Genomic DNA, 276821 nt, shown 5'->3' with positions numbered 1-276821 from the left:
GAACAAAAGATAAGTTCCTTGCTGTCAGGAGATCCAGAGCTAGAGAAACACAACAGGTAAATAAAACAAAATAATTTCAGACAGTGAGACCCTGTAGTAACCTAAAGGAGCCCAGCCTGGAGGGAAGGGGCGGGTTGATCTCGTGGCAGCCAAACCAGGGCACCAGGGAGATCCCGCCCCAGGCTCCGCCTCCATCTTTGCATACGCCTTCTGATTGGCCGGCGGTGGCAGGCCCCACCCCGTGGAGCGGGCGGTTGGGGAAGCTCTAGGCGGTTGGGGAAACGCCGGGCAAACCCGGCCAAGATGCGGCCGCTGCGCCGGGTGTCGCTGGGCGGGCCGGGGGCATCGCGGGCCGGAGGTGGGCCAGGGGCGTCCGCCGTGGCACCCGCGCACTCTTAGCTCCCCAGACCTGCCTGCGGGTCCGGGCCCTCCTTGTCGCCTAATCGCCCGCCGTCCCCTCCCCTCTACCCTTTGTGCCGCCGCCGCCGCTCGGAGTTCCCGGCTCCGCAGGACCCCGGCCGGGCCAGATCGCCGCGGCGCATCAGCCCGCTGTGGGCGCCAGTCAGCGGCCGATGGCGAAGGGGCGCAGCGCGGGCGGGGGCGCTGCAGCCGGAGTCCGCGACGCGGGAGCCCGGGCCCGCCTCCGCCGCATTGTCCCGGGCCCCGCACCGCGGCCCTGAGCCGCGCCGCCGCAGCGCCCGCCAGCCCCCGCAGGGCCATGCGGAGGGCCGCCGGGATGGAGGACTTCTCCGCAGAAGAGGAGGAGCCCTGGTACGACCAGCAGGATCTGGAGCAGGGTGAGCACGGAGGAGGGGGCAGGAGAGCGAGGTGCGCCCCGCGACCTCTGTCCGCTTCTCCATTGTTGGGCGGTGTCACCCCCGGGAGGGCTGAGCTGCACCCCGCGGCCCGGACTCCGATGGGTGATGCGTGTGGAGAATGGGGACGTGGAGAGAAGGGGCGCGCTGCCCTGGAAGACCGGCCCGGGCCCTTGAAGACCTGCAAAAGTCGGGGGAACAGTCTTCCTCTTCCCCGAAGGACAGGGGCATACTTCACCCAGCTCGACCACCCCAACTGAGAGGCAGGCACTGCCCAGGGCCCCCTGATATTGCCGGGGGCCTGAGTACTGGCTGGAATTCTTTGGAGGCCGGGAGGTGGCTCCTTGGTTGTTTTGCTGGGAGGGGTGGAGTGTGTAGGGGGAGGGGGAGAATGATCTTATCCCAAATCCAGCGACACCCTTCTTCCTGCCAGAATTCCTGAGCTCTAAGACTCCCGGAAAGTTTCCCCAACTCCCTTCCCCTCTACCCAGGGAGGGGATAGGGGTGCGGGCACCCAGTCAGGGGAGAGGTGAAGATTTGGAGTCCCCTGGCCCTCCCCCCCCAAAAAAAAAAACCCGTCCCCTCCCAAACTGCTCATGGTTTGGGGGTCAGGTTTGGCAATTCTGAGCAAGAGCCCAGATTAGAGGCAGCCAGCTCCCCCCTCCATCTGAGAGCAGCGAGGGCGACTGGAAATGGGTGAGAAGCTGGTGATGAGGTGGCCGAAGTGACATCACTAAGAGTAGGGGCCGGGCTGCTAGGACCGGAAGAAGGAGTAGACCTAAGGGTCAGAGCCAAGGCCTGCGAGACCGGAGTCAAATCCACCCTCTCCCCCCACAAGAGCACCGCATTCCTGGAGGTCAGGGCTGGAGGCGTGTCCAGGAGAAGTGACCACAGCCCCCGGTGGGCAGGTGTGGACACAAGTCTGATTGAGTGTGTGCTCAAACACACACACACCCACACACACCCCGGCTCTGGGGCTCCACCCACGGCCCCCAAGGCCTGGCTTTTACAACTCGGGGAGACATCTACCCAGATCCTAGAGCCTTTGTTACTGGCCCTGACCCACATCCGCACGTGGCCAGATTTGCTGGTAGGTGAGGCTCAGTCCTGTGCTCAGGAATGTGGGGTAATCAGAGCCTCTGAGGACTAGTGTGGGACTGGGCGTGCTGGGCTGCACCCTGCCGTACTCTGTGCCCCAGAGTCTACCCTCAGCTTCCCGGCCTGGAGTGAGAGGCCCAATACTGGCTGTGACAACCCCTTCCCAACCCTGGGCACTACTTTTGTGTCCCACAAACACCTCTCAGGCTCCCCTTACGGGTCAGACACTATCCTGGGCACTGGACTAGCCCCAGCCCTGGCCCACAAGTGGACCAGGTGGAGGTGGACTTGTAATTGAGTGTAGGTGACAGGATGCAATGAGAGGGCTTCATGGAAGAGGCAGCCTAGAAGGAAAGGTCGGAAAATGGCCTCCCCTCCCGGGAGGCAGATGCTGATATTACTGCTGTCTCATTTCTTTCCTGCTCCCTTACGAAGTCTCTGGCACCAGGCCCGGCCCAGATGTGGGGGGAAGGAGCCCGGGAGTAAGGGGGGAGATGTGTTGCTCCCAGAGAGGGAGAGGTGTCCGGTTCCCACTGGGCTGGGTGCCTGCTCTGGGTTAGGGTGGGGGATGGTCCCAGCTGGCCCCCTGCTCTGGCCCTGCTGGTCTGCACCAGTCAGCCTCCCCGCCTAGCCTCAGTAGCGTGCCCAGAGCCCTGGGACAAGGAGGGACACCAGAACTGAGACAGTGTCAGAAGACGTCAGGAGCTTTTGACCAAACACCAATGAGTGCTGAGCCTGGGGAGTGACCTCTGCCCTCGGGGGACTCCACATTCCAGCAGAGGAGGCAGAAAGGAGATCAAACTAGTAGCCGCAGGGGTGCTGTGGCAGGCAGACTCCCGAAGGTTCCCACACAGGCCCTCGAGCCGAGCGCGGAAGGTGCTCCCTGAGCCGAGGGAGGAGGGCGGGCATGCTAGGTGTAGGGGACGCTATACAAGGCATGGAGCAACGTGGAAAGGTCATGCCTGATGGGAAGTAGGGCTTAGAGAGCTGGGGTGGGGTTGGAGGAAGTCCCAGGCACAAGTACTGGGGCACTACCCCCGGGGGGCCAGCATGGAGAACTGGAGGGTGGCATGAGTGTTTGCCAAAAGTCGGCCCCATTGGGGATCAGATGCCTGTTGCGCCCCCTTCTCTACACTCAATTCCCCAGTTCTCTGCCCAGCCGCTCCCTAGGTGCCCCTTAGTGTCCCGGGAAGTAGCTTGCCCAGCCAGCCTGGTTCTGGAGCAGCACCACCACCTCAGGGCAGGCCGCTGGAGCTTGGCCACCAACATCCTGTCTGACTTTGATGCTGTTGTGCCCCAATAGCAAGGTCCCTGGCTCCCCCTACCCCCTGCCCCCTGCCAGGACTTGTAAAAATAGAAAACGCCATGAATTAGTAAGCACGGGCCCTCCTCCCCATCGCAGACCTGTGGGTGCCTCTTTCCACTGAGACAGCGTTGCTGAGTCACAGATTTGAAGTCCTGGGCGCCTGACCTTGAGACTCAGCCTCCGGCGAGAGCTCCGGCGTGGCACTGAGGTTGGGTGCCCGGACCCCAATTCTGTGGACACAGAGTTCCTGACATTCAGGCCCTGAGGGCTGTAAGCGGGACACCCGCAGCCCTGCCAGGTGGTGGATGGCCTCCTCCCCCATCCCCCCATTATCTTTGTCTCTCCTTCCCTGTGCCTGTCCCCTGTCCCTTTCCTGCCTCCCTGCTCTGGAGTCTGTGGGGCCCCACCAGACCCCAATCAGTGAGCGCAGTGGGATTTCAGCATTTCTTTTCAAAGACATCCCCGTCTCCTGGCCGTGACCTCGCAGGCTTCTGGGGCATTGCTCCTGGGCAGCACCTCAGCTGGTCCAGGGGGAAGCCGCTGAAGCCGCTGCAGGAGACCCAGAAGCCCCGGGTCCGGGCCGGGGAAGTGCAGGAGGCTCTGTACCTTCCCTGGCTTGGTCCAGTGGTCTGGTTGTGGCCGGCTGTTCATTCCTCTGGCTTCTGGCTTAGCCACCTCCCCCATTCTCCCACTCCCAGGCCTCCCTCCCTGGAGCCCTCCGTTGGCTGTTGCCCTTCCCTGGCACTGGCTCCACTCAGTCCCTGGCCGTGCACCTTCTAGACCTTTCTCGAGATCCCTCCTGGCAGCTTGGACCAGCTGAGCTTGCATTATGATCCAGTTTCCCTGTGATAGTCCCTGAGATTCTCCCCACCCCCAAGAGCTTCTATTGTTCCCTTCTTCCCCATTCCTGAATCACTAGGCGGCCCAGGTCACAGTCACTGCCTTCCAGAGCCGTGTCCCTGGTCTATAGTGTGACTTCCGCTGCTGCAGGAATGCACACAGCTCCGATGCTCACCTGGGAGGACGAGCAGAGAGGGCGGTGCTCATGACCATCCCGCGCTCCCTCTGGGACTCTGCAGGGGGTCCACGCGGGCCACCCACAGAGCCTGTCCCCTCACACCTGCGCAGGCGACACCAGTGGCAATGGCCTCTTTACAGGCTACCTGACCGTTCCCAAGGGAGGAAAGGTTGCTGAGTGGGGCCCTAGGGGTGGTCTTGCTGGGCTCCCAACTTCCCACTGAGCACTCAGCACGCAGGGCTGCAGTTTCACAACCCTAACACCTAGCCTCTCACTTTGTGGACTTGTCCAACTTACAGCTGATAAATTCCTACCACAAGCGCCCTCACTCCCCCACTAGTTCCTGTCAGGGAGCTAGTGTTTCCTGGCATCATTGTCAGAAGGTTAATGAATTGCTCCAGGCTAATGGTTCTGAGCTGAGATTTTGTCGAAAGGCGGGGAAGGTGTTTAGGAGAGCGGAAGGTGTGAGAGCGGCTTGTTTGTCCAGGCTGAGCCATTGTCATTGCAGCCTTGCTCCAGGATCGCGGCTTTGCACTCCTCAACCAGGGACTCCTCTGGGTGACATGTGGGCACAGCCCCCCCCCCCCCACCTGGCCTAGGTCCAGCCTGGAGGCTGCATGCCGCCTGTTTTAAACGTTTTAAAATCTCACCTCTGTGTGTCTGTGTGGGAACAAATTCCAGGTTTGCTCCTAATGGACGGCTAGGACTTTGGTCCAGGCCTGGTGGCTGGTCAGAGTCCCCTCTGGCTTTCTGAGGTGAGGTCAGTCCTCCCCCAGCTGACTGAAAGAAAGCCCAGGCTCTGCTCTCGAATGCCCACCTGGAGTCACTGCTCTCTGAGGCTCTCCAAGAGGAATCCCCCCCACCCGACCCCCACTTGTCGGGTGCAAGGGAGGGGCCCCGCTGAAACCACTGTATTTCTGAAACTTGCCAGGAGGGAGTATAGAGGCCTTCCATCCTCTAGGGGTCCTAGAACCATCATTGACTTTCTGGAAAGGGAACATGGTACCGAGCTCAATCCCTGGCCCGCAGCCCTTCGGCCCTGTCAGAGCTGCCTTCACGCCTCTGGGTTGGGATTTATACCATCGGCCTAGACCAGTGATCCGCAAACTGCGGCTCGCGAGCCACATGTGGCTCTTTGGCCCCTTGAGTTTTTAGCAAAGGCCAGCTTAGGAGTACCCTAATTAAGTTAATAACAATGTACCTACCTATATAGTTTAAGTTTAAAAAATTGGGCTCTCAAAAGAAATTTCAATCGTTGTACTGTTGATATTTGGCTCTGTTGATTAATGAGTTTGCCGACCACTGGCCTAGACTGAGGGCCTCATCGTGGGACAAGGATCCAGCTTTCCTGGATGGCATTTTGGCAGAAGAGATCAAATAGGCCCCTCCCCCGCCCCACCGCCCCCAAAACCAGGCCAGGTCCCCTCCCAGCCTCTGACAGGTGTTCATGTACCTCGGGCTGGGAGGGGAGAGTAGGTTCCAGTCCTGCAGATACAAGAATCAGGGCTGAGGGGGAAGAGGATGACTTGTTTCCCAGGGAAAGGAGGGTTCAGAGAGGGTACGTGTCACTAGGACCACATGCTACCGACTGGGACCAGGAGACCTGAATTCTGCTTTCAACGTGGCTACAACCCAGCTGGGGACCCTGGGCAAGTCATTCTCCCCTCTCTGACCGGCCATCCATAGAATGAGGATGTTGCGCCAAAGCGCTCTGAAGCCTCATCCGAGCTCTAATACGCAGCGAGCCCCTCCGCCCCGCCACCGCTCAGCGCGCTCCCAGTCCCCTCCAAGCCCAACTCCAAGGCCGCCCATTGCCAGCCGCCCCCCGGCCCCAGGAAGAGGCGCTCTCCCTTATTGTCGTCCAAGTCACTTGCCCCTGGGTCTCATCACACTCTCCTCACTCACTCTTTCGAGCAAGATCCATACACCTGCTTGGTGCCAGGTACTGACCTAGGTCCTGGGGATATCAGTGAAGTCACAGGCCAGACCCCTGCCCTGTGAGCTGATAGTCAGGAGAGGCCACAAGGTGAGGGAGCAAGCTGTTTGGTGCGCTAGGTGGTGATCTGTGCTAAGGAGAAGCAGCTAAGTGGGGTCCTAGCTGGTTTGGCTCAGTGGATAGAGCGTCGGCCTGTGGACTGAAGGGTCCCAGGTTCGATTCCGGTCAAGGGCATGTACCTTGGTTGCGGGCACATCCCCAGTAGGGAGTGTGCAGGAGGCAGCTGATCGATGTTTCTCTCTCATCGATGTTTCTGACTCTCTATCCCTCTCCCTTCCTCTCTGTAAAAAAATCAATAAATTATATTTTTTTTAAAAAAGAAGCTAAGTGGGGAGGAGTGCGGGACAGGGGAGGGTGCCATTAAAATCAATAGTTGGGAGAAGTCCTGGAGAAAGGGACATTGAAGGCAGACAGGGATGAGCCCTGGGGGGGGCGGGGCGAGGACATTCAGGCAGAAGCAACAGCCAGTGCAAAGGCTTTGCTCCTGGTCTGCATCCCCTACCAAGTGGGGGCTCCCCTAGTCAGCCCCCATGTCCTGGTTGCCTTGGGGTCCCCGAGGCCCAGCTCAGAACATGAGTGGGGGTTCTCTGGCTTCTTTCTCACACTGCTCGTCGCTTCTCCCACCCCCCACTCCTCCCTCCAGACTTGCACTTGGCCGCTGAGCTGGGGAAGACACTGCTGGAGAGGAACAAGGAGCTGGAGGCGTCTCTGCAGCACATGTACGCCACCAACGAGGAGCAGGTGCAGGAGATCGAGGTGAGGCCCGCCCTGCGCAGCCATCCCGGGCAGCCCTCTTGCACCGCTGTCTTTACCCCCAAAGCAAACCCGTTCCTAGAAGTGGGAGGAGAGCCCGGGCAGAGACATTCTCCCGAACCCTGTTCTGAAAGGTCACTCACCCACCACCCCCTACCGACCCCCAGTACCTGACCAAACAGCTGGACACACTGCGGCACGTGAATGAGCAGCACGCCAAAGTGTACGAGCAGCTGGACCTGACAGCGCGAGACCTGGAGCTGACCAACCAGAAGCTGGTGCTGGAGAGCAAGGCTGCGCAGCAGAAGATCCACGGGTGAGGGCCGGTGGAGGATTATGGGGAGGAGGGGAGGCCCAGGACTGGGAGTGCTGCGGGCATAGGGACGCCGGGATGTGACACCTGCTCCTTCTCCCAGGAGCCCAGGCTGGGGACCTGGGATGGTAGGGAGTTTGCCTGAGGAGGGCTGGCCCCTCCCCTTAAAGTCCCTCCCTGCGTGTCCCCCACCCCACCCCCAGGCTGACGGAGACCATTGAGCGCCTGCAGGCCCAGGTGGAGGAGCTGCAGGCCCAGGTGGAGCAGCTTCGGGGCCTGGAGCAGCTGAGAGTGCGCCGGGAGAAGCGGGAGCGCAGGCGCACCATCCACACCTTCCCCTGCCTCAAGGAGCTGTGCACCAGCAGCCCCCGGTAGGTGAGGGCGAGGGCGCCACTCGTCGGAGTGCCCGGGATGCCACTCAGGAGAACAGGGAGAGGGTGGGCAAGGAGAGCTGGTGCACCGTCCGGGCTATTGGCGAGACTGGTCCCGTTGCTGACAACAGTCCGCAGCTGGCGTTCGCTGAGCCCTGGCCATGAGTCCATGACTCTGCTAAGCAGCTTAATGTCATGGCAGTACCATGAGGTGTTTCTCATCTTCGCTGCTCAGATGAGGACGTTGAACCCGGAGGGTAGGTGTCTTTCCAAGGTCACCTGTTAGTAAGCCAGGAGGGGTTACCACTACACCGCAGTCCCATTAAACCTCAAGGAGCTGACTTGTGAATGTAACATGTGGTGTATTTGGTGGGCGTTTCAATAAGGGTCCTGGCCAAAGACAGTGCCCCTCACAGTAACTGAGGGGCGCCTACTAAAGAGGTGTGGACGAGGCATAGGAGCACGGGGAGGGGCGGACACTGCAGCGCCTGGGTGGCCACAGTGAGGAGCTGTTTCCCTAGGCCCAAAGGGGCCGGGGCAGGGAGGTTCCTGGAACCTGGAAGGCATGGAGGGTGCTGCCGGCACTGACCAGGAAGGCGCCTGGGGAAGACATTCCCACCACCTCGTCCACTCCCACTTCTGCCCTCCGCCCGCCCATCCCTCCCGTGGGCTGAGCTCAGGAGAGAGCCAGGTAACCTGACTGAAGCAGTCCCTTGAGGTCAGAGGGAGAAGGGAGAGCGGATCTAGAGGGACAAGCAGGATATGCAGCTCTGTGGACCAGAAAGAGGGAAGTGTCCGGGCTGGGCTCCCGGGCCTCGCCCATGACCAAAGCCCCTGCCCCCCCCCTCCCAGGAGCAGTGATGCCTTCCGCCTGCACAGCTCCTCCCTGGAGCTGGGCCCCCGGCCCCTGGAGCAAGAGAACGAGAACCTGCAGACGCTGGTGGGAGTGCTGCGCTCCCAGGTGAGCCAGGAGCGGCAGCGCAAGGAGCGGGCGGAGCGCGAGTTCGCCTCGGTGCTGCAGGAGTACTCGGAGCTGGAGCAGCAGCTGAGCGAGATGGAGGGCTGTCGCCTCCGCGTGCAGGAGCTGGAGGCCGAGCTGCTGGAGCTGCAGCAGATGAAGCAGGCCAAGACCTACCTGCTGGGCCGGGAGGATCACCTGGCCGAGGCCCTGCTGGCCCCCCTCACCCAGGCCCCTGAGGCCGATGACCCCCAGCCAGGCAGCGGGGACGAGTTCGGGGCCCAGGACAGCGTCTCCTCCCCGGCCACCTCCCCCAGCCACGCTGTGCGCAAGAGCTGCAGCGACACGGCGCTCAACGCCATCGTGGCCAAAGACCCCGCCAGCCGGCACGCGGGCAACCTCACGCTGCACGCCAACAGCGTGCGCAAGCGGGGCATGTCCATCCTGCGCGAGGTGGACGAGCAGTACCACGCGCTGCTCGAGAAGTACGAGGAGCTGCTGAACAAGTGCCGGCAGCACCGCGCGGGCGTGCGGCACACGGGCGTGCAGACCTCGCGGCCCATCTCCCGGGACAGCTCGTGGAGGGACCTGGGGGGCAGCGAGGAGGGCCAGGGCGAGGCCAAGGCGGGCGAGAAGAGCCTGAGCCAGCACGTGGAGGCCGTGGACAAGCGGCTGGAGCAGAGCCAGCCCGAGTACAAGGCGCTCTTCAAGGAGATCTTCTTCAGGATCCAGAAGACCAAGGCCGACATCAATGCCACCAAGGTCAAGACCCACAGCAGCAAGTAACCCTATGCCGGCCTGCAGCCTCCCCCAAGCTGGGCTCTGGGTCCCTCGAGCCTGGGCCCGCTGCCTCTGGTGAGTGAGGGAGCCTTTTGGCAGCAATATATCCCAGTGGAGGCCGCTCCAGAGAGCTCGCGGGGGCCAGCTGCTCCCTGCAGGTGTGGGGGGCGATCCACATGTCAACATCCTGGCCTCCCAGGACCCTCCACCGTCCTGTGTCAGCCCAAGGCACAGCTAAGAGTTTCAAAGCCAAACGTCCCCCCTTCCTTGGGGATTCCCAGCCCCCCAGCTTTCTGACCCTAGATTTGTGGCCAGGCTTCTAAAAGCCATCTGGACCAGTTGTTTTTTTTTGTTTTGCCCCAAAGTTTGGGTTTTCTTGAGAGATTTGCAATGTAAGATCCCCCTGACCCCTTGCCACAACTGGAAACACTTGAAGGGGGACCCCAGAGCCAGCTGTGGCCGGTTCCAGGGGTCTCCTTGACCACCCACTGCTTCTCCCCAGCTGTGACACTGTCCTTCCCTTAGCACCAGCTGTCCCCCCGCCAGGGTCCTACCCAGGTCAGAGATGGCCCTGCCATGCAGAGCAGAGAGCCTCAGCCTGGCCTCAAGTACCCCCCTCCCCCCACCCCGCCCCAGTGAGGTGGCCTTCTCCCTGGAGACCCTCAGCCCACTGCAGATCTGTAGCCAATCAGAGGAGGGGAACAGAACCCCTCACAGCCATACACGAGTGGTGCACCGTTTCCCTCAGAGCCAGCCTCCTTGGGTTCCAGCCCTGGAAATGCCTTCTGGGCATTAAGCCTTCCAGGGGTCTGGGCGGGGGGGAGCCCCCCATCTCTGCACCCCACCTGCAACTCAAGTTTGGCCTCTGCCTACCCCCACCTCAGGGACCATAACGTGTCTCATTCACTCCCATGCTCCCCCCAGCTGACCCCACAGCAGGTCACACCTGCTGCCCCCAGAACATCCTGGGCATGCGCAACAAGGCCGTGGTCCCCCCTTCACTGGGCGGCCCAAGACTCGCCCCACCCTGAACGGTTCTGAAACGCGACCTGGATGCAGAACATGTCTCCTTCCCCTAAAAAGCCTGCTCTTAACCGCCTGCCCGTGTGGGGGGCCTTAAGGACCCGGGGGTCAGGGGCTTAATCTTTGGTTAAGGCTTTAGAACGTCCAGCTGCAACTAAGGGATGCCAAGGTCCCCAGCCCGCCCTGAGCCGCTCTTCAGGGCTTCCCGTCTCTGCCGCCCATCCTGAGGCCCAAGAACTCGGAGGAGCCAGACGGCCCAGGGAAGGCGGTGGCCCGGCCTCCGCCCAGCGGGAACCTTCATGCCTTACTTGTTTCTAAGGGGTACAGGGGTCCTCTTAAGCACGCCGGCCTCCCCCGAGGCGCCACCTGCTCTCTGGGCGGCACTGTCCTCCGTCCACACACCTTGGAGCCCTTTGTCCTTTGGGGGTGGGGTGCGTCGGGGTGGGGGAAGGGCTCCTGCCTGTTTGTCCCCCAGTTCTGTAGCAGCCCACCAGCATCTCCTTTGAAGTATACAAGAGAGAAATATATTTGCAAATGCTTTATTCTCTTCTTTAATAAAAAATGCACCGGTATTCTAAAAGCAGCAATGGCCCGACCCAGGTGCTTCTGTGCGTCTCACACACCCGCCTCCTGAGCCCCATCCCCCCACACGTGGCAGCTGGGGAGCTCTGAATGGGAGGTCTCAGAAGCTGCCGTGTTTCTGAGTGCCAGCTATGAGGGGCACCCCATGCTGGGTGCACCTTCCTTGTTGGGCAGATTTTGCAGCTCCCAACCCACACCTGCCAACAGCTTCGACATCAGAAACCAAAGAAAAGGCTCCTGGATCTTTGGGGGCTCAGTTCCTCGCTGCCTTCTCCACATTTCAGTTCCACACGGAAAATTCTGCGGGCTCTGTGGATCCCAGTCCCCTGAGGAAACACTTCCATGACCTTCCCCCGGAGGTCAGCTCAGGGAGCTCCCCGCTGCACCCCTTCCCTTCCTGAAGGAGCCAGGGGCAACCTCCCTGGGGCCCCGGAGGTGAGGACGGTGTGGAGTGGGGAGTCCACAGCTAGACCCCAAAGTGGTGGCGACTGCTCTTTAACCCAACTGCCCAGCATGCGGTCTAAGTGCACAGCATGCAAGGCTGTCCATCCTGTCTGTGTGGCCTGCCCCCCGAGGGGTGGAGCGCGCCTTGTGGGTGAGGCACCGGAGCAGTTGCACCCAGGAGCAAAGGAAGCTGTGACTCCTACCCAGCTGCTGTCCCTTGCCTTCAAATTCCCCTCTTGGTGTATCTTTTCCTGCCTCTCCTTCCTTCCCGTCACCATTTGATCCTTACTCGGCCGCCTCCCCAGGGGTCTCCCTCCTCCTCTCCCAGACTGGCACCCTTCCCCGAGACCAAGCACTGTGGTAAGAGGAACTGGTCCCCCTTCCCACGACCCCAGGAAACGGGCCTGCCTGTGCCCGCCCTGCAAACCCTGAGCTGAAAGCCTCGCGGTGTTTGCAGGCAACGAGGCAGAAAGGAAGCAGCTTCCAGGACCGGGGCAGCTTTGGCCACCCGTGCCCGGGCGCATGCTCTGTGCTGCCTGCCCAGCCCCTCGGGAGAAGGAAAGGTGTGGAATACAGCGAGTCAGACTGGACTTCCCTCCCCAGTGCTGCAGAGAGAAAAACATAAAAGCCATCAGCTCTGAAAGTAAAAGGAAATTCCTTCAAAAAACCTGTACACACTTAGCATGCCTTAGTAGCAGCTAATTCTTGTTGCCTGCTGACAGGCAGCTATAAAATCTCTATTTTACTGATGGGGATCCTGAGGCTTAGAGGTTAAGTTAGTAGTTCAAAGTCACATAGAAATATTTGAACCCAGACCTGATCCAATCCCACTACGTGATACTGAACATTCCCTATTTCCATGTAATGTTGAGGGTTTTCAATATATATATATATATATTTCGGAGAGGGAGAGAGAGAAACATTGATCAGCTGCCTCCTGCACGCCCCCAAACTGGGGATCCAGCCCGCAACCCGGGCATGTGCCCTGACCGGAATCAAACCATGATCTCCTGGTTCATAGGTCGATGATCAACCACTGAGCCACGCCAATTGGGCTAATGTTGAGTTTTAAGAGCCACTTTGGGTGGTACCCCAACTCACAGGCCATAGAGAAGGGCCGGTGCCTGAAGCACTGACTCAGCCTCTGGAGGACCAAGGAGGGAAGGAAGACTGGCTCCGCCTTCCGTGCCCACCGTTTAGAGGAAGGCGGCACCTCACCTCTTCTTCCCAGACAGGCCTCTATTCTGGATGGCTCACCGCAGCACCGCGGGAAAAGGCCTGGCAGCGGCTCTCTCCATCCCAGGGTAACTTGTCTCATTCTCTCCTCTCCCCCCTCCTCTCCCAGAATCCAGGGCACCAGATGGCCGGAGCAGGCTGTGTTTATTTGGGGCCATGGAAATCTGCAGCTTCCTTTTCCTATCCTTCTGGGTCAGCCACAGGGCTGGAGTCCAGCCGCAAAGCAAGGATGCCACAGAATGGTGCTGACTTTGTTAGTCATAATCCCAGAGCCGGGGACCTGGCTTTGCTCCCCTGAGCAGCTTATTGCAGTCACCATGGAGACGCCTCTGCTCCCTCTGAGGTCTTGGGACCAAGTCAGACAGGGAGGGATCCAGGAGACTCTCCTTCCAACCTAGAGCCCAAAAGGCATATGCCAACTGCCATCCTCTTCCTGGTTTGGGTTTACAAAGCGAGTGCTTGGGGGAGGGGCCAGTTTATTCCCTCCTAGAGATTTGCCTGTATCAATAAAGCTAAGGTGGTAAAACCTGGATTTGATGACGATCTCCTCTTTGAAACAGCTAACATCCCCAGGGACGTATTTTTCTAGATAATTATGCTTTTCCTAAAGATAGCACTCATTAAGAAACAACCACTAATGTTACTAATAATCACTAACATTCATTCGGCTCTGTTTTCATTTCCCACACTGCCTCTCAACAAAGTAACTCAGCCAACATGTAGCTGTTTCCAAACACTGCTTGCTCTACTTTGAACCTTTCTTGGAATTAGAACGTCTCCGTTTTGGAGTTCATGCCTTAACAGCCCTGTAAAAGGGTCCTGCTTAGCCTGCCTGGCTTTCTGAATCTCTACCTACCGCCTCAGCCGCCCCTTAGCCCCTGGCTGGAAGAGACTGCCATCATGCTCCACAAAACTGCTGGTTCCCCCACAAAGGCAGTGGGGTGGGCGTGGTCCACTTTTTACAGCACTTCCTCCTCCACCTGCCTGCCTCTCCTCCCATCTGGTATTTGTCCTTAGAGCTTTCACACGTGCTCAGCGGGTTCCTGCTTATAGCTGCCTGTGAACGAGCCCGGCGTTCCTAAAACTCAGCTCCAGCGGAAATCAACTTTCACAAACACATTCCCGAGGCATCCGCCCTATCAATGCCTATTGAGGACCTATCATGTGCCAGGTTCTGGGTGCTGGAGCTCCAGCAGTGAGCCAGTGCCTCCGCTGGAGCTTATTACATTCCGGCTGGGAGACAAGCAATAAACTAGGAAAATAAGTAAAGCAGGGTAAAGGGGGGTGGAGGTGAACTAGGCCAGACAGCGCAGGCCTCAGAGATGGGGGGAGAGCGGTCCAGGAGGTGACAGACTCGGAAAGAGAGAGGTGGTGCTTCTGGGGGACACGGACCTAGGGGTTCTTTCGCCACGAGGGTCCCCTTAAAAGCTCACTGTCTGGCCAACGTCTTCCCTCCCGCCAAGCCCTCGGAGGCAGCTCTAACAGGCGCCGGGGGAGAGCCACGCCGGGAGCCCAGCTCGCCGCCTCCCCGCGAGGGCGCTAAAAGTTGAGCGGAACCAAAGTCCAGCGGGAAACACGATCTAGCGGCCCGCGGAAGGGAGCGCCCACCGGAAGCAACCCGGAGATTCGAACATGGCGGTCGCCCGGTGCCTGCGCTGGGGCCTGAGCCGAGCCAGAGCCTGGCTGCCCCCACCGCCCCCGCACTGCCCCCGCCGGGATCTGCACAAGCAGGTAGACGGCACCGGATTCCAGAGCATCTACAGCTTGGACAAGCTCTACCCGGAGTCGCGGGGCTCGGACACCGCGTGGAGGGTCCCGGTGAGCCGGGTGGGCCAGACGGAAGGGGCGTGTCCGCGCCTGCTAGGTGACGTCAGAAAGTCGGGGCCCTATTGGCCGTGCGCGCCGTTAATCGAAGGGGCCGCAGCGGAAGGAAGCTGGTTGCCCGGGCAACCGAGAGAGAGACCACTGGGCGGGGCTAGGCGCCCGGGGAGGTCGTACTGTGGGGGTGCTGGGAGAGCACGCCGGATGTGCTTCTTACAAGACCAGCCGCTTTTCCTTGTTAGTTCCCTCACCTTCAGGCCCAGATTCTTGTCCCAGGGAAAATGTGGGCGTCTGGCCCTGCAGCGAGGACAATAAAGGCAGGAGGCTGACCAGGTGGCTGCTCCCTTCTGGAGTCTTTTGGAAAGTTACACTGTCCTTAGCCTCTAGTAATTCAGCACCCCTGAGGAAACGGGGCTCTCGTTCGTTTCCTCGGGATGCATGTCACAGCAGCCCGTTGTGTGCTGGCTCTGGATCGGCCCGGGGCGGGAGAGAGAGGACCCAGCCAATTCTGTGTCCAATTCTGTTGGGTGTCCACCTACAGGACTGGAAGAGAACGTTCGTTGATTCGTTCACTCATTCAGCAGACTTCTGTTGAGAGCAAGCTTGGTGCACTGCGCTAGGCACGGGGAATAGAGTAGTAAACAAAGAGAGGGATAGAGAGAGAAACATCGATGAGAGAGAAACATCAATCAGCTGCCTCCTGCACACCTCCTACTGGGGATGTGCCGCAACCAAGGTACATGCCCTTGACCGGAATCGAACCTGGGACCCTTCAGTCCGCAAGCAGTCGCTCTAATCCACTGAGCCAAACCGGTCAGGGCGAGAAGGTGACATTTGAGTAAGGACCTGGAAGAGGAAGGCAGTGAGCCCAGAGAATAGCATCCCTGTGGAGCGAACAGCAGGTGTAGCCACCTTAAAGCAGTTAGCATGCCCTACTTGTTCAAGGAACAGCAAGCAGGCCAGCATGGGGACCTAGTGGAGGATTTGAGGCAGAGGAGTGGAATGATCCCTCGGAGGAGCTAGGCCTCCGATGGTGCCAGACACTAGCTGAGGTGGGGGGCAGGGAGGCTGGAGACGAGTCAGTTCCATTTTCCTGGAGGAGTGTTTCTGAGACGGTACCTCTTGAGTCTGAGGAAGCTGTTCTGTCCTCTGCTATGATTTGGCTGGGAACCTGAAAGTAGTTGTATTACATCTGTGTTGTGGCTTTCCACCATTTCTTTGGTTGCCCTGGACCAGCTAGGAGTCACCCAGCAGGTGATATGTACTTGACACTGTGTGCACTACATTACAGGATGAAGCAAAGCAAGCCAACAATGACATTCCTCTAGGTGAGTAATTTGGTTTTATAAATAAAATCAGCCCGGCTGGGGTGGCTCAGTGGTTGAGTGTTGACCTGTGAACCAGGAGGCAGCCGATCAATGATTCTTTCTCATCCTTGATGTTTCTGGCTCTCCCTCTCCTTTCCTCTCTGAAATCAGTTGTATATATACATATATATATATTAAATTAATTAAACCAGCCATTTGCCACCTCTTAGACATTCCTTCCAGATCTCTCCAGCCTCTGAAAGTAAAGAAACTGTTTTTGGGTGTGCAGAGGTGGAGTCCTTTCAGCATCGTTTAGCAAAAATAAAAGATGGCACAGCCACCTGGAGTGCTGTGCGGTGCGCAGCACGAACGGAGAGCTTTTGATGCCCTTGTGACATGGAATAATCTTTACAATCGATGAGTTGGTCTTCATTTGAAGAAAGTAAGATGCAGAAAAATATGTATAATAATATACATTCGTGTCTTACATATAGGGTGCCCCAAAAAACTATACACATACATTTTTTTAAGTATATTTTATTGATATTTTACAGAGAGGAAGGGAGAGGGATAGAGAGTTAGAAACATCGATGAGAGAGAAACATAGATCAGCTGCCTCCTGCACACCTCCCACTGGGGATGTGCCCGCAACCAAGGTACATTGCCCTTGACCGGAATCGAACCCGGGACCCTTCATTCTGCAGGCCGACGCTCTATCCACTGAGCCAAACCCGGTTTCGGCCACATACATTTTTTTGATAGCTCAATTGATGTTTCTTTTCAGATTTAACCCATTGGAATTAATAAGTATTCAAAATGTGTATACATTTTGGGGGGATACCCTATATATCTGAAATACATATATTTCTATTATGAACTTAGATCTGAAAGGATGTACAAGAAATTGGGCAGGAGGGCTGCCTTGGGGAGTGGAGAGGAAAGGACAAACTCGTGGACACTTCTCCCTGTAAACCGTTTGCCCATCAAACATCAGAACTGTGCACCCGGGAGAAACCAAGATGGCGGCATAGGTAAACACCTAAACTGCTGCCTCGCACAACAATTTCAAAACTACAACTAAAAGACAGAACGGACACCATCCAGAACCACAGGAAAGCTGGCTGAGTGAAAATTCTACAACTAGAAGGAAAAAGAAAAGCTCACAGAGAATTGGAGGTACGGCAAAGGGGCTTTGTGCACGCAGAGAGGAAGGGCGGCTGAGAGCCTGGCTGACTTTCTCTGGCAGAAGGGGGAAGGAAGCCTCCGACCGCACTGAACCCCAGTTCTGACTGCACTGAACCCCAGTTCCGGGCGAACCCCTGGGGACCAACGCTCTTACGGGGGGAATCTAGACTCTCGGGCGGAGACTCGAGCTGGGAAAGGCAGAAGTCTGAAGGCGCGTGGGCCAGTGCGCACAAAGGCTGCCGAGGTTGCCACAGGCTTTCCCTAGTGGAAGGGAGTCAGAGGATTCTGACTGCACTGAGCCCCAGTTCTGACTGCAGTGAACCCCAGTTCCAGGCGAGCCCCTGGGGACCCACGCTCTTGTGGGGGGAGTCTGGACTCTCGGGCGGAGACTCGGGAGCCTGGGAAGGCGGAAGACTGAAAGTGCGCACGCGCGCGCTTGCCAGTGCGCACAAAGGCTGCGGAGGTTGCCACAGGCTTTCCCTAGTGGAAGGGAGTCAGAGGCTCCTGACGGCACTGAGCCCCAGTTCTGACTGCAGTGAACCCCAGTTCCAGGCGAGCCCCTGGGGACCCACGCTCTTGTGGGGGGAGTCTGGACTCTCAGGCGGAGACTCGAGCTGGGGAAGGCGGAGGACTGAAAGCGCACATGCGCGCAAGGGCAAGGCTGACAGGAAGCCAAGACTGAGACTCCACCCCATCCAAGCTGAGCACAGAGCCTATTGCAATTTGGCAAGTCTAATCCTATAAGGCTGTCTCCAGCGCCGAACTTCTCCCAGCATAGACACAGCTGATCCTTACAGCCAACTGGCCCGGAGGTCAATTCTTCCCAGTGATACCAACAACAATAAAGACTTAATTACAACAAGGCTGTACACACAGTCCACAAAGGGGTGCACCAAGAGTGTCCACCTCAGGTTAACTGGGGAAGCAGACCCACTGGGCCATATTGGAAACCTAGCACAAATATATACCTTACCAACTCAGGGAATCAGTGAAAATGCGGGGTCAAAGAATCAGATCACAAACGAAAGAAATGGAGGAAAACAAACGACTGGATATAGAATTCAAAACCACGGTTATAAGACTTTTTAAGAATATCCTAGAAAAGGCCGATAAATATAACGAGACCCTCGAAGATATGAAAAAGGACCAACTAGAAATTAAACATACACTGACTGAAATAAAAAATATACAGAGACCCAGAAACAGAATAGAGGAACACAAGAATCAAGTCAAAGAATTGAAATACAAAGAAGCAAAAAACACTCAACCGAAAAAGCAAAAAGCAAAAAAAAAAATCCAAAAAGTTGAAGATAATGTAAGAAGACTCTGGGACAACTTCAAGCGTACCAACATCAGAATTATGGGGGTGCCAGAAGAAGAGAGAGAGCAAGATACTGAAAACCTATTTGAAGAAATAATGACCGAAAACTTCCCCCACCTGGTGAAAGAAATAGACTTACAAGTCCAGGAAGCGCACAGAACCCCAAACAAAAGGAATCCAAAGAGGACCACACCAAGACACATCATAATTAAAATGCCAAGAGCAAAAGACAAAGAGAGAATATTAAAAGCAGCAAGAGAAAAACAGTTAATTACCTACAAGGGAGCACCCATACGACTGTCAGCTGACTTCTCAACAGAAACTATGCAGGCCAGACGGGAGTGGCAAGAAATTTTCAATGTGATGAATAGCAAGAACCTACAACCAAGATTACTCTACCCAGCAAAGCTATCATTCAGAATTGAAGGGCAGATAAAGAGCTTCACAGATAAGAAAAAGCTGAAGGAGTTCATCACCACCAAACCAGTATTATATGAAATGCTGAAAGGTATTCTTAAAGAAGAGGAAGAAGAAAAAAGTAAAGACAAAAATTATGAACAACAAATACATATCTATCAACAAGCGAACCTAAAAATCAAGTGAATTAAAAACCTGAGGAACAGAATAATCTGGTGAATATAATAGAATCAGGGGCATAGAAAGGGAGTGGACTGATAATTCTCAGGGGGAAAGGGGTATGGGGGGTTCATGAAGAGAATGGACAAAAATCATACACCTATGGATGAGGACAGTGGTGGGGAGGTAAGGGCAGAAGGTGGGGTGGGAAATGGGTGGAGGGGAGCTATGGGGGGAAAAAGGAGAAATAATTGTAATAATCTGAATAAAGATTTATTTAAAAAAAAAAAAAAAAAAAAGAACTGTGCACCCATCGAGCCTGAGGCCTGACAGCATGGCCCGGAAAGAAAGAACCAGCCCTCTTCCGATTCGGTTCCGATTCGGAGAGTTGGTGCCGTCCACAGGCAGGGAAAGAAGAGTATCAAAGGTGCCGGCTCCCCGTGGCCCTTGCTCAGGGTGACACCGGAACAAAGGGGCCAGGTGACAGGCGACACCAGGGAGAGGACACCCTGTGGCCGGTTTGATGGCCTGCATCTGAGCCCTGAGGCGTGCACATGCCTGGAGGAAGCAGAAAGCCTGTCATCAGCCCGGGGGGGCTCAGAAGCTGCCATGACGGTCATAACCTGGGTCATCATTTTCCGTCCTCTGCTGTCTGTGTGACCTTGAGAAGGTCCCTCGATTTTAGTTTTGACATCTACAAGTAATCTCTTCCTCTGCTGACCTGCAGGTTAGGTTCACATATATGAGCGTCTGAGAGAGACGTGTGCGAGTTTGCCAGGAGGTAATCATTTCTTTGGTGTGTGTTGTTTTGCAGATCGCTTGACAATATCTTATTGTCGGAGCAGCGGGCCTGGAGGCCAGAACGTGAACAAAGGTACGGGGCGCCTTGTCAGTGTTCTTTCACTTTAAAACTTAGAAGCCGGACTTGAGGATTCTGTGTTTGCATTCATGGGGCATAAAGGGCATTTTTCTGCTGAATAATAATCCTCTGTTGATAATAATCCTCTTTATTCTTTTGAATGTGGTCCGATGCCTCTCAGCTGTGGGCTGTAGGACCGGGATTGGCTTGTGAGATAAACAAAGGGAAACCACAGGGTGAGTTGGCAACCAGCCCCCAGCACAGGTTCCCTTCCTTCTTGTGGAGCCCACCCCCCACTCGCAGAGCCCGATACGCTGTAAGGGAAGCACTGGGCGTTTTGTTCCTGGAGGTTATTTTTGTCCCGAAGTGCCTCGCTATCTTGGCAGGCCCATTCCATGGCAGCTTGGTATCCCCAAGTTGGCGCCGGATAGGACACCTGGTTGGGTTTCTCGCCTCCCTTTATTGCAGGACGGTCACCAGTCGTCACCCAGGAGCTGAGCCTACCTGGAGCCTCAGTGACCTGTGCTTCCTGTCCCTTTCTTTTTTTCTTTTCTTTTTTTTAATATATTTTTATTGATATTTTACAGAGAGGAAGGGAGAGGGATAGAGAGCTAGAAACATCGATGAGAGAGAAACATCGATCAGCTGCCTCCAGCACACCTCCCACTGGGGATGTGCCCACAACCAAGGTACATGCCCTTGACCGGAATCGAACCCAGGACCCCTCAGTCTGCAGGCGGACGCTCTATCCACTGAGCCAAACCAGTTTTGGCCCTGTCCCTTTCTTTCCAGTGAATTCCAAGGCTGAAGTCAGGTTCCATTTGGCAACCGCCGACTGGATCGCAGAGCCGGTGCGCCAGAAGATGGCCATCATGGTAACACCGGCCCTTCCTTTTTCCTTTATGCCTCAGCCGCTTCTAAACCTGTACTCACTCGGTAGAACGCTGGTTTTGCCTTTGTTTCTTGCAGTATAAAAATAAGATCAACAAGTTGGGAGAGCTGATACTCACCTCTGAATGCAGCCGCTATCAGCTCCGAAATCTGGCAGATTGCCTGCAGAAAATTCGAGACATGATCGCTGAAGCCAGCCAGACGCCCAAGGAGCCACCCAAAGAAGATGCTGTCCTCCAGAGAATCAGGTACCGGGAAACGCCCCAAACTTCTTCCAACTGAGTCCTGAGGGGCGGCACCGGGAAAGAAGGGGGCAGGACCAAGCCCCGGGCCTCCCAGCAAATAGGTGGGAAAGTGGGGGAAGGGGAGCTTTCCTGGCCCCCAGTGGGGGCTTGGAGCTGGTGCCTGCTGATTTAGCTGCTCTGCTTCCCCCTGAGCTGCCAGCCCCTCTCACTGCTTTGATAAGCACTGATTAGGCATCTGGGCCTAACTGGGGTCTTTTTGTTCATTTTGTTGGCAGGATAGAAAACATGAATCGGGAAAGGCTGAGAAAAAAGAGAATAAATTCTGCCATAAAGGCAAGCCGGAGGGTCGATGTGGACTGAAATCACCCTCCAGAGCTGGCAGAGACCCTCCGCGGGGCGCCAGGCAGCCGGCGGGAGCTCGAGTGCTGGCAGGAGACGGCCTTGCAGTTTGCGGTTTTGATGCCTGTCTCTATCATTGGAGCCACTGGGATTGTTCCTTCAGAATGAGGGTGGCAGGCGCTGGTGTCAAAGGTCTTTATAGGCGATGACATGTTGGCACACCTCACTTACCCACTTCATGTATTAGCTGCAATAAAATTCTAAATGCCGGGCCTTCCCGGCCTCGGTGCCTCAGGACGGAGTCCCTACCCCTCTCGGGTTGAAATCTGCGTAAGGGTTCCTGATGCGCCGACTGCAGTCACAGCCCAGGGGACAGGAAGGAGCCTGGTGCCTGCCCTCCAGGATCACACGGTCAGGCAGAGACTGAGACAGTGTGTGGGCCTCTGAGCTGGGCCGTGGAAAAGGGACAGCGTTTCATCAGCAGAAAAGCGTGCAGCACATGCCCACTGGAGGGAACAGTGTGGATAAAACCAAAGAACAGGCTGGGATGGAGGAGCCTGAGGAGGCCATGGCAGTGGAGCATTTGGGCAGGGGGCCAGGGAGGTACGTCTAGAGAGGGAGGGAGACAAGCTCACTGTGAAGGCTCAAATTCAGGTTAAGCGGTTTAGAGTTCAAGAAACGCGGGGAAGGGAACCACTTGAGTGGGAGGGAACGTCATGGGTTCGCTGCTGTCAGGCTGCCGGGTTGGGGGGCAGGAAGAGTGAACCGGAACTAGACAAAGGGTTTTGCGGTCCCATGGGTGTGGGCAGCACCCAGGCCAGCAGGACAGGAGCAGATCACTGTGGCGTGTATGAGTTCCATGGACTGTTCTCTGTTATTTTTTAAAAATACATATATTTTATTGCTTTTTTACAGAGAGGAAGGGAGAGGGAATAGAGAGTTAGAAACATCGATGAGAGAGAAACATCAATCAGCTGCCTCCTGCACACCCCCTACTGGGGATGTGCCCGCAACATGCCCTTGACCGGAATCGAACCTGGGACCTTTCAGTCCGCAGGCCGACGCTCTATCCACTGAGCCAAACTGTTAGGGCTCTGTTATTTTAATCTAATCCACCCATTTGACAAATGCTGCATTGCGATGCTCCGGATGCAAGATGATGAACAGCACTGCGTACACTTAATGTGAGCAGGGACCTCACTCACGTGAGTGTAAACAAAGTGGGGGACTCTTCAATACGTGACTTAGAAAATACAGAAGGTGTGGAAGACTTGGCCCCAGCCCTCAAGGGATGGAGAGCCGCGTGGGGAGCAAGGACAGGCCACATTCAGAGTTCACGAGGCCCTGTGAGGCCCCCGGAATCAGCAGTGAACAAAGTCCTTTCTCCCAGGGAATGGACATTCCATCAGTGAGAAGAAAAGGGGAACCCTGTGTGGTAACATGGCCGAAAACGTGATAGGTAACATGAGAAAGGTCTCAACATTGTGGGCGGCAGAGGAACGGTTCGTTGTGGCTGGAAGGTCAGAGAAGTATTTGCCTGAAGGATGGGAGGAGCCGGCCATGCCAGCAAGCGAAGAGCTTGCTGTGTGGCCAGGGCCCTGCCTGTGGCCGGGACAGTAAACTGCATCACGGGACAGTAAACTGCATCACGGAGGATGGGCTCTGAAGCCAGCCTCCCCTGGCCAGTCGTCCCCCCCCTTCCCCCCCCCCCCCGCCGCCGGGGGTTCTCTGAGTCTGTTTCTCCATCTCTCCATCTGGAAACTAGGGATGATGATATCACTGCCGACCTCCTGGGGTTGTTGTGGGACTTAAGTGAATAAATAAGTGGTTAATGGCTGAGTATGTACTGGGGGGACCGGTGATTAATAGCCCAGCTTGGCCGGGGCCCAGGGGATGAGGAGCTGCGGGAGACAGACACATCTGCCACGTTGAGTGGGAGCCAGGTCTAGAAAGTCCTAAATGTGACAGTTCAGACATTGACTCTGCCCCACGGAGGCTGTCGGGGGAAGACTAATCTGACCGTGAATGGAGGAGAAAAGACCGCAGGGAAGTGAGCCCAGGTTGGTGGGCTGGCCCACATGAGCAGTCAGGGACCCATCCTGGAACTAGGGCAGTGACAAAGGAGGGAGAGAGAATAGACGCAAAAGGATTATGGGGACAGAAAAGTGGTCCACGTGGAATGGGAGCAGGTGTGTGACACGGGTGCTGCTGTGCATTGAAACAGGAAGGTCACAAAGGGAGCAGGCGTGGGAGGATGGGTGGTGAGGTAACGGTGGGGCCTGAGGAGGAATGCCGAGGCAGTGATGCCCAGGAGAGGGGATGGCACCCCAGAGCTGGGGAGCGAGGCTGCAGCTGGGAGAGGCAGGGTGGAGGGGACAAGAAGGGTGGAAATGGCTGGGAGCAGCTGAGGATGAAGCAAGGCAAAACCCCGGGAGGCTGGGTCAGATGGTGTCAGTGGGAAACCAGAGGAGACATCCCTGGGGGTTGCCCCTGAGCAAAGTGCTGGACCCCCAAGGACCTCAGGCATTGGTGGTGTGAACGGCCCTGGAAAAGCCAGGATGAGAGGGGAAGGAGGGGAACAGAGAAACAGAACAGGCTGGGAGTAGAGAGTAAAGCAAGGGTTAGGACCCACCCTTAAAAAGCTGAGGGCAAAAGAATGAAGGGTGAATTTCATAGACACAGTGTTGAGCAAAAGAGGCCAGGCTGCCAGAGGATGATTCCATGCACATGTAGTTCAAAACAAGGCGAAACTGCTTTGTGGTGGTGAAAATCGAGGAAGTACTTGGGGGTGGTGGTGACTGACTGCGGGGGGGGAGGGGGGGCGCAGAGGGAGCTTTCTGGGATGCTGGGAATGTTCTGTATCTCATCAGGCTGTGGCCTGTGAGCTGTACACTTTGCCACATGCATGTTACACCTCAACAAACAGACAAATTGATTGACTTAAAAGAGGGCAGGAGCCTGGAGCCGATGCCTTTAAACCCTTCTTGCTGATGTGGAAGGAAGGAGATCTGTTTCCGCAGACTCCGCACTTTGGAGAGAGAAACAGAAGAACGTGTCCAAGTTCTCTGTGCCCTCATCTGCGGAGGATGGGGAGGCCGGTGTCAACCAGGCTTGACAGGAATGCACGGCCCTTGGCTGAAGCTTCTGCCGTCGCCCCTTTTAGACGCGCATGGATTCTAACATTTGTAAGGTTTAAAAATGTGCCTATTCTTTGTTTGTACTACTTTCTAGCTAACAGTTTTAAAGGAATAAAATATTAGGGCCAAGTATCTATTTGGCTGATATATTTGTTTTCTGTATAGTATGCATTTGTATATAGCATGTACATTATGAATATACACTGAATGGCCAGATTATGATGATCTCTGAACGCATAATAATCTGGCCACTCAGTGTATACCCTATATAATAAAAGGCTAATATGCAAATTGTCCCCTTGACCAGGAGTTCGACCAGCAGGCAGACGGGCCAACCGCCCATGTCCCCTCGCCCTGACCAGGCTGGCCGGACCCCACCCATGCACGAATTCATGCACTGCGCCTCTAATATATATATATATACACACACACACACACATATACTGAGTGGCCACAGATTATTATGCGTTCAGAGATCATAATAATCTGGTCACTCAGTGTATACCTATATTTCTATTATGTAGAAGGATTTGTTCCTCCTGGTCGTCCCCGCCTCGCGATGGTGAAGTTGTCCAGTGTTTGTTTCGCCACTCATGATCGAGGCTCTTCTGTTCTCGTGAACTTCCTACACCACTTTTCCCTAAAATCCCTGGGTTTTCTGTCAGTTCAGTAGAGGGGTGGACATAATAGCTCGAACCTCAGTCTTTACCGGCCACGGTCTGGGTGTTCGGGCAGCCCCAGCCCCACAGTGCTTCCCCGTGGGGTGGTTGGCGGTGCCAGGGTAGCGTCTTCCTGCATCTTCCGGGTCCATCGTGAGCTCCGGAAGCCTATCTAAGCGCATCTCCGACTCGGTGTCCCTCAGTAAACGTGTGCCCCATTAATTTTTGTCCTGAAAGACCCTGAGTCCGATTGACTACTAAGGGGAGAAATACGGAAATTGTAACCTACAGGCCCCAGTGGCCTAATGGATAAGGCACTGGCCTCCTAAGCCAGGGATTGTGGGTTCGAGTCCCACCTGGGGTATAACTACATTTTTGACACTGAAAAGTTCTCTTCCCACTACAGCTGGATCTTAGTGGAAAAAAAACAAAAAAAACCCCAGTGCACCGAGCCGGAACACGCAAAGGTTCCCCCACAGCAACGCACGCCCCCTACTTTTCTCCAGTTCACAGCCGACGCTGGAGAGCAGGACTTGTCCTGCAGGCGTAGGTAGGGTGCAGCGTGTTCCCAGGACCGCGAGGGGATGAAGGGGGCGAAGGCGACAATGAGCTGGGGGCGGGGATCCACGTAGATACACCCTGATCGAAAAAGCGAGGGGGCTGTAAGAGAGCGGGCAGGAACCACGTGGAATGGAGCCCTGGTTGCCCGAGCGCAGCACGGGAGGGTCCGCACATTCGCGGATCAAAAATTAGCTGTAGAAGGGGGCCACGTGCACCACCCCAGGTGGGACTCGAACCCACAATCCCTGGCTTAGGAGGCCAGTGCCTTATCCATTAGGCCACTGGGGCGAGACAAAACATCTTATCCACGTGGTCCATGGTAATGCTCAACAGCACGTGCACAAACCTCGTACGTTTTTGTCGGGCCGGCGGCCGGACCGCGTATCCCTAGACCCGAACTTAGTACAAAGTAGCCGAAAGCCAACTGGACAACCAGAGAGTACATCCGCCGGGCTCCGCGAAAAGCTGGAGTAAGACGAAAAGATTGGGAGGTACCAGCTGAGACCTAAGGGTGCCCGGCGGCGCGCACCTCCAAGAAGATGAGCGAGGTCCTCGGAAGGCGAGTGTCTGCGAGCGAAGGGGGAGAGGGGAGAGGAGGAGGGAGGCCAGTAAAATGCCGAGCGGGATTGCTATGCCCCCAGCCATGAGCCACCGCCCCCCTCTCCAAAAAAACGCAAACCCGACCACGAAGGGACTCGAACCCTCAATCTTCTGATCCGAAGTCAGACGCCTTATCCGTTAGGCCACGCGGTCCTTGTGCCAGGAATGGAGCAATATAATATTCAGGTGTAACTTCCTCGCAGGTGGCAGCGGCGGCTCAGGTGACTGGTGCTGGTGCTGGGCTACAGGGAGCATGAAAGGCGGAACCAGGATGCGGTCTATGCAGCCAACGTCTGTGCGGTGCGTCCTTATATCCCTAAAGAAGCATCGCCGTAGAACTCCACCTTTACAGGGCGTGTGTGGTACAGCGGGTAAATTGTCTGACCCTGGCTCAGGAGGTGGAAGGTTCTAGTCTTCTCTTAAGGAGAGGTCAGCACACTGTGTTAAACCTCAAACTTGAACCTTTTCCCTCGGACCTCTGCAGTCTTCCAACCCACTCTCGGTTCTGGACTGCAATCCCACTGCGCGATAACCTTGATTTTTTGCAGCCCGGAGCTTCCGGGATGACGTCATTACGCAGCCTAACCCCGTCACAGTCAAAAGGCAAATAATCGCGCGCCGCCTGCGTGATGCCCCAGTGGCCTAATGGATAAGGCACTGGCCTCCTAAGCCAGGGATTGTGGGTTCGAGTCCCATCTGGGGTGAGGTAGTTAACCACTGGCTTTTTTTCTAGACCCCAGATAAGGTAAAAACAAACCAAAAAACTTGCCGTCTATTTTCTCTTTTTTATAGCCTTTTCTGTATGTGTTGCACAGGGGAGCCTCAGTAGGAATTATCTTACCCTTTTTAAAAAATGTACATATATATTCTTTTATTGATTTCATTAAGAGAGAAACATCAATGATGAGAATCATTGATGGGCTGCCTCCTACACGCCCCACAGGGGATCCAGGCAACTTGCAACCATGGCATGTGCCCTGACGGGGAGTCAAACCGTGACCTCCTGGTTCATAGGTCCACACCACCCCGGCTGGGCTTATCCTTTTTTTGACCAAGCTGTACTGCGCTTTGAAAGGTATGAGAGCCAATGGGGCCCTACTTCCTGTTGCCTCTGAGTTGGTATCCACTCATCTGGTGAAAGGAGTGTGTTCTGTGAGAGACCATCACTGTTACCCTAGTCTCTCCCTGCCTCCCATTGGGGTGAAAATGCTGCCCGATTCTATGCCGAAGATTGTGCTGGGCGCTGTTCCCATTGAGATGGCACCCACAGTTCTGTGTAGGAAAAAAGATGGCACTCAAATCGTCTGATCCCAGGAGTGTTTAAAAAGAGGCTATTAGCCCTAGCCTGTTTGGCTCAGTGGATTAAGCATTGGCCTGTGGACTGAAGGGTCCCAGGTTAGATCCTGGTTGAGGACACATTCCCAGGTTGCAGGCTTGATCCCCAGCTGATGAATGATTCTCATCATTCATGTTTCTAGCTCTCTCCCCCTACCTTCCTTTCTGAAATCAATAAAAATATATTTAGCCCTAACCGGTTTGGCTCAGTGGATAGAGCGTCGGCCTGTAGACTGAAAGGTCCCAGGTTCGATTCTGGTCAAGGGCATGTACCTTGGTTGCAGGCACATCCCCAGTAGGAGGTGTGCAGGAGGCAGCTGATCGATGTTTCTCTCTCATCGATGTTTCTAACTCTCTATCCCTCTCCCTTCCTCTGTAAAAAATCAATAAAATATATTTTAAAAATATATATACATACATATATATATATATATAAAAATAAATATATGAAAAAAAGGTACTATTGAAGAGATGTACATTTATGATTTTCACGCTTTCCTGTATGTGTGTGTACCCTTTAGAAAAAAAAATTTTTAAGCTACAAATCTGGCCAGATGAATTTTTTTTTTTTTTAACCTTGAGGCCCATAGCTCCTGGAGTATGGCTGGGCTTCCAAGGTTGAATCTCTCACATTATGTGCTGTGTTGTTGATGAGATTTTCAGAAGTCCATGACTCCAAAAAGTTTAAAAACCAGTTTCTTGTATTTTTGTAAAAGAAACAACGAACTAAACAAAGAATTAGAAATACAGAATTCGCCTCTCTCTTCTCCAGGGTCATCCAGAATTCTTGTCTCTACTCCAAACCAGTCACCAAGTGTCATGGATGCCACGTTAAAGCTCCCTCTGGCTCCCAAGCCTTGCCCCGTAACTGCAGCCCCGTGGGCTCCTCTGCACTGAGACAGATTCTTTCCTGTTTCAGGCTTCAGTTCTCCCTGAAACCATCCTCCAGGCTCTGCCTCCAAGGAGCTTACATTCTAGTGAGAAGGCAGTGAGTAATTAACAGAAGATGATTCAAAATAGAGGGCAATGGGAAACTACTGAGTAGTCAGAGGTCTCTGGGTAGAGAATAGCAAACTTGTCATTGGCAATGTTGTCACCTTCAAAGGACTTTATGTATATATTTATATTTTTATTGATTTTAGAGAGCGAAGAAGGGAGAAGCATCAACGTGAGAGAGAAGCATTGATCGGCTGCCTCTTGCAAGCCCCCTCCTGGGGATGGAGCCTACAACCCCAGCATGTGCCAATCCAGCCACGCCTTCAAAGGCCTTATTTAATGTCTTGGCTGATACACTACCTACCTCATAGGGTTGTTTTGAGGAGAAATGAGGTATTTATCTAAAGTGATTAGGACAATTCTTAGAACATAGAATATGCTTTGTAAGTCATGATCATCATTATTTACTAATACACTAGTTGGCCCTATTATTCAAGGTTTCTGTGATAATCTCCTAGCTAGCTGTGAACTCCTGAAGGCTCACATTTCTTCTCTTTTATTTACAATGAATTCATATTAAGGCTCTTCTAAATCCCAAACACAGTGCTAAGCCCTGGGGAATAGAAATATGACTAAGGTATAGTGCTGGCACTCAAAAAGAATCTTCTAGAATCCTCTAGATCTTTATCTTCTGGGATTAAGAGCATATCCTGACCATTAGACAACTGAACCCACATGCACCTGTAGGCTCACCTTTCCATTTTAACCAAAGCCCACTTCCAGTGAGGTCACCTCAGAGCTGTAACTATCTCAACTGCAAAGGAGCAGACACACGCAGCGCCATCTGATTATTTTTAATGTCCAGAGTTCATCATACAAGGACCAGAGCTTCCTCTCAGACTCAGGTTTACAAACTCTCTATTGGCCTGTGAGGCCAGTAGGGATACTTCTTCTTGTCTAATTTGGTTTCTGGGAAGGCTTCATTCAAATCCTCAATGGTCATCTGGTCAAATGGAATTATGTTCTTTATCTTCTCCAGCTGAAAGGAGGGGAAATATGTTAAGGTAAGTAGGGCTGCAGAGATGCAAAAAAGGGACCCGAGGCAGGTTACTGCCACTTGGTAGGAGAGGAAACATATCCCAAAGGCCAGTCATCCTTACCTCTTTCTCGTACTGCTCAATCCTGGACTTTGACTGAGACACAAACTCAGCACAAATTTTCACCTTTAAAAGAAAGGAGAAATTCTGTTTTGGATCCAAGTTAAAGTGTCCTGACCCTGAGGCTCCCAAGGTCTGAGAAGCCCTGGAGCCAGACCACTGCTGCCCTCGCAGTCTCTACGGCCAATCCGTAGCTGCCGTGACTGCCGGGGGAGCTGGCTTTGGGAGGCGTACCACAGCGTTGCCTAAATGCACCAAGAAGCCCACACCGGAGAAGCAGCTTAGGATGGCAGTGCCAGGGTTCTCCAGCAAGTGACTCGTCTAGGCAACCTGCAAAATGCCCGTTTCATAGGCGCTGGTTACCGAAGGGTCAGGACAAGCTGCCTGACCACCGAGCCAGACTTCTCTTTTGTGGAGCCACCTGCGCCCCAACATCCGGCCTTCAGTACTTTCAAGCACACTGGGTAATTTTCCTACCCAATTCCAACTCCTTAACTGTTTGTAACAGCTTTTGTTTTTTTATTGTAACAGCTTTGGTGAAGTATAACTGACATACAATGAAAATGCACATATTTAAAGAATTCACTTGATCAGTTATACGTAACCACCTGTGAAACCATCGCCACAATCAAGAGAGAGAACTGATCAGCCCCTCTCTCCAATTACCAGGCACCTACAGAGGTTGTATTTTCTAGTTTTATTCCTCCTTTTAGTTCACTCTCCTTCAACCTAATGACTAAGAAGAGTCATCAGGAATTAAGAGCATCCTATATAATAAAGATGTAATATGCAAATGGTCGTTACGCTGTGAAGCGTACTACCGACCGCACAATGACCGGATCACAGATCAGCAGGAGAGTGGGGCAGCGGAGAGCTACAGGAGGGGGCAGGGCAGCAAGCTATGTTGGGGGTGTGGGGGGGGAGCTACAGGAAGGCAGGGTAGCGGTGAGCTACTGGAGCATGGATTCATGCGCAGGGCTACTAGTTTTGGAATAAAAGAGTCTCAACTACTTACATCTTCTTTTTCTTCAGCATCCACCAGGGCACTGTACTTATCCTCTGGCACAGGCACCTTCAGGGCATTAAACTACAAACACAGGCACAGTGAGCTGTCGTTAATATACGCTGCTAATCCTTAGAGATCACATAAGAACACATTCTCCATTCCAAGAAAAAAAACAGTATGGATCTAGGGCAGCCGTGGGCAAACTACGGCCCGCGGGCCGGATCCGGCTGTTCTATCCGGTTCTCTTGCTCTCCCCTTCGCTCCGCTCCTTTACTTTGAATTTATATTAGTTCACACAAACACTCCATCCATGCTTTTGTTCCGGCCCTCCGGTCCAGTTTAAGAACCCATTGTGGCCCTCGAGTCAAAAAGTTTGCCCACCCGATCTAGGGTGTTGTAGTGGAAAGAACATTGGACAGGGAAAGGGATCTCAGGTTCTTCTGAATCCTGTCACTAACTGGAGACCTTGGACAATTCTTTATTACGATGACCTTCAGTTTCTTCATCTGAAAAGGACAGTTGAACTGGATGACCTCAAAAATGGCCTCTTATCCCTGGCCCAGTAGCTCAGTTGGTTAAAGCGTCATCCCAATATGCCAAGGTTGTCGGTTCGATCCCCGGTCAGGGCACATACAAGAATCAGCTAATGGCCCTAACGTGTTTGGCTCAGTGGATAGAGCGTCAGCCTGTGGACTGAAAGGTCCCAGGTTCGATTCTAGTCAAGGGTATGTACCTTGGTTGCGGGCACATCCCCAGTAGGAGGTGTGCAGGAGGCAGCTGCTCGATGTTTCTCTCTCATCGATGTTTCTAACTCTCTATCCCTCTCCCTTCCTCTCTGTAAAAAATCAATAAAATATGTTTAAAAAAAAATCAGCTAATGAATGCAGAAATAAGTGAAACAACAAATCAATGGTGCTACAAAAAAAAAAAGGAGGGGTGGGGGGATCTCTTAGAAACTTGTAACTCTAAAGAAATTCTTATTTCTCTTTTAAGTGAAACCCTAGTGGACTTGGTGGAGCTAATGTTTGCATAATGGAGATGGAGACAGTCTCCCTAGAAGATGGCTTAGTGTTATAGCCCCAGCACCCAGTGCTGCACCTGGCACAGAGTAGGCCCTTGATAGGTAAACAAGAAATTACAGCTTGTAAATCACAGTTAAAAAAAAAAAAAATAGCCCTAACCGGTTTGGCTCAGTGGACAGAGCGTCGGCCTGCGGACTCAAGGGTCCCAGGTTCGATTCTGGTCAAGGGCGTGTACCTTGGTTGCGGGCACATCCCCAGTAGGAGGTGTGCTGGAGGCAGCTGATCGATGTTTCTCTCTCATCGATGTTTGTAACTCTCTATCCCTCTCCCCTCCTCTCTGTAAAAAATCAATAAAAATATATTTTTTTAAAAAATAAATTAAAAAAAAATAAAAGCAGAGTAGAGAAAGGAGGAACACAGGGAAAGGGTAGAAAAGATACCAGTTTATTCCACAGGAGACAGGTGGGGGACCGAGAAATAATTCAGGAGGACGAGTGGAAACCTATAACGTGACAGCCCTCTGGCTCCCTGAGTAAGGCTGTACTGTACTGTTTCTTTGGATAGAAACCTGTTGAATAAATAGACCCGGAATTCTCTGCACGTATGTACCCCTGAACTCTAATAACATGAGACCTTTGGCCACACGCACCTCACCTGAGCTTCCTTTGGGATCCGAGTGCTACCACCACCCTTCTTTCCTTGCCGTCATCCCATGTATGTAGTTATCTACTGCCCCCCCCTCACCACGACCCACAAGCCACGTTACAAGACCAGCGTGTTAGTTGCCTGAAGTCTCACCTTCTTCTCGAAGTCATCTACTAAGCCGGCCTTGGCTACATTGGCCTTGTAGTAAGCCCAGTCAATAGCAGGTGGTTTCTCAGGTAGAACAGCCAACCTGCTCACACAGGAAACAAAAGTTAAGATTGCTCCGTGAACAACAGAAAACTCACAGTAATTTCCCTGCTCCTTATTCCTACCGCCTGGATGTATCATCACTTTTCTCTAGGTGGGAAAGCATTGGAAGGCAAAAAACAGTTACTTTCGTTTGGAAAATACATGGATTTCTTTATACTTTCAGAAGAGCACCAGGAAGTCTCATGTAGCTCCAAATCCCTGTTTCGTTTCCACATTCAACGGCAAGTCAACTCCCTCTCAAAAAGGGACTGACCTGGAGAGAACCCAGATGAAGGCGAAGGTAACTGCCTGTGCTCGCCGCCTCCCATCATCGTATCAAAATTACAACAGAATACAGAACAACCATCATCCAGACCTGCCTGAGAGCTGGCTGAATGGAAGTCCTACAACTAGAGAAGTGAAGAAGGCACCCTGAGACCGCCTCGCTGAGCGGCCTTGCTGTGTGCTGTGTACCCCCAGGGAAGCAACAAAACCAGCCTCAGGCCCAGCTGCATTGAATAAGGACCCTCCGCCCTGGTGCCCCAATCAGTGGAGACCACAACCCTGAAAGGACCCACCTGGAAAGCTGCTGAATATTCTATTATGATCCTCCCCTGGGACCTGCCCTAAATCTCCGCCCTTAAAACCCTTAGGATGGAGGACCCAGTGCCTCTCCCTCCAGGGAGCAAGCCTGTGCCTTTCCCTTGCCCCCTCCCCCTCCAGCGCCGCCCCAGGCACCTCACCATTAGCTTCCTCACTTCCAAGCTCCAAGGGCCCTTCCTTTACCTCTGTAACTCGTCTCCTAAGCCCATTTCTTCTAGGAATTACTTCTTCTACCTCTGTGATTTATCAAATAAATGTTCTCTTACAAAAAAAAAAAAAAGGGGACTGACCTGGAGCTGAGGGTCTCATTCCAGGACTTCAGGGTGTTAGCAATGGCCTTCTGGTTTCGGGGTATGATCTCCCCAAAAGCTACCCAGTCAATGGTTTTTAGAGCAAGTTTTCGCCCAGCCATCTTGAGATCCTGGAAAATAAAACAGGTCAGATCAAAACTGGGCTCTTGGGAGAGAATTCTAGAGAGGCCATCTTGGAAACATGCAAGGCTTTCAGAAACAGATCCGCATCCTCTGAGTGCTTGGTGGACGTACTTATCAATTAAAGAAATCAGGACGACTAAACCAGAAAAGGCCAGCGCAGCTCTTCAAATTCAAGGTGTGCAACCTGACATGTGAATGTATTCTCTTCCCCCTAAATGCTCCTCCCTCTATTCTCCAACTCCTAACGCACCCTTAAAACCCCTGTTCTCTAGTGTTTCTTTTCCACGCACCTTTGGAAATATTGCTGAAGTAATACTCATGCCTTGCGTTAAAGTTAAAAATTTAATTTAAATACGTTTCCACTCAGACTGTGTTTTATTCGCTGACACATACCCACGTTCCCACAAAGGCTTACATCGAGCAGACTCTAGACCAGAATCTCGGCTCCTGGAAAGTGAGGGTATCATCAGCCCTGCTTACCTCAGAAAGCTGCTGAAAGTATCAAATGAAATCGCGCACATCAATTTGCTCTACCGTTTTTGTATAAAACTTAAGAGGCTCTCTATGCCCTCCCTATCAGATCGGCAACATGTCTGCACTTCTTATTCCTGATGTATCCCCAGCGGCACCAGCACACTCTGAGCATACTACTACTGGCAACACCCTAAGCACATATATGCATGTGAGACAAGAAGGAAAGTGATTTCAGCCTTTTTGTTTTTAATTACTCTTTATTGTTGAAAATATTACCTATGTCTCCCCATTCCCCCCCAGTGGCCCCCCTCCAGCACACCCCGGCCCCCCACCCCAGGCCCTCACTGCCCCATTGTCTGTGGCCAGGGGCTTTGCATATATGCATACAAGGTTCTTGGATGATTACTTCGCACCCACCACAGCCATTTTTTATTTATTTTTTTAATATATATTTTATTTTATTTTATTTTAAATATATTTTATTGATATTTTACAGAGAGGAAGGGAGAGGGATAGAGAGCTAGAAACATCAATCAGCTGCCTCCTGCACACCTCCTACTGGGGATGTGCCTGCAACCAAGGTACATGCCCTTGACCGGAATCGAACCCGGGACCCTTCAGTCCGCAGGCCGACGCTCTATCCACTGAGCCAAACCGGTTGCGGCCCCACAGCCATTTTTAAAATAAAGACCGAATAGAGTAAAATAGTCCACTTAAACTCAGTAAGATCCGTGTCAGACATCAGGAGAAAGACTGAAATGTCAAAGGTCTAGAGACCATGGGGTGGATCACTGGGAGATGGCAGGAAATCTTCCCCAGATCTTAAAAAGAAACTTGTCCAACACCTGCCGCTTCCTTTCTTTCCCACTCAGGACAGCCTGCTTCCTGGAATGGAGGTGAGGGGCAGCTGAGTTTTGAAGATGCCAGAGGAATAGCTTCCTTAAAGAGACCTTTCCAAGCACCAGGAGCAGGTAGGCTCCGTAAGTGAAGGGATTTTTATTTACTGGGGAATCCCCAGCGCCTAGAACAGATGATGCATACAGGAGAGGATCTGTTGAAGGGGTACATGCACCCTTGCACCTGAGGAGCTCTGACCAGTCCACAGCTCGAAAGCTGAACCCTCAGGAGGGAAGGGCGGACGCATCAAGTTGCATTACTATCTTCAGGTGACGTGGCTCCAGCCCCCAAACCGGACTTCTACAGTCAGCCGCTCCAGGGGCGCACTGGACCAGAGCGGGTCAGCGGAAGCGCCTAAGTTAAAGGTGACCAGGTCACAGCCGGGCCCCGGCGACCTCTCGCGCGGGGGAGGGAAAAGGAAGGGAGCGCGGAGCAGAGCGGCACCAACTGCGCCCGGGGCACTCTTCCAGCGAGGCACCCGCAGGACCTGGCGTCCTTGACAGCATTGCGACAAGGGTCGGAGCGAGGTTTGGAGGCGAAAGAGCAAAGGAACCCCCTGGGGTTGGACCCAACCTCCCAACCCTACTCACCTTCACCGACCCCGGCGGCCCACGGTCCACAGTGGAAGTAACGGAAGTGGGTCACCGGAAAGGCTTCCCTCAGCCAACCACTAATCCAAAGGGGCGGGCCTTGCCGCACATGTTAGCCAATTAAGATTAAGGTTCCTTCCAGAAGTCCCGCCTGCAAGGGCGGGCACAGTGCCTCCACTGTGTGGATCCCCGGGTGCTGGTTGGGGGCGCTCTCGTCCCTCTCCCCGGCCCCACCCCCGCCGATGGGCCGGCCCGGCTCTCCCTGCCGCGAGATGGGCCGGCCCGGCGGCGCGCGGGCAGTGGCGGCGGCGGCGGCCCAAGATGGCGGAGCTGCAACTGGACCCGGCGATGGCCGGGCTGGGAGGGGGTGGTGGGAGTGGGCTGGGCGACGGGGGTGGCCCGGGCCGCGGACCTCCCAGCCCTCGCCCCTCTGGCCCCACGTCCCGCAGCCACAGCCGCCCGCCCGCCGCCGCCGCGCAGCCGCTCGAGCCGGGTCCCGGACCGCCCGATCGGGCAGGGGGCGCCGGCGCGGCCCGCTGGGTCCGGCTGAACGTGGGCGGCACCTACTTCGTGACCACCAGACAAACCCTAGGCCGGGAGCCCAAGTCTTTCCTCTGCCGCCTCTGCTGCCAGGAAGACCCGGAGCTGGACTCGGACAAGGTGCGCCCCGCCCTCGGGCGCGCCCCCGGCCTTCAGACCCCCTCGTTCTTCCTAGGCTGGTCCCCAGATTCCTGTGACACGCTCCTCACAGGCGGGCTCCTCGGGCCTGGACCCCCTTCCCCTCTCCTTCCCCCTACAAGCTATAACCCCGGCAGCTCTTCTCGCCCACCCTCCGGCGCACCCAGGGTTTCTCTCTGACCCCACCCTTCGTTTCGGTCTCAGCGACTCGTTCGCCACACCGCCCACCCGCACGCACGAGAACCCCTTCTCCGTATTCCTCTCTACACCTCCTCCCAGCCCCTCAGGTCCGCATGAGTTGTTCCCTGGCTCCTCGTCAGCCCCTCACTGCCTGTGCCAGATCCATCCAGAACTGGGTCAGGGTGAGCCAAGGCATCTTTGTAGCTTTCTCAGACTTCCTCTCGGACCCTCTGCCAAGTTGGGTGAAAGCCTGGGTTAGAGGTGTCTTGACAGCTGCCATCACACTTCTTTTCTGGGGTCATGGTCCCTGAGCTGGGAGCTGCTAACAGTCACTGGTTTAGGTCCATCTTTGAGATGAGATGCATTCCTTGGAAGGAGGTTACCGTTTCCGGTGCCAACCGAAGACCACGGGTTAAGATCCAAGGAAAACGAAAACAGGAATGCTGTTGGGCAAGATGCATCGCTGCTAACCAACGGCTTGAGAGGACCCAAGAGACTTAACCCATTTCCAGTTTGAACTGTTGTTTGAATTTTTTCTTTAACTTTACACATTCAGCTTTTAGTTCCCAACGTACAGGAATTGATCATGGCTTACATCACCTTGTAGCCCATATAACATGCAGCCTGTTACCTGGAAACAGACTTGGGGTTGGGTAAACATTGGTTGATTTCACTTATTTATCTCTGACCTCTCCTCTAATAAATCTCAGATTGATAGAAACCTGTCCTGCCCTAACTTTAAAGAGATTCCCAAACCCTTGCTCTTAAAGGAATTGTTTTTATCTACCCTAAGTCTCCCTTGTTGCAGTAGATTCCAGTTTATTCTTGTTTCTTGTACTGTAAAGATGAGTAGGATTAAAACTGCTCAGAGCCAAGCCCTGGCAGCGCCAAGCTTCCTCTGGGCACAGAGCTGGGGTGTGTGAGGTGCAGCTGGCACTGCAGACTGCCACTGACGGCCTTGAACGCGGGAGCATTGCCAACTGAACAGGTTTTCTTAGAATTAGGAATATGATTCAGGGACAATAGGGAATTCAGAATGTCCATCTCAAACAGAGATTTAACCACAACTATGGCGTTTTCTTCCTCCCTTTCTTGAAAAAAAAAAAATAGCCAGAAAAATTGGTCATTGTGTCCAAGTAAATATTTCAGAAGTTCAAGTAAACACCTAGATGATATGACTGTACTCCCAGAACGCCTCACCTTAAATTATCTTAAAGAACCAGATACATAAGACTAGCCTTCCTGCAAGTCGTTTGTGATATGCAAACGTCTAGCAAAACGTGCCCTCTCACTAATGATTTGTGACAAGGTGGAAACTCTGTCCTCACTTGGTCTAACAGCTCCACGGTGATGCCCTTGTGTTTGGTCGGCAGGATGAGACGGGGGCCTACCTGATCGACAGGGACCCCACCTACTTTGGTCCTATCCTAAACTACCTCCGCCATGGGAAACTCATTATTACGAAGGAGTTGGCAGAAGAAGGTAAGAACAACCTTTGAACCAGGCGTTTGCAAAATTCGGGTCGAGTCTGTTTCACAGCTTTGACGTTTGTTGGAGACTTTTATCGCGCTCATGTGCAGGTATAGTACAGGTTTATGAAAGCGAGCAGGGAGCCTCAGTTACTTAGTGGCGTCTGAGGGAGTCTTATTTAAGGGAGCCCCGTCGTGTTCTGTTCATCCACCTTAATGAGAAGGGAAAGCGGTCGCTCAGCTTTGCTGATAGCTTTGGGAGCGTTTTCTAAACCTGCAGAATGTTCAGGATCCCTTTTTACATTTACTTACATGCTAGCAGTGAATGTCCATAGCCTGAAGCAACACATCTCTGATATTTAGTTATTTATATATATATATATATATTTTTAAAATATATTTTATTGATATTTTGCAGAGAGGAAAGGAGAGGGATAGAGAGCTAGAAACATCGATGAGAGAGAAACATCGATCAGCTGCCTCCTGCACACCTCCCACTGGAGATGTGCCCGCAACCAAGGTACATGCCCTTGACCGGAATCGAACTCGGGACCCTTCAGTCCTCAGGCCGACGCTCTATCCAATGAGCCAAACCGGTTTTGGCTATTTATATTTTTAATTTTAGTTTGAACTTGCAGCTGTAAAGAAATAATAAAGGCTTGGCCTCATTTCTTTTAAGACTGGTCTCATGCCTCCTTGTCAATTTTTGCAGCCGACCTAATTCATTCTCCAATCCATTGTCATGTTCATCATCAGTGGCCTCATCTTTTTGTTTTTTAGGACATTTAGACTAAGTGGGTCTAGATGTCTTTCTAAAAGGCTTGGTTGGCTTGGTCTCGTCGAAGGCCTTCAGTTGCAGATTGGGGCCTGTCCCTGAGTCCAGGGTGCCCTGATCGGGAATGTTCGCTGAGTAAGGAAACGTAATGGCTGTGCTGGTTAATTAAGCAGCTGCAAAACACCTCTGTTTCTACCAGTGAAAAGAGAACTTGCTCTCTTTTTGTAAATGCCCTCTTTATAAAACAAAAAAAATACTTCAAATGCATACAGAAGTAACGGGCATGGCACAGTAAATTCCATGCACCCACCATCCAGCTTCCACAATTGCCAACTCATGGGTAATCTTGTTTCTTGAAAAGAGAACTCTTAATGCAGTTCTTTTCTAATGCCTTTTCAAAAACTTTTATTTTGCAATAATTTCAAACTAGGAGAAAAGGGCAAGAATAGTACAAAGAACTCCCTTTACCCAGACTCACCAATTTTTAACGTTTTTTTGTCATATTTGCATTATCATTCATTCATTCTCTCTCCTCCTGCTGCCTCTCCATTCTCCACCCCTCCCACAGGTTTATTTCTGAACTATTTGAGAATAGATTCTAGACTTCTCCCCTTAATACTTCAATGGATATTTCCCAAGAACAAATCTATTCTCTTCCATAACCACAGTATAGTGATCAGATTGAGGGAATTTAATACTGATGAATACTTTCACCTATAGCTTATTTCCCAGTTATGTCTACTATTCCAATAATGGCCTTTATAGGAAATTGTTTTCCTGGTTCGGGATCACATATCCCATGTAGTTGTCCCGTCTGAAGTCTTTGGTTTTATGTGGCAAGGGATTCTTCCCATTACTGCCTTTTATATTGTTCAAATAATAAGCATTCTGTTCAATTTGGTACCCATTTATTTATTTATTTGTTTGTTTATTTATTTATTTATTATATTTTATTGATTTTTTTACAGAGAGGAAGGGAGAGGGATAGAGAGCTAGAAACATGGATGAGAGAGAAACATCGATCAGCTGCCTCCTGCACACCCCCCACTGGGGATGTGCCCGCAACCAAGGTACATGCCCTTGACCGGAATCGAACCCAGGACCCTTCAGTCCGCAGGCCGATGCTCTATCCACTGAGCCAAACCGGTTTCGGCAGGTCCACATATATTTACACACACAACCCACCCCCAGTCATTTTTAGGACAAACTGCAAGCTCAGGTACAAATTGCACGCTCAGGAGTTGTCTAATGTGACTAGTTCCAGAAACTAAGTGATAGATGGTCAAGGTGTCCTGCAGCTAATGGCAGGTACCGGGAGAGTCGGGGAAGGGGCCGGTAGGAAACTAAAGGTGAGAGGGAGTGGACAGGCCAGACCCTTCTGCTTGACTCCCTTCCGTTGGGCAAAGGTGATGGGTACACCCTACACAGCAAAGAAGCATTTCCCAGGCTGAGGGAGAGAGGCTAGACTTGCATTTGAAAATTGCAGCTCTTGGCAAACATGTACACTCCAGATACAAACGCCAGCCTTCCTTGCTCTCTGGGGAGTTCACACATCTCTAACTACAGTTTGGTCCTTGTTCTAGGTGTGCTGGAAGAGGCAGAGTTTTACAACATCGCTTCTCTTGTGCGGCTGGTTAAAGAAAGGATACGGGACAATGAGAACAGAACTTCCCAAGTAATGGATTTTGACTTTTTAAGGGGAAACTACCTCACGTGGCTGTCTGTCCATGTGCCTGGGTGTAGTTAGGAAAGCCCTCGGCGCCTGAGGTCTGTGTGGAAAACTGTTCATCTGCCAGGCAGGCAGCATATCCTCCACCAGACTTGTTCAGAACAAAAAAAAAAAAAAAAAAACAGAGAAGAAATAACAAAACAGAGCGGCCTCGTGTCCCTTTAGAAGAATGGGGAGGTTGCAGCTACTCACCATATGGCAGTGGGAGGTCCCAGACCTGTTCTCGCGGGCAGAGCATCTGTCTCCCTCCCCGTAAGGACCAGGCAAGGTCCTGCTTGCACCTGCTGGCTGCTCTTTATCAGGACCAGCCTTCAATGTGTGGCCACATCACACCCGGCTCCTGCCAGCCGCCTGAAACCAGTCTCATGGTGTAGACTTCAGAAGCTGCTTGTCCTACTGTGCTCCTGAGAAAATAATATCCAGCTTCTCATTTTATCATGAAGTCTAGATTTTGGTATTAACTCAGTAGATAATAGTAACAAAAATGAAACACCATCTCCCACCTAGTTTGGGAAGGCAAGACAGCATACTTGGCTTATTTGATGTCACCTCACCCATCCATCATGTGTCTTAAGAGGCCACAGTAGCTTCTGTTAGGCCCTTGGGACGCTATGACCACTAGGAGAGGTTCCATGCCCTCAAGAGGCTTGAAGTCTAGCGGGAAAAACAGACCCCCCCTTTCACGTATGTAGGCTCTACTTTAAGTACAACCACGGTAACAGGCAGGGTCAGACTTCACTGTGACCGTCTGTCCTGGAGCATGACGTGCCCCCTACCCCATCAGATTCCGGTGGTGGAGGCTTTCTTGAGAGCCAGTCTGTTGCACCGTAGAATTTTCCTGTGCTTAAGAAGAAGGCAGTACATTTCTTCCCACAGTAAAAAAATAGTATAGCTCCTTGTTCCTTCTGTGTTTGACTTGACAGATCCGTTTTCTGGCTCTGAATGGATTATCTGAATGGGATAACTGACACCTGTGATAAAAAATGAACTTTACCTCCAGCAGTTTGCAGAGGTGGAAAGGGCTTATTCATTTGGTTTCCATCCAGCCGAGGGCTGAAAGGCTGCTTTAATATCAAATGAATTTCCAGTTGGTTTGCAGATTACCAGTGAAATAGGATCTAGTGTCTGTCCCCAAGCTTTTTGCCACCTCACATTGAATTTACAGGGCACCTTTCCCTCGTGTAGAGATTTAAGAGCTTAGATATTCTGAAAGTTCTAACCCTCTCATCATGCTTGGTGTGTCTGGTGACCGGTCATTAGCATATGAAAGACACTTATCACTCAGGAGATTCCCAGGGCTTATTTTTTTTTTCCTTTTTATTGATTTCAGAGAGGAAGGGAGAAGGAGAGAGAGATAGAAACATCAATGATGAGAGAGAATCATTGATTGGCTGCCTCCTGCACGCCCCCCACTGGGGATCGAGGCCGCAACCCAGGCATGTGCCCTTGGCCGGAATCGAACCTGGGACCCTTCGGTCCTCAGACTGACGCTCTATCCACTGAGCCAAGCCGGCTAGGGCCCAGGGCTTATTTTTTATTATTCCACCGTCTGCAGCAGAATGTTACATCACCACTGCGACACTTTCACTGTCCGGTAGCATGGCAGAGGGTAAAGGTAGCTGGAACATGTGTATGTGATGGGTTCCTATTTCATGTTATTCCCATAATAAGGTGTCACTGCCAATAAGCCAAAATGTAACCTACATTTTCCACATGTATGTGAGACACGAGCAACCTAGAAGAACATGTGGCTTTCTTGTCCAAAGTAAGTGTACCCTATTTTCTGTTTAGGAAGACAGAGGGGATCTAAGAATATAACTCATCCCTCTACACTTATTTTCCCCCTGACTCATCTCCCTGGCCCGGCCGTGTTTTGGATAAGCTTTCATTGTTAAAGGGCCAGACGCTGGCTGCCAGGAAAACATTCCAAGCAAACTCCTTCTCAGCGTTTGTTCTTCTAGCCTCACTGTTGGTGGTTGTCGCAGGGCCCCGTGAAGCACGTGTACCGAGTCCTGCAGTGCCAGGAAGAGGAGCTGACGCAGATGGTCTCCACTATGTCTGACGGCTGGAAATTCGAACAGGTACGTTCCTTACGTAATACAGCCCCAGTGTCTCCCCGGGCGTCCACACGCCAAACATGGACCTCCACAGCCAGGTAACAACCGGGGAGTTCGGTGGGACCCCATGTGATCCTGCTTGAAAGCATGGGAAGAGAGAGCCACTCGGTGTGGATTGTCTGCTCAGCAGCACCTCGTGAGTCGGGAGAACTGAGAACAGTATCTTGTCTCCCAGCTTTAAACATCAGTGTGAGAGGACAACATCGATGGCTGCCTCACGCATGCCCCCACCGGGCATGTGCCCCCAACTGGGAATCGAACCAGCAACCCTTCGGTGCACAAGACAGTGCCCAACCAACTGAGCCACACTGGCCGGGACGCTCTCTTTTTTCTCCCCCAGAGGGATTCTCTTCAGAAATGCGTGTTGACGCATCTAGAATAATTACCCAAAGAAGACTAGGATTCACCAATAACCCTTCCTTTGCTTGCCCCAAGGTCAGAACTTTATCATCCTGGATATTTGTGTCATCGGCAGAGAGCATGGTGAGCTGCAGGGATAGGAAAGGAATCAAACGAATGGTTACCACCCTCGGCTGTGGATTCTGTCCTTGGAGCTTTGTGCCATTAGATGGCAGGATTGTTCTGTTCATCTTCTTTCTTCAAAACATGGGGGCTGCACATGAACAGAATGAATATGCTGTAATTTTACTTGGATCATGCCAATGTTTATGTAGGCCAGTTGAACTGTTACCATAACTTACCTTCTCAGGAGTTCCTTTTTGTGTCTCTGTCTTCAGAACCGATACTGGATTTTTTCTCCCCCGGACCTCCCACCGCAGAATCCGTTCTGCCTGGGTGTGCTAGTCTTGTCAGGTGTGGGTTGCAAAATGTTGCCATACTTCCACTCCAGAAGTGTTTCCCCAATTAAAGTCTTAAGCAGAGGATGTTACAAATACATTTTTAAAGTATTCTTTTTTTATTGTATTTTTGTTGATTTCAGAGCAGAAGGGAGAGGGAGAGAGAGATAGAAACATCCATGATGAGAGAGGATCATTGATTAACTGCCTCCTGCATGCCCCCTACTGGGGATCGAGCCTGCATCCTGGGCATGTGCCCTTGACCAGAATTGAACCTGGGACCCTTCAGTCCACAGGCCGACGCTCTATCCACTGAGCCACACCGGCCAGGGCTAGAGTATTCTTATTCATGTCCTGTAGGAAGACCAAGTGTGCTCCCAGGGACTCCATTATATGGATGAGGAAGTGAAGGCACAAAGGGGCCATACAGCGTCAGTCATGGTCCCCTGGCTTGCGGCCCCAGGGGCTCGCCAACAAGACCTCCCCCTTGGGCTCAGCGTCTTCTGCAGGTGTATTTCCTGCTCAGAGTTAAAGCCCGAACTCAGTTCTCCCAAGTGGTGAAAGCTCCCAGCACATGTGGCCTGGTGCCTTCCCAGGCCTTCCAGGCACCAGGCTTGTCTCACCCTTCCGTCCCGATGAGCCAGCTGGGTGGGTGTTTGGCTGAAGCAGTGCCATTTTTATTCACAGACATTCCATTTCACTTTGTGTTTGCTGCAAGGAATGCGGTCATGTTACTCCCAGCCGCTGCCTTTGGGTTTCGCTGCTCTGGTGAGGGGGACGGTGGCAGAACTCAGACTTCTTTCCTCTGGGGCCGCCTCGCTGACGATGCCCTGATGAGTGACTGAGATCCGGTGACTGGGGCCTTGACGGTCCCAGCGAATTCTTCTTCCGCCGGAGAGGAGGGCCGCAGCGGTCACTCCAGAGGTTTGGGTTCTGTGGCACTTAGTGGTGGAAGGTCCCCGTGTGCTCACCATGTCCTTGTTTTACCAGCTCATCAACATCGGGTCTTCCTATAACTATGGGAACGAGGACCAGGCAGAATTCCTCTGTGTCGTCTCCAGAGAACTAAATAATTCCACCAACGGCATCGTCATAGAGCCGAGTGAAAAGGCGAAGGTGAGAGGCCGCTTCCCCAGGGTCTGCGTGGGACTCGTTTGCTCCCCCAGGGGCCCTGTCTCCTTCCTTCCCGTCCCTTCTCAAGGCAGCTTTCCAGTTCTCCTTCCTTTGGGTCTTTCGATGGTTGTAATTTCAATCAAGATTTATGAGCAGTGATTGGGGCTAGAAAACACACAGAAAAGAGCAGAGGGTCCCAGCCTCTGTGGAATCGGTGAAAAAGAAAGGCTTATCCCTCTCACCCCCCAAGGTGGGCATTCTGAACCTCCGCGTTGGGAAGTACCGTATGTCACCGTTATTCTTTGAAACTGTTCTTTTTTATCCTGCCTCAAGAAGAAAGGTATTAGATTACCTTCGTGGCTGAAGTTACTGGAAAAGTGTTGTGTACACAGTTCCCTTTTCCCTCCAGTGGGGCCCCCTGAAACACAGACACACACTTGTAAGTCGCCCACCTGTGTGCCTGACCCGTTCCCTGGAGCAGGGAGAAGTGGCCCCACAGCACCGCTGGCCCCGCCGCGGTCAGCCAGTCTTCTCCATCCAGAGTGCTTTGGGGGGGTGGGCTCCAGTCCTGCCTCGCTTCCTGGGTAACGGATTATGGTGCTGCTCGCCGGGGCCAGTGGGAAGGGTGGGTCTCCTCGCTTTCTTCAGCAGTCTGCTTAGCAACTGGGCCTAAAAGCACGCTGCGTCCAGAGGCCAAGCCTCAGCCCTCTCCCACCTCCCACTTCCAGATTCTTCAGGAGAGAGGATCTCGGATGTGAACTCCAGAACCCTAAACATGGAGAGCGCGCCCGGCAGAGCACCTCTGGAAGCTACATCTCGCTCCTGTACAGTAACAGCTCCTGCAAAGCACAGCTGAGCCTGGCCCCCCGTGGGGAGTGTTCTGGTCAAACCAAAGGAGCCCGCACCCCACCCACAGGAACCCGAAGACAGATGTGACTTCCGGCTGCGGAATACCTTTTCAGAAGCCTGCTCTGTGTCCTTAGCCAGCGTTACAACAGACCTTCACAGCCGCATCTGGGCTGGGTTCCCAGGGGAGCTGGGGCCCGGGGAGGGGAGAGGAAGGCCTGCTCCCGGCCGTGCCTGTGCTTCAGGGAAGCGGAGCAGTGAGGGGGCTGTCCCTGAGCTGGGCCCGGCTCTCACCTGAGTGTGCCGAGGTGGCGCTGGCACCAGCCGCTCTGTGACCATCTTCCCTCCCTTCTAGGCACCGCATACTAACGTAGCAGATGCAGAGGAGCCTAGCTCCCATTTGTCGAACTGAACTGAGGGTTTTGATAAAAGATAGAGCACCCCACATTCCTATGAACTAAGCCTCTCTGAGGAAAGGGAGGATGGGGCGTCCTTGCTTGTAGTTGGAGGCTGGGGAGTGCTGCTCGGTGTTCGGGCCGTTCAGCTGCTGCCACGTTCAGCTTTGCCCCGTTTGTCTCCGGAAACCTGGGCCGGCCAGGCGGCCTGCTTTCTTGCCAGCAAGAGGTTGGAGGCAGGCGACATTCTGCACCGAATGAGACCGACAGATGGGAGCTGCAGCTAGTCGGTGTAACTGCTTCTGCAGCCTTCTCTCACCCTCCCTTGTCCCTCTTCCTTCCTTGACTTTTAAACTGGGATAAAGGGACTTTGGACCCCCTGGTGGCTTGGGGTGGGGATGGCTGTCGCTTTAAGAGTTGCCAAATGTGTCCTGTTATGGTGTCCAAAGTGTTATTTCTGTGATTGTCTCCTGGAAATGCCTTGACTGAACATGTAATATTTGTTTGTGTCTCTCTTGGTCGCTCACTTTGGCAGCCCTGCCCCGCAGCCTTGTCGGTGACCCCACACCTTCCCGCTAGAGTGTATGCGTTTGCTGGGCAGCCTGAGGCCTCCCCGTCCCTGACCCGCACCGCACCGCACCGTCACTTCTTTCTGTGGAGTGCCATGCCCTTGAGGACCGAACGCTGGTTTGCCCTGGGGGAGCTGCGCTGTGGCCAGAGCTTGTACCGGACCTCCTCTCAGCGTTGAGTCCTAGAGAGCAGCTGTGAATGCATGGCGGCCGGGAAGCCTTGTTTCCCTTGATGGCCCTCAGGGTGTGGCTGGCGGGCCAGAGAAGGGGAATGGGCCTCGCGAACACCCATCTGTAAGCCACGGGCAGCCAGTCGCTTCTGATTTCTTCAAAGCTGAGGTCCCCTCTGCTCCGCAGCTCAACTGCTTGCTAGGGGACCTGGGGTCGTAATTTTTGGATGTGAATATAGACTGTGCCAAATGTCTTTTGAGCTTGTGACCTGCGCATGCCCAGAATTCTCGCTTTGACCTTATTTCTCTGTGTAAAGTAGGATAGACGTGTGGCTGCTGCCAGACGAGGCTGCACGCCAGCCTGAGGTGCGTATTGGCACCTCAGAAGTCCAGCAGGTGCCCAGTATTTTTACAGCTGTGACATGTCGAGCACCTTCTGCCTACAGTAAAAGCCGTCACCTTTCAGAAAGGTTGTGGGCATCCATCCTGTCATCTGTCGGGGGAAAAAAAGGTTTAAATGTGTCAGGGAGAAGCGGCTCTGACAGGACAGGACTGGAGGAGGTCTGTCTGGACAACTGGAATAAGGAACCTCAAATGAAAGGAGGGCAGGACGCGCCCAGTGAGACGTGCTTTCCTGGGCACTGGGCGTGCTGGTAACCAGCCTGGTCCCAGGCCACAAGGATGAGGAGGCGGGAGGCAGGCACGGCAAGCCCCTCGGGGATGCATTTCTCCTGGCGGAAACCCGCAGCGGCCTGTGAAGGACTGCGGACTGCTCAGTGCTCTGAGACGCAGCCTAAGTGATCGCTCTTGTCTCCTCAAGGGCTGTCTTTCCCCAGGCTCCCCCCCTCCTGGCAGCCCGGTGACCCTTTAAGTGGCTCCAACGCTCCAGAAATCTCAGATGATTTGTTTCTTAAGGTTTCTGGAAAAGGATTTTACCCAAACCCTTTATGAGCCAAGTGGGTATTTTTCTTAAAAGCCTTCTCCCCCTGGTAGAGTCTGGCTAATTCAGAGAGAGGTCTGGCCATTGGCTTGGGGGTGTCACATGACCAGTGACGCAGCCTCTCCAGCTTCCCGGTGCTGCCAGTGGGGAGTGTCTTCCCGCTCCATTCTCTGCCCGGGTCTGTGGCCACAGGCCATGCAGGCCAGGCGCAGGGAGCAGCCCGGCACCCGAGCGACAGACAGTAGTAGGCTTGTCATGTCCTCAGAACTGCCCTTTGCCCTTGGCAGTGGCGGGGGTGGGCCCAGCCCCTCTAGAATGACTTCGTCCCTGCAGTTGTACCTGATCTCAGGGGTGTCGGGAGGAAGGGACAGCTGCTGAGGGGGTAGGGCTGAGAGGACACCCACGCCCTGCAGCGTGGCCTTCGATCCAGCACTAGGGACCATGCCCATCACCTGTGGGCGCCCTTTATGACTGAGTGCTTGAGGAGTCTGAAGTGGTGTGACCTTTTCCTTCTTTCTTCTGATCAATAAACTCATGAAACGAACTGCTGAATCTCGAGACCTTTGGTGTGTGTTTCCCAATATCGCCAGCTCCCTGTGTCCACTGTCACCATCCTGCTTCTCCAAGCCCCCTCTGGAGGTGAACTTCTCCTTTTCCAGCAGGGCCTCCCCCAGAGGCCTGATTTCTCCTGCTGCCAAGACTGCCCGGGGGGGTGTTGGGCCTCCTCCCTCCCCACTTTCATTTTCCTGAATCTGAAAGGACCCCAGAAGGTGGGACAGATGGGCTACCCACAGAGCTGGAAAGAGACAGGGGGGGGAGTATGAGGTGTTTTTGTGGTTTTTCTTTTTATTTGTTTTTATTTATTTCAGAAGAAGGGAGAGGGCGAGATAGAAACATCAATGAGAGAGAAACTGACCAGCTGCCTCCTGCACTCTCCCTACTGGGGTCGGAGCCCACAACCTAGGCATGTGCCCTGAGATTGAACTGTGACGTCTTGGTTCATGGGGATGACGCTCAACCAAATGAGCCACACGGGCCGGGTGAGGTGCTTATTAAGGGAAAAACAGTCCTCCTGGAAGAGGATAAGTGACTGAGGTAACCCATTTTCTCTGCAAGGTAGAGGGTAAGAAGTGTGAGGACCCATCACTTTAGGCACCAGGCAGGGTGTGGGATCCTCAAAAGGCCTTTGTCTTCCCCCTCCCCCGCACAGGGAGACAACTGTACACAAAGGTCAAGAACAAGGTACAGCCGAAACCGGTTTGGCTCAGTGGATAGAGCGTCGGCCTGAGGACTGAGGGGTCCCAGGTTCGATTCCGGTCAAGGGCATGTACCTTGGTTGCGGGCACATCCCCAGTGGGGGGTGTGCAGGAGGCAGCTGATGGATGTTTCTCTCTCATCGATGTTTCTAGCTCTCTATCCCTCTCCCTTCCTCTCTGTAAAATATCAATAAAATATATTTTTTTAAAAAATACATAAACAACAAAGATCCTTTCCTCTCCCCAGCAGGAGGCAGCACAGTGCCAGCAGTCATTGTCCTGGTGTCTGAAAGAGGCGCACCTGTTTCTGAGCAATGTTAATTACTCCTCACACTGGCTGGGCGGGTGAGAGAACACCCTGTTTGTGACGGGCAGTTCAGGCCCTATGGTAACTTGCTGTCCCATGGTTAGGTTGCAGGAGCTGTATCTCAGAAGGAAAAGAGTTAATCTCCGAAAGAAGGCGAGGATCTACTCCAAAACCCTGGCACTGGGCCTGCTGATGCTCCAGGGAGGGCTTGCTGGCGCCCCAGGCAGCACCAGCACCTGGAACAGATCACTAAGTGTGGCCGAATCTGCTCAGCCACAAAGTCCAGGTGGCAGCCTCCAGCCAAACTTTCAGTAAGAATCACACCACACATTTTCATCAGGAAAGCTTTCCACTGGAGGGAACTGTTCCTCCATTAAGCCAGTTTAATTCCTTGATCGGTTTTCTCTGCAGTGCAATTCAGTTGTTTCCAAGTTTTCTATTTTCATTTTACGTAAAAATATTTTCATGAAGGCCCAGCCAGTTTGGCTCAGTGATTGAGCATCGACCTATGAACCAGAAGGTCACAGTTCGATTCCCGGTCAGGGCACATGCCCAGGTTTTGGGCTTGATCCCCAGTATGGAGTGTGCAGGAGGCAGCTGATCGATGTTTCTCTCTCATTGATATTTCTCGCTATCCCTCTCCCTTTCTCTCTCTCTCTCAAATCAGTAAAACAGCCCAGTCGGCGTAGCTCAGTGGTTGAGCATCAACCTATGAACCAGGAGGTCATGGTTTACTTCCGGTCAGGGCACATGCCCAGGTTGTGAGCTCAATCCCCAGTGTGGCGTGTGCAGGAGGCAATCAGTGATTCTCATCATTAATGTTTCTATCTCTCCCTTCCTCTCTGAAATCATAAAAATACATTAAAAAAAATAAAAGCAATAAAACATTTCAAAAAATTCAAATGACAATTTTTAAAAAATATTTTCATGTTGATTTTATGGTGGAATTTGTAGTTTTTGCCCTTGTGAGCTTTCTTTTGAGGCTATTATTTTCTCCAAGTCAAATTTGGCAGCTCAAAATCTAAGTTTCATAACTTTTTGAAGCAAAAAAAATGATATATTACAAACTTCTCAGGACATTTGTCCTGTTGGACAGGGAAGAATGAGAAAGAGAAAGACTAACAAGAAGCCCTTAGAGCCCTAGCTGGTGTGGCTCAGTGGACAGAGCGTCGGCCTGCAGACAGAAGGGTCTCAGGTTTGATTCCAGTCAAGGGCACATGCCTGGGTTTTGGGCTCAATCCCCAGTAGGGGGCGTGCAGGAGGCAGCCGATCAATGATTCTCTCTCATCATTGATGTTTCTATCTCTCTCCCTTCCTCTCTGAAATCAATAAAAAATTTTTTTTTTTAAAAAAAGAAGCCCTTAGAGTAATGAGGGGAGTAATGAGGGTCTCTCTTCAGTTTTGCTCATCCCTTTTTTCCTCCTGAGGGTCAGGACCAGAGTGGGAAGCAACCATCTGTAGGATCACCAATCAGATAATGATCGGATCAATCCACTCTAGACCAAGAGGGGGACCTTGAAATATCATCTCCTACCGCAACCCTGTTGATTCATCAGAGAAGAACCACGGTCCAGAGAGACTTAACGGATTGCCCACGATCCTACTGCCACTGAGTGGCCATTCTCCGCCTTGGGTTCGCAGTGAGTCCCTCAAGTCCACTCAAGTGGCCCCAGGTGCAGCAGTGGCTCTGCCGCCTGGGGCGCAGGCTCCGGAATGAAGAAGAGCCCGGGGACAGGCAGAGTGCCTCAGCACCGCAGCAGGCCCAGCGGTACACCCTCCCCGCTGACGTCACAAGCAGGATGCTGGGGCTGGTCCCACTTGGATTGTGACGTCAGGAAGCAAAATTGCAGACAGTCAGAGGGCGTCGGGGGGCAGCTAGATAGGGAGACTGCAAACACAGCCGAAGGGAAAGGTGAGATGGTGGCCATCGGCCCCAGAGAGATGCAAGGGTGGGGTGGGAACCCACTAGACCAGCCGTGGGCAAACTATGGCCCGCGGGCCGGATCCGGCCCGTTTGGCTGTTCTATCCGGCCCGCGGAGCCGAAAGAGCGGAGGGTTCTCTTGCTCTCCCCTCCGCTCCTTTACTTTGAATTTATATTAGTTCACACAAACACTCCATCCATGCTTTTGTTCCGGCCCTCCGGTCCAGTTTAAGAACCCATTGTGGCCCTCGAGTCAAAAAGTTTGCCCACCCCTGCACTAGACTGATGGGGACCTTCCCAGCAGCTGGTGAAATGGGACCAGGGGCCAGGGCCCTGCACCTGAGTGTCCACGGGTTCTCTTCCCTCCCGCCAGGGCAGCCAAGCCTCTGGCTCTCCCTGACATGCAGAGAGTTTCACGTAAGTACCTGTGCTCCCACCTTTCTTCCCATGGGCCAGGGAAGTGGTTCCTTTCCCTTGTCACGTGACTGCTTTCTGCCATCCACCCCCTTGTCCGGGACTCGTTCCAGGAATTAGGGACAAGGAGAACACAATCCCCAACTTCTGTCCCCGCTACGGGCTGACTGATGGCACAGTCCCTGTCCCCCATGGGCAGACAGCTGCTTCTCAGAGGAGTGTCATGCCCCTCCCTGTAAGGCCCCCTCAGCTCCTGCCTGGGCTTCCGCATGGCTCTGCTCCGTCTCCCCAGAGCCAGTCCAGGACCACGTCCCAGCCCCGCAGCCCCCCGCCCAGCCCTCCAGACCTCCGCAAGGCCAGCTCCCGCTGAGGAACAACGGCAACCTCTGCAAGTTTGAGGACCAAGTCCTCTGTCCCATTTGCCTGGAGGTGTTCCGCAGCCCCGTCACCACCGCCTGCGGCCACAACTTCTGCATGACCTGCCTCCAGGGGTTCTGGGACCACCAGGCGGCCTTGGGCGAGACCCTCTACTGCCCCCAGTGCCGAGAGAGCTTCGCCTCCAGGCCGCGCCTCTGCAAGAACGTCACCCTGGAGGAGATGGTGACCTGCTTCACCCAGGCCAAGAGCCCGCCCTCGGCGTCCTCGTGGAAGCTGGCCGGGCCCCGGGACGTGCCCTGCGACTTCTGCGGCCCCCAGAAGCGCAGGGCCGTCAAGTCGTGCCTGCAGTGCATGGCCTCCCTGTGCGAGAAGCACCTGCGCAGCCACTCGGAGGACCAGGTGTTCCGGGACCACCAGCTCCTGGAGCCCCTGTGGGACTTCAAGAGCTGCCTGTGCCGCAAGCACCGCAAGGTGCGGGGGCTGTACTGCCGCACGGAAGGCTGCTGCGTGTGCGGGACCTGCCTGCAGGAGGAGCACCGGAACCACGACACCATCCCCCTGCAGGAGGAGCGCGCCCGCAGGGAGGTGCGGCGGGAGCGAGGGCGGGGGCGGGTCTGAGTCTTTCGCAAGCCCCTCCCCCCACCCCACCCCCGCCACCTCCACACACCTTTCCGGGGAGGAAAATTCTGCAGCCGTTGCAGGGGTCCTCAAACTACGGCCCGCGGGCCACATGCGGCCCGCCGAGGACATGTATCCGGCCCGCCGGGTGCCGCTGCCTGTCCTGCTTAGCAGCCGACTCGTCCCGGGCCCGCAGTGCGCATAGGAATTTGTTCATAGTTTTTTTTTTAAACTATAGTCCGGCCCTCCAACGGTCTGAGGGACAGTGAACTGGCCCCCTGTTTAAAAAGTTTGAGGAGCCCTAGCCGGTTTGGCTCAGTAGATAGAGCGTAGGCCTGCGGACTGAAGGGTCCCAGGTTCGATTCCAGCCAAGAGCACATGCCCGGGTTGTGGGCTCGATCCCCAATAGGGGGCGTGCAGGAGGCAGCCGATCAATGATTCTCATCATTGATGTTTCTATCTCTCTATCCCTCTCCCTTCCTCTCTGAAATCAATAAAGAAATATATTTTTAAAAGTAGATAAAAAAAATAAAAATAAAAAGTTTGAGGACCCCTGCGAGTGTGGCCAAGAGGGTCATGCGTGACATGAATCAGTGCTGGCCAGTCAAGTGCCTAAGGATCCAACATGGTCTGTGTGAACCCCATGATCAGTGGTTTTGGGGTGGTGTTTTTTGTTTTTGTTTTTTGTGTGTGTTTTTTGCACCGAACGAAAGGAAAGGCTGAAAGAAAAGATACAAAACTGCAAACGTGACGTCCTTCTACGTGAGGACAGTCTATCACGTACACCCTACAACAGCGCTATTCCAACACAGCCACTGTTCACGGTCCACGGCAAGGAGCTCGCGCCGGAAGGCGAGCCAATTCATCACGATCGTGTGATGAGCTGACACCCTCTCCCTGGCAAGACTTTCCTAATGAGAAAGCAGCGAGTCGGTTTACCGTCTGGCACGAGCTTCTCGTTTTGCTGCGGGTCAGCAGCAGTTCCTGGACAGCCACTTGGAGTAGCGCAGTTCCGTCTGTAATACATCCTGAGACGGGAAAACGCCCGTCGCCGGGCGGGGGAGACGAAAGGCTTATGTAGAAGGACTCTGAGCCTGGCAGTGCTGCCCTCTGGAGGGGAGCCCAGGGCTCCCCACCTGATGTGCCCTTTTTGACCCACTGCCTCCCAGGCCTCTGAAACCACTGACCCCTCCACAACCCCTTCTTGTGACCTGAAACCCGAAGGTCATTACTGTCAGGAGCAGAGAACCTGACTCCTAAAAACGGGGAGAGACCTAGAGCAGGCGGGTGGGCCCTCAGCCGGCGCCCCTTCAGCTCTGCTCTTTCTCATCCTCATCCTCATCCTCATCCCCTTGAAACCTCTTTGGAATGTAAGAGGAATAGCTCTTCTGGGCTTGAACATGGGGCTGCTTGCAGAAGGCTTCTCCTAGGCACCCCCTCAATCAGGCGCCCTCACCCCCACTCACCCTGTCACCCAGGTCGAGTTGCGGCAGGTCCAGGCCAACGTGGAGAACCAAATGCTAATGATCACCTCCGACAGCCAGAAGCACCGCGAGCAGGTGGCCTTTCTCCTGGTAAGGTTGCCCACCCGCCCCAGGCCCAGGCTTCCCCAGCGCCCTGCATCAGGCGGAGGGGACTCTGAGGGCTTGGTGTGGATGGGGTGGGGGCAGGAGGACAGACAGGATCCTAGGTGGGCTGGGGATCATGATAAGGCAGGTATAAGGGTGGAGCTCAGAGATGCCTCTCTCTGCACCCTCCCACCGCCACCCCCAGAAACTGATCCAGACAATGCGAGACGAGGTGCACTCCTGCTTCTTGGGGATCATCCAGGAAGTCAAACAGCTGCAGATGAAGGTCTTGGATTTTGTGGACAAAGAGGAGGCCGCCGCCCTGGAGAAGCTGGGCAGCTCCATCCAGCAGAGCCACAACTGGCTCCTGAAGCTGGAGGCGGACAGCATCTGGCTGCGCACCCTGCTCACCAACCCGAGTGACCAGCAGTTTCTGCAGGCAAGCCCGCACCCCACCTCCGCGCCAGGCCCTGCCACAACCTCCATTCCTGCACCCACAGACACGCCATCAGCGTTTGGGGCGGCGTCACTGGTCCACTCCCCTGCCTCCCCGGTCATCTGTCCTGAGATTACACCCACACCCTTGGCTTCCTCCACCTCAGCACCCAGCCTGACCCTAACATTCCTGCCTTCATTTCCCTGGAACAGATGGGGTGTACCCTAGGGTTCTGGGCATCTGACAGTCTAAGTTGGCAAACTGCGGCTCGTGAGCCACATGTGGCTCTTTGGCCCCTTGAGTGTGGCTCTTCCACAAAATACCACGGCCTGGGCGAGTCTGTTTTGAAGAAGTGGCGTTAGAAGAAGTTTAAGTTTAAAAAATTTGGCTCTCAAAAGAAATGTCCATCTTTGTACTGTTGATATTTGGCTCTGTTGACGAATGAGTTTGCCGACCTCTGGTCTGTTTCTCCACACGCCCCCAGGCAGGGCTGGAAGTGAGACAGAACAATCTACAGAGCCCGGATTGAGATCCCATTTCTTTCCTCAGCCCTGGCCTGGCGCCACAGCCTGGTTGGGTGCTGCTGCAGGGGGGCACCAGGCAGGGTAGCTGGTGGGGTCAGGTGAAGGTTGGGGGGCAGCCTTCTCTATGGGCGGGGCCGGGGGCTGCCCCAACCCGGTGCAGCTCTCCTTTCAGCGGCCATCGCACCCCGAGCAGACTTCTAGGGCTGTTCCTCCCCTTGTCCCCCCCACACACCAGGAAGCATTTGGCAAGGTTTCTCACTAAGCAATTGAAGGCTGGAGGAAGTCCTGCCAGCACTGTTTTCTAAAAATCACTCTGTAATGCACTAGGCCAGGCCTTTGGCAAAGCCCTAAGCTACGATGTCCAAACGCCAGGAGCTGGGGAGGGAGATGCCCAGGTTGGAGAGCAGCAGCTTCTCCGCCTGCCCCACGCTCTGGGCACCACCAAGCCCCTGCAGAGGCGGGGACATGGGGCATCTGCCTGGGCCCGGGTGAAAGGTGGCACCACTGTCGCCGCCCCTCCCCGCAATACAGGAGTTCCCCAGGCTAAAGAACTTCCAAGACTGCATGGAACCCCTGATGGGCACCAGCTGGGAGGAGAAGCAGAGCTTCCTGCAGCTGCCCCAGACCCTGGCGGAGCTCCGGAGCCGGCTGGTGGGCATGGGGCTCGGCTTCATCAACCAGCTCCTCCTGCAAGGTCAGTACCTGTGGCCTGGGCCACTGGACACCCAGCTGCATTCTGGGGCAGGGACAGCCCCGCAGGGCAGCGGCTGGGGTGGTTTCCGGGCGTCGCAGAGGGCCCTGCTGGCCCGTGTGCACCTTCCCCCGGTGACGCTGCCTCCTGGGAGCCCACGCCTCCCTGCAGAAGGATGCTGGGCTGCGAGTGTCCTTAGCAGAGCCCTCCCTCTCCGCAGGCATTAAAATGAACTCCTACGAGGTGCTGCCCCCCACCATGGACAGGAAGACCCTTCTCAAGTGTGAGTCCTCAGTCCCGGGGTCCAATGCAGGGAGGGGAAGGAAGGGAGCAGGGCCCCTAGGTGCCTCGACTTCCCCAGCTCCGCCTCTGCTCGGGCCAGGGCTCCAGAGAGATGCCAGCTCTCTCTTGTCTGGGACTGGAGACCTCAGAAGGACTGGCCTGTGACTCCAAGGCCCTGATAGGAAAGAAAAGACTCTGTCCTGTCCTACCCTGCAGGGGGAGGGGGGTGGCAAGGCCTCACCTACTGTCCAGAGGCCCTCCAGCCGTCCCTGCCCTGGTGTCGCTCCACCTCTGTCCTCCGCTGGGTGCCCCTGGGCTTTAGCCAAGCCAGTTGGCAGACCCTGTCCATTTCTTCCTCAGTCTCCCTTTCCACTCCATGTTCCCACAGCCCTCCCTCTCCCCGGCTGGGCTGGGGGCCCAACCCCAAGGACTTCTCTGCGATCTCCAGGGTCAGGGTTGCACTGCCCTTGGTGACCCTCCCTCTGAGTGACCCCCTCCAGGAGCCCTTGCCCCCCCGCCCCCAGTTCCACTCTACCTTGCATCCTGAACAAATAAAAAGGGAGATTATGTTAGGGTCTGGTGAGGGCACGGAGGGAGCCTCAGCGCTCAACGCTTCTAGACAGGTGGACCTTGGGCCCTGGCCAGTGTGGGCTCAGTTGGTTGGGCGTCATCCAGTGCCAGGAGGTTGCCGGTCAAGGGCACATGGGCAGGTTGCGGGTTGATCCCCAGCTGGTGGGGAGCATGCAGAGCATGCAGGAGGCAGCGGATTGATGCACTCTCACATTGATGTTTCTCTCTCTCTCCCTCTCCCTCTCCCTCTCCCTTTCTCTTTCTCTAAATATCAATAAACTGCCCTGACCGGTTTGGCTCAGTGGCTAGAGCGTTGGCCTGGGAACTGAGGGGTCTCGGGTTCGATTCCGGTCAAGGGCATGTACCTTGGTTGCGGGCACATCCCCAGTGGGGGGTGTGCAGGAGGCAGCTTATCGATGTCTCTCTCTCATCGATGTTTCTAACTCTCTATCCCTCTCCCTTCCTCTCTGTGAAAAATCAATAAAATATATTTTAAAAAAACAATAAAATAAATATCAATAAACTATTCTTTTTTTTAAATATATATATATATTTTTTATTGATATTTTACAGAGAGGAAGGCAGAGGGATAGAGTTAGAAACATCAATGAGAGAGAAACATCGATCAGCTGCCTCCTGCACACTCCCTACTGGGGATGTGCCCGCAACCAAGGTACATGCCCTTGACTGGAATCGAACCTGGGACCCTTGAGTCCGAAGGCTGACGCTCTAGCCACTGAGCCACACCGGTTAGGGCTAAACTATTCTTTTTTTTTTTTTTTTTAAATATATTTTATTGATTTTTTACAGAGAGGAAGGGAGAGGGATAGAGAGTTAGAAACATCGATGAGAGAGAAACATCGATCAGCTGCCTCCTGCACACCTCCCACTGGGGATGTGCCTGCAACCAAGGTACATGCCCTTGACCGGAATCGAACCTGGGACCTTTCAGTCCACAGGCCGACGCTCTATCCACTGAGCCAAACCGGTTAGGGCTAAACTATTCTTTTAAAATTAAAAATTACATATATATATATATATATATATATATATATATATATATATATATATATATATATATATATGGGGGGGGAGAGAGAGAGAGAGAAAGAGAGAGAGAAACACGGGACCTTGGGACAACACCCATCTCTTCCTCTAAACTATTTCCGCACATCCCCACCACCACCACCACCAGTCCGTGACTTAAAAGGGGGTGGAGGGCCACTCCTCGGAGCTGGGGGAAGCACTGGAGTCCTCTGCCAGTGCCCTGGGACCCTGACCCGGCTGCTGTCCCCCCCCTCCCTCCCCTCCCCCAGGTTACTGCAACCTGAAATTCGACCCCGCCTCGGCCAGCGAGGAGCTCTTCCTGTTCAAGGAGACGCACTCGGTGCTGAACCTGGGGGTCCTCCTGGAGCCCTTCCCCGCCGGCGGCCCCCTGCCCGGCTTCAAGCAGTGGCCGCAGGTGCTGTGCTCGCGCGGCCTGGCCGAGGGCCGCCACTACTGGGAGGCCGAGGTGTCCAACTCGTGGGTGTGCCTGGGCGTCACCTACCGCCGCAGCCCCCCGCCCAGCGGCCGCCCGCGCGGCAGCATCGTCTACCTGCTGGGCCGCAACCCCGACTCGTGGTGCCTGGAGTGGGACTCGCTGCGGTTCTCCGTGTGGCACAACAACACGCAGACGGTGCTGCAGGGCGGCTACCACCGCACGCTCGGCGTGGCGCTCGACTGCGGCGCCGGCTGCCTGTCCTTCTACGGCGTGGCGGGCGGGGTCAGCCTCCTCTACCGCTTCCTCGCCTCCTTCCTGGAGCCGCTCTACCCCGCGGTCATGGTCAGCAGCGGCGCCTTGGTCACGCTCAAGCAGGTGTAGGGAAGGGGGGTGGCGAATAAAGCTGGACTCTAGCGCTGGCCGGCCCCGCGGGGTCCCCTGGCTGCGGGTTGAGGGTGGGCAGCGAACTTGTCACCCAGCAGAGCTGAGTAGTGATGACAGAGACCAGCTGGCTTGCAAAACCTAAAATCTACCATTTGGCCCTTTCTAGACAAAGTGTGCCAACTCCTGCTTGAAATCCATATAAACACACAATACTGGGAAAGGCCCAAGAGGAGAGGTAGATGTGCCAGGAGGAGAAAGAACTGGAGAACCAGCCTTGTGGGGAAATCAGGGCAGGCTTCCTGGAGGAAGTGGTATTGGAGCTGCTATCTGAGATGACAGGTTATCCAGGGAAACGGGGCCTGGGAATCCCAGAAAACAGTCAGACCCGTCTGTCCCCACAGCCACAGGAGCAGGGCTCTGAACCAGGCTGGACTGTCCCTGGATCTCAGGTCTTGGTTCTCCTGGCTGATCCTGGCCACTCGCCACCAGGTACCTGTCCCTAAAGGTCTTGCGGCCTGAGAGTGGGTGGGGCTTAGGCCGGGTGGCCAGACGGAGAGGTGGCATCTTACATTGGGGGGAGGGGGTGTTCTGTCTGCGTTACTGACTTCATTGCAGGCTAGAGGTCAAGGCGAGGAAGCCAGGCCCATCTCAGACCCCAAAGGCAGAGACAGGCTGCTGACCCTCCTGCCCAGAACTGAGCGTCTCCCATGGCTGGTGTTGCATCGTCCAGGGGGGCTGTGGAACTGAAGCCACCCTGGGCGGGCAAACCCTAAACCATCTGCACCCTCCTCGGTGTTCCTGAGGCTGCCAGCCTGCCCCAGCCACGGGCCCGCCCCACAGAGCTCCTCAGCTGGGCCTCTGCCATCCCACCTGCCCAGCAGGGTGTGTGCAGCCAGCGAGGCTGGACCCTGGCTGGGCCACTGCCCTGCGACCCTGGCAGGAGCGGGACTGGGGACTCAGCCCCCCTGCAAAAGCCGCCTCTGCATTTCCAGCCTCAACCAGCCGCTTGTTCCCGGGGGGCCTCTCAAGTGGGGGCTCTCGGGGGGTTAATGATTGGCTCTGAAGAGGACATGAGGCAAGTCACAGGAGAAACTCCTTCGGGCCCACGGGGGTGTGCCTGAACTCCACCCCCGGGCCTGTTCTCTGTTCTCGGGAAAGTAAGTGACCCCCACTTCTCGGTAGGAGCCGGCTGGAGCAGGCTGCGGGCGTGCTCTGTGGTCTGGCAGGGGTGGGGCTCCCTTCAGCTCCTCTGAGCAACCTTGGCTGGGGTCTGGCGCTGCCCCTCCTCCCTGCACCAATTCCAATCACTTTCCTCAGAGGCCGTTACCTGGGGATGGGTAGGAACGAAATCTAAACCTTTCCCCGATATTCAGGAAAAACCTTTCCCATCAAAATGCCCAAATCTCGCCTCTCCACCCCCAAATCTTCACTGTCCCTGCTTCAAGAGGCTGCAGGCCTCTGCATCACGTTGTGGAGGTAAGGAATGCGGAGGAAGTGAATGTGTGGCCCTAGGGACAGGCCCTGCTCTTGCTGGCTGCATGGTCTCAGAGTCCTTCCCCATCTGGGAGCCGACAAGGACAGGGGCGTACCCTCACCTTCTGGCTCTGAGGGACGTGTAGTCCCAGATTGGGGCGTGGGGTGATGCTGGCACCATGACACCCTGGGACACACGGGAGGAAACCACATCTGATGTAAGAGGGAAGTCATTGCCTTTCTCATTTGGAGTTCCTAGGCCCATAGGCGTCCACAGAGATAGAAATCATTTTGAAATAATTTCTAGTATTTCAAAAAGCCAAACGGTAAGCAGGGGAGGCTGGCCAGCAAAGCAAAATGTCAGGGTCCTTTGCTCATGACTCAGCACGTGTCTCATGGAGGACCATAGAGAGGGGGACCTCTGGGGTGCAAGATCAGCCAGTACTTCTGGATAATCCACAGCAGGGAACCCTATCCCTCCCCTTCCTCCTGCTGTGGAGAGACCAGGGAGGGGCCAGACCCTGGAATGCCCCACACACGTCTCCTGCCTTCCTGCTCTCGCCTTGGCTTACAAAGACTATTTTGTTTAATGTGAATCCAAACAGGCTGTAAACTAATCTGTCTCCAAGGATTATTTCACTAAAAAATGTTCCATGTTATTTCTTACAAAAGGATTGGGTAACTTTTAAATGTCTTTTTGCATTTCCTTTTTTTTTTTTTTTTTTAGTTTATTTTTATGAGAAACATCAATTGGTTGCCTCTGGCATGAGCCCCAACCGGTGATTGAACCCAAAATCTGGGTCTGTGCCCTGAATGGAAATTGAATCCGCCATCTTTGGTGTACGGGACAACACTCCAACCAACTGAGCCGCACTGGCCAGGGCTGTATTTCTGCATTTTTCTATCAAAGTCATTTTAATGCGCATTTTGCAAAATCAAATGAATGCAAAAGTCACGATTGTTAGAAATAAGGCGAGCCCCCCAAGTCAGGGGTCCTGGTAGAACACAAAACATCCTCGGGACCCAGGCAGCAAGGCAGACATCTTTACTTCTACGTAGAGGGGTGCGCACACCTGGTCTGGAAGTGCGTGCACACCCAGCCGGTGGGCTGCTCGGGTTTATAATCCCTGACGATGCACGTGACCTGTCCTTTGCTCTTGATTGGAGCTCAGGCGCACAGTCTTTCGCGATTGGCTAATTCAAAGGGAGGGGTGGGGTTGGCCTTGGCTGTTTCAAGATGGCGGCCCCCAGGGGAGCTGCAAGCCATGCGGCCAACATGGCGGCTGCCAAGTCACGCAGTCCAAAATGGCAGCTGTCTAAACTGTTCTTGGACAGAAAAGGTGACTTGTTTCTTCTCACACGATGGACAGAATATCAAAATGATAAATAAAGGTCAGACCGGACCGGGCACTTGCACCACCTGCCCCAGACCCCTAGCTCTAACCCTGATCCAACAGAATATTATTGGAAAACAAGTGACTGTTTCATTGGCCAGTTTGTTGATCTCATTTCTTTTTTTCTTTTCTTTTTTAATATATTTTATTGATTTTTTACAGAGAGGAAGGGAGAGGGATAGAGAGTTAGAAACATCAATGAGAGAGAAACATGGACCAGCTGCCTCCTGCACACCCCCCACTGGGGATGTGCCTGCAACCAAGGTACATGCCCTTGACCGGAATCGAACCCGGGACCCTTCAGTCCGCAGGCCGACGCTCTATCCACTGAGCCAAACCGGTTTCGGCAAGATCTCATTTCTTTAAAGATTGCCTTGTGTCTCTTGATTACTGCGTGTTGTTGGCATCTCTGTAAATTTGAGCCCCGGCCCGGGTCGGCCTGGGTCAGTGGTTAACCATCAACCTATGAACCGGTTCAATTCCCAGTCAGGGCATTGTGCCCGGATTGTGGGCTCCGTCCCCAGTAGGGGGCATGCAGGAGGCAGCCGATCCATGATTCTCTCTCATATTGATGTTTCCATCTCTCTCTCCCTCTCCCTTCCTCTCCGAAATCAATTTAAAAAAAAAAACTTGTACAAATCATGTTGAGCCCCAGGCAGTGGCCTCACTCGCTAAGGGTGTCACAAGTCTGGGGGGCACTAGTGGGATTTAGTAGCTGGATCAGGGGGAGGGGCCAAATGTCCTGCAAAGCTCAGAGCAGCCGTGCCTCAAACGCCCCTGCTGTTAGCGTGGGTATGCACACCCACACGTGACGCGAAACATGAGTAACATGCCTCGGGCCGCTCCCCCCTGCCAAAATAAACCACAGCAAAGCGACAGAAGCCCAAGGGCACGCATTTAAAGGCTTTGGCTCCTTGCCACGTGCTTCTGGAAGCTGACTCTCCCTCCCTGACTGGATTCTTCCTGCCTGGAGGAGGTGTGTCTTGCTTCTGTTGTATTTCACACACATTGGAGATGACGGGGAGTTTGCTGCAATGTGCCGCAAAGGCCCCCCGAGGAGCTCTGTGGGCCGGGCACAGGGCTCCCCAGGAGGATGCCGTGAGAAGCAAGATAGTAGCTTGGTGGGTGGAGGGAACACTTCTAGCCACGCACTGAGAAAAAGCCTGTTCAGGGAAGAGATGACACAGGAGCCATCCCACACCAGGTGCCCCCTGAAGAAGAGAAGCTGAGCCTTAGCCGGTGTGGCTCACTGGATAGAGCTGGGGCCTGTGGACTGAAGGGTCCCAGGTTCGATTCCGGTCAAGGGCACATGCCTCAGTTGCAGGCTTCCTGGTCAGGGTGAGTGCAGAAGGCAACCAATCGATGTATCTCTCTCACACCAATGTTCCTCTCCGTCTCTCCCTCTCCCTTCCACTCTCTCTAAAAATCAAGGGGAAAATATCCTCGGGCAGGTTTGTTTTTTTAAAAAAAGAAGAGATACATGGAGAGTCCTCCGGCTGGGGAGGAGACCAACAGTGTCCATGGCGAGTTGTTGGCTGCTGTCGGGTTCTGGATGAAAAGGTGAAGGCCAGGGCCTGTGGAACTCTGCCATGCAAAGGTCAAGAGTGGGGGACAGCCCTCACCGGTTTGGCTCAGTGGATAGAGCGTCAGCCTGTGGACTGAAGGGTCCCAGGTTTGACTCCGGTCAGCGGCATGTACCTTGGTTGCGGGCACATCCCCAGTGGGAGGTGTGCAGGAGGCAGCTGATTGATGTTTCTCTCTCATTGATGTTTCTAACTCTCTCTCCCTCTCCCTTTCTCTCTGTAAAAAATCAATAAAATATATTTTTTTAAAAAGAGTGGGGGACACTTTGTAAAGTACGTGACTGTCTACCCACTGTGCTGTACACCTGAAACCAAGGCAAAATAATGCGAGCCTGGCCAGAGACGTGGGAGGACACCCCAGAGAGAATGGTGTCCCCCGAGGCCACGGAAAGAGCGAATTTCAAGGAGGGAGGGAGGGTCAGCGCTATAGGCGGATGAGGACTAAGCGTGTCCATTGGATGTGGTAACACGGGGATGACCAGAAGGGACAGAAGTCCAGCTTCAGAGGGTGGAGGGAGGTGTGGGAATGGACCAGTGAGAGGAGGCGCCTCTCACACCAGGTCAGCCTGGGAGGGGCTGGGCAGAAGCCGCGGGGGGAGAGGGGGAGAAAGAGGGCGGCTGGAGTGGGGAGGACCATGTGTGGCCTGAGAGCCAGGGTCAGCCTGAGTGAGAGGGAGGCGCTGGAGGTGCGGCAAAACGTATCCTGCTCCCCAGCATGAGGTAATCTGCTCCCCTGACTGGGACAGATCAGGACATCTCTGTCCACCCCCCCCAGGAGGTGGGGACTGGAGTGGAGTGGGGGTGGGGGTAGTGGGTCCCCCAACATCACAACCAGCACCTATGATCAGCCTTGGGACAGACTGCCCACCAGATCTGCGTTCAGAGGGCCTGGGGGGGGAATAGCCAGCTGGTGGCACAGCCTAGGCCTCTGGGCCAACTGGCAAGCTTCCACCTGCCTGGGCAAATGGGCAGAGGGATGACATGGAGGAAGAACAGAGAAGCTGCCCTCGTACTAGCGAAGGAGAAAGGGGGCTGTGAAGGGGAAGGCGCAGAGGGCTCCCGCCGCCCCAGCATCCCGGAGAGCAGGAGCAGACCTTGTCGCCATTGTGCCAGCAGAGGGCACTCTGGCTACGCCAGGGACACAGCGGGTCACCGCACCGGCCAAGAGCTGGAGAGAGAGGCAGAGGGACCAGGAGCCCATCCTGGAGCTTTCGAGGAATTCAATATTTTTAAGGACCCCAGGCTCTGGGGTTGGGGTGTTAGGACCCAGGAATGGGGGAGCGACTTGGGTGGGCGATAGCCATTCCTTCATTCAGCCAATGAGTCAGTACCCCGACCGCTCCCTACATGTCGACCCTCATCATTTTGTTGTTACTGGCCTGTGCCTGGCACTGTGCTAAGTGCTGGGGAAACAGATCCATGGGGCCAGGAAGCTCCTAAGCCTTCGGGAGCTTAGTGGGGAGACACCCAGCACTCAGCAGGATCAGTGCCTCCACCGGGGAGGCCTGGGGAAGCTGCCACCTGCAGGCCAACCGGGAGCCAAGCAGGTAGACAAGCATCCGGGGGACAGGGTGCTCCAGGAAGAGGGCACATAGACCAAAGCCGGCAGGGGGCCCCGCACACCAGCAAGAGAACGAGGTGCCGCTTGTTATCACTGATGGACGGCGGTGGCAGGAGGCAGTTAACCACGAATTACTGATTATTGATTTCTGAAGATTTCTGATTTTGAGCAAGCGCCTCCCCCTCTCTTTGAGGAGGTGGGCCAGTTCCCCTTTCTATAGGATGACGACCCCTTCCACTCTGGTCACTCTAACAAAACTGTGTGCTGAGACCCCCTCTGAGGGGACAGAGTCACAGAGGAAGGCTGGGGGGACTGCCTGTGGGAGCGGGAGGCCCTGGTTCTGAGGGCTGCAGCCACGGGGACCGGGCCCCCGCCTGACGGGAAGCTTTTTCTGTAAAGGCACCCGGGGTCCAGGATGGTGGAGGGGGTGCCCCACAACTCTATCAACTTCATCTTGAGGGAGCACAGGTTGAAGTGCAGGTTGAATCAACAGTGGGGTTGATCTTTTCAGAGAGGATAGGACCCTCCAGGAAGTCCCTGGGTATGGAGTCTCTGCGCCCTGCCAGGGTACCCAGGGAGGGGCTGGAGGGCTGCCCCCGGCCTGTACTGACCCTGGCCAGGCTGAGATAAGGAGCCCAGGATGGTGCAGACCCCCAAGTATATCCTCCCTGTCCCCCACCCAGACCTCCCTAGGTCTGGGTTCATACTATAGGACCATAAGATAAATCTTACTAGATCCCATCCCCTCCTCCTGTTACCGGCGAGACAACGAGACCTCGGTCCTTGTCTTCTGGAAGGAAAGATTTCAATCAAGAGACGAAGTGCGGCAGAGCAGGCAAGAATTCATTGGCCGCAGCAAGAGCACACTCAGGAAGGGAGACAAGAGGGGCTTAGCATAGCAGCAGCAACAGGAGAGCCCAGGAGGGCTGCTCTGCTCACTGGGAAGCAGCGGAAAGGGGGCCTTGGAGACAGGTTCAGGGGGTGAGCTCAGCATGAGCTGCCACTGCCCACTGCTCCCCTGGCTGCAGTGGGGTCTCTTACAGGGAAGAAGGGGGAAGGGAATGGCTAGGGGGTGCTCCCTGGGGGAGAGTTGGAGCTGGGTCCTTTGCACTGAGGGTATTTCTCTCTCTTGCGGGTGGAAATCTTAGGGGAGGGCTCGGGAGAGGGTCTTCATGGAATACCCATCAGCTTTCCAGGTGTGCTCCTTCAGGGTCACGGTCTCCCCGTGGTCGGAGCCAGGGCAGGGGGTCCTGAGTCAATGCAGCTGGTCCTGAGGCAGCCACAGGGTCACTGGTCTGGTTTTGCTGCTCTTCTGGGTCTGGAACTGAAATACCACTGAGGCCTAGAGGTTGTCTTTAGGGAGGAAAGGTCAGGGGAGGAAAGGTCAGGGGGGAAAGGTCAGTGGAGGAAAGGTCAGGGGATCTAAACCACATGACCAGCGAGATGCTAGGGCAGGAAAGGTCACCTGGGGGTGGGGTCTTTGCTTTCCCAGATTTGCCCTTTGCTAGGCCCCGGGCTTCCCGCCCTGGTGACCTTCTGTACCTGGCCCATCGTCCGTGCTCTGTTCAGGTCTGTCTAACTGCCCACCACACTCCCAATGTTTATATCCAGACACCTTCAAGTTAAACTGAATATCCTCCCGGGTCAGAGCCAGCCCCGGCACTGAGACAGTTGGCACACACAAAATGAACCACAGGCACAGCGATGACATGTCTAAGACGCGCCTTCCAACTCGACACAAGTATCGCGTCTGTGATACACCCAGAGGGTCATGCGTGGTATCTCCTTGTGGGTTTGATTTGCATTTCCCTAATGAATAAGGATGTTGAGCATCTTTTCATGTGCTTGTTGGCCGATTGTACATCTGCTTTGGAGAAATAGCTACTCAGATCCTTTGCCCGCTTTTTACTGGGTTGTCTTTTTTTGAAATATATTTTATTGATTTTTTACAGAGAGGAAGTGAGAGGAATAGAGTTAGAAACATCGATGGGAGAGAAATATCGATCAGCTGCCTCCTGTACACCTCCCACTGGGGATGTGCCCGCAACCAAGGTACATGCCCTTGACCGGAATCGAACCTGGGACCCTTCAGTCCGCAGGCCGATGCTCTATCCACTGAGCCAAACCAGTTAGGGCAGTAATTACATTTTAAACAATGCATATCAAGGGCTGGCTAGCTGGGGGCGAGGGCAGAGGGGCCTGTGGCTGAGGGGCGCATTGGCACGTGGCGGTCATCTTCTGACCCGCGCCAGAGTTTGCCAGGCTTCCCCTGGGTGTGGCTCTCCAAGCTCTCGCCTGTCATTGGAAGGCCCCCTGGGCAGCTAAAGCCCTCAAAGAAGTGACCCCCATCCTGGCTTCCCATCCCCTTCCCGCTGGTAGAAGGAGTCTCTTAATCACACGCTTTCTCCCTCCCTCTCCTGGGGTCCTGAAGAGGGAGCATATGGTCTATGCAAATTACATGCTAACGACATACAAATGAACCCCGCCCAGCCGGCGTCCGCCCCGGCTGCTGGACGGTCCACGCCACTCAGAGGAGGGGACCAGGCTGAGATTAGGGGTGCTGGCCCTGGCCACGCCCCGCCGCGCCCTCCCACCTCCAGGCAAGACCTCCTCCCCCCACGCCCCGGCGGCTCCGAGGTGGTCCCACCCACCGCGCCCTGCGCCCGCCTCCCCGGGGCCGCCCGCCCGGCGTCCTGCCACCTCCACCCCGGGAGGCCGGGCCGCAGGAAGCCGTGCGGCGGGAGTGGAGCTGCCGGTAGCTGGGCCCGTGCGAGCCGGTAAGCGGGCTCCCTCCCCTCCCCACGGCTCCAAGGCGCCCTTCCGCCGGGGCCCCCGTCTGCGCGTGGCTGACCCTCCCGCTCGGGGCCTCCCGAGCCCCTTCCCGCCTGTCAGGGGCGAGGATCCGGAAAAGCCTTTTTGTCCTGGGTCCTGGGCTGCCCCAGCCTCCGATGGCTGGGGACCCCCACCCCTGAGGGGTCTCTCCAAAGCGACTGCTTGCCCTCCACGACCTGGGGAGTGAGGGGACGGGCACCCCCCCAAGGCCTGGCCTGAAATATGCGCGCGGGCGCCGCCTGGACGGACGTCCCCAAGCCCCACCCCAAGGAGCTCCGTCCAGCGGAGGGTGGGAAGCGGAGTGGAAACAGGATCCTTGACGGCAGACAGGGCCCAGGGTGGCAAGAGGTCACGAATTTCTGTTGCCAACCACCCCCCTGGCAGGCTGTGGCCAGCCGGCGCCTGTGGGAAATGGGGGCCACGTTCCGGGGCAGAGAAGGGCGAAGGTGACCTACCCCAGCTCCCCGACCTCTGGAACTGCCTCCTTCCTTCCGGGCCCCTGCCAGGTGCAGGGGTTTGAGGGTTCAAGCTGGCTCTTGCAGCTCTGGGGCCCATGGGGGAGCCCTACAGCTGCCTGCCCCATGCCCTGTGTCCTGTATCCTGACATGTGTGTGGTCTGGTGAGGGAGGGGGTCTCCAGGGTCTGCCTCTGCCCCTCCTTTCCCCCTCACCATGAGAAGAGAGGAGGAGGCCCCTCCACTCTGCACACCAGCCCAGTAACCCACACCCCTGCGTGAGAGCATCGCTCGCCCTGTCCACCATACTTGCAAACTCAGAAGGGGAGGGAGAGGCTGTTGAGGGCCCAGCAGGGCCTCTGTCCTCCGATGGGAAGCCCTAAAAACAGCCCCGGAGGTTGGGAAGATAATAAATGTCATCTTGGCATTGCCACTTGGGCATGAAGATGGTCTCTGGGTCGGGGGAGTCCCTGCACGCTGAGGGGGGCAGCTCCCCTGGAAGGCAGCTCACCTCCAGTCCCAGGAAGTGAGAGTGAGGTGTCTCTAGCCGCATCTCCCTCCTTGCCCCAACCACACACCAGGCAGTGATGGTGACTCATGGTTCCCAATACAAAGGAAAGACCACTTCCCCGCTGGGGCAGAGGCGACGCCAGAGCTCCCAGCCCCATCGTGTCTCTGCGCTGCTCGAGTCTTCTGGAATGGACCTGCCTACCAGGAAGCCAGGTCAGCCTTGGTCCTCAGCCTGCCTGTCTTCTGGGGAGCACAGGTGGGTCACATTAATTAATAGTATTTTGGGGCTCTGCTGGAGGCTGGGTGGGAGCACGGGAACAGGTCCTTGTTCCTAGTGTAGAAGATGGGGGAAGGGGCAGGGGGACAAGATAAAGGATTGAACCACTCCAATGTGGTATGAAAACCACTGCTAAGGGGAGGAAACAGGAAGGGGGTCTAGCCCAACTGGGGTGGGGGTCAGGGTGGCTTCTTAGGGCGGGATCTTAAAGGACCAATCGGATTTCTCTCTGGCTTAAGATTTTGGAGGAACCATCACGGGTAGCCAAGTTGGGGGGCTGGAGGGACAGCTTGCTTGGGGAGGGGGCTGAAGGTCCAATGGGACATAAAAGCCTGGGAGTAGCTGAGGTGTGAGAGGCCGGCCCTCTCTTCTCCGGGAAGACTGGGAGGCAGCAAGCTAAGAGAGGGCAAAGGTGCTGAGTGGTTTCCTAGGCTCTGTCTCCAGGGAGGAGACGCTGTGAAGAGCCGGCTCCCCCGAAAGTTCCTGGAGGAAGGTGGGTGCAGAGTGAAGGTCCCCAAAGAAGTGGCTGCTGCGAAGGGCACTAAAGAGACCTCTCCAGGGAGGGGCAGGACAAGGATGAACAAGAAGGGGCGATGTCTCTTCTCCCATCTCCCCTCCCTGCCACCTCCTGTGCGTGACTGTGCTGCTCTGAAGGGAAGCGCAGAGTCCTGGAGCTTGGGAGTGCCAGGGGTGGGGCAGCAGCGGAGGGAAGAGCAGGAGGAAGTGGGGATGCAGGGGAAGGCTGGTGGCCCTTCTGGGAGCAAGAAGGGAAAGCGGCACATCCTGGAAAGCTGAGGGGCCGGGATGTGTCAGGGAGGAGGGCTGAGCTATGGACAAGGGTGTGGAGACTTGACATTCAGGTCACCGTGGAGAGGATCAGATGGCATTGGTGGCCTTTCCATTTGCTGAGGGAACAGAAATCCTGGAAGGGGCCCGAGCCAGCGAGGAGGAGCTGAATCTGAGGATCGGGCCGAGGGGATCTTTAGGGCCAGTGTCCCAGGCAGGAGCCAGGAGGGCAGGATGGCTCACAGTCACACACTCACACGCACACCCTGAGGCTGGGATGAATGGGACAATGGTCTTGGCAGGGCTGTACCCTGGGAAGGGATCTGAGCACCTGGAGCAATCACTGTAGGGTGGATCCAGCTTAGGTGCTGTTTGCAAGCTCCTGGCCTGGGGGAAAGGTGTGGGCTGCTGGGCTTGGCAGGAAGAGGGGGTTTCATGTTTCTGAGAGTTTTCTGAGTTTCCATGGATCTTCCCCGGATCTGGAGCTAAAAGGAGGGGAGGCTGTGGGAACAGGAGCTCATGGGACCCGTGGCTTCACAGAGGCCCAAGTTGCTCCCATTGCCTGCCGACCCTGGAGCCCCAAGAGCAGGTGAGGTCTGAGGATGTTGGGGAGAGCCAGGATGGAGGGAAGGGTCCGGAAAAGGGCTCTGCATTTGGGGAGCTGGGGGGACTCGGGGCTTCCAGGTCTGGTTATGGTGGCTTCTGTGATGAGGGGGAGTGGCCTGGTGGTGGCAAGGAACTGAGATAGGACTGAGCCAAAGATGTGAAGGTGTGTGTGTCTGTGGGTCTATGTAGCATGTGTCTGGCTGTGCATTTGTTTTCATGCCTCTGGGCTTGCCTGCGTGTGTCTATGTAGTGTGTGTCTACCTGTGTGTATGTATGTGAGCGTGTGTCTTGATTTGTGTCCACGTGTGACTGTGTATGTATTTGTGTGTTGGAGGGGTAGTGCGCAGAGAAGCCCTTGCAGGTGGTAGATCATTGTTCAGCATGTTGTGGAACTGGACTGTTGGCCATGGTTCTTTCTAGAAGGAGCCTTGTAGGGCTTTCAGAGGCTGGTGCCCTTGTGAAGTGTTCTGTACACCCCTTGGCTGCACCCGGCACCAGCTTGCTCCCCTTGGCCTTCAGCGCGGACAGAAATTCGCTGTCGATGTGGCATTGCGAAAGACTGTGTTTGTGTGCAGGAAGCCTGGTTATGAATGGAAATGTATGCGCGCGCCTGTGGGGTCAGTGGGACGGCCCTGGCCCTGGGGCCCTGCTCCATTCTCCAAGCCATTACCCAGTGCTTGCTGGGTACGGGGGCCAGCGCCGCCCCGGAAGTCCCACCCGCTGACTACCAAGTGATGTTCGACTGGAAAGAATTCCACTCACCTGCCGGGTCCCACCGATCCCACACCTGCCAGCTCCTCCTGCCAGGCTGGCTCTGGGAAGTGGGTGAAAGGAGATGCCAAGGCCAACGCGTGGGCCCCTGGCCACCTCCCAGGGGGTGGTGCTCCTCTGATACCTGGTGTTGAGGCAAGAGGGACAGTTTCAGCCGCCGGGAAGGTGGCAGGTGAGCGGGGGAGGCTGGCAGCTTCATCCTGTCCCCTCCCTCCCCAGGCAGCCCGGGCACTGGTAGCAGTGGCAGCGAGGCCGTGGCAGCGTTCCCGGCAGAGGATGCCCCGGGCCCTGGAGCGCGCCGAGGGCTACTGGGCCTGGGTGGTCCTGCTGGCCTCCGTGGTGGCCCAGGGCCTCACCCTGGGCTTCCCCACGTGCATCGGCATCTTCTTCACTGAGCTGCAGCGGGAGTTCCAGGCCAGCAACAGTGAGACCTCCTGGTTCCCCTCCATCCTGACGGCCATGCTCCACGCAGGGGGTAAGCAGCCTGAGGAGGGACCAGGGAGGGGGCGAAGAGCCACAACCTCGCTGGCCTCCTGGGTCCCTCTCGTGGAGGCCACCAGCTTTGCCTTTCGGGGGAATTCCTAAGATTTCACCAGGGCCGCTCGCTCCCCGGGCTGGAATCCCGCTGGGCTGGGCTGGGCTGGGCTGGGCTGGGCTGGGCTGGTCTGGGCAAGGGCTGGGGAGGCACCTAAGATACAAAGCCAGTCCCCTCAATGGCCACTGCAGGATGGATCCAGACTAGAGGAGGCGCAGCCTGGGGTCCAGCTGGGAGATCACCCTGAACCTTAGTTCCTTCCCCTGCAACATGGGGGTGACACCCGGCATCCTGCCCACCTCCCACATGGGATCGTGGGGAGGTCACGTGACACTCGGCAAGCAATGAATGAGGGAAATGTCAGCCGCTGTGAAGGCTCGTATCCTGGAGATCTTCATCCGGGCTTCAGGACAGGAAGGGGGCTCTTTGAAGACACCAGGAGCAAGATGGGAGCATTGGAAGAGCCCCATCTCTCAGCAGGCAGCAGAGGGGGAGTTGCAAAGCCTGGGTGATGGAGGAGGCAGCCCCCCTCATTTCCTGGTTGGCCCCTCCAGGACTGTGACCACCTCACCCTGACCCCAGCCATGGGGGAAGGTCAGGAGCTGTCCAGGGAGTCTGCACAGCAGCCTTGGGCTCAGGGGCCTGCCCCCAGCTTCTGGTTGCTCTGACCTCCAGGGAGACTCCGCAGGGGCCTCTAGGGGGGCCTGGTCACCCGGAGCGGGGTCTGGTGGGGCCGCAGGGCTCTCCCTGCGTGAGGGTGTGGGGTGCTTGCCTAGCACACCCCATCTCCCTGCCTACCTCCTGCCACTTCCTCCACCTGGCACCAGTAGCCTGCCTGTTCCCTCCAATCGGGAAGGAGGTCAGACTGCGAGGTGCCACCTTTGCTGGAATGAGTCCTGAACCTGTCACCCCAAGGCACGGGCTCAGGGCAAGGGGGAAAGGCCAGGCCGAGCCCAGACCGCATGACCTTTTCACTTGCGAGGTTGGTGCAGAAGTGGGCATCTCAGAGGGCTCCTTCCATGCAGCCAGATGGGTCTGGGCCACAGGCTGGGAGCTGGGCAGCTAGTGGGACCCCCACTTCCCAGCCAGCTTTCGACTCACTGCCCCCTAGCAGGCTCTCCCGCATCTCAGTCTGCTTGGGACTCCTGTCTGTCTCGCCTGTCTGTCTCTCTCACACACGCACCTTTAGCCCACGCTCAGAGATTGATAGACGTTTTAAACTCGAAAGTATCGTTGATCCCGAGTGCCCCCTGCTCCCACACATCTCAGAGATGAGGAAAGCAAGCGAGAACAAAGTCCAAGGCCTGTCCAAGGTTGCAGAGTGAGTTCTGGCTCCTGCCAGAGGAACACCCTGCCTTCCAGCGCCCCACCCCAGCACCCTCAGCTATCTCAGCTAAGCTGGCTCCCGGCCCAGGCCCACCCCCCACTCCATGACTCAGGGCTTTCCCCAATATCACCTTTCCTAGGACAGGTCAATGTATGACGGCGGGGAACCTGTGTGGGCCCCCCGTGGTCATACCCACGGCAAAGCCTCGCCCCTCCCTCTGCTGCTGCCTCTGCTCCATTATCTCTGAGGATGGGCTGCTCACTTCCTCTTTCGCCCCAAAGCTGATACTGGCTACACACACACACATCCCCTCTGCACCCCAGACACGCACACACAAACCTTGTGCGCACACACACTTTCCCTGAAACGCCATTCCATGGGCTTGGGGGCAGGGCGCTGGGCGAATGGGGCCTTGCAAAGTGTTGAGGAGCAGCTGGCCGGGACTGGCTTGTTTTTACTCCTCTGGGTCTGGGCCCGGGGAAAGCCACACGGGATGGGGGTGGGGTAGAGGAAAACAGGCCCTTCTCCAACAGCAGCCACACATCTGGGTGCCGGGCTCTAGTGGTGGCTGGAGGTGGTGGGGGAGGGGAGAAGGTACCCCACCCAATTTTCTCCAGAGGCCAGTGCAAAGGGGTGCAGAGTGGCCCAGGGCCCCAGCTGCTCACCCTACCCAGGTGGGAGGCTGGAGGGAGGGCTATGGCCAGTCTTTTTGAGGATAGGGTAGGAGTAGGGACGGGGGCGGGGTGCTCACTATGATTTAGATGCCTGGGACACCACCACCCGCCCCCCCCCCCCGCCCCCGAGACAGACCCCCAGTGAAGAGCGCACCCCGGCCATGAGCCAATCCTGTTTCAGCGGCTGGAAGCAGCCTCAGGTAGGGCAGCGAAGGTCCTTGTCTGGGTCAAACCGGACATTGGCAGCACCTCACCTCACACCTGGTCACACATCCCCCAGTCTGATCCCTCATTCTGTAGGAGAGGAAACTGAGGCAGAGAGAGAGCCTTGCTGGGGTCACATGGCCAGTGTGTGGCAGGGTGGGCATCAGGATCCAGGACTGCGGGCCCCAGGGCTTATGCCCTTTAAGCCTCCTGGCTAGTTCCTGCTGGAACCCCTTCCCAGCCTCCCCTCCCCCTCCCTCTGGGACTCCTCACCTGCTGGCTGGCTTCTCATCCCTGCCCCTCCTCCCTCCACCCACAGGACCCCTGTGCAGCATCCTGGTGGGACGCTTTGGCTGCCGAGCCACCGTGATGCTGGGGGGCGTGCTGGCCAGCCTGGGCATGGTGGCCAGCTCCTTCTGCCGCACCCTTGGCCAGCTCTACCTCGCAGCAGGCTTCTTCACAGGTGATGGTCATTCTGTTTGGAGAACTGGGCGCCCATTCAAAAGTGTCAGATGCAAGTGAACAGGGCAGGCAAAGCTCAGCGCTGGGGCTGCTCACAGGAGGGAGCCCACCAGGGAGAGAGGCCACGGACAGATAAATAAGGGGTATATCTGATGGCGACAAGTGCGTGAGAAGACAGGACAGCCGATGTGACAGCGTCCTGGCTGAGGGCGGTGGTGAGCAGAGATTAAACGAGGGAACATGTAGACTATCAAGAACGCCCAAATCGGAAGACGCAGGGTGGAAGAGAGGTTGCTGTTTGCAACAAGCAAGCAGAGGAGGCCTTAAGGAGAGGAAGGGATGGCTGGGCAGAGAGCTGAAGAAGGGAGTCTGCCCCGAGGCTCTGGGGCGGGGGGGGGGGGAGGGCATTCCAGGCAGAGGGGACAGCAAGTGCAAAGGCCCTGGGGTGTCCAGGAGCAGTGCGGTGGCCAGATGAGTAGAGGGGCATGAACAAGGGGTGGAGGCTGGATGGGGGTTCGGTTGTAGTGAGATGGGAAGTCACGTGAGGGGCTCGGGCGGCTGGGTAAGTGACATTCATTTGACCGCTGTTTGCAAAGCACCTGCCAGCTGGCCTGATTGTTCAGAAAACCCTGTAGGAGACTGAGCACATTGAAGTGCAGAGCAGAGTTAAGGATGAGCCAAGAGCAGGAAGGCTGACCCCAGCCTCTTTGCCCTGAGCTGCTGGGAGAATGAAGCAGCCACTAACCACCACGGGAAACGAGGGGAGCGCGGGTTTGCAGGAAGACGGGGAGCTCAGATGTGGAACAGGCTCTGAGCTGAGCGAGCTGTTGGGACATTCTGAGATGGCTGGTATTCAAGTCTTGAGCTGAGGTGACACCCTGCTGTCACGAAGGGAGCGGGAGGACTGAGCCCAGGGCACTCCAGTGTGCAGTGGTCCAGACAGGAAGAAGTGACAGAGAAGTGGGAGAACCCAGAGGGTGGGGTTTCTTGGAAAAAAAAAAAATGAAGAAAGTTCGAGAGGAAGAGGGACTGGTTAAGTGTGCCAAGCCGCTGCCGGGTCAGATCGAGTGGGGCCCAGGCTCTTTGGATTTGGCAATGGAGAGGTTGGTGACCTCGGCGAGAGCAATTCTGGAGCAGAGGTGGGGTGAAAGTCTGATGGGAACAGTTTCAACAGAGCACAGGAGGAGGGCAATTGGAGATGGCTGGGTGTGGAAACCCCTTTCACGTCCTGCGTGATCCAGGCTTCCGGTTCCGGTTCCGGGTTCGGGTTCTGGAGAAGGCCGCACACAAGGGAAAGAGACTTAGAAAAATATTAATTTGGGAAATGGGGGGGCCAGGCGGTAGTCCAGCTCTAGTGGGAGAACTCCTCACTCTGGCTTCGCCATCCCTTTTATTAAGATTACGGGATACACCCAGGAAACTCCAATAGGAGCTAATCATTGAATGTAGGACTAACAGGTGGGGGCTTCAGTTAAGGTTGACCAGCTCTCCGAATCCCCTGTCCACAGCTTTCTACAATGATCGGCTTCCGGCAGCTGAGCTGATCAAACCTCGCATGAAATTTTGGTGTTAGGGGAGCAGAGAAATGGGCGGGGACCCAGAAGAGGCTGTGGGGTCAAGGGAGGGCTGTGTTTTGTTTTTAATGAGAGAAATAACAAGGAAGGAGAATGATCTAGAAAAGAGGAGAAAAACGGGTGATGCAGGAGAGAGGGAAATTGCTGGAGGGCTATGCCTCTGAGTGGACAAGATGCAGGGCAGAAGGCCTTGACTGGGAGCACAGATGGTCCATTGTCACCGGCGGGAAGGCGAAGGCGAAGGCGGCTGTCAGCTGGGAGTGAGGAGGGGTGAGGTGTGGAGTATAAAGAGGAAGAAAGCCTGGGCGTCATCCAGGAGGAGGGAGAGTTGATGGATGACAGATCTGGCCACCCAGGGCCCGCCTGAGGCCAGTGGTCATGGGTGGCTGTGAGCTTTCTCTCCAGAACGCCCAGCTGTGTGGGGGCAGGCACAGAGTGAGCTGCGTCAGGACAGGGAAGTCGGGGGAAGTGTGTTCCAGACAGAGGGAACCGCAGCAGCAATGTCCCGAGGTAGGGAGCAGCTTGGTGTCCAGAGGAAGAGAAAAAAGCTGATGTGGCTGCCTCCTGATGAGTGACAGGGAGCGTGGCCTGAGATGGCACCCAAGAGGTGGCCGGAGGCCAGATGGTACAGAGCCTTCCGGGGCATAGTAAATACTTTGGCTTTTCCCCTAGGTGTGAGGGGAAATCTCTGGAAGGTGTTAAGCAGGGGAGAGACTTACTTTGCTTTTAAGTTGTTGTTGTTTTAAAATATATGTATATATATATATAGTTTTTGTTTTTTTTTAGAGAGAGTGGAAGAGAGAGGGAAAGACAGAGAGAAACATCGATGTGAGAGAAGCACATTGCCTCCTGCACGTGCTTTGACCAGGGCCCAGGCTGGGCCAAACCAGCTAGGGCTAAAATATATATTTTTATTGATTTCAGAGAGGCAGGGAGAGAGAGAGAGAGAGAGAGAGAGAGAGAGAGAGAGAGAGAGAGAGAAACAGAAACATCAATGATGAGAATCATCGATTGGCTGCCCCCTGCATGCTCCACACTGGGGATCAAGCCCGAAACCCAGTCATGTGCCCTGACTGGGAATTGAACCATGACCTCCTGGTTCATAGGCTGACACTCAACCACTGAGCCACGCCAACCGGGCTGATGTTGTTTTTAAAGATCACCTGGGTACAGTGCCAAGGGGACAGGTGTGCCCCCGGCAGCCTTGGGAGGGCAGATCTGAGGGGCGGATGTTTCTAGGGAGGAGGGCAGGCAGGCTGACTCCATCTCAAATCCCTGGGGACCTGGAGGTGGGTTTGGGCTAGAAGGAAAGGAGAGCAGACGTGGGACATGACCCTGTGACCCCCGCTGTGGGTGCTGTGGGAGGCTCCAGAACGCCCTCCAGCTGGTCCCCCCTCTTCCACCACAGGCCTGGGCTTGTGCTTCAGTTTCCAGTCGACCATCACCGTGTTGGGCTTCTATTTCACCCGCCGGCGGGCACTGGCCAACGCTCTGGCTTCGGTGGGCGTCTCCCTGGGCATCACACTCTGGCCGCTGCTGGCCCGCCACCTCCTGGAGGACCTGGGCTGGAGGGGCACCTTCCTGATCTTCGGCGGGGTTTTCCTCCACTGCTGCGTCTGCGGGGCCATCCTGAGGCCCGTGGCCCCCAGCGTGGCCCCTGCATCCAGAGAAGGCCCTTCTGTGCCCTCCAAGACACCCGCGCCCGGCTGCCTGGCAGCGTGTGGCCGGGCCGTCCTGCGCCACCTGGCCTTCGACATCCTGTGGCACAACGCAGGCTACCGAGTGTTCACGCTGGGCGTCACGTGGATGATCCTCGGTTTCCCGCTGCCACAAGTCTTCCTGGTGCCCTACGCCATCCGGCACGGGGTCGACGAGCACAAGGCCGCCCTGCTCATCTCCATCATCGGCTTTAGCAACATCTTCCTGCGGCCCATGGCTGGGCTGGTGGCCGGCCGCCAGAACTTTGCCAGATATCGCAAGTACCTCTTCAGCCTCGCGGTTCTGCTCAACGGGCTCACCAACCTGGTGTGCACGGTGTCGGCCAACTTCCGCGTGCTGGTGGGCTACTGCCTGGTGTACAGCGTCTCCATGAGCGTGATTGGCGCCCTCTTCTTCCAGGTCCTCATGGACGTGGTCCCCATGGATCGGTTCTCCAGGGCCCTGGGCCTGTGCACCATCCTGGAGAGCATCTCCATCCTCATCTCCCCGCCAATGGCTGGTGAGGCCCAATGGGAGGGCGTGGCCTGGGAGGGCAGGGTTAGGGGGTGAGGCGGAGGGAACCGGCTGGACAGATTTGGGCCCCGTCCAGCATCCCAGGTTTAGGGACTTGGAATCTGTGATTTCTCCCAGGCACCTCACGGGACTGGCTGCAGCCTGTCCCCCAGCTGGCACTCAATATGAAGAGTTAAAAATAGGGGTTTGGGTACCACACTTACCTGAGTCTGTCATCTTCCTCTCTGTACCTGTTTTTTTTATTATTATTATTAAATATATTTTATTGATTTTTTACAGGGAGGAAGGGAGAGGGATAGAGTTAGAAACATCGATGAGAGATAAACATCGATCAGCTGCCTCCTGCACACCTCCCACTGGGGATGTGTCCGCAACCAAGGTACATGCCCTTGACCGGAATCGAACCTGGGACCCTTCAGTCCGCAGGCCGACGCTCTATCCACTGAGCCACACCGGTTAGGGCTGTACCTGTTTTCTCATCAACAAAGTGAGGATGAGCATAGAATCTACCTGGTAGGCTTGTTGTGAGGGTCACAAGTTATGCCGTAAAGCGCTTAGTAGAGAAGATGGCAGAGTCAGTACTAGGCACGGATTGGCTGTTACTGACATCCTGGCTCTGCCACTTCCTGCCCGTGGGACCGACCCCGCAAGTCATTTACCTTCTCTGAGCCACAGTGTCATCTGCAAAATGCAGAAGCGAACACCTGCTTTAACCAGGGATTGGCCTGTGCCGAGCCGACATCCCGACTCCACCGGCCCTTGTCGTCATGGCTCCTGCCGCAGGGGGAGCGAGACATGCCCTTAAGCCAGCCGTGGGCAAACTATGGCCCGCGGGCCGGATCCGACCCGTTCGGCTGTTCTATCCGGCCCGCGGAGCCGAAAGAGCGGAGGGTTCTCTTGCTCTCCCCTCCGCTCCTTTACTTTGAATTTATATTAGTTCACACAAACACTCCATCCATGCTTTTGTTCCGGCCCTCCGGTCCAGTTTAAGAACCCATTGTGGCCCTCGAGTCAAAAAGTTTGCCCACCCCTGCCTTAAGCGCTCTTTGGCCGGAGGACTCTTCCTGCCTGGGCCCGAGGAGGTTTAGTGTTTCCTCTCCCCCTTACCTTTACCAACTATTTATTGAGTGCCGCCCTAGACAGTTCCCAGGCCTGGGGTCCCACAGAGACAAAAACAAAAGCCTGCTCTCGCGGAGCGCAGTGCAGTGGGGGGCTGGCAGCCCGGGGCCGGGGCCTGACTTGCTCTCCGTCCTTCAGGGTTTGTCCTGGACAACACGGACAGCAACTTCAGCTACGTCTTCTACATGTCAAGCTTCTTCATCGTCTCCTCCGCCCTCTTCATGGGTGGCGGCTTCTGTGCGCTTCAGAAGAAGGAGAGGCAGGGCAGGCCGGCCCAGGCGGAAGCAGCCATCCCCGAGGCGGCCCCGCTGCGGGCCCTCGCCCGGGAGGACACCTGCAGTTCGGAGAAGCGGCCGTGCACCGAAGAAATCATGTATGTGACCAGCGTCTGAGCCCCAGGATCACATGTGTGACCGGCATCTGAGCCCCAAGGTCAGTGAGCGGACACTGCCTCCGCCCAGGAACGGGATGTCCTGCTGTTTCACCGCGTGAAGCCTGAACCAAAGGCCGTCCCGCCCCGCCCCGCACGTTGGGACTCAGCCAGGAGCTGGCCTCCGAAGACTCAGGGTTCCTTCCGATGAGCAGAATCCAGGAGCCGGTCCTCCTGACTTTTTTCCTTGGGCACCAGGGTACGTGGGGCCCAGGAAGGTGGGTCTGAGCTCTGCTTGGGTCTCTCACGGCCGACCGGGCTCAGCTGGCTGCCCACTGCCGCTGCTACAACTCAGCACACCGGGCCTTCAGGTCCAGCCTGGATGCTTCTGAGGTGACCTCTCTGTCCTTCTCCAGCTCCAGACAGTTCCAAAGAGCTCACCTGTCCTCAGCCCTCCTGCCTCCCTTCCTCCCTGTGGCCCAGCCCTTGCCCTCGGGGCTGCCCCCAGCACCGGTTGCTGGGCCTCCCACTGACTGGGACTTGGGAAGAAGGGCCTTGGGAGAGAATTGGTGGTGGCCTGCAGCCGTGGACGGCCAAGCTGCGGATGAGCCTAGATCAGGGTTCGGACAGATTAAATGTCGCTGGAGCACCTGTCCTGGCGTCTGTGCGGAGAATTGGAGGGGAGCACCTGACTTGGGTCAGTGAAGTCTGAGGAACCCCCTGCACACTCGGCAGAGCCCGCTCCAGGGTCTCATTCCTTTGCCCCACCCAGTATTCTGACGGGGAAGATTAGTGCTGGGGTTGGGTGGGGGAAGCCAGGCATTTGACTGAGCAGGGAGGGTCCGATTGCTAGGCAGGGCCCAGGGCCCTCTGTGAAAATAGAGCTGCCTTCGCAACAGAAGCCCTTCTACTCCCCTCTCCTGCCCTCCTCGTCTCCCTGCTGTGTCCGAGGCGTCAACCCGGGGTGAGTAGCTGGCTGGGCCAGCTGCCAGTCCCCCCCTGCTGCCCATGGGCCTGCGTTTGGCCTGGAGGTCAGAGCTCTCGCCACACACCCTTTGCTGGTGCCCTTCCTTGAGGTCATCACTGTGGGGGGCTGGCCTGTCATCAGCCCAGGCTTGTCCCAGCAGGGTCCCAACCGAGAGAACCGAAAACGTTTGTTTGAATTACACACAGAAATGTTTCCTGCTGCAGATTATAAACCCCGGGAACTAATGAAGCAGGGACGCAGGCCTGGAGTCCTCCTCCCCCTTCAGCCCTCCCAGCTTAGCAGGGGCCGCTCACGCCCAGGGCCTTGTTTGTTGATTCAGGCTCAGCCAGGCTCCAAGGAGAAAACCTTATCAGGAGGATTGATTTTATTTTCATGATCCGCCTCTAGCCTTCCTCCTCCACACGGCCAGCTGGCCTTAGGGGGTGAGGCGGAGGGAACCGTCTGGACAGATGCGGGCCCTGGGATGCAGGACAATCAATCCCTTGGGATCGTCTTGTCCTCTCCAGGACCCTGCCACGAGTGCCCCCTTATGGCCAAAGAAAGTAGTACAGAGGCCAAGCAAAGGGCGCTTGGCTGGGATAGTGGAGACTCGCGTTTGACTCTGCCTCAATTTACTGTGTGCCTTTGGGCAAATTGTTCAGTGCCTCTGGGCTTTTAAAAAGGAGGAGGCTGGCCTGGATAAGCTAAAGTCTCTTCCAGTTTGAAAAGTCGGATCCTGAAGAGCCCCACTGCCTTCCTGCTCCCCACCCCGTCCTGTGCTTGGCCACCACCCCCAGTCTGTGAACTGAAGGGGAAAAGCATGGGCACATTGTACCAAGTCCTGTCTCCGCCATCTTATCGGAGTGGAAAAGGAGGGAGTTGGGTTGGTGAGTAGGTAAATGCTTTGTGCTAGCAGCTCCCAGGCTTTGAAACGTGCATCCCCTAATAGACCCACTTCCTTAAAAGATTTCTTTTAAGGAGAAAGAGATTATCAGTGACCATTCAGCACAAAGAACTCTGACTTTATCTGCCCCGGGCAACAGTAACCATAATCACCAGGCAAATATTTATTAAGCATCTGCTGTGTGCCTGGGACTGGACAGATAACCGGTAAGAACTGGTTAATGCCCTCAACACAAAACCAAGGACTGAGAATTATTCCCCAAGGAGGAGGGCCCCTGAGGGCTTGGGAGGAAACCAAGGGCGGAGGATGGGTGGCCCATCTGATTCCAGAACCCACACTTAGCTGGTCTGGGGCAGTTCCTGGGTAGCACAGGGTGGAACTCTGTCCACAAGCTTTTGCTACTTAGTCCGGCCAGAGGCAGAGAAACGCCCAGGCCACCTGTGGCTGAGTGTACACCCCCCAGGTTGCATCCGGTCCCCAAAGAAGTAGCCTCGATATCCAAGCACCCAGACTATGGCCATAACTATGCAGGCCGGGGGGGGGGGGGGCGGGGGGGCGGGGGGCGTGCATCGGGCAGGGGCTGAGCACAGGGAGCTGAGCCCGTGTATGTGGGGCCTGCTCTCAATGGGGCTGTAGCAGGTGGAGAATGGCCCAGGGCCAAAGGCACATGGTCCTTGCCCTCAAGAAGCTCACAGCCCAGGCCCCCTTTACCTTCCCATTCCAAGCACCGTGGGAGTGCGGTGGGACCACCTCCTTCCCTGGCGCTTTATAAACCCAGCGCCTATGAGGTCCCGGTCACACACCACCTTCCTGAGAAGCCCCAAGAAATAATCGGGCCGAAGGGCTTCACCATCCAGGACTGCTCCCCAACCCAGAAAGCGGCCAAAACGGTACATTTGGGTGGACAGAGGTTCCTACCACCGGTTGGCGCTGCCCCAGCGCTCCCTGTCCACCTGGCTGGCAAACAGCCTTACCCGGTCCCCGATATTTCTGACCAGAGGTGGAGGGCTCAGCTCGGGGCTGGGGAGCATGGGGTGCCAGGCTCGCCCGGCTTCTTGGAAAAGGACCCGTGTGTGTTGAGGGGGCGGGGGGGACGGCCTCAGGGAGCTGGCGCCCACGCTCCAGTGGGGCGTCCTTTGGTCGAGGAGGCTGGCCTGTGCCCCCTCGTCAGATGCAAGGGGATCTAGTGGTGGTTCTGCCTCGACACCGGCCACCTCTGGGCTCCTAAGGGCCCTAGAGGTGTTCCCCTAAGCATCCACAGCCCCTCTCCTAGGGCTCGGACGGTGAGACGGGACGTCTCCTGCGCACGCGCGCCGAGCTCCACGACGGCCCCGCCCCTGGTCCGCCCGGGCCAACCCCGCCCCGCCCTCTGGGGCGGAGCTAAGCGTGGCTTCCGCCGGAAGTCCGGGACCCAGCGGGAAACCGTACCCAGCCGCTCGGGGCTGAGTGGTGCAGCTCCCTCCTCCGGTGCCCTGTTGCTTCCGTGTCCCCCGCGCCCCAGTTTAGATTTTCACGCCCAACTCTCACACAGTCCTGATATCACACCACATCCCAATCCCAGCTGCAGATTGCTGCACAGCCTGAAGCTAGGAAAGGGGCCGGTATCCCGCCCGGGCCCGCCCGGGCCCGCCCTTGCCCAGTGAGGCCCAGGGAGGTTCTCGCCCGCCTTTCCGGCCTCGTCCGCCGCCCTCTCCTGCCTGTCCCCCGTGCACCCTCCGCCACCCCGGCCATGGCCCAGAAGCCGAAGGTAGACCCCCACGTCGGGCGGCTGGGATACCTGCAGGCGCTGGTCACGGAATTCCAGGAGACGGAGAGCCAAGGTGAGGGCGACAGGGTGGGGGTCAGGGGACAGGGCGGGGGTCCGCCCGCGACCCTCGCCCCGGACCTGGCTCCAGTGCCGCTTTTCCGCTGCAGACGCCAAGGAGCAAGTCCTGGCCAACCTCGCCAACTTCGCCTATGACCCCAGCAATTACCAGTATCTGCGACAGCTGCAGGTCCTGGACTTATTCCTCGATTCGCTGTCGGAGGAGAATGAGACCCTGGTGGAGTTCGCTATCGGTAAGGATGGGACGGTCTCCCGGGTGCCTGACGGGCTGTGGTAGGATAAGCGAGTCAGAAGTGGGTGGTTGGGAAAGAGGTCTCAGGGTTCACACATGGTCCGGGTCCCAGCCAGCTTGGGTCAGGTCTGGCACGCAGGCCAGGGACCCTCTGCATGCCTGCCTTCCCACCTGCTTAGAGATGAGATCGTAAGTGAAGGCATGGATTGAAGCCACTTGGAGAGAAGAATATTTAGAGTGATCTTTTAAACATCTTTATTTTAATGTTTTCACATCAAGAAAAGTAGAGGTGACTTAGAATGACTTATGGTCTAAGATCTGTTAAATTATTCACTGGACAGATAGTTATTGGGCATGAACTGTGTAAGCAGGGTCCTGTCCTCAGTGCTGGAGAGATGGCGTACAAGTCGGGGAAAGGTCTTTGGCCGCAGGGAACGTTCCTTCTAATAGGGGGAGGCAGATGGTGGGCAAACAAACCAAAAAGCTGAGGCTCTGAAGGACATAAACAGGATGATAAGATAGAGCAATAGGAGATGGGGGCTGTAGGTGGTGGGTGGGAGACCCTAAAGCAGGAGGATCCAGAGGAAGGCGGATGTGTCAGGACTGTGGCGAGTGAAGCAGGGACCGGAACAAAGTGAGGTTACAGCGGTGGCAGCACCAGAGATGGCAGGGAGGGGTTTAGCTCTAGGCTGCGGGAAAGAGTTTGGAATTTATTCTGAATGCAAACAAATTATTTTTTTCAGCTGCATCTCTAAAAAATAACATTTTTCGCCCTCGCCAGTTTGGCTCAGTAGATAGAGCGTCAGCCTGCAGACTGAAGGGTCCTGGGTTCAATTACAGTCAAGGGCACATGCCAGGGTTGCAGGCTCAGTCCCCAGTAGGGGGGCGTGCAGGAGGCAGCTGATCAGTGATTCTCATCACTGATGTTTCTATCTCCTCCCTTCCTCTCTGAAATCAATAAAAATATATATGTTTAAAAATAACATTTTTATATAGTGAAAGGAATCTTATCTATGTAGGGAAAGAAGCCTTTAATAATAATTTCATTGTCACCTAATACCCAACTATTGCAAATTTACCTCATAATTCCCCAAAGGACTTTTTGTTGTTGCTTTTTCTTGACTGGGGCCAGAAGGACATTTTTTTTGTTGGTTTGTGTAAGCCAGAATCCATTCAACTAATCTGGTTCTTACATTCCTTAGACCTCAGTCTGTCTCTACATGGTGTTATTTAGTGTTTTCCTCCGTCCCCCTTAATTTCCTGTAACCTAGAAATTAGATTGAAAGCCTTGATAGAATCAAGTAACACTTCCCGCCCCGCCCCCCGCCAAATACATCATAGGTGAGTGTGATTGAAAATTTTGAGAGACCATCCATGTCTGCCCCTAATGCCCTAATGTTTGTGGTATTGTGGCTAGAGTTCAGATGAGGTCACCCCTGATCTTCTCAGCTCGATAGGTCTTCACACACGTGTGTGGACATCCCAACTGTGTTCACACCCCCCCCACACCCCTGCCTGTGGCCTCTCCTTGCACTTAGGAGTGTGCACACTAACAGTGGGGTTCACCCTCGGAGTCAGGAATCCAGGAAAGGCCCATGTGCTGTGGGAGGAGGTTCAGGGCCTGGTGTGGGGAAGGGAGGACTTTGGGTGGGCTCCCTGGATTTCTTTGGCCTGTGGAGAGGGCCAGAGTGAGTCCCGCTAGAGCTGGGCCAGGGGCAGGAGCCCCAGGGGCCCGGGTCTAAGAGAGTGGTGCTAGTGTATGTCTTTGCCCCTCTGGAAGATTATTACGCTAAATAAATATCCTAAAAGATTGCTACTTGGAGATTTTCGCCAGTGTCAGTCCTCCATCCCCTCCCTTTTTGTAACTCGGCTCCGCAGCTTCCCACATCTGAATGGTGACAGTGGCCCCTGCAGAAGCACGTGGCTAAACCTCACCTGGGAGTGATAGACTCCTCCCACTCAAGCTTTTGACTCCGGAGAAAAGTTGCCTAAAAAGAGCAGTGACCCAAGAAAAGTTTTCACAGCATCAGGCACCAAGCAGGAGCACTCTGAGGTCCCGGCCCTCGGTGCCGGAGCTCCGGGGGATGTGGGCCTGCCCTGAGTTCTTTTTTTTTTTTTTAATATATGTTATTGATATTTTACAGAGAGGAAGGGAGAGGGATAGAAAGCTAGAAATATCGATGAGAGAGAAACATCGATCAGCTGCCTCCTGCACACCTCCCACTGGGGATGTGCCCGCAACCAAGGTACATGCCCTTGACCGGAATCGAACCCGGGATCCCTCAGTCCGCAGGCCGATGCTCTATCCACTGAGCCAAACCGGTTTTGGCCCTGCCCTGAGTTCTTACTCTCCTGGGCAACTTCCCAGTTTTCTTCTCCCAGCCACCTTTTGCTCTTTTTTTTTTTCTCTCCCTCCTTCCCACCAGAGCAAGGTTCTGAATCCCAAGAGCAGTGGCTTTCTCGGCATTGAATCTCTTCACGGGATCCCCTGCAGATTCAATTTCTCTTTTCCTTATTGTGGGTGACTGGAAGGAGAGCCAGTGTCACTTAGAAGAGGATCTGGTTACTGCTGTCATTCTGTTTTCTCTTAATGTGTCTGGTGCTCAATGGGAAACACGGTCAGCGCTTACTCTGCCGTTGAGAGGCTCTGCTGCGCTCTGTCGTTCTGAATCCTTTATCCGGTGGCAGGTCTGAGATGGTGATCTCCATGAGGGCAGAGCCCAGCCTTGCTTACCTCCGCTGCTGTCTTGAATGCTCTGGCCTTTTGGTCTGGAGAAGGTGAGAGAGGGCCCAATAGGTGCAGAGGACTGGCCACCAACCGCAGGCACGTGGTACCGAGCCCTCTGTACCGGTGATGAAACAGCACCTCAGCGAGGTGAGTCCCATTGCCTGAGGCTCACACTGAGCTGTAACTGGAGCCAGGAGTTTACCCCATCTTCCTGGACCCAAATTGTGAGCCCAGGGGACCCCGCTGCCGGAGCCAATGCTCAAAGTCCAGTGTGTCTTCTCCTCTGGTTCCCACGGCACCTGCCACCTCCAGCATATCGCTGGGATGGGTCTGGTGGCAAGTCATCCCTGGCCCAGGTTTTACGCGGAACTGTCACCAGGAGATGGTACTGCTCAAGGTAGGCAGGGCGTGGGAAGTGAGTGAATTATGGGGAACCAGATATAAAGCCAGGATCTCAGCAAATACTTGAATGAGTATTCCGAGCTTCTGCCCCACATAAAAACTCTGGCAGCCTTTGGCATTAATTTGGAAATGTTTGCCCAAAGCACCATGGGTTGAGTCTCAGGCATCCTATATGCTGCGGGTGCACACCAGCACCATCTTAGATGCTGTATGGAGACATAGAGGGACCGGGAGAGAATCCTCTACTTCTGTGAAAACTGGTTGAATCCCAGGACATCACAGAATACTTGACAGTCTTGTTACTAAAACAGGGTTCAAATAGATTGCCTCCCAGAATTCAGGTTAAATCTCTTTCCTGTGCTCTATTTCCTGTAATACATGTAGCTGCCACTAGATGGTGGTGGTGCTCAGAAAAAGGCAGGTATCATAGATAAGTCCCAGGGGCCTCTCCTAGTAAAATTGAAGATAGGCATACCCCCTGACCCAGCAGTTACAGTCATTCGAGTAGGGCACATACATATCCAGACACGTGTGCAAAAATGTCACTAGCAAACTTGTAACAGACACAAACTAGAAACAGTAAACAGTAGAATGGATACCGATATTGTGGGATGTTGCTACTATTTAGCAAGGCAAATGAACAGTCAGCAACTACATGCAATAATGTTATAAATTTTTTTAAATTTACTTTTTTGTTGATCCTTACCGAGGATATTTTTTCACTGATTTTTAAAGAGAGTGTAAGGGAGGAGGAGAGACAAAGAGAGAAACATCCATATGAGAGAGACCCATCGATTGGTTGGGTCTCTCCAGCACACACCCTGCTCAGGGCCAGGGATCGAGCCTGCAACTCTGATAATGTGCTCTTGACCAGAATCGAACCTGGGACCCTTCAGTCTGCGGGTCGATGCTCTATCCACTGAGCCAAACGGGCTAGGGCAATAATGTTATAAACTGTAACGGTAAGCGAATGGTGCGAGACACAATAATACATACAGTGTGATTCCATTTCTATAAAGTCCCCCAAAACAGGCAGAAATGGACTATAGCCCTAGCTGGTTTGGCTCAGTGGGTGAGCGTCGGCCTGCGGACTGAAGGGTCCCGGGTTCGATTCCGGTCAAGGGCATGTACCTTGGTTGCGGGCACATCCCCAGTGGGAGGTGTGCAGGAGGCAGCTGATCGATGTTTCTCTCTCATCGATGTTTCTAACTCTCTATCCCTCTCCCTTCCTCTCTGTAAAAAATCAATAAAATATATTTAAAAAAAAAAGAAATGGACTATAGTGTTTAGGGATGTGTGGAAGAGATGGGGATGGAGGGAGACTTCTTTAAAAACCCTATATTTTAAGTTAAAAGGTCTGCTTAGTAAAAATTATGTTACTAAATTATTACAAACCAGGAAGGTGTTTACCTGAGGGAGAGAATTGGATCAGGAAGGGACACAGGCTCTGGATTGCTGACAGTGTTCTAGTTCTTGACCTCGGGGCTGGTTACCCAGGCATTTGCTTTATCTTTGTTCAGTGGACCTGCACGTGTCAGCCCTTTGCTGTGTGTGTGGTTTGCAGGTATGGCCCTGTGCCAGCCTCTGGGGCTGTGGACAGGTGCATTGTTGATCCACATCTATTGTGCACCAGGGAGGGGCCTCAATCACATTATTTCATTCTCTCTGCCCATTTTACTGATGAAGAAACCAAGGCTTAGAGAAATGGAGTTGCTTGCTCTGGTCACCCAAATCCTCAGTGGCAGAACGGGTTCCAACTGGGTCTGCCCACCACAGAGCCCTTGCTCCGTCCTCAGCCTCTGGCTCCCCTGTACATCCTGGGCTCCTGCGGTCCCACAGCTTTCTGCTGAAGGAGAAGTTCCTCGGCCATCCACCGGGGGCAGGTTTCCCTTACAGGAGGGAGGTGGTGGTGAGGTTCTCGCCCACTAGTCCCTTCCTCACTGGCTCCGAAGGCTGGCCCCGGGCTGGCCTCATGGGGACGAGGGCAGCCTCCACCATCTTTCCTGACTTACAGAGACCCAACTCCCCATCTCTTAGTTCTAGGCACAAGTAAGTGTGTGTGCATGTGTGTGTGTGTGTGTGAGAGAGAGAGAGAAAGAGAGAGAGAGAGAGAATGTGCGTGTGCACGTATGCGTGTTTGTTATTAATTTATGTGAATGCATAATTGATTCACATGGTACAAAATATAAAAGGTAGTGAAAGGTAACTCCCTCTCTAACCTTCTCTGTAGCTCACCACTGTTACTCGTTTTTTGTTGTTGTTTTTTAAAAAAATATATTTTATTGATTTTTTACAGAGAGGAAGGGAGAGGGACAGAGAGTTAGAAACATCGATGAGAGAGAAACATCGACCAGCTGCCTCCTGCACACCCCCCACTGGAGATGTGCCCGCAACCAAGGTACATGCCCTTGACCGGAATCAAACCTGGGACCCTTCAAGTCCGCAGGCTGACGTTCTATCCACTGAGCCAAACCGGTTTCGGCTGTTACTCGTTTTTAAATATTTTTTGGAATTTACAAACGTATATATATCTATGAATATATTTTTGCATGTTCTGCACATGTGGTATACTGTATCTATATTCTGCTTGCCTTTTTTTTTTTTTTTTTAATACTTCGCAGCATATCTTGACATACCTGCAGTGTCAGTCATTCTTGTAAAGCGGCGTGGTGTTTATTCCCTGGCATGGAGGCACTGAGGCCTCGCCAGCCCCTTAGGGATGGGTGTTTAGCTGCTTTCCATTTTGCCAAAACAACCAGTGTTTCAATAGGCACCTTATTGGTGTTTCATTTCTTACTTGTGGGTCTGTATCTATAGGATAAATTTCTAGAAATGAAATTCATCAGTTTAAGTCAAAACTAGATTACAGGGTTTATAGAAGTCTCCCTCCATTCCTGTCTCTTCCACAGTCCTCTCCTCACGAAGAACCAGCAAATGTGAGCATATACATATATTTGTCCCCGCCCCCCACCTCCCTTCTACATAATGGTAGCTTTTTCAATACAGTGTTATGTCCCCCAAATCTGAAATTTCAGAAAGAACCATTTTCAAGATGCTAACGTAAAAACCCAAGAACAAATAGTCCCAAGAACAAAAACCCGAGAAAAAAAAAAAAGAAGGTTTTTGACTTGGGATGGACGGTGGCCAGCCCAGGGTAGGCGGGTCCTCAGAGATGGTAATGTCTTGGGCCACCTCTCCCAGGCCCCGCCTCGCCTCCAGGCACCAGGTGCTGGCTAAGCATGTGTCAGCGTGACCTCATTTAATCCCTGGGACAGTCCTGGCTCTCCCAGCAACAAGGCCCTACTTGTCGTGTGACCCAGAGTCACCTGCCTGACCTCTTAGAGCCTCCAGCTTCCTCATCCCAGGCCGCATTTGGGGGTTCCCTTTTGCCTCTCCCAGGGGTTTCTGTGGCTCCGTGTGTCTAGAAGGGCCCTTCTTTTGCCTCTTGTTTTCTTCTTCTCTCCTGTCTGGTTTGTCTAAAACATGCTCACCAGCCGGTCCGAACTTGTTCTCGTGTTCGGTTGGTAACCATTTTTAAGTTGCAGCCTGGTGAACATACAGTGGAATGCATATACCTTAAGTACATGTATGTCAATGTAACCAGCCCTAATCAGGTTTTAGCAAGGTCCCTCATGCCCGCTCCCAGTTAAGTGGCTCCCTCCCCAAGGTAACCACTAACCTAACCTCTATCCCATGGATTACTTTAGCCTGTTCTTGAACTTCATATTAGTGGGATCATGCAGATGTATACACCTTTAAATTTTTTTTTTTATATATTTTTTTTTTTACTGATTTTAGAGAGAGGGCAAGGAAGAGGGCAAGGGGGAAGGGAGAGGGAAAGAGAGTTAGAAACATCAATGATGAGAGAGAAGCATCAATTGGTTGCCTCCTGCACGCCCCCTGCTGGGGATGGAGCCTGCAGTCCCTGGCATATGCCCTGACCCGGAATCAATCTGGTGACCTCTTGGTTCATGGGTCCACGCTCAACCACTGAACCAGCCAGGCCAGTCAGAATGTGTGCTCTTGTGTCTAGTTTCTTTCACTCAACGATGTGTCGACCTAAGAAACATCAAACCTGTAGAGAATTTTTAGGAGTTTATTTGAGCCAAACTGACGATTGCTGAGAAGCAAAATCTCAATGGACTGAGAACATGATCCAGACAATGACAGTTTTACAGCTTATTTTATACATTAGAATCAAGGGAGGAGATGTAAGGGGGGGGGGTTTATATGAAATTCATTGGTGGTGGCTTAGGGAGGTGGGAGAAAGCCAAGTGGGGAATCTCTGAGTGGATAAAGGATAAAACAGGGGGACACTTCTTTACATTGGTGGGTACCGGATAGGAAACATTTACAGCACGTAGAGGTAGTATGTGGGCAACAAGATAACAATGAGGGGTTCTGTGGTCCCTGCTCTGATGCTGCGGTTGTGCCCTGAGGGGTCAGAAAAAAATTACACGGAAAGGTGGTATGTTTCTCACATGCAAAAAAGACAGCAGACAGGCTCACTTAAGATGAAGACTGACCTTCGTCAAGGAAGCTATAGGCCTAGGATGTGACTGCTCGCCGTGACCCACTTTTAGTTCGGAATTTTTATGTTCAGGTCATCCTGCGGTTCCTCTCCATCTCTGCGTTTGAGGGCCCACTGTGCACATTTAGTATGTGGCCCTCTTTTCTTCCACAAATGTTTTTGAGATTCATCCCAATGGTTAGGGTATTGATTTTTTTTAATCCTCACCTAAGGATATGTTTTACTGTTTTTAGAGAGACAGGGAAGGTGGGGGGCCGGGGGGAGAGAAACATCATCATTTGCCTCCCGTACGAGCTCCCACCAGGGATAGAACCCCACAACCTAGCTATGTGCCCTCACTGGGAATCGAACCCGCAACCTTTTGGTGAACGGGACAACGCTTTAACCCACCACCCGGCCAGGGCTAGTTTGTGTTTTTGAATGAATGTGCCCAATGTATTCATCCATTCACCTGTTGGAGATTTGAGTTGTTTCTAGTTTGGAGCCTTTATAAAAGAGCCCCCCCCCCCCCCCCCGTGTTTGGACCCAGGCAGTTGTGGGCTCTGGCCGTACCTGATCCATCTTTAGAGGCTCCCAGGCCTGCACGTGGGCACAGGTGGGGCCTGCTCTCCTGAGGCCTCCTCCCGCCCCCACCCTGCAGGGCTTGCCACCTGGTTCTGCCCTGGCTTTGGAGGCAGTGTCCCGCCCAGGCACTCCTGGGTGTGATGATGACTAACGGCCAGAGGGGAGGTAGTCCTCCCTGCCTCCTGCTTTACAGCGAGGTAAGTCCCATCCCCACCCTGGGTTGCGTCTGCAGGGTGGGCCGGAGGCTGGTTCACGCTCTCGAGGCAGGAGAGAGGGGCAGGTGTGTCCGAGAAGCCTGAGGCCTCCCGAGCATTTGCACCTGTCCCCATTCCTAGTCCAGCCTGGCACCTGCCCACAGCAGGGCTAGCTGTCCTTGGAGCTTCTAGGTCAGTGGTTCCCCACCTTCCTAATGCCGCGGCCCTTTAATGCAGTTCCTCATGTTGTGGGGACCCCCAACCATAAAATTATTTTCGTTGCTACTTCATCACTGTAACTTTGCTACTGTTAATGGATCGCAATGTAAATAGCTGTGTTTTCCGATGGTCTTAGGCTCTACAGCAGCGGTTCTCAACCTGTGGGTCGCAACCCATAGCTTGAGAACCGCTAGCAGGGTCGCCTAAGACCATCGGAAAACACAGCTATTTACATTGCGATTCATTAACAGTGCTACACTGGGGTGAATGGGCACAGAGGGAAGATTGACAGGAAGGCCTGTGAGTGTCCAGTAGGGAGGGACCTCTCCATCAGAGCCTTCTCTCCCTCTCCTCCTGATTTCAGGAACGCCACTCAGCCCCTTGCCTCCCTCCGATGTACCTGTCTGGGAGCCACAGCCCAGATCCAGAACTCCGGGGGGGGGGGCGGGGGGGTCCAAGGTGGGCTGGGTCTCAGGGAGCCATCCCAAGCAGCCCCCAACCCTCTGCAGGTCCACCCTTTCCTCCCCTCACTGCTTTAAAACCTTCCAGCAGATATTCGTGGAGTGCCCCGTGGGTCAGGCACTGAATTAGACAGCTGAGGCTTGTTCTTTCTTTTTAAACTAAAGAACGTGTGAACATTTAATGAACTGCCCTCCATGTGGCTTCAAACTATCAGGACACAGCCCGGCCTGGGTGGTTCAGTGAATGAGCGTGGACCTATGAACCAGGAGGTGATGGTTTGATTCCTGGTCAGGGCACATGCCCAGGCACATGCGAGCTTGATTCCTTGGGGCGGAGGGGGGGGGGGGGGGGCGTGCAGGAGGCAGCTGATCAGTGATTCTCTCTCATCCTTAATGCTTCTATCTCTCTCCCTTCCTCTCTGAAATCAATAAAAATGTATTTAAAAAACAACAACAAAAAACTATCAGGCCACACACACACCCCCCTTAATCTTCTCCGCAGCCCTTCTGCTGAAGAACTTGGCGTCCATGGTGACAGGCTGCTGTGGGAGCCCCCCTTCCCCAGGACTCAGTAGGGATCGCACGTCAGTGATAACAGCTCCACTCTTCTGCTCACTGACCACGCCCCAGGGATTATCGAGGTTGACAGCGGGGCAGAAGCTCTGGGTCCTCTAAGTGCTCATGCCTCACACCAGTCTCCCCAAAGGAACCCCGGTGGTACCCCTGGAGGCTGATCCTGTGATGATGCCAGGCACCCACATCACCTCGGCCTCCCGGGTGCTTCCTGTGCTTGCCGATGCGGCCGTGGCTCACGTGGCCCCCAAGTTTCCGGGTCTTCCTCAGTCTGGGTGGCAAGTCGTTGGGTGGCTGGGATGCAAGAGGAAGCTGAGGTCTTGATCGCAGACACGCACCTGCTGGTGGGGCTTGGCAGGCAGTGACAGGAAAACGCTCCACAAAGACGCTTTCTCAAGTGTTCTGAGCACAAGGAGAAAATGGATTGGGGTGGTGAGGAGTCCCCCAGACATGGCGGGGAGTGGCTAGTGGGGTGCTCCAGGGAACCCTCACTGGTGAGGGAGCAGTGAGTGCTGGTTACCAGCAAGAGGGTGGCAGTTTGTGAAGATCTGGGGCCAAAAGGTCCCAGGGTTGGTGACTGTTTTTTACTTTAAACAAAGGGAAAGTGTATCAACCATTGAACTGGCCGGACCCACTTGCAGGCTAGGCTGTGGCAGGCAGGCCGGCCTTTCTGGAAACCTGAATGGGCTTTGGATCCTTGTCCCTGGGCCACCTTCTCACAGGCCTGGCCTCTTCCCTGAGCCCCAGTGGGCAGAGAGAAGCAGAAAGGGGAGAAGGGAGGAGGCCGGGCTGAAGCACCCAGACTTACCTTGCTCTCTCCCAGGAGGCCTCTGCAACCTGTGCTCTGACAGGGCCAACAAGGAGCATATCCTGCAGGCGGGGGGCCTCCCGCTCATCATCAGCTGCCTGTCCAGTCCCAACGAGGAGACGGTGCTGTCCGCGGTCACCACCATCATGTACCTGAGCTCGCCGGGCCCCGGCTCCCACCCCGAGCTGACGGCCATGCCCGTGGTCCAGTGCATGCTGCGCTTCTCTCTCTCGGCCAACACGAGGCTCCGGAACCTGGCCCAGATCTTCCTGGAAGACTTCTGTTCCCCGAGCCAGGTGGCCGAAGCCCGCCGCCGGCCGGCTCACTCCGCCCTGGGTATCCCACTGCCAAGGACCGAGGCCCCGCAGCAGCCCTGACCCACGGAGACCGCCAGGCCCTGGTTCTCTCCCTGCGGGAGGCAAGACCGGAATCCTGGTGGGGGCTGGGAAGCAGGAGCGGCGTGGCTCCCAGGGCGCGCTTTCTCCCCAGCTGGTGCCTGTTCAGCCGTTTCCAAGGTGAGTTTCCTGAGCCTGACAGGTTCTGACCGTGAGGCGGGCGTTAGGAGTGGAGGAAGTCCGACTTTGAGATGTGGAGGAGGAAGCCAGAGGCAGGGCCCGCTTCCTAGGCTGTCCTCAACCAGGGCCGGCCAAGGGCCTGCCACGGACCCACCCCCTGCCAGGCTCTCCCTCCTGTAAGGAGCAGCCTGGGCCCCAGATCCAGATCCAGGGCTTTGGCAGAAGCTGGTTCTCCCGAGAGCCGCTGGGCCTGGGCTTCGGGAAACCGCCCGCAGTTGAGGAGGGGGCCAGGCTTCCTTCAGAGGGTCTGGAGTCATTTTGAGGAATAGGAATGAGGAGCCTTGTTGTTCAAACCGTCTCGAGGCTCCGGGTAGCTGGGCATTGCGCACAGTGGATGCTGGCCTAGAGAACTCTGTGGCCCAGGACTAACCATTGATCCACACAGGCCTATGTGCCAGGCTCAGTGGGAGGGCTTCAAGGATGAAGACGTGGTCCCTGCCCTTGGGTGACGCAGCCCAATGACTGTTAACGTGACCATCAGGCATTAAGACCCAGGCCAGGAGGGTGATGGCTTCAGAATACAGGCACAAGCCCTTTGAGCTGCGTCTTATCTCCACCCTCTCCCCCCCCCCCCCCCCGCCCTGCAAGGTCCTTGCCCCTGGAAATGCATCTCGGGAGGCTTTGGGGATGCAGGTAGAGTGGTGCTCAGGGAGACAGAGGACCAGATACTGACCTAAAGTGTGTGGCTCGTAGTCCAGTGTATGCTGGTCAGCACAGGGAAGGGGTGTGGGACACCCATGGAAGGCTGGGGTTCAGGAGCAGGGGGGAGTCCTGGTCACCTGTACTCCCTTAAGGTTGACCTCTCACGTGACTAAGGGAAGGCAACTGCCAGAGGACTGGCCAGGGGGTGTGGCGGTGGGGCCGGTCCTGGGGCCCCTGGAGAGGGGGGAGGCCTCTATCAGCCTCATCCAACTGCAGCCCTCGGTGCCTGCGCTCTCCTTTCCCAAATAAAGAGCCTGGACCGAGCAGCGAGCCAAACTGTTTATTGAGAGGGTCCCGACTGCTTTCCCTTTCCCACCGTGCTTCCGTGCCCGCCATCTCGGGAGATGCCAGGTGGCGGGCCTGGGAGAGAGGTTGCTGTGCCTCCCCGCTCCCCAGCACTGGGGTCACCGCGACGCCGCCCTGTCACTTAGCTCTGCTGGGTTTCCCCGCTGGCCTGTCATCCTTCCCTTTAATGACTGTCCACCGCCCTGGGGCCACGGCGGCGGTTTCCCGCTTGCTCTCTATGATCTCCCTCCAGTCGTCGCTCCAAGAAAGCAGCCGTCTCTTGGGGGGGGGCAGGGCCAGGTGCTGGTTGTGACAGCAGGTGAACAAGATGTGCTCCCAGGCCGGGGTCTCCTCTTGGCCTGGGACAGGACACGGGAGAAAGGCAGCAAGCAGTCCGTAAACGGGAGGTTTTTGCTCCCTCTCCCCAATCCCCGCAGGCCAGACGCCTGGAGGCGCCCAAGGAAAACCGACCCAACCTAGAATGGTGTCCTTGTCATCGAAGAGCAGGTCCCCCAAGATCACCGTCTTGTCTCTCGTCACGATGATGCGTTCCACAAACTGGGGTCCCAGGTGCTTGTCCACCCAGGAGTACTGTGTAGGGGGCACAGGTCTGTCAGTGGGGCCTCGAGGCCCCTGAATTCAGGCCAGTGAGGAAGCAGTGAGTGGGGTCTGTGGCCTTTGATAGAGGCGGCTCCCCTCTCCCCCGCCCCACGCCTCCTGGGTTTCTGCTGGTTTCTTTAGAACCAAGACTTAGGAAGGGAAATTTGTCTCGAGGCGCTGGGGCAGCCGCACCTTCTCACCCACACAGTGTTCATACTTCATCAGGGGGCTGGTGCAGATGAAGACCTCGGTGCTGCAGGGAAGGCCGGTTAGTCAGGGTGGGGCCAGCCCCCGCCCCCCCTCCCGCCCCTGCCCGCCTCCCTCACTCCCTCACTCCCTCACTCCCTCACTCCCTCACTCGTGCATGGCGTGCATCTCGTGCATGGCTTCCAAGGCTCCAGGGATGGGCTGCAAGCCTAGGAAAAAGCCTGGGGTTTCATACACACTGGCGACTTTGTCCTGAAAGATACAGTGTTCCCATCCTGGCTCTGCCTCAGCAGATCTAGCCCCAGCGGGGACCTCAAAGTCAGGTGTTGGGGGGCGGGCGTGGGAAGCTGTTCCTATCCGGTGTGAACTGTGTGTCTGAAGTTAGTTTTGCTAATTAGAAACAGGAAGGGGGTGTCTCGGGAAATGGAGCAGAGACCGTCCGGCCCCAGCGGAGGGCTCCCCACTGGTAGGTGTCCTGTGGGGTCCGAGTTCCCGCTCAGGCGGACTTTGAGGTCAAGGATTCCCCTCCGGGCGCCTGTGGGGTAGGGCTCCCCGCTCCCGGGGCGGCCGCGCTGCGCCCACCACCCCCACTCCCTACCGCCAGGTCCGGCCGCAGGGCTCGGTACTGCTCGCGGGCGAAGAAGCCGCGGCGCTCTTCCAGCGGCACGTGCGGCTCCTCGGGGAAGCGGTGGCGGAAGGCCCGCAGGAGGCCGCCCTCGAAGTCGGCCAGCACGCCGTCCATGTCCACCAGCACCCGCACGGGCCGCGCGCGCCGCGCCGCCGCCATCGCCATCGCCATCGCCCAAGCGCCGGGGCCGAAATGGGATCCGAAAGGGCGGCCGAGCCGGGCGAGCGAGTGGCGAGTGGGGCGCGCGCGCGGGCCGCCGCTTCCGGAGCCGCGGGTGGGCGGGGCCGCGGGGCGCGCGAGGCCCAACCCCAACCCCGGCCCCGGCCGCGGCGCGGGTGGCGGAGGGGGTCGCCTTCCCGGTCTTCAGCCGCCGCCGCAGACGTTACCAGGGCCCTGCGGGGGCCATTGAAGACGGAGGCGCCTCTTCTCACGAGGAGCGCGGCTCCTGACCCCGGCGCGGCCGCTCCACCTCCCCGAGCCCCGAGCCCCGAGCCCCGAGCCCCGATCCCACGCCTGCAGCCCGGCAGCCGGGCCTCCCGAGAAGGCAGCGCCCACCCGAGGCAGGATCTCGGGGCTCCCCGAAACTGAAGTCAGTGAGTGTGTTGGGTGAATCAGGCTCCTAAGAAAGGAATTCACACACCTGCTGCTTTGAAACCCAGTCCCACCGGGAAGAGCTTCGGTCAAGCTCGGGGAACCGACTGGCCTTTCTGTGTGGCACTGACGCCGTGCTATCCCCTCTGGAAAATGCTGAAGTAACGCCCCCTTTTGTAGATTTCGTTCCGTTTCCTGACTGTATCCAAGTATAGGTCCCCCTCTGAGCGCCCCAATACTTCCAAACCACTGCAACAGACGCATTACCAAGGAGCCTGGCGTTTCATTCATTCTCAGATGACTCATAAACACGCTTAAAAAGAGGAAGCATTTACTGCCCAAGCACTAAATACTGAGAACTTGTCTCTTTCCCCCCTTTACTAAGCCACTGACGTTGTACAAACTAGGCGAAAAGTCCACGCTGTCCATTCTAGCCATCATTGTAAGATCATTCAGCTTCACTTTCTAGACCCTAAACTTTCTAACTGGAAACTTGAACCTTAGCAAACACGTTTACATGGAATTTTAGGAAATTCTATGTAAATTATTTTAGGAAATTCCATGTAATTTTGCTCATAGCAAAATGACAGGCAGAACTGTCCTTCCCTCAGAACACCTTAATTTTGATTAGGCATTTATCTCCATAGATTATGGAGATAAATCCCCAAATCATAAGTGGTGACACAAATCAGGGACATATCTTTCCGGGAGCCCCACCTTCACTGAGAGAAGGGTGCTGGTTCCCTACCGCCGAAGTCATGAGAGAAGCCGTAACTCAGGCTCGTGTGCTTTACACTGAGGAACTTAACACCCCACAACCTGTAAACACTCCTCTTGTGCCCAGAGATGCCCAGTCGTTCAAATGGGTATGTGGTTACACTATCCTCGGTCATCCCGATCATGGGAGGGGTTTAAGAGGTGACCTCGTTCATCAAAAGTGTCACTTTTTAAAAACATTTTAAAATTATTGTTTTGTTGTTGTTGTTAATCGTCACCCAAGGATACCCTTCCATTGATATTTAGAGAATGTAAGGGAGGGGGAGAGACACATCAATTGGCAGGCGCCCCAACTAGGGCCGAGGAGGAGCCTGCAACCGAGGTACCTGCCCTTGACCAGAATTGGGACCCCCCTCAGTCCGCAGGCCAACGCTCTATCCACTGAGCCAAACCGGCCAGAGCAAAAAGTGCCACTTTTTAAGTTAGGAAATTGAGTCCCGAATGACAAGCCAACAAAATACATCTGGTCAGTAGTACCGATGGGTCTAATAATGCCCAATTTAGACATTTGATAGAGCATGTTGGCTAGAGCAGTGGTCGGCAAACTCATTAGTCAACAGAGCCAAATATCAACAGTACATGATTGAAATTTCTTTTGAGAGCCAAATTTTTTAAACTTAAACTTCTAACGCCACTTCTTCAAAATAGACTCGCCCAGGCCATGGTATCTTGTGGAAGAGCCACACTCAAGGGGCCAAAGAGCCGCAGTTTGCCGACCACGGGCCTAGAGCTTTCTCCCTAGAACCCAGCTGTCTCCGTATCATTCAAAGGGACTGATTCCCCCCGCCCCCACTCTGTCCCCTTCTAATTAACGTGGACCCTTCCTTCCTTTGGAGCTCCCCTCTCTGACCACCCACCAGTGAGAAGCACCTTGCAGGTTGGACTCTGTGCTGGGTGTACAGTCCGTTACACCCAGCACGAAGGGTAGGTAGTAGCAGGGTCAGACATACAGCATATTGGCTAATAATTATTTTAGATATCAGTTCATCTCATGATCCCTGAATTTTATTGCCACAGATATCAGAGGTCATGATCATTTTGGCATTTTGAACTGAAACGGGCTGCTTTAGAGAACTGTCTTCAGAGAGAAGCCCACTTGCCTCGGCCTTCACGGGTTTTCACTTGAGTGACCGATCCCTGAGCAGAGGATTTGTAGTAACAAGGAAAAAGCCACTAGCCAGGTAGAACACCCAACCGGTCTCAAAAAGATGACACAGGACACAGTATTTCAAAATTTGTACATTTGTTTACTTGAAGCAACAGTCCAGGATTGTGAAGTACAACACAGTTTTTAAGGATGAGACTTCGTGTCATGGTCAAGCACCAGCATCATGCACACAGCTTCCGGCTGTCAGAGCGCTGCCCCGAGCCATCCGCCGGGGACGAGGACCGCCTGCCAGTCACGCCCTTGCTTGCTTCCCGAGCACTTGGAATCGGTCAGCAGGAGGCTTTGCTCCTGGGCCAGCCAAGTTAGTGCCTGGCTTCTCGCTTAAGGTTCAAAAAGAAAAGGCAGTTTCTTTGCTCTGCAGGCAGCAAGGCATGAGGCACAGGCCTCGTTATGGTTCCATTCCGCACAGGAAGATGCTTTTAGCAAAGGGCACGGACAAGGTCAGGCGACACCCTGAAGGTTCGGCATAAAGACAGCCCTGGGGCGGGGGGGGGGGGGGGGACGCTTAGGGATGGTGCCTGTGGACTGTTGACTGGCCTGTCCAATCAAGGCTTGGTAAACCCAAGTAAAGCTGGCAAGAAAAGGGTTTTAAAAACCTCAGTACAAAAGATCCTCTAACACATCTGGAACCAAATTATTGGTTCTTAAAAACACGGGACGAAGTTCACAAGGCTTTCCCTCCACTCTACTACTAGGAGCACTCATGCCATGGCCTACAGACCCGGAGGAAGGAGGACGGGTGAAGAACCTGCTCTTCAGAAAGAAAAAGGGGGAAAGAAAGACAGCAGTACATAAAGTGCTTCTTCTTTAATGAAACAAATCCCAAAGATGTACAGTCAGGCTCAAGTTGTGCAGTTCACAAGCATGGAGGAAACAGACAAACGAACAAAACGACAGCATTCAGACAGCCGTGCTAGCCCAGGACCAGGCTGGACTTGCCGCCGGGGGGGTTTCTCCGGGACGGCACCGGGGCCGGCGCCACCGGGCTGGGCACGGGCGCGGCGGGCACCGGCTTCTCCTCGCTCTGCCCCAGGCTGGCCTGCAAGTCTACGTCCACGTTTTCTATGGAGACAGAAGGAAAGGAAGGCTAACAGCGATCCCCAGTGAATCTGAAGCATCTAGGTTGTTTGTTTTTTAGGAAGATTCAAAACATACCTAGAGGCAGACAGAAGCAACCCACCACCACCAACCATGTCCCCAGGCCCTGTTCTGTGAATGTTCTTTTCTCAGTGACACAAATAAGACAGACATGAATATTGTGAATTAGAACATCACAGATAAGCTCTAGATCCCTGACTCCTAATCCACCTGCACATGGGTCTCCTCGCCCTACGCCCAGAGGGTTTGGTTTTATTTGTTTCATGCATATTTTACGTGTATTTTATCCAGCACGTGACATATAATACTGTTTTCCCTGTATTTAACATAAACAAGATCAACTTCCTTTTTTTTTCACTCTTTTGCAAATGTGCCCACATTTATACACACTGTCATAATTCACCTTGCTTAATTAAAGTGCTGTGTGTGTGTGTGTGTTTATATATATCCAGTCTTCTACGAGCAACCGGCCCAAGCATTGCAAACAAAACTGTAAAGCAAACACTACCCCGTACCTTCCCACAAGGCTGTGCCACGTCCCACCGCATACCCCCCCCCCCCCACAAAGCAATGTGTGCCCTCCTGACACCTTTGCATACCCCCCGCTTCCTAACCACCTTGCTTTAACATTTGCCGGACTGATGGGAGGAACATGTTAACTGCGTTCCTGTTTTATGTTGCATGTCCATGATTACTGGGTGAGGTTGATTTTAACTACACAGATGGCCAGTTGCACCATCAACATTTATGAACGAGTCCACCTTTCCCCTACTGGCTTGTAATAATAACACCTCCATTAACCAGGTCACTCCCATCTCTCATTAACTGGGCACTTTCCATATGACAGTGTTTAGAATTGGTGTATTATTGTCCAATATCCTGGATATTGCTTGATGGACTCACTGGCTGATTTGTGAAACTCCCAACAAGCATATATTCTTAACCAGGTGGTTTGCAAAATCAGAGACATCACTGATTCAAAGTTAAGAGTAACTGCAAAAGTGCAGAAACCGGTTTGGCTCAATGGATAGAGCGTCGGCCTGCGGACTGAGGGGTCCCAGGTTCGATTCCGGTCAAGGGCACGTACCTTGGTTGCGGGCACATCCCCAGTAGGAGGTGTGCAGGAGGCAGCTGATCGATGTTTCTCTCTCATCGATGTTTCTAACTCTCTATCCTTCTCCCTTCCTCTCTGTAAAATATCAATAAAATATATTAAAAAAAAAGTAACTGCAAAAGAAAAAACTCGGTATTTTCTGTGAAAAGAAGTTTCTACGAAGAGTTTCATAGTTTTAAGGCATGTTAGATTTTTAAAGAAAATCCAGGTCTCCTTTCATTCCGTGTGAGACCATATTCAGTTGAGTATTCTAATACCTGCCTTAGTATAATCACACACAGAGGCACCTTTAGTAGCAGACATGGGAGAAACGCTACCATAAACTGAGAAAAAAGTTTTCCAATCTTCACCCAAGGCTATGTTTTATTGATTTTAGAGAGAGGTGAGAGAGAAACATCATCTATCAATTGCCTCCTGTGTGCACCCCAACTGGGGATCGTACCCACAACCTAGGTACGTGCCCTGACCAGTGACAGAACTCACAACCTCTTGATGTACGGGATGACGCTCCAGCCACCGGAGCCGCCCAGCCAGGGCTTAAAGAGACGTGTTCCCTCCCAGTTTGGGAGTTCCAAAACCCTGGAGGCAGTGAAGCCGAAGTATCGGTTATGCTATCTGCTATGTGGGAACTCCATATGGATGCCTACTGGACACCAATGAAAAGTTCTGATTTCGAAAAAAAAAATACATAGCTTCTCTAAGTTCTTCAAAGACTAAACGTTAAACGTTCATGTTCCTGAAACCACTTGTACCAAGTCTTTATTTAGCCTCCTGAAACTGAGAAGTCCAAGGGAGAAGTGGTCTTAGCTCAGAAAGAAACACACCAAAATCTCAGATACAAGCTCCTGCTGCCGGTCACGTCGCACTGGCTGCATGTTTGGGACATTCTGCAGAAGTAACATAACATGACACACACAATGTTCTACAGTATTGAACTCCCAAGCGAAACTCTTCATAGGAATGCTTTCCAAGGCGACAGCCCTTCCGGCTATGAACTGAAGCTCGGGGAGAAAGGGCCGGTTACCCTTCAGTTCCTGTTGCTACACTCCTGTTACGCAAGAAACGGGATCGCATGCATCACCATCAAGGACCAAAGTCCCACAATAAGTGTCCCTTTATATAACCCAAGAAAATGTGTCCAGTGCACTACAAATACAAACCTCCAAAACCCACATTTTAAAAACAATTCAAAATAGATGAAGACAGCCGAAACCGGTTTGGCTCAGTGGATAGAGCGTCAGCCTGCGGACTGAAGGGTCCCAGGTTCGATTCCGGTCAGGGGCACGTGCCTTGGTTGCGGGCACATCCCCAGTGGGGGGTGTGCAGGAGGCAGCTGATCGATGTTTCTCTCCCATCGATGTTTCTAGCTCTCTGTCCCTCTCCCTTCCTCTCTGTAAAAAATCAATAAAATATATTTTTAAAAAAAAATAGATGAAGACAGACAATGAACTCAGGCTGAGCCAACGTTATCCAGGCGAGCGGTCTCGTTCCTGCTGCGAGGACACGGCCGCCCCGCTGCACAGATCTCCCTGAATTCTCCACCGTCTGTGGGGCCAAGCAGCTCATGGGTACTTCTAAAGGACACAAAATTACCCTGCAGCTCTGCCGTGGCAATTAATTTCTACAGAGTGATTCTTAGCTAAATCAAGCTCATTTCCACCCATCTCCTGTCTTTTATTATTAATAAAATGTTCTCTTTCACAACGAGGTAACAGCATACCCCCCCAAAAAAAGAGAAGAAAATAAAGAAAAGCACATATGGAGACTAAACAACAGCAGGCCTTAATTTCCTCTTCCTTATACATTTCCAAAGTCCTCCCTGTGGCCACTCCTGTGTTTAATTGCTCAAAAGTCGAAGGCAATTTTCCTTATGTCCAAACAAAATCTGTTTTGTTTAAACTGAGCAGAATAGCTTGGCTTTGAAGTAAACTTGGCAACAGAATTGGGGTTGACCTCTACTCCACCAGATGTGTCTGAAATGATTAGGCCCCTTGTCATGTTATGACAAAGAAAGTAAAAGCAGCTATCAGGAACACAAAATAATCGGGTGGCAAATGGATGACATTGGGAGGAAAAAAGAGGAAGGCCTTGTCATGCTACACAACTCAATGAGCGATTTACCTGAAGAATCTGTAACGTTGCCGAAACCGGTTTGGCTCAGTGGATAGAGCATTGGCCTGCGGACTGAAAGGTCCCGGGTTCGATTCCAGTCAAGGGCATGTACTTTGGTTGCGGGCACATCCTCAGTGAGAGGTGTGCAGGAGGCAGCTGATCGATGTTTCTCTCTCATCGATGTTTCTAGCTCTCTATCCCTCTCCCTTCCTTTAGGTGAAATATCAATAAAATATATTTAAAAAAAAAAAAAAAGAATCTGTAACGAACTGAGCTGGGCTGGAGGGTTGTTAATTATTCGGCAGGACAAATGGCACATCCTCTCATAACTTCCTCAGGGTTCTCACATACTCTCCAGGCTCCCCAAATCCCTAATTATATTCATTGGCCAAAATTAGTGAGTCAAGATTGTGGCTAAATAAGGTCTAACAGTGCAAGCATTTCAGAATTACAAAAAGCAGTGGAATCGAAAAGCCTAGAAGATATTTTACCTGCAGGACAGTCTTTTCAAACGGAACAAATTAGACATGAACAAAAAACAAATCCATCTTCAGCCAGTGCAAAGGCAATGTGTCCAAGGAGCACGCGCCTGGGTCATGCTCACAGAGGTTCAGAAGAGCTCTCCCCACTCTGTGGAGGAACACCCGTGTGAGCCACCGGCGTGGCTCAGTGGTTGAGCATCGACCTATAGACCAGGTCATGGTTCGATTCCCAGTCAGGGCACATGCCTGGATGGCGGGCTCGATCCCCAGTGTGGGGAGTGCAGGAGGCAGCCGAACAATGATTCTCTTATCGTTGATGTTTCTCTTTCTCTCTTCCTTCCTTCCTCTCTGAAATCAATAAAAGTATTTAAAAAAAAGAAGCAAAGAAAAGAAACACTGTTTGTGAGGACAGAAGAGGAATGTGGCTCTTCAACATCGGATTGCCTGGGAGGCTGCACCACAGAATGCAAGGGTAGGAGAGGCCGTGAGGAAGCCACGTCCGGACCAGACGGCCTGATAGCTGCATTCCACCTGTTCCATTTTTACCCGCTGCTGCCGCCTGCTGTGTGTCAACTCTGCATCACACTTGTCAGGACTTCTCTGGCACTTGTTAAGGAAATGCCAATAAATACTTCACAGATTAAAATAATTAAATGACAATAGCTCATTTCCATGGAGATGAAAATTTACATCTGCCCCCTAGGTCATCATTTATACGATCACCGGGTTACCATTGTCTCGATAAATAAGCACCTTGGTATATATATTAAAAAAAAAAATCAAACAAACTTTGTAAGCTCAATGCCATGGGCCAAGGTTGAACTGCCAGAGCCCTTTTACTAAAAAGCTCTCATTAAGTGTAACAAATACCAGCCTGAATAATGTACATATATTTGTAAAGGATTTGGGTTTTTTTGGGTTTTTTTATTAAATGTATTTTATTGATTTTTTTACAGAGAGGAAGGGAGACAGAGAGAGTTAGAAACATCGATGAGAGAGAAATATCGATCAGCTGCCTCCTGCACGCCCCCTAGTGGGGATGTGCCGGCAACCAAGGTACATGCCCTTGACTGGAATCGAACCTGGGACCCTTCAGTCCGCAGGCCAATGCTCTATCCACTGAGCCAAACCGGTCAGGGCAAGGATTTGGGTTTTTTAATCCTTTCTCACACACTTCTAGCATTGCTCTCACTGCTGGCCGCACCAAATGTGGCCATGTTTGCTAACTTCCTCCACCCAGAGTATGCTGGCACTTGGGCAAAGCTAGATTGCAGTCCCAATCTCTTTCCCAAGACATGATTTGAATCAAAATTCCAATCGATTCTTTCATTGATTTTAGAGAGGAAGGAAGAGAGAGAAACATCCATCGGTCGCCTCCAGTACATGCCCCAACCTGGGATGGAACCTGCAACCTTTCAGTATACAAGCCCAACTGAGCCACTTGGCCAGGCTCCACTGGATTCTAAAACCATTTACAGAACCAGAAATTTGGGCTTCGGAAGTACTCACCATGCATGTCACCTTCTCCCTGGAAAAGAAAAGAGATTAAAATTTTACTCCGGATTTTAATTTTGCAACATACAAATAAAGCAGTCACAGTTCAGAGAGACTACTATGTCTTTGAAACCAAGTGTTTTCATTTTGATGCGGTCAAGGTCAGGGTCAGGCTGCATCACAACAAGTAACCTGTATTCAACCAGGGACAATGCTGGACAAATTGCCCCGGTGCCAGTAACACTCCCAACATGTAACAAACCTTAACATCTAACCAATATCACCCCAATAAATTAAAAATAATTTTTAAAAAAATCTTAACATCTACACTGATGTCCTATATCAATTAGCATTTCAGAGGCTCTTTTATCAGAATGGGAAACTGGTAAGTCTGTCCTTCCATTCTCCCCCCCTTTCTTCTGACCTAGGGGTTGACAGGCATATAACAATTCCAAAGCCCCTGCCACAGGTCTCCCACCCTCCATGTGCCCTGAAATCCCTACTCCGGAGGACACCCTACCAGCTTTCCAGACACACAGCTGGGGGCTCTGGGGCGGTGCTATAGTCCTTGAGTTCCGCTCAAAACAACTGGACGTTTAACGTTTGCCAACAATTTAAACAGTCCTTGAACTCAGAGATACCGCCGTATCTGAGATACACAGGAAGTGAGTGTGCTGTGAGTCGCAAGTCCTGAAAATCAACACGGAGGGGAGAGACCAATCCTAACGGCTGAAGAGACCTCAGAACAGCACGGTCACGTTTATTCCCTTTCTGACTTCCCTCTCTTTAGTTGTCAATCATCCATCACCAATACTGCCCAGTCCCTTTCCCAACAACCTCTATGGGAAACTCCAGGAGAAGAACTGAAGTTCTTAGTACGACAGGGGAATCTGATTTCTAAACAGATATCCTCGAAGCCTGTCCTCTTCCCCGACTGTCACACTGACCTTCAGGTCTAGGAAGTCTCCAGAGCTGGCTTCCGAGGAGTTCCTTCTCTGGGGTCCAGACGACTCGGGATCTTCTCTGCCACCACTGGACTTGGCACCTGAATCAAAAGACACTTCCTTGAGGAACAGAATAGGAAGACCTAAAGCAAAGCCTTTCTTTTATTTTTTTTTAAATATATTTTATTGATTTTTGCAGAGAGAGGAAGGGAGAGGGAAAGAGAGTTAGAAACATCGATGAGAGAGAAACATCGATCAGCTGCCTCCTGCACAACCCCCACTGGGGATGTGCCTGCAACCAAAGTACATGCCTTTGACCGGAATCGAACCTGGGACCCTTCAGATCGCAGGCCGACGCTCTATCCACTGAGCCAAACCTGTCAGGGCAAGCAAAGCCTTTCTTAGCGAGAGATATTACACGCGAGACGGGGTCCTAGTCTTTCCTCCAATGAGGAGCTTTCACTGCTGTTTATCTCTGTAAGATGAAAGCTAGATTTGGCTCACAGGCCCTATGGCAGCTGTGGTTTCACGCTGGGTGGTCCCCTTGACCAGCAATCAGTCCTAAGCCATACCTGCCGCCTTGGCCCACGAAGGGGGATTTTCCTCGGGTGTCCCAAAGATGCTAGAGGCCATTTTGTTCTTCCTCACGGGCTGTTCTGTGGGTTCATCAAAGCCTAATGAAAAGTTGGATCCGCCACCTGGAGGCCGCAAAACCCTAGGAATAAGGGAAAAACAGAACTGTCAAACCGCACCAACACATTTCTTGGCAAAAATGTGGTCAGGCACCTTTTCCCCTCGTCCATTCATTCCCCTTCCCTCCCACAAAAGCAAGTTGCTGATGGGGACGGAGGAGTTGATTCCCTGGGGTATAAATTCAACACTGGGCGTTAAGAACAGAAATGCAGCTTTGTAATACCTGTAGGAAGGTGGTCTGTCACACAACAGCCCGGGAGTCATCACCAACAATAGCCTGGCTGGCGGCTCCTTTTAGGAAATGGCAAGAGTCCTAAGGGACCTCGCCTCCTGGGCTGAGCTGGATACACAGCGTGTGGCAAAAGTGGGTGTACGGTTGTGAGTACGCGAAACAGTTTATTCTGATAGCTGTATTATTACTTATTGATTATTGTGTCATTTGCCATTCAAACTGTAAACCTACTTTTGCCCTACCCTGTATGTACAAAGTTCAGAAGCACATCTTACTTATTTTTCCCATTTTTATTTTCAACGAAATAAAAAATGGAAGACTATACATATTAAAAGTTAACTAGACCACTTTAGAAGGCCAAGCAAAGGTAATAATAAAGCGTCTCTCCTGTCTCAGCATCACAGACTGGCCCTGTTACATGCTTGGACCTCACTACTGTCACTGGTAAACACAAGTGACTAGCCACAGGGAGAAGACGACATGAGACGTTAAGGGTAAGATTCGCGGCACGTTCTCTACGCGTGCACCTGCGGACACCACCCATAGGTTTTTGTTCAACAACGAATACAGCACTTCCACATTTCCGAATCTTCCTGCCACAGGCTGACCAACCTGTCCCCTCCCTCGAAAAACTCAAAAGCACAGAGAATGGAAATGGTTTTATGGAAAGATTTTCTAACCACTAATTCGATGCCTGAGTTAGAGATAGGAGAGGTCTGGTTTCTATTTCTTCTTAAGTCAGTTTGAATAAGAAACAAATTTCTAGGGATATGTCCATTTCATCCAACTTTACAAATACGGTAGTCATTTGTAAAGTAAGCTCCTTATATTAGAAAAAAAAAAGAAAAACAGTTAAGGTATAAATTCTCTTCTAAATACCCCACTAAAGGCATTCCCAAGTTTTGATTTTTTTTGTTTTAAACTACTATTCCATTCTAAATATTTTAGCATATTCATTATTTTCTTCCTTGGACCATAAGTTATTTAGAAGTGCATTTGTAAGTTTCCAATTATAGGGATCTTTATAGTTTATTGATTTCTAGCTTTTAATTAAAACACAGACAGACAACAGTTTTATGACATGAATCCTTTGAAATTTGATGAAACGTGCCTATGGCTTAATATATGGTCGGTTTTGTAAGTCTCTCTCTACATGCTTGAAGAGAGAGTGTATTTGCCAATGTTCTCTATATGTCCACTAGGTCAAGCTTGTTAATGGAGTTGTTCAAATCTACTAATTAAATGCTTTATCACTTAGTGAGAGAATCTGATCTGTTTTTCCCAGAATTCTGTCAAGATAAAGCGTTCTCTCTCAAAAAGACTGCCGCTGGAGTATTTGAGATCAGTGGGGGAAATTGCAATGAGTTAACTGGCTAGTCATTTTGATGAAACAAAACATATACGTCCCTAACTCACTTCATTTACCAAAAAGTTCCAGCTAAGCCAAATATTTCCATTTAAAGACTAAAACAGCCCTAGCCGGTTTGGCTCAGTGGATAGAGCGTTGGCCTGCGGACTGAAGGGTCACAGGTTTGATTCCGGTCAAGGGCACATGCCTGGGTTGTGGGCTCGACTGGGGAGTGTGTGGGAGGCAGCCGATCCATGATTCTCATCATTGATGTTTCCAACTTTCTCTCCCTCTCCCTTCCTCTCTGAAACCAATAAAAAAATACATTTTTTAAAAAGACTAAAACAAAAATACTGGAATAAGTACAGATGTGTCCTAGTCTTGAAGAAAAGGGCTTTCTTTCTTAGCACAAGATGAAAGCCAGAAATCATGAGATGGACAGATTAAACTCGGCAAAAATACACACGTTTGACAAAGGATAATATTGCTAGTATAATGCAATGCTCTTAAAAAACTATTTAAAAAATAACAAAAAAACTGACAAACGGTACTAATATCCAATTAAAAAATATGGATAGCCTCTAAATATTAAAAATTCAACCTCATGAGCAAATAAAATTTAAAACAAGATGATAGTTGGGCGCATTTGAGATCTTGCTCCCCTGCATATCTTGTTAGTTTGGTTCAAATAAACTCTTTTAAAAAAAACACACACACACCAAGATGACAGTTTTCTGGGGGTTTTCTGCTCATTAGACTGGTGAGGATGGAAAATAAATGCCAGTTCCCAGCATGAATTTGTACAAACTCTCTAAAGAACATTTTTTTTTTAAATCTTTTATTGATTTTTTACAGAGAGGAAGGAAGAGTGATAGATAGTCAGAAACATCGATGAGAGAGAAACATCGACCAGCCGCCTCCTGCACACCTCCCACTGGGGATGTGCCTGCAACCAAGGCACACGCCCCCGACCAGAATCGAACCCGGGACCCTTGAGTCCGCAGGCAGACGCTCTATCCACTGAGCCAAACCGGCCAGGGCTCTAAAGAACATTTTGATATGTGTATCAATTGTTTAGGTTTACATTTTATATGAATCAGCATTTCTACTTCCAGAAATTATCCTAAGTAGATAACCAGACATATGTACAAGGACCCCCTATACATAGGTCCATCTGGGGAAAGTTGGAAATACCCTAATTATCCAATAGTAGGAGGTTAGGTATCCAAGTCTGCCATACAACAGAAAGCTATACACGTTACAGTGAGATTTGCCTTTAGTGGATACAAAAAGTTACCCAGCCCTAACCGGTTTGGCTCAGTGGATAGAGCGTCGGCCTGTGGACTCAAGGGTCCCAGGTTCAATTCCGGCCAAGGGCATGTACCTTCGTTGCAGGCACATACCCAGTGGGGAGTGTGCAGAAGGCAGCTGATCGATGTTTCTCTCTCATCGATGTTTCTGACTCTCTATCCTTCTCCCTTCCTCTCTGTAAAAAAATCAATAAAATATATATTAAAAAAAAAAAAAAAAAAGTTACCCAAAACCCAGTGAATAAAAAAGGTTAGAGAACAAATATAAACCCAATTACATCCTATATAATATCCTATATAATAAAAGACTAATATGCACATCGACCAGAGGAAGGACCGGTCGCTATGACACCCACTGACCACAAGGGGCAGACGCTCACTGCAGGAGCTGCCCCCTGGTGGTCAGTGCGCTCCCACAGCGGGGCTCCTGCCCCCTCGGCTGTGGGCGGCACCCTGGCCTCGGCTCCCTTACACTGCCCCTTCCTGCCCCAGGGACAGGATCTCCTGGCCTGTCCTGTGTCCTTTCCCACCAGGCTCCCTGTGCTGTCTTAGTCCTGCTACCCACCAGCCAGAGGCGAGGTCTGGCTAGGCCTAGGCAGAACTGAAGGAAATCAGACAAACCTCGCCAACTACCCATGTGGCCTCCTCTCGGCACCGCCCTCGTCACCAAGCCAGTCAGGCCACTTTCGTCACTGTTCCCCAACAGTTCGGGCTTCTCTCCACCTCATACTTTCTCCTACCTCGTGCCCTCTCCACCCTTCCCTCAGTGACTTTTTTTTTTTTAATTGATTTTTAGAGAGAGAGGAAGGAAGCAGGATAGAGAGATAGAAACATCTCTGGCTGCCTCCTGTAGGCCCCCACCTGGGGATCGAGCCCCCAACCCGGGCATGTGCCCTGACTGGAATGGAACCATGACCTCTGGGTTCCTGGGCCTGTGCTAACCACTGAGCAACACTGGCCAGGCCCCCTCAGTGACGCTTAAACCTTCACGTCCTCCATGCCCTCAAAGAGTAACAGGTGGCCGGAACCGGTGTGGCTCAGTGGATAGAGCGTCAGCCTGCGGACTTGAAGGGTCCCAGGTTCGATTCCGGTCAAGGGCGTGTATCTTGGATGCGGGCATGTCCCCAGTAGGGAGTGTGCAGGAGGCAGCTGATCAATGTTTCTCTCTCATTGATGTTTCTAACTCTCTGTCCCTCTCCCTTCCGCTCTGTAAAAAATCAATAAAATATATTTTTTTTTTAAAAAAAAAAAGAGTAACAGGTGGAACCTGCGGTAAAAACACTAGAGATCCTTTGTGTGAAAGGGCCAGGTAGGAGGTATTTTTGGCTTGTGGGTCCTGCCGTCTGGCACAACCGTGTAACTTCATCACACGGCCCAAAGCAGCCGCAGACAACGTGAAAATGAATGAGTGTGGCTGTGCTCCAATAAAACGTCACTTACGGACACGGAAATTTGATTTTCATAAGTCATGAACTATTCTTCTTCTTTTTTTTTTCCCCAACCACTTATAAATGTCAAGATCTGAGGCCAGCTGGGTTTGCCCTCAGGTGGTAATTTGCTGGGCTCTGCTCTATCCCAGCGATTTGCAGCTGGTGTCCCGGTAAGAATTTTTAAAGCATGCAATACCTGACTATTCAGTCAGGGGCCCTGACCTCTTTTCCCTTAGATTGCCAAACAAAAAATGGCAACAACCAACACAACAATAGCCATCCGGTATGAATGCATCAAAATTATATCTATTTTTTTGGTCAGACTGGCAAAAAATATGTTTATGGTGTGCTGCAGAATTTTAGTAATTCGTTTATGTGTGCCTTGAGATTCAAAAGTATGAAAAATCCCTGTCTATCCAGTTCAACAGCCTCTTTTTTGTGTGTGCTCTGACCAGGGATCAAACCTGTAACCTTGGCGTAGCGTATCGGGACCACACTCCAACCAACGGAGCTACCGGCCAGGATTCAGCCTCATTTTGAAGGGAGCCAAGTCAGGCCCGGAGAAGTTCCAAATCAACTGCCCAAAATTAGTAAACTGACACAGACAGGACCGGAACCCAGATCCCCAGCTCCTGGCATTGATACAGGGGACCACACAGGCCATTTTTCTCTTTACACTACAAACCCACAGAGTTGGTACTCTGGTTAGTTTTCTTGCTTCCTAATCTTAAACTGTCTTATGTTTCTTATGTAGGTCCTCCAGTGTCCTACCCTGAATCTAATTTTTGTGTCTGCCCATAGTAAAATTCAGTACGCAATTTACACTAAATAAAAATCCTGTCTAATAAAAGGCTAATATGCAAATTGTCCCCTCAGGAGTTTGACCGGGAGACTGGGAGTTGGATCGCTCGCTATGACATGCGCTGACCACCAGGGGGCGGAGCAGAACATGGTGGGCGACCAGCAGCAGTGGTGGGGCGCTGAGGGAGTGAAGGAAGGAGGAGGTAGGGAGGCGGGGAACGTGATTGGCCCTGATCGCTGGCCAGGCCTGGGGACCCTACCCGTGCACGAATTTCGTGCACCGGGCCTCTAGTGTCATTATATTTCCCTTGGGGGATGGGGGCAGAAATCCATTGTGTTCTCTTATTAACATGTCAAACATTTAAAACCTCACTGGTTTGTGGGTTTTTTAAAAAAAATCTCAGATATTAAATACCACTTAGATTATGTGTGTTCAGGCATACATTTTATAAAGATGATAATTTTAGGTTGGTATAAATGGTTTAAGTAATAATTAAAGATATAAATTCTTAATAGGCTTTCTCTCATGTGAAAGTTTGAAGTGACTAGGTTTTCAACATTTGTACCCCAAAAGTTAACTTGCTTCATTGTCTTCCCCCTTTATTCCCTAGGGCAGTGGTCGGCAAACTCATTAGTCAGCAGAGCCAAATATCAACATTACAACGATTGAAATTTCTTTTGAGAGCCAAATTTTTTAAACTTAAACTTCTTCTAATGCCACTTCTTCAAAATAGACTCGCCCAGGCCGTGGTATTTTGTGGAAGAGGCCAAAGAGCCGCATGTGGCTCGCGAGCCGCAGTTTGCCGACCACGGCCCTAGAGATTAGTGATTTTTTTTTCCCTTACCATCATAATTAAACCCTTATGAATTTTTAGCCAGATGAAAATCTTCAGAACCCTAATGGGCTGGGAAATATTTTTTGGCCTTGGAAAAAAAAAAAAAAAGACACTAGTACCCAAACACCAGCTTAAAAAAAAAAAAAATCAAAGCTCTGACCATTTCAACTTTTTAAAGGTCCATGTTCCTGCTGTAACAGCAGGTAGTACCTACTCCGATGACGTCAGTGTTGTGGAGCCCATTTGTAACAGCCAGACATCCCCAAACAAAGGAACTGGATCATAAGACAGAAATTATATCAATTTTACTTCTTCAGGCCCTACTACTCCTTCTGAGCGACACACATGGTAACTAAATCAGGATTACATATTTGAGACTCAACAAAAATGTCTCCACGTACTGCAGATAGCAATGTTTTAAAAATTACTTTTTCTTTCTTCTCTCTTAAAATCCTAGACTTCCCATATGATCTTTGCAGATCATTTCCTAACGAGACTAAATGTGTAACACGTTTAGGGGGCCGGGAGGATGTTACTGGGGAAAAGAAGTTTAGGAGCATTAGCTGAGATTATGGAAGGAGGAAAGGTAGGAAGTAAATAAAAGGACAATGCTACAGTCCCGAGATCACAAGATCACAATACTGGCGAGAAACTGATGACAAAAGGTGAATTAAAACACTTACTGTGCGGAACCAAAACTCATTTCCGTCTGACATTTCAAGTATACATATCGAAAAGCTAGTGTGAGGATTCATTTGACCAGGTTAGCGAAATTCTTTATGAAGCACTAAACCGAACTCAACCCCAAAGGATAAACCCTCAGATTTTTTTTACCCATTAGCATTCCAACCACTACATTCTGACCCGCAGAAAGTTGACCCCGTGGCACAAACGGAAGAACCAAGGTTCAGTCTGTTCCAGTGTCCTCTTAAAAAATGATCTCATTGGAAGGATGACAACAGAAGAGGGAGGGACCCTCTTCGGTATTTTGTGTCCTACCCACGCTCCCCTGTCCTCCCAGGAACCACTAATTTAGTTTTTAAAAATCTTTCCCGTTTGTTTCTACATTGCGAAAGGGAAAGGAATGAATTAAAAAGGAATGTCGTTTCCAAAGCTCCCTCCGAAGACTCAATGCTGAGGCCTGCTTTTGTCCCCAAGTTCTCCAACCCCTGAGACACCGCTATTTCACGGCTGTCTTCTTAGCCCCACAAAATGGCTCCCTTTGTGCCACTTGCTCAGGACCCCAAGGCTGGCCACCCATGATTGCAGATCACCATCGATGAAGAACAGATGCCTAGAAAAAAGTGGAGTCTAAGCTTCCTCCAAGCCTTGAGCAAGGATCCCAGAGATGCCCGTATCGCACCTTAGAGAGCAGCCCAGACAATGTGGGCACGTTCCACCGGGTCCAAACCCTTCCGCCAAGTTAGGCAACCGCTTGGAAAAGGGTCCCAGTCCGAACACGGCGCCCAGTGCCCCTTCCCCAAACGCAGTGGCATAAGTGGCCAGAAAGGCCCCGGCTTCCCAAGTGGAAATAGTACACGGAAGAGACAATGGATGTCTCCGGCCCCGCCCAAGAACAGGAAACCTCCTCCCGCAAGGGAACCGGGGCCAGAGATGAACTCATTTAACAAACGTCAAAGAGGTGGGATGCAAAGACCGAGGTCCGAAGGTTTGAACACAGAAAACCCACTCGGACTGGCACACTCCCTCTCCCGTTCGGAGGTGGGCGCAGGAGGGGAAGGAGCAGGGGTCTTTCCTTTGTTAGCAGAAGGGAGGCACTTGGCAAGAGCTGACGGTTGGGTCCTGGAAAGGAAGGAGTTGGGGGTCGCGATGACCATCCTGCCTGACCACCAGTGCCACCTGCCAGACCGGCCCCAGTAGGTAGAAGCCCGCCAGACCCGCTCGCTGCGACCGCGGAATCTTATTGCCTCGCCGATCGCCCAGCCGCCACCTGCCCCGAGCAAGTGACAGGAGCGCGTGGCCCGGGGGTGAGACAATGGGGCCTGGACGAGACGCCCCGTAAACTGTATGGGCACCCGGAGGCTAAGACCACCGCCCTGGAAACGGGCTGGCCACGGTAAAACCGGGAGTGCGCGAACCCTCTCGGTACATCCCAACTTACAACCCGCGGCGCTTTAAGGGCGAGTCCCGGCCCCTCGCTCCCGGGGAAGGAATGAATGAGAGCAGAGGGAGTCGGGCGGGGCAGCGTGCAGGGCTCGCGGGGAGACACAAAGGCGGGACTGGCAACTGAGCACCGCCGCCTGGCCAGACGCAAGCGTGGCGCTCCGGGCACGTTACCGCCAACGACCCGCAACTCGGCCCGCGTGGCCCCGCTGGGCAGCGGCCCTTCTGACCCCGAGTCCCGCGTGGCGCCGACCGCCGCCTCACCTGGAGCTATTCCTGCTGTTGGGGTCGACGCCCTTGAAGGTGGTGGTGGTAGTCATGACGCCGAGAAGTGAGACAGGCTGGCGTGGTACCAGAGAGTAGAAAGGATCCGGCCCGAGGGGCGCAGAGGAGCTCCCCACCCCACCGACAGCGACCACTGCAGAAGCCTCCGCCACCGCCTGTTTGGACGGCTACCGCTTTTATAGGGCTTGTAAACCCCGCCCCCTCCCTTCCGGCATTGGCCGATTCAAATAGCTCTCTTCGTACCTATTGGTTCTCCGGAGTGCCAAGCATCGTGCTGCCTCACTATGGGCTGTGGTGGTCCAGGCTCAACCTAAACCCGCCCGCTTCCTGGTCAGGGAGGGTCTGGAGAAGTGCCCCCTCCCCCACCCTCAAATCTCGGCGATGATTGGACAAAGGACAAACCTGCCCCATGCTTCGTACGAGTAATGCTCGCTGTCACTTAAAAAAGTTGCCTGACAAAGGAGAAAGCTCGTTCCGGGTGAGTTGGAACCCACAGTGCAGGGCAGATTTGTCGTTTCCATACACTTATTTGCCTTACTTATGGTGGGCTAGTTAGGGCATGCTCCTTACGGGATGAAAATTACTACTCCACATTGACATTTACTGAGTACCTACTGTGTATCTCCTGTGGAAACCTGACAGTCCCAAGGCTGCACCATTGAGTCAGCAACAGAAAGCACGCCAAGATGATCCCTTTTAAAACGACTGGAAATTCTTTACATTTTAATGTTAATATTTAGCTGTCATGGGCGGTGCATGCACTAGACCAAAATTATAGTCGTTCTGATTTGAAGGCCTGTTCTAAGGCTGTTAATGCCTGGTGGCTGGGAATGGCCACATCCTTTGCTATCAAGACTATTCCAGAGCTCTGCAGCTGTTTATACCCTTAAGTCATGACTCTTCCACCTGTCTGGGTAAATCTATCCCTGCAACAAATGCAGACACACTTGGAGGGCTCGGGAATGACTGCTTACAAAAACATAATAGGAACGCATGCATGTTTCCTCAAGGCAGATCTTTTTCAGTATTTCCATAAAATTGAACTACTTTCCTCTTTGCATAACCTCCTCCTTCCAGTTAGGAGTTTATACTATTGGTTAACCGCTCTTCTGGGCTTTCATAAAAAGCCAGAGGTAAGTTCTTCTCTTCTAGAAGGCATGGATTTATGTGCTTACCACAAAAACTTGAAGCACACCACTTGTTTGGATTAAAATCTTTCCATTCTTAAAGTTTAGGCTGGGCCTAAACTTCCAAAACTTTAATAATAATAATAATAATAATAATAATAATAATAATAATAAAAGCTAAAAAACAAAAAAACACCTTCAGATCCATTCTAGCCAGTGAGCATGCAAGCCCTCCTCAAAAATCATGTAATTACTGCCCTGGCTGGTGTGGTTCAATTGGTTGGAGTGGTTACAGGTTCCATCCCAGGTCAGGGCAGGAGGCAGCTGATAGATGGATGTTTCTCACATCAATGTTTCTCTCTCTCTCTCTCTAACAAAATAATCATATAAGGACCGACTAGGAGTTAGAGGAGTATGGTGGTTGCTGGCTCAGGTTCTCATGGGAGAAATTTGGGTTTTAATCTCAACTTTTCTGAGCACGTTTCCTCATTCATAAAATAAGGATAAAATAGTATCTGGATTCCACAGAGCTGAGGACTGAATTAAGCAATGATGTAAACTGCTTGGCCTGACATATAAGAAGTCATCAAAGTGATGGCCATTTTTATTGACTTACTTGGAAAATAATCACATACTTTCTAACGATCTGAAATTTTTTGTATGTGAAATGAGGGGTTTGTACCTGACTCTTTAGGGTCCCTTTTAACCTACATTTTTGAATTTGTACTTGACTTGCCTTACTTCCTCCATCCCCTGTAGTCTAGTAGAAAACAGGTTGCTGTGGTAATACAGCACTGGGCTAGAAATCAAAAACCCGAGGTTCTGAGTCTGCTCCCTCTCAATATAACACTTCCAAGTACACTGATACCCTCAAGCCCAGTTTCATCTATAGAATGGGGTTAAGAATTTTAAGAACGTTGTACTTAGTAAATGAAAGCTTTCTCTTAGAGGTGCCTCACACTGGCCACACATCAGAATAACCTATGAGCTTTTAAGAAATACAAATGAATGCCAGGCCCCATCCACCAACTAAATTGAAATTTCTGGGTATCAAATTCAGTCATGGATATCTTCAAGAAGTTAAACAGGTAATTCTCATATATAGCTTGGGCTGAGAACCTCTGCTTCAAGGATAAAACATAAATCCCAGGAGAACCCTTTTAATCTCCTCTGATTTATTAAGAGTAAACTTAGTAAAACAGACATCAGATTAAGGCCATTTCAGGCAGGCTTGTTTGGCCGTCTACCTGCCTTTTTGTACAACCCCAGGGTTCCAATTTTAAAGTCACTGCCATAAACAAATAAATAAAACCACTGCCCTATATGTGCATGTCCATTTTCACCTACTTGTAAAATACAGTAAAGGGGAGAAGAACGAACAGTTGCCCACATGCTTTATACCTTTCCATATCTTTAATCAGTTAAGTACTCTTAAATTTACCTTAGTCCCATGCTGCCACTTCCTTTCTATATTCAAAGTTCTAGTCATCCATTTGTAATTCAGTTCAGAAAGGTTAGTAAATCAGCTTACCCAACAGGTTTGAGTAAACCCAACATTCTCCTCAGAACACAATCTATTGTTCTGAATCAGGTGGCAAGAAATCTAGTATTGCCGAAACTGGTTTGGCTCAGTGGATAGGGCGTCGGCCTGCAGACTGAAGGGTCCCGGGTTCGATTCCGGTCAAGGGCATGTACCTTGGTTGCGGGCACATCCCCAGTGGGAGGTGTGCAGGAGGCAGCTGATCGATGTTTCTCTCTCATCGATGTTTCTAGCTCTCTATCCCTCTCCCTTCCTCTCTCTGTAAAATATCAATAAAATATATTTAAAAAAAAATTTCTTTAAAAAAAGAAATCTAGTATTTAAAACACGTCAGAAAAATGTTTGAAGCCCTAATAATTTTCCTTTAATATGGACAGGAATGCCATTGGTTTTTAATTTTGCTACTGGGTATCTGGAGAGTTTTATTCAAGAATGCAATGCACAGCCCTAACCGGTTTGGCTCAGTGGATAGAGCATTGGCCTGCGGACTCAAGGGTCCCAGGTTCGATTCCAGTCAAGGGCGTGTACCTTGGTTGCGGGCGCATCCCCAGTAGGGGGTGTGCAGGAGGCAGCTGATGGATGTTTCTAACTCTCTATCCCTCTCCCTTCCTCTCTGTAAAAAATCAATAAAATATATTAAAAAAAAAAAAAAAAGACTGCAATGCACAAAATAACATGCAAGTTGTTTCTCACCACTTGTGCCTCACCACTTTAGCTAAGGTCATAACTAAAAACAAAAACATGCACTAACACAGCAACTCTTAGCTCTCAAGCACCCGTTTTTACCTTGAATGTTATCAGCTTTCCCACTACCACTGCAATGTGCTGAATCCCCCCACAGTTCAACCTGCCCCAATTCATTCCACAATGCCAGAGGGAGTGGGTAATACTCTCCCTAGATTCTGAAACTGGGTTTGAACCAAGCTCTTTGATCAGTGCATTTCACTGACATCGATACACACGTATTAGGTTGAACCATATGAAACTGCAGATATCTGACTATTTTAGACCTACAAGAATAGCAACTGCTTAAGCTCAACCACAGTTTAATACATACTCTTACTATTTTCTACCCTGCTGTTTCATTATTTAAAAACAAATGCTGGTCACGTGCTTTTGAATTTGGTTTAGTGACTGAATTAATGAATGGCCCACTGACAAGTATTTCTAACAAACTTTATTTCTCAGCCTCAATATTGCACGCAGTATACTTCATAAGCGTATCACTTATGTATGACTTAACCACACATATTTACACATAAATTATGCATCCATCACTCTTAAAGCCAAATTTAGTATGCATCTGTCCATTCTTTTCTTAGCCATATCCTCACCAAAAAAAGGAGGGTAGCAGATCAATGCCCACTGAGACAGCCTAAAGGTTCTCTTAAACCCATTTGCCATTAAACAAATGCGCGAAGAGGTCTCAAACAATGGAAAATGGCTTTGTCATGTTCTTGCCTTCTCTTTAGTCAAAGGCAAACAAAATGGTACATATACTCTACTAAGGTCTGGCATACGCCCCTCAGGTCCTTTTTAATCACTGAATTATAGAGGGAAAGCAAACTCCTATTTCCCCATTTCTTCCTCTTTTCAGACTAAGAGCTGAATAAAACTATGTAGTTTAAGTTTGTCCTCTTTACTCAGTTCCATGTTATTTCTCTATTTAATAAAACAAAAATGTCCCTAACCCATCTGTCCCGCTCTCCTAAAATGAATTCACCTCCTTAGCAAAAATAATAGCTAAAAGCCCAGCAGGTGTGGCTCAGTGGTTGAATGTTAACCTATGAACCAGGAGGTCACAGTTCGATTCCCAGGGGAGGGCACATGCCCAGGTTGCAGGCTCGATCCCCAGTGGGGAGCGTGCAGGAGGCAGCCGATCAGTGATTCTCTCACATCTCTCACTCTTCCTCCCTCTCTAAAATCAGTATGTCCTCAGGTGAGAATTAAAAAAATATCTTGAGGAATATTTTTCCTTCAAGACTTACTAGGGCACTACTTAGTATTAAGCATTTATTAAAAAACGTAATGAGACAAGAGACAAAGATCATATTCAGTTTTTTTGTTTTTGTTTTTTAATAAATAGGAAGTTCTTGGCCAGGTCTCTGATTTCTCATTTACATTATTGGTATTCAGTTGAAGCCTCAGCATTCTATGGCAGAGCCCTTTCTTCACATTGGCTGTAACAACGTTTTATTTTAATCCTCACCCAAGGATATATTTCTATTGATTTTCAGAGAGAGGAAGGGAAGTATCAATGTGAGAGAAACACCAATTAGTTGCCTCCAGCCCCAACAGGAATTGAACCCGAAATCTAGGTAGCCCTGACTGGGAGTTGAATCTGCAACCTTTTGGTGTATGGAACAAAGCTCCAAGCAACTGAGCCACCCAGCCAGGGCTGAATAATAACTTTAATTTAGAGTTCAGTATGTGGAAGGCATTTTCTAGCTAAAACTTATCTCATTTAATCTTTGAATCACTGTTAGTCATATTTAAAAGCAGCAGTAACCTAACTCAAAAATAACCCTCAGCAGCACAGGTGGCCCTCTCCAATATACTATCCTCCACCACCGCCCCCGCCCCCGCCCCCCGCAACACACACACATGCGCACATATACACAAAGATCTTGGAAAAATTCCCTCAAATCCTGGGATTCCACTGTCCACTGACCTGCTGCCATCACAATTCCCAATATAATTGCACACTTTCACCCGTCTCCCATTTCTCCTCCAACTATTCCTTCCCATCTTCCATTCAATCTCATTAAAGTAATATGAGGACAGCCAGAGTTTAGCTAAATTATAAGTTAACCAAAATGGCAGCATAACTCCCATCACTTGAATGCCCCCTCCCAAATCAAAAAAAATAAAATGCAAAAATTACTTTCAGTATTTTCAACTCTAACAATTCCACTTATTTTCAAAGTGATTTTTAAAAAGTACTCCACAAATTTTTTCCATAGAATATTTGTTTTGGTAGCAACTTATGTGAAATGGTCAAGAGCAACAATCAAGAAAAGTCCATTTAAGATCACAAATAAGGTATATATACTGACCAAATATCAATAAGCTACAACATACTGTATTATTGAACTGTGCCCTTTCCACACATTTCTCTCTGGCTCTTTTAATTGTATGAAGGAATTTAAAGTCTATCTTCTCCCAACAAGGCAAAAAACTCATAGTATTAATTCCTCTAACTGAAGAACCCAATTCAAGACCCCTTCCACATTAAAGTTCTCTGATTTAAATTTCAATTTAACTTTAGTTTTTAGGACACCACAAAACTCCACTATTTAATAGTGCCTAGATCAGTAAGAGAAATGTACTTAACTGATCCCTTCTAAGAATTCTTGGGGGCTGGCTTCCCACCATCTCACAATATAAGTTGTAAAAATGGGTTGGTAGCAAAATAAAAACTGATTCAAGATTAACGCAAATACATAATAGAGCCAAAAATCTAGAGAATTCCTGATTCTGGGGAAGCTCATTCACTGTGGACATGGGGAATGTAACAGATCATGCTGTAAGAGGTACAGTGAATTAAGTGAATGACATGGCATTATTATAGCACATAGGGAGTTGATCCAACAAGACCACATTGGTGGGTTAGCAGGGGTGGGAATTCAGTTTCTTGAGAATCAGTTTTAGAGAATTCAATTGGAATTAACAGGCAGTAGGAAACCTATCTCTTGTCCCAGTTTTATAACCATGTAGCTGCGTGACAGCTCTCTGGATCAGTTTTCTCCTCTCTAAAACAGGGTTTAGAATCAGATCATCTTCTTTTATCTTTCCTGCTTAAATACTGCTTATTGGTTCCATAGCCGTGATCTTTCCCCATACATTTGAAGACAGTAGTGACCTGTATATTTAATGCTAAAAGAAATATATGTAGAAAACATTTTCTGTCCTTCAATATCCTTAAATAAGAAACAGATTAGATTCTAGCAGGGGTGGGCAAACTTTTTGACTTGAGGGCCACAATGGGTTCTTAAACTGGACCGGAGGGCCGGAACAAAAGCATGGATGGAGTGTTTGTGTGAACTAATATAAATCCAAAGTAAAGGAGCAGAGGGGAGAGCAAGAGAACCCTCCGCTCTTTCGGCCCGCACCGGATAGGTCGGATCCGGCCCGCGGGCCGTAGTTTGCCCACGGCTGGATTAGGGCATATTCATCAAAGTGAAAGCTAGAGAAGTTAAGTGACTTATCAGCAGTTAGCTAAACCAGAACTTTTTTTCTAGCTGCATTTACTAAGACCTCAGGTAATGGTTTACAGAAAAGAATGCTTGAGAGTAAATCCACACAGTATGACCTATTTATTTTTTTTTTTGCTAGTAAAGTTGCATATTTGGACCTAAGCTTTTTGAACAAAGAGGCTGGAACATCCGTTGATAGTCATTTTGATAACTTTGTTACTCTTTGTTTTGCATTAGTCTGTCAGAAATAAAAAGTTCTATTTCTTCCTTTAAATGTTACTTCTAGCAGGCCTATTGGTATCATGTTTTTTCCTAAACTTCAATTTTCTTATTTAATATCCTCAGAATAAAGAGAACAGCTCATTTTAAACAAGAAGTTTATTTAAACAACAAGACACTTGACTTGAAGGGAAAACTATCTAGGATTCATTTTTTAGAGTAATTTATCCCTACTTAAAGACAGATTGCCCTACATGTAACAGCTACGTACAAAAAAGTTATAAAATTGTCCTTGGTTTTACAATGATAAATGAAAAACATTAAAATTCTCCAATCAAACAAGGTATGCAAGAATTTTTATGTTGTTCTTTTTTTTGTTAAACAGTGAGAGCAAAATAACTTACTGGAATATAAAGATAAGAGCTGAATGAGCATGCCACTAATGGAGAAAGGGGGTGTTTTCACAGAACCAGTATTTTTCCCCATCCCATCTCCATTTGATGTCGATCAAAACATACCATTGGCCATTTAGTTAAAAAAAAAAAAAATGCAAATGCTTGTGCACATACATCAGTTACTTTATGTACAATAAAGGAATGGGGAAGGGGAAAATGAAAGAATAGAGAAAACTATACTGTAGTAGTCAGATGTGTTGAAACCAAATTGCAGTTTTCTAATTGAGAATGTCTTCTTGGTCTGGAGGAACAGAGTTCTGGAGTAAAGTAGCAGGTTCCCTTTTTAGTAGACACCTCCTGTCTGCTGCTGGAACACATCAATTGTATCTTCATCCTCCATTTCCAACTAGCACAAAGGAAAAAAAGCCATTGATAATTCAGCTCTTAAAATTTATAACTATCAGACCTAAATATCCTGAAAAGCTGCACAAGTGTCACCCAATTCTAGTGTTGGTTATTTTAGACATCCCAGACACTAACTTAGCATCCCAGCCTTAGGTTTAAGTAATTTTTCACTTGGTATCCTTTTTTATTTTTATTTTTTAAGGTATTTTTATTGATTTTTTACAGAGAGGAAGGGAGAGGAATAGAGAGTTAGAAACATCGATGAGAGAGAGACATCGATGAGAGAGACATTGATCAGCTGCCTCCTGCACACGCCCCAATGGGGACGTGCCTGCAACCAAGATACATGCCATTGACCAGAATGGAACCTGGGACCCTTCAGTCTGCAGGCCGACGCTCTATCCACTGAACCAAATCAGTTAGGACTGGTATCCTTTTTGAATGAAGATTATAGAGAACTTAGCTTTTAAGTTAAAAACTGAACATGTCTATGAGTTAAATCATCTCCTTTGAGTACTGAAAATAAGAGTGATGCGTGTAAAGGATCTCACTATGTTGTTTAGATGAGTAAGACTGGAAATAACCTAAGTATCAACAGAAACCCAAAGAAATACTATACTTTCGTAATGAAATACCACATAACTGTTATTAAAGAATAAGCAGGTTTACATGTGCAGAAATAGAAATATCTCTAGAATACTAAAAACATTTAAAAACTAGGCATCATTTGTGTGTGTTTTTTGTTTGTTTTTTTAAATATATTTTATTGATATTTTACAGAGAGGAAGGGAGAGGGATAGAGAGCTAGAAACATCGATGAGAGAGAAACATCAATCAGCTGCCTCCTGCACACCTCCCACTGGGGATGTGCCCGCAACCAAGGTACATGCCCTTGACCGGAATTGAACCAGGGACCCTTCAGTCCACAGGCCGACGCTCTATCCACTGAGCCAAACCGGTTTCGGCAACATTTGTGTTTTTAAAAGTGTGTGTGTGTTTTTAAAAGTGTGTGTGTGTGTGTGTGTGTGTGTGTGTGTGTGTGTACATATCCTTCCCTATGCATAAAACAGTGGTTGCCTCTATGCAGTAAGGAAAGGAAACGGGCAAGAAGAAACCTGTGTTGTTGTGTTTTAATTCCAACTTTAAAATGCTATTCACAAATTAAGTTTGCAAGTTTCACTACCCATACATTATACACAAAACAACCATGTTGATAACAGGAAGGTTTTGGTACATATGGCAACACTGTAAATGCAGGAATGGGGAATCTTTTTTCTGCCAAGGGCCATTTGGGTATTTATAACATCATTCTCAGGCCATACAAAATTATCAACTTAAAAATTAGCCTGCTATGTTTGGTCAAACATTTAATTAACTCACCCCTAATGCCTTGGCAGGGCCAGAACAAATGATTTCTCCAGCTGTAGTTCCCCACCCCTGCTGTAAAGTAAATAACCTTTGTAACAGTTTATTATGTTGACAATTACCCTTAAAAATTTCTTTTAAAAACTGGTAATTTTGAAAATAAAACCATCTTGAGCACCTAACGACAAGAAAGGGAACTGTTTCTAACAAAGTTCAAATACACTCAAAGTAGAGCTAAGGCATTAAAATATTAATAACTGAGTCTCAATTCCGTTTGTAAAAAGGGATAGCATTCAGTTATGAGAATTAAATGAGTTGAAGAAAGTATTTAACAGAATGATGGGCACCATAATTATACTGTTATTAAAACTGGCTGGTAAGATTTTCTGATTTATTACAGTTCTTCTGTTTCATATTGGGAAAATAATTCTAAAACAAGTCAATTTCATTCTAAAATGAATTCAATTCTAAGTTAATTTGAAGATTTTGCAATGCAGGTCTGAACAAATCCTCCTCACAGTTTAGTATTTGCAGCTAGCATGGTAGACTAGCCTTAGAATTATTTTCTGGTGGGGGGCTGAGGGCTTCATATAACAGAAAATACATTCTAATCATCAGACTTTAGCTTAATGAATTCTTTTTATTCTTTTAAAACCATCAATTCAGGCCCACCCAGGGATGCAAAAAAAACAAACAACAAAACCACAAAATCAAAAACACACACATCCAAACAGGTCTTCAGCCTATCTACTGAAACGAAACTATTGGCATTTTAGATTTTATAGTGAAACTTTAAATGCTTTTAAAAGATAAAAGAGCTTTTTCTCTTTCATCAAGAGAATTCAGCTCACCCTAGCCTGTTTGGTTCAGTGGATAGAACATCGGCCTGTGGATTGAAGGGTCCCAGGGTTCAATTTCGGTCAAGGGCACATGCCCAGGTTTCAGGCTCAATCCCCAGTAGGGGGCGTGCAGGAGGCAGCTGATCAATGATTCTCTCTCATCATTGATATTTCTCTCTCTTCCTCTCTGAAATCAATAAAAAATGTATATTTAAAAAGAGAATGCAGCTCCACCTTGTGGTTATGGACTATAATTGCTCCTTAGAAACTCACCAACAGAATTTCTTCAAAATCTTCTTCCCTCAAGTATAACTCATAGATATTTCAATTTTTTTAAGATTATCAAAGAAGCCACAATCTTGATGTGCTGCTTCACTCTTACCATATTTTTTTAAATATGTTTTATTGATTTTTTACAGAGAGGAAGGGAAAGGGATAGAGTTAGAAACATCGATCAGCTGCCTCCTGCACACCCCCTACTGGGGATGTGCCTGCAATCAAGGTACATGCCCTTGACCAGAATCGAACCTGGGACCCTTCAGTCAGCAGGCACAATCCGCTGAGCCAAACCGGTTAGGGCCATACATACCATATTTATCACTTTCTGGTTTTTATAGCGTGATAAAAAAAATTTCAGAAATACACAGACTCTAATTTAAATTTCCAAAGTGGAATTCTTAACTGGAACTTGAAAAGGTAAAAAGAAATAAAGAGCTTACAATGAATGTGACAGACCAACTGCCCCATAGGTAAAGAGATAAAGGGATCAGACAACATCACCTTTTTTTGTTGTTGTTAATCCCCACCTGAGGATATTTTTTTCCATTGATTTTTAGAGAATGGAAGGAGGTGGGGGAGCGGGAGGGAGCAGCTGTGGGGGGGGCTAAGAGGAGGAAGAGAGAGAGGGAGGGGGAAGGAAAGAGATACATACATACATACATACATACATACATACATCTGTTACATCTACTGGTTGCCTCCCACTCACAGGGCCAGGATCCAGATGGAACCTGCATCCAAGGTACATGCCCTTCACCGGGCCAACACTCTAATCACTGAGCCGTGGGCCAGGGCAGCATCATATTTTGTAGTGAGGGTCTGGCAAGCCACCTATTGTCAACAGCCCCCACTCTCAAACTAAGCTATCAAGAAACTTGCATCTGTCCCGCAGGTATGGCTCAGTGTTTGAGGGTCAACCTATGAACCAGGAGGTCACAGTGTGATTCCCAGTCAGGGCACACGTCCAGGTTGCTGGCTTGATCCCCAGAGTGGGGCGAGCAGGAGGCAGTCATTCAATGATTCTCTCTCATCATTGATGTTTCCATCTTTCTCCCCATCTCTCTTCCTCTCTAAAATCAATAAACATTCTGAAGAAAAGGACAATAAGAAAAAAATGGGTTAAAGTAAAACTAAATGACCTCTTAGTTTTACTGATAACCAGATATTTTAAAACCAGTGGCATTTCCTCAATCTATTCCTGTTTTTCTTTCTATTTCCCCTTGATCATTTTTTACATAGCTTTGAATTGTGATAAAGAACTATATTTGAACATCTAAAAGTTAACAAATAAACAAAGCTGTTAAGCAAATTACAAAAAAACATTGATTTTTCTAGTTAACACAAAGAGATTTTTACCTGTGCAGGTGTGTCTGTTTCATTGATTGGCTGCCCATCAAATCGGAATCTGATCTGCCTCATTGACAAACCCTGTACAAGAGAGTTTAAAAGCATCTTACTGCAAACAATAATAAAACTATATGCATATTTAGCCACAAATGTATTAAATGAGACATAAATACATTTGCTACCAACGTTTCCATGAGTAAAAAGATTTGGGGTGACTTTTACTTTCTTTAAACTATGTTTGATTTTCTTTGGAAAAATAAAAGTTCTTTAAAAAAAGCTGTACTACTTTTGAGACCATAGCTAATCCAACCTTGAATAGATCATACCTTGAGTCAAACTGTGCATTTAAGATACTAAAAGGAAACTTGAAGTAACCGATGCACACAGCAATATTCCTCAGTGCATGTTAAAGAGATCAAGCATTACCTTCCTGAAACAGGAGTGGGAAAAGGGGTAGAGGAGGAAAGCATCAAAGCTGTTGATAACTGCAGCCAAATGAAGACAAGATAGAAAAATAAAGTATCTTTGGAGTATGGTATAAATACACTAACTTGAAAGATAGCTTTCTAGAAAGCATCTTACAAGAAGCCACTCCAATATCATGCTCAAATTATAAATTATAATTGTTACACAAAAGCCATACTTCAATGAATATATTTTAAATCCTCACCTGAGGGTATGTTTATATTGACTTTTGGGGTTTTTTTTTGTGTTTTTTTTAGAGAGGAAGGGAGAAAAAGGGAGAGGGAGGGAGGGAGTGGGGGGAGAGAAACAACTTATAAGGCTGCCTCCCACAGGCCCCTAGACTGGGAATGGAACCTGCGATAGGATGACACTCCAATTCACTGAGTTATAGTAGCCAGGGATCTATTTAAAATTAAACCAAGTTCTTAGAACTAAAAATATTCAAAGAGCTGATCAAATACTTATATAACACCTGTATTCTCTTAACAAGGATTTGCTGAATCTGTCTTTAAACTGTCTGTAACATGAAGATCATATTACTTTTCTTTAAAACTCTATAGACACATACCACTTACAGACTAGCCCTTGCCCTTGTCTTGAAGAATACAAACAATCCTCCATCAGATAGGTGAAATTCCTCATGACTTTTAATTTTGATTAGTGATTACAAAAGGAACCAAGAATTCAATGCCAAGCATTAATTACCAAGTTTTACATATTTAAAAACACTCCACGAAGATTGTGCTTCAACAAAATATTAAGCACCTTCTATACGCTGGGTTCTTCCTCCACTACATCCAGTGGTAAGGTCATGTAAGGACAATGATGCAGCCATTCAAAATAAAAGGGGGGGAAAGGCAGGGCCACAACATAAGCAAACTATATTTTTTTATTTTGTTTTAATCTTCACCCAAGGATGTTTTTTATTGATTTTAGTCAGAAACATCAATGTGAGAAACATCCATATGTGCCCCGACCAGGGATTGAACCCAAAACCTTTTGGTGTAAGACAAGATACTTCAACCAACTGAACCACCCAGCCAGGACTGTATTCCTTTACTGCCACCTGTTTATATGCTTTTTTTTTTTTTCTTAAATATATTTTCATTGATTTCAGAGGGAGAGATAGAAACATCAATGATGAAAATCATTTATCGGCTGCCTCCTGCAGGCCCCCCACTGGGGATCAAGCCCGCAACCTGTGTATGTGTCCTTGACCGGAATCGAAACCAGAACCCTTCAGTCTGAAGGGCCAACGCTCTATCCACTGAGCCAAACTGGCTAGGGCTGTATGCTTCTTCATCAATAAAATATTTTGCTATGGAGCCAAAGTCCAAAATTCAGAAAACTTGTCTTTAAGATTCCACAGCCATGTAAATTCAAACAAGGAATTTACATTAAACCAGTACTGGAGCTCCCGAATAAATCTCATCCCTGAGCTTTAGGTTGTGCCTGAAGAGTTAGTTGTGTGAGCTTATCTCTTTGAGTCCATTTTCTCATTTCACAAAAATGAATTGGAATAATCCAATAAATCGGTGCCCTCTGAAACCACCTGACACTCCATGAAATAATCTGTAGGGTAAATCCACACTACAGTGGGAAAGTATGCTCCCGATCAGTTAGCTGAAGTCTTTGTGGCTGACATAAAGTAGGCAAACTCCAATTCTACATGTGAATGAAAAACTTATTTAGGAACCAACCTTTGGAGATACTAGATTGAATGTTCTCTATAATATGTTTGATATGCCAGGTATTGGTCTAGGCCTGTGGTCGGCAAACTGCGGCTCGTGAGCCACATGCGGCTCTTTGGCCCCTTTGAGTGTGGCTCTTCCACAAAAGATCACGTCCTGGGCGAGTCTATTTTGAAGAAGTGGTGTTAGAAGAAGTTTAAAAAATTTGGCTCGCAAAAGAAATTTCAATTGTTGTATTGTTGATATTTGGCTCTGTTGACTAATGAGTTTGCCGATCACTGACTTAGCAAACTGGAATAAAATGGCTGAGGGCTCAGCAATAGCCAACAGAAATATAATGTGAGCCACGTATGTATTTTAAATTTCCTAGTTGCCACTTAAAAAATATAAGTAAAATTTTAATAAAATATTTTAATTCAAAATACTATCATTTCAACATGTACTCAACATTTTAAAAACTAAGCTACTTTACTTTTCATACTGAGTTTTCAAATCTGCTATATATATATATTGCACTTTATCACATATCTCAATTTGGACTAGCCACATTTCAAGTGGTAAATAGTTACATGTGGTTTGTGAGTACTGTATTGGACAGCACAGGTTTAGTTAAGAGAATTTGCTGATGGCTTATATGAGTTAGGAAGCATCATCAAATATGACCCCAAGGCCCAGCGGGGATAGCTCAGTGGTTGAACATCAACCTATGACCCAGGAGGTCACAGTTCTATTCCCCGTTAAAGGCACATGCCTGGGTTTCGGGCTCAATCCCAAGTGTGGGGGCATGCAGGAGGCAGCTGATCAATGATTCTCTCTCATTTATGTTTCTATCTCTCCCTATCCCTTCCTCTCTGAAATCAATAAAAATAAATAATGACACCAAGGTTTTGACTTCACAACTAGATGTTGAATATTGCTGTTTACTTAGTGGGGACACCAGAGAAGATGATTTCTAGAAGTAAAATCAAGAGTTCTCTTTTGGATATTCAGTTTGAGATGCCCATTATACATCCACTGAAACTCCAGAGTCAAGATATCATCAAGTGAGTTCATTACAAAGTAAATATGCACATTCAATTAATCTTGATAGGAAATCCATGGTCAAGAATTTTCAACTGCCATTTCTTAGTCTTTTGATAGCCCATACCTGCACTTAAAAAGCAGGGAGTCAGCCAAGCCGGTGTGGCTTGGTGGTTGAGTGTTGACCTATGAACCAGAGGTTGAGGTTTGATTCCTGGTCAGGGACACGCCCGGGTTGCGGGTTCCATCCTCAGTAGGGAGCATGCTAGAGGCAATATCTCAGCAATGTTTCTACCTCTCTAGCCCTCTCCCTTCCTCGCTCTCTAAAATCAATTAAAAAATAAATAAAAATAATGAAAAGGCTAAAATTTAGCCCTGGCTGTTACTCGGTTGGTTATAGCGTTGTCCGTATACACCAAGGATGCAGGTTGGATCCCCAGTCAGAGAATATACAAAAATTGACCAATGAATGCATAAGTAAGTGGAACAATCAATATTTCTCTCTCCCTTCCTCTCTCTAAAAATCAATGTTAAAAAGCTAAAATTTAATAGTAATTAGAGAAAACATAAGATACAGAGAATTTTGTTGAAAACCAGCAAATTTAAGCATGAGTTTCTGTTCTGTATAAGGTTTGGCTACATAAAACTTCTACAAAATGATTAGCTTTAAAAATTCCCCTGTAACCTGAAGGGGAACTTGTGTTCAAATATGAAAGGTGCCAGTGCAAAAAAAATCTTTAGCACAATCCATAAGTACATATTCACTAACTGATAAGGGGATTTCACCAAAATTCTTCAAATAAGAGTATACTGAGGACCTGGCCGGATAGATGTTGGTTAGAGTGTCACCGATACACCAAGGTTGTGGGTTCAATTCCTGGTCAGGGAACATACAAGAGCCAAACCAATAAATGCATATGTAAGTGGGATAACAAATCTGTTTCTCTCTACCCCCATTTCCTGTCTCTCTAAAGTCAAGAAATAAAAAATTTAAAAATACTTCTGCCAAGTCACTTATGTAGGTACCAGAGTTTTTGTTATACTTGCAAAAGTCATTTTTTAAAGTTGCCTTTGCATTGTTAGACTCATCACAAAGGGAAGCTTGTCTTACAGCTTACATTTACCTCCCAGCATCTGTATATTTCTACTTCCTCTGCTTTATTTTTTTAAATATATTTTTATTGATTTCAGAGAGGAAGGAAGAGGGAGAGAGATAGAACCATGAGAGAGAATCATGGATTGGCTGCCTCCTGCGAGTCCCCCATTGGGGATGGAGCCCTTGGGCATGTGCCCTTGACCGGAATCGAACCTGGGACCTTTCAGTTCACAGGCTGACAGTCTATCCACTGAGCCAAACCAGCTAGGGCAGGTTAAATTTCTTGACATCCACTATTAGAGTATAAAGGGAACATTAAAATTTTACACGCTTCAGGAAAATTGCAATGTCCTTAAATGCACTTATTTTTTTAACTCACATTTAATTGTATTTCCAAACTGGTCAAAACAGTTTTGACATAAGACAAATCTGAAATGGATAAAAACAGAGCCTGACAAGAAATTTTACTATGTTCATTCTTATATTCTTATATCACCTTGGAAACAAACCACGTGTTGTGAGTATAATTTGATGCATTTGTGGCACAGGACTAGACTCCAGTCATACATTAACCAACCCATCCTCAGGGTTTTCATGAAGAATCAACATACCAAGTCCAAGTGTATGATAAAACTGATATGTCAAATACATAAGTGCATATTCATTCTACCAAAGTCAGTCTACTTATTATGCTAGTCTAGGTTCTATTCTCATGAAAATAAGGTTTGTTTTTTATTTAAATAAGTTTTATTAGGTGAAAGTGCTCATGTCAGTTCCTCACCTGTCGTTCACAATAGGCTTTCATTAGTTTACTAAGTGGTGTATGCCTCTTAATCTTAAACTGCACCACAGAACCATCCTGCCCCGCCACCTTCAAATTAATATGATCGTTGTTCTCAGTCTTGACTCCTTCCTGTTGAAAGAAAAATAAAAGTATAATTTGGAAAATGTGAAAAACAAACACCTTTTAAAGCAGCTGCAGCCCAAGTTGCTTCAGAAATCAACAGGTTTCTCATGCTGTATGATAAAAGAGCATACAGCTGTTTTCAGCCGCAGAAATCAATCTGAAAAAATGAGAAACCCTGAGGTGACATTAAATAAATAGCTGTCGGTCACAGAAGCAGAAAAGAAGCCTCATGCAACACTAGTATCAGCGGCAACGATTTTTAAAGCCGAGTCCCACTCAGTTTACTACAGGGCTCTCTTTGAATTGTCTAAAATGGTATATTCTCTCACTTTCAAAATCTATCTTTTCCCTTAAAAAATTAAAAATGAGCGTCCTTTCCCTTTTCAAAGTACAGATGCAGGGGAACAAACCCAGAGCTTGCAACTCAAAACTCTCGTTACAACTCTCTTGTTTAAAGTTACCAAACTCAATCTTATGACTTAAAATCTCAAGTCCCATGAACAAAACTAATGGAGGAATATCCTGATTCTCTCTGAAGCAGCGGTAATAACTCGGAACCACCATTAATGTTCGCCTCTATTTGCTGCTTCATTTTGTTTGTTTTTAGTTAAGAGCTCTTTTTCTCCCCTCCCCTTTGTTGACATGAGTCAAATGAAGTTTATTCCAAGTCTTCCTCGAAGATTTCGACCTAATCTGAAGTTCACCCAAATCCAGCACAAAGAATTCTGTCGCCCCTAAATCACTTCGGAAAGGCAGGGGAGGGTGTCACAAACCAAACCAAACCAAACCAAACCAAACCAAACCAAAAGGGAAGCCCCGTGTGCCAGGTGGAAGCGTGTGCCTAGTCCTCGCAGGAAAAGCCTCCTTGGTGCCTCAAAACCCGCGTTAAAAAGTTAAGCCCTAGGAAGTCTCTGCACGAACATCTCACCCCAACTTCTCCAAACCACATGGCCCCCGCAGGTTAGGGGCCATTTCACACCCAAGGAAAAGCCCCTGCCCATCCCCCTTCTCCCCCCCGGGACCCGAGGCCATTAACATGGGAAACACTCCCCGGGAATCCCAGCCCCTCACGACCGCCCGACCGCCATCCGGTTTCCAACCCATCGGCAACCCATTGATTCCTCCCGAGCCCTCACCGGGCCACTGCGGCCTGAGGCAGGGTCCCCAGACGCCCGCGCTGCTCATCCCTGTGGGGGGGGGAAGTCCCGGACCAAGGGAACTCCCCGCCACCGCGGAGGCGGCAACACCCGCCTCAGCTCCGCACGGGGTCCGCGGGAGGGTGGGGACACCGCGCGCCCTAACGCCCCTCCTCACGCGCGCCCGCCCGCCCGCCCGGCCCGAGAAGCCCCGCTCGCAGCCGTTGGCCTGCGGGCGTCCGCGATCCGCCCGCCCAACTCGCGCCCGGCGCGCACTCTGAGGCGGCCGGGGGCGGGGGAGGGCCGCGGAGCCTCCTCCAGCGCGGGAGGGAGGAAGAGGGGAGGGAGGAAAATGGCGCGGAACGCCCGGGCCTGAGCCGCGGCCGGCCCGTGAGGGGCCCGGGAAGGCGCGGGGAGCCCGCGGTGGCGCGGGCTGGAGACCAGCCCGCGCCGTGACCCCGCCGCGAGGCGAGGCAAGGAGGCCGGCGCCGAACTCACCTTGGGCTTTTCGTCGGCCATGGCGAGCGCCGGAGTCTCCTCAGCTGCCGCTTCACAAAAGAGGTACCAGGTCCGCACCAAACGAGCACACAAGCAGCACCAGGAGCGACAGAAGAAGGAGGCGGCAGCGGTGGAGGAGGGAGAGGGCGCGCGCACGCTGTGCGCTCCCTCCCCCCACCCTGCGTGCGCGAGCACGAGCCGCCGGGGCTTCCCATTGGCTGTCGCCTCGCGGGAGCGCGCAACGCTTACATAACCACCCCGCCCCCCCGCCCCGCGCTGCCCCGGCCCGGGCCCGGCGCCTGCCAGGCCGGCGGGAAGAGGCGCGGACACGCGCACCCGGCCCGCCGCGGGGGCGCGCCTGCTCTGGGCGGGGCTGTATTGTCCTTCTGTGGTGGAGCTTAATCAAAATGGCTTCCAGCTGGTCCTCGTTGAGGACGAGGAGACTTGAGGCCTGGACGTGAGACACACGCCGGGCAAGGCCTGGACGAGGAAGGGGGAACCTCAAGCACGAGGTTCTAGGGAAAAACGCACACCCATGTTCACTGGCCCTAAGGCAGGGTTCCTCAGGGTTAGAGGAGCATCACACTTCCTCTCAGTCAGCCTCTCATCCTTCGGATTTTAAAGCTTCAGCCTCAACCCGCTTCCCACCGAGTTCCTGCCTCGGCGCAGGGACTGCTACGGCGCCGGTAACCCTACACCTTGGCTGGCTGCGGTGAGGGAAAACGTTCATCCTACAAACCCCTTACTCAGGGCCTGGCTCCCAACCTCCCGGAGGAAACAGAATCCACCGGAGAGAACTGCCCCGTATCAGGTTTCCAATGCAATCAACCATTTCCTCCTTCCGTCCGGTTCGAACATGGAAGTTGGTGCCTCCTGCTTTTAAGAACAAATGCCAACATCTATGCAGTGGGTCCCCCTCTCCCCTTCAGTAGGTTTTATTTTAGCCTGTATTTCCTTCTGAGATACACCGTCAGCACAGAAGAAGACGCGGTTCTCTTTCTGCCGACCGTTTCCACCAATATCTCTCTCCGTTCTTGGCCAAACGTGTTGAAGGACTGTCCACGCCCGCACCTCCCACGCTCGTCCATCCGCTGCCCTCTGGTGCTGTCCCCGCAGCTCCAGGAAAACTGCTCTCCACAAGGTCACGGCCGCCTCGGCTGAATCCAGTGTGCCTGCCAGCTCCTCACTCCTCTTGAACGCCCTCCCCGCGACTTTGCACTGTGGCTCTGGGCCGTCCTTGACCCCTTTGCATTCCTTTACCTCCTCGGCCCTTCCCAAAATGTTCCTTGGGCCCTCACTGGTTTGGCTCAGTGGATAGAGCGTCGGCCTGCGGACTGAAAGGTCCCAGGTTCGATTCCGGTCAAGGGCACGTACCTTGGTTGCGGGCACATCCCCAGTGGGGAGCGTGCAGGAGGCAGCTGATGGATGTTTCTAACTCTCTATCCCTCTCCCTTCCTCTCTGTAAAAAATCAATAAAATATATTTACAAACAAAATGTTCCTTGGGCTGTGTTCTAGAGTCTAGCATGTAGACCCTTTCTCCCACCTCCATCCTCAGCTATTAATAATTCTCAAGTCGATATTTCCAGTCCAGATCTTTCTCTGAGCTTCCAACCTATGCATCTAACTGACTTCTGAACATCTCCACTTGGATGGCCCAGATGCGCCTCGAACTCAGCAAACCTCAACTGAAATTCCTCACTTTACCTTCTCCGACCTGCCCCTCTCCATCCGCCCAGGTTCAGCGAATGGCACACCCATGCGACGTGGCTCCATGCTGGAAAGGGGGCGTCCTAGCCCCCTTCCTCTCTTTCCCACACGCCCCATACAGTCCACCTCCGAGTCTTGTGTCTTCTGCCTTCTAGTACTGCCGAATAGGTCTCCTTTTCTTCAGCCTCTGACCAGCCTCTGGGTGAGGCAGCATTTGCTGGGCTTCTGGCTGGTCCTCCACGGGAAAGCGGAGGCTTAAAGCCTTCATTGTAAGACAAGCCAAGGAAGGCCGATTCAGCAGGGGAGGCAGGGAAAGCCCAAGTTCAAGTCAGCTCCCCCCAGGGCTCCTGCAATAGCCTCCTGAGGGGTCTTTTTGTTTTAAGGTAAGTCCCACTTGTACCTGAATATTTAAGTGAATCACAATCAACCAGGGTGCTGATTTTTTTTAAATATATTTTATTGATTTTTTACAGAGAGGAAGGGAGAGGGATAGAGAGTTAGAAACATCTATCAGCTGCCTCCTGCACACCCCCCACTGGGGATGTGCCCACAACCAAGGCACATGCCCTTGACCGGAATCGAACCTGGGACCCTTGAGTCCGCAGGCCGATGCTCTATCCACTGAGCCAAACCGATTAGAGCTGATTTATTTATTTTATTTTTCAATATATCCTTATTGATTTCAGAGTGGAAGGGAGCGGGAGAGAGAGATAGAAATATCAATGATGAGAGAGAAACATTGATCAGCTTCCTCCTGCACACCTCCCACTGGGGATGTGACCGCAACCAAGGTACATGCCCTTGACCGGAATCAAACCTGGGACCTTTCAGTCTGCAGGCCAATGCTCTATCCACTGAGCCAAACCGGTCAGGGCTAGGGTGCTGATTTAAATGAATGTTCTCAGGCGGTGTGGCTCTGGGATCCCTCCTTTTTAACAGCTTCCTGGTGATTCTTAAGCACACTAAAATCTGAGAACCACAAACCATTCTAAAATAAAAACAAAAAAAGTTTCTGCCACATTTTGGTTCAGTGGCAATCCTCTACTTATAGGATAAAGTCCAAAAATGTGTATAAGACCCACAAAACCCTTTAAGAGCTAACCCAGCTGGAAGCTTCCGCTTCTTTGGTCATAGTCAATTACCTGGGTTCTTGAATGAACCTGCTCTCTCTCAACTCCAAGCTTTTGTCCATTGTAGGTGCTCAAAGATTCACTGAGCCCTGACCGGTTTGGCTCAGTAGATAGAGTGTCAGCCTGCGGACTGAAGGGTCCCAGGTTCGATTCCGGTCAAGGGCATGTACCTTGGTTGCAGTCACATCCCCAGTGGGAGGTGTGCAGGAGGCAACTGATCGATGTTTCTCTCTCATCGATGTTTCTAACACTCTATCCCTCTCCCTTCCTCTCTGTAAAAAATCAACAAAATGTATTTGAAAAAACAGATTCACTGAATGCATGAATACATTGAAACTCACTGTGGGAAGTTCCTGTGCTAGGCAGTGGGCAGACAAAGTCCCTGACTCAAATAACGTAATTTGGTGGGGTGGGGGTGGGGGTGGGGGTGGGGTTAGGAAATGCACAAGAAGTGAAAGGGGAAGAGAACCCACAGCATGTGTCTGGCACGGTGTGGGGCTTTACTATTAGCTCATTTCCTGCTCACACAAAACCTTATAAGCGAGCATAGTATTTATTTGCTACTAACGCTCAAAGGGATGAAGTACCTTACCCAGTAGCACACAGCTGGCAGGCAGTGTTGAGCGAGCTCCTGTATGCCAGGGAATGAATATGCTGGGTGCTGTGCCGGGTACTGTAGAGAAGGAAAAAGAGATGCCATCCTGCCAAAACCGGTTTGGCTCAGTGGATAGAGCGTCGGCCTGCGGACTGAAGGGTCCCAGGTTCGATTCCGGTCAAGGGCACGTACCTTGGTTGTGGGCACATCCCCAGTGGGGGTGGGGGGTGCAGGAGGCAGCTGATCGATGTTTCTCTCTCATCGATGTTTCTAACTCTCTATCCCTCTCTCTTCCTCTCTGTAAAAAAATCAATAAAATATATTTAAAAAAAAAAAAAAAGAGATGCCATCCTTGCTGTCCTGACCCCTAGGTCTTGTGCAGCCATCACACACCTCCCCAGCCTTGTAGGACTGCAGAACCATCGAAGAGGAATATGTCGTGTTAAACTTACCCTCATTCATTTGTGGGCACTTCCAGTAATCAAATGCTTGTTTAGTTCTTAGCTTCTGGGTGACAGGTGTGTCCTGCAATATCCCCCCTCTCCAAAGTTAGGCTAAATTACAGAATTACCTTCAGGCAGTGGAGAAGTTCCTAAAAAAAAAAAATAGTGAAGCATATTCAAATGTGTGAGCAACACATATTCCAATGGCAAACTGGAATTCTGTGAGCTGAGCAGAGGGGAGCTACTAAAGTCATATACTGGGAGTCTCTTTCCGATGTCCAGGTTAAAAAAAAAATGGTGAAAAGATAGACATTTGCCAACATCAAGTTTCTCCCTCCATCATTTTAAAAAAATTGATTTTAGAGAGAGGAAGGAAGAGAGGGAGGAACATCTACTGGTTGCCTTCTGTAAGTGCCCAGACCCCGACGGGGAATCAAACCTGAACCTGCGACCTAGGTATATGCCCTGTCAGGGCACTGAACCCAAAACCTTTCGGTATTACTGGACTGTGCTCCAACCGACTGAGCCACACCGGCCAGGGCTGTTGTCCCGCTCATTCATGCATTCACTATCTGCTTCCTGTATGTGCCCAAATCGGAGATCGACCCTACAACCCTGACCTCCAGACAACACTCCAACCAACCGTTCTACCCAGCCAGGGCTCCCTCTGACATTTCCTTTTTTTTTTTTTTTTAATATATTTTATTTTTTTTTTTAATATATTTTATTGATTTTTTACAGAGAGGAAGAGAGAGGGATAGAGAGTTAGAAACATCGATGAGAGAGAAACATCGATCAGCTGCCTCCTGCACACCTCCCACTGGGGATATGCCCGCAACCAAGGTACGTGCCCTTGACCGGAATCGAACCTGGGACCCTTGAGTTCGCAGGCAGACGCTCTATCCACTGAGCCAAACAGGTCAGGGCTTAAATATATTTTATTGATTTTTTACAGAGAGGAAGGAAGAGGGAAAGCGAGTTAGAAACATTGATGAGAGAGAAACATCAATCAGCTGCCTCCTGCACACCCCCTACTGGGGATGTGCCCGCAACCAAGGTACATGCCCTTGACCAGAATCGAACCTGGGACCCTTGAGTTCGCAGGCAGATGCTCTATCCACTGAGCCAAACCGGTTAGGGCTCCCTCTGTCATTTCTATAGGGGTGGGAGGGGATGGCTGTGCACTGGAAAAGAGGGCTTTGGAAAAAGAAAGTGTGAGGAATATTATATACGGAAGAGTGGTGGCAGGTATTGAGTGAGTATTATGTGGAGATTCGGTGCCAAGCCCTTAATCCTCACAAAGCCTGTGTTGTTATTACCCCCATTGGACAGATGAAGAAAGTGAGACATAGAAAAGTTGGACAACTTGCTCACCCAGCTTAAAGTGGCAGAGCCAGTATCAAGCTGAAATCAAGATTTCTGACTCTGAGCCCAGCGCTTAGTTACTGTAGCACTGCATACAGCGCCCGCCCCCATCTCCCGCCCTATGGAAGGTACAGCGCCCGCCCCCATCTCCCGCCCTATGGAAGGATGCAGAGAGAAGACATGCAGAAAAAACATCCCAGGCCCTGGACAGTGAACTCAGTGGTTAGAGCACAGACCGGAGGGTCTCAGTTTGATCCCCATCCCTCCCCAGGCCCCGGTGGGGCTCGGGAGGCAACCAATCCATGTGTCTCTCTCACATCAATGTTTCTTTCTCTCTCTCTCTCTGTCCCTCTCTCCCTTCCACTCTCTCTAAAAATCAATAGAAAACAATATCCCTGGTGTGAGGATTAACAACAACAACAACAAAGATCCCAGATTGGCGCCAGGAACACCAATCAAGTTGTTTTGACTTAAATTTTTGTTTGGTTCTCTCTCTCAGCAGAACTGAAGTTCCAAGGAAAGCCGAGACCTGTCTGTCCTGTTTACAGTTTTATTCGCAGCACTTGGTATCAGTTCCTGGATCCCAATGGGCCGGTAAAGGAAAGAATGAGGAGGGAGTAGTGCGGTGAGCAGTTTTCACCGTGAGGGCTTAACTAAGAATTTGGACAAGAAAGGCCCGATTTTTCCCATTTTTCTTTTAAAAAAATATTTTTATTGATTTCAGAGAGAAAGGGAGAGATAGAAACATCAATGATGAGAGAGAATCATTGGTTGGCTGCCTCCTGCACGCCCCCTGCTGGGGATCGAGCCCACAACCCAGGCATGTGCCCTTGACTGGAATCAAACCCGGGACCCCTCAGTCCCCAGGCCGATGCTCTATCCACTGAGCCAAACCAGCCAGGGTGGCCCAATTTTTCTAGATCTCTACTTATGTATTAATAATTGATGTTAGAAGTAGAAGAATAGGGTGCACCATCCAGAATGTACTCCTCAGGCTCAGATGCCAAATCAAAAAACATCATTCCTAGAAAGTGCAGGAAGACAAGGATCACTGAGTCTGTATAGAGCTTTAAATCCTTGCCAAAACCCTTGAGAAACACATAACTGGATTATAACACAGGTGACTAAACTGAGTAATGTATGCCATCAAATTTCCTTCAGGGTCTGAGGTTACCTGAGTTCTTTTTTTTTTTTTTAATATATTTTATTGATTTTTTACAGAGAGGAAGGGAGAGGGAGAGAGAGTTAAAAACATCGATGAGAGAGAAACATCGATCCACTGCCTCCTGCACACTCCCTACTGGGGGTGTGCCCAGAACTAAGGTACATGCCCTTGACCGGAATCGAACCTGGGACCCTTGAGTCTGAAGGCCGACGCTCTATCCACTGAGCCAAACTGGTTAGGGCTACCTGAGTTCTTGAGCTCTCCATGAACACTGCAAGAATACTGACTGTGGGGCGGGGAGGGGAGGGAAGAATAAATACTATGTCCCTGAACACTTCAGGAAATCTGGAGGCAGAATGGTGACGTGAAAGCCTTCCAGCTTTCTGTCTTTGGGTCATGGCAAAGGTGGGACCCAAGATGGTGCCAGCAGTCGTAGTCAAGAACCTGGTATATGGCACTCTGTGTCAGCTAGAGGGTAGAAGACAGGGAAGTGCTGTTCCATTTCACAATACTATACATCTACTGGATATTAACATACATGTTTACAGACATGCTTAGGGAACGGTCCTGTAAGCTTTTTGAGGACAGGTATTTTCGCTTTTCATCTTCATAGTCTCGGCAAATAACAAAGTCCTGAGTGTCAGTGGTCAATAAGAGTTCATTGACTTACTGACGCAATAGTAACATAGCACTTGTCACGAGAATCCCCAAAATGCCTAAGTCAGGGCTCCTGAGCGTCTGTTATGCAGCTTCTACCGTTGAATGACCATTTCCAGTTCTTCTAATCTAACCCCATGAATGCCCCAGTCCTACTCCTCTGTCCATTGCTGGGGTCAGACACGGCCCAGTGGCAGGGGTGGGCAAACTTTTTGACTCGAGGGCCACAATGGGTTCTTAAACTGGACCGGAGGGCCGGAACAAAAGCATGGATGGAGTGTTTGTGTGAACTAATATAAATTCAAAGTAAAGGAGTGGAGGGGAGAGAAAGAGAACCGGATAGAACAGCCGGATCCGGCCCGCGGGCCATAGTTTGCCCACGGCTGGACTAGAGGCTGTTTATTTCATAAAACGAATGAAAACAAATTAAACCAAGTTTGTATTTTGCTGTTGTGCCTAGTAAGATAATATCCGCACTCTTCAAGCTCTTGTTTGTGATTGATTACTCTCATCCCGAGGTAGAGAAGATGGTCGGAAGGATGGTCCGTGGGCGACAATATCACCTTCACTTGGCAATGTGTACGCCAAGGGCCCCATCCCACACTACTGACTTCGAAGCTCTGGGGACAGAGCCTAGGAACCAGTGGGTTAACAAACCTTCCGAGATAATCCTGAAGTTCACTGAAGTTTGGGGACCACAGGGCTAGAGCAGTTTTTACCCTCCAATCAGAAATTTGTCACATTTATAATTATATCTCTCCACTTGAAGTTTTATGTGGCTAGTTATACATGACTAGGACTATAAAGCAGGTTTTCACAGACATGTTCTTATTCATGTTCATGTACATATGTATGTACCTATATATGTAAACCATCAGTGAAACATTTTCCCCCTTTGGGTTATTTTGCTTTATTTTTATTTATTTATTTATTTTTAAAATATTTTTATTGATTTTTTACAGCGAGGAAGGGAGAGGGATAGAGAGTTAGAAACATCGATGAGAGAGAAACATCGATCAGCCGCCTCCTGCACACCCCCTACTGGGGATGTGCCTGCAACCAAGGTACATGTCCTTGACTGGAATTGAACCTGGGACCCTTCAGTCCACAGGCCGACGCTCTATTCACTGAGCCAAACTGGCCAGCATTTTGCTTTATTTTTAATGTTTAAAACAATTTTTATTGATTGATTTTAGAGAGGAAAGGAAAAAGAGAGAGAGAGAAACATCAAGTTGTTGTTCCATCTATTTATGCACTCACTGGTTGATTCTTACACGTGCCCTGACCAGGGATTGAAACCTTGGTGTTTCGGGACAATGCTCTAACAGTGGTCGGCAAACTCATTAGTCAACAGAGCCCAATATCAACAGTACAACGATTGAAATTTCTTTGGAGAGCCAAATTTTTTAAACTTAAACTTCTTCTAACGCCACTTCTTCAAAATAGACTCACCCAGGCCGTGGTATTTTGTGGAAGAGCCACACTCAAAGGGCCAAAGAGCCGCATGTGGCTCGCGAGCCGCAGTTTGCCAACCACTGCTCTAACCAATTGACTTACCTGGCTAGGGCCTATTTTTTCTTTTTGTTTTTTGAAACATTTAAAAAAGAATGAAAAATTTTAACTCACTCGTATTTCCACAATGCAACACTTATTTCTCAATTTTAATTTCTAATCTTTATCCACGCATACATTTTTCTTTTTCTGTTACACATATACGTTTCTTTACCTAATTGTAGAAATACATAATTTTTGGTTTACTCTTAAATTTTTTTTCCAATTACAGTTTATATTCAATATTACTTTGTATTAGTTTCAGGTGGATAGCCAGTTTACTTTTAAATTGGAAAATTATGTGGCAACATGCTAAAGGGTAACTTTTTCTGTCAGAATAACACTCCTCATTCCTGCCAGTCTTTTCTCTACACAAATATTGATACGCATTTTTTACAAAATTGATGCTTTTAAACAAAATTTTATCTTTATAAAATTTTGCTAGTTACCTTTTCTTTTTTTTTATATACTTACCTTTTAACGACTACATAAGCCTCTCTAGCTGTGGGACATTTATTTCCTTTTTTTGTGTGTGTGTGTGATTATTCATAATGTCCCTCATGATTATTTCCTGGAAATACAATTATGGGTGCAAAAGGTGAACATTTTAAAACTTCTGGAAGAACTTTTCCACGTTCTTATGTCTTCATGGTTCTTCTAAATAGGTGAATAATATCTTATTGATACTATATTTACAGTCAAACCTCATTTTTCGAATGTCTCCCATCTCAAACAATTCAGTTGTCAACCAAATTGTTCACAGAAAAATGTCTCAGTTGTTGACCAAAACTTCAGTTTTTGACCTGACAACCCTTTCAGGGTCTCTCAGGCAATAAACAAAGGAGGTAATGCTTTTGTTTCTGGCAGAAATCGAGGATTAGCACAATTTTAAAACATAAAGAGGCCATCAATAGCGTTAATGATGCTAAGGTGTGAAAATGCTCATAAAACAATAATCACAAATGAATAGGTAGAAAAACTGTTGTTGATTGGATAAGCAAAAAGCAGGTAGCCTGCCATAGCATCTGGGAGGCAGTGATATATGAAAAATTCTTCTTTTAAAGCCAGTAGGTTGTGGTTTGATGAAAGGTTAAAATAGAGAATCATTTGGGGTTCTGGAACAGAATAATTCAATTTACATTATTCCTAATGTGGAAAAATGATTCAGTTTTCAAACAACTCACTTCTTGAATAGTCTTCTGGAATGAATTAAATTCAAGAACCATGATTCCAATGTACTACTCCATTCCTCTGTTCCTCTGTGGTGGAACATCTATGACAGTAGTTCTCAACAGAGGCGATTTTGCCCCCTAGGGGACATCGGGAGTATCTAGAGACATGTTTGGTTGTCACAATTGTTGAGGATTACTAGCATTTACCAGACAGAGGCCAGGGATTCTGCTAAACATCCTGCAATGCATAGGACAGCTCTCACAACATAGAATTATCTGGCCCAAAATGCTAATAGTGTGGGGGATGAGAAATTTTTTTTATATATATATTTTATTTTATTTATTTTATTTTTTTAAATATTTTATTGATATTTTACAGAGAGGAAGGGAGAGGGATAGAGAGCTAGAAACATCGATCAGCTGCCTCTTGCACACCTCCCACTGGGGATGTGCCCGCAACCAAGGTACATGCCCTTGACCGGAATCGAACCCGGGACCCTTCCGTCCACAGGCCGACGCTCTATCCACTGAGCCAAACCGGTTTCGGCTATATATATTTTATTGACTTTTTACAGAGAGGAAGGAAGAGGGATAGAGAGTTAGAAACATCGATCAGCTGCCTCTTGCACACCTCCCACTGGGGATGTGCCCGCAACCAAGTTACGTGCCCTTGACCGGAATCGAACCTGGGACCCTTCAGTCCCCAGGCTGACGCTCTATCCACTGAGCCAAACCGGTTTTGGCTGGGATGAGAAATTTTTTTTTTTTAAAAATATATTTTATTGATTTTTTACAGAGAGGAAGGGAGAGGGACAGAGAGTCAGAAACATCGATGAGAGAGAAACATCGATCAGCTGCCTCCTGCACACCCCCCACTGGGGACATGCCCGCAACCAAGGCACATGCCCCTGACCGGAACCGAACCCGGGACCCTTCAGTCCGCAGGCCGACGCTCCATCCACTGAGCCAAACCAGCTTCGGCTGGGATGAGAAATTTTTGTTGTTGTTACATATGTATGTAATATGTATTTTTTTTTGGTTTTATATATGTATTTGTGATATAAAAAAAACCAAAATTCACATCTTTTGTGTTTTGAAATCCTTTAAAATAAACTTTCAAGAGGACTTATTGGGTCAAAGTACATAAATACTTCTATGGCTCTTGATAATCCATTTCTACCTTGTTCACCAAAATTATGTCTCTTGAAATGATTATGTATTTATTTCTCTGGAGGCGCTGGTTTTACTAGGATGCATTAAATACATCCACTCAGCCCCTTACAGAAAACAAACTCTAGCATAGTTCCTCTAGCTTGATCTGAGAGTGACTGATTGTAAGTTTGACTTTGGAGTGACAAAGTGCTTTCTGGTTTGACTTTTGCACAATTGGTATGTTTTGTTTTAGGAGATTTTTGATTCCAGAAATATTTTACTCTTTTTGTCTTCCTGGGGTTCTGATATACCTCAAGTGAAGTGTCTCCTGTATAATTGAAGTCTCTCCAGAGTAGATATAGGAATTCCAGAGTTAAATAACCAATGTAGGGAGAGGAGAGGAATGAAAGAGGAAGAGGAGAGGAATGAGAGAGGAAGAGGAGGAGCTTGTGAAGAAGAGCTGAGAAAGATTTGTATGCTGATTATGCAATTTGTTTTTCCAAATTATTCCTTTAGAATTATGTTAACAAAGAGAGGTGGAGGTGGAAGAGGGAATATTGGGGGGGGGGGCCCTAAATGGTGATGGGGGAAAAATAAAATAAAGGGGAGGGGGAAGAGGATACAGCCCTGGCTGGGTGCTCACTTGATTAGCGCATCCTCCCAATAAGCCAAGATTGGGGGTTTGATCCTTGGTCAGGGCACATACAAGAATCAACTAATGAATGCATAAGTAAGTGGAACAAGCAATCATTGTTCCTCTCTCTCTAAAAAAAAATCAATCAATAAATTTTAAAAAATTAAAAAGGAACATGAATACATAATTATTATACTTCATAGCCCCACCATTGGTGTCAGAAACACTCAGATCAGTAAACTATGAAACATGTAGAAAATGCAGCAAGACGTAGATGGCAGAATTACATTAAATTTTATCCCAAGGATGGATGGCTGTCTTAAGAGAGGGATTTGGATAAAATTGTGATAGCCACAGGATTTTCCTTCCTTGACTTAACGATTTGTACCTCAAAAGAACAAACTATTGGGGTCACAAGATTTTCCTTATCACTCCAAGTCATCTTATTTCCACCAATTCAGGTAGGTCCTTCAGAGTAATCTCAGGGAAAGAACTGTTTCCCCAGCTAAAATACTGAAAACTTGTCGTTTTCAAGTCAAAATTTTCTTAAATAAAAGAAAGCTGCTACATTTTCAGGCACTGTTTCCTAAGGCTTACTTTTAAATTCCTAATTTCCTTTAGTTAAAAAACTAGCTTATTCGGGAATTTAGAGGCGGTACTATTCTCTTCCTTGTATATATTTGTAAATATGGCGTTTACATTTTAAGCTCCTTTAAGTTAACGGTGCATTTTTGAGTTTTCCATCAACAAGACCCAGTATTCCCTGTTTATTTTTTTCTAACAAACCAGTATTTGTGCTTAATTTAAGCAAGCCCAGCTGTCTCTATTTCACAGTCGTTTCAGCTGCATCAATTTTGTCTGCTTGCTTCTTGAGCGTTTTGGGGTGGGTGTTGGCAGCGCTTGCCTTCCTACACGAGCCCGATGGGTTGACGGGTCCCCGGGAAGGGGCTCCCTTGCCCTGGACACCCCTCGGACAAGCGGCTGCGACGACGCTAACCTGCCAGCCAACAAGGGGCGCGAAAAGCCAGAATGCTGAGAAAGCGTGGGCTCGCTCGAGCGCGGGGCAGGCCCAGCTCTAGCCCCAGGTCTAGCCAGCCCGCGCACGCGCAAAGGCACCGCCACCGCTCCCGCCTTCTCCGGGGGCCTTCTCCCGGACCGGCGTGGGGCTGTCCGCGGCGGCGCCTGACCAGGCGGGAGGGTTAGTCCGAGGACAGACGGCCCCTGGCGCTGTTTTCCCTGAATTGTTGTCGAGGCCAGAAAGGAAGGAATCGTGTAGAGTGCCACAGAGGGATGGTCGTGGCCGACGGGAGGGGCCCCTGCAGCGTTGGGGACTTGGACCTGCAGGCAGTGCGAGAGGCGCTTGGGCGGGGTCCTCTGTCGCAGCGGGCTCCGAGCGGGAGGCCCGAGCCGCGAGCTTTGGCGGCCCCGCGAGTTCCAGGCGGCTGAAGTGCGGCGCTATGGAGGAGCTCGATGGCGAGCCGATAGTCACTGTAAGGGCGCCCCAGAGAGTCTTGCTTGCCCTCGCGGACCAAGGGTTGAGTCTGCTTCGTCAGTAACTGCAGGCTTGTCTCCCTCAATGCCGCCCGCGAGGCGCCGGTCCCTTTCCTTCAGCTCAGTTGCCACTGTCCGGAGGTCCCATTAACTAGGAGGTCGCGTTAGGGTCGCAGTGGTGTCTGGGTTTCTGTTGCTCTGTGTACTCAGAATACCTGGCCCCACAGGCCTCAGCCCGTCCCTCTCCCTCCTCTGCCTTCCCGCCTTCCTGCTTCCCTCGCTTTTCCCGTTGGGCCAATGCTCAATGAGCGCGCTCGGACCTGGCAGAGGAATTTTGTGTTGTTTTTTTTTCTTCCAGTCGAACTAAGCTTCACATTGCAGCGCCGTGATTTTGGCTTGTACTTGACCAGGGTTTACTAAACATACTCATTCTCTCGGGGGATTATTTCTTTTTATTGCTCTGTTTGCTCTCAATTTTATCTGAACTCTCAAGAGAATATGTCAAGGGTTGCTGATCTGTGATGTTTTAGATACGAATACCTGCCGCTCCCCCAGCCTGGAATGCACTTCTCTTATTTCCTCATTTTTCAAATGCAAGCTCCCGCAGCCTCTGACCTCCCGGACTAGGGCAGATATCTCCGCCCCTTACAGGCTCCTTCTCCACCTCTTAGCTTTCGGTACCCTATAAACCCCACCAAACTGCAGGTTGCCTGACCTTGTGATTTTGCTTTTTAGAAAGTTGAGATGCCTCCCGTTTTCAGCTAAAGCCGTCAGACTGCAAAACAATATCTGACAAAACAAAAAATTGAAAATCGGGGTAATTTCAAAGCTAACTGGACAAAACAAGGCGGGAGATCTTAGTAGCAGTTAGCATGTTTCACAGAGATGGCATAGAAGCTGTGTGACTGGAGGTCTGTCCTTCTAGTGAGTAATAGTTAAATTCCTATTTATTTATTTTTACTATATCTTTATTGATTTTGCAGAGGAAGGAAGAGGGAGAGATAGAAACATACATGATGAGAGAGAATCATGGGTCGGCTGCCTCCTGCAAGTCCCCCGCTGGGGATGGAGCCCACAACCCAGGCATGTGCCCTCGACCGGAATAGAACCTGAGACCTTTCAGTTCGCAGGCCGACGCTCTATCCACTGAGCCAAAAGGCTAGGGCTCCTTTTTATTTTTTAAATTTCCTTTTTTCTTTTTTCTAAACTGCAGATTACTAACTTATAATAATTGCTTAGGGTGTAGCTTTCCTTTTTATCAACACTTGAGAAATGCAGGCTGGGTTGAGTTGCCCAAACAACGCTCACTTGCTTATTCAGGGTGGAATAGACGGGGCTGAGCTCAGCCACATTCCGCTGTGCACATGGATTAGTGCTTAACTTTCATGACCACCTATTGCTAGGATTGTACTTGCAAGTCAGTTGGAAGCAAAGCCTTTGATAAGAATAACAGTTTCTGTGCCTTATTTTTTTACTAGTTGATTCCAGGAGTGAATTCCAAGAAGAAGCAAATGTGTTTTGACTGGGGTCCAGGGGAGATGCTGGTGTGTGAGACCTCCTTCAACAAAAAAGGTACTTATTATTTTTCTTACAGATGATCTATCTGGGCACATTTAATTGTTGTTTTTTTCCCCCTTTATCCTCTCAGATTTGACTAGTTGAGACATGATACAGTTGAACTTATTTTGCACCATTTTTATTTTTAAGACTTTAGCTGTTTAAGAGTTTCATTGATTTATGAGACTTGGCAGATGTTCAGTCCAGGGGGGAAAAAAAAAGTAACAATAGTCTTCCTTGTGTTAAAGAAGGGTTTCTTTTCTTTAAAATTGATTTTTAGAGAGATGAAGGGAGAGGAAGAGAGAGAAACATCAATGTGAGATAGGAACACCAGTTGGCTGCCTCCTACACACCACCTACTGGGGATCCAGCCAAAACCCAGGCATGTGCCCTGATCTGGAATTGAAACAGCAACAGGGACGACACCCAACCAACTGAACCACACTGGCCAGGGCTTTTCTCTCCTTTTTTAGAGAATTACTTTTCTTTCTTTTTATTTTATTTTATTTTATTTTATATTTTTACTAGTAGCCCTGTGCACGAATCTGTGTGCCAGTAGCTCCCTGCTGTAGCTCTCCAGTAGCTCCCTGCTGCCCTCCAGTAGCTCCCTCCCCCAGCCCCCCTCATAGCTTGCTGCCCTGCCCCCTCCACCACCACTTGTAGCTCACTGCCCCACCCTCCTACTGATCTGTGATCCGGTGCAGTCTCCTTACGCTTCTTGCTTCTTGGTGTAACGACCATTTGCATATTATATCTTTATTATATAGGATTGATTTCAGACAGGAAGGGAGAGGGAGAGAGAGATAGAAACATCAATGATGAAAGAGAATCACTGATCGGCTGCCTCCTGCATGTACCACACCAGGGATCGCGCCCACAACCTGGGTATGCGCCCCAGCCGGGAATTGGACCATAATCTCCTGGTTCATAGGTCAATGCTCTATCACTGAGCCACGCTGGCCAGGCATCTTATTGAGTTTTACATAGACTAATATTAAGTGAATTTACTTTTTTCAGTAGAGTTTGTTTGATGGAAGTGAAAGGTAGTTTCCAAATATGCTAGTAAGCTGAAGTGTAAAATCAGAGAATAAGCATTTATTTTTAGAAATGCTTGTGTGGATAATTGATAAGTGGTCATTTATATAATTTTTAATAAATGAAATTAGTAGCTAAAAGTTGAAGCTTTTGTAATTAGATAGTAAAAGATTTTATAGTGGGTTCTTCTATGATGGTGATAGATGTTAAATTTTTGTTTTGTTAATCTTGTTTCAGGAAAATCAGAGACGGTGCCGGGCTGCCCTTTTATCTATATTGTCCGGAAAGATGTAGATGTTTACTCTCACATCTTGAGAAAACTCTTCAACGAATCCCATGGAATCTTCGTGGGCCTCCAGAGAACTGAAGAAGAACTGACTGGAAAATCCAGAAAAGCTCAGTAAGTAGGCTGCTAATAGGTGCTGCAGTCACAACTAAATTGTGAAAAGCCAAATGAAATGCATTCTTGACCTTTTGCATGATGGATGGCCCTCCTGGAGAAATGAGGGTCTCCTGGTTCTCTTCCAGTTTCTGTACTGTGCATTGTAAGTGGTCAGCCGTGGAAGTGTCTTCCAGGGAATGTGCAAATGGTGTTGATTGACTTGCTGGCTTGCTAAGGTTTCTTTGTTTATATTCCTACTCATTTACTCTACAAAGAAGAAAATTTAGACCAAATAAGCACCTGAGAGTCACCGAAAGAGGTCACACTATTGGAAGATTTTGAAATTAATATAAAAATGAATTTTGTTTTTAAAGAATTACTGTTAAGATATTTTTTGGCAAAAGACTAGAAAACTATTGTACTATTTATAAACTAGCATTGTTTGAGGTGTGGTTCATACGTTAACTACATCAGAGATTTTTAGCAAGAATACCACATGTATGATGTGTTCTTCTCAGTACATGGGGTTCATGATGTTGATGTTTTATTATTACTGGTGAGGTTGATCTTGATCACTTGGTTAATGCAGTTTCTTACTATAAAGTTATAGTCTTTCTCTTTATAACTAATAAGTATTTGGGGGAGAAACTTTAAGACTATGCAAATCTTCTCATATTTTCCACCACTGATTTTAGTGTCCATCCTTGGCTCTCATCTGCCACAATATCAGTGTGGAATCATGGGTTCTTACTTTATTCCATGTATTGTATTGTATTTTCACTTCCTTCATTGCTCAGCTTGTTCCCACTTTGGCCATTAAGAGCTCCTTCACCTTGGCTGTGTCTTTCAGCGAGCTCCTGTCACCTGTTCTATCTTTCTGTTACCACAAGAGGTTCCAGACTCAGCTTGTATGTCATTTCATTTTTTGCAGATTAGTTCGAGTGAGTAAAAACTACCGATCAGTCATAAGAGCATGCATGGAGGAAATGCACCAGGCTGCAAGTAAGGATTTTGTGTGCATGTATATGTGATAGTAATTAAAGTATTTATCTGGCTATAAATACTACAAGGTAAAAGCTGACTGACATTCCAGTTCAAAACTCTTACTTTTCTATCTTAATTTTTTGTCAATCATCATTTTTTTTAAATTTTTTAAAAAAATGTATTGATTTTTACAGAGAGGAAGGGAGAGAGATAGAGAGTTAGAAACATCGATCAGCCGCTTCCGGCACACCCCCTACTGGGGATGTGCCCGCAACCAAGGTACATGCCCTTGACTGGAATCGAACCTGGAACCCTTCAGTGCGCAGGCTGACACTCTATCCACTGAGCCAAACCGGCTAGAGCTTTGTCAATCATCTTGAGTATGTTTTTCAAGTTAGAACATACAGAGTTGACAGGTACAAGGAAGCCTAAAGGGCCAGATTAAGGATTTAAAAAAAAAATAGATTTAAGCAATGTTTTCTTTTTTTAATATATTTTAATTGATTTCAGAGAGGAAGGGAGAGAGATAGAAACATCAATGATGAGAGAGAATCATTGATCAGCTGCCTCCTGTATGCCCTCCACTGGACCCCGCAACCCGGGCATGTGTCCTGACCAGAAATCAAACGGTGACCTCCTGCCTCATAGGTTGATGCTCAACCACTGAGCTACACCAGCTGGGCTAAATTAAGGATTTTTGAAAATTTCATCCCCAGTTCTTTGACCTTGGTGATTTAAAGTCACCATAACCAGGACAGCCATGTGACTTCTGGATGTCAGATAGTCTTATGTAACATGGTGGGCTCAGGGTTTGCTGTGTTGCAATTAAATGTGACACTTCTAACTTCAGGGTCTTGGTTTGAGAATCAGTGATGTACCACAGAAAGAAATGAAGCATTAAAAAACATCTGTAGTGAAAATGGGGGCCATAGAGGAAACAAAGGCACAAGCTACAGAACCTGGTGTGTGAGGTTATAACAGTGAGGCTGAAAGTTCCATCGCTCACTTCAGATGTTTTATGTTTTGTTAGTTGCTGCTAAAGATCCAGCCAGCAGTCGCCAGTTCAGCAGCCAGGTGAGGGCTCTGCCTTTGTTGTTGGCACTATGCTGTCTTCCTGCGTCCTGGGCACCCGCCTGGAGTGGCTTTGCAGTCGCTCTTTTTGCAGACCTCTGTTCTTTCCAGGTGGACAGGCAACTCATTGGGGTGGTGAGGGTCGTTTTCAACTTCTAGTGCCCCTCCAGGGCCTACCGTATTGAAACAAAGGATGTGCTTGATAAATACTTGTGTGAGTTTTCCGTTCTTACGGGAACTATAAATCCTAACCACATTGTGTCACCTGAGGTAGAGAGCTGAGCTTTTGGAACCACTGCTTGGTCTCATAAACTGTACTCAACTCATGAAACCAGCATTTACTGAGCTGCAGGTTCTTATCCTTTAGTGGGAGCTGGATGAGGGCTTAAAGAATTCTCTTTCTTTGGTAGAATCTTTTTTTTTAAATATATTTTTATTGATTTCAGAGAGGAAGGGAGAGGAAGAGAGAGTTAGAAACATTAATGAGAGAGAAACATCGATCAGCTGCCTCCTACACACCCCCTACTGGGGATGTGCTGGCAACCAAGGTACACGCCCTTGACCGGAATCGAACCTGGGACCCTTCAGTCCGCAGGCCGACGCTCCATCCACTGAGCCAAACCGGCTAGGGCTCTTTTTTTTTTTACATCAAGAGTTTATTGCCCTGGCTGGTTTGGCTGAGTGGATAGAGTGTCGGCTTGCAGACTGAAGGGTCCCAGGTTCATTTCCAGTCAAGGGCATGTACAGTGGTTGCAGGCTCGATCCCCGGCCCTGATTGGGGCTCGTGTGGGAGGCAACCAATTGATGTGTCTCTCTCACATCCATGTTTCTCTCCCTCTCTGTCTCTCCCCCTCACTTTCACTCTCTGTAAGAATCAATGGAAAAATATCCTCGGATGCGGATTAACAAAACAAAACAAAAAATATTTACTAAGGAAAAGTCTTTGGCAGAATCTTGATGCTATTCAAACTCAGTCGTTTATAGGGAATGATGCACTGTTTCTCAAGTCAGCAAAGCATTTATTTCCCCTTACAAATAGGCTATTCTGTGTGTGTGCATAGAAGAGTTGTGGAGAAGGGAAGAAGGTATATTTCTAAGGGCAAGTTTATTTTGGGGTCTTGTATTGGGTTTGGCTTTTCATAGACTATTTTATAAACTCCATTCCCTTAAATACCAACTTCATAATTTTTGCTGTATCTTTATATTTGTCATAATATTACTGAATATTTTTCTAAAAATCATCTCTCCTTTATTACTCAAATAAAGCCTCTTCCTAAATCATAATATTCATCAAGATCATGGGTGTGTGCCGAAACCGGTTTGGCTCAGTGGATAGAGCGTCGGCCTGCGAACTGAAAGGTCCCAGGTTCGATTCCGGTCAAGGGCATGTACCTTGGTTGCGGGCACATCCCCAATAGGAGGTGTGCAAGAGGCAACTGATCGATGTTTCTCTCTCATTGATGCTTCTCTCTATCCCTCTCCTTTCCTCTCCGTAAAAAATCAATAAAAATAGATCTTTAAAAAAAAAAGATCATGGGTGTGATGAGCTAGTTATTAAATATATTTTTATTGGTTATTGGTTTTAGAGAGAGAGGAAGGGAGGAGAGAGACAGAGACAGACAAACATCGATGCAAGAAAGAAACATCGATTGGTTGCCTCCCTTACGTGCCCTGATCGGGGACCAAACCTTCAATCTGGGCATGTGCCCTGACTGAGAATCGAACTGGCAACCTTGCAGTTCCTGGGACGATACTCAACCAACTCAGCCATATCAGGGCAGCTATTTTTTTCTAATGTACATTAAACTAAGACCACAACCATTGAAAAAACAACAACGTTAGTATGCATCCCACCCCCTAAAATCCTCTCACGGCTTTGGGAAACCCTGCCATAGGAATACTCAGTAAGTGTTGACCATCATGTGATTCAAGCCTGGCTTGGTTCCTTTGTTCTAAGAGTAAGTCCTGGGAATGTCTTCAGTCAAAACTGTGTCTCCATTTCTCCCTTAGGTCTCCATCCTGTCAGCAATGGAGCTCATTTGGAACCTTTGTGAGATTCTCTTTATTGAAGTTGCCCCAGGTGAGCACGGCCTCTTTCTGTCAACATCAGAGACGTCCCCTTTGTCTTTCCTGTGAGTTGTGATGGGTGCTTTGTTGCCTAGGATGCTCTTTTCCTCAGCACAGCCATCAGCGAGCATTACCCGCCGGCCAGAGAAGCCTGTCGCTTTGTCAGGTACTGCAGAGTCAGCCTGCCTCCCAGAAACCTAAAGTGTGAGGCGGATGACCCTGGACAAATACCAGGAAAGCAGATAGTAAACTAGTGTGTGAAAGGGTGGTCGTCGGTATTTGTGTCCTGGACTGGTCCAGCTTCAGAAAGCTTTAGGAGAAGCTGGGGGAGAGGCCCGGTTGCTTCCTCAGAGCTTGCAGAGGAACTAACCTGCAACAGCTGGATGTCAGACTTCTAGCCTCCAGAAATGTGAGACAGATTTTTTTTTTAAAGGAAATGGAAAAGCAAGTTTTAGGGATGTGGGGAAGGGTTAGGCTGTGGGAGGCAAAGTCACTTTGAGTTCTGTTGCTAACGATAGGGGCAGAGACAACTCTGTTAACTGTCCACTTTGAATTAGTCTGTTGATCTTGAATTAAATTGTGGTCAGTGCAGTGTTTGGCGTGAGTGGGCTGTCTGGGATTGCTACAGGCCTTTTTTGTATTCTTTTAAGGGTCTGTGTTTGCTCATATCCAGGAATAAGTGTTAATAATCTCTTCGCGGTCCTAGCTGTTTATTCATTCTCTTGCTGAAGGACTGAAAAATACAGTTTGTTGTTGGTGTGCTTCTGCAGTAGATTTTTTGTGTGTGTGTGTGTGAATCCTCACCTGAGGATATTTTTCCATTGATTTTTTAGAGAGAGAGGGAGAGACAGACAGAAACATCGATGTGAGAGAGACACATTGATGGGTTGCCTCCTGCATGCACCTCAAGTAGGGCCGGGGAACTTGCAACCAAGATACGTGCCCTTGACCGGAATCGCACCCAGGACCCTTCAGTCCTTGGGTCAACACTCTATTCCAGCCGTAGGCAAACTACGGCCCGCGGGCCGGATCCGGCCCGTTTGGCTGTTCTATCCGGCCCGCGGAGCCGAAAGAGCGGAGGGTTCTCTTGCTCTCCCCTCCGCTCCTTTACTTTGAATTTATATTGGTTCACACCAACACTCCATCCATGCTTTTGTTCCGGCCCTCCGGTCCAGTTTAAGAACCCATTGTGGCCCTCGAGTCAAAAAGTTTGCCCACCCCTGATCTATTCACTAAGCCACAGAGGCTAGGGCTGTCAAAATGTCTTTATTGCTTTACATGTAGCACCTAATCAGTACCAGTTCCTAAATGGCTGCTACTTACATAGCCATTGAGTATTAAATAGTCATGAAGAGTGGAGGCTGAGGTAGGAGTGGTGGTGGTGGTGAGCTCTGGGCCTTGAGTTCAACCCTTTCTTTTATATATATATATATTGATTTCAGAGAGGGAGAGGGACAGAGAGAGAATCATTGATTGCTTGCCTCCTGCACGCTCCACACTGGGATCAAGCCTGCAACCCAGACATATGTCCCGACCAAGAATCAAACCGTGACCTCCAGGTTCATAGGTCAAAGCTCAACCATTGAGCCACACCGGCCGGGCTGTTTAACCCTTTCTAGGATTCAGTGAAAGCTGTTGCTGCCTGACACAGGAAGTATTCCATAAAAGCCCGTTTGCTAGTCCAGTCCTTTATTCAGGACCACACGTATATACTCCTTTAAGAGGGACACTCCTTTCTACAAAGCTCGTCTGCCTTGCATCCTCTGTACTATGGGAAAGTGGAATTTGCTGCAAATGAATGTGTGACGAGAGTCTCTCCCCGCAGCCGGCCCGCTCCTCCTCCTCCTCCTTGACTGGGTCCGACTGCACGTGTGCGAGGTGGACAGTATGTTTGCAGATGTACTGGGCAGTGAGAACCCAAGCAAACACGAGAGATTCTGGAAGTTGGTAAGGACCCTGTGCAGGCCGGGCCGCCCCTTCTCCCACCTCAAGTCCTGTTTTCCCCAGGGCTGGCAGGCAGGCCTGAGGGTTGCTTGCTGAGCCTGCGAACACTTGGCCTGGCTCTTCCTGTCTGTAATTATGGAAACACCCCTAGATCTTTTCTTCCCTGTTCCCCGGGAGAGTTTAGAACTAAGTTATCATGTTAAAAAGTAATACTTTGTAGACGTGCCTGTGAGAACGGAAATTTGTTTTCTTTAGGCACCTAAGGGAGAGAAGACACGAATACAAAACCGACGATTGGGGTTGGGAGTTGGGCGTTGATGTAAATGAACTTGAGGGGTTGTTTTGAGGGGATAGAAATGTTCTAAAACAATTACGATGGTGCACAACTCCGCAAACTTATTAAAACGAATTATACACTTAAATAGGTGAGTATTTATAGTGTGTAAATTATAACTCAATAAAGCTATTAAAAACAAAAGGATTGATGATCCCAAAGTCATTTTGGATTATCCGTTTGGAAGTCATCATGTGTGCCAGGGATGTGTATGTGTATGTATGTGAGAGCAGTACTTTTCCCATTCACCTCTACTGACCTGTGAGCCAATTGGGAGGGACCAGGGAGTGGGTTGCTAGTTGACCTGAATAATGGAAAGCTGATTATAAAATCTGAAATTCAGCTCAAGACTTGTTGCCTTTGAGGCTATTTTGGGGCCTTTGGTCCAGGAGATCTGTGCAGCTAAGGGGAGAGCCTTCATGGAAGTATTGGGTCCAGATTTTTAATCTGATTCATTCATCACTGAGATTTCATTGAGGGCTCCTCTTTGCAAGGCACAAGCATGACCGAAGGCGGCAATGATTTCTGCCCTTGAGATATTTCCTGCACGGGAGGTAGGAAATAGAAACAAGGAAAGCATGTACCATGTCTAACAGTGAAGTGCTTTGGAGAGAAATAAAGCAACAGGGAACTGGGAGTGGCAGAGGGAGTCAGAAGCGGGTGAGGAGGGGAGCTGTGCAGATGAAGGGAGAAAGGGCGTTCCCGACAGCGAGGCCTGTGAATGCTGCGTCTGTGAGGCAGAGAGGGACGAGAACGGCAAGGAGACCAGTGAGCCAGGAGCAGCGGGAGCAAGAGGGAGAGTTGGGAGTTAAGGACAGGGCCAGATCTAGAGGACCTGCTGGGCCGTCCTAAGGATGTTAGCTGTCAGAGAGGGAATGACTGACAGAGGAACCGTGGTCTGTGGGGCCACGCTGCCCGGTTACCATTCCAGCTCTGCCTCGTACTAGCTGTGAGGTCATGAATGAGTTCCCTTACAGCCTTCAGTTTTTTCATCTGCACAGTAGAGGTAACAACACCTCCCTATAGGGCTGTTATGATTAAATTAAAAAAAAAAATTTTTATTGATTTTTTTACAGAGAGGAAGGGAGAGGGAGAGTGAGTTAGAAACATTGATGAGAGAGAAACATCAATCAGCTGCCTCCTGCACACCCCCTACTGGGGATGTGCCCGCAACCAAGGAACATGCCCTTGACCGGAATCGAACCTGGGACCCTTGAGTCTGCAGGCCGACGCTCTATCCACTGAGCCAAACCGGTCAGGGCTGTTATGATTAAATTAGTTAAAGGGCGTAATTATGTATAAATTAGTTGATAGATACAATAAAGAGCTTCTGTCTTATTCCTGGGTCAGTTGGGGTAAGGGGGATGCTGGAGAGTTGAGCAAAGGAGCGCCATGACCTGATTTAGGCTTTGAAAGGCTCTTCTGGCTACTCCCCTGAGGACAGCGAGGCCAGAGCAGAGCTACCAGAGTGGAGGCCATGGTACTAAACCAGGCAAAGATGGGGGTGACGTGGACAAGCGTGGGAGCTGAGCACAGGAGATGGTGAGATGAGAAGTGATTAGATTCTGGATGCAGTTTAAAGACATAATTGGTGGGGTTTGCTAATGGACTAAATGTGGGTATATAGGAAGAGAAGAATGTGGGAAGATCAGGTTGGTGAGTTGGAGGAGACTGGGTGCTTGCTTTTTTAAACATGTTACGATGCCTGTGAGAGCCAAGTGGAGACATTGCCTGGGCAGTAGGAGATGTGAGTCTGGAAGTCAGAGAAGGAAGTACAGGCTAGAGAGAAAAATGGGGGACTTGTCAGCATATTTATATCCTTGGCTTTTTTTTTTTTTTTAACATGATTTCTAGTAAAAAAAAAAAAATTTTGACTTTTATATATGTGCTTGTGTGCATATACTGTTGGTTTTCATTATTCGCGATAGGTCTATAAAGGTGCCTGGAACACTGAACTGGCGATTACTGGACCACTGCTTCTAGGGGAAGTACAGAATCTCTGGTCACAACCGTTCTGTCAGCTGGTCACTATATAGTCCTCTTACATGTTTCTGTTTAAAGGCACCTTATTTAAATTGTGTTGTTGATTCATTGACATTGAGCTCACGCCAGCAGCACTATACAGCACTTTGTGCCTGTACGAAGCTTATCTAACATGTTTGGGGTTTTTCCATAGAGCAGGCACATCACACCCTTCTTTGCTCTTAGGGACCCTGCATAGCACTTTAGCACTGCTTGGGGGCCCTACAAAAAGCATAAAAAATGCAAACAATCTTGCCGAAACCGGTTTGGCTCAGTGGATAGAGCGTCGGCCTGCGGAATGAGAGGTCCCGGGTTCGATTCCGGTCAAGGGCATGTACCTTGGTTGCGGGCACATCCTCAGTGGGAGGTGTGCAGGAGGCAGCTGATCGATGTTTCTCTCACATCGATGTTTCTAGCTCTCTATCCCTCTCCCTTCCTCTCTGTGAAATATCAATAAAATATATATTAAAAAAAAAAATGCAAACAATCTTGGCACTAACTAGATTGTGAGAGAGACACTTGTTTAGTGTGAGAGCTGATACAGGCAGGCAGAGCGCTACCTGTTCGCTCAGCTGGAAATGTGCGCACCAGGTGACACAAAGTTGTTGCTCTGCACGCATCCGCAAGTGACGGTGATGGCACTTGGAGGGTTGATTTTGGGGTTACAGATAAGTCTTAGCAAGTCGGCAAATTTGCAGATATAGACTCTGAATAAAGAGGATTGACTGCACTTACATCAAGTGTAGGTATATATATGTATGTGTATTTGAACTGAAACCTTTATGAACCAATAATTTATTTGATACCTCTGATATTTTTTGTTTAATTTATTGTTTAAACTGCAGTCAGTTTCAAAAGCATGGTTCACCTGCAGCCGTGTCAAATTCGGTGCCTGCCCCCTATGGCAGGCATTGGTCCAAAAGGCTGCCATAGAAACACTGTGGCACATGGGCCCTGGTCCCCTCTGCTGGGCCTCAGGGATAAATTTGGCTACAGACACCAAGCTCCTAGACCTGGAGGCTGGGGGGGTGCTGGTGGGGGGAAGCATGGTTCAGATTAAAGCCATAAGATTGGATGAGCTAGGTTACCTCTGGAGGGAAGAAACCATCACGCTTCCCCAAGGCTAGGAAGCCAGAGGGTGGACTCTGGGGCGGGCTTCTGGGCCTCCCATGAATGCTCATGTTCTTGGGTGTCCCCCAGGTGACCACCTTGGTGCTGCAAGGCAGACTGGACGAGGCCCGGCAGATGCTCTCCAAGGAAGCCGACGCCAGCCCCACCTCTGCAGGCATGTGCCGAATCCTGGGGGACCTGATGAGGACGATGCCCGTTCTCAGCGTAAGTGGGAGCAGCCCTGCTCTGAGGGTCATGGGAGGTGGGTTCATTCATTAAGCATAAGGGGTTCGTGTGGTGATGGTGTCTCACTGCCTCTCTCCCTTAGCCTGGTAACACGCAGACCTTAACAGAGCTAGAGCTCAAGTGGCAGCACTGGCATGAGGAATGTGAGCGGCACCTCCAGGACGGCACGTTCGTCTCCAGTCCTCACCTGGAGTCTCTCTGCAAGGTGTGGGGAACAAGTCCAGGTCGGGGTCCAAGATGTCTTCGCTTAAGGCTTGTGGCGTCCAGCCCAGTGCTGGCAGAAACTTGGTCCTCCTTGGCCAGGGCTCTCCATTCTGAGGAAGGAGAGGGCGTTCAGACCAGGTGCTCTCGCTGAGCTCAGGAGCGTTACAGAGAGCTCCCCCGGAGCTGAGGGAAAACGTCTTTCTCCTCAGATCATGTTGGGAGACGAAGCTGCCTTGTTGGAGCAGAAGGAGCTGCTGAGTAACTGGTATCATTTCCTAGTGACCCGGCTCTTGTACTCTCATCCCACAGTCAAGCCCATTGATCTGCATTTCTATGCCCAGGTGAGGCTGAGCTCCATGGGGGGGTGGGGAGTAGGGGTCCGAGGCTCTGCTCCCTGCTGGGGCATTTTCGGTGTGTGGCCTCTGCATTGACCCTCCCTGGAGAACTGCAAGGGGCTTTCCTTTGGCCCTGCTGAGGGCCCATCACCCTTCTCCAGGGTTCCCTGCACAGTAGCCCTGCCAGCCCCCTTGAGTCTCTGCTTCCGTCCGGGGATTGAATGGGTCACCACCTTCCCACAGTCCAGCCTTGACCTGTTTCTGGGAGGTGAGAGCAGCCCGGAGCCCCTGGACAACATCCTGATGGCGGCCTTCGAGTTTGACATCCACCAGGTGATCAAGGAGTGCAGGTAGGACCTGCTGTGCCACTGGCATTCTAACCGACTTTAGGTGGGTTCAGTGGCATTAAGTACATTCACAATGTTGTGCAGCTGCACTACCCTCCTTTTCTAGAATGTCCTGTTCCTTCTTGCTGGTGTCTTAACCTCTTCCCTCCCCAGCCCGTGTAGATGGATAATGGCTTCTCCCTGGACAAGCTGGGGGCCTTCTGAGGCTGAGGACCATGTTTATAACAGTTTCCACTTCAGGGATGTTCACTTAAAACAACATGGCAGGAAATTACTTTGATACTTAAAATCCAAAAAAAGCCAGCCTATTACTCGGAACTTTTATTCATGCAGCCACCTTAAAGGACAACAATTCTCAACAGTCTCTCTCTAATGAGCTAACAGCTCCCACACCATGGGGCTCCTGGCTGGGTCTGTTCAGAGCAGGTATTCTTTTTTTAAAAAAATATCTTTTTATTGATTTCAGAGAGGAAGGAAGAGGGAGAGAGATAGAAACATCAATGATGAAAGAGAGTCATTGACTGGCTGCCTCCTGCACATCCTCACTGGGGATCGAGCCCACAACCCGGGCATGTGCCCTTGACCGGAATCGAACTTGGGACCATTCGGTCCGCAGGCTGATGCTCTATCCACTGAGCCAAACCGGTCCGGGCTTTAATATGTTTTTACTGATTTCAGAGAGGAAGGGAGAGGGACATAGAAACATCCATGATGAGAGAATCATTGGCTGCCTCCTGCACACCCCTTACTGGGGATGGAGCCCACAACCTGGGCATATGCCCTGATTGGGAATCGAACCATGACCTCCTGATTCATAGGCTGACGATCAGCCACAGTGGCAGGGCCCTCCCGTCCTTTTTAAGCAAAGCACATGTGGGGTTCCTGCTCATGCCCCACTCATGAGGGCCATGGCTTCTCACCCTGACTTTCCTTCTTGCCTTGGTGTCTGAACCTACAGCATCGCCCTCAGCAACTGGTGGTTTGTGGCCCATCTGACCGATTTGCTGGATCACTGCAAACTCCTCCAGTCCCACAACCTCTAGTAAGTGTGCATGGCACGCCCACCCTTTTCTCCCCACCTCCCAGGCCCTCGAGGGGTGAGCTGCATGCCTAGAAGGGATGTCGGGCTGCGGAAGGGGGTCCTGAATGGAGCTGACCAGGAGTCTTGGTCTCACCATACGTTTGGTTCCAGCTTTGGATCCAACATGAGAGAGTTCCTCCTGCTGGAGTATGCCTCGGGGCTGTTTGCTCATCACAGGTAGGAAGGCCCCAGGGGAGGACAGCGGGGTGCCCTTCAGCATGCGGGTGCATTGGAACTTGGACTATGTTCCCTGAAGGCTGTGGAGGTCTAGAGACGAGCCATCTTGGGGGCCAACCCCAGAGCCCCACGCAGCACCCAGACAAGCCCTCATGTCCGTCCTCCTCGGACCTTTGCAGCCTGTGGCAGCTGGGGGTGGATTACTTTGACTGCTGCCCGGAGCTGGGCCGGGTTTCCTTGGAGCTGCACATTGAGCGCATCCCTCTGAGCACTGAGCAGAAAGCCCTCAAGGTGCTGCGGGTTTGTGAGCAGCGGCAGATGACTGAGCAAGGTGAGTCGGCCCTCCTCTCAGCATGGGCCTCTGTTGTGCATACCATGCCAGCTAGACTGGAGAGGTCAGGAAGCGGATGCCAAAAAGAAACCGAACACAGGAACTTTACTGGGGAGGGACAAAGAGCTAGGGGTTCTTTGGGACCTAGAAGCAATCAAGCACATTGCCTTTTTATTTTACTTATTTATTTTTAAAAAATATTTTTATTGATTTCAGAGAGGAAGGGAGAGGGAGAGAAACATCGATGAGAGAGAATCATCGATGGGCTGCCTCTTGCACGCCCCCTACTGGGAATTGAGCCATGACCACCTGGTTCACAGGTGGACACTCAACCAGTGAGGCACACCGTCCAGACGAGCACGCTGCCTTTTTAAAAATGTTACCCACCCACTCCTCTCCTCCTTACTCCAAGGTCAGGGCTGGGTCAACGTTGAGTTTGCCTGTCCCGAGGGAGTTGCTGTTGCTAGATAAGGCTGGCTCTGGGGAAGCAGGACCAGAGGTGGCTTGGAAAGAACAGGGAGGAAATGATGAAGTTTGCCCTCTCTCTTCTCACTGTTGCGTGATAAAAGCCTAAGCTATTCTTCCCAGAGGCACTTGTGTGTTTATGACTGTGAAAGCATGTGGCATTCAGGACCAAAGGGAGGATGGGCTTTTTGGCACTTGGAACGATAATGGAAGAGCTGATCTGGGGGGAACAATAAATACCTTATTACCATCCCTGAAATCATATCAGCTGACAAAGCCATCCTGTCAGGGTGGGTCATACTATTAACATCAGGAGGCAATTTAGAACCCCAGTTCTGCCGACCAAGCTGTATTTGGGGCCTGTGGGGGAGCCTGGAGGGCTGAAGAGGCGAGAAGGCTGCTCCTTTCCCAGCAGCGTTTAGCAATGATTCATAGGGTGAAGGAGTCACCTTATCCCTTTTTGCCTGCAAAGTTCGCAGCATTTGTAAGATCTTAGCCATGAAAGCTGTCCGCAACAATCGCCTGGGCTCCGCCCTCTCTTGGAGCATTCGAGCCAAAGATGCCGCCTTTGCCACGCTGGTGTCAGACAGGTGAGTTCAGCCAGTGTCCACTTCGGGAGCTGTCTGGGGAATTGGGAGGCTGAGGAGTGCTTTTCTGATCTCCGGGTCGGGCCTTGCAGGTTCCTCAGGGATTACTGTGAGCGAGGCTGCTTTTCGGACTTAGATCTCATTGACAACCTGGGGCCGGCCATGATGCTCAGTGACCGGCTGACGTTCTTGGGTAAGTCTCTTGGGGCTCTGTCCCTTGGACAGTTGGCACAAATGGACACTTGGGAAGATTGGACGTTCCAGTGTTGCCTTTCTGTTAAGCCCAAACTCCAAACCACATGGAACCCTGTGTGCCAGACTTTGTAAAGTATATTTTTTGGTAATATTTTATTTTCCAGTAATTTCAGACTTAGAGAAAAGTTGTGAAAGTAGTGTGAGGAATAAGGAGCTCTCATATACACTTTACCCAAATTCACTAGTTTAAGTGCCTCTACTTTTCTTGGTGCTGCTTAACTTTGACATTTGAAGTCAGTTCAGCTCTCTTGTAGAATGTCCTCAATTTGGGTTTATCTGATGTGTCCTCGTGACCAGATTGAGATTTATGTGTTTGGGGTGGGAATGCCGCCGAGGTGATGTGCTGTGTCCCCTTGTTGGAGTTCACTCTGGTCATTTGGTTAAAGTGGCGTCCACCAGCTGTTTCTTCCAGGCAGCACTGACTTTCCCTTTGATTTAATAATTTGGGAAGAGATACTTCGGAATTACTTACATGTCTTGTTCCTCGTTGAACTTTGCACCCACTTTGATTTTCTGCCTCTCGTTGTTTTAGTTGGCATCCCAGCATATGGAAGGCTTTCCCTTCACCCCTGTTTTTAGTCTTTTATTTACATCAAGTAATGGCCTCCTGGGTTATTTTGTTCAATCTGTTACAACCTGTAACTCTTGTTGAATGCTTACATTCTCCCAGGCTTGGCTGGTTTGTCTCTTTAAATATGTGGTCTCGGTGGTGCCTGAACTTGGATACAGCTTTGAAGAATTCCCTGCTCTATGGAATGGCTGGCCTGGCATCTGCCTTCTCTTGTTTAGGGCCAGAGGTGACCTAGTGCTCTTTTTTCAATAGGAAAGTATCGCGAATTCCACCGATTATACGGGGACAAGCGTTTTGTTGATGCAGCTTCTCTTCTCCTGTCACTGATGACTTCTCAGATTGCCCCACGGTCTTTCTGGATGACACTCCTAACAGATGCCCTACCCCTTTTGGAACAGAAACAGGTACAGGTTGAGCCCAAAATGCTTTTCTGCCCCGTTTTGTAGTCCTCGACAGTGCTTCCTTCTGTTGCTGGTGCAGCTGCATAAACATACATCATCTCCTGGATAGGTCTCCCCAATGGCACCCACTCTGGAAGTTAATGTCCACCCCAGAAAAACTACTTAATTTAAAATGAGGCAGTTGCCTACTGACCATGCCCATCCCAGGGCTGGGAGAATAGAGGTGCTTTTCCCTCCCAGGGCAGCACATACAAAGTACCCCCCTCAGGGCATGCAAAGAAGGCCCTCTCTGAACTTGGGCCCAGGCCCAAATCAGCAGGCCTCAGCTAGAAGCAGCTTCTCTCTCGTAGGTGATTTTCTCAGCAGGGCAAACTTACGAGCTGCTGAGATGTCTGGAGGACTTGACCTCAGGACGGCCAGTGCATGGAGAACCTGATGCCCAGCAACTCCAGGTCATTTTAGCTTCCTGGGTTGGTTTCACAATAGAGATGAAAAAAGGCTCCCTGTATCTCCGGCTCCCCCACCTCCTTCCACAAACACTGGCCCCTTACAAACTCACCTGCCTCCTAAATTGCCTCTTAACCTGTAACCATGACACACTAACTTCTTTTAGGAAAAAATGGGGTGATTCTAGAGTTCTGGTCTGTTCTTTCCTGTTAATCAGTTGCAGTGGTCCTGTGCATTCAGCTCTTACATTGAGACTTGCTGGAAGCTATTGCTGAATGCCAAGTGACCTCTATCTGCTTTTGGGTAGAGCCCATGGGAGCTTTAAAGGATCACTTCCTGCTGTGCCTCATGCTGGCTCTCTTTGCTCTTAGGATGATGACATAGAGGCCACCAAGGTGGAAATGCTGAGACTTTCTCTTGCACGAAACCTGGCTCGGGCAATTATAAAAGAAGGCTCATTGGAAGGTTCCTGAGGCTGGCTGACAGCTGTTCCAGCACGGTATCTTTGTGTGGCAATGTATATACATTTTTTAAAGAATAAATGTTTTCTTTTGCAAATATAAGGCAAGTTCTTACAGAGTTCAGCCAAGGAGTTTTTATCTACGACCCCTGTGAACCTGATGTAGGAAGAGTTAAGAAAATGCTTGTTATGTTCTTTTGACATGGAAGTGACTTCCCTGTCTCCTTAGAGAAAAAGGCACCCCCACAAGTTACGGTGCGTGCAGTGCCCTCCTGCCTACAATTGGAAACGTGGACAGGAGCCTCCAGTGGTTTACTTGTGCTTCTGAAACTCGGCCTCACCTGAGAAGCATCCGAAGCACTGATGTTAACTTTCTGGTTATCTCTTAAAAAAGAAAAAGGTCCAGGAACCTGTACTTTTTAACAAAACCCTAGGTGGAGAGAGAAAGGAAAAAAAAGAAATAAAACAAACAAACACCTAGGTCAGTGGTCGGCAAACTCAGTCAACAGAGTGGCAAACTGCGGCTCGCGAGCCGCAGTTTGCCTACCACTGACCTAGTTGATGTCTACCTTTGGAATTCATCAGTGGGGCCCCTTCCCAATGGGGTGAATGGTGTCTGTATTAGAAGAATTCCGAGTAGGGTGAAAATGGTTTTATTTAACATGCAGTAAAATAAGGGCAGCAGAGTTGATATATCCAGTATAGCTGTTTGTCATGAAACAGTAACACTCATAAACAACTTTAACGCCTAAGTCTTATTGTAAAGGTACAGTTCCATGTAGTGATGCCGCGGACTTTCCCAGGGCTGCGGCAGCCAGTCTCTGGAAAACTCTTGGATTTATTCCGTAAGCAGTGAAATCAATTCACTTTTGACCTATCTTAACGAAGCAGTGAAACCTGCTTGCCAAAGATGGGAGGGGAGGGGAAGATGACCTCTGGATAGAGTAAGGAAGCCTGGCAAGGAACGGGGAGGAATCTAGGAACGAGGCTGTGCCACCTTCCCCTGGAGATGGCTCTGAGCCCGTCCAGCTGAATTCAGGTGAGCTGTGTCCTCTTTCCCCAGTTGGTGGTCCTTACTTTCCTGTTGCCCTGGAAGGCCTACAGGCTGGCACAAGCTAGCTGGGGCTGAGCACTGTTGAAGCAATAAGGTCTGGTGACTCGATTCAAGCATGACCCCCAATCTCACCATCTCCAGACCCAACATCTCGCTGACAGTACCCCTCAGCAGTGAGGACAGTCAGTTTCTGGGCAGCAGGTAAGTCTAGTGCAATTGCCTGACCCTGAGCCTCCTGTCTGTAACTTCCGTTCTGACAGGCTCTCTGGGGGGCAGGGGAGGCCAAGGCAAGAGGATGTACAGGGGGGCAGGAATTGTCCTCCCTTCAGAAGCTCGAAGGGCAAGACAGCAGTTTATTTCATGCCAAGCAAGAGGTAGTGAATAGGCTGGCCTGTTCCCATGGTGGGAGGCACCCTTTCCGCAGAAAGCTCCGAGTACCTGCTCCGGAGAAGGGGGATCAGTGGTTCTCTTCTGTTTCTCTCCTATCCTTAGTTCAGGCTGCTTTGGGGCCAAGTTCTGTTTCTAACAGGCTGAGTTCCACGTCCTGCTGCGATGTCCAAAGGACACAGCTTGCCATCGTCAGGGACAAGCATACACTTATCCAGGGGCCATTCCTGGCTGGTACTGCCTGTGGAAGGCAGCACACCCACTCCTTTCTCGGGCCCAGGCCCGTTTGGGACCACTGGACTTTGCCCACCTTCCTGGAGGTAGGAGCCTGCCAGCAAGGGGAGCACAGAGTAGCATGGTGGGGGTGGGGGAGTGAGGACCTGGTCCTTGAGGAAGGACCCCAAGTCTTTTTAGAGACTCCTCCCTTGTGGCAGCGGGGTGAAACCTACTCCAGCTTTAAGTCTGTTCCCAGGGCGACCGTGCGGAGTCCGGGGCCACATCCCGCCCAACATACGTGGCCACTTCAAGTCACACAGGTAGACAAAAACAAGTCCTTTTAAGGGGCCAGAGGAGAGACATCACGGCAGTTCAGCTCCTGGCAGCAAGGCCCAGGGCCCCTGTTCCATACCAAAGCTCAAGCACTGTGGTCAGGACGTGGAGGATGAAGACCCGGAGAGCCCTCCTGCCTCGGGGCAGCCTACTTGGGCTTCAAAGTGGAGATGACCGCATCCTTCAGGGTCATAGGTTTCCCCACTGCTCCACAGGAGGGAACTGGTCCACCTCACCCACCTCTGTGCTCAGCTGCTCCCCAAGGGCGAAGGTCAGTCTATACCGAAGCCTTGCCTTCTCCTGCGACAGAGGGGCAGTGTGTGAGACTATTAACCTCGAGGTTTTTTGTGCTGATGGACAGGCCCTGATCCCACCACCCCATCCTCTCAGCCACTGAACCAGGGCAGGAAAGGGACAGGGTTAATGCTACAGTACCACGGCACTTCTGGTTGGGAGGTGGGCAAGGGCTTAAGGTGGTGGTCACAAGCTCCTAATCTGGGGCTTCGAGCTCACCTTCAGTGGGTTAGCCAGCAGCATGACCTGGGTGATGGCTGCAGGTGGCTGGATGGGGCTAAATGGAGAGAGTTCCGTCCCAGAGGGTGGCTGCAGCTTCACTTTCATTGACTAAAGAGGAAGAGAAAGCTCCTTGGTCACATTGGACACACACTACCGCCTGCTGGCCACTGAATGCACTGGGGTCAAGATAAAGGTAACTTCTGCCTCGAGGCCCTAGGAGGTACCTTGGGCACTGCGGCCTGCAGCACGATGCTTTTTACAGGCAAAGGAGCCGTGTTCAGCATGGACACAACCACCACCAGCACATCGGGCCGTCCTGGTGGACATTCCTTGGCGAAGTGGAAGAGGATGCGGAAGCCATTTTTATCGTAGGCTGTCACAGGAAGGGCACTGCCTGGAAGAAGGTGGCACGTGGGTGTGGAAGGAGCAAGAAGGTCAACAATCCCCCACAGAACCCTGAGGTGCTGCCACAGCCAAGTGGGGAGAGCAGTGCTCCGTGAAGGAGTCCGGGAAAGGACTGCTGTCAGAACTTCACAAGATTGCGCAGTAGCAACAAGCAGTGGCCAGGACAATAAGGAAGCAGGTCACGTTTGACTCTAAGGGACCCCAGCAAGGAGAGCCTGTACCAACCCACGCCTCCCCACAATGCTGTAAGTTGGGCCCCACTTCTCCCACTCCAAGCCTCCTACACCTACTAGGCTTGATAGATTCCAGAGGGACATGGACACTGGCCAGGGAAAGCTCAGGCCCCTTCATGGGGCTCTCCTGGGATGGGAAGACAGGTGGCTGGAAGAGAGGGCTGCCAGGCCCCGTGGAGAACGGCAGGAGAGGCCTAGCTGAGGTGCTGCTGGGGATCAGAGGGGAGGCGGTGGCCCCAGGGAAGATGGAGGAGATGGGTTTCACCAGGCCTGAGGTCCTGGGAGGCAGGAAGGAGAAGGCAAGTCAGAGATGAAGCAGAGCTGTTGGGCCAACCCTCACAAAGCGCCTCTCCCCCCATCCCCCACCCCCCCAGGCCAGAGCTGGCTCCTACCTACCCCCTAGCTTTCAGATTCTAGTCTCAGGTCAGACCAAAAGCATCCCCAACCCCATTGGTTCTAAGCCCAACCCCCCGTCTCCCACTCATTACGCTTTGGCTTCTTCTAAAAGCTGATCGAGGGCATCCAACTGGTGCAGGGAGCTGTCACTCAAAGCTGAGCCATGGTACCCAGGGGCTGTGGGCTCAGCTTTTGGGGCCGAAGCTGGGGCCAGTCCAGTGGGGAACAAAAAGCCTGTTTTTGGAGCAGAAACACTGGCTGGGACCACAGGAGCTGGGAAGGGGGGTGGCAGTGGAGGCTGGGAGTTGCCTGCAGGGGTTGCTGAGGGCTGGAGAACAGGCCCGTCTGAGGGGCTACAAGCAGCAGTCCCAGGTTTGGGGCTGAAGAAGTCCAGGTCCGACTGTTCGTTCTATGGGGAATGGAAAGGACAAGTGAGCAAGGAGTGCGGAGGGTTTTGGCTCTCCACTCCTGGCTCCTTTGCAATCCCACTGGACTAGCAGCCCTCCAAGGACAGGCCCAGGGGCTAAGAACTAGTTGGGAAAGAAGATACTGACAAGTCGAGGTTGTCCAGTGCTTCAGTGATGTCACCTGGGCACCTACCTGGAACAGGGGCCACTGGCCGTTTCCAGCGGACTCTTTGGGAGGAGCCGCAGGGGCTGGGTCAGCGAGGCCTGAGAACAAAGATGGCTGTGGTGACCAGAGGCGCTGGGCTAGGGCAGCCCCAGCTCTACCTCCCCTGAGGAGGAGTCACCCAATTTGGGGGGTGTTCCAGGGAAGATGGAAGCAGAGCAAGACACTGGGTCTACCGTTTCCACCCAGAGTCTACTACAGACAGCCCGAGAGACACTGAACTTGACTTTCCTTACAACTGAAGCCTCCCTATCCTTGCTAAGCACATGGGGCACCATATAGGCCACCTTCAATCCCATGCCCTTTCTCTACTGGTTCTGCTAGAAGCCCTTTACAGCCTTCCTCCAGGACACACCCAAGCAGAGTAGCTCTTCATCCAGCAAGGAGAGGGCATTGCTTGTGTTGTTGGGCCCTGGGGGGGCCTCAGCCTGGCTGGACGAGCGGCTGCGCCCAGGTACTGAGGGCTGGGGGGGTGGAGGGAGGATAGGGATGCCGGAGGAGGGTAGCGTGGGGGCCAAAACGGGGGTTGAGCTGCCTGGTGCATCCAACTCTGCAAGGTCGATGAGAGTGCCTTGGTTCCTGGAGTGGTGGTGTCCTGGAGGAGTGAATGGAAGGGGACAGGAATAATTAGGGGCACTGGAGTGGCTACGCAGCCTCTGGCCTAACCCAAGGGCATTCATGCCAAGTAGAAAAGTGAGGGCAGGTGGAGAAAGCCATGTCCAATCCCTTGCCCTCTGGGAAGCTGGAGAACCATTTAGAATCCCCTTGAGCCCTGTGGGCTGACACACTGGTCAACCTGCATCTGTGGCTGGTGGTGGGGATGGCAGCTGGTCTGCAAAGTTCCAGAATGAGGAACCGAAATATTTTACCTTCAGAGTCCGACAGGGTTGAGGAGGCCACCTCACCATTGATGACCTGCCCTTCAATGATAGTTTTATAGGAGCTGATGACTCGGGAGAGGTTGTCACTGGCCTGCAGGATGTCCCCTAGAGTAGAAAAGACTTCTCATCCCTGACCCTGACAACTCCTCTCCACACACACCTCCAATTCCTGGGTCATCCTTGTCAACTAGTCTCCACTCACCCAAACTATTGTCATTGTCCTCTGTCTCGCTGGCTAGTTTGAATAATGTCCGCCTCTTAGTCTCACACCGATCAAACAGCTCCTGAAAGAGACCCAGACATAAGAACCTTGGAGATCATCTACTTTAGCATTCATGCCCAGAAAATCACAGGCTCTCCTGGCATCATGGTCAGTTACTGGTAGAGGTGGCTCAGCACAGTCCTCTGCTGCCAGCCTGCACCACACTGTCACCCAAATATCTGCTTAGGCGGAGAAGTCACCAGGACGGACAAGGAGAAGTACATCCCTGCTGGCATGTGCTCAGAATTCAGAATATCTGTGTGACCAAGAACTGAGGTGCCACATTTGGGCACACGGGCCTCTGGGAGGCAAGGCTGAGAACAGCTCTCAAGAGTCAGAGGCGCGTGCACATGCAGCTCCTCTGCCCGGGGCAAGTTAGGCATGGCTCATGCAGATTGGGGGTGCCAACCCCCACTCCCTGGCTACCATGTCGATTTGTAAGTTAGGGACCATCAGAGGTGTAGCAGCATCTTCAACAGGGCTTGCACCTGGTGAAGGCTGGCTCCCTGCCCAGAGCCCAGCTTTCTCGTGGTGGGGGGGCTACCTTCATGAGCTCTTTATCTGCCTCTGACGAATCCTCCTTGTTGTAATGAAGCAGCATCTCACTGAGCAGCTTCACGTTGTTATTAACCTCCTCTAAAGTGTGCAGACGCTTGGTCACCTTCTGGATCCGTGCCTCATCCTGCAAAGAGGATCAAGGAGAAAGCTCAGCTAGACTCGTCCCGCTGCCCCACAGAATCCCGCGAGGCCTGGGTCACACCGGAGAACACTAAAGCGAGGCCAGTCCTGGAGGCTCCTCAAAGCACGGTGCTTGGGAACCACGGGCCTGAGACCGCTAACGGGTTTCTGTTACAGTAACAGTCCTGTCCCCATCCACCTCTGCTCCTCTATGCCGTCCGCGGCCTCCAGGTGTGGGCTGGTGGCAGGGGCAAGAGCAAGCCTCATGTCAAGGGAAAGGACTTCCGCTCCGTGTCATGGGCTCCTCCACCCCACACCCAGGGCCCACTCACTTCCTTCACCATGGACTTGATCAGCTTGTTGGCCTCTTGCAGGTCATCTGGGTTTTTGCTTTTCAACAACTTGGCTAAAAGCTGGAAGAGAAGGGTATCAAAGGTAAAGGCAAGGTAGCACTCCAGCTGGGAAACTGGAGCTCCCCGCAGCGTGAGCGATGCCACACTTCGCCTGAGAACTTTGCAGGCTGGGTGCACTTTACCTTGGATTTCTCCTCATCATCAAACACAGGGTTTTTGGGACGAGGTGGTGGAGAAGGGATCAGTGTCCTGTCCACAGGGATCAGTGGGTCAGACTGCACTATGCCTGAAAGGTGACATAGGGCAGAGTGTTTGCTCACATAGCCAGGGGACACATCCCTGTGACCAGGACCTGTAGGGGCAGGGACAAGCAGGCTACACACACCTCCCATCAACCTCCAGCCAAGCCTGTCCCATTGTCTTCAGGAGGGAGGAAGGGACGTGGCATAGGGACAGCAGACACCCCCTCATTCTTCCTGGCCTTGGCCAGCCTTCGGGTTGTATGGAGGCTGAGGTGGGGTAGGCACATACCCTGTCTCTTCAACATGTGGTAGGCATCTTTGATCTTTGATTCTTCCGGCAGGGCCAACGTCCAGCTATAAAGCAGCTCAATAACCTTGTTCTTCACTTTCTCAGACACCCTGTCCCCCAGGTACTAAGAGGCAAAAGGAAATCGGAAAACTGGTCATTGGAGTCTGGAGGCAGAAACAGTGGGAAGGCTCTCTTCACAGCAATGAAATGGTTGCTACAAGTTTCCCTATGGGAAACCAGCAGGGTGGGGAGGAGAGGACACTGCTTGGGGCGGAGCTGTAGCCATCTGTGGTCAGGCAGGGGGCTGGGAGCTCAGCCCCGAGTTTCCATGCACGATCTGCCAGAAACAACTACGCTTTCTCTCAAAGGAGCCGATGTCTTTAGCACAAGGATTGTTCCCTCTGCTGTAAGTGGGTGCCCAGAGCATAAGCAACACGAGTGAGCAACAGAACCTGAGCAGCTGAGTACGGGAGGCTAGCTCCTTGTATCCACGTGAGGTCGGCCACACACAACTGGCTTCTGTGCTAGAAGCCAATGGCCTGTGCCATCCAGGCCCTCCCCAGATACACAGCCACTGCCACGTCACTTGTCGTATTTAGGCCGGGAGCCCGCCAGAGAGGTCTGCCTGTCCCTGTGACCTGTGGTGTCATCTGCTACCCGCAGGGCCCAGCTCTCCAAGGACAGGAGGCGAAGAAATTCAGATCCATGGAGATGCTGGTTGTGCAGTAACAGCTAGTAGGTGGGAGAGGGGGAGAAACACACAGGAAGTTCCTAGAAATGAGGAAACTGCACTGACCTTTGGAGAGACGACTTTGATCAACTCATTCAAAAACCGGAACTTTCCCACTTCGTTGTGAAATCTCCGCCCACAGTTCTTCATACACGCCTCCAGCACCTGTAGCCACACACAGGAGAGGCTCGGTGGGGGTGCTGCAAGATGCTGCCATTTTACAGGTGAGGAAAGGGAGGCCCTGAGAATGATTCTGATTCAAGGTCCGGGTTCTTTCAACAAGCTGATCGACATTGTGGGGAGGTGGGAGATAAAGTTAATTGTTTTCTACATTTTAGATGACATGCTATGTTCCTTCCCCCGCTTCCATTTATTCTCCTCTGGGGCCATAAAACTACCATCAGCTTTCCTCTGCCTGCAGCTTATGCCAAGGACACGCCAGCCCAGGGGTCCCTTTCTTGCTTCTGTCTTTGTAGAGCAGGGTTTTTCAACTGCAATCACTGACATTTTGCGCTGGTCATTTCTCGTGAAACCCTGTCCTGTGTGCTGCAGGGTGTTTAGCAGCATCCCTGGCCTCTACCCACCTGATGCCAGTAGCATGTGTGACCTGAAACAACCAAAAGTGTCTCCATCTATCATCAAATGTCCAAAACCACCCGAGAACCACTGTCTGAAGGCCGCCGCTCGACTTCAATCGCGACAGAGGCGTGCATGTGGGCTAAGCGCCCTTTTCAGACCACTGCTTCTCTTCCACCTTCCTAGCACCTCAATGAAGCCATGCAGAACCCTGGCATGACTCCTCTGGTCTCGGTGAGAGGATCCATGTCTTGGATCCTGTTAGTCTGAATAACCTCTAAGATCGGCCCTTGGTGTGATGCCTTCACTGGTAACTGGCATTATTTTTTGCTCTGGAATGATTTATAGTCACCTCCCCTTTCTTCAGTTGGCCAGCTCTTAACTGGCAGGACGGCTCTGTCAACATCTCTTCAAGAAGCCTTCTCTGAGCCCCACCCTCGGCTCAGGGCCCTGCCCCTGGCTCCCTCTAGCCTCTGCTGCTCCCACTAGACCTCATGGCCGGGCAATCATCTTTGAAGCCTCAGTGCCTGGCACAAGGGCGCACACATTTATAAAACATCTGACTAACATGTTCCAGAACAGGCCTGGGCTCATGAATGTCCACCCTCAGGATGAAAAACCTACCGTCAGGGCCTGGACTGCCTCCCATTCCTGTGGGGACTGGATCTTATGGGCCAGCAGTCGGACAGCGATCTGTGGCCTAGGAGGTAAGCAGACCACATTTTCAAGACACTGACCCTGAGGCCCTCTGGCTAGACCACCTCGGCCTCAGTTTTGTACCTTCCCAGTCAGCTGTGGCACCTGTCCCCTAACAGCTCTGAGACTCACCCTTCCAGCTCCTTGTTGATCTGGTCACAGAAGCCGATTATGTATTCCCAGTCCTCCTGGCGGTTGGAAGGATTGGTGGCCTTATCTTGGGACAGAACCAAGAAGAGGACAACTGTTATAAAGAGCAAGGAGGACAGAGCAGAAGATTTTCCCCATAATTTGCAGGCCTGGATGTGAAGTTTTTCCCAAACTTCTCTAACAAAAGCCTCAACAGTTCAGTGAGGCAGCAAGTCACAGAGTACCACTTGCTGTCCACGTTGGGAAAGTCACAAAGGAAACAATCCTCAGCTCACGGAGCTTAGAGTAGACCATGTTCGGCAGAACGAACACAAATGGGCCTGGCCCATGTTGCTAAGGGGTTAGAGTGCCGACCCGTGCACCAAGCTGTCACGGGTTTCATCACCAGTTGGAGCACATACTGATCAATGTTTCTCCCTCCCTCCCTCTCTAGAATCAGTGAAGGAAGCATATCCTCGGGGGAGGATTTAAAAACAACACAAGTAATTATAAACACACTCTCTCCCCCTTCCTCTATCTCTAAAAGTCAATAAAAACAAATTTAAAAAATAAATAAAATATTCAAGTAGATGCCTATATGAAATGTTTAATATAACAAAAAATATGTAAAAATAAGTGTTAAGTAGGGGTGATCAAGAAGTATTTCCTGGTATAGCATAGGAAATATCTATAATAAAAGCGTAATATGCTAATTAGACTCGATGTCCTTCCAGACGTCTTTCTGGACGACCTTCTGGACGAAGCCGGGGCTGCGAGGGAAGCCCAGGTCCCGGGTGCTGGCCGCCAGGGGAAGGCCCACTCCCACACAAATTTCGTGCATCGGGTCTTGTAGTCAATAATAGACTAATACCCCTGAAATCTGAATAATTTTGTTAACCAATGTCACCACAATAAATTCAATAAAAAGGAAAAAGTTGGAAACACATACCTTTAATAAATTTATTAATAATTTAAAAATATAATAGTGTAATAACTAGGTATGGTGCCAGGTGAGTACTGGAAATTAGGGGAGAAATACTTTGTAAAGTATCTGATTGTCTAACCACTCTACTGTACACTTGAAACTAATACAAAATAATACTGAATGTAAACTATAATCGAAAAAACTTTTAATAAGAAATTTGGTAATTACAAAAGAAAAGAAGTGTTTCCTGGAGAAAGTGAAGGAGGGATAGTTGATAAAAAACGTACATCCCACATACCTTCAAAAAGCTTTTTCAAGACCTAACCAAAGTCTTTAATGCTTTGTGTTTCAAATTGCACATAATGCTCATCATTTTAAGCTAACAACAGCTACTGAACCCCTACTAAGCACCATACATTGTGCTCTCTGTCCCTAGGGTTACGGAAACAGAATCTAAGCTTGAGTAGTGAGTGCCCTCAGGATTAAATGGTCTTCCATGATCAAGGACAAAGACAAATGCCAGAGTGTCCTCAGAGGGTCACTGAGAGTTTAAAATCAGTGCTAAATGCCAAGTCTCCTAATACCTGGTGTGGATCCTCTTTTCCCCATGATCCCCGGAACCTGTGCTCGCAGAGAATGGCCCCAGCTGAGGGTGGTTAAATGTGTTCCCATCTCTTGGTAATTATCAAGGCTTTCAGAAGGCAGTTTCTCATTTGCTGAGGACAAAGCGTTTTCCCACTAGGTTTTCTTCCTGCTACATTGCTAGCATTCAGACTACTGGGGACATTTTTTTTTTTTTTTTTTTTAATGTGTTCCCATCTCTCAGTCAAAATCTTGGAATTTGCCTCTTCCAGAAAGAAGCTTTAAACTGTTTGCTAAATTTAGGGCTTCAGGTTCAGAAGACAAATGGAAGGCTGATCCTCTTAAACATGCAGGCTCCTGCTGATTCCCACGAGGGTAGCAGCAGAGCAACAGAGGGAAGGGCTGTTGTTAGAAGTTCCTGAATTCCGATTTCTTGGGTCTGTTTTCTTAACGTTAAAAACCACTAGCGCCCTGGCCGGTGTGGCTCAGTGGCTAGAGCGTCGGCCTGCGGACTGAAGGGTCCCAGGTTTGATTCTGGTCAAGGGCATGTTCCTTGGTTGCAGGCGCATCCCCAGTAGGGAGTGTGCAGGAGGCGGCGATCGATGTTTCTCTCTCATCACTGTTTCTGACTCTCTATCCCTCTCCCTTCCTCTTTGTAAAAAAACAATAAAATATATTTTTTAAAAAAAACACAAAAAACCCCACTAGCTCCATAGTCAAATCCTAACAGGGACTCCATGCCTCCCAGCTCCCTCCCTGGGCTCAGAGCCGTGACCAGAGGCTGAGCTGAGGCCGCAGCGTCTGCTTTGGCTGCAAGAAGATTCAGGTGGTTTAGGTTCGTATTTGGAGGAAAGGAGAGATGTGTGTCCTCAATCTCGAAAAGAGAATTAGCAGGCCCTTCAAAATGTCCAGCTTGAAGGAAAGAGGTACTGATTCTATCAAGAGTGGCTATTAACTGCCATAGTGACCCACTGTCACCTTCCAGAGAAGCCCCGAGTCTCTCCCAGTTATCTGAAACCTTCTCAGGTGTTAGCGTGGCTGTGTTACTGATCCCGAACATCTGAGATGCTTACAGTGCTCACATGACATCAAGAGGCTGTGGAAATAGCCCTAACCGGTTTGGCTCAGTGGATAGAGCGTCGGCCTACGGACTGAAGGGTCCCAGGTTCGATTCCGGTCAAGGGCATGTACCTTGGTTGTGGGCACATCCCCAGTAGGGGCTGTGCAGGAGGCAGCTGATCGATGTCTCTCTCTCATCGATGTTTCTAACTCTATCGCTCTCCCTTCCTCTCTGTAAAAAATCAATAAAATATATTTAAAAAAAAAAAAAGAGGCTGTGGAAATACAAAATTAAGATGGTCCGAGGGGCCATACCCACCCCATCACTATTATGTTGGGAACAGTCACATGCTTGTATAAGGAAAAGCAGCCTACTCATTTCCACTGTTCACAACTGTAAAAGTATCTTCCAAGATAGATGTGGTCACCCCCTCCTCTTCACCATGCACGCACGCACAGGCATTCACCAAAAGCGTATTTTTCCCAGACATGCTAGAATTCCGGCAGCATTCCTGCTTCCAGGAACTCGGCCTGCTTGCTTTTCACTGTTCAGCTTCTCTAGAACCCCATTTCCTTTCACCTTGGTAGAACTTTCTACTGCAAACCTACAGGGAGCGCTGTGCCTACACATGGGCACAAAAAGCCCTGGTTTCAGCAGTCCCACTTCGGACAACCTCCTGGGCCTCCAGCCAGCTCAGAGAGCAGTCCTCAACCAGCCACAGGACTAAGAAACCCCTGGGGACCATTCCGGTGAATGGATCGCTCCATCTGCCCACTGCCTCCCCAAGCGGGTGCGCACTCTTCCACCCACTCCACGTTCACCATCCCTTGGCACACAGGTGACATCAGGGCCTCCCTTGCAGACCCTGCCGTCTAGAATTGCCCCTCCGGGATCTACTCTGACTCCAAGTTTCTATTTCAGATCTTTCCTGAAAGCCTTACTCTCTTCTGTGTCTGTGCCTCCGGTTCCCTCCTCTCATTTTCAGCTTAATTCCATCACTAGCCTTGATTGTCATGGGACCTCATAAGACAAGCAGCATCGGCTACCCCATCTCACCCTGGCTCAGATGCTCCAGAGACAAGTTCTATGTAGCAAAAAAACTCCAAATAGGCAGAGGCAAGAACAAGGGGTGGAAAGAGAGTGGAGTGTCAACCTTTAGGGTCTTGAATCAAGAGAAACTGAGTCAGTCACCAAGTGTTTGCTAGGCACCCATGGAAAAGCAAGTACACAGCATGCCAGGCTCTGGAGGGACTTCAGAAAGAGCACAGGACTCGGATCCTACCCTGGACGCAGCAGGGGCTTCGGCAATAATTCTGGCAAACCATGGAGTGACAAGGCCCTAGAGCAGCCGTGGGCAAACTACGGCCCGCGGGCCGTATCCGGCCCGTTCAGCTGTTCTCTCCGGCCCGCGGAGCCGAAAGAGCGGAGGGTTCTCTTGCTCTCCCCTCCGCTCCTTTACTTTGAATTTATATTAGTTCACACAAACACTCCATCCATGCTTTTGTTCCGGCCCTCCGGTCCAGTTTAAGAACCCATTGTGGCCCTCGAGTCAAAAAGTTTGCCCACCCCTGCCCTAGAGCAAGCATGTCAGACTCAAAGGCTAACACGGGCCACATAAACGAGGCACGTGGCCTGCAGCCCACGGGCCACGAGTTTGACATGCTTGCCCTAGCAGAGGATGTGCTCGAGCCCAAGCACTGGTTCCTTCACTTGCTCTAGTTCACACCTTAACTCGTTTGATTTACGACTCTTCGTAAGTTGAAAATATTGAAAGTCAAAAATGCACTTAATACTGCTGCAACACACGAGACATAGCCAGAGCAAGTAACAAGGTAGTGTGTAACCGTAAGTGCTTCTCTGGTACAGAAATGAGTCTAAAAACAAAGTCATCACTTCTCCTTCGGACTTCCCTATTTCTAGAAAACAGCTCCCTGTGCCCCGACTTTCAGGCACCCAGGTTTGAACCCCCATTGTTGACCTCTCTTCCCTCGGCTCTCCCACTCCTCATCCATTGCTCAATCCATAGTCCCTTCCTTCTCAATGTTTTTTTTTAAATTTCTCCCCCAATTTCTTATCCCTGCCCCCACCCCACCTCCCTCACACCAGTTTCCAGAATGTTTGCTCCAATCCATCCTATATAAAACTCCAGAAGCAATTATCCTGAAAACTGATTTCACAAGGAAGAGTAGGCGTAGGGGTCTGATAAACATAGAAATGTAAACTTCCTGGGCTGGAAGTCAAGCCTTTGCAAAGGTGTAACTTCCCAGCTTTATTTCCCATCGCTCTCCCACAGAAACTCGCAGCGTGAACCAGCCAAACACCAAACACCTTGACTGTGCGCCCCACACCGTGGTTCCTTCACTCACTGGTATAGTTCACACCTTTAAGTCTTAAGACTTATGATGGTGTCACATCCAGAGAAACTCTTCATAAGTTGAACATACCTACCTACCCAACATTACTGTTTAGCCTAGAATACAACATCCAAAAACCACTGGCAACGCAGTACAGTGTAGGTCTCCAACGTTTACACTTGTGCTCAAGTGGCTGGCGGGCGCTGCCCAGCATCAGGAGAGAGTGCCCTACCACAAAACGCTAGCCTGGGAAAAGGTCAAATTTCAAAATCTGAAGTACGATTTCTACGGAATGCTTAGCACCATCGTAACGTCGAAAAATTGTGTCGAACGATGGTTAAGTCGGGGACATCTGTAGTCTCTGCAGATACCACCCCATTCCCCTCTCGTCATCTCCACTCTCCCTCAAAAACAGGTTTGTACCTCTCCTATTTCAAAATAGAACTCTAAACCTATTAAACTCAGCATAGGCCACTTAAACTACTCCACTGTCCCCATGAATATCTGGGAATCGAACCAATTCCAGTGCAGCTATATTCTGATTGGGTGGCGCTGGGCAAGTGGTTTGACTAGAGTCAGGGGTCCCCTTTGTGTGCAGTTGTGACAATACCTGCTTCACTAGGAAACTTGATAAATGAATGTCTTTAGAGCACGTTAAGCCTCCTGCAGAACAGTTCCAGAAGGCGTTGTGACCTGCCTGCAACGGCAGATTTTGCAAATGTGACCTAGGTTCAACCACCGGACGGGAGTTTCTATTAAGAAAGGCCAGGCAATTGGAGGAAACAGCCGTGATCACCTCCAAGGACCTGGAGGCTCTAGGCAGGGGTCCTCAAACTTTTTATTTTTTTATTTATTTATTTTTTTAAAAATATATTTTATTGATTTTTTTACAGAGAGGAAGGGAGGGGGATAGAGAGCTAGAAACATCGATGAGAGAGAAACATCGATCAGCTGCCTCCTGCACACTCCCTACTGGGGATGTGCCTGCAACCAAGGTACATGCCCTTGACCGGAATCGAACCTGGGACCCTTCAGTCCGCAGGCCGACGCTCTATCCACTGAGCCAAACTGGTCAGGGCGGTCCTCAAACTTTTTAAACAGGGGGCCAGTTCACTGTCCCTCAGACTGTTGGAGGGCAGACTATAGTTTAAAAAAAAAAAAATGAACAAATTCCTATGTGCACTGCGGGCCTGGGACGCGTCGGCTGCTAAGCAGGACAGGCAGCAGCACCCGGCGGGCCGGATAAATGTCCTCGGCGGGCCGCATGTGGCCCGCGGGCCGCAGTTTAAGGACGCCTGCAAGAGCGCTCTGCAAAGGTCATGTCTAGGCATCTCTCCGCGCCTTACCACCACGTCCAGGTGGTCCCCTCTTAGAAGCCTCCGCTAAGCCACAGGAAAGTTACCCTCCTAACCACTCGGCAGGGTACTGCCAGCTCAAAGCTGCACTCGAGGTCCTAGCAATAGGCCGCTACACTCCGGCATCAGGCTGGGCGCCTCGCTTTGCTCCGAGGTTCAAGTGTGTGCGCGCGCGGGGCGGGGGCACAGAGCTGGGTTCTTGATCTTTGGAATGTCCGCACCTCAAACATTCTGCCTGCGCGAAGCGGTCACATCTCGAACACACAGTCCCGATTCTGAAGCCGTGCGTGTGTGCTCAGAGCACCCGCCGCTCCCGGAGTTTCAGCCCAAATCCGGAGCGCTTCCCTTCGGCAGGGACTGAGCCGCCCGCGGCCCCACCACAACCTCCCCGTCAGCCGGCAGCACTTGGCTGTCACTCCCCCGGAGCCCGCGAGGCAGGGACAGGACCTCAGCTCACGCCTACGCGCGTGGGAGCGGGAGGAGGCGCCGCAGCCCTGGGAGCAGGTGCCGGGCAGGGGCCAGACGCCCAGCTGCGGAAGGGGCGTGATCGCGGGACGCTCGCAGCGGCGGCGGGCCCAGGCGCAGGCTGACAGGCGGCGCCGCCGCGGGGCCCGGGGACAGGCCGTAGGGGTGCAAGGAGGGGCGGCTCAGTGGTGGCTCGAGGACATGCAAAAGTGGCCGCGGATACTCACTCAGCCAGGACTCCAGGCTTTCTCCTTCCGCCTCCGCCATATTGCAGCCGCCCGGGCCGGGCCCGCGGCCTCAAACCTCGCGACAACCTGCAAGAGAGGAGCCTGGGCGGGGCCTGCATGGGGGCCTGAGAGGAGCGAGCGCCTGACTGCGACGGGTAACGGGAGGGCGAGTGTTTCCTTTTGATTCTTGCCTTTGGACCTCGGGATTAGAGACTCTTAACGCCCTGATTGATGGGGTGATGCGCAGATTGAGGACTCCGCGGAGCCTTTTCCTCGTCTTCCGTCACTCGCTCAGGCACGCCGAGGGCAGTTCTTGTGGGGTCCTCGAGGCAAACCAAGATGGCTGCCCCCTTGGTGAAGGCAGTGCTCGGGTGCTCGGACCTAACACTGAGCGTATGGAGGACTGTCCTGCGGTTCCCAGGGTGAGAGGGCGGCGGGCAGCTGGGAGGCCGCTTGGGTTTTCAACGAGAGACCTGCGAGGAAGGAAAGGGGCCGCAGGCAAGACGCGCGGGACCTGGAGCCAGCCTGGAGGCCGGGATATCTGGGTCCAAAGCTCTTAACTAGCAGCGTGACTTTGGGCCAATCGGAAGGCTTGGTAACTGCCTCCTGCCCGCGGGGGTTCTAACTCAGTTAAAAGGATGGTCTTGCTAAAGAGCTCAGAGTTGGGGTTTTCTGTGTTGGGAGTTGGGGGGAGAGATGCATAGGCGGGCGTCCACCCTGAGGTTCAGGAGTCTGCCCTTGTCGTTGGCACTGGACGAGGAGGAAGCCTTCCTGGCCTGTTTTGGGGAGGTCCTTCTACCTCTTGAGACAAGAGCCAGAATTATTGCTGTTCAAGGTTGGGCCAGCGGTTTACGCGCCGCTCCCTAGTCAGTGGGCTGGCAAACATGCCTATTATTAAGTCAAGCCTTTCCACTTGTGGAGTCAGCTTTGCCCGCCTCCTCTTGCCGGTCTCCCAGGTTAACCCAGGTGAGGTGGAGCCGCTATAGCGCAGAATTCAGGGATCCCCTGATGGATAAGGAATATTACCGCAAGCCCTTGGCAGAGCTGACGGAAGAGGAGAAGTTTGAGCGGGAGCTCAGGAAGACTCAGCCCTTCAAAGCTGCCCCGTCGGCGAACACAAGCTCCGTGTTTGAAGACCCAGTGATCAGGTTAGAGGGGACACTTTCGTTCCCCTGGGTCCATCCCAGGGAGGATCTACAGTAAGGATTCTGGGACACGGCCTTGGAAAGCTCACCATGTTTCTTTTCTCCTTGAAGTAAATTCATCAACATGATGATGAAAGGGGGAAACAAGGTCCTGGCAAGATCCCTCATGACACAGGTAACTAGTTCCTCTCGGCTTGCTTTCTCTAGCTTTGCACTTGGCTCTTTCAGTTTAGCATGATAAAGAGTGGATTCACGAACCTGTCATTGAAATGAACTTCCGTGTGTGTGTGTGTGTGTGTGTGTGTGTGTGTGTGTGTGTGTGTGTTTTGGGGGCTTTCATGAAGCCCTGCAGGATGAACACCTGCCATTCCCCTTCCCTCCCCCAAACCTCATCCGCTCTTCCTGTCCTGGTGGAGGAGGAGGAGGAGGCATTTAAGAGCTTTGGCACTGCTCCAGAAGAGCGGGATGATGGGAGTGAAGGGCAAGGTACTCGCTGAGCTGGGGAAACCGTTCAGGACGCCCGGGCAGCCCCTGCCACTGAGTCCCGTTGCAGACTCTGGAAGCTGTGAAAAGGAAGCAGTTTGAGAAGTTCCATGCTGCTTCTTCAGAGGAACAGGCAACCATTGAACGCAACCCCTACACCATCTTCCACCAGGCCCTGAAAAACTGCGAGCCTGTGATTGGGCTGGCACCCATCCTCAAGGGTGGCCGTTTCTATCAGGTGGGTGGTCAGGGCAGGGAAAACAAGATGGGGGAGGGGTTCTTGCAGGTGGGAGGGACCAGAGTTGGATCAAGATTAATAGCTTTCTAGGGGCCAGAGACCAACAGGATCTGATCATGTGAGTCCCATAGTGTTAAAGGTGACAGAAAAGGAAGAGAACAAAGAAGTATCCAAGTGACCTCTTCTGGAGCCCCAGATCCCCCCAAACTTGTTCTGTCAGTTTCTCATGGTGAGAGGCTATATTTATATGTTTATACCTCATCCTTTATGCACCCGTGTCTAGCATAGTGCTTGACTTGTAACTGATGCTCCATCACCATTTGTTGAACTGAACGGTGCCCCCATTATAGTATTTAATTGTATTTCATTGTCATAAGTGGGTGTTCTCATCTTTTCCAGTGTAACCTTCATAAAAAGAGAGACTTTCTTATTGCTGTCTTTGTCCCTAGGGTCCGGCATGAAACCTGGTACACAGTGAGGGCCCGGCAAATGATTCTTGGACCAGAGGGTCTTATTTTTAGGCTCCTGTCATCTGAGCTGGCTGTCACCCCAGCTGATGGGGCTTTTCCCAATTGGTGCTTGTTACCAACTTGGCTGAGCTTCCATTTACAGGGAGAGAGGTCAGCGCTTAATGCGCATTTGCTCAGTGAATGCCCCTGATGTCTGCTACACTGAGCTTACCCACGGCTGAGGAAGCTCAGAGGAAAAGACAGGCCCCTCTCCTCAGGAGCCTCGTGAGGGCTGCCCCAGAGCGAACCTGTGGCCACTCCTTAGAGCTGGTGGAGGAAGGAGGCTGCGACCCTGGCTGATTCTCAGGCCAACTTGCCCATGTCCTGTCTCGCACAGGTCCCCGTGCCACTAAGCGACCGGCGCCGACGCTTCCTGGCCATGAAGTGGATGATCACCGAGTGCCGGGAGAAGAAGCACCGGCGGACGCTGATGCCAGAGAAGCTGTCGCAGGAGCTGCTGGAGGCTTTTCACAACCAGGGCCCTGTGGTCAAGAGGAAGCACGACATGCACAAGATGGCTGAGGCCAACCGTGCCCTGGCCCACTACCGCTGGTGGTAGGAGCGCTAGGGGCGCCGGGAGCCGCCCAGGCTCTCTGCTGCGAGAAACAGTGTGAGCCGCTGCTACGATGGAAAGTACCTGCGCCTAAGGATGTAGTTCCTTTTCAAGGGCGGGCCTCCCAGGAAGGATGGTGCAGTGTGTTTACCGCTTTAGTCTTTCCGCTGTGGGCTAGAACTCCCTCCCCCTGTCCCATCTCCTTGCAAAGAGGCAATGCGTGGACTTGGATTCCCCCCAAGGAACTTAGGGCCCATCCAGCCTTCTCTTCCATCTGCTTGGGGTGGACCTTTGGGTGATGAAAGGAAGCATTTTAGTATCTGAAAGGTTTATTAGGAAATTCTCCCCCTGAACTGTGTAGCATGTGATACAGTACTGCCACCCATGAAAACTGATTGGAGGAAATACACCTGTTTCCAAAGTGGTCCTTATACAAAACATATAAAAGTTTCTGCTGTGACTTGTGCTCTGCACCTTTCCCCCTTGACATTCCAAAGCATTCTACCAGTGGCTATGGGTCCCCATTTTACAGACGGGAAACTGAGGTGCCAGTGGTTACACAGTGCAGTGGTTGTTAGGAGTTGCCCTTCTCTTCCCCGGCCAGGTGGGAGAGACTGAGGGGTGGGGGGAGGAGGAGGGGGCAGGTCTGTGTAGTGTTTTCCCCAATCCCCGCAGGAGGAGGAGGAGATGCTCAGGGCAGAACCCCTGGATAAGTGGGGAACCTCGGGAGCTGCTGGAAGGCTGGAAGTGAAAGCCTTTGGAGAGGCAGACTGCTGCCAGGTGGGAGGTGGGTGGAGGCAAGGCCAGTGCTGCTGGGAGGGAAGCCTGGCCTGGAGGCCTAGTCAGAGACCTCGCTGTAGTAATACTTGTGGGCAGCTGGGGTCGTCTTCCAGCCAGCTGCCCGGAACTCGGTGATCTCCAGCAGCAGCAGCTGGGCCAGGGAGCTGAGGTCGGTCAGGAGCAGGAAGCCATCCCGGATCAGGACAAAGAGCTCATCCATTCGCTGCCTGTTCATCTTCTCCAGCTGCTCCCCGACGCGGTGCAGCTGCAGCACCAGGCAGTCCACCTGCAGGGACAGTGGGAGGTGAGCCCCAGGCAGGCCCAGCCTGTCACACAGAGCAGCCATTTACTGAGCTCTCCCTGCGTGCCAGACACTGCGTGGCCCTAGACACACATTTTCCCACGTCATCCTCACACCACCCAGTGGGTAGTACCCATGATAGGAAGCAAGTTCAGGGACTTGCCTAAGGTTCATCTGGGCCCGGCAGACACAGGCCCTGTCTGCAAACTGCAGCTGAACCCCGCTTCCTCTCCCCCACACTGCCTGGCCCTGGTGTGGTTTCTGCCAGCAGTGTCCGCAGCCGGCCCAGGCTCTCGCCATTTTGTAGGTTGGCTGTCCTGCTGGGAGGAAGCCGCTGAGCCAGGAGGTTTTGGCTGCTCTGTTCTGGGTCAGTTCCAGACTTGGCAGCTTGTCCTGTAACTGACAGGCCTTAACGGCCCCCCTGGCTCCTGCCCCAGCAAGTTATGCCCTCAAGCCTCCATGGACCCTGGGCTGGTCTGAGCTGAGCTAAAGCCTGCCCACCCCCCAGCCTTCCGGGCCAGGGCCACCCACCTCCTCCTCCTCGCTCAGACTGTCGGGCTGGGCCAGCCGGAAGAGGCAGTCATAGACGGGGTTCACCAGGGCCATCATGGGCATGTTGTTCACCTGTTGGGGATAGCAGGGGTCAAAGCACTGGCTTAGTGGCCTCAGGAGACAGGCCGTCTGCTGCACAGGGTGGCTGTGGTGGCCTCACCCTCAAGTAGTCGAAGATGTTGCAGATAAAGGTGACATAGCAGACCCAGCCCCGCGGGGAGCGGGCGCGCAGCTGCTCCCGAGCCTGGTACTCCTGCTGCAGCCGGTTGAGGAGTCCACGCCGGAAGACACTCTGGCCTGCTTGCTTGCTCTCTGCCTGTGAGCCAGAGGAAGGATGGCGGCGTTAGGGGCGGACAGTGTTATCACAACCCCCACCTGAGTTTCCGTGGCTGAGGACCCTCTCCTCCTCTCTCTGCCTGAGGGAAGTCCTTCGCATCTCTGCCCACTCCTGAAGCAAAGTGTCTCCCCACTTCTCCACCAACGCTACCCAACCTGAATAATGGCATAGCACATGCGTCCTGCTTCCTTGCTGAACACGCGGTCCTGCAGAGAATGGTCCACAATCACATTGGCCACTTTCTCCAAGTCCACGGCACCTGGATCTGGGGTAGAGACAGGCAGGCAGTCTCGACCTGCTTAATTATCACATTTGCCTCCACCTGCTCCTAAGAAGGACTGGAGATGTTTACAAAAGAGCACAAACATTACATGCTTACATTTCACTTAGAGATCAGAAAACACAGTAGCCACACACAGGCACAGCTCCGCCTGGGGCCTCCGAGGCCCAATCAGAGGCCACGGGGAAGGTCATGTAGCTGACAGACTAATCAAAGAAGGCTAGTTTTTGAGGACAGATCTTACGGCACTAGGTCGAGGAAGGAACACTGTCTTTGACAGCAGTTCTACAGGAGCAAGTGTTCTTAGAACACTCCCATGAGGCCCTGACATGAGCAGGCCAGGCAGGGCCTCCCCCACAAGCTCAGCTTGGCATGTGATGGGCACTGCCAGTTGTTAACCGAGTCAAACTTCTGTCCTGAGTGCTGCGGGGAGGCCTTGGTCCAGGACAATGACCCTATCTCCTCTGCCAAGCAGAACACTCCATCCTCTGTCCCGACTCAGGCAGCTCTGCACGTTCAAGAGCGCTGGCTGCAGCAACACAGAAACCAGGTCCAATTTAAGGACTTACAGAGCAGGAACTGTGTTCTCTGTGTCCCACGCCCCTTTCATGAGCACCTAAAAGTTACAAGGCCCTGGCCGGTTTGGCTCAGTGGATAGAGCGTCGGCCTGTGGACTGAGGGGTCCCGGGTTTGATTCTGGCCAAGGGCACATGCCTGGGTTGCAGGCTTGATCCCCAGTGGGGGGCGTGCAGGGGCAGCTGATCAATGATTCTCATCATTGATGTTTCTATCTCTCTATTCCTCTCCCTTCCTCCCTAAAATCAATAAAAATAATTTTTTAAAAATTAAAAGTTACAAGGAAGGCTTTAGATACTGAGAGGTGACTATGAGTAACACTCCCAAATACTGGCCTGAATGTAGCTTCTCTTTTGGTTTGAGAGTTATGTTGCTGACTCCTATTCACAGAAATCAAAGGGAGAGAGAGGGCTGGACATTCCCAGGCTAAGGCTCAGTCCTCCGATCCTGGCCCCGTGTCTGCAGCTCCAGACCCAGGCTCAGGAGGGCTCCCCATGCTCACCTTTGAGTGCTGTCTTCAGCAGCTGCTGGGTCTCTGCATCGAAAGACTGGATTTTATACTCCTCTCTACCAGGCTCCCCCATGACATCGGCCCCAGCAGCTCTGTACTGGGCGGGGTTAGTGACAGCACCTGGGGAGGAGGGGAGGTGAAGGGGGAGGCCTCAGATGTGGAGAGTGAGGCCGGGATTCCCAGACTACAGGCCCTGCTGGGCTGGCCACTGCTTGGGACAGGTACTCCTGGGCAGTCCTTGGCATTTGATAGTTGGCTGAGTGCCCACCAAGCTTGGCTTCTGGTGGAGACTGGGCACCAGCCAAGCACCTGCTGTTTAGTTTAGGAACCCCTGTAGCTTCTGGGATTACATAAGAGCAAGAGATGAAGCGTGAAAGCGCCAACCCTCCAGTCCCAACAGGAGGCAGAGTTATTCTCAGCTGATACCAGGGGTGGGGTGGGGTGCGCTGGGCTGAGGGTGCAGGCACTTGCCTGCCCATATAAACCGGCTTGAAGCTGCTGGCTCCGCAAGATTCTGGGCGAATGAGAAGGCTAGGGGGTTGGAGGTGGAGCGGGGGGCCCTCCAAGCTGCGCACAGCTGTCCCAGCTTTAGCCAGAGCACTTCTATCCTCAGAACCCTTCCACACCTCGCGTGGGGGCGGGCCTGAGCGGGTGGGTGGAGACTTCTTTGCCGCCCTGCAGGTTGGGAGCCCAAACTTCCCGCCCTGATCAGCGCCCCCCGGAATGGGGACGGACTGGTTATACTAGCCTCCTGAGTGGCAGAACTCCAGCCCTGCCCACTCAGGACTCCAGTTCCTCAGCTGGTCCATTCTAGGTCCTTCCTCTTAAAGAGGGGCGCGGGAAGACGTGTCCCTCAGAGGTAGTCCCGAACTGGAGCCCCCTTCTGGACTCGGTGCCACCCCCCTGGTCAAGGGAGACGACCTTAGGGGTCTCCAGACCTGGGCAGCTTCCCTAAGGCCGGAACGCCGCTCCCGGCGCAGCAGAACCCGCCGTCCGGTGTCCCGCAGGAGAGAGAGGCGGCGTGAGCGCCAGGACCCACCTGCCCGGCCGGTGCCGCGCCCGCGAGCCCGGAGGCCGTTCGGCGGGCATGGTGCGCGACACCCACGTCCGCGCCACCGCTGGTGAGAACCGCGCCTGGCCGCGGCTTAGGTCATTTCCTACCGCGGCGCCGGGGCGGGCATGGGCGGGGCCTGCGGGTGGGCGGGGCCTTGGATGGGCGGGGTCTTGGATGGGCGGAGGCGGCTTCGCCCCGACAGCGCCACCTGCCGGAGCCCCGGTGCCTCGACTCTCTCTCCTGGCCGGCCCCGAGGCCCTCGGCGTGGGAAGGGGCCGGGCTGCCGGGACCCCCGCGACACCGCTCCCACTGCCCCTGTTCTCTCCTCACCCGTTTCGCCCCCGGCCTGTCCGGGCCCAGGACAGCTCGTCGGCGCTGGGCCGGACCTGCTGCTCCGCCCGCATGAAGCCCCGGGTCTCAAGCGATGCCCCACGCCCGGGGCTCAGGTGGAAACCGGTCAGGAGCCTCCGCGGGGCCGCGCGGCGTGGGAGGGGCCGTGGGGGGCGTGGCCCGTACCCGGGCGGCCGGAGGGAGCCCGGGGGAAGGGCAGAGATGGGTTGAGGGGTAGGTGCCTGCCGCGTTTCCCTCCACCCCCCAAGTTAGAAGAGAAGGGGGCAGGGGCGGAAGGGCTGGATCAAATCCCACTGCCCTCCTCTCCTGCTCCAGATACAGACGTTACGGGTAAAATAAGTTGAAAATCAAGGGGAAAGGATCCTCCTAGGTGCCAACTTGCAACCCCTAAGTGTTGGGGTGACCCTGAAGTTGAGCAAGCCCCTGGCTGCGTCTTTCTTGGCTGTGGCTGGCAGAGGCGCGGGCCAGCAGCGACAGGGCCATCCCTGAGGTCTGCCCTGGGTTGCAGGAGGGCACACAGAAGTGGCGGCAAGGAACTGCCTGTTCCCTTGGCTTAGACGAGAAGTATTGATGGCGGTGCCCTGGTGCCCGAGTGTCAGCTCCGTTAGGAGAGGCCGAAGCAGTCACCAGAAAACGCAGCAAAGGAAACCATGAGCAGGAGAGGTGAAGAAATAGAGTTTACTTCGATGGGATTTTGTAGAAAATACATTCAGGCAGCTGCCTCCTGCAGCTCCGAGCCCAGGACTTAGTGCCCAAACCCGGTGGGTGTCAGAGTGCCCTCCAGCCACAGCCTGGACCTTCATAATCCGCAGCCAAGAGCAGGCAAGCTTCAGGATTCGGGGTCCCAGACTTCACAAAGCCCCAGCCAAGACATGAAATAGCAACCAGGAGAGAAGGGGCCCGGGTTCCAGGGGGGCCCACGCCAGGCCTGCTCCCAGCGGGCGCCTTCATGAGTCAGGGTGGCCTGGAGCTGGAGCCAGAGTGGAGGAGACAGGGGGATCCTGGCTCCCGCTGCAGAGCACCCCCCCACAGGCCGAGTGCCCCTGGGGCTGGGAGATCTGGATGAGAAGGTGGCTGTGTTCTGTAGATTTTCTCCCCGCGCCCCCCGCCCACCCCTGGAAACTGAAGTTTCTCCCCGGGCCTAGATGGATGGGCTGGTTCCTATGCCCCTCTCCCCTGGGCACCTGCTGCCCCCTCACCAGGCTGCTGCCCAACCCCTTCCCTCTGCCACCCCATTCACTGGGCTGCGTCAGCGCGGGGCCCTTCTGGGGCTGCAGAGGAGACACACGGCCACATGCTGAGCTGAGGAAGACGCGGAGAGGGCCGCTGATGCTCAGCACCTGGCCAGCTGTGTGCCCCTACCCACCCAGGAGGGCTGCCCGCCCCCAAACGGAGCCATCCCAGGTGGACTGGGGTACAGGGCGGCTGCTTTTACCCACCTCCTCCCCTCGGCACAGCCCCCCACTTCCTGCAGGGCTGCAGTATCTGCCTTCCCGGAGCCCCTGCTGTGGCTGGTCCTGCGGGGGGTGGGGGTGGGGGTGAGGTGGTCAGAGAGTGACCAATTCAGCTTGGATTCCTCTCCCAGAACTAGAAGCCAAGCTGCCTGAGCCCGGCGGCTCCTGAGAAAATGGAATTGGGGAAGGCCGGCACAGCCGGTGTCCAGGGGAGGGGTGACTGGGGAGAAGGTGGAGGGGTAAGGTCAGGAATGCGCTCTTAGCCTTAGTGTCTATTAAACAAGCTGGTGGGAACCAGAGGCTAGGTGTGAGGACCAGACCCCTGCCTCGGGGGAGTCCCAGCCCTCAACCTCAGCTGTGGCCCCACCCAGGGTCCGGAGAGCTCTCCAGGCGGATGGGCTGGGAAGTGCCGGCAGCTGCTTCCCTTAGACCAGGGGTGAGAAACAGATAAGGCCCAAGAAATCATTTGGTCTGGCCCTGCCAAGGCATCAGGGGTGAGTTAAATGTTTGACCAAAGACAGCAGGCTAATGTTTAAGATGATAATTTTGAATGGCCAGCGAATGTTGTCATAAATATCCAAATGGCCCTCGGCAGGAAAAAGGGTCCCACGCCTGCCTTAGGCTGTGGGCTAGGCGGAGGGGAGACTTCGAGCTCCACTGGGGTGGCTGGGATCCCACCACGCCCTCAGTCCCCCTCCCCCGTGTCCGCAGGGAGAACACCCTTGCCCTCCCGGTGGCATCCAAGCTGGTGGGATGGAGGCTGCGGCCTCCCAGTGCTCGGTGCTCCCGACAGCCGGCCGGAGGGTGGGCCAGGAGCGCCTCTCAGTGCAGCAGAGATCATCGATCGAGTCTTACTTCAGGAGGTGGCTCTGGGGAGAGACCGCGGGCCACCTTCCGGCCCCGGGCCGGCTAGCTGTCTGCCTTCTTCATGCGGTGGAAGAGGTTACAGAAGAGCTCGTACCAGAAGAACATGAGGCCGGTGGAGAAGGCAGCCTTCAGCAGGCTGGGGGACAGGCCCTTGAAGAAGCCCGGCACGCCTTCCTCCCGCAGCACCTGCCTGGCGCAATCCAGGAGGCCCCGGTAGCTTCGAACCTGGGGAGAGGAAGGTTACTCCGGGTGAGGGGGGGGGATTACAACACGGATGTGGCTCTGTTCTTTTGTCAGTACAACGCCTAGCACAGCGCAGCTCCCAATAAATACGTGCCGGGTGACGGAATGGGTGCAAAAAAGACAGAGAAAAAGTTAACTCCTTCTTTCTCTTCCCGGTTGAAGTGCCTGGAACTCAGCGCTGGACGGAGCTCCTTCCCTCCTGCCCAGGCGGCTCCAGCTGCTTGTGATTCTTAAAGGCCCAGTGAGAGCTGGGGACCCTCTTCCCAGAGGCACCTCTGCCCCTCCCCCATCCCACCTGGTCCCTCTTGGGCAGCAGATCTGAACCTGGCCCTCATTAGCTCTTAGCCTGACCGGGGCCACCCTCCAGCCCGGCCTTCTCCAGGCGACCTTGCTCCCCGCAAAGGCTCCAGTAACTCCCGATGCCGATGACCATGCAGTGACGTCATGAAGAACCAAGTCCAAGCTCTGGAACTCAGCTTCCCTCTCTGCCCTGCCCTTCTCCCCCCTGCCCCGGGCTCCTCCCACCCCCAGTGGGGGCAGGGGACAGCTCACCTGGCCGAAGCTGGCTCGGGCCTGCTCGAACCCTCCGACCTGCAGCCGCTTCTTGAAGAGGTCCAGGGGATACGTGAGGGTCTTGCTGATGACTCCAGCTCCACTGCCACAGAGCAGGTTTTTGAGGTTCCCTGAACCAGAAAAGTGGGAATGAGGGGGGAAATGAGAAAAATGCAATTGAGGGTAGACAAATTCAAGATCATGAACTCTGTCCCCATAAAACAAAACCCCACAGCCATCCTTGCTCTCCGAGGAATTTAATCCAGGAGACAGAGAACCAGACACAGCCACTTCTGGCAAGAACGACAAGGGACCACCGATGGGACAGGTGGTGGCAGCTAGTGCTCTGCCTCCCCCGCTGGAGGCCATGAGGGCCTTGGGCTCTGCCCTGTCACTCGCTCAGGCTCGAGGGGAGCAGGATGTCCCTCCTCCTGCACATCCTTCCAAAGCAAACCCAAGCAGACACACAACCCCTCGCGGCAGCCTGCAGGCGGGCCTCGGCGGGAGCGAGAGCCTGAGCAGCGGCTGGAAAGGCCGCTGGTGCCCCTGATGGGTGTGGCCAGAGCTGGAAGCAAAGGCAGCTGGGAGCGGCCGCTCGGCAGAGCCGGGTTCAGAGCCCGGTGGTGTCTATGCTTCTGCCCGGAAACCTCTCTTTCCCACGTGAGGCAGAAGGAGACGTGATGTCTGGGGAGTGGGGTGGAAGGGAGACTTAGCTCCCCTTCTCGTGGGACCGTCTCACCGTTTTTCTTTCCTTCGGCTGGCGTGACCCACTCGTACACGCGCTTCAGCGAGTTGTAGAAGGAGAACTGGAAGCCGGCGTAGGGGAAGATGGCGATCAAGGTGGGGTTCAAGCCCTTGTAGAAGACCAAGGGGCCTTCGGTCCTGTACATGGTGGCCACAGCGGCCCGCAGGGTTTTGTACACCTGGATGCACACACGCAACTCGAGTGAGCGCGGCGCCGGTTTTAGCTTGAGAACACGGCCCACCACGTGCACGTCCCCGCTCCTACACACCCAGGAGCATTACTTCTCCTGCCAAGAGGACACAGAACGTGCTGGACAAATTCCAAGTGGGCTTCCCAGCGACCCCTCCAAGCTATCGACGTGACTGATGCACCCCCGTGCGGGCACAGAGCGCGTGTCCTTTGGAACAGAAGACGCGACATCCACCCTCGGGTGACTGGGTACATAAGTTATGACACAGCCATTAAAAAGGACACGGGAACATGGTGTAACTGCTAAAACAGGGGGAGGCCATCTGGGTGACTGACAGGGACTAATCCCCGAAGATCACAGCCAAGCCCAGGGGAGCAGGCAGCGTCTGTGGAGGAAACGAACACAGGCAGGGACACCGGGCCCCAGGGTGCCCAGGTCACAGTACATCTCCCTTTCGCCCTGGCCTCACACACACATGCACACACACGCTACTACCGTATGTCCAGGAAACATAAGAGTATGGGGGAGGGGTCTACTTCAGGGTGTAATCCCTTGCTTTCACTCAATAAGTTCTTCCCGAAGTCTGAACTTAGTTACCCATTTCCTCCAACCCATCCTTTGTGGGAACCAACAACAGTCTCACAATAACATCGCGATCAGCGATCTGACCTGGGGTCTCAGGCTCCCAGGCGCCTTCCCTGCCAGGCCCCTGGGTGGTGGGTCCCGATTCCCACCTGGAGGCACTGGCTCCCCCGTGAGGCCTGAGCACACCGCTGGGTCTCACAAAGGGACTGACTGACGGGGAGACTGAAAACCCCGCCTCCTCCAGCTTTGCTCCCTCTCAGGAAAAGAGCCCCAACCCCTGGGCCACCTTCGGTTACTCGGGCGCCCCTTCTCTGGCCGGGCCACTTACCTTGGGCTCACCCTGAGCTGCAAAGCGGGTGCGCAGGACGTCCACGGGGTGCACGGCGAGGGTGGCCATGCAGGCAGACAGGCCGCCGCACACGAAGTGCACGGAGAAGTCTCGGGCGTCGTGCACGCCGGCTCTGTGCACCAGCTCGGTCAGCATTTCAAACGACAGAAACTGCAAGAGCACACGAGAAGGTCACTGACAAGCACCCAAAGAGACCACCTATGACCCATGACCCATGACCCGGGAAAGAGTCCTCCTGAGCAGTGACAATACCATAGACATGACTTTGTGCAGCTCAGATGCCATGTTAGACTCTGCTGGAGTTGAGCCAAGTACTCAAAAAGGTTAAAGAAAATAGGAGAGAAAACTTTTATATAAGAAAAATTCTAGGCCAGCTGGCGTGGCTCAGGGGCTGAGCGTTAATCTGTGAACCAGGAGGTCACGGTCGATTCTAGGTCAGGGCACGTGCCCTGGTTGAGGGCTCGATCCCCAGTGGGGGGTGTACAGGAGGCAGCCGATCAATGATTCTCTCATCATCATTGATGTTTCCATCTCTCTCTCCCTTCCTCTCTGAAATCAATAATAAAGATATGTTTAAAAAGAAAATTCTACTCATTAACTTCGTTTCCTGAAACCTGAGAAAAGGTGGCCGTTATGAGAGCCTCGGCAGGGGACCCCTCCAGGGCGGCCGGCGGCAGTGACATTGAGAAGCATTCCGCCCGGAGCGAGGCTTCTGATGGGAGGATTCCACACATCCCATGTTCCACAGTGTTCCCTGCTTCCGCTCCAATCTCCCTCCAGCCAGTTTGAGACGGCTCGGGGTCCCAGAGCCCAGGGGGCTGTGCCGACTCACAAGCTGCAGCACCTGTGCCAGGTGCGCCGATGGGACAGCCATGAGATGTGCAGATGTGACGTCATAGGAAGGGCAGGCAGCGCTAGCTCTCCAGGTGGGAATCCTGGCTCTTCCACTTTCCAAAACGATTTTTTTTAAAAAATATATTTTATTGGTATTTCACAGAGAGGAAGGGAGAGGGATAGAGAGCTAGAAACATCGATGAGAGAGAAACATCGATCAGCTGCCTCCTGCACACCCCCCACTGGGGATGTGCCCACAACCAAGGTACATGCCCTTGACCGGAATCGAACCCGGGACCTTTCAGTCCGCAGGCTGACGCTCTATCCACTGAGCCAAACCGGTTAGGGCTAAAACGATTTTTTAAATGTATTTTTTATTGATATTTACCGAGAGGAAGAGAGAGGGATAGAAAGTTAGAAACATCAATGAGAAAGAAACATCCATCAGCTGTCTTCTGCATGTCCCCTATTGGGGATTGAGCCTGCAACCAAGGTACATGCCCTTGATCGGAATTGAACCCGGGACCCTTCAGTCCATGGGCTGATGCTCTATCCACTGAGCCAAACCGGTTAGGGCCACTTTCTAGCTGCTACTTTGGGTTAATTATTTAAGCTCTCTCTGCCTCAGTCTTCTTGTCTGTAAAACAGGGATGACAACAGAACCTTTCTCAGAGTACTGCTGCGGGGTGACAGTGAAATGGTTAACAGGGCCTGGCTCACAGTGAGCACTGGGCAGGGGCTCCACCCCACGTGTCACATACGTGGAGATAAACCGGCCCTCAGCTGAAGGATGAGCAAGCCCCACCGCTTATAGCAGGGGTCCTCAAACTTTTTAAACAGGGGCCATTCACTGTCCCTCAGACCGTTGGAGGGCCGGACTATAGTTTAAAAAAAAACTATGAACAAATTCCTAGGCGCACTGCGGGCCTGGGATGAGTCGGCTGCTAAGCAGGACAGGCAGAGGCACCCGGCGGGCCGGATCAATGTCCTCGGCGGGCCGCATGTGTCCCGCGGGCCGTAGTTTGAGGACGCCTGGCATAGCTCGCTTAACCTCTCTGATCCACGCGTCACTTGCTCTTACCTTCCTCACAATGCTGTTGGGGAGTTCAAAGGAAGCACAGATGTGGAAATGCAATTTTGAAAAATGAGAAGCATTGTGTCACCATTTGCCAAGTCCCATTGGGAGTGTGATGTCCAGGTCGCCTCCCAGGCGCAACACCTAATGTTCGTTGGGTGCTCAGTCTCTGGGGTGGGGGGCGTGGGGGAGGGAAGGCTATGGAACAGCTCAGTCTGACTCAGTCAGTCTGTCAGGTTCCCGGTGAGACACGTGAGAAGTGTGATGACAGCCTCCTGCTGCCCGACCCCGTGTCCTTGTGCTGCTCCGTTGAGCAACCCGACCCCAGGGGCCTGGCGGCTCCCCGCACCTACTTGGACAGCTCCGTAGCCGATGGAGAGAAGCTGGGCGGGAATGTGTCCCTTCCAGAAGGCCGTGGGGCCCTCCTCCCGCAGGATCTGTCTCCCGGCCTGCAGGATCCCATGGTACTTGGCGTTGGGGTCACTGCGAGACAGGCGCTCAATCTGAAGCTAGGAACGAAAACGGAAAGGTCAGGACCGGAGGGGCGGGGCTGGATGGGAAGGCGAGATTTCAGTGAAGGCAACAAAGGCAACGTTCTCCACAAAATTCCAAGCTTTTAGCAACTGCTTTGGCATGAAAGAGTGAACTTGTCCTCCAGTCCGTCCCTCACGTGGGAAGAGGGGAGAGGGTACCTGGAAACGGATCTTGATGACGTCCAAGGGGCTGATCAGCGCCCGAGTGACAAGTCCAGACACAGACCCAGCCACCGCCACCTCGAACTTGGAGATGCTCCTGTCATCTGCTTTGGGGTCATAGCCGACCATCCCTGCCTCTGGCCCATACAATGTCCATCAGCTTCAAGCTAAACGCCAAAAACAGGAGGAAACACCAGATCAAGTTCTCCGGGTCTCCGCTCACACATCACCCGCTCTGAGCAGCCCTCCCTGACCAGCCGTCTGAAACGGCGCCTGCCTGGGACGCAGCACAGAACAGAGAGAACATCACTATAGGTCTGGATGTGTGCCCTGCTTAGATTTTAAAAGTTTAAGAATCGATTGCCAATTCCAGGTGATGTGAACCAAGCTGTCCGTGGTTGAGAACCGTTGTTGGAGAGGGGTTTTACACACTAGCACGGGTGTACAATGGCATGCATTGCATCGCTGTTTGTAAAACTAGGTATGACACAAACGCTTATCAATGGAGAGGCGGATAAATACAGAGTCACATCCATGTGCTGCATACTATGCAGCCATTAAAAAGAATGAACCAGCCCTGGCCGGTTTGGCTCAGTGGGTAGAGCGTCAGCCTGTGGACTGAAGGGTCCTGGGTTCGATTCCAGTCAAGGGCACATGCCTGGGTTGTGGGCTCGATCCCCAGTGTGGGGGATACAGAAGGCAGCTGATCAATGATTCTCTCTCAGCATTGATGTTTCTCTCTCTCGCTCCCTCTCTCTTCCTCTCTGAGATCAATAAAAATATATATATTAAAAAAAAAAGAATGAACCAGCGCTATACACATGGAAAAGATGTCCACGATAGATTGAAACATGAAAGAAAAAGCAGGTTTCAGAACAGTATGTCTAGTGCCGTGGTCGGCAAACTGCGGCTCGCGAGCCACATGCGGTTCTTTGGCCCCTTGAGTGTGGCTCTTCCACAAAATACCATGGCCTGGGTGAGTCTATTTTGAAGAAGTGGTGTTAGAAGAAGTTTAAGTTTAAAAAATTTGGCTCTCAAAAGAAATTTCAATCATTGTACTGTTGATATTTGGCTCTGATGACTAATGAGTTTGCCGACCACTGGTCTAGTGTAACCCCATCTTTGCAAAAGAAAAACAGCAAGACCTAAATACACTTTGTTCAGCTGTATAACGCATGGGGGAAAAATCTGTGACAACACCCCCTCCCCCCGCAGTTGGTCAAGTTACCTTTGGGGGAAGGGTTGGCAAGGGAAGAGGGAAAGAGAGAGAGAGAGAGAGATCTGATCTATGTGAGAGTGAACATCAATCAGCTGCCTCCTGCACGTCCCCCCACCTGGGATCAAGCCAGAAACCCAGGCTTGAGCCTAGACCAGGAACTGAAATGGCAACCTTCTGGTATAAGGGTGGACACCCACCCATTGAGCCACACCAGCCAGGGCCCACCATTGATTCCTTTTCTCCTCTCACCCACCCTGGACTCTGTCCCCACCACTCCCTCAGCCCCGAGCCCTCACTTTTCTGAAAATACCAAAGTAATGCTCCAATCCACCCTCAAAACCAGCACGAGATTTCCACGGACCTCTATCAGCAAAGTATTAAAATGACATTCTATTAAAATGTCAATGATGTGAGCCCCCCCAAGCCCTGCCAGGAATGTGCCCATTTCCTGGTACCTTTTCTGATCCCCTCGAAGGAGGACACCTGGCCTTTCCCATCCCCTTCTCTGTAACATGAACTCTGTTTTTCCCCAGACCCCTGTGAGGAGCCCTTTAAACACAGAGAGCTGAAAACAGGTCCCAGCAGTTCAGAGAGGGAGGGGGACGGAGGGAGAGCCTCTCCGGCTCCCAGGGACTGCGAGGTCCCAGGCTGTGGGGAAAGGAGCTATTTCCATAACGCAGCAGCTCTGCATAGCGGGACCGCACCTTGGATCTTAGCGCCCAACTCGGGCTCTGCCTCTCCCAGGGACCCGGGCAGGTTTATTTAACCTGGGCTCAGTTTCCCCTTCTGGAGAGTGGGGATGACGCCTGCCCCGCCTAGCCCAGATTGCTGCCATAGGGGACAAGCTTTGTGAAAGTGGTAAAGTCTCAGACCCCTGAAAGGGCTGGTTAAATATAGTCAGTCCTGTGGTGGCCTTACTTTTTCTGCTGTTCAAAATTTCCTTCTTGTACCAATAAATCTAAAGAGACAAAAATAAAAATGAAATATGATTATATGTTTGGTACATATAACACAGCACCCAGAAGATGGGGGGCCTCGGGTGTGAGTGGCAGGGCGGGTGGGGCGTGTGTAACCCCTTCTCTTACTGCGGAAGCCCCCGGTGTCCGGGTCTGCAGCCTGCCCATGTGTTCAGCTAAGGCTCTCTGCAGATGTACCCGCGTGTAGACACAGGTGTCTAGGTGTGCTTCGGGGCGTGTCCCCGAGTCCGAGATGATGCCCGCGAGGTGGGCACCCGCGTGTACAGGTGCCCCGGGTGTGTGTGTGGTTTCGCCCTCCTGCGTCCCTGAAGAGGCTTCTCAGGTCAGGCATAACACACGTGCGTACGTCCCCGCCCCCGCGTGAATACCTGCGCATGTGTGCTCCCTCCGGGGACAACGGTGCAGGTGTCCGAACCGGCGGCGAGACGCGCGGAGGTAGAGGTCACTCACGCCGCTCGGAGGGCACCGCCCGGCTCTACTAGCTCGGCTCTCCCTCCTTCCTCACGCAGTCTTAACAGCAAAAGTCAACTGCGCCCCGGCAGTAAGTGACGGGCGCCTGGGCCAATCACCGCGCAGCTTCCGACAGACTTTGGGCCAATGTTTGGACAGTCGTCAGCCGGCTAACACCGCCCACAAGGTGTCACTGGGTAATGTAGTCCTTCGCTACCAAGGCTCCCCCCCCCCCCTGCGAGGCGCAGAGCCTCCTGGGAGATGTAGTCCTGCAGGGCGCGCGTGCGCGGATGTTACTCAAACATCGGAAGGAAGCGGGTTCCGAAGTCAGGCCCCACGAAGTCGCTGTGCTGAGTACCGCGGTGGCTCAATCAGCCTGCAGGCGGGTGGAAGGTTAGGGAGCGCTGAACTTGACCCGCTTGGAAAAGATGGCGGGAAGCTAAGCAAAAACCTGGAGGAAAAGGAGGAGAGAATAGGTGGGCTTTTAAGACCGGGAAGAGGACGGCAAAAATAGGTTTTGTTTCCCCCTAGGGTTTATTACGAGTATTTTCTCATTATAAAACTATATGGACACATTACAGAAGATGTAGAAATGAAGAGGGAAATGACTCATCCTACCGCTCTCAAGCAATGTCAGCGTTTTGCAAGACACCAATTTCTAACTGATTTTTAAATTGCATTTTTCACATTAGTGCAATCATTTTGACGCACAATTTAAAAACATTTTATTGCACAATATAAAACATTTCATACAGGTACAAAAGTAGAGAAAATAGCCTAATGAACCATCATATAGTCATTACTCAACAATTAACCAACTCATGGTCAATCTTGTTTCCGCTGTACCTCTGCCGACCTCACCCCTCCCCTCCAACATTATTTTGAAGTAAATACTAGACATCCTATTATTTCACCAGTAAACATTTCAGAATGTATCTTTAAAAGACAAACAGCCACCAAACTATCACCCCCACTTTAAAAAAATCTATTTCCTAATATCAATTAGTGTTTAAATTTTCCTGATTGGCCTATAAATGTCATTAAAAAAATGTTTGGTCCTGACGGGTGTGGCTCAGTAGATAGAGCGTCGGCCTGCAGACTGAAGGGTCCCAGGATGGATTCAGGTCAAGGGCATGTACCTTGGTTGGGGGCACATTCCCGGTAGGGGGTGTGCAGGAGGCAGCTGAACATCTCTCATCGATGTTTCTAACTCTCTATCCCTCTCCCTTCCTCTCTGTAAAAATCAATATTTATTTGATTTAAATATATATATATTTTAAAAAGTTTGTCTGAATTGAGATCCAGACCATACATTGCAACTTAAGTCTTTTTTTTATTTTTTAAAAAAATATATTTTATTGATTTTTTACAGAGAGGAAGGGAGAAGGAGAGAGAGTTAGAAACATCGATGAGAGAGAAACATCAATCAGCTGCCTCCTGCACACCCCCTACTGGGGATGTGCCCGCAACCAAGGTACGTGCCCTTGACTGGAATCGAACCTGGGACCCTTCAGTCTGCAGGCTGACGCTCTATCCACTGAGCCAAACTGGCCAGGTCCCATGGCGTTGTTTTAACGTCTTCCCCTGCCCTCCCATATTCTCTGCATATTGGTGGTTACATCTAAAAGGTCAGATCGGTTTGACTTTTTACAAGAATCCTAATACCTGCATGTTTCTCATTGTGGGATGTTTTCAGCCATTGGTGACCATGGCCTTGCTAAGGGCTGTAAATGATGACACCATTGTAGCTTTATTAGCTGAAATACCTGTGAAGAAGAGCATTCCCTTCATTGGCTAACTGATTACATGAAGTACACGTCATATAAGAAAGACATGCTAGGTGCATAATCCTTTCCCGTTAGCAATTTAGAAATAATTGGGTCCCTCGTATGTCCAAAGGATATTGATCAATGAGGTTTATTAATATTATCATTATAAACACACATGGATTTACACCTTTTTTAAAAAAAAAATGATTTCAGAGAGGGAGGGAGAGGGAAAGAGAGATAGAAACATCAATGAGGAGAGAGAATCATTGATTGGCTGCCTCCTGCACGTCCCCTATTGGGTATTGAGCCCACAACCCGGGCATGTGCTCTTGAACAGAATTGAACCCAGACTCTTCAGTCCACAGGCCGACACTCTATCCGCTGAGCCAAACCAGCCAGGGCTTTTGGTTCTTTTTCAATCCACTATAGTTATGATCCTAATTGATGCTCCCATTTCCCCATCTTTGGCAGTGGGTCCTATTCACGTTGGCACATGAATCCTTTTGACAAAATGACTAGTTTTCTTGCTTTCTGGTCTGACAAGATGTTCTCGGCTCATTACAATTTTTTTTTAAATATATTTTATTGATTTTACAGAGAGAGGAAGGGAGAGAGATAGAGAGCCAGAACCATCAACGAGAGAGAAACATCAATCAGCTGCCCCCTGCACACCGCCCACTGGGGACGTGCCGGCAACCAAGGTACATGCCCCTGACCGGAATCGAACCCGGGACCCTTCAGTCCACAGGCCGACGCTCTATCCGCTGAGCCAAACCGGTCAGGGCTCATTACAATTTTTAAACCAGGTCCACTGAGATACAGTAGACATACAGTTGACTACATGTATTCAGAGTGAGCAGTTTTATGTTTTGACGTGTGGTGTACATCACCACAAGATAGTGAGCATACATCCATGCTCCCAAAAGATTCCTCATGCCCCTTTGCTGTCCCTCCCTCTTGCCCTCTCTTCTCCCTCCCCCTTCCCCAAGCAATCTCTTTTTTTTTTTTAAATATATTTTATTGATATTTTACAGAGAGGAAGGAAGAGGGACAGAGAGCCAGAAACATCGATGAGAGAGAAACATCGATCAGCTGCCTCCTGCACACCTCCCACTGGGGATGTGCCCGCAACCAATGTACATGCCCTTGACTGGAATCGAACCCGGGACCCTTCAGTCCGCAGGCCAACGCTCTATCCACTGAGCCAAACCGGTTTTGGCCCCAAGCAATCTCTGATCTGCTCTCAGTCATTATGGGTTAGTTTGCATTTTATAGAATTTTAGATAAAAGGAATCATACATGATGTCCTTTATGCCTGGCTTCTTGCCCTCAGCATAACCATCAATAAATTTTTTTTTAAAGTGAAGGTGGTCCACAGTGAGCAGAACCTGGTACCGAAATTTAATTTCCTGAAAAGTGTCCCCACAGTGCCCTTCAGGGCTCCCTCTGTTCTGGGTCATTTCTGCTGTCTCCCTGCTTGAAGACGGCCTTATTTCCCCAACCTTTGTGCTCGATCTCTATTTTCCATTAGTTTTGTGGGCTGACCGCTAACCTCTCTCTTCAGCTACAGAAATCGTTGGGTCTGCTTTGTTCTCCTGGCCCAGAACAAGCCCACATTTTAGAATAGGCTCCCCAGTGACCACTCAACAGAAGAGCCAGCAGGACTTCTGGCTGAAGGCTGCTGGTAGAGTGAGTTAGACTCAGAGGACCACAGACCCTCAGAGCTGGGAAGACTCACGGCCTGGGGCCAGGGCCCAGGGCCCAGAGCGACTACCAGCCGTGGGCAAACTACGGCCCGCGGGCCGGATCCGGCCCGTTCAGCTGTTCTATCCGGCCCGCGGAGCCGAAAGAGTGGAGGGTTCTCTTACTCTCCCCTCCGCTCCTTTACTTTGAATTTATATTAGTTCACACAAACACTCCATCCATGCTTTTGTTCCGGCCCTCCGGTCCAGTTTAAGACCCCATCGTGGCCCTCGAGTCAAAAAGTTTGCCCACCCCTGGACTAGGCGATGCGTCCAAGGTCCCCATGGAGAGATGGCAAATTGGTGGCCGAGCTGAGAGGAGATTAATGGCAGGGGCCCGTTTTCCTGGGCTTACACCTGGTTCTAGTTTTTGCATATTTGAAATCCGGTCATTTCATTTTAAGTTAAATATTCTAAGCAAATCATATCATGTGAAAAGAGAAACAGGAAAATAACGGTTCCTGTCAGGTTAAGGAAGTGAATCCTTCTGTGACCTCATCAACATTTACCCTAAACAGACCCATTAAAAGCTCCTTTGGACTTCCCCCACCTCCTCGCTCCTCGGGGGAGTAAATACCTCGTGGCCTTGACAAACAGAGTTGGCCTGCATCAGCTGCCCAAGGCGATGACCTTTTCCCGCGGAGGCAGGAGAATCTCTTGCTGCCTGAGTGGGTGGTCGGCCATGCCCCCCGGAAGAGGCCCGAGACCAGGAGGTGACTTGCTGTGGCTCTTTGGCAAGGCACTGTTTCTCTGGGCTGCAACTTCTCCATCTGTAAAGATAAAGGGTTGAACTACAGGGTGTCCATGCCTTGCTGCCTCTGTACCTCCACAGGTATAATGAAGTAAGCAACGCAAGGGTTCTCAAATGCAGATTAGGCCCGGCTGGCGTGGCTCCGTGGTTGAGCGTCAACCTATGAACCAGGTCACGGTTTGATTCCTGGTCAGGGCACATGCCGGTTGTGGACTCCATCCCCAGTGTGGGGCGTGCAGGAGGCAGCCGATCGATGATTCTCTCCCATCATTGATGTTTCTATCTCTCCCCCTCCCTTCCTCTCTGAAATCAATAAAAGTATATTTAATAAAAATAAAAATGCAGATTAGCCCTCATCCTGACCGAACAGGTCTGATGTGTGGCCTGGGAATAAGAATGTTGGTTGGTGGCCCCTGTTTGGAAAGACACTGCGTTGGGAATACAGTCCCAGCTGGTCATCCGAGGCTGCTCTGTTTCTTTCTCCTTCCTGGTGACTCAGGATGAGATGAAGGATTTCTGTTTCCCATCATGTTTTGAGGGTCTGTGCGCCCAGACACTGTTTTAGATGCTAGGGATATAGCAATGAACAAGTTAGAAATTCCCTCCTGTTGGAGCTGACTTCCTTCACTTAGTAATAGGTACCAAAGCTTCCTCCATCTTTCCGTGGCTCCACAGTTCCTATCTCTTTAGTGCTGAGTCATCGTCCACTGTCTGGAGGTGTCACACCGTTTGTTTATCCAGTCACCTACTGGAGGACATCTCGGGTGCTGGTAGCAATGATGAATGAAGCTCCTCTAAATACCTATGTGCTGGTTTTTGTGTGCACATAGTTCCATCACTCTTACTTACTATTTTATTTTGAAACTCTAGGGCTCTACGTTAGAGAACATCATGAAGAACCAACAATTGTTGGAGGGTTCTGGAGAAGTCCTGACGGCCTGCAGGCACCAAAGATGGAGGCTCCTCTGATCCAGTTCCTTTTGTGGTTCTTTCAGATTAACTCAGCAAATGACTCAAACATCAGTAAACGAACCAAGAAAAGAAAAGAAGAGAGAGAGGATTTACTGTCCAGTAATTTTCAAAAGCTGATTTCTTATGCATTTCAACTTTCTTCTGTTGCTCTCCTCGGCAGAGCCGAGCAGGAGGCTATAGGGTGTCGATGTCAGTCCGAAGAGAAAGGTTTCCAAGTTCGCTGGAGGGGTCTCCAGCCTTCCGGTTTTCAGCGTTTGGTTCTCTCTGACCAAATCGTCCACCTCACCCACCACCCATTTCTGAGCTTTCCTGAGAAGGCGTTTCCTGCTGTGTCTCAGCAAAGCCAGTCTTCACTCACCCCCAAATGCGCAGAGGGAGAGAGTGGGTGCAGCCGTATCATGAAGGAAGCGCTGGCGTGCCCCTGTCAACCACAGTCCACGTCTTCCCCCACGACTTCTGGTCCCACCAGAATGGAGGATGACTACTTCTGGGAACCTCAAATCTGGTTGCTAAGTTGAACGATAAAAAGATAAATAACCCAATAAACAAACTAGGCGAGATATTGGAACAAACATTTCACAAGGAAAGATACAGATGGACAATAAGCAACTGAACACCATTCGTCAAAAGGAAATGCAAATTAAAACCATGATGAGACGCCACCATGCATACCCACCAGACGGCTAAAATTCAAAAGACTGACATCACCAAATGGCGGCAAAGCTGTGGAGCAACTGGAACTCACACAGTGCCGGCGGGCGTGGGAAATGGTACAAACGCGTGGGAAAAGGTCAGGCAGTTTCTTATGAAGTTAAACATCTACACACCCATGGATCCAAGAGAACTGAAAACGGGTTTACAAAAAGGTATGAATAAGCATGTTCATTGCCGCCCACGCTGGAAAGAGCTTCGCCGTTCACCAGCAGAGTACCATGCGATGTCACATATCCACACGACGGACCACAACTCAGTGATGGAAAGTCAAGAGCCACTGGAACATGCCACAACATGGATGTCTCAAAAACGTCCATGTCTTTTGCCCTGTTACATCCTGCTCCATTCATCCACCCCTCGGAGAGCAGGGTTGGGTGACCCAGGGCTTGGAGTTGAAGAGGATAAAGTGGTGATAGGAATTACCGTGGGAAGCGCACCGTATTGGTCCTATGAGAGGAAGTCCATGTGCTCTGCCCCCCAGGCCCTGTAGGCTCCGCCTCAGCCTCAGCCATTCCCCTAGAACTCTCTGGCCATGATTGTTCCTTCTAGAATTCAGCACGCGGGAGCCCGTGTACTCTGTGTATGTGTGTATATATGATTTACCGTTTCAACCAACCATTTTTAAGCATACAACCCAGTGGCATCAATTCCATTTACAGTGTTGTGCAACCATCACTGCTCTTTCTGAAACTGTTTCATTACGCCAGACAGAAACTCTACCCATTGAGCAATAATGCCCTGTTCCCTTCTCTTCCTGGCGCCTGGTAACCGCAAATCTACTGTCTCCATGGATTTGTCTGTTGTAGCTATTTCATGTAAGTGGAACCATGCAATATCTGTCCTTTTGTGTCTGGTTAATTTCACGGAACATAAGGCTCTCAAGGTTCATCCACATGGTAGCATGTAACTAGAACCTCATTCCTTTTTTATGGTTGAATAATATTCCACTGGCATGTGCAGATTGCATTTTGTCTATGCGTTCATGTCTCGATGGACACATGGTTGCTTTCCCCCGCTTAGCTATGTGAATAATGCTGCAACAGAAGTGGCATTCAGGGACCTGTTTGAATTCTTACTTTCAAATTTTTGGGGTATATGCCCAGGAGTGGAATCATTGGATTGGATTGTAATTCTCTGTGTCGCTTTTTGAGGAATCATCAAACTGGTCTCCATAGCAACTTTACATTGGCAGCAACCATGGATGAGGGTTCTAATGCCTCGCATCCCCTCGATACTTGTTTTTTTTTAATGCCATGTGCTTTTGCATATATAATATTCCCTTTCCCCCCCAGCATCTCTCTGAAGTCATTCCTGACCCCATCCAAATGTGGTTCTCCTCTCCCGCCCGCTCCACACCCACACATCTTGAGCTCCCAGGTAAATTTCTGATTATCTCTGTCTCCAGTACCTGCCAGAGGCCCATGTTCAAATGCTCAGTAATCCTGTGGTGTGCGGGGTTGGCGGAGGGGGCGGGGGGAAAGAATCGGTACCCCACTCTGGCTCAGAGTGAGATGATTTCCCTCTCCCACACCTGCCTCCACCCCTCGGAAGGTATTTACAGACAGGGAAACATGGGCGTGGAGGAGAGTTATAGGCAGAGGAGAGTTGAATAGAGAAAGATGGTGGGGGCATCTTCGGCTGTCTTTCTTTGCTCACCTTCTGGAGATACACCTGCTTCTGAGGCCCCTTGAATTCTGGAGAAAAAGGGATGTCAGGGAATGTGGGGATGGGCCACTTGGTAGGCAGGCATGAACAGTGGGGTGTCGGGATTAGACTTGGCTGCAGGAAAGTGACAGAGCCCCACGAGAACAGTGGCTGGAATCCATCAAAGCCCAGAGGAAGCCGTGCAGGGCTGGTTCGGCAGCGGTCTCCACTAAATCGCAGGGCCCCTGGCTCCCTGCAGTTCACCAGGCCACCACCCCAGGGCGTGGTCCTCACGGTCTGTCAGACCGCAGCTGGAATTCCAGCCACAGGGTGGATGGAGGAAGGACTGAAAGAGAAAGGAGTCTGGGGGAGGGACTTGCAGCTGCCCCATGAGACTGGCTTGGATCCTCTTGGCCAGAACTTGGTCACATGGCCACACCTAAATGCTAGAGTGGCTGAGACAAGTGGCCTTTACTCTGGGGAGCCACGTAGAGGCTGAAAGTTGAGCATCCCACTACTACAGAGCGAGAGGAGAGGAGGAAGAGGAGGGGAGAAAATGGCAGCCGCCTGTCTGCTATGGAAGGACCAACAAAGAGAAACATGAATTGAATAAGTACCATACTTCTTGCATTGTGCTTGATATTTTTTAAAATATATTTTATTGATTTCAGAGAGGGAGAGAGAGATAGGAACATCAATGCTGAGAGAGAATCATTGATCGGCTGCCTCCTCCATGCCCCCCCACTGGGGATCAAGCCCGCAACCCGGGCATGTGCCCTTGACTGGAATCGGACCATGATTCCATCTACCCTTCAGTCCGCAGGCCGACACTCTATCCACTGAGCCACACCAGCCAGGGCTGTGCTTGGTATCTTAATGTATTAGTTACTTCTCCTCCAAACCCTCGGAGGCAGGCCGACCTTGTATCACATCATAATGATGAGGAAACGGGTTATACAACGAGTGGGATCCAGAGCTGGAATCTGAACTTTGTCATGGCCCCTCCCCGCCCAATTTATATGTTGAAGGAAAACTTTGAAACATCCCCAAAGGAACTGAAACGGAAGACGGATGTGTTCTTTCTTGGATAGGAAGACTCAACATTGTAAAGATGTCGGCTCTTCTGAAGGGAGCTCATACATTGAACATGATCAGGTGTTTGGGGTTTTGAGTCTGGGAACTGGTTTCTCGGAGGATGTGGGCTTGTAGAATCAGTCCCACGTCAGGGTGGGATAAGCAGACAAGCAGAGAGGAAGAGAGACCTTGGCCTCAGCTCAGAATGGCGAAAGCCAGAGATGCCAGGAGGGACTTAGGGGGCCAAGGAGTTCGAGACTTGGCCCAGGCTCGGAGCGCCTGGCATGCCAAGGTCAGAATCGGGTCCAGTCCCACTGCACCAACTTGGGGACATCGGCTTGTTTTTTCAACAGATGAGCAAAGCGAGCAGAGGTGAAGGGCCCTCCCCAAGGTCACACAGTCTGGAATAAAGCCCTGGGTCCCATGACTCCAATCTCGAGCTCTTTCTCCTATGTCACCACTCCTGAGGGCCAGGAGTCTGCCCTTTGCCCTCTAGACAACCTGGCGCTCAGCAAGGTTTCTCAGCGGAAGAGGGAAGGCGTAGGGCAGTTTGGGGACAATCAGGGTTGGCGGGGGGCAGCAGCAGGGTGGAGGATGAAGGGTCTGAACGAGGATGGCCAGAGAGGCAAGTCCCTGCAGCAGCATTCCTGGACACACCTGCCCTGGCACCGGGTGGCCCTGGTTTGCTTCGCTGGCCTCTCCCGAGTCTCCTTTGCTGCTCCTTTTTCTTTCCTCATCCCATCCTCAGGGCCTTGGGCTGGGCCCCACATCCCGCTCTCTTCCCTCACGTAGAGTGCAGAGTGTGAAGTCTCACCTGGGGCTGTAGCTTATGGGCCACATATTGCACGATTCCATTTATATGAAACTAGAGGCCTGGTGCACAAATTTGTGCATGGGTGGGGTCCCTCAGCTTGGCTGGCGATCAGGGCCTATCAGGAGGGCTGGCTGGCTTGGGGGAGGGACCGTGAGAGGTTGGCCAGCTGGCCGTGGGAGGTTGGTTGTGGGAGTGCACTGACCACCAGGGGGCAGCTCCTGCATTGAGCGTCTGCCCCCTGGTGGTCAGGGCATGTCATGGCAACTGGTCGACCGGTCATTTGGTCACTTAGGCTTTTATATATATAGATGTTCAGATCAGGCAAATCCATAGAGACAGAAAGCATACTGGTGGTTCTGGGGCAGGTAGGGGTTGGGAGAAAGTGGGAAGTGACTGATCGTGGATACATGTGTGTGTTTTTTTGGAGATCACGAAAATGTTCCAAAATTGCACAGCTGGTGTGGCACGGTGGTTGAGTGTCAATCCATGACCCAGGGGGTTATGTTTCCATTCCAGTCAGGGCACATGCCCAGGTTTTGGGCTTGATCCCCAGTAGGGGGTGTGCAGGAGGCAGCCGATCTATTATTCTTTCTCATCGTTGTTGTTTCTTTCTCTCTCTCCCTCTTCCTTCCTCTCTGAAATAAATGTTCCAAAATTGATTGCATAATCGTGACTAACACTAAACACCATCGAATGGTATACTTCCAATGGGTGACTTGATGACAAGTGAATTGTATCTCAATAAAGCCATCCTTAAAATAACCCCAAGCCCCAAGCCCCCAGGGCTTCTCACTTCCAGCTCCTTCCTGAGGCTTACAGGGCCCCCTTCGTCAGCCTCTGCCCCTGCCTGAGCCAGCTCCTCCTTGGACCCCGATCTCTCTCTCTCCCTCTCTCTCTACATGCAGGTCTTTCTGGAAATTGCAGTGCCTCCTGCCCAAGGCCTCCTGCCCTGAATACATCCCTCTCTCTCCACGGAGCGACCACCCTGTTCAGTGTTTAGCTCTCTATGTATGCATAACTGTCTGGTCTTCCCCAACCTCGAGACAGGTGGGAGCTGCTGCTGAATGTTCCCCAACTCCTACACGCCTCTTCATCGTGCCAGCCCTCCCACTGAGGCATTATTTGGCCGCCTTCCCCAGCAGAGAGCAAGGCTGGGGTGCCGGCACCATGGGCCTCATTTGTAGCAGCGTCTGGGACAGACTTTTCTTACCTCAGGTGATGGATAAGCACCGGAAGTCCCAGGCACCCTTCTAGCTGCGAGGGATGCAACCGTGAGCGAGTCCCTGCCCCAGGAGCTTACAGTCTGCTGGGGAAGGTGGGCAGAATGTGTGCACCCAGCGAGGCGGCGATGGGGGCTGTGCAGAAAAGCAGTGCTGGAGGCCAGGCGGTGACTAACCACATTTAGGGAGGGCTTCTCTGAGTGAGGACTCCTACCTGAGCGGAGGCCTGAATGAAGCACCTGCCCAGTGACTGAACGAGGTCATGGGGTCAAAATAGTAAGGGCAGCGGGGCTGGGCACCAAGAGCCCGCCACATGGGCTACCAGACTGTGGCCTTGTGACTGCTTCCGTGCATCTGAGGTCACGATGAGCAACTCCATTTCCTTCCCCCAAACTAACGGTTTCAGCGGGGCCTCTCAGGGTTCTCTCTTGCTGACTGGTTTCCGGTGTGGCCCTGGGATGGCAGGGTAGGGTGGTGCTGTGACTAAGAGTCTACGATGAGCTGGGGGCCCCCCTGCTCCCCTGCATCCAGCCAGCAGCAGGAGAAAGCGGGGGACCAGCCAGGCCTAGAAGTGGCGCATCTCATGCGAATTCCACAGGAGGCTGGCACAGCTCCCCGCTCCCCTGAGCGAGCACCTCAGCAGCCTCCCCTGGTCTCTCCTGTGCACCCCTGAAATCAGCTTTCATTGTGCCGTCCATCTCCCGGGCCTATGGAACCCTCTGCGTCGGCAGGGGGTGTGGGCACTGTTCGGCCTGGGCTCCAAGCCCCATGAACCCACCTGGACTCTTCCTCAGTGCAGGGGACACTGTGCTCTTCCCACCACATCCCTCTGCCAACACTGCACCGCCTGCGCGTGGGCTGGGTCTACGTGTTCTATTCAAATCCGTCTCCCCCAAGACCTGGTCCGAGTCCCATCTGCTTCACACTCCCCCCGCCGACTGTGTCAGCCACACTGCCTGTCTGGAATTCTCGCTTCCATCAGCTCGCATACCAACACACCCATCACTACCGGAGAACATGTGGGTACCATGGACGGAAGCCTGATGTGAGCTGAATAGAAAAGGGGGCGCCCGTACCCTTTGACTCCTAGGCACAGGAAAGGGTTAGGGGAGGGGTCAGCCCTTCACCCTTTTGGCTTCGACCTGAGGGCACCTGGGCCGGCTCGGGCACTCATGCCACATCAGTGGCCCTGGAGGGAGGCAGGCCGTTAAGAGGCTATTCAGACCCAGAGGACGCCTGGGGTGACTGCTTTCTGACCAGGGGGCGGAGCCAGGCCTCCCTTGCCTTGCTGTGCTTTGCTTTGTTGAGCCTCACAGACCCTCCCCCAGCAAACGACTGGGCCTGGCTTGACTGGGCTGGACCCCAGCCCACACCTCCGAGGTCTGCCTGTATTAAACAGTAAGACTGTCCTTGGAGCCTTAGCTGGTTTGGCTCAGTGGATGGAGCATCAGCCTGCAGACTGAAAGGTCCCAGGTTCGATTCCGGTCAAGGGCATGTACCTTGGTTGCGGGCACATCCCCAATGGGGGGTGTGCAGGAGGCAGCTGATCGATGTTTCTCTCTCATCCGTGTTTCTAACTCTCTATCCCTCTCCCTTCCTCTCTGTAAAAAATCAATAAAATATATTTAAAAAAAACAGACCGTCCTTGGAGACCCGAGACCAGTGTTGCTTATTGGACGGGCCAGAACCAAGTCTTGACTGACTGCCAGGAGTGTCTCTTTGGGCTGGATACTGTGTGCCTTTTAAACCCACTCCGTCCGTTTCAGAGGCGTGCTTGGAGGGCTCTGAGTAGCGAGTGGGTTCACTGCCGCCACCCTTTCTGTTCACGAGTCAGTGCTGCTGGCACGCAGAATGGCACTCGTACTTCCTGACGGTGGGGAGGCACCTAAGACGCGTGGTCACGGAGGATTCTGATGCGGCCATTCGATGGAGAGCACGTCGCTCACCTGCCTCGGGGCTCTGGCTGGAGCGAGGAGCCTGTCACCCCTGGGGCCGCACTGAAGCCCCCCAACTGAGGCAGACTCCGAGTGTGTCCAACCGCTCTTGTTCTTCCGTGTAAGGGAGGGCTCGGGTGTGGGGAATCCGCACTGCACGTAGCTACAGCGTCTGTAAGTATCGCCAGCCAAGGTGCCCCAGTACAAGTCCACTTTCCTTTTTCCTGGTTACCCGGGCACTTTGGGAGGTAAAACGTTCGAAGACCCCCTACCGTAAGCAGGTCAGCGGGGCAAGTGCAGGAGAGGCGGACCACTGGAGCCGTACATCCCCTTTCCAACCGGCCGCCCGGGCTGCCCTGGCGCTGTGACATCGCCTCGGGGCACCTGCTTGGAGCCAGGGCCACTGTCCCTCCAGTCACGCTGGAAGACGACCCTGTTCGCACTCCTAGGCCGCGACGTACGAGGGACGCCAGGAGGGCGACCGGCTCCAGCTGCGGCAGGGCCACGCTGCAGAGAGCAAGGGCAGGCCTAGCAGCCACCCACCCACCGGTAGCTTTCGTCATCACAGGCAGCTGTGGTCCCACGCCGTCTTCCCAAACGCTCCCACCAGATGCCTCCCTAGGAATTCCACCACCACGGTCGGAGGGGGTGCCATCACCCAGAAGTCTGTAACCAAAAGCAGCCTTTTCCCCATTCAATTCTGAGGCCATCGGTCAAACAGCGCAGAGCCTCCAGGAGACCGGCAGTGGCGGCCTAAGTTTTCCCCTCAGTAGCCCCATTTGGGGAATTTCTGCTCGGCCTCGAAGCAGCGGGCCTAGGTGGACCGTGCGACCAGCGGCTCCCCGCAGGCCAGCGCTGGGCGAGTTCCCTCTCACGCATGGTCACTGCGGAGAAGGAACTGAGAACGCGCGTCTGAGCTGGGCAGCCACAGCGGAGGTCGGCTGCTGGGCTCTATTTAGGAACTAGACCAAGAATGCAAGTGGAAATTCCTTGGGTTTCGTTTCTTTTCCGTTCACTCTCCAAACAAATCTTACTTGGTCTTCTGTAGCCAGTGCTGTGGGTGAACTGGCCGAGGCTCGCCCTAAAAACAGACAAGTATGTTTCGCACATCAGGAGTGCTTTGGCACAGCCCGGCCGGCGTGGCTCAATGCTTGAGCGTCCACTTACGAGCCAGGTCATGGTTCAATTCCTGGTCAGGGCACATGCCTGGGTTGCGGGAGGCAGCCTATCAATGATTCCCTCATCATTGATGTTTCTATCTCTTTCCCTCCCCCTTCCTCTCTGAAAACAAACAAACAAACAAAAAAAGGCTGCTTTCGGCACACACCATTCTGTCCCGGCCTTCACTGAGTGGGGAGGGGTAGCAAGGAGAGGAAATGGGTGAGGGGACAAGAACCAAGACAGCTGTGCTCTCGTCCTCACAGTTCCCAAAGTGTGGTCTACGTTTCCATCGGAAACGCCGAGAACGCCAGTTGGGCCCCGCACCCCGATCTGGAGTGTGTGAGGGCGGGGCCTGGAAATCTGCATTATGGACAAGCTCCCCCAGCGTCCCAGTAAGAGCCGAGGGGGGCACTGCTCCTGCTCCTCCAGGAGCCCAGGGACCCTGAGGCCCCCCAGGGGGCTGGGTGAGTCGGAAATGACACGAGTCCTGACTCCCTGACAGTTTTTAGGTTTTTATCTTAAAGGCAAAAAAAGATACAGAGTGAAGAAGTCATTGTAGGTTTATTATTCACAGTTAATCACTGCCTACCAAGTTGTATTCGCAGAGTTAAAGGGTTAAGTACATAGGTCTTTTTATTTAAACACTGATTTCTTTTAAATATATACACACAAAACTTAGTTCAGCAAGGCTCCATGATATACACCAATTCCAAAATAAAACAATCACGTGGTCCAGGTGCAGAATGCCAGATTCCTTTATCATCAGGGAGGGAGCGAGCAGAGGCCGAATTCTGTCCAGAGGAACAGCGCCTCCTGGGCCTCTGAGTCCGGCTCCATGACCAGAGTCCAGGGAGACTCCGACGACCACCCAGGACCGTCACCAGTCACCAACTCCGGGCCGGCTGTGCTGTGGGGAGGGACTGGGTGGAGAAAGTTCACAGGCACATGGCTCCGAGGGGCAAGAAGCTGGCAGGAGACGGACAGAGAGCTCTTCCGTGGACTCGGCCTGCCTACATTTCCAGTCTTCCCTTCCTGCTCTCCCTGCTTCTCGGAGACACTGAGTTTTGGGGGGCTGGGGTGGAGCAGCTATACACACAGCCCGCTGTGAATGGAGACAGGAAAACCACCCAGCTGCTTCGTGAACGCTGCCCTGCGGCTCACCTGGGCAGGTTAGGTGGGAACACAAGAGAAAAAAGGCATGAACAGGCACCCCTGGTTTGTAGAGCAAGAAAGATGAAGAGACGCTCGCTTTCCACCGCAGCGTAGGAACATGGCGCATCCGGACAGAGGGAGAGCGACAGTGTCAATTCCTCCGGCTTTCCCGTGTGTGAAACCTGCTGGCTCCAGGGTTTGAGTCAGGGGTCTTGGGGATCAAGGAGGGGGGCAGACAACACCTGAGATGGCAAAGTCAAGGACGCTTACCCCCTTTCAGCCAGACCCAGTCCAGTGTGGGCAGAGCTGCAGCCTGTCCTCCTGCCCCGGCAGCTGTCACACTGCTCCCTGGGCAGCGACCACTTCCGCCCCGTCACTTCCGGGGGCTCACAAGCATTAAAGCCGAACCTGAGCGCCTTGTGGCTCGGGTCGGGACAGGCAGCAGGCCATCCCCTCCCCTCTGCCTGCCGCCTGCTCTTCTCCACCTGTGCTCCCCGCACCGAGGGAAAGGCATTTACACAGACTAGGAGACACACGGGCTGAAAAGCTCTGGACTGTCTTTAACTTATTGTAAAACCAATCAAACAAAAACATCCCCCATAAGCAACCCTTAAGGAAGGAAAAGGCACTATGAAAACATGCTCAGCGATGCCGTTCGGGAGGGAAAGCGATGTCGGAGAGAGAGACAGGCTTGCAGTTTAACTTTCTCAGGAAGGCATGAGGGGCAGCGCTCCTTCCTTCTGCCCCCGCTGTTTCCAACTTTGACAAAATACATGGTGGGGGCTGGAGGGCAGAGTCCCCGTCCTGCCCCCTCTGGCAGACTTCGGAGTAAGCCCCCCACCCCCCGCGTCTCTATGGAGAACCCAGCAATGGCTGTTCTTTCAGTCCTTCTGACTAAAGCAGACATCTTGCATAGAGAAAATACCAGCCCACGTGGTTTCTTTTCTTTTATTGTTGGCATCGGCTAGGACTATATGTGGCATTAAACGTCATGCACTGATGGACAGAGAGAAAAAAGATGAAAAAGGACAAAGGAGGAGAACTAGGAGCAGCAGTGAAAACTTGTAATAAAAACTCTTTCTCTTAATTCATAGGTAAGTTTTGGCATTGTTATATCCAACTCCCCTCCCACCCCCCAAAGTTCCAACCAAAGTGAGAGAGAGGGTCACAGGTGACCCCGCCAGGTGCTCGGAGCTCCTGCTCAGGCTGCTGTGAGAGGCAGCTCCTGGGCTTAATTCATTTGTATGTGTTTAAATTTTTCACTTTCTTTAAATAATCTCTTCTTGATGCTTAGACGTTCCGGTTCACGGGGGTGACGTAATTGCGGGGAAACATGCCGGTCTGCCCGTGGCAAGCCCCTTTCCACCAGTTGGGGTCTGAGTTATCCATGACGTGGATAAAGTCTCCCCGACGGAACCCCAGCTCTCCATCCTCCTGGGGATCAAAGTCAAAGAGGGCTTGGACGTACGTCGGCTGCTGCAGAGGAGGGGCAGGGAGAAACACACACATTGCGTCCTGAGCGTGGCTAGTCCCGAGTGGGACTGGTTATGGGGGGGCCACAGATGAGTGCCAACCTTTCTACATTTCCCGAAGTAAACCCTCATTTCTGCCCCCCCCCCCCTGATTCGTACATGTCTTCAGTTGATGGGGCAGTGTGACTGTTCACCAATGCTCAGAGACGATGAGGGCAGGTCTCACTCGGTGGCCAGCTGTGCCACCTTATGAAGCAGAGCGGGGCAAGTGCTGCTTGAAGGGGAAGGAGCTTTGGAAACGGCCCTCAGGTTTGGTTTAACAGCCCGGACTGGGAAGTGCTTCAGTCCCTCCCACTTATCACTAGTAACATCCTGACTGTTTCATAGGGTCAGGAGTCCAGAGCTTGACTGAATGAGGTGGTGCTCAGCACGCACAGGAGGAGGGTTTCAGGACTTGGAACAGAGGGAGAGTGAGCCTCCTCCCTGCCCGCGAGGACTCCCCTCACAATTTGCTTCCAGGGGAGGGGTGTTGGAGAGTGTGTTAAAGACCCTCCTTCCGAGGGCTGCAGGTGGTCAACGGGCCACGCACTGCCTCAGAGGAGCAGCCCCTGGAGAGGCAAACCTATTTTATTTTACTGATTTCAGACTCAAATCTCTGGCATGAATTAAGGGTAACACTTTGAACAGGGAGTGTGGAAGCCCCAGAAGCAATCCTTTGAAGAGGCACCTGCTTGCCTGAGGAGCTGTTTTCACTGCTCTGAGGCTTACCTGTGGCACCTGCTCTATGTCCCGGAGGAATATCTGCTGGTTTCTGGAGACGGATGTAGATCTGTGATAATCTACCAGCTCATTCAAAGAATTGAACTTCACCACCCAGAGGAAATACTTTCCAGCTCCATCTCGTAGCACCTTAAAGTGCTGCACATCATTTCCAAACCTGGGGGGAGGCAGGGGACATATAGGAGACCAGGTTAGGGGGCTCAGTCCCGGTTAAGCCCAGGCCACCTGCCCATCAAGGAGGCCACACTCCTCAGGGCCCAAGGAGCGCAGGGCTGCCGCACAGCACGCCTCCTGGCTGGAGGGTTAGGGTGCTCACAGAGCTCCTGAGGCCCCTCCATTAGGACGGATGACTCCCAGGGACGCCATGAAGAACCCTTGCCAGGCAGGAAACCCTGTCCGCCGGTCTAATTCTGAAGACATTTATAAATAAAAGTCTTAACCGATGGCATGCCCCACATGGTACCAAAGGAAAGAAACAGCCTATTTAAGGCAAGGAGTGTGATTTAATTACATTTTCAAGTGCAAAATAGAATAATAGTAATATTATGAAAAATTAAAATCGTATGTGATTAAAATAAATAAGTAAATAAAATCTTATGTGATTTTAAAGACTTGTAAAAGGTGGAAAAGGAAATGCAGTACGCAGAGGAGACACTGGACATACGTTCAGTAGTTCTCTGTGCCTGGGTAAAGTCATGTGCTTTGTTTTTTTAATGAATTTTTTTAGAGAGAGAAGAAGGGCGAAGGATAGACAGATAGAAACATCAATGAGCGAGGAAGTCATCCATTGGCTGCCTCCTGCATGGCCCCCACTGGGGATCGAGCCCACATTCTGGGCATGTGCCCTGACTGGGAATCGAACCAGCAACCTCTTGGTTCCTGGGTTGATGCTCAACCACTGAACCACACCAGTCGGGCAAGTCATGCGTTCTGTTCAGGGATTTTAGTTCTGCTCATGGGGAAAAGGTCTCAGAACAAAATAATCTACTGGGACAACAAACAAAGAGGTCCAGGCAGCCCTCCTGCCCCCAGAAAAGGCTCCTCTACCACCTGGTTAAGGTAAGTGCTCCCTTCTACACGGGCCCCCAGCAGCAGCAAGAGCTGACTGAGCGATGGCCCACTATCACAGCGCTACCAGGCCAGCACAGCAGCTCCATGAAGGCTCTGCCTGTCCCGCTCACTGCCCAGCCCTCAAAAGGCATCTAAGAAGATTTGTTACATGAATGAAACTAGTCTCTCCTCTGGACCTGCAGTCTTAAAGCTAAAGAAACTAAACAACCCAGAAGGTGGCAGCACCGAGCGCCCAGGAAGGCACTGAGGAGACGCAGTGTTAGGAACAGCACAGGAAGTCCAAGTCCTCATTTGACTGTCGTCCACAGGTTCTGTGACTTTAAGGGAGATGACTTGAAACAAACCCGATTTTACCACGGGTGGACTGTATAAGCAAGAGTTCAGTTTCAACCACATCTCATCAATGTTATGATGTAGGGACCTGCAGTACTGCTGTTTCAAGCGAGAAAAGAGGACTGGGGGAAAGCTTTAGAGGAAGGACATATTCAACGACACTTCTGGCCCCACAGAAGTCCACCCCGTGTGCAGCGAGCTGGGTTCTGAAAGGACCGCGTGTTTCCCATCACAGACTCACAGCATCTTGAACCTAAAGAAACGTGTCGGAGACCGGGATTCTTGCACCTCCCTTGGGAAGGTGTTTGTGTTGATCAAGATGGTTAACGACTCTGGTTTCAAATCTTATTTCTAAAACAATAAGCACATGACTCTTTCAGCTTTTTATCTGGTAAAAGGGAGGGGTGGGGGAGCCTTCTGGCGGCTGCCGTGTGCCGTGATCAGTGGCACCCAGGCTGAGCGCTACCTGCCATGGGGAAGCCCAGTGAGTTTCCTGGCTGCTGCACTCCTTGTCCCACACTTTCGTTCACATGGGGTCAGGACAAAATACGAGGAAAACAGATGATGAAAACCAATTAAGCAGCAGCACACTGACACTTCCATCTCGAGGTGCTCTCACCAGACCCTCATTTGCATGTGCTTAGTCAAGCACCGAAAGCGTGGGGGAGGGTGGGGGTGTAGGGGAAATCTCTGTACCTTCCACTCATCTCTGCTGTGAACCTAAAACAGCTCTAAAAAATAAAGTCTACTAAAAAAAGCCATTGCTAGAAGAGAAAAACTTGTAATTAAATCCAGTTTGACTTTTTCATGTTGAGACTAAAAACTATGCTGGAAACATATCTATAAGGTATTGCAAATGCCACCTGAAATCACCTCCCATATCTTCACTGAGGAAAAAAAAATTCTAAATTTAAATCTACATATAAGAAAACCTACACTTTAACCAGATATTTGGTCTTAAAATGAAACGAGATATTCAGTTAATTTTTGAAACAGAAAAACAATCTTTACGCCCTAGCCGGTTTGGCTCAGTGGACAGAGCATCGGCCCGTGGATTGAAGGGTCCCGGATTCGATTCCGGTCAAGGGCATGTACCTCGGTTGCAGGCTCGATCCCCAGCCCCTGGTTGGGACGAGTGTGGGAAGTAACCAATCCATGTAGCTCTCTCACATGGATGTTTCTCTCTGTCTCTTCTCCTCCCTTCCACTCTCTCTAAAAATCAATGGAAAAAATATCCTCAGGTGAGGATTAAAAAAAATAAAAAATAAAACGAATCACGTCTTTATCATATAAATGAACTGGTTTGTAAGATTCCTAGGGGCGGGGTTCCTGTGATTCTATATTATTAACTAGAAAAGGACTGAATCAAGTGCAAATAGAAATGACAATCTGATTAGATATTCTTATGTCACAAGTGGGGGCTGATTTGCTTAGAATCCTCTAAGTTCCAATTTATATTCTCTGTGACTCCAGGGTGATAGAACGTCCTGCCTTCCCTAGTCCCTGTTCACCAGCTCCTTTCCACATTTAAATTTACCACAGGGAAACGCAAAAACAAACAAACAAACTCCCAAACCCCTTGTGACCTTTTAACTTAATGTGACAGGCCTCGGCTGGTGCTGGTAGATTTAAGCTAGATACCTGGTGGAGGCTCGAAAGGCAGCTGACGTGGCCATCGGCCATCGCCAGCTGTTAGAGAGCTGCAGGAGGCGGGGAAGGGGTGAGGAGCCAGGAGAGCTGTGAGGAGACAGACGGAGTGGTGGGGATTAGGGAGGACCGGCAAGCACGTGCTGTCCAAAGTGCTGCTGCTGTTCAGCAACTGGACTGCTTCCGTGGGGAGTCGAAACCCAGTGCTGCTAGAACACATTCTTAAGAGGGGCCAGAAATCAGTATTTTAATGTAAAATCTCCTGAACTGTAAGATACTGCCAGTTTGCAACCTCTGGTGTGTGTCAGCAGCCACCTGGCCTATGGCTTCACAACTGAGGTCAGCAGGAGACAAGGATCCAGGCACCCAACCAGGAAGTACTTACTTGACGGAGAGGGAGAAATCGCCAGGAGCACTCTCACTCTCTCGGATAAGGAAGGCCCCGTCATGCCGCTGTTTGCTAAGCATTTCTTCTGCCTTGGCTCTGGGGATTTTGCCAAAAAACCACCTAAGGAAGGAAGGCAAGCCGGTCAACATCTGCTTCCCCAGAAAGAAATGGGATATGCAGCCTCCGAAATGTGAGTAACAGAACTCTCCTTGACAGGGGAAGGGCCTCCCTCTTTACCCCTCAGTCTCAACACGCCCAATCACGCCGATCAATCAGGCCCTCCTTTGAGAGATGGACAATCTCCCTTCAAACGCCTTCCCCTACCCCGCTCTCCAGAAAGTGACTCAGAAGGCACTCTTCCCTTAAAGGTGGACACTTAAATATGGGCCTCCAGGGCCAAAGCCCCCTGGGCTCCCAACTGACTCACTGCAAGGCACCGCGGGAAGTCCAGGCTCCTGACGGAGGCACAGGGGGAGACAGGCTCCTTCTTGCAGCCATCTGATAAGGGTGCAGCTTTGCTACAGTGGGAATCGGGGGCAGGAAAGCTGGAAGGCCCAGGGGCTGGAGACAGGGTTACTTCTTGTAACAGCCCGAAGGGAAGAGGTTCAGGCTGTGAGAGGGCAGCCTCTGCTAGTAACTAAGGTTGGCCTTCCGCTCAAAGCCAGTCTCTCTGACCCTGCTCCAAGTTTACCTTTTAGGAGCCATCAGGAACATCATAATTTATCTATCATGTGCACAGGAAGCTAGTTGTAAAAGTCCATTTTTCATTTGGAGCAAGTTAGATTCTTTTGATACCAATGCTAATTCACCTTGGTGACAAGAAAGAGGGTGAATTCATGGAAACCTGTGTGAGCAACTGGCCTGTGACTTACCAGGAGGCAGAGGAGGAGAACACTTTTTAAAAGCTTAAAGTCACAGCTGCCTAAGTATTTCACATAAAAACCATACTAATTAAGATGGATAAACTGCGAAAACAATGTTCTCTTTTCAAAGTTGTCTGTAATATATTGTCATGATTATTTTTTAAAAAGCAGCCATGTTTCTTAGAGCTAATAAAGACCTGTCTGCCCTGCCCGTGTGGCTCAGTGGTTGAATGTTGTCCCAGGAACCAAGAGGTTGCTGGTTCAATTCCTGGTCAGGGCACATGACTGGGTTTCTGGCTCGATCCCTAGCGAGGGGAGTGCAGGAGGCAACCTATTGATGATGTTTCTCTCTCATCAATGTTTCTGTTTCTCTATCCCTCTCTTTCGAAAAATAAAAATAAAAATAAAAAAATCAATAAAAACATGCATTTTTTTAAAAAGACCTGTCTGCTTCATTGAACTCCTTACACAGTAATTAACATTCATTGAATTTACATTCAGAAGTTGCCATTAGTAACCTTTAAACATTCCTAAATCTACCTACTGTGTCCTTCTCATTTTGCTTCTCTAATGCCAAGCTGCCAGGAGCTGGTACAATCTATCTTCCTGCTTCTATGAATAATTCAAGGCTAAGTCCTCCAGTGCCTGGAAGTCAGGCCATACAAGAAAAATCACATATTAATAAAATAGACCGAGCTCCAGTTATGAAAGGAGAGCTGATAGTATTGATCATCTGAATGTTTTCTATTTTAATCTCTGGTCCTGTCAATGTGCTCGCACCATAGGCATCTGCCTGGGGTGGGGGAAGTTACTCAACAGCCACACTCATTCCTCCTAACCCCCCAAGACCTTCCCAGCAGCGGGCATTTTCTTTCCTTTCCCACTTTTTAAAAGTAATAAATACAAATTAAAATACCCTAGATGTGCATTCAGTAAAAATAATACGCAAGGCTCCTCGCTCAAACTCCCCAGAGGCTTCAACTGTTGGCAGTTACAAGTGTATGTTTTTAGAACTTCCCTTAGGTGCACAGATAGACAGACAAATATGGCTGCAGCGTTTTCTTGCCCCCAGTTAAAAATTAACTCAATTTTATTTTCAATTAAACAACAAAAACTTTAGTGAAGTAAAGTACACTAATTGGAATTTTCACAAAGTAAACATATCTCTGTTACAAGCACACAGATTGAAAAATTGAAAATTAGTTGGAGACTTTATTAAGTAAATATTTCTTTTGTATCTGCTCCTATTTTTACTAAGCACGTGCTGTGCGCGTACACACACACACACACACACACACTCACACACACACACACACACCCACACACCCCTCACCCCCGCCAAGGAAGTCCCGCAATTTAAGGACTATTACATTATATGAAGAACGTTAACACGCGGTTACAACATTTAAATACTATCAACCTACGTTTCCATAGTATTTTATGCTGTTTATAAACTTGATTAGCCTCTTCTAATGGTGGCATTTGTAACTACATGGCTATGTTAAAAAATGTTTAAAAACTTTTAGAAAGATGGGTTTATACCACAATACAAATAGCAAAGGAGAAAGCTAATGGGAGGAGGCTGCTTATTATGCAAGTTAATTCTTTACTGCACCCCATAGGCTCCCACCCATGTGCATTTAATGTGAAAGCACATAGCTGGATCCACCCCCAGTATCTACAGCTCATCTTCCAACACTAATGCCAACAATCACTTTATAGCCTGTGTTTAATTTGTTAACTCAAATGCTGTATTAGGTCATACTCCATTTTAAACTTCCCTCTTCCTAACAAAAACTAAAGGTTTCGGGATGGGGTGAAGAGGAACACCCAACCGACTGAGCCACACCGGCCAGGGTTCTTATATTTTCTTAATAGGGAAGAGGGGAGGAGAGGCCTGGCCCTTTGTGCTCTCCCACAGCTATGAAATGGACACTAACTGTACTCATTGGTATCCAGCCACAGAGCAGCCCTGTAACATGAAACATGCCTGTAAGACCAACCACAGCATAGGTACACGGCCATGGTCTTAACAACCACTTGGACCTTGGAGTAGATTTTCGCCAGAGTCTGAAAGCGCACCTATACCGAATGCTTCCTTTTAAAAAAATTAATTTCAGAGAGGAAGGGAGAGGAAGAGAGAGGGAGAAACATCAATGATGTTTGATTGGCTGCCTCCTGCACACCCCCAACTGGCGGTCAAGCCCACAACCCGGGCATGTGCCCTGATTGGGAATTGAACTGTGACCTCCAGGTTCATAGGTCAACGCTCAACCACTGAACCATACCTGACCGGGCTGGATGCTTCCTGATCAATTATTCAATCAAAGTTCTTTACTGTGAGAAACCAGGCGTGAGAGTGACTCTCCCTAAAAGGCTAGCCAACCAATCAGGTCAGTAACCACTACTTTCCAAGAAAGGTAGCCTTTCCTATTATTTTTCTTTTTTTAAAAATATATTTGATTTTTAGAGAGGAAAGGAGAGAGAGAAACATCACTGTGACAGTGGAACACTGTTCGGCTGCCTCCTGTATGCCCCCTACCAGGGACTGAGCCCACAACCCGGGCATGTGCCCTAACTGGAAATCCAAATGGCAACCTTGCGGTGCAGGAGACAACACCCAACCAACGGAGCCATCCCGGCCAGAGTTCTTATATTTTCTTAATAGATGGATTTCAAATGCCTCTGTCACCTGAAACAATCCCCAAGGAAAACAAGGATTCAGAGCCACAGGCATTTTATTTAACACAAACATTACAGTGTGGTGCTCTGCTGAATTCCCTTTCAGCCTGGAAACATGAAAAGGAACTTAAGTTGGTTTTGTTATCATTGGATTTAGCGCTGGTGTCAGCAAACCATGGCCCTTGGCCTCAATCTGCCCCGTTTTTGTATGGCCCATAATCTAAGACAGTTTTAAAAAAGAAATTTAAAGGCTGTTTTAAAAAATTCAAAAGAAGACGAATATGTGTCATGACAGAGAGTGCATGTGGCCCACAGAGCCTACAATATTTATTATCTGCCTTTTACAGGAGGTTAGGCAGCCCTTGATCTATTCCGAGGAAGGACTGAATGAATAGGTGTGCTCATGTTATTTGGCTTCCATGGATGGAGGGAGGGAGGATGCACTGCGATCCAAGGAGCCCCTCCCACTCCCGGGAACCACTACCCAACAGCTTCTCCCTGCTCCCTGAGTGCATTCCATGATCTGTCCATGAAAAGCCTACACAGCCCCCAAAGCAAATACTGACGCTAAGTGGCTATAAGAATGCAAAGCAGTGCTTAGTCTACTTCCTAGGAGTATAAATGAAGACCAATTCTCCAAGGAATCTAAAACAAAAAATTGGGGGTGGTGGTGGTGGTGGTGTGGTGAGAGGCCAAACTCATATAGTTACAAGATATAAGATAGTACAAGTTCCAAACAAAAACTAGAATAAAAAGTTTATAAATTAGAATGGTTTTCACCTTGTAAATCATTCAATGAAACTCCTATTGAGCCATTAGAAGGTGCCTGGCTTCTGAAGTAAGAGAGGTCTGAGTGCCTCACAATTTCTTCATTACAGAAATGTCTGTGGATAAAGGTGTCTTCCCATTCCCAACCGCAGGGGAACCCCACCTTCTCTCCAGGCTCAGGCTTTCTGGATGTGACCTCTCACAGAGCTTCATATTAACGACATGGAAATTGCATTCGACCATAATGTAACTATTGCACCTCATCTCCCAGCACCTAGCACAGTCTCTGCCACATGGTAAGAACTGTAAGAGTTATTGACTAAGGCATGACCAAAAGATAGCTTTATGGTGAAGCTCCTGCATCATTTGAAAGTGAATAATCTTTTTAGAACAGATTCAGCTCATAAGGTAGCATTTGGCCCACATTTCATTATTAAGTGGTGGTTAGCTCTGAAAAGGGTATGTTTATGGGGAGAAACTCATACATTGCTCTATAGTTTCCTACATTATGAGTCTTTTATAATGAGAACTAGATTCATAAATCACTAACAGTGAAATAAAAATACTAGAAGTGTTCCTGATTCGTGTAAAAGCTTAAAGTCACAGCGTTAAGCCTCAGTTCCCCTGACATACTAAGCAGGAAAAGGCTGCTTTAGGGGTAGGAGCAGGGCCAGTGAGGGGTGGTTGGTGAGGGTGGGAGGACAGTGACTGTAAGGGCTGCCAGGGTCCCACTGTGTCGCATATCATTATGAACAGAAGGAGCTCTAGAAAAAAAGAAAAGAAAAGAAAAGAAAAAAGTTCACTGCTCTCAGCAGCTTGGAGTAAGAGAGCATTTTGCTTTCTCTAAAAATGGGAACATTAAGTGGAAAGCAAGGGCAGTGAGTACAATAAACATTTATTGAGAACCCATTATATGCCAAGCATTGTGCTCTGAGGATACAAAGATTATTAAGACATGGTCTCATAGGAAAACCAAACATATCGATATAAAACCCTGTGATTAGTACCCTTTCTAAAACTGAAAAACAAAAATACCGAACTATGAAACATCTGGCCCTAAGGGTTTCACAGAAAAATAATTATGGACCTGCATAACTGTTTTATTACTTGAAGATCACTGATAGCTATTATTAATCAAAAACATATATACTATAGTTATGTAATAGTATAGAAACTATTGCTTTATTTATTTATTTTTAAATATATTCCTTTATTGATTTCAGAGAGGAAGGAAGAGGGAGAGAGTGACAGAAACATCAATGATGTGAGAGAATCACTGATCGGCTGCCTCCTGCACGCTCCCCACCGGGGATGGAGCCCACAACCCAGACATGTGCCCTTGGCCGGAATCGAACCTGGGACCCTTCAGTCCGCAGGCCGACGCTCTATCCACTGAGCCAAACTGGCCAGGGCTAAACTATTGTTTTAAATGGAACAACTGTTTCATTATTTAAAGATCACCAGCAAATGCTATTAATCTGAAACATGCACTATTACTGACGGTTATGCTATCGTTGTATACTATTATTAACATGAATATGCAAAACCAACATGCTTTGTTAATTCCCTGGGAAGACTGAATGAAAGTACAACATGCAGTTCAGTTTAAAAACATTGCTGAAAACAAGCACGCAGGTCTGACCCTTGGGAGACAGTAGGGGCCAACTTACGGATGTGGTTTCATTTCTATGTAATTCTTGGGAATGAAGCCATCTTTCCCATTGAGTTCTGCCTTGTACCAGTTCTGATCACATTCTTCATTCAAAACCTAAAAAGAAATAAGACAAGAAAAAAAAATCAGTCATGTCCTTTTCACTCTTAAAAGGGGAGCCCCTAAGACAATTATGTTGCTGTTTAGGTTTGTTTGTAAAAGGTGTTATTTGAAGTATTAGCAGGTACATGGATGCAAGAAAAACTTGAAATTTCAAGCACTATGTCAACCCTGATAGTTAATAAGAAAAAGAAATTGTCCCTGGAAATGAGAGTTTAGACCCCCAAGCATCTAACATTAAACCTTCAGGAGAACAGCAGAAGGGAGGGTGATGGGGAAAAGTAACAGATTAGTTTGGGAGTGAAGATTCTGGAAAACAGCAAACACTGATACTGCATTCCACTGAGTGAACACAGACTCGGAAATGGGCCCTGACTACTCAAGGTTTCCAGCTAGTGACTCAGGTAGATTTTCAGATCCCAAACGAGCGTTCTCTCCAGTCCCGCTCCCTGTGAGTTACACGGACAGGCTAAACCAGTGGTCGGCAAACTGCGGCTCGCGAGCCACATGCGGCTCGTGAGCTGCAGTTTGCCGCTCTGTTGACTAGTGAGTTTGACGACCACTGGGCTAGACCATGACTGTAATCTGTAGAGTAGTGTACGTTACAGGACAGATCTAGGTATAGAATCAAGGCCACTGAATTCTAGATTTCTAACAAACAGCGAAGGACAGAAGGCATTTTTAAAAAGTTGGTAACTTCCAGGAGAAAACAGAAATGTGAGCCAAACTCCAAAATGGTGAGCCCAGGAGAATGCTGATGGACTAGGAAGTGGTAGTCAATGTACACTACCCAGCGAAGTTCTAAAAGGAAGTTGGTAAAATTCTTTACAAATGGTTTATTCAAGGTGCTGAACAATGCTGTGCTCACTGCCAGATTAGAACCTAGATTGCTTCAGAGAGTATGATGTGTGTGTACTGGCATTTCAAAGTGAGACAGGACTTTAGAGAAGACAGAAAGCTAACCAGCAAATCGCCCAGCATTAAATGAACCTCACAGATCGTTCTCTCAGGACCGGAAGTTATGCCCTAAGGAGTTTTACAACACTGATGCTGGTCGACCTTTGGCCCTGCCTGTAGGCGACTGAAGTGTACAAGATAAAGTGGCAAATTCTGCCAGTGTGAATTTGAGAGCTCAGAAAAAAATCAGCTACTGGTAAACCCCATCAGCTTCCGTGGTGAAAACTTGTTTCTTTTTATCATTGCTTTTCCCTCAAAATTTTTTTTAAAATTTTATTAAGTACTATGATGATACAAACTAATATATGTCAAATACATTCCTAATTTTAAAGTCTGCATTTGAAAAACAGAAACCTGTGCTGTAGCCAGCAGAGTTGTTCTGTTCTAGACAATTACAAAGTGCACACGGAAGATGATGGTTTGGGAGTGTCTTCAAGGCGCGCCCTGCTACGAGGACACTGGCATGTCTGAGCAGTAAGGCTAATCCTCCAGTGTCACATAAGATGCTGTGACCTCGAGAGGCAGCTGACACCCCACACACGTCACAGCAGACTCAACAGCATGAGAGCAAAGGGGCCATTTTAAAAGCTGCTTAAAGCCAAGATTTTATCTACCAAAAAGAAGGGGTTGAGAAAAACTGTGGCCTAGCATTTTATAAAGCACTAGAGGCCCGATGCACAAAGATTCATGCAAGAATGGGCCTTCCTTCCCCTGGCTGCCGGCACCGCCTTAGCTCCGGCCAGAGCTGCCTTTCTGCCTTCCCACACTGCCCAGAGGCCCGGAGCTGCTGGGGCGGTGTGGAACGCCTGCCTCCCGCCCTGTCCCCAGCCGCTCGGTGCCTGCATATGCAAATTAACCTGCAATCTTTGTTGGGTTAATTTGCATACTCGCTCCTGATTGGCTGGTGGGCATCGTGAAGGTACATTCAATTTGCATCTTTCTTTTATTAGTGTAGATTATTTTATAATAATAATAAACTTCAGGCTTATGAACAAGTTTTTCAAAATGTCTTTAAAATTCCTGAAACGGTGAGTTGTATACTTATTCTAAGATTTCTTGAAAGACAGAGGAGAGTCAGGAAGTGATTATGACCCATTTGGACATCAAAACAGAATAAGGTAATCACACGAAAAAGGTTACTTTTAATTTAAGGACAACTGTTTTATGGCAGATGTTCATACAGCAACACATTCTTCTTATCATCTTTACTAAGAGGCAAACCTGCCCCTAAAAAGTGCTCCCCCCAATTAAAACACACACACACACACACACACACACACACACACACACTCACTCTCTCTCTCTCTCTCTCTCTCTCTCTCTCTCTCTCTCTCTCACTCACTCACACTCCAGGGCAATTCCCAGACTTGGTACAAATTCAGAACTACGATTTTCTGCAGAACAAAATTATTACTTGGGCCTGGCTCAGTGGTTGAGTGTCGACCTATGAACCAGGAGGTCACAGTTCAATTCCCAGTCAGGGCACATGCCCGGGTTGAGGGCTTGATCCCCAGAGTGGGGCGTGCAGGAGGCAGCAGATCAATGATTCTCTCTCATCACTGATGTGTCTCTCTCTCTCTCCTTCCTCTCTGAAATCAATTTAAAAAAATATTTTTCATGTATAGGGCGTAATGTCACAGGAAAGTCATAGTATCCTGCCACCTGTGAAGAATAAGCCCAAGTTGCTGTTGGATGTGTTTTTCACAGAGGAGCCATTCTTCAAGCGCTCTGCTCTCTTCACACCCAAAAAATATATATTTGAAAAAAATTATTGGGCCGAAACCGGTTTAGCTCAGTGGATAGAGCGTCAGCCTGCGGACTGAAAGGTTCCAGGTTCGATTCCGGTCAAGGGCATGTACCTTGGTTGCGGGCACATCCCGAGTGGGAGGTATGCAGGAGGCAGCTGATCGATGTTTCTCTCTCATCGATGTTTCTCTCTATCCCTCTCCCTTCCTCTCTGTAAAATATAAATAAAATATATTTAAAAAAATTATTGGGGGGGGGGGAGTGAGAACACATATGTAATACCTTATTCAATGAAGAAAAAAATTATTACTTGGTGTTTAGTATGCTTTTCTCCCCCAAGAAGGTAGGAAAGTATGGAATTAATGTGTTTGTTAAAAAAAAAAAAAAAAAGGCCAGCCAGTGTGGCTCAGTGGTTGAGCATCGACCTATGAACCAGGTCAATGGGAGAAAAAGGGAGACATCTGTAATACTTTCAACAACACAGATTAAAAAAGAAAAAAAGAGTGTCCCTGCTAACTGCACGCCACCCTGGGAGTCAGGGACCAGGTCTGTCCACCCACCTGCTCCACTGGCACATCAGCTTTCACATGCAAGCCTTGCAGTTAGGATGGCATAATTTAAAAGGTATTTTAAAAAGTAAGTTTTCTTCACGTTTAAAACAGCAAAGGACACAAATTAACATAAGTGAGTCTACTGTGGAGCAGAGAAAGGAACCAGAACTGTATGTGGACGAGTCTGCACCCACCTACAAAGACTGTGTAATTTGCTATGGTTTCAGATGAACGCTCACATCCCTCCCAAGTCATTTTTAAAAGCCTGATTAGAGTTCTGAGAATGAGGAAGCTGCTCCTGCCACCATTTCCCCACGACAGAAGGCAGGCAGCTTACCGTGTACGCCGTCAGTGCCTCTTAACAAATAAATGGCCGAGTTCAACAACCCATTTTCATTCAGTTTTTGAAAATTCCAAGGAATGTGTTTAGCTATTACCCACAGCTGCATGTTCTATTCCAACCTGCGTTTTCCCTCAAGTTATGACTTTGAAGCCACACAAAACACTTTGGTTTAACGGAAGCAGATTGATCAAGAGATGAGATTACGAAAGGAGGAAGAGAGAAGTTTCGATGAAGAACAAGTTTTTCTCAGGCCCCAAAATACAGAGGGAAGCAGAAAATAACACAGTGAGACTTCAGGACCCCTACAATGCTGACTTACCATCACTACTCCATGGGAAAAAAGACATTCCCAGAAATAAAACTGTCTTCACCAGGGACAGCTCAGAGCAGCGGTCGCCAATCTTTCAGACCTCACGGACCACCGGTTGGTGATGGCTGGCTCAGAGCATTCCACATGTCCACTTGTCTATATTATGTGATTCTGGTAACATTAAGCGCTCCTGCCCCTGTCCCTCACTCCAACCTGAGACTGTTCTAAAGGCAATGCAAATTCCCATCTACACCAACACCAAATAGAAACTTTCCATACAGTTAAAAAAAAAGAAAAAGGAAAAGCTAGAGGTCCAAGGTTTAGGTCTCAGACCCCTTAGGAGCACAGGACACAAGAGGATGAACACATGGGTTCAAACTCCATTTTCATCAACAATGAACTATATGTGACAGCGTGCATATGACCATTCTCTACATTTTGGTTTACTCGGCTATAAAGTGGTGACACAACCTGCCTCCAGGGCAACTGAGCAGATTCCATGAGAACATCTAATGAGCAGCACAGCAATAGCACAGAGCCACACTCAAGCTGTCCTAGTGGACACCGGCACTTCCCCAGAGTGACTTTGTTGCACACACATTAGCACTATTAGAGCTAACAAAACCCGAGGGGTTCTGGGGGGCTGAGTTCTGCCTTCATTAAGTCAGGAATGGCTGATGTAATGCTGCCCGTGGGCACTGACAGCACACACAGTAACAGGCCGAGGGCCCTGCTTTATTCGGAAAGCACATGATTCTGTGCTGACTCCCAAAAAGATTGTAAATGCAGAATTCGAGGATTACAATAGTTCATTCCCCTCCTCTCCCTTTTATATTAATACTGGGAGACAAGAACAGCACTTAATATCTACACAAAGAATAGAAAAAGGTGTCTTTTAGTAAAATGGTAGATAAGAATTTTGTTTGTAGGTTGCTGTATTTTGAAATATTAAGACATTTTCTTGCCTGACTAATCTGTAAACAAACAAGAAAAGGAAAATCATGATTTTTTTTCCTTTGTTAAAAACGTAAGCTGTACAGTTATGGAAGAGTAAGTAGTCCCAACAAACCTTTCAACATACACACTAATTCTAACAGCTTGCAGGGGGTTCAAAATTTCTTCAGGGAAAATTATTAAAAGTTTTATCAATTTGTGAAGCCATTTGTATAAAAGTATTTGTGCAGGAAAGATGGAAACAATTACATATTTAAGTTTTTACACACAGAAAATCCCAAAATACCACTTATAGCTGGTCTCTGCATCATAGAATTCAACATAAACCAGCGAGTTCTTCCCAGCTCATCAAAGGTCAGTCAATCAACCCCACAGAAAAAATACTAATATACTGCTATGGCTTACAGAGGCTTTTAAAAGACTTACTCTCCAAGGAAAACTCTCCAGGGCCCGGGCTAGGAGAACAGCACTGGGAGAGCCATTTAAAGCAGTTCTCTTCAGCTGTCCATTGTATACTGTATTAGGGACTATGAGAACGCTAGTTAACTACTTACTTAGGCTCCGTGAGTGTAGATTACTGACGTGGCCTCAAACCACGTCGATTCATTGCTAACATTTTAAATAAGTGCTTTATAATCACCACCTCCATCTGTTACAGTTTTTGCTCAACATGAAAAACATCTTGGCTACGCTGCGTGTCTACTGTGTGTGCCAAATCATGAAAAACACCCACACTGCAGATAAGTTATTTTGAATTTTAATGAGGAGATGACCAACTTAAAGGTAGTTTAATAATTAAAGTTCCTGGTCCTACCAGAAACCTTAAAGTGTTTATCCAGGCACACAGAGAGCAACAGTGCTCAAGTTCACATTGCCAGGCTAGTCTCTACGCTGAAAAAACCACCGAAGAAAAGACACGCCACGCCAAGCACGGTTTGACCCAGCCACGACTCTTGACAGGTAGTTGGTCCTTAAAGACCAGAAATTGAGAAGAAATAAGATGCATTTTTGAAGTTTTAAAACTCTTCTAATGTTGGCAGGTTTATAAAATTGTGTGTAAACATCAAATTATGCTGTTTTATTACATGGTTTAAGGAAAACCTATTCATTTAAAAAAGTATTTATGTAATGATATGAAATCAAGGGGGTAGTTTACGTTATGGTAATGACTTCTCTCAGCAAAAGTACAATATTATATGCCATATTCCTTTTGAAATTGGTATTTCCACACAATTCATTTCTTTTGGGATCCAGGAGTCCTAAATCCTTGATTTTTTAATGCTATTTTCTCTTAGGAAACAATTCTATTTACCAAACTAAAGAAATCCAAAGAGCATTTGTTGGTCAAGTCTACCTTCTGATTACTAGTGACACGATGGTGAGAGGTGCTAAGTTTTGCCCTTGAAACAATTTTAAAAGGAAAAGAACGAAAAAGAGGGAGGGAAGGAGTGGAGAGAAGGGAAGGGGAAAAAATCCCCAAATTCCCCAACTTTCCACTGGTAAAATCCTTCATCACTTTTATACTGCTGCTCCTTTTCTGTTGCCCAAGCTAGATTTTTCTGCCCTCTCTAAGCAGCCACTATCAATGGGGAGGAGTTTGAAGGGGGAACATTGGATCTAGAGACCAAGGCCCACCAATGTCCAGGCATCACACTTTAAGGCTGAATTGGTTTTGCCTCAGCCTATTTAGTGCCCTACATCAGTTTCCAATACCATTGTTTTTCCATTAAAAGTCTTAACCCAAATTATCCTTAGCTTGGCTCTGGCTGTGACCTATTTGTCTGTCCTTCTCCCCCACTGCTTCACTCAGCGAACTCTTCAGTTCAGTTAAGCCAGTCAACGCCCCAGCCCCTGAGCACAGTGTACTTCTCTCATGCTTTCCTTCTGGTTGGATCGTCCTCTTCCTTAGATATTTGGATCTTTCAAGGTTCAGTTCAGAACGTACAACCGGTCTGGTCACTTGCCTCGTTTTCATCTTCATAGTATTTAATGGAGGATCATGGCCATTAATAACATATAATTACTTATGACATCTTTACTACCACTATTTTGTACTAACCAAATTCAGGATATTTATTTTCTGATAAATAAATCAAATGGGATATTCTTATCAATTTCTCCAGATTCAGTTGCCAATAAGAAAGCTGCTCATGACATTTTAAGAAAACAGGAAGGTTTGCCCTGGCCGGTATGGCTCAGTGGATGGATTGAGTGTCGGCCTGCAAACTAAAAGGTCCCAGGTTTGATTCCAATCAAGGGCATATGCCTGGGTTATGGGCTCGATCCCCAGTGGGGAGCGTGCAGGAGGCAGCCAATCAATGATTCTCTCTCATCATTGATGTTTCTATCTCTCTTTCCCTCTCCCTTCCTCACTAAAATCAATTAAAAAAAAAATAAAAGAAAACAGGAAGGTAGTTCACACTTATGTGCTATTATTCCACCCAGATAGACCTAGAGGCAGTGAAACTTAAATGCACAGGCAATACCCCAAAATAAACTCTTTCTACCAAAGGGGTACCAAGAGTTTCCATTCAAAATAACTGTCTTTTGTGTTTTGTGACTCATGGAAGACAGGTTATTTTGGTGTAGTTGACTGCTCAACGGAAGAGTGAAATGCTCTAATACCAGTCTTTCAACTGCAGAGGGGGTATAGGAGGGGAGAGAGACAAGAGACACAGAGATAGACATCAGGAAGTTTCAAGAGAGAAAATTCTGTGCATTTGAAAAATTCTGCAATCATTTGATGGCCTGTACTAGGCAAGTACCATGCAATAAGCCCTGAGCCAGGTGAGCTGAGGACACATGGATCTGCCTCTCCAGGAGCTTAGAACTTAGTCAAGTGCTAGTTGCAACACCGTGTGATGAGTGCCAGGAGAGGAAGTTATGGGCACAATGGTCAGTATCAATTCAACAGAAAGTATCTGAGGTCCACACACCGAAGAGAAAGACCTAACTCCCGTTTAGGGATTAGGAAAACTTCCTGGTGACGTGTGAACTAGGTTATATTCTTTGTTTGCATCTTTAGTTCTGCTCAGCCTGTGCAGGACTGTGAGTGGAATGAACGTGGCGGACTTCCCAACTTGCTATCAAGCAGATGGAGAGATGAACTGTTCTCTTGGCCACACTGAATGGTGGTGGCCATTCACTAAGAGACTGGTTACGCTTCCTAAAGTTGAAAAGCAAAACCTTTACTAATGGTATCAGAACTTCCTAACTGGAAATAACCAAAATAATTTCATATTTGGCTAATTCTTTACTTTAATAATGTATATTTAGCTACTGTCATTACCTTCTTTACTAACAGAAGGCTTTCAATCTTAGGTCAAATTCTACAACACTTTCCTCAAAAAAAGGGCAAAAAACCCCACAAACCCATATAAAAAAACCACAACAAAATAAAAAACAAAGCCTCCTAGGCCGGGGAGCAGCAGTCAGCCACCCATTTTCTGACGATGGGCAAACCTGCTCCCATTCGCCAGGCCCGCCCTCCGGGATCTATCTACTCACGCCCACTGCTCCGGCATAACACAACAACTCAGGAGCTCCAACACCGCCCCTCAACTGATGACAACAGCGTTTATTAAATTCCACTTAAGGCCTTCCTCATTCAAGATGTGAACTAAAGGGTCTATCAATTTACAGCCAGTCGTTCTGTGACCCAAGAGCCATCTCCAAGAATGTAACTGAAAGAAAAAGCAAAGCAACCTCAGTCACCGAGTTAATCGCCCACAGCTGCATAAGGAGCTATGCCTGAAAAACTCAAGGCCAGCGGTCCGTTCACCTAAAACGCTACCGTTCTGACTTCAGCAAGCTACCTCCCACTGCATTTTCCATTTCTGAGGCAGTTAAAACTAGCTTCAAATCAGGAGTTTGGTGGCAAAGAGGGACCGGGGATGAAGTGGTAAATCCTTACCCTAGTCCCAGGATGGAGGTGAATGCAGGCAATTAAACAGATCAATACAACACTAGAGTGAAAATGTGGATTAGTGTTAAGTACAGGATTAGGGAACAGAAACCCAGCTTGGAGGGAGGGGGACACGGTCAGAGAGTGAATTTGAGGAGAGACCCACAGGATCTCCTGTGGTGTCTAGGCGAAAGGCTGCAGTATGCAAATTAGTGAGTTCTAGCTGGTATGCTAAGGATGATAATCAGAAGTCACTGAAAAGTGACATTCAGCTGTGCATTTTTCAAACACTCCACTGTCGGAGCCCACTTTCCCTTGCCACCGAAGACGGGTGAGACCGGCCCCCTGGCTGAACTGAAACACCCATCTCCCTGGAGCAGAGCAGAGCAGGCCAGCACAGGCCCGAGCAGACCAGCACAGGATGGAACAGAGCAGCACAGCACAGCACAATGCAGGCTGGAGCAGAGCAGAGCATCTAGCCAGGGTGCGGCCTGGCCACGGGCTGCCTCAACAGCGGTCACACCTGAACCGCTTTGCACGGAAGTTTCTTTTCTCACCACACATATTGCAAAAAAACTCACTGGGGGAATGAGGTGCGGGACGACCAGGTGGGGACTGTGATAGCTGCCCAGGTGAGAGATGACCGTGCTTGGACTGGGGTGGGCAGTGCGGCTGAGGGAAGGTGATAGAGTCAAGATATTTTTGGGAGGTGGAATAAAAAGGGATTGATGATTACATGTGGCTCAATAGTCTTCCTTCTTGACCACCATTTTTTCTGAAAAGCTTTAGAAAAACGTTTCTATAGAGCTGCTGGGTAATTTTCTCTTTTAAAGCCACCAGGAATAAAACACAATTTTATTTATTTAAATTTTTTAAAAAATATATTTTATTGATATTTTACAGAGAGGAAGGGAGAGGGATAGAGAGCTAGAAACATCGATGAGAGAGAAACATCGATCAGCTGCCTCCTGCACACCTCCCACTGGGGATGTGCCTGCAACCAAGGTACGTGCCCTTGACCAGAATCGAACCCGGGACCCCTCAGTCCGCAGGCCGACACTCTATCCACTGAGCCAAACCGGTTTCGGCTATTTAAATTTTAAAATATGTTTTATTGATTTTAGAGAGAGGAAGGGAGAGGAGAGCAGGACGTGGGGAGAAACATAGGTCTGAGAGAGAAATACCGATCAGTTGCCTCTTGTGTGTACCACAACCTGGGTATGTGTCCTGACCAGGAATCAAACTGGCAGCCTCGCGGTGCCTGGGATGATGCTCAACCAACTGAACCACACTGGCCAGAGCACAAAGCATGCTTTTAAAAGGCAGATGGCACCCCTGTGCTGGCATTTCCCACCTGCCTCTCCAGACCCAGTTTCTGCCCTTCCCTTTGTGTGCCCTGGATCTATATGGACCACAAAGACGGGCTCTCCTGCTCTCTGGCTCCAGGGGTACCACCCATGGAAAGGCCTGCAGAAGGCTCCCTCTGTGGGGGTGTCAGTGGACAGTCTTGGACCCTTGACTGAAGGTCGCAGCCCTACTGACCCAGTCCTTTCTTCCTCCACATTCTGGTACCTCCCTTCTGCCCCACTGTGCGCTGTTCAGGCCTCAAGATGGTGACCTGGTTACTAATCTGGGCACTGCATCATCCCTGGTGGTTCTAGAGGAATCCTGCCCACACCTTGTCAACAATCTCGTTATTAGAGTCTCCTCAAATTAGCCAATGTAAGTGTGTCATGGGTTTCCTACCAGGACCCTGATTGAAATTACCCTCAAATCCGTTCTTTCTATCTTTAAGGAGGTATTTCTTATATAAAGTGACATTTGTCACAGGGCAAAAGCACTGAAGGAAGTACCCAAATTCTACAACTACGTGGATGAAAAACTAAAACAAGAGCCTTGCTTTACAAGGTCCACAACGCTGAAGAAGCCAAATCATTCAGTTTGTTACCGAGATAGTTATGGGGAATTGAGAAAGGGGGTAAAAGTGTGCAAATTTAGGATCTATAGTCTGTCATTACTAGACGGTCATAGTGATTTACAGGAACTATCCTCTTTGAATCGCACTTGAGTTAATATTTAAGTGTTTATTATACTGAAAGCATTGTGCTAGAAAGCTACAATGGGAATTGAAAAAAAAGTTTCAATGGAAATTTAAAAAAAGACGAAAGACACAGTTTCTGCCCTCAGAAGTGTTTATAAACTAAGGGAACCATGTATACAAATAACAATAAAAATACATAGAAAGTGGGATAAGGGGAACTGTGGCTGATGTGCTGGGTAGGAAGGCACAGCTACATTTCCAAATTAGCTTCATAGTCGACGTAGAAAACTCAATTCCTGTCTGGAGGAACTAGATAAAGGGCCACTTCAAACAGTGCAGGAATAGAGCAAGAACTAAAGGTAGAGCAACTCTGAGTATGTTAGCGGGCATGGTGAACCAAGTCATCTTCCCGTTTTTATTTTAACTGGTGTTCGATAAAGAGGGAATCGTTGTTGTTTAATCACACTTTACTTGCTATATCTCCTGACCAGTTACACATTGCCCCCTGTGATGGAGCTGTCAAACTGAAATGACAGCCCTAACCGGTTTGGCTCAGTGGATAGAGCGTCGGCCTGCGGACTGAAGGGTCCCAGGTTCGACTCCGGTCAAGGGCATGTACCTTGGTTGCAGGCACATCTCCGGTAGGGGGTGTGCAGGAGGCAGCTGATCGATGTTTCTCTCTCATCGATGTTTCTAACTCTCTATCCCTCTCCCTTCCTCTCTGTAAAAAATCAATAAAATATATTTTAAAAAAATTGAAATGACAAGTGGTAATTACAGTCACTGTGGACAGTCAGCTGCTGTAGGTAACCACTCTGGCAATGCTGCTCCGCTGCCGGAAAACAACCGCCTACAGGTTAGATCAGCTCCCCTGCTCACGGCCTCCTCCACGCTGCTCACGTGCCATCAGGAAAGCTGAAGAGTCTCACAGAAATCTTCAAGGACAGGCCTTCATGTGGGCATGCTTGGAATAACTGGTCAAGTAGCCCCGCTGTCTGTGCCTATCACTCAAACATGTGATCGAACTTCCCCTTCCTCCTCTTTTTGAATGACTGTATTGGCAAAGATGGAAACAAGTTAATATTGAGTGATGGTGGTGGGGTGGTAATGGTGAGAGTATAAAAAGATACGAGGTTTCATAAAAATCAACTGGTCATATGTATTAAAGATCTGAGTCTTCATACGTATTAACCCAGTAATGCCATTCTTAGGACTCTATTCTAATAAAATAATCAAGAATGTATATTAAGGGGGGAGGTCAATGGGGAAAAAAAAAAGGAGACATATGTACTACTATTTGTAATACTTTAAACAATAAAAAAATGTATATTAAGACTCAAGGAGCAGACAAATATATAGTGAGTGCCTATTTTTTAAAATATATTTTATTGATTTTTTACAGAGAGGAAGGGAGAGGGATAGAGAGTTAGAAACATCGATGAGAGAGAAACATCGATCAGCTACCTCCTGCACACCCCTTACTGGGGATGTGCCCGCAACCAAGGTACATGCCCTTGACTAGAATCGAACCTGGGACCCTTCAGTCCGCAGGCCAACTCTCTATCCACTGAGCCAAACCAGTTAGGGCTAGTGAGTGCCTATTTTGAGTCAGGGACTGTGCTCGGTCCTGCCTTCCTCTCTGAAATCAATAAAAAATATATTTTATTTAAAAAAAGAAAGAAATGATCCTTACTTGCGACAGTAAGGGAGGCAAGGTAATTACAACTTCAGGTATAGAAAGTTCTATGATGAAAAGTTCAGGGTGCTTTGTAGGAGAGCATACCTCGGGGAGCCCTAATCTAATCCTGCATAGAGACTGAGTGTCAAGGAAAGCTCACCTGGGCAGTGAAATTTCAACTGAAGCCCTAGGTGTGAGTAGGTCTTAGCTAGGTTTGGGAGTGGCCATGAGGGACACGGAAGAGAGCGAGCAGAAATATTCCCAGCAGAGGAAGAACCTGAGCAGAGTTTTGCAGGTGGGAAGGGTTTAACATCGTCTAGAATGGAAATGCTGAATCCCAGGGGGTTATGAGAAAGTGGAGCCACGGGGGCCTGAGAGACAGGGAGCTGGGCCAGACTGTGCAGGGCTTTGACCGGTAGCATAAGGATTCTGGGAAATTATGGACTGACTGTTCGCTTTAAGATCGTGATTCTGGCTTTTGTGTGGCAGGCACATCTGAGGGGGACCGAAGTGGCAGCAGGCTCTGCAGTAAGCCAGGCAGTAGAGTAATCAGGCTAGGGTGGGGGATCTGACTGCTTTGAAGAGACTCTAAAATAAACATTAAAGAACACACTATACACATTATTTTAAGAATCTAAATTCACTGCTTCCCCCACAAGGTGCCCCCTGTTTACAGAAACCAACACAGTATAGGGTGAGATATCAAATTTAATGCCATCTCATAGGCTTCTCAAGGTGACAGAATTAAAAAGTTAGATAAAAGTTTAATTATTCTGCACCATATTTAAACAAAAGAAAGAGAATGTATAAAAGGTATAATCCTTCAGTTATGAAGAATGATCCCATTTTTTGAGAACGTAGGGAATGTTTAATTGCTATACAATTAAAAATAGCTACACAAAACTTGACTACTTTTTTCACACAACCAATTCAAATGGCTATATAATGTGCAGAAAAACTTTAGAATCTAGGAAAAGATCCAATTTTAACTAGTATACCCAGACACACGCTTACTCAGTTATTACGTATACTTTTCTCTACTTCCACAAGTGACATTAGGAGTCTCTATTATAAGACCCCAAATATGGGTACTTTCATCAAGAAAAATGGACATCAGTGTTCATGACAACTTTTTCCAAGGACCTCTCTAATGGACTGGAGACAAATACAGCTGTTGTTAACAGGGAGGCGAGATGAACTCCCCCTCCCTTTACTGCTGGAATGGAGGCCTCTCCACAATTAACTAGCTTTCGTGGCCTCCTCAGGCAGCTGCACAGCTCAGACAGCAGGCTGCAGAGGGCTGGGCGGGCTGGGAACCCTGCTGCTCCAGGCACGTCCCATCAAAAGAAGACAAGCCTAGCCCTGCTCCGCCTGTTAGTTTTCTCTCTTTAAGCACCTACACACTGTTCCCTGGAAAACCAGCGCTTTCAGCCCACAGAAACGCCACAAACGGCAGAGAACACAGGGACTAGAGGGACTAAATAATAGGATGTATTAATGCAAACAATGGGACTGTCAGACCCTCAATTCCAGGCTACAAGAACTTCAGGATTCCATGTAGCATTTCAAGTGGGAAACTGGTGTACCACTTCAAGATTCTGGGTCAGCCCCGGAGCTAATGGAGCAGCAACATCCATGCTACCTGGAAATGCAAGGGGGTCTAAGTATATGGGATTCACTCTTTTGCCCACGATAACAAGTAGTTTCCCAAGTCACAAAAATGATCAGAATTATGATTACCTAAGATATGACTGTCTGCAGCCACAGAATGGTGTCATCAAACCTTTAAAATCCCCGTTCATGTGGTAAAAGGGTATTAATGTCATGAATAGGTCTGCATAATAGACCTATAATGATTAAGCTATCAAATCTGAATGGACTAGAACCAAAGCCCCTTGTTTTCTACAGTTGAATATTCATGGTCAAAGTCACAGTTTACAGCTTTGGGAGAAAAATTTAAGCTGGTTTTTTTTTTAAAAAAATCACAGTTTCATTATTGGATGGCTTTTTGCTTTTCCTGGAGTTCTAACAACCTTAAAACAATTTTTTTCTGGCTTTATTACATTTTTAAGTTATTACAACTTGTCAAGGATGGTATTAAATGTCTGGAACACCCACTTCCCTCTTCAATACGTCTATCATTCTGGGATTTTTCCTCCAATACTTTCCTCAGTTAAATGTACTGATTCCTAGATTTCACGTCTTCCTCATTCTTGTTTTTTTATTGTACTTTACCAAGAAAGGATGCCTGGAAAGCAAGCATCTGGAGTCCTGGCTTGTCTGTCTGAAAATGCTCTGATTCTATGCTTATACCTGAATGTTAGTTCGACTGAGTATAGAATTCAACAGAATTCTGAGCTGAACAGCATTTCTCCTCAGATTTTGAAAGACAGTGTTTTCCGGTATTTGGAGTTGTTCATGCAGTTTACTGGCAGTCTCATTAGCATTTCTTTACAGAGACTTGTTTCTTTTTTCTAGATACTTTTAAGAACCTTTTCTTTTTTTTTTTTTTTTTTTTTAAATAAATCTTTATTCAGATTATTACAATTATTTCTCCTTTTTCCCCCCATAGCTCCCCTCCACCCCTTTCCCACCCCACCTTCTGCCCTTACCTCCCCCCCACTGTCCTCATCCATAGGTGTATGATTTTTGTCCATTCTCTTCATGAACCCCCCCATACCCCTTTCCCCCTGAGAATTATCAGCCCACTCCCTTTCTATGCCCCTGATTCTATTATATTCACCAGATTATTCTGCTCCTCAGGTTTTTAATTCACTTGATTTTTAGGTTGGCTTGTTGATAGATATGTATTTGTTGTTCATAATTTTTTCTCTTTACTTTTTTCTTCTTCCTCTTCTTTAAGAATACCTTTCAGCATTTCATATAGTACTGGTTTGGTGGTGATGAACTCCTTCAGCTTTTTCTTATCTGTGAAGCTCTTTATCTGCCCTTCAATTCTGAATGATAGCTTTGCTGGGTAGAGTAATCTTGGTTGTAGGTTCTTGCTATTCATCACATTGAATATTTCTTGCCACTCCCGTCTGGCCTGCATAGTTTCTGTTGAGAAGTCAGCTGACAGTCGTATGGGTGCTCCCTTGTAGGTAATTAACTGTTTTTCTCTTGCTGCTTTTAATATTCTCTCTTTGTCTTTTGCTCTTGGCATTTTAATTATGATGTGTCTTGGTGTGGTCCTCTTTGGATTCCTTTTGTTTGGGGTTCTGTGCGCTTCCTGGACTTGTAAGTCTATTTCTTTCACCAGGTGGGGGAAGTTTTCGGTCATTATTTCTTCAAATAGGTTTTCAGTATCTTGCTCTCTCTCTTCTTCTGGCACCCCCATAATTCTGATGTTGGTACACTTGAAGTTGTCCCAGAGTCTTCTTACATTATCTTCAACTTTTTGGATTTTTTTTTTTGCTTTTTGCTTTTTCGGTTGAGTGTTTTTTGCTTCTTTGTATTTCAATTCTTTGACTTGATTCTTGTGTTCCTCTATTCTGTTTCTGGGTCTCTGTATAATATTTTTTATTTCAGTCAGTGTATGTTTAATTTCTAGTTGGTCCTTTTTCATATCTTCGAGGGTCTCGTTATATTTATCGGCCTTTTCTAGGATATTCTTAAAAAGTCTTATAACGGTGGTTTTGAATTCTATATCCAGTCGTTTGTTTTCCTCCATTTCTTTCGTTTGTGATCTGATTCCTTGACCCCGCATTTTCACTGAATCCCTGAGTTGGTAAGGTAGATATTTGTGCTAGGTTTCCAATATGGCCCAGTGGGTCTGCTTCCCCAGTTAACCTGAGGTGGACACTCTTGGTGCACCCCTTTGTGGAATGTGTGTACAGCCTTGTTGTAATTAAGTCTTTATTGTTGTTGGTATCACTGGGAAGAATTGACCTCCGGGCCAGTTGGCTGTAAGGATCAGCTGTGTCTATGCTGGGAGAAGCCCGGTGCTGGAGACAGCCTTATAGGACTAGACTTGCCAAATTGCAATAGCCTCTGTGCTCAGCTTGGATGGGGTGGAGTCTCAGTCTTGGCTTCCTGTGAGCCCCGCCCCTGCGCGCATGTGCGCTTTCAGTCCTCCGCCTTCCCCAGCTCGAGTCTCCGCCTGAGAGTCCAGACTCCCCCCACAAGAGCGTGGGTCCCCAGGGGCTCGCCTGGAACCGGGGTTCACTGCAGTCAGAACTGGGGCTCAGTCAGGATCCTCTGACTCCCTTTCACTAGGGAAAGCCTATGGCTACCTCCGCAGCCTTTGTGCGCACTGGCCCGTGTGCGCCTTCAGACTTCTGCCTTTCCCAGCTCGCGGTCCGAGGCTTCCTTCCCCCTTCCGCCAGAGGAAGTCAGCCAAGCTCTCAGCCGCCCTTCCTCTCTGCGCGCACAAAGTCCCTTTGCCGTACCTCCAATTCTCTGTGAGCTTTTCTCCTTCCTTCTAGTTGTAGAATTTTCACTCAGCCTGCTTTCCTGTGGTTCTGGATGGTGTCCGTTCTGTCTTTTAGTTGTAGTTTTGAAATTGTTGTGCGAGGCAGCAGTTTAGGTGTTTACCTATGCCGCCATCTTGGTTGTTTTCTCGAACCTTTTCTTCTTGTCATTTTGAAATTTAACAATAATGTATCTCAATGAGGATCGGTTTTTGTTCATTATGCTGGGCATTTGGCGGGCCCTTCACATCATCAGTTATGAGAAATTATCTTCTTTCTTTTAAACATTTGATAATGTCTTCCCTCTCATTTGTCCCATTCTCTGTCTGAAGCATGAACTCTTAGTCAGTTATGTGACCTCAGGAGACTCCAGGGGGCTCTCCCTCTGCTGCCCTTCCCGAGTCAGCTCTCTCCTGGAGGGCTACCTCATCACCCTTAGCCTCAACTGCCCCTTCCCAAGCAGAGGATCTCACTTCCTATTTCACTCAAAAACAAAAACAAACAAACAAACAAACAAACAGAAGCAACTAGAGGAGATCTTACAAAGCTCCTACCACGTCTATACTACCACTTGTACCTGTATCTTTATTCTCTGCCTTCCATTACTTTTGTCCAAGCTCCTAACAAAATAAAACCCTACTTCCATGCGCTAGATCCCAACTTGCCTGCTCAAGATCATCAAGCCAGTAATTTCCCTTTCTTTCTTCTACATCGTTGATTTTTTTCTCTCTACTGGATCTTTCCTATCAGTAAGGAACTGTTTTCCCCATCTTTGGGACTGGGAGGAAAACAGACTTCTTTGAGTCTACTGCCTCATCTCTTTCCTCCCTTTACATCGAAACTCCTCAGAATAGTTACCTGTATTCCTTGTCTCCAATTTCTTTCCTCTTGTTCAATCCCCGACCCCCAACATTTTATTTTAAAAGGTTTCAAACGCAGAGCAAAGTTAAAAGAGTTTTACAATGAACACACACTTACCCATCATTTAAATTATACCTTTAACAATACATGCTTTACCACTTACCTATCTGTACAGCCTTCCATTAGCTACCCTTCCAGCATTTCGAAGTTGCAGACGTTAGTCCTCTTTCTCCTAAATACCTCTGCATACCTATGGCCTACAGTTAAATATCAGTTTGCAGTGTTTTGTTTTGTTTTTCGGGAAAATTTACATAACCACCGCCACCCGCCGGCCAGTTTCCTCGTTCGCTTTTCCCGGTGCCCACCATTCGCTCTGAACCCAAACATGCTTTTGCTCTCACCACTCCACTGAAACTACTCACAGAGGTCATTAATGATCACCTGTTGCTGAATCCAAAGGTCGAGTCTCTGTCCTCATCTGACTTGGCCCATCAACAGCACAGAATAGAGGCATTCATTTCCTCTTGAAACACTTTGGCTGCTAGGACACACCACTTTCTAGGTCTGCTCTCTACCTAACTGGCCACTCTTTTTGGTTTCATTTGCTAGTTTCTTTTTTATTTCATTAACTTTTAAACATTCAAGTGCCCCAAGGGCTCCATCCCCTGAACCTATTTTCTTCTCTGTCTACACTCATTCGCTTGATTTTTCTCCCCCAATCTCATGGCTTTTACATACCCCAAATCCGAACACTTCTCTCTACTTCTACCACTCCAATTCAAGCTGCCGTTACCTCGCCCTTGGATTATTATACAGTGACTTCTTCACCACTTTCATTTTGTCCCCTTCAGATGGTTCTCAAGTCTATAAATCAAAACAACATCATTAAAATGTAAACCAGATCTGTCACAACCAGAATGAGTCAAAGCAAACATGGTAACTATGTGTGTGTAATGTGGTATCCCAGATGGAATCTGGAACTGAAAAGGACACCAGGAAGAACTAAGGAAATCTGAGTAAAGTACGGACTTTAGTTAATAATAATGTATTAACATTGGTTCACTAATTATAAACAATAGACCATACTAACAAACATGTTAGTAACAGGGGAAACTTGGTTTACTCAAACTCTTTGTGTAACTTTCTGTAAACCTAAAACTGTTCTGCAAAGCAAAGTTTATTATCATTTTTTAAAAGCTCAGACTGCCATTCTGCACAATACCCTTCAATAGCCTGCCCTTCTTCCAATGTCTGTTGTTCCTTGGTTGTGTGCTCCTCAAACTGAGGCGACATGAAAGCAGACCAGGAGCCCTGCTGAAAGTGAGTGAAGCTTGACAACTGAGGTTTGGCTTGAGTCAGTGAACAGGTCTGTTTAGGGAAGGCACCGTTTCCAATGCCACACCCTTTCTGGAGACAGTGTAGCTAAAGCGGTATTGTCTACTATCCTCAAAGACAAGTCTACGTTTTTGGACAAATTCTCCCATCATATTGTTACCTCCCTTTGAAATTACAGTCTCTGTTCCCTGTTCTTTGTATTTCATACTAAACACTCAATACTCAACTATCCATACAAGCACAATGGACAGAGGCCATAATGCAACTTAAAATGGGATTAAAAAACAAGAACAAAAACCACCCATAATATCGGGCACTTACTAAAAATGCATTAGGTCTTTAAAACTCTAATGAAAACAGTACTTCCTGTATACTTATCAGTGTGCTAATAACTAACGTAAGTAAAAGAATGGAGAAGATCAATTAAGAGAGTTCGCCTTTGACTAACATAGCAAACACCACCAATCACTTGGTACAAGTTCACAGTACTTTCTGATTGGTGTGAAGCGTACAGCACTGAACACAAAGCTCTCCATTATCTGGCCCTCGCCTAAGTCTCCAGTCTTACCTTCCTGTTACTAAAACTACTGCAAGTAGCTTCCCAACTGCCGAGATGTTTTACGGTGTTCAGACTTGGTATATGCTGTTTCCTCTGCCTAATATGGCAAACTCAAGACCTAACTTAAGGACCACTTCCTCTCTGCTACCACTGAACTTTGTATTATCATAGTTGCATCATCATCCTTGTCTCAAGACATAGTAATTATTTGTCTTTTACTAGATTAAGCTACTTGAGGGTAGCAGCCTCATCTATTAATCTCAGTATCCTCTGGGCATTCAGTCAGTTAGTGTTTGACAGTTTGATTAAATTGCAAAGAAAGACCTTTGTTGGAGAGGCAGTACGCTACAAAAATATTCTAGTTCTTCAAAAGAAGCGATAAATGATCTCCCAAATGTAAATGAGGAAACGTGATTATTAATAATGAATCTTTACACCTGGTTTTCTCTTTACTCACAATAAGCAAATGCTTCAATAGTGGTAAATCTGAAAAATACGGTTTCAACAGATTGCAACCACTTGTGTGTGTGCGCGAGCTCACACAGGCATCCCCCACCTTAGAAAGACAATTCTGGACAACAGGGACCAGTTTTGTCTGTGTTTGGAACAATTCCTGGTAACTGTAAACCCTTTACACATCAAAGGACCAGATGGGATTTTAGGAGGCTTTCCAATCCATTTTCCTATTATAAAGCCTAGTAAATGAAGTCACAAATATGGGCAAAGTAATTATCCTATTTTAGAAAGTGTCCGCAGAACTATCCTTAAGAGTCTACAAAAATGTAATCTCTACCCATGCAATTTAGGTCAAACTCAGCATCAGTTCACACAGGACAGCAAAACACCACCATTCCCATGTATGTCTGCACAGTGAGAAATGAATGACATAAAAGAAGGTGTAGTGGATCCAAAAGGATACTGAGATCCAGTGGCATCCACACTGCCCTCCCCTAACCTTGCTCCAGTCCCTTAGCTCGTCTGATGAGCCTTATACAAATCCCTCATAAAATAAGAGTGCAGGATGGAGCTCTTGTAATGATAGTTTTTTACTTTAAAGTTAAAACTTAAAAAAGATACACTGTATTGTGTACCTATCATAAGACATTTTTATGTACATTAAGGACAACCCTTTCCAGAGAGGGTCTTTTGATTTTACAGAAGAACTAACTAGAGTTTAAAGAGGTTTAGTGCCTTGACTACAAACACGGCTAATAAAAAGTGAAACTACAGTTCGATTCAATTTGGGTCTGTCTTGTCCTAAAAACATTTTGCTAATCTGCCTCCTGGAAAGGGGGGAACCTGAACCAAAGAAAACTACAGAGTGGCAGAGATACAAGGAAGTACTTTTCCTTTGGGCAGCGTAAGGACAGAAAAAGAAGTCAACATAGTGCACGATGCACGGGAAGGGAAAGAGAACTGCTAAGAAAAATGGGCCCAGACACAAACGTCATCATAAATTCTGTCACTGAGTTGTTGTTAATCCTCACCAGAAGACATCTTTTCTATCGCTTTTCAGAGAGAGTGAGAGGGAGGGAGGAAGGGCGGGAAGGAGGGGGAGAGAAACATCGATGTGAGAGAGACCTACCAACTGGTTGCCTCCTGCACGCTTCGACCAGAGGAGTGAACCTGCAACCCAGGCACATGCTCTTGAGGGGGAATTGAACCCGAGACCCTTTGGTGCACAGGACTGATGCTCCAACCACTGAACCACACCAGCCAAGGCAAATTCTATCACTTCATCAACTGCTTAATTTATCAGGAAACACCATCATACTACTTCCTGCATACATCTAGTCTTGTGCCGCTGAACAATGATACATTTTGAGAATTGTCATTAAGCAATTGTGCTGTGGGATCAGAGAGCATGTACACGATCTAGATGGGGTAGCCCAGTGATCGGCAAACTCATTAGTCAACAGAGCCAAATATCAACAGTACAACGATTGAAATTTCTTTTGAGAGCCAAAAACCGACTTCTGTGCATGGGACACGAAATTTCAATCGCACTGTACGTGCGCGCCCGCACGTGGTATTTTGTGGAAGAGCCACACTCAAGGGGCCAAAGAGCCGCATGTGGCTCGCAAGCCGCAGTTTGCCGATCACTGGGGTAGCCTATTGCACACCTAGGCTAAGTAGTATACCACCGTCATATATGTGGTCCACCCTTGACCAAAATGTCGTCACATTGCATGAGACTGTATTTCAAAGTACAAAAAAACTTAGATAAAGGGAAATAACCTAAACAGTTTGAGGAACCATCCTAAAAACCATGGGGGAAGTCCTGGGGCAGGCATGTAGGACAATAAACTCCTTACCAAATTAGGGGGGGAAAATCTTCCTAATTTAGGTTTTAACATTACTGAAAATACTATGATTTCATGGACAAAATATATTACGCTCATAAATGTCTGTTATTAACTGAGCAACACTACTCATATAGATTAAATTAATATTGTACATTATAATGTGGTAAATATTTTAGGATTCCTGTTGTCCCACCCCTGGCATTTAAAAAATGTATTTTGAATTGATTTCAGCAAGGAAGGGAAAAGGCGAGAGAGATAGCAATATCCATGATGAGAGAGAATCACTGATTGGCTGCCTCCTGCATGCCCCCCCACTGGGGACCAAGTCTGCAACCTGGGCATGTGCCCTTGACTGGAATTGAACCCAGAACCCTTCAGTCCATAGGCCAATGCTCTATCCACTGAGCCAAACCAGCTAGGGCCCCCTGGCATTTTAAAAAAAACAAACTTGTATTGATTTCAGAGATGAAGAGAGATAGAAACATTGATCAGCTGCCTCCTGCATGCCCCCCCTACTGGGGGGTTGAGCCCACAACCCAGGCATGTGCCCTTGACTGGAATTGAACCTGGGATCTTTAGTCAACAGGCCAATGCTCTATCCACTGAGCTAAACCAGCTAGGGTGCCCTGGCATTTTTTTTTTCCCCAGCCTATTTGCACATGTTTAAACAACCTCAAAGTTCCCTGATGTAGGGGAATTGTATAAATATACACATGAGGTCCCAAAAAATGTATACACACTTTGAATTATAAAGTCAGTGTTTATTAATATACAGTTCATTTTCAAAATTTAAAAGAATCTACAGAATAATCTAATGAATAATTTTTTTGGTCAATACCTGTTTTCAAACTGATGACCGTTCCGGTCCAGGCACTGCTGATAACGTGAAGCAATGGAATCACAAACATCAAGAATGATTTTGTTCAATATTTGTGCGCCCTCAATTTGTCGAATGTTGCCCGTTTTGCACCGTAAACTTTACCTTTTATGTATCCCCATAAAAAAAGTCTAGTGGCACTTGAGGATAAATTTTCTTTGTTCAAAGTTTTATCTGGCTTCACCCATAATTTCAAATCAGTTAAACCTGAAAAGGAGTGAAAATTAAGTGAGTTGTCAGCTGTTAAAGTGTGTGTACACTGTTTTGGACACCCTATATTTTTGAAGCATTACATATATTCTTGGTAAGTGTTAGTGTCACATATTTTGCCATAATCCTAAAAGTACCCACATATGCTCCTGAAGCACTTCATATTGGTGACTGAGCTTCTGAGTTTATCACCCTTAGCCCAGTTTGAGAGATGAGAAAAATAAAGAAGGTGCATTAACATCTCACACAGACACATGGACTGACTCCAAGTACTCAAACGAGGTAACCCAGAATTTCCCAGCCTTTTTAAGAAAATCATCAACCACCCCCAAAAAGTTTGCTACCATAGATATACAATATATCTATTATGTACTATATGCATAAAAAGAGTAAGATTTTGGGAACCAGCAGATATTTAATGTGTCGATTATTACCAGTAAACAATAGATACAGGTGTGGAATAATTTTCACTTTATCCCTGTTCTGAGTATTTTAAACTGCTGGGTGTAGGACAAGAAAAACAGAAAGAAAAATTCTATGTGTTGTCAAGTCTATCCCCCCGGGCCCCATTAGGTGCATGGGCTTTATCTTGCCTTGAACAATTCTAACACTATATCTCCACCCACCCACACACTTTTGCATTAAAAATCCAGCCAGCTTGCCTCTGCTCCTGTGGGGGTACCTGAGTGGTGTGTGGGCCAATCTTACAAGGGCAGAGCAGCCCTCCACCCCCAGCCAAGATCACCCAATTACTAATGTGACAAATACTGACAGCCAAGCAAAGTACTGCAATGACAAGCTAAAGGCTTTCTCATCTGGGGAGGAGAGGAAGGGAGAAGAGGAAGCCTAGAGCAGTGATCGGCAAACTCATTAGTCACCAGAGCCAAATATCAACAGGACAACGATTGAAATTTCTTTGGAGAGCCAAATTTTTTAAACTTAAACTTCTTCTAACACCACTTCTTCACAATAGACTCGCCCAGGCCGTGGTATTTTGTGGAAGAGCCACACTCAAGGGGCCAAAGAGCCGCATGTGGCTCGCGAGCCGCAATTTGCCGACCACGGGCCTAGAGGATAGACAGAAAGACAATTGGAATTGTTTGAGTTCGGTAACTGAGGAAAACAGCAATGAAATAAAGGTGCTCAGCAGAGTTTGTTCTGCTCACCACACTTCAAAACCTGTTTCTGTCACAGATACGTGTGTCTGCTTTGGGGAAAAGGGAGATTACTTTCTATCACATAGATCTCCTGGTTTCTAACATTAAGAATCAAGAGGCCCTTTCTCAAAGGCTTTGAACACCTAAATTATCTTTTTTGGTCAATGTATGCCCCAATACCCACCCACTAATAGCTAACTGCCAGGTCTTCCACTTCTTGACCTCCGAAATCTGCTACGGGGGTAGGCTACTACCATTTCCACTGCCAGTAGCTCCTTCTGCTTCTAAGCTTTCTCTCTGGAATACCTTTTCCAATTTTGAAAACTATATGGCTTGTGTAGAGGAGAGTGATAGAGACACTGCTTGATCATTATTTCAGGAATGCAAAAGTACAATGAAGGCAAAGCATGTAATATTTGGAAAACGCTTTACTAAGTTTCATTCTTATGAAATCACAACTCTGAATGTTTGTTAAGCTTGTCCTAGGAGCAAACCAGCTAAAGAACACAAAGACACAGCTGACCTGGTGTGCATGTACAGCAGAAAGTCAGCCTAAGGACTGCATACCAGAAAGGCAGCCTAAGACAGTCCTGGGAGAGCCCTACAATGGCCCTTTCCGGTTCAGGGGCGGCAGGAATGCTTCCATGGCCTTTGCTCACTGCTGGTTCCTTGTCAAATGTTTGACATTCCTCGAGGTTCTCCTTCTGGTATCTTTCTAAACCTACAGTTTCACTTCAGAAAAAGGTCACTTCTACACAAACTTCCATCACTGTCTATACTCTACTGGGATATATGCAAATCTCTGTAGCCTAAATCAACCCATTCAACTGCCTGATATATCTCTTTTTCTGGATGACTCGCAAGCACCTCAATCTTAACCATAACCAAATGGAGCTCACGATAATCCAAAAAACGTCTATTTCCCACAATACCTTTCTCAGTTAACAGTGCCCACAGCCGCCAAGTTGCCTTAGCCAATCTTCTTCCTTACCCCTCAAGTCTAGTTACCTCCATCATCCAGATACACGTCTTCAATATAGAAGACATCTAATTAAAGAGGACGTGTAGTCTTCTATACAGTGCCAGGTCCTGACACATTTCCCTTTCTTTACCACGTGCTGCAAATATTTCTTTCCTAAAATACAACTCTGATGTTAGTTCCATGCTCAGCACCCTTCAGTTACTTCCTACCCTGGCTGGTGTGGCTCATGGCTGGAGCATTGTCCTGGGCACTGAAGAGTTGTGGGTTCCAGTCCCAGTCAGGACACATACCTGGGTGGGGTTTCAACCCCTGTACAGGAGGCAACCGATCGATGTTTCTCTCTCCTTCCCTTTCTCTCTAAAATAAATAACATATCCTTGGATGAGGGTTAAAAAAAAAAAGAACCAAGCCCAATACTCAGCCCAGCATATGCTACCGTTTCTGCCCACCTCTCCAACCACCTCTGCCACCTCCCCACTAGGACCGCATTCTGACTACAGCAAAGCTACCTGCAGTTCTCCCCTCACCTTCGGTTTTGTTCATTCCTCTGCTCTCTACCTGGAATGCCCTTCTCTCCATATTTATTCACCCAGTCTTATCTCTCTCTTCAAAACTTGGCTGGGGGGGGGGGGGGGGCGTGCAGGCTGGAGGGGGTCAGTAAGGGAAAAAGGGGTCTTAAGCAATCCTTTCAACAATAAAGAATTACTTTTTAAAAGATTTGGCTGAATGACCCATCAGGTGTGAAGTCTATCGCCACCACTGTTCTTTCAAGGCTGTCCTTGCACACACCTCTACTGGTGAACTGAAACTTTGTGGCATTACCACAGGGTGTGCCCTCCTATGTCCTTCAGAGAGTAGTATCTGATTTTATCAGACCTATAAACAGCACACACTCAACACCTGTTCGAGGAATGAGCTAATCTCTCCTTTAATAAAACACTGAAATAATACAGCTTACATTTATTAAGCATTTATCATGTGTCACAATCCAAGACAACTTAGGCTAGTTCATCCTCATAAGTCCATAAGCTGAGTAGGTATTATTCCATCTTACAGATGAGGAATCTAAGGTCCATTCGAAGACACCATATAACTTGCCCAAGGAGACACAGTTTGTAAATGGAATATGCAGGACTGGAGCTCAGGTCTGACCAATTCCAGAGTCCGTGCTTGTAACCACTATGTATCCTTCTTTGCCATGTGTTACTTGACACTGTCTTTAACAGACCTCCCACAAAGTGTGCCTGAGCTGTTTTTGACCAACACTTCACAGAATCAATGATCTAGCTAGGTTAGCTAGGTTTCTATTCCAGTTTTATACTTTCTGAAGCTGAGGGAATAGAGTTGTATCGGATTAAGAATGCCCTGGACAGCCCTGACCAGTGTGGCTCAGTGGAAGAGTATGGGCCCATGTACCAAAGGGTCGCAGGTTGGATTACTGGTCAAGGGCACATACCTGGCTTGCAGGTTTGTTCCCCAGCCTGCTTGGGGCACAGGTGGGAGGCAATCGATGTCGCTCTCTCACAGTTTGGTATTCAACCTAATCTTTCCATCCTACCCAGGGATAAAGGGAGGGAGAAAAGGAGGGGGAGAGAGGGGAAGAGAGGGGGAGAGGGGGGAGAGAGGGGGAGGGGAAGAGAGGGGGAGGGGGGAGGGGAGAGGGGGAGGGGAAGAGAGGGGGAGAGGAAGAGAGGGGGAGAGGAGGGGAGAGAGGGGGAGAGGAGAGAGGGGGAGGGGGAGAGAGGGGGAGGGGAAGAGAGGGGGAGAGGAGGGGGAGAGAGGGGGAGGGGAGAGGGGGAGAGAGGGGAAGGGGAAGGGAGAGGGAGAGGGAGAGGGAGAGGGAGAGGGAGAGGGAGAGACATGGATGTGAGAGCAAAACATTTATTGGCTACCTCTTACACAAACACACACACATATCCCCACTGGGGATCATGCCCCAAAACCTGGGCATGTGCCCTGACCTGGAATCCAACTGGCAACCTTTCGGTACACGGGGCAATGCCCAACCAACAGCCACACTGGCCAGGGCTATAAATTCTTTTTATTTGTCCGTTTTGAGCCTAATACCCAAACTTCTGATGGCAGACCAGGAAGAAAAAGAAAGTTCTAACTCATCTTGTAAGCCTCTCCTCCGTTCCTGGCCACCTTTATTTTTAGGACATTCCTTGGCAGTTCTGGTATCAAATGATTGCTATACTGAGCATATGTGAGCTTCACAAGCTGGCAGGTGTCCGCTTCCAACCCTAAATCCTACTGTAGCTCTGTCGGCTGCTCGCCCAGATGCTTCCATTTAAACTGAGAAAAAGTCCATGAAGGGGACAGAAGCTAATGGCTCATCTTACACCGGATCTTCTACCGTTAGCTGTCTCAAAACAAAACCCCAACACCTCAAACTAGAATCATTTAAATCTTCCTGGGCAGAACCTGATTATCAATGACTTCTATTCTGTTGTAAGTAATGGTACAGAAAATTACACTGGTCTTTGACTCAGAATAAATTAGTTCTGTATTTTTAATAGAAGCCAAATGGTGAAACTAGAAGGGGACAGCAGGGACAGGCTATTCGGGTAAGATGTTGCATTTACAGCCGTGGTATAATGACTGACCGGTTTGAGCATATGGTACCAACTATAACAAGGCGAAAGGTTCAAATCAAAGTACAATGGGACTGTGGGGGATAGAAATAATGAGAGGGGGGAAAAGCACCATCAGTACAATTGGTCTTTAAATATAAAAGAGAAGACAGTAACTGCAAACAACTCCTACCAGTGGGTACCCAGGAGTTGCTCAGAAGCACCAAAAAGATGACGAGAACCACTACAGCAATGGCTCCCACTCAGCAGGCTGCAGTCCAAACCAAAAGTCCTCCCAAGTCTCCTTACTACGCAACCCGCCGCATCCGCCTATGGAAATACAACTTTCAGTTATTTCTCCGTTTCCCTTTCTTTCATATTTACATCTAATCAAGCCTTATTTTTCCTTTAAAACATCTCTGAATATAATAAAGATGCCCAGCTAAGCATTACTTAAAATAGGGCAGGGGAACATTCTAAAATGCTCAACAGTAGTGGAATGGTTAAATTACGGGGCATTCATATAATGAGATACTCTGCAGCTGTTACAAATGTTATTTATGAAGAGTTTATAATAGCATGGGTGGAGCAGACAATGAGTGGTCTTCTCAACCTCTATTCTGCCTCTGTGTAGCCACGAGGCTTGGGTGGGACTGACCCCCAGCCAAATCTCCCAGGGCAAGTCTCTCTCCCCAGGCCCAGTGACCAGCTTAGTCCTTGGTTACCGGAGCCAATGAGCCCCAACCTCAGGACTTCTGCTGGAGGCGGGAAGGAAACACCTGCCTTAGAACAAAGTTAGCACAGAGTGCAGGGCACGGCACAAAAAAATGATGGCGACACTGAGCTGGAGCCCTGATGAAACCATTATCTGATTTCTATGCAATCTTTGAACTTTTTGATTATTATAAGCCAATGATACATACCTTTTATTGTTTAGACCAGCGTGAGTAGCGTGTTCTGTCATTTGCAAACAACAATGGCTTAACACAATGGGCAAGTATATATATTTTCAAAAAGGCAATTTCATATACAGTATGACCTTGACTTTTACTATAAAGTATCCAGATAAATTATTATTAGGGCGTCCTGGGTGGAGGTGGGCAAAGCAGCGTGAGGTGGGGAATGGAGGACATCTGTAATAGTGTAAACAATAAAAAAATACTAGGAAAGACAAAATATCATCTGTTATTATTTCTGGGCAGTGGGCTGGGCTAGGTTTGGGTACTGATCAGGAACCATAACATATGTTTTAAAATTACGAACAGGAGACTGCCAGATTCATCACTGTCTTTGAAATTCACTCCATGTACACTCCAACCCTCTGTGAATTCCGCCACCTGAGATGCCATTTTTTCTACTATCCAAGTCTCAGCCATTTAGAATCAGTACGCTCTTACTTCCTACCTATAAGCCCCAACAACTTCCTTCACTGCATCTGATTCTATCTTACTACAAATCCTCTAAATCAGTGTTTAATCAGATGTATTAAAAAAAAGGATCTATTTCATATAATTGTCCTCTTTACAAATTGTTTCACAGGTATATAGAGAATTGTTTCAGCTCTAAGTTCCTGGTAGACGAAAACTGTCCCCTTGGCACACTCAAAAGCTTGCTGACTGACCTGAAAAAAAAAAAAGATCTTAGAAATGTACAGTTGACTTTTGAACTGCGCAGGTCCACTTATAGGTGGATTTTTTTCAATAAATACCTGTGCTGTCTTTTCCATTTTATATCAATTTACCACTACATATTCATAACGTAAGAGTTCAAAATAGGATATAGCAAAACTATTTAACTTAAATGATTTTAAGTTGGAACAAGGAGTAGCAGTGTCAAGATCTAGTAAAATCGAAGATTTACACTACAAGGTCATGGGCCAAAGATGTAAAATTTTAAGAAGTCACAGACAACTATATGTCGGCTTTCCTATGTCGAAAGATTCTGATTAACCTTATGTTGAGAAAAACTCCAATTCATTCCTTTGATTCTTTTAAGCTCAACTGGTTAGACACAATGTAAGACTCCTGAGACGAATACTGCAGGCTGGCATGAGCTAGGGCGGTTAAAGACTGGCTGGCTGACTCTAGCCAACCAGCCTGTTTAAGAATGGCACCAGTCATGACAGAGATGGTGTGTAAAAAACTGACTGACTAGACACATACCACTACTAGAAAAACAACTCAAAACATATATACTCCTGGGCTTTAAGGACAGCATTACTTAATCAACACATGAACCATCATATTACTAATGAAGAGGCATTGGCCACTCAAAATTAATGAAAGCTTAAAGCTGAAGCTTAGGTCAACTCATGGACCCAATGACTAAAGCCAGGTCCCTGTAGAGATACAAATTCATTATTTTTTTACTGTCATATGGACTATTAACACGGGTCACTGATGCAACAATGTTCAAGCTCCAAGTTTATCATCAGTACGTACATCCCAAGAGCTCGCTTCTATGGGCAAATTTACAAAGAAAAATTAGTGCCTTGCTGACTGAAACCCACCACTCAGGACCCAGAACTGAAATGTCAGTCTCTGAACAGATTTTCAGAAGCCTGTCAAAGCTGCCTGCCTTGCTTTCCTGGAAGATTTTGCAGACTCTGACTAACAGTACTTGCACCACTTGTTCATTTTGACTTCAGTATCTTGTTCGGTTTGGACCTGCTCCAGGTTGGCTGCCGCTATGTTTGGCACACAAAGCATGCTGTCAGTCCTCGCTGTGTTGCTAATAAGAGGTCAGAAAGCACCCCTGGAAATACAGGGACACAGGAAGAGTTCAAACAGTTGTTTTTAAGCATAGTGTTCTGGCAAAGCTTGAAATAACAAGAAATTCTTTCCCCCAATCCACCTCACCTTTAGCAGCAACGTAAACTCAAGAGAAACTATCTATAATAATAATAAAAGCGTAATATGCTAATTAGACTCGACAGCCGAATGACCTTCCGGACGTCCTTCCGGACAAAGCCGGGGCTGCAAGGGCCGGGGCTGCGAGGGCAGAGCCCCTTGCACGAATTTCCTGCATCAGGCCTCTAGTATACGATAAGAAAAGACTTTTCCCAATCTAGGCCTCTGTGGAGCTGGTCTCTGGCACTTTCTCTTATGAGTTGTGTCAACTATAGGTTAGAACAATCATCAGGGTTACTGTAAACTATTCCTATTATTTTTCCTTGTTTTCCTTATACAAGGAAAATAAGAAACAAATTTAGGAAAGAAAGCCATAGTGTTTAGAACCTCCTTCCATAGAGATATTTCTTACTGTATGGACCATTGCTGAAATAAAATGCCACCATGATTATGGATGGAATAAATGTTCAAAAACAAAACCCAGTGGAAAGTGGGAATGTTTTTTGGACATTAACTTAAAAAAAACACAAAAAACCGACTGAGTATTCTTTAGATCACAGGCACAGTAAAGTACACTTACACTTTACAAAGACTCAAAGGAAAAGTAGCCAAGAAACCTAACCAAGAGGTAGTGGCAAAAACTGAAGGAATAAAAAACTACAGTGGAAATTCAAGAGTTCCTATTTCTGGTCTCTGTCACCTAAATAAATGCAAAAACAGCTGAGGCAACATAGGAATGAAGCCTGACCTCTGACAGGGCAGTGGTGGGTAACAATGACTATGAACCTGGTTTATACTGAGCAGGATGAACCTGGTGTGGGTTTCAGCACTTCCTTCGCTCTGCTGTGCAATGTTGAGATACAGGAACCCACTGAGATCTGAGAAACAGAGGTACACAATGGGCCTACGGGCAGCGGAGAGGCACCTGGAGGAGAGAAAGACTTCTGGAGCCTGGGCTTGTTCTAAGTAATGAGGGGAGGGAAGAGGCAGAAGTTATAACAGACAAAAGGAACAACACGACCGAAAACCAAAGATGTGACAAGAGTTCAGGGAACTACACAACTTACTGAAAACTGACCAAATTTTGTTTAAATGTAACCACAAAGGTTAACCGATCCATTTGACACTATTGGCAAAAATGTTCATCGATGAAACAGTAGAGTTTTTCAGGTGAGGAGAGCAAATTGAGCAAAATTTTGGTGCCAGTTCACACAAAGGATCAAAATGACTTCACAATAAGGGCAAGACTTTGCCTAAGATTATTTATGTGAAACAGAATTCCGAAGAGACAATAATTATGGTTTTGCTGAATCCAAAGAAACGCTGCCTCTGCGCTCTGGATGAGCCTCAGATGCTGCTGTCTGCACATTTCACTCGAGACCACATTACACGTAACGCAATGACACAAGAGCCCCAATTAGAAGAGTCCGCGCTGGACCCAACATCTTCCAGGTCACCGGCGGAGCTGCTCTCCTCGCACTCTTCTGGCCCTTCCATTTTCACTAGTGAAAACCCATAACCAACTGGCAACAGGGTCCCATTCTGTCTCTGCACGAGCTGGAGGCAGAAAAGGTGCAGCACCATGAAGAGGCTGTGGGAAATCCAAGGTCCACGAGGAAAGGGTGTCGTGCAGAAAAGGGAGCACTCTGAGAAAGACACTCCCTCCCCGATTCTAATCCTAGTCCACTGCAGCATTCTGCATGCCCACTCCCTTCCCAGTTTTAACCAAGGACCTCAACTCTAAACACCAGAATATGTTTTCTGTTGTTGTTGTTAATGCTCACCCAAGGACATTTTTTCATTGATTTTTAGAGAGAGTGGAGGGGGGAGGGGGAGACAGAGAGAGAAACATCGATGTGAGAGAGAAACATTAATTGGTTGCCTTCCACACGCCCTGACCAGGGCCAGGGATTGAGCCTGCAACCAATGTATGTGCCCTTGACTGGACTTGAACCCGGGACCCTTCAGTCCACGGGCTCTATCCACTGAGCCAAACTAACTAAGGCTCATGCTATTTTCAATTCACAGAAAGTTCTAGTTAAAAGAAGCCCCCCTTAAACATGCTATTCAATATTTTGTACATACAAATGTGTAGCAGAAACCTATTTCCACAAAATATTTCTTTTAAGGGGGGCAGTGGTGTCAGGGATGTGAAGTTTGAGTTTGAAGGCACTCAGCTCAAGTTCTAACAAAATGTAAAAGAAGTATCTTGATTATTATGAAGCTCTTGCATATGCCATGCTATTATCAATATGGCTCATGTCTACTTCTGTAAATGACAAATACACGGAAAGGCAATTACCCTTCCAAGTTTAAGTGTTCTAGGACAACACCAACAACTCTTCAGAGCTGATAATACGCTTTGCTAATGTTAGAAACAGAAGTCTCAGCAAGTCAGGCATATCTGGATGGACAAAGCAGTCATGAGCATTTCTAAGTTATCTTAGAAAACTCTTCAATACTCATGTCTGACTAAGTGTGTTTCAGTCAGGATACCCAGTGTGTACCTGTAGCATGGCTCTTAAAACAGTGTATTACTAATAATATGTGTATCGTGAACCAAGCCTTTGCATTAATCATAGTACCCTTCACCCAGGAGGTATTCAATAATTTGTTGCTATGATTCACCAAGATACTGGATAAGTAGTCTTAAGAATTCATTAAAATTCTACCTACTATCATGACATACTCAAGGTAAAAATAATAAATCAACCAGACCTAACAGATATCTATAGAACACTCCACCCAACAACAGCAGAATAAACAACCAACTCAAGCACACAGTGGAACACTCCTCAGGACAAACCATATGCTTGGCAATAAAACGAGCCTCAATAAATTTAAAAGGATTGAAATCATCCAAGGTATGTTCTGCAAGCAAAGTGGAACTAAAATAGAAATTAACAATAGAAGGAATTCCGGGAAATCCATAAATATGTGGAAATTAAACACACTCCTAAATAACTAATGGGTCAAAGAAAAAAAGTAACAGGGGAAATGAGAAAATACTTTGATGAGATGAATGAAATGAGATGAATGAAAACAAAACAACTGCATGCCTAACTTTATGGGATGCAGCTAAAGCAGGCTTAGTAGGAAATTTATAGCTGTAAACACCTACATTAAAAGGAAATTTGTACTACAGTTCATTTCAAATTGAGGTTGCTATTCTTTTATATATAAAACCCAAACCTAAAAGCAGGTAATACAAGAATAATTTTTCATCAGGTTACTTGAGAGTTTGTAGATGAGAAGCAAACCCTTTTTGTGAGGCTTTTAATCCTAATATATGAAAACCCAGGGTCCGTAATGACCGAAGGCTTGACCAACCAGAGGTCAGTATTGCAGTCAGTGCTGGGTTGCCGTGTATTGCCGCTGCAGGAGTGGTCACCCAGCACTGACTGCCGAGGGGGCTGCGGATCAGGCCTAGAGAGAGATGCCTGGACAGAGAAGCAGGGTCTGATCCGTAGCCTCCGTGGCAGCTGTTGATCAGCCCTTGCCTCTCTCTTTCTCTCGGGGAGCCTGGCCAGCAGCCGTGACTCTCTTTCTCTCCAGGCCTCCACGGGGCTGTTGATCAGCCCCGCATCTCTGAGCAGGCCCGGAGACACTGACTGGCATAGAAACCAACCAATCAGAACCAAATCTGGGTGAACTGCGAGGAGCCAATGGCTGCCTAGGAGGCGGAGCTTTTGACGCTGACTGGCATAGAAACCGACCAATCAGAACCCAATCTGGGTGAACTGTGAAGGCAGAACCTAAGGTGGGGGCTGAGGAGGGGTTTTAAGGGCAACAGCTGTTTGGTGTAAGGTGTAAGGAAGCAGTTCAATTTTTCAATAACCGGCTTGGCAGCACAGTACATATGGCTGGCTATCAGTCCAGATATAGGGTTATGTATTTTTGTCTGCCAAGAGCATCTCCTCCTGATGAAAAATGCTCCCCCCCACATTTAAACAATCCTATCCTATATAATCTATCTATACTAATAAAAGGGTAATATGCTAATTAGACCAGGTTGACCAGCCATCTTCCGGATGTCTGACTTTCTTCCGGACAAGGTCATGGTGGTGGGGGCCAAGGCAGAGAGGGAAGTTAGGGGCAAGATCAGGCCTGCAGGGGAGGGCAGTTAGGGGGCCAGATGCTAGGCACTGCTTTAAGCACACAAGCATATATTCATTCTTTTGAATCTCACTGTGACTCTAGGAAGGTAAGTGCTATTGTCCCCATTTCACAGATGGGAGAACCAAAGCACAAAGCAAATGCCCAAGATCACAATGCCTGAATGGCAGAGCTGGGATTCAAAAAAGTTAGGTACAGCCTGGAGCATGTCTTCTGCACAATACAATACATGTTTCTCATTCCACACCCACAAGGAGGTGAAATTGAGGGAGTATCTACCAAAAGGACCAAGATTTTCCTCAAAATGTCAGTTTGAATCATTTTTTAAAAGGTCTCTAGGTTTTAATGACACTGAACATAGCCACAGTGAACTTTAAAGATTTATAGGAGGTTAAACCTCAGCCATTAAGAAACCAACCAACCAGCCGAAACCGGTTTGGCTCAGTGGATAGAGCGTCGGCCTGCGGACTGAAAGGTCCCGGGTTCGATTCCGGTCAAGGGCATGTACCTTGGTTGCGGGCACATCCCCAGTGGGGGGGTGTGCAGGAGGCAGCTGATCGATGTTTCTCTCTCATCGATGTTTCTGGCTCTCTATCCCTCTCCCTTCCTCTCTGTGAAATATCAATAAAATATGTTTAAAAAAAGAAAGAAACCAACCAACCAACCCCTAACTGGAGCACTTTAACTCCCTGGAATATCCATCCGAGTAAAATATACGTAAAATGTTAACCACTTTTTATTTGAATATAACTTGATTGTAAAACAAAGAGTACAAAAAAAAAAGTAAAAATCACCTGAAATCCAGCTCCTTGGAGATAAGGTCTTTTAGGGGACCATTTAGAAAAAGTCTATGTATTTAATAAGCAAACAGAATAGACAGCAATTTTCTATAAATCATCTGGGCATGAAAACAAGAACATGGAATCTGGACTCAAAGTGGCTTGGATCTAAATCCTAATGTGTGAACCTGGGCAAGTTACTTAAGTAAGCCTTAGCTTTCTGATCAGTAAAATGGGGATGACAGCATCTGTCATAGGGTTAGTGTGAGGATTAAAAGGGAATGCAAGTAAAACACTTAGCTTAGTGCAAGTACATACTAAGCACTCAATATGCTAGTTACATGGTTACTTTTTAAAGGGGTTCATTTAACAGATCTCTATGCAACTGTAGCTATTACTCTATGTTGATACAGATTTACATCAATATTAACACCTTCCGAGTATTCCATTTTAAAAAACCATAATCTGTTTATGAACCCCCTACTGATTGGCTTAGGTCCCCCCCCCCTCAACACCCCTAAATGGTTATTCCATAGACTGGAAGATGCCCTTATTACACATTTTAGTGTCTCTGAAATGCATCTTACAAAAGACCATATTTTATAATTTAATTGAAATATTTTATTTCCTAGGTGGCATATATAGACTAATTGTAATAAACACCATAATGTTTATATATTTTTTTAAATTAAGAATTTTTTTAGAACTCTTAAAAGTGGAATTGCCAGGTCATTTTATATAGAAGCTGCTGCCCATGCCTGGCAAGTGCAAAGCAGGACTGCAGATGCCTTACACTTCCGGTTGCTCATCCTGCCAGCTAAGAGGGGCAGTACCATACTGTAGAGCAAGCATCACAGCCAGACCTGAGCACAAACCCCAACTGTGCCACTTACCAGATGTGTGAACCACAGCAAGTCACTTAACTTCTGAGCCTGTTTCTGCAGTCATGAGATGGGACTAATTTAGTGGCCCAACTTAGAAATGATATATAACTTCATGGCATATAGTAAATGCTCCATAAATGGTAGCTATTCAATGACGACTTTAACTACCATGGCTCACAGAAGTGAAACGTGAAAGACCCCAAAGGAACATTGCATTTCCTTAAACATTTCTTTCTCCAAACAGGATGACTGGTCTTCAGGCAGCCTCCCAAAAGGAGTCTTGTACAGGAACTGAAAGTTCATTCGTTCTTACTACCTACTTGGAAATAATCCATCCAGATGACAGGGGGATAAATGAATATAATGAAAGGCAATCAAATTACCTGCTGTAAGAGAACTCAAACAGTCCTCATTCTCAAAAGAGTAAATGCAATATTCTGGGTTTAGTCAACAAGATTGATAAGCATTCTTATCAACAGGCTAAAGCATACCGATACCAGACTAAAATAGTGAAGAAAAAAAGAAACAGCCCCAACCTCTAATTTTTTTAGGTTTGGTCAGTTAAACACCTGAAATGGAGCTGTGTACCCAAATCCAGCTGTTGTAAAAACTGGAACCAATTAAATCCTATTTCTCAGAAGCCTCCTCAATGCGTATTCTTTTCTCAGTTACATGGGAGACTTATTCAAATGCCCCCAGCTGACCAGCAGAAACCCCCCAGTGTTTCCTTCCAGCCTCTCTCAAACCGCCCCGGCCTTCATTCCTAGTCTCTAACACCTATGCAGGCACTTACCTATCTCACAGCCTGGCTACTGCAACCTTCCAGGCAGGGACTCCAGGTTTACCTCTCTGCAACCCATTCTACACATAGGGCACCTTTCATCATCCACTAAAAAACTTCAGATGCTTCTTAAGGAAAAGATAAAACTCTTACTGAGTTTTTCTTATCTGACTCCAATTCTACCGTATTCTCTACACTGTCACTCACAATCTATAACCTTATTTTAGCATTCTTATCTCAAACACAAGTACAACTACCACCCCCAAACAACCCCCCTCCCGCCCTTCTCTTCACCTAGCCCAATCCTATTTATGTCACAGGGTCCAGTTCAAGTGGTACTTCTTCCGCAGAGCTTTCTCTGACTTAGGTCTTCCCTTCCCTTCCTACCTAATTACTTTGGCAGTTACAGGTGTAACACAACTTCAGCATTCCATTCAACACCAGTGCACTTGCATAGATCATTTAACCTCTATGGGCTACCACTTCCTCATCTGTGAAATAGTAAGTCTAAATTAATAGATTTTAAAAGGTCGTCTTCTGTTCAAAAAATCCTCTAATTTTACATACTGCCATATACTGTTTCAGATTCATCTTCATTTCTCGTATTTGACTTTAAGAGTACCTGAAGAGAAAAAGTACATCATCTATTTCTTCCCCAACTCTCAAAGCAAGTTATCCCAGGATGTGGCTCTAGGAGATGCTCAGTAAATGGGACAGTGAAATAGAGACATCAGTGCTGAGATAGAAGAAAACTTCAAACATCTGAGTGTGAACCCAAGATCTAGTTCGAAAGCAGCTTGTGCAACTGGGATAGGTAGTTAGTGCCAGACGAGTAGATGGTCCACTGTCGGCTCTCTTCTTGAGTCGAAGGTCTGCCTTGATGGAAAACAAGAATGGAGTGAACACAGGTTTGAGAGCTCAAAACCGTTCTTAATTCCTGTGCAGCACTGTTCGAAGTATGTCTACATAGCCCCCAAATGGCAAATGCAACTTTTAGGTGAGCTCAGACACTTCGGTGTGTGAGGGGCCTGATCAGTGGACAATTCCTAGCTCTCTCTCAAGCCTGCCCTACAACGGGGGGCAACTGAGGTTCAGCTCAGCCACACAAAGCCTGAAACCTGCAACGGAAGAGCAATTCCTCCCATTTCTATGCCCCAGTGCCCTTCTCAGAAAATACAAGCTTTTATAAGAGGGAAAGTAACAAAGGCAGATATCCTGAAGCATTCAGGTCTATTTCAGGCTTCCAGTAAAATGTCTTTAGTTTTCTCTCTTTTCTCAGGGCAGTACAATCAATGTGTAGATAGAAAGTAAGAAAGTGGTCTGCTGGAGGACAGCAATCAACATTAACCAAAAGTTAACCAGGAACTCTAAGACAGTGGGAGGATGCAATCCTTCCAAACTCCAGTCAGAGGCAGAGGGCTAAGCCCCTATTTCATTATATTAAAATAAAATGTATTAACACCAATATGCTCATGCCTCCTTTATCAAGAGAGGGCAAATATATCCCTATTTTAATCAAGTTAAACTGGTAAATGCTATTCCAGCCACTTCGAAACACGTTTTAAGATCCTAAAGAGTTATCAAATCAAAGCAGAGCCACTCAAATGAAGCCAGTTACTCCTGAATAATCAAATGAAGGAAGCACTGTTGTTCTTTTTTTACTAACAGCTCTTAACACAAAGCAACGTCCCTCATGGCCCTCCTCTTCACTCAGCTGTTACACAGAATTATGAGACAAAGGGCAACTACTGTATTATCACTTTTTTTTTTTTTGGAGTAAAATCACAAGATTACTAACAAACAGCTAATGGCCACCATTCAAAAGCAATAATGGCATTATGACTTCATATGCCAGTTATCTACCAAACTGGAAAGAACCAAATATACGTGTTTTTCTCTCCCCAGAGAAAATCTGAAAGTAAGTGGGAGCACTGTGATTCACTCTCTCTCCCATCATGAATTTTCTGGGGGAATGTTAAACAGTATCACCTTCTCTAATTATAGGGTGGGGAGAGAAGGGTTTTATACTTGTTCTAGTGGTTACCAATTTAAGTTGGAGATCTTACAAAATGTTTACCATCTCGGAAAGACTTCGGTGATAGTAAACAGGGAAAGGTCTTGTCAAAAAATTCTTAAAAATCCTCAAATCCCTCCTTTTGTTTTACCTTGTTGCTTTAGTGCTAAATATGCAATGGGATAAACTTAAGAGAAAAATACGAACCATGAGGCTTTCATTCAAGTTTCTATGGTAAGTTTAATAGAGAAATCAGTTTGTATTTAAAAAAAAACAATGCCCGGGCAGTGTGGCTCAGTGGTTGAGCATCAACCTATGAACCAGGAGGTCACAGTTTGATTTCCGGTCCAGGCACATGCCCGAGTTATGGGCTAGATCCCCAGTAGGGGTGTGCAGGAGGCAGCTGATCAGTGATTCTCTCTCATCATTGATGTTTCCATCTCTCCATTTCCCTTCCTCTCTGAAATCAATAAAAATATATTAAAAGAAAAACAAAAAACAACAACACTTGGCTCCAAAGGGTTTTCATACAGGCTACAAATGTGGATATTTGAGTAGCCAATCTTATGATATCACTGGCGGATTATCTGCTGAAAACAGCCATCACCTATGAAAACATCAAATTACCTCCTCTGTACACCAATGATGCAGAGTAATTTCTCGGTCTAAGTTATATCTGCTCTGATTTCCAGCTCTCTAAGAAAACAGAACCAGAAGACATCTGTCATTCTAAAACCTATTAGCTGGTCTGCTTGCTTTCTGACAATTCTGTGCTGACCTGGAGAAAACCCTCAGAGAGTTTGGCATGACAATAACAGCTCTGAATATAACACACAGTCTTCTGCTCCTTAAAGAGCGCTTCAATATCACCTTTTATGAAGTCCAACTTACACGTTTAACATTAAACTACTATGCAGTAACTTCAGAGAACTCTATGCCTTTGGCAATGAAAACAAAATAGTAACTCTCCATAGGTCTGCATAACTTAAAAAAAAAAACCACATACAAAAAACTAGTTATTTTTAAAAGGACCATATTTCTACATTTCCACCTTTTTCCTCTTTGTAAAATTCTAATCATTTCATTCAGGGATAGTCAACAAACAGTAGCAGTTTCCAGCAATCAGACTAAGGTTCAGAGAGGGAAAAAAGTCAAAACTTGAGACATGGTGAATATGCAAACACTAAAGCTCAAGTTTTCCTCATTTAAAGTGGACACTATTCGATAACACCCACCTTGTAAAAAAGTAAGTTACATATGCAAAAGGGCAAGCTGCTCCAGTCAACTGGGTAAACAACATAATTAACATGTGCCAGGTGGAAAGTGAATCCTCATGTAAATAGTGGGGTTCCAAATGAGCTGCAAACTGTAAAGCAGCTTATTTTTTTCTAAACTGTCAGCAGGTTTCTTTTGTGCAATTAGAGTTTAAAATGGGGTAATTGCTCCTCAAGTTTCTTCTAAGAATATCGAAATCTGACTTGTACAACAGCACACTGAACCTTATTATTTAGAACTCCATTGGGTTTTTTTCAAAAAAGAATAAAAACACATTGAGTTCTTTAATGAGTTTTGGCATGTATTTCTAACTACCTCTCTAAACTAGGGGAAATTAATTTCTAACCGACCAGGATCGTATTCCAGAATGCAAACATCTTTTCACTATGTAAAATAAGACTAATGGAGTGCTTTTACATAAATACTTCAAGTTTAGGTCTTTCAAAACATCCTCTAATTTTTTAATAAAACTCTCCAAGGTAAATCAACCTACTTCCTTACTACAGTCGTATTGCTTTGACTTCACTTGAAATAGTACCAATATCAACAAGCAAAAAGAAATACTCGAGGCATTCACACAAAGGCAGTTAAAGGCCATACATCACACACACCACCCTCTTAAGTCATATTTAATATTCTACTCAGCGTCCATCCCGGCTATCCAGATCTCACATGATGGTAAATGTTGAAAGTGGGCAATGAAAGAAGGGGCACGGCTTCTTTGTGTTACCGGCAAAGGAAGGGAGGTGAGTACACGGAGAGGCCATCTCAGAATTTGCTTGGCAGCAACACTTACCTTGAGGATGTCCCCCCTTTTGAAGCTCAGCTCGTCGTCTGCAGTGGCTTTGAAGTCATATTTGGCGATGGCTTCCATTCTGAGCGCTGCTCAGAGCTCAGCAGCCTGAAGCAGGGGGAAGGGAGTCTTCCCTGCTGAAGCAGCCCAGCGCTCGGGGCTCAGCCTCGCCTCTCTTCTGGGACTGGCTCTGCACTCCGGGACACAATGCCACCCTGAATCAGAAGACGGATGATTGAGAGAAGTGGCCGGGATTGAAGGCAGCCCCGCCCTGCCAATAGGCCTGCTGTCCCAGCCCCCACGCCCCCTGGTTAGGCTGGCTCAACCCTCCTCCCTCCCTCCCAAGCAAGAGCCCTGATCTCCTTCCTCTTTTCAGCCTCAGGCCCAGGCGACTGACAGGCCCGCCGGCCAATGGTGGCAGCAGCTCGAGCTATTCCAGAACACACTTCCTCTTCCTTCCCGCTGGGTGTGCACGGTGAGCAGGAACCACACCGGCTGGAGCCCCGTTTGGTTTCCACCTTTCCTCCCTCACCCCTTACACTCTTCTCCAGGCACGAAACAGAGTCCACTGAAAGAAGGCCTCCCCCTGGGGATGCACCCTACTTTCCTCAGTGAAATAGGCCTGTCTCCCTCCTTTTCCCGGCCAACCTTCCTGCTTCTCTGAAAATGCTGGGTCCTGGTCCATCGTTAAAAAGCAATGCAAGCTTTGGTCCTGAGCTGCTTCTAACTTTTCTCAGAAACTAAACCTTGGTCTGCTCCTGGGAGAGCAGGAGAAAGTGAACACAGGACCTACTTTTTTATTCGGTTTACGACTCTGAGCAGGAGAAACCAGAGAAGGTCCAGCAGCCTTTTTTCAGCCTTTTGCTGCTGAATCTCCTGCTACTCTGGCAATAAGGCCCCTAAAGACCCCCAAAACTTTGGGGTCTCCAATCGCCCTTGAAATCGATCTCCAAGGTTCAGTATTCCAGAAGCAGCCCCCACATTATTTTTAACTAGCCTAGGGAGCAAAGCTGACGTCCTAATCTACATTTGAAAAAACCCTTTTATAGAGTGAGCTGTCAGAAATTGTGTCTGGGAAAAGCAAGTGCAGGGAGATGGTGCCAGAAAGTCAAACAGTCTCTCACAGTTACCTGAGAACCACTGCTTTGCTCAGAGCCAGCGGAGTACTGGTGCAAACTGCATTGTGCAGGTAGGGTGTAATAACTCTCTGGTGTGCCCAGGTGAGGGGGAACTGTGGGCACCACAGACAACCACTGCTGTAGTAGAGTCTCCAGCCCTGAATATGGGACACAACCTAGACCTTTGCAGAACTAAAGGAAAATGAAGCCCCATTCTTATCTCAGCAGTCACTGTTTTCATACGGGCTAAATAAAAGCAGGAAACAACCTGAATATTGGCAGAATAGGGACAGGCTATTTATAGTGACACTCTTCTTGGATAATTACCACCTAGCAGAGAACTCATTTGAAGGGTACAAGTGATTATTATCCTTTTGTTCTAAAGTTACCAAGTGGGGCATTAATCAAGCATAGCTGCAAATGGACTAAGCGGTAAACCAGCGGGAATATTAAGACTGGAGAAAAATGAACATCACTAAGGGAAAAAGAAATCACCCGGTAATAAAAAGTCCTTCAGTCAAATTCTAAAAGCCAAACATGCTACTGCAGATGAACTAATAAACCAAACCAATGCTTACTCTATCAGGCCAGACCTAGGATATCCTATGTGGCACTGGCCCCAAGAGAGCAAAAGAAAGCAGTCTATCAAATACAAAAAAATACAAAGATCAGTCTCAGAGTATTTATTTTTTGCATGTCTTCAAAAACCCCTTACTTATACCCTCTGTAGTGTAGTTCTTATCAAACTAATCCATGTATATAACTTTAAAAGTCCGAGTATTGGAATTTATGAAAAAGAGCAGTTCCCTACCCCAACACCCACAAGTAATCACCCCAGTTTTGTTTTTAGCTTTCTCTTTGTATTCACTTACAATATTTCTAAGTAATATGCTTCTGTTGCTGTTTCTTAGTTTATTCCTGCCATCATCTATCACCTGAAAGATGGGGCCCTAACTATTCCACCCCTGCTTGTCCCATCCCAGCAGTATCACATATTCTGGTTTAAGCAGTATTACAACATGAAACATTGTTCACTGGTGATTTAAATAATGTATCATGAAAAAAAATACTAATGTATCATAACTTCCTTTCTAGGACAGTCCTTTAGTTTCCCCCAGCATTAGTAACTGCTTTTCCTCTTTTGCTTACTTTCCAATGTGTGTACCTACATTTCATTGTTTATAAATGCTCCAAATCTCTGTTACAGGCCTATCAATGTTTTCCACAGACCTGACAGCTTATCTGAAAGGGTCTCCGGGTCTGATTGCTAGGACTATGTACCAATGATGGGAACCTGAGTAATACTTGGGCAGATCTAAAAAAGCAGTTTCATTTTTGCAAAATGGAAGTCAGACAGAAACCCAGAGCACTGTCACTGTCCAGGTACTAAGTTGTAACAGGGCATAAATGTCTGTTATTCAGGATTTCAGACAACTGCAGTGTAACTGAACAGCCATAGCATAAAAACCAAGACCATTTTCCACACTTGTTCTACTGCTGTTACTCAACAGCATCTACCACAGGCTTCCTAGAGAAAGCCTAAACAAACTAACAAGTGAAAATCATGTTTCAAGTAACCATGGCTTTGTCAGATATAACTTGATAGAAATGAAACCCAAGCATAACCAATACTTCTGTGCCAAAGAGCATCTCGGAGAGAAAGCTTGAAGATGTCAGCTTCACAGGCTAGCCACTGGAAGGAGTACACAGGCCAAAGGGATTCAAAAGGGTGTATTTCATTAAAGACAGAAAAATATTTCATCACATATGCAACACTGATTATTAAAAGGAAGAAATCTGAGCGTGAACACAATGTATAATCATTTCAATAGAGTAGATGTTGCTGTTCACTTCCCAAGCAAATGGGCTGGGAGTGCACTCAACACGGAAGCCCAATGACATTATGTCTCAACTGTTCCCAGCACACACCTCCCCAGCCCAGCCCAAGCAATGAATTTTAAGAAGGCAAGTGTCCTCAGCTGGAAAATGGAAAGAGCATCTACCTCATAAGGCCATTTTGATTACTGAAAGAGACAGCACCTGTAAAGGCCTTCGCAGAGCCTCTGGCATAAAGCACTGAGGTGTTAACTAGCATCACCAGTCCCTTTGGAAATATTAGTCCACATGTTTCCACAGTCAATCTAGAACTTCTATCTACATGCAGACTAATAGGCAAATTAACAGTCCTATTAAGTATAAACTTTAAAATTACATTGCTCCACATCACAGTCCTAACGAAGTTCAAACATTTACACGTATAAAAACTGATCACATCTATAGTCACGTATTCTATAAGGCTTTTAAATATTTACTCTACATACACAGAAAAGTATACACTTAAGTTGAGTACTTTAAAGCCACACTTGTCTCATTATTCTATGGCTGTACTCTGTAACAAAAGTTTTGGTCCTTGAACCAGCTGCATCAAAATCACCCCATTCAGACTGATTCACAGTGGCCTTAGGCCCAGAACCTAATTTTATACAAGACTCACTGGTAATTCTTGTGCCTGCTACATTTTAGGAATCACTGCTGTACCACTATAAGGGTGCCTTAACCAGATTTTAAACTCTGTGTTCCAGATAATGCGCTACAACATCTTCAGATAACAAAAATCATGCATATTCACTTGGCACAACTGGGAAAAAGCCAACTTTGACAAAACCAAGACTCTCCATGGTCATTCAGTAGTGCCAGAAAGTTCTGAATTAAGTAAGTAACCATTACTTCCTCCCAGGAGCGCATGGTGGGTCTCTAGTCTGTATTATTGCATTTCTCCAAAATCTATTATTCTTCTGCTCTAGGTAATAATTAGAACTGTTGCTGTACAACATGCAACACAGTAACAGAAATTACTGAGTAAAATCTCTAAGTACCATCAACCAGTAGTATTTAAAACCCAATAATCCTTCACATCTGAATATACTTGCTGAGGAAGTGAACAGCCTCAAGCATTTATTTTATTTATTTATTTTTTTAATATATTTTATTGGTATTTCACAGAGAGGAAGGGAGAGGGATAGAGAGAGAGAAACATCAATCAGCCGCCTCCTGCACACCTCCCACTGAGGATGTGCCCGCAACCAAGGTACATGCCCCTGACCGGAATCGAACCCGGGACCCTTGAGTCCACAGGCCGACGCTCCATCCACTGAGCCAAACCGGTTAGGGCCAGCCTCAAGCGTTTAAATGCTTGCTTTTAGTATCAAAGAAAGCTGATTAAAAGCACTAACTTCTTTTTTTATTTTGGAATTCAGAAAATTTTGAACAAGGGAAGGAGCAGCAAGACAAAGTTTTTTCTTTCTCTCAAAAAAATCCAACAACAATAAAAAAGAGGGCTGATTCTGGCAGATGTAGGAAAACATGGCTGATTTTTAAAAGCCTGGTAAAGTACACGTGAAACGAATTTAATACTGTATGTCAACTATAATTTAAAAATAAAATTCTTTTAGCCTGGTCAAAAAAAATTAGTACTATTGCAATGGGCAAGCTCTAATTGATCAAAGGTCTAAATAAACTCTATTCCCTTAAATGTTTCATGTTATCTTAATTCTATTGAAATATAGGTCTATGGTTGGTTTTCCTTTTTTGTTGTTGTTTTTTACCTTAACCCCGCTCCACCCCGATAAAAGCCAGTGAGAAGTCATACAGCCCCTGATCGACCCAATCTTCCTTACTAATACAAAAGTGACACAGGAAGAAAAGCATCAGCTCGCACAAAACCATGATCCTAAAATGATAAAAACAACTAAAACACAAACGAAACAAGCAAGCTGCGCTGGTGACCTGGTGGCCGTATTGATTACCTAGGGATGAATTCAATCCTTTGAGCCTCTCAGCTCCCAGGGGGAGAACCGAAGGCTCGCACGGCTCTCTAGCAACCCTTCAGGCTGACTGAAGGAGCACAGGGGACGCTGGAAAGGAAAGGATAAAGCAGGGAACGAGGTATCTTCTCCGGAGAGAAAACGGAATCATGAAATGAGGGAGAAGACGAACTGCGCAAGGAGCAGAAAACATCGAAAAATTATGCCAGCGAGGAGACGACAAGAAAGAAAGGGAAGTAGATTAGAAAAAAAAAAAAGGTGGGGGGGCGGGGAGGGGGGGCGGCAAATGACTTGCATGACACACAAGTAAGCATTTAGTCAGTGGAAGGGAGAGAAGCAGATAGCAAGGAAAGGCGACAAGTGGAGGAGTACAAAGTGAAAAGGGGACAAGAAAGCCAGGGAGACCAATGCTAATTTCTCTCGTGTCTTCTCCATTCTTTTCTGAGAGCCCCCGGGACCAAGAGACCTCGAGTGCACTTCATTCAGCTCCTCTGCACATTGGACTTCCACCGCATCCGAAGCCAGCCTAGAACAGCCCCCCTAAACAAGCTGTAACTCATGCGGCTTCCAATCATACATGGCGAGCGTCACAAATGAAAACCACCAGTGCCGCGCTCTCCTCTCTCGCCGAAATCTTTCCTCAGAGCATTCCAACCGCTCAACCGCTGCTGTTTCTTTTTCTCGACAAACATTTTTCAGAAAGTAGTTCGAAAAAGGGGGGCCGCGTGGGGAGGGGGAGGGACAGAAGTAAAGGCACCTCGACTGTCTCCGGCAGCAAACGTTCCAACGCACGGTATTAATAGGGTTGGTGGGTTCCCTCCCGAAATTCAGCCCAAAGACACCAGGAAGATGGAGACCTGGTGGCCGTGCAGGTCCAAGGGGCATCACTCACCCCATGTGCAGCCCGCAGAGAATCCCCCGCCTCCGGGCCAAGTCAGACTGACTCACGGAATGAGTAGCCCGTGCTCTCGGGCTTCTTCCGAGGTCCTTCTGCGCAAACCCCCATGAAAGAAGACATGAAATAGAACTAGGAGCCCCCAGCCTTTTGCTCCGGGGTCCGGGGGCTCCGTCCTGAGCCGAGGGCCCGGGGAGGACAGTCCCCAGGAAGGAAGCGCCCCAAAAGAGGAAACGTGGAGTCCAGAGTCCCGGGGACCCCTCTCCTGCCCCACACCTCGCCGTCCCGACCCCCAGGCCCGGCGGCCTCAGGAGGCTGAGCCGGGTCCCTACGGGCCGACTCCCTCTTTGGAGCGGGGTTGGAAGACGCACCGAGCCAGCGCCGCCGCGGCCGGCCCCACTCACCGTGGCGCAGCTGCTCCGCTCCGCACGGGCCCCTCCACAGCGGTGTGAGTGGCCGCCGACCGCGCTGCTGCTCCCTGAGGGCAGCGCCTATTCCGGCCGCTGTCACCGCCACAATCTTAGTCGTCGCAGCCGCTGCCGCCGCCGTCGCCGCCGCCGCCCGGTCGCTGAAGCAGCACAGCCGCCTCGCTTCCGCTCCTCTCGGAGTCCCGCGAGAACTCCCCCGCCCCGTCCCGCCCCGCCCCCGCGAGATTTCCCCTGACGGAAAAGGCCCAGAGCGCATGCGCTCCTCCGCGGCTGGCTACCGCTGTTAAACCTTCTAGATGCCAGGGCGCCTGCGCAAGGCCGCCCCGCAGCAGGTGGCACCCGCACGGCTCCGCCCCCGAGTCGCCTTAACCCACTCGGTGCCAGAGCCGGTAAATTACAGCGCAACCCTGAAGGAGGAAGTCTTCTGCACCGCCGAGTCACTTCCCTTCCCCTTCCACCAAACCAAGGCAATTGGGGGGTCGGGAGAGAATCTCCTTCCAGCATGAAGTACCCCAAATAGAGGACCTGGTCTTGAAATATTTGGGAATCTGGTCCAAACTCTGCAGTGTTAGATGAATTAACAGATTCATTTGTTCATTGATTGAATTCCCCCGCCTCCGCTGAGCACGGTGCTAGATATATAGAAGGTAAGAGGACTAACAGAAATCCTGGCCCTCAAGGAATTCACGGTCTACGGGAGTGGAAGAAAAGTAAACAAATAATGCCACAAGTATTGCTATAATTATCTGGGGAATTGCTGAGCAAGCTAAAGGGATGGGGGTGGGGGGTCGCTACCCTGCCCATCTCAGAAAAGCCTTCCCAGAGAAGGTGCTGTGGTGATATCTGAGCCGAGTCCTGGAGGACGAGTAGGAGTTCGCTAGACAGAGAAGCGGGGGTGAGGCGTTCCAGGCGAAGGGAACAGCAGCACGTACAAAACGTACAAAGGCACGGAGGGGTGGAGGTGAGAGAGTCGTGTTCCGGGTAATGCTAAGTAGTTGATTCCTGTACTAGGCGGGGTGAGGGGCGTGGGGTGGAGTGACAGGAGATGGTGCTTGGAGAAGGAACTCGTTTTTCTGTTCCAAAAGCTCTTTCCAATTAAAGGAGAGAACAGAACGTGTCTAATGGGCTCTCCGGAAGCCAACAAAATAACGCTGAAGTGAGAATAAGCAAACGTCTGATTCTGGAGAAAACAAGCCCATCGAAATAAGGAAAAGGAATTTTCTTTCACTGACTATTTATTGATCGTCGACTGCATGCAAGGAGCTATGCAGGGGAATAGATGGACCCCACAAAGCCTGTTTTCAGCAGTTCATAATCTAGAGGACAGTTGCCTAGACAGGGACCTCGAACTACATATAGGACCGGGGAGGAGGGAGCCAATTACGTGGTGCTCAAATAACCAGGGCGGATTGGTGTTTGGACTGCAATGTGGAAGCTGGAAAGAAGAGCGATGGAATCAGGCAATGTTTCAGGTGGGCCAGGGTTTAGGATTTAGGCAGGGGTCCTCAAATTTCTTAAACAGGGGGCCAGGTCACTGTCCCTCAGACCGTTGGAGGGCCGGACTATAGTTTAAAAAAAAAAACTATGAACAAATTCCTATGTGCACTGCAGGCCCGGGTCCAGTCGGCTGCTAAGCAGGACAGGCATCGGCACCCGGCAGGCCAGATAAATGTCCTCCGTGGGCCGTAGTTTGAGGACGCCTGATTTAGAGGGTAGAGTAATGAGAGACAAGGCCAGCATCCATGGCTTAGGTTTCACTGGCAAGTGATGTGCGACCTCTGAGGGTTTCTGAGCAGATGTCTGAAAGGAGGTTAAAAGAACAAGAGGACTTTTACTTACCACTTGACGTGTACCAAAGTAACAGTCTTTCTACAGATTAGACCCACTTCCCCATTTTACAGACTCGGAAACTGAGGCTTAGAGCGGTTAGTATCTTACCCAGGGGAACCCAAATATAGTAGACCCAAGATTTAAACCGATACCTTTCTCGTTCTAAAACCCATATATATCCCCCTCCCCCGCCACACACACTATGATACTTTGTTCTAGAATGGTGGCCAGAAAAAAAAAAAAATGAAAGGGAAAGACTTAGTTGCTGAGCAGAGAGGAGGGGGAAGTGAGGGAAGAGTTGCAATTCTTTGTTTTGAGAACAACAAGAAATGGGTTGGTTGGGAGTAGCTGATTAGGCGGCAGGTAATGGGTGGTTTCCAGGGAAGGGGCAGGTGAGGAGGTGATGACCCCATTGTGGAAACGTGGAGTTCATCCTTCCAGGAGACATGCAGGTAGAAATAGCCAGTATGCTGCGGAATAGCTCCGTGCTTCCATTCCTTCCCTCCAAACGTTAACGGAGCATCTACTCCGCAGGCAGCAGGATAACCTGCCACAGAGCTTGCCGCCTAAAGGGGAAGACACACGGCTAAGAATATGACACTCCTAGTCCTGCCAGCTTTGAGAGCGCACAGTAGGGCATCTGCCTAGTCCAGGATCGGGGAAGAGAGAGGAGGGAGGTGTAAGCTGAGATCCTGGTTAGGCTGAGAAGGAAAGAGTGTTCCAGGAGAGATACTTATGGAGATAATGTCTCAAGTCCTTTGCAAGACCCTTACGGATCTGGCCTCTGCCTGCCAGCCCTACCCTGCAGTCTCCAGCCAGCTCCCTGTCCCCCAAAACTAAACCACTGTGGTTTCCTGAAGGGGCCACATCTCTTGAGTGTCCATATCTTTGCATATGCAGTTTCCTCTGCTCAGCTGGCCTTTGTCCCTTTCTTTCGGCCCCCAAGTCAGTTTTAGGGTTTCTTTCCCCCAATTCCCACTGTACCTCCAATCTCATTGCAGCATTGTTAATGCCCCACTGCCTCCCACCCCGTGCTCTGCAAGCTGCAGAGAAACAGGACTACGCCTTTTCACAATTGTATTCCCAGCCCAAGCACAGTGCATGGAGTGACTACATGGATGGAGGGAGGGATGGGAGAACAAATAAATAAATAATAGAGGTTGACAAGAGATAAAGACATGGCTGCCTCTCTGTGCAACGTGACCTTTGAAGCTAAGGAAGTGGGTGAGATCTCAGAAGAGACTAGATGCCTAAGAGAACAGAAAAAAAAGAAAAAGAAAAAAGGACGCACTTCCTTTTAAAATGCAACCCTGATAAAACAGACTCTGAGTATGTCTATGTAAAAATACGTGCATATGGGCCAGATTTGGAAGGGGAACATTTAGAAGGAAAAATGCAAATTGTGTTGAAATAAAACAAGTGTGGGTGACCAAACAACAAAAAACAACCACACAACCAAGACCACCCTTCAACATTTGTTACATTGTCTTTCTGGTTAAAAAATTCTTCTCTACGGACACAGATTCAGCAATTTGAGAGAACGCAGCCCAGGCTCATTTCGTGCGGAGAAAAAAGCCACGCTAGGGACAGTAGGATTTTGAATGTGTGTGTGTGTGACTGAGGTTAAATAGCAAACAGAAATTGGAGCAACAGGCAAAGTCGCGAAGTAAAAGGTACCCTGGTGTGAAAACCTGTTGTAACTGTAGCAAAACTTGCTAGTGACAAAGTGCTACATCAG

The 276821-nt window shown here is 49.9% G+C and overlaps 16 protein-coding genes across 40 annotated transcripts; 8 read left to right on the top strand and 8 right to left on the bottom strand.

Annotated features, from left to right (window-relative positions):
• Positions 1-282: 282 nt before the first annotated feature.
• CDR2L (cerebellar degeneration related protein 2 like) lies at positions 283-11016 on the top strand. Of its 2 annotated transcripts, none has more exons than XM_080678640.1 (5): positions 283-797; positions 6877-6989; positions 7154-7302; positions 7503-7670; positions 8523-11016. In XM_080678640.1, the coding sequence occupies exons 1-5, from the start codon at positions 719-721 to the stop codon at positions 9412-9414; spliced, it is 1401 nt and encodes a 466-aa protein (XP_080534766.1). In that variant the 5' UTR covers positions 283-718; the 3' UTR covers positions 9415-11016. The 2 variants fall into 2 exon arrangements, with proteins under 2 accessions (XP_080534766.1, XP_080534765.1); XM_080678639.1 differs by having other exon boundaries at positions 578-797; positions 7169-7302.
• Positions 11017-13986: 2970 nt separating this feature from the next.
• Positions 13987-21531, top strand: MRPL58 (mitochondrial ribosomal protein L58). Of its 2 annotated transcripts, none has more exons than XM_080679636.1 (6): positions 13987-14511; positions 15806-15842; positions 19718-19777; positions 20555-20637; positions 20732-20901; positions 21174-21531. In XM_080679636.1, exons 1-6 carry the CDS (start codon positions 14326-14328, stop codon positions 21256-21258), a joined length of 621 nt encoding a protein of 206 aa, XP_080535762.1. In that variant the 5' UTR covers positions 13987-14325; the 3' UTR covers positions 21259-21531. The 2 variants fall into 2 exon arrangements, with proteins under 2 accessions (XP_080535762.1, XP_080535763.1); XM_080679637.1 differs by having other exon boundaries at positions 14262-14511; positions 21179-21531.
• Positions 21532-29304: 7773 nt separating this feature from the next.
• Positions 29305-35677, bottom strand: ATP5PD (ATP synthase peripheral stalk subunit d). The gene is made up of 6 exons (XM_080682668.1): positions 35543-35677; positions 33438-33568; positions 32449-32545; positions 30638-30709; positions 29626-29688; positions 29305-29504 (listed from the first exon to the last, which is right to left on the bottom strand). Exons 2-6 carry the CDS (start codon positions 33557-33559, stop codon positions 29373-29375), a joined length of 486 nt encoding a protein of 161 aa, XP_080538794.1. The 5' UTR covers positions 33560-33568; positions 35543-35677; the 3' UTR covers positions 29305-29372.
• A 23-nt stretch (positions 35678-35700) lies between these two features.
• KCTD2 (potassium channel tetramerization domain containing 2) lies at positions 35701-47864 on the top strand. 4 transcript variants are annotated; one of them, XM_080682667.1, is made up of 6 exons: positions 35701-36202; positions 37774-37882; positions 40228-40319; positions 42359-42454; positions 44278-44403; positions 45129-47864. In XM_080682667.1, the coding sequence occupies exons 1-6, from the start codon at positions 35864-35866 to the stop codon at positions 45156-45158; spliced, it is 792 nt and encodes a 263-aa protein (XP_080538793.1). In that variant the 5' UTR covers positions 35701-35863; the 3' UTR covers positions 45159-47864. The 4 variants fall into 4 exon arrangements, with proteins under 4 accessions (XP_080538793.1, XP_080538792.1, XP_080538791.1 ...); XM_080682666.1 differs by having other exon boundaries at positions 42335-42454; XM_080682665.1 differs by having other exon boundaries at positions 37741-37882.
• A 3342-nt stretch (positions 47865-51206) lies between these two features.
• LOC308254628 (E3 ubiquitin-protein ligase TRIM65-like) lies at positions 51207-58150 on the top strand (the record flags this gene model as incomplete). The annotated part of the gene is made up of 7 exons (XM_080680876.1): positions 51207-51222; positions 51512-52182; positions 53694-53789; positions 53989-54222; positions 55275-55437; positions 55655-55717; positions 57603-58150. The coding sequence occupies 7 exons, from the start codon at positions 51207-51209 to the stop codon at positions 58148-58150; spliced, it is 1791 nt and encodes a 596-aa protein (XP_080537002.1).
• Positions 58151-66646: 8496 nt separating this feature from the next.
• SLC16A5 (solute carrier family 16 member 5) lies at positions 66647-79814 on the top strand. Of its 6 annotated transcripts, XM_080679194.1 has the most exons (7): positions 66882-66941; positions 68032-68216; positions 70620-70875; positions 73460-73603; positions 76585-77201; positions 77295-77394; positions 78666-79800. In XM_080679194.1, the coding sequence occupies exons 3-7, from the start codon at positions 70677-70679 to the stop codon at positions 78917-78919; spliced, it is 1314 nt and encodes a 437-aa protein (XP_080535320.1). In that variant the 5' UTR covers positions 66882-66941; positions 68032-68216; positions 70620-70676; the 3' UTR covers positions 78920-79800. The 6 variants fall into 6 exon arrangements, with proteins under 6 accessions (XP_080535315.1, XP_080535319.1, XP_080535320.1 ...); XM_080679189.1 differs by having other exon boundaries at positions 66647-66941; positions 68032-68173; positions 76585-77394; positions 78666-79814; XM_080679193.1 differs by having other exon boundaries at positions 66832-66941; positions 68066-68173; positions 76585-77394; positions 78666-79814.
• Positions 79815-82175: 2361 nt separating this feature from the next.
• Positions 82176-111613, top strand: ARMC7 (armadillo repeat containing 7). 5 transcript variants are annotated; one of them, XR_013961038.1, is made up of 4 exons: positions 82176-82588; positions 82683-82826; positions 93321-93820; positions 111551-111613. XR_013961038.1 is itself a non-coding variant. In XM_080677230.1 (3 exons), the coding sequence occupies exons 1-3, from the start codon at positions 82498-82500 to the stop codon at positions 93680-93682; spliced, it is 597 nt and encodes a 198-aa protein (XP_080533356.1). In that variant the 5' UTR covers positions 82176-82497; the 3' UTR covers positions 93683-94841. The 5 variants fall into 5 exon arrangements, 4 of the variants coding, with proteins under 4 accessions (XP_080533356.1, XP_080533358.1, XP_080533359.1 ...); XM_080677230.1 differs by lacking the exon at positions 111551-111613 and having other exon boundaries at positions 93321-94841; XM_080677232.1 differs by lacking the exons at positions 93321-93820; positions 111551-111613 and adding an exon at positions 104026-104525 and having other exon boundaries at positions 82192-82588.
• Positions 94847-96743, bottom strand: NT5C (5', 3'-nucleotidase, cytosolic). Of its 3 annotated transcripts, none has more exons than XM_080677228.1 (5): positions 96273-96743; positions 95832-95926; positions 95660-95720; positions 95344-95458; positions 94847-95226 (listed from the first exon to the last, which is right to left on the bottom strand). In XM_080677228.1, exons 1-5 carry the CDS (start codon positions 96471-96473, stop codon positions 95006-95008), a joined length of 693 nt encoding a protein of 230 aa, XP_080533354.1. In that variant the 5' UTR covers positions 96474-96743; the 3' UTR covers positions 94847-95005. The 3 variants fall into 3 exon arrangements, with proteins under 3 accessions (XP_080533354.1, XP_080533353.1, XP_080533355.1); XM_080677227.1 differs by having other exon boundaries at positions 94848-95226; positions 95826-95926; XM_080677229.1 differs by having other exon boundaries at positions 94941-95281; positions 95826-95926.
• On the bottom strand, positions 99631-115296 carry JPT1 (Jupiter microtubule associated homolog 1). The gene is made up of 5 exons (XM_080677234.1): positions 115121-115296; positions 106655-106797; positions 106086-106183; positions 105154-105172; positions 99631-99900 (listed from the first exon to the last, which is right to left on the bottom strand). Exons 1-5 carry the CDS (start codon positions 115174-115176, stop codon positions 99752-99754), a joined length of 465 nt encoding a protein of 154 aa, XP_080533360.1. The 5' UTR covers positions 115177-115296; the 3' UTR covers positions 99631-99751.
• A 7068-nt stretch (positions 115297-122364) lies between these two features.
• On the bottom strand, positions 122365-133883 carry SUMO2 (small ubiquitin like modifier 2). The gene is made up of 4 exons (XM_080677226.1): positions 133667-133883; positions 131907-132038; positions 126863-126934; positions 122365-123024 (listed from the first exon to the last, which is right to left on the bottom strand). The coding sequence occupies exons 1-4, from the start codon at positions 133685-133687 to the stop codon at positions 122962-122964; spliced, it is 288 nt and encodes a 95-aa protein (XP_080533352.1). The 5' UTR covers positions 133688-133883; the 3' UTR covers positions 122365-122961.
• Positions 133884-146600: 12717 nt separating this feature from the next.
• On the top strand, positions 146601-165251 carry NUP85 (nucleoporin 85). 3 transcript variants are annotated; one of them, XM_080677159.1, is made up of 20 exons: positions 146616-146729; positions 147466-147654; positions 148209-148302; positions 149560-149722; positions 150636-150706; positions 151719-151762; positions 153770-153839; positions 155652-155773; positions 159327-159461; positions 159565-159687; positions 159896-160027; positions 160265-160371; positions 161327-161410; positions 161561-161626; positions 161806-161957; positions 162895-163012; positions 163102-163202; positions 164088-164239; positions 164587-164688; positions 165055-165251. In XM_080677159.1, exons 3-20 carry the CDS (start codon positions 148242-148244, stop codon positions 165154-165156), a joined length of 1905 nt encoding a protein of 634 aa, XP_080533285.1. In that variant the 5' UTR covers positions 146616-146729; positions 147466-147654; positions 148209-148241; the 3' UTR covers positions 165157-165251. The 3 variants fall into 3 exon arrangements, with proteins under 3 accessions (XP_080533284.1, XP_080533286.1, XP_080533285.1); XM_080677158.1 differs by lacking the exon at positions 147466-147654 and having other exon boundaries at positions 146601-146729; XM_080677160.1 differs by lacking the exons at positions 147466-147654; positions 164587-164688 and having other exon boundaries at positions 146601-146729.
• A 529-nt stretch (positions 165252-165780) lies between these two features.
• GGA3 (golgi associated, gamma adaptin ear containing, ARF binding protein 3) lies at positions 165781-181205 on the bottom strand. Its single transcript, XM_080677155.1, has 17 exons — positions 181118-181205; positions 174153-174237; positions 173949-174024; positions 172815-172913; positions 172019-172142; positions 171670-171773; positions 171467-171547; positions 171001-171138; positions 170397-170478; positions 170183-170299; positions 169669-169908; positions 169284-169354; positions 168776-169092; positions 168345-168565; positions 167874-168043; positions 167647-167757; positions 165781-167433 (listed from the first exon to the last, which is right to left on the bottom strand). The coding sequence occupies exons 1-17, from the start codon at positions 181155-181157 to the stop codon at positions 167323-167325; spliced, it is 2187 nt and encodes a 728-aa protein (XP_080533281.1). The 5' UTR covers positions 181158-181205; the 3' UTR covers positions 165781-167322.
• A 31-nt stretch (positions 181206-181236) lies between these two features.
• Positions 181237-184505, top strand: MRPS7 (mitochondrial ribosomal protein S7). Of its 3 annotated transcripts, none has more exons than XM_080677161.1 (5): positions 181237-181539; positions 182074-182265; positions 182374-182437; positions 182816-182983; positions 183830-184505. In XM_080677161.1, exons 1-5 carry the CDS (start codon positions 181457-181459, stop codon positions 184049-184051), a joined length of 729 nt encoding a protein of 242 aa, XP_080533287.1. In that variant the 5' UTR covers positions 181237-181456; the 3' UTR covers positions 184052-184505. The 3 variants fall into 3 exon arrangements, with proteins under 3 accessions (XP_080533287.1, XP_080533288.1, XP_080533289.1); XM_080677162.1 differs by having other exon boundaries at positions 181240-181539; positions 182816-182930; XM_080677163.1 differs by having other exon boundaries at positions 181401-181539; positions 182918-182983.
• Positions 184360-188877, bottom strand: MIF4GD (MIF4G domain containing). Of its 3 annotated transcripts, none has more exons than XM_080677166.1 (6): positions 188767-188877; positions 187374-187502; positions 186171-186280; positions 185839-185994; positions 185658-185750; positions 184360-185111 (listed from the first exon to the last, which is right to left on the bottom strand). In XM_080677166.1, exons 2-6 carry the CDS (start codon positions 187453-187455, stop codon positions 184884-184886), a joined length of 669 nt encoding a protein of 222 aa, XP_080533292.1. In that variant the 5' UTR covers positions 187456-187502; positions 188767-188877; the 3' UTR covers positions 184360-184883. The 3 variants fall into 3 exon arrangements, with proteins under 3 accessions (XP_080533292.1, XP_080533290.1, XP_080533291.1); XM_080677164.1 differs by lacking the exon at positions 188767-188877 and adding an exon at positions 188422-188552; XM_080677165.1 differs by lacking the exon at positions 188767-188877 and adding an exon at positions 188321-188524.
• A 574-nt stretch (positions 188878-189451) lies between these two features.
• Positions 189452-199091, bottom strand: SLC25A19 (solute carrier family 25 member 19). 2 transcript variants are annotated; one of them, XM_080677154.1, is made up of 8 exons: positions 198941-199091; positions 198514-198553; positions 196374-196543; positions 196035-196190; positions 193752-193922; positions 192643-192826; positions 191904-192034; positions 189452-191333 (listed from the first exon to the last, which is right to left on the bottom strand). In XM_080677154.1, the coding sequence occupies exons 3-8, from the start codon at positions 196503-196505 to the stop codon at positions 191151-191153; spliced, it is 957 nt and encodes a 318-aa protein (XP_080533280.1). In that variant the 5' UTR covers positions 196506-196543; positions 198514-198553; positions 198941-199091; the 3' UTR covers positions 189452-191150. The 2 variants fall into 2 exon arrangements, with proteins under 2 accessions (XP_080533280.1, XP_080533279.1); XM_080677153.1 differs by lacking the exon at positions 198514-198553.
• A 14222-nt stretch (positions 199092-213313) lies between these two features.
• On the bottom strand, positions 213314-273456 carry GRB2 (growth factor receptor bound protein 2). 2 transcript variants are annotated; one of them, XM_080682423.1, is made up of 6 exons: positions 273230-273456; positions 266992-267203; positions 225644-225741; positions 219658-219780; positions 216210-216378; positions 213314-215445 (listed from the first exon to the last, which is right to left on the bottom strand). In XM_080682423.1, exons 2-6 carry the CDS (start codon positions 267067-267069, stop codon positions 215260-215262), a joined length of 654 nt encoding a protein of 217 aa, XP_080538549.1. In that variant the 5' UTR covers positions 267070-267203; positions 273230-273456; the 3' UTR covers positions 213314-215259. The 2 variants fall into 2 exon arrangements, with proteins under 2 accessions (XP_080538549.1, XP_080538550.1); XM_080682424.1 differs by having other exon boundaries at positions 213314-215442; positions 273230-273447.
• Between the last annotated feature and the right edge of the window lie 3365 nt (positions 273457-276821).

This window comes from Plecotus auritus, assembly GCF_963455305.1.
Source record: "Plecotus auritus genome assembly, chromosome: 7".
In the NCBI taxonomy this organism is placed as follows: Eukaryota; Metazoa; Chordata; class Mammalia; order Chiroptera; family Vespertilionidae; genus Plecotus; species Plecotus auritus.
Note: the sequence above shows the minus strand (reverse complement) of the source record. Positions and strands in the feature narration are given on the sequence as shown.

Excerpts from the sequence above, each read along its gene's own strand:
- CDR2L (XM_080678640.1), top strand. The coding sequence starts at position 719 with ATGCGGAGGGCCGCCGGGATGGAGGACTTCTCCGCAGAAGAGGAGGAG. Across the intron at positions 6,990-7,153 it reads AGCAGGTGCAGGAGATCGAG|TACCTGACCAAACAGCTGGA; the intron begins GTGAGGCCCGCC and ends ACCGACCCCCAG. Across the intron at positions 7,671-8,522 it reads CTGTGCACCAGCAGCCCCCG|GAGCAGTGATGCCTTCCGCC; the intron begins GTAGGTGAGGGC and ends CCCCCCTCCCAG.
- MRPL58 (XM_080679637.1), top strand. The coding sequence starts at position 14,326 with ATGGCGGTCGCCCGGTGCCTGCGCTGGGGCCTGAGCCGAGCCAGAGCC. Across the intron at positions 15,843-19,717 it reads CAACAATGACATTCCTCTAG|ATCGCTTGACAATATCTTAT; the intron begins GTGAGTAATTTG and ends GTTGTTTTGCAG. Across the intron at positions 20,902-21,178 it reads GCTGTCCTCCAGAGAATCAG|AAAACATGAATCGGGAAAGG; the intron begins GTACCGGGAAAC and ends TTGGCAGGATAG.
- ATP5PD (XM_080682668.1), bottom strand. The coding sequence starts at position 33,559 with ATGGCTGGGCGAAAACTTGCTCTAAAAACCATTGACTGGGTAGCTTTT. Across the intron at positions 32,546-33,437 it reads AATGAGACCCTCAGCTCCAG|GTTGGCTGTTCTACCTGAGA; the intron begins GTCAGTCCCCTT and ends CTGTGTGAGCAG. Across the intron at positions 29,505-29,625 it reads TTGAGCAGTACGAGAAAGAG|CTGGAGAAGATAAAGAACAT; the intron begins GTAAGGATGACT and ends CCCTCCTTTCAG.
- KCTD2 (XM_080682664.1), top strand. The coding sequence starts at position 35,864 with ATGGCGGAGCTGCAACTGGACCCGGCGATGGCCGGGCTGGGAGGGGGT. Across the intron at positions 36,203-37,740 it reads CGGAGCTGGACTCGGACAAG|CTCCACGGTGATGCCCTTGT; the intron begins GTGCGCCCCGCC and ends TTGGTCTAACAG. Across the intron at positions 44,404-45,128 it reads AGCCGAGTGAAAAGGCGAAG|ATTCTTCAGGAGAGAGGATC; the intron begins GTGAGAGGCCGC and ends TCCCACTTCCAG.
- SLC16A5 (XM_080679189.1), top strand. The coding sequence starts at position 68,048 with ATGGTTCCCAATACAAAGGAAAGACCACTTCCCCGCTGGGGCAGAGGC. Across the intron at positions 70,876-73,459 it reads GGCCATGCTCCACGCAGGGG|GACCCCTGTGCAGCATCCTG; the intron begins GTAAGCAGCCTG and ends CTCCACCCACAG. Across the intron at positions 77,395-78,665 it reads CATCTCCCCGCCAATGGCTG|GGTTTGTCCTGGACAACACG; the intron begins GTGAGGCCCAAT and ends TCCGTCCTTCAG.
- ARMC7 (XM_080677230.1), top strand. The coding sequence starts at position 82,498 with ATGGCCCAGAAGCCGAAGGTAGACCCCCACGTCGGGCGGCTGGGATAC. Across the intron at positions 82,589-82,682 it reads CCAGGAGACGGAGAGCCAAG|ACGCCAAGGAGCAAGTCCTG; the intron begins GTGAGGGCGACA and ends TTTCCGCTGCAG. Across the intron at positions 82,827-93,320 it reads CCTGGTGGAGTTCGCTATCG|GAGGCCTCTGCAACCTGTGC; the intron begins GTAAGGATGGGA and ends GCTCTCTCCCAG.
- NT5C (XM_080677229.1), bottom strand. The coding sequence starts at position 96,473 with ATGGCGATGGCGATGGCGGCGGCGCGGCGCGCGCGGCCCGTGCGGGTG. Across the intron at positions 95,459-95,659 it reads AACACTGTGTGGGTGAGAAG|TACTCCTGGGTGGACAAGCA; the intron begins GTGCGGCTGCCC and ends CCCCCTACACAG. Across the intron at positions 95,282-95,343 it reads TGACAAGGACACCATTCTAG|CAAAAACCTCCCGTTTACGG; the intron begins GTTGGGTCGGTT and ends GGGGAGAGGGAG.
- JPT1 (XM_080677234.1), bottom strand. The coding sequence starts at position 115,176 with ATGACTACCACCACCACCTTCAAGGGCGTCGACCCCAACAGCAGGAAT. Across the intron at positions 106,798-115,120 it reads AACAGCAGGAATAGCTCCAG|GGTTTTGCGGCCTCCAGGTG; the intron begins GTGAGGCGGCGG and ends CCTTATTCCTAG. Across the intron at positions 106,184-106,654 it reads TTCGTGGGCCAAGGCGGCAG|GTGCCAAGTCCAGTGGTGGC; the intron begins GTATGGCTTAGG and ends CTTTTGATTCAG.
- SUMO2 (XM_080677226.1), bottom strand. The coding sequence starts at position 133,687 with ATGGCCGACGAAAAGCCCAAG. Across the intron at positions 132,039-133,666 it reads TGGCCGACGAAAAGCCCAAG|GAAGGAGTCAAGACTGAGAA; the intron begins GTGAGTTCGGCG and ends TTCTTTCAACAG. Across the intron at positions 123,025-126,862 it reads AAACAGACACACCTGCACAG|TTGGAAATGGAGGATGAAGA; the intron begins GTAAAAATCTCT and ends CCTTTGTGCTAG.
- NUP85 (XM_080677158.1), top strand. The coding sequence starts at position 146,697 with ATGGAGGAGCTCGATGGCGAGCCGATAGTCACT. Across the intron at positions 163,203-164,087 it reads TGACCGGCTGACGTTCTTGG|GAAAGTATCGCGAATTCCAC; the intron begins GTAAGTCTCTTG and ends TTTTTTCAATAG. Across the intron at positions 164,689-165,054 it reads CTGATGCCCAGCAACTCCAG|GATGATGACATAGAGGCCAC; the intron begins GTCATTTTAGCT and ends CTTTGCTCTTAG.
- GGA3 (XM_080677155.1), bottom strand. The coding sequence starts at position 181,157 with ATGGCGGAGGCGGAAGGAGAAAGCCTGGAGTCCTGGCTGA. Across the intron at positions 174,238-181,117 it reads AAGCCTGGAGTCCTGGCTGA|ATAAGGCCACCAATCCTTCC; the intron begins GTGAGTATCCGC and ends TTCTGTCCCAAG. Across the intron at positions 171,774-172,018 it reads CCACATGTTGAAGAGACAGG|GCATAGTGCAGTCTGACCCA; the intron begins GTATGTGCCTAC and ends GTCACCTTTCAG.
- MRPS7 (XM_080677161.1), top strand. The coding sequence starts at position 181,457 with ATGGCTGCCCCCTTGGTGAAGGCAGTGCTCGGGTGCTCGGACCTAACA. Across the intron at positions 182,438-182,815 it reads CAAGATCCCTCATGACACAG|ACTCTGGAAGCTGTGAAAAG; the intron begins GTAACTAGTTCC and ends GTCCCGTTGCAG. Across the intron at positions 182,984-183,829 it reads AGGGTGGCCGTTTCTATCAG|GTCCCCGTGCCACTAAGCGA; the intron begins GTGGGTGGTCAG and ends TGTCTCGCACAG.
- MIF4GD (XM_080677166.1), bottom strand. The coding sequence starts at position 187,455 with ATGGGGGAGCCTGGTAGAGAGGAGTATAAAATCCAGTCTTTCGATGCA. Across the intron at positions 185,995-186,170 it reads TGTGCTATGCCATTATTCAG|GCAGAGAGCAAGCAAGCAGG; the intron begins GTTGGGTAGCGT and ends TCTGGCTCACAG. Across the intron at positions 185,751-185,838 it reads ACATCTTCGACTACTTGAGG|GTGAACAACATGCCCATGAT; the intron begins GTGAGGCCACCA and ends TATCCCCAACAG.
- SLC25A19 (XM_080677154.1), bottom strand. The coding sequence starts at position 196,505 with ATGGTCGGCTATGACCCCAAAGCAGATGACAGGAGCATCTCCAAGTTC. Across the intron at positions 192,035-192,642 it reads AGCCGAAGGAAAGAAAAACG|GGAACCTCAAAAACCTGCTC; the intron begins GTGAGACGGTCC and ends TTTCTGGTTCAG. Across the intron at positions 191,334-191,903 it reads CCCGAGCCAGCTTCGGCCAG|GTTCGAAGCTACCGGGGCCT; the intron begins GTGAGCTGTCCC and ends TCCTCTCCCCAG.
- GRB2 (XM_080682423.1), bottom strand. The coding sequence starts at position 267,069 with ATGGAAGCCATCGCCAAATATGACTTCAAAGCCACTGCAGACGACGAG. Across the intron at positions 225,742-266,991 it reads AAAGGGGGGACATCCTCAAG|GTTTTGAATGAAGAATGTGA; the intron begins GTAAGTGTTGCT and ends ATTTCTTTTTAG. Across the intron at positions 219,781-225,643 it reads ATAGAAATGAAACCACATCC|GTGGTTTTTTGGCAAAATCC; the intron begins GTAAGTTGGCCC and ends TTCCTTCCTTAG.